We start from the raw sequence: 288358 nt of genomic DNA, 5'->3' as shown, positions 1-288358 counted from the left end.
TTAAAGGCCCATGGCAAATTCAACATATTGTTACACTTGATGGAAGGAGATAAAAATTACATGCAAAATATACTGTATATTCATTGTCTGGAAATACTACAAAGTTACAGGTTCCCGGTAACCAATATGGACTTACATATTCTGATTTCAATATTTAGAAACACAAAAGATGCACAAGGAGTGAGTACTGTAGCAAAAATAAGAATGAAAAGTCAAATCACCCAAGGTTAGATTAGGGTCCTAGGAAGTGTGAATAATTTTATTCATAGTTTTCTTAAATTATTTTAGATATATGAAGCATATTTAAAAGACACCAAAAGATACGAAGGGGAAAAAAAAAAGATTTTCTCAAACTTGTATATATCATGGGGTTCTTTACCCTAAGTTATTTTTATATCTCTAAGAAATATATGGGGATGACTGCTTTTTTATTTTCACATATAAAATTATCTCAAAAAAACATTAAGAGCTAGAACTGAAGATATTGGAATGTAGAGCTTGGTATTCTCAAAAGCAAGTTTATCAATCATTACTCATTAATAAGGCTTAATTATAATAGGTGAACTTGATTTTAAAATTTTAAGTTCACAAGTTAAACATCATTATCTTTACATCTAAATTTTAGGTGTTTTACTGTAGCTGTTTTTAAATGGCCCCACTTGGCCAGCCTCATTCATTTGCATTTACTCATTTTCTTTCAAACATTTAGTTGATACCTACTATATGCCAGGCACTGTGCTAGGTGTTAGGAGTGAAAAACCAGAAAGATGTGGTCCCTGTCTCCAGAGGGATTACAATATAGTAAAAGGGGATGAACACAGTAAAAGGTAAGTGTGACAAACCCTCTGAGGTCCTATGGCAGAAGTAGGGATATCACGGTAGCACAAAGAGTAGTTGATTGGTTTCTCCTGTAGGAAGAGAAAAAGTTGTATGCAGGAGTCAGTCCTTGACCAGAGGCTTAGAAACCACCTAGGCACTGATGAAATAAACCAAGGCAGTAGTAGTAGAGTTGGGGAAAAGGGGACAGATTTTGGAAAAATCATGAGTACAAAATCTGCAGGACTTGGCTATTGATTAGAAGTAGAAAGCCAGAGCATGAAAGAAGCGTAGGATGAATGCCAGATTTCTAATACTGGTATCATTCACCAATTCATTCATCATTTCAACAGTTATTTACTACCTAATAGGTGCCAGACATTGTTCTAAATATTGGAGACATACACAGTGACCATTTAAGAATCCAAACCCCTAAACTTAGAGATGACAAATGGAGAACTACAACAAATAAGTACTATAAGAATACATAAGCACTGTGAAGAAAATAGAGCAGTTTCAAGGAACATAGAGAAGGTCAAGACAGCTTTGTCATGGTGAGCAAGATGAAATTGCAGATGCAGGCAAGCAGGGTCAGATTACATAAAACTTACTGGCTGGGTAAGAATTTTGTTTTAGTGTAGCAGAAGAAATTTTGCAGGTTTTAAGCAGAAGTGACAACAGATCATTGGGGAAATAGATCAGGGAGTAAAAAAGGAATTAGAGAGGCTAGCTCGAAGGCTCTTGCAGTGATCTAGACTGGAAATAATGGTGACTTGGAGCAGGTGAGGAAAGTTGAGCATTCCCAGGGTCCCTTTTAGGGGTGGAGTTGGAAGGTTTTGTGAATGGGTTAGCTGTGCAGGATAAGGAAAATAGATCAAGTTTATTCCTGGGCTTTGCTTGAGGGACTGAGTAAATAAAGCAACTGGGATGGGCAAGACTTGGGGCAGAAGCAAGGCAAGGGAGGGGAATCAAAAATAGTTTGGAGCATGTTAGGTTTGAGACACCTCTTAGACATCAAAGTAGAGTTATCAAGTAGGCAGCTGGTTATATGAAATCAACTGAGAAAAGAGGTCAGGGCTGGATATGAATTTGGGAATCTCTCAGTATATAGATGCAAAGTCCTGGGGCTGAGTGAGATGACAGGGCTTGGGGCAGGGGTGGTAGTGGGAGGGACTGTCACTGACCGATATCCCTGAGGATCTCCCACACTAGAGGTCAGGCAGAAAAGGTTACCAAGGTCAGCAAAAGAGACCATGAAGCTGCAGCCACCAAGATAGGAAGGAAACCAGGACAGTGTGACGTCACAAAAGCCAAAGGGACAGTGTTTCAAGAAGGAGGGAGTGGTTCACTATGGGAAAAAAAATATTTGAAAGGTCAAGAAATATGAGGACATAGAAGTAACCATTGGATTGAAAATCAATAAGATTTTTGGTGACCTTAAAAAGAGAGTTTCTGTGCAGTTGAGAGGACAGAACACCTATGACTGTTTTGAGAAGATAATGAGATGTAAGGAAGCACAATCAGCTAGTGTCAGCAACTTTTATGATTTAAATTTTGTTGTAAAAGGCAACATAGAGATGAGGTCTTAGCCAAGTTGGGGAGTGAGGAGATAAGAAGTTATGGGAAAGGAGATGGCAGAGCATGTGTTCATTTGCTGATAGTAACAATTCTGTAGAGAGGCAGAAATTGATGATGCAAAGAAGTGAAGCTTTAATAAGGCAAAAGGAGATTTGATCCAGAATATAAGAAGTGGCGTTTCTTTGATTTTGATTTTTTTTCATCTATAAAGGATATTTCCAAATTTAAGAAATTTGAATATAGACTATATTAAATGATTTTATTGAATCAATGTTAATTTTCTTAGATGTGAGAATGATAATGCAGTCATGCAATAAAGTGTTCTTTTCCTAGGCAATAAATGCTGAAGTATTTAGGGATGAAATAAATGACATTTGCAACTACTTTCAAACGATTTTAGAAAAAAAGATATATGAAAAGGACAGATTGATTGATAAAACAAATGCGGTAAAATATTAATAACTGGTAGATCTAGGAGTAGTTGGGTGCTTTCTGTGCTATTTTTTCAACTTCTCTATTGATTTGAAATTTTTCCAAATTAAAGTTGCATGGAGGAATTACAGAGGTTTGGGATAACCCTCTCCCCACTGGACCTTCTAAATCAGAATCTCTGGAGATGGGACCTAGGAATCTGCTTTTTATAAAGGCTCCCATGATGATTTAGATTCGCAGCTCAATTGTAATTAATCATTATTGCTGCATACTAACCACTCCAAAGTTTACTGGCTTAAAAGAACAACCAATTTATTTGCTCACAAATGTGTGGGTCAAGAATTTGGGTAGGACTCGGCAGAGCAGTGACTTGGCTGGGACTAAATCTAAAAAAAAAAATGGTACTGATGAACCTAGTTGCAGGGCAGGAATAAAGAGGTAGACATACAGAATGGACTTGAGGACATGGGGTGGGGGGGGGGAAGCTGGGGTGAAGTGAGAGTAGCATCGACATATATACGCTACCGAATGTAAAATAGTTGGCTGGTGGGGAGCAGCAGCATAGCACAGGGAGATTGGCTCAGTGCCTTGCGATAACCTAGAAGGGTGGGATAGGGAGGATGGGAGGGAGGCTTAAGAGGGAGGGGATATGGGGACATGCGTATGCATATGGCTAATTGGCTTTGTTGTACAACAAAAAATAACACAGTATTGTGAAGCCATTGTAGTCCAATAAAAATCTGTTAAAAAAAAAAAAGGGCTTCCCTGGTGGCACAGTGGTTGAGAATCTGCCTGCCAATGCAGGGGACACAGGTTCGAGCCCTGGTCTGGGAAGATCCCACATGCCGCGGAGCGACTAGGCCCGTGAGCCACAATTGCTGAGGCTGCGCGTCTGGAGCCTGTGCTCCGCAACGAGAGAGGCCGCGATAGCGAGAGGCCCCCAGTTGCCGCAACTAGAGAAAGCCATCGCACAGAAACGAAGACCCAACACAGCCATAAATAAATAAATAAATAAATAAATAAATAAATAAATAAATAAATAAAATTAAAAAAAAAAAAAAAAAGACTGCCTGACTCACTGACCGTGGCCTTGGTGCTCGGCTGGAGCTGCTCCATGGGGACTCTATCTCCAGCAGGATAGTCTGGAATTCTTTACCTAACAGCTATGTTCCCCCTCTATGGAAACAAAAGTCATGAGACTCGGGCTTAGAAGTCTAAAATATCAGTTCCATCACATCCTATCTGTCAAAGCAGGTCACAAAGCCAGCCCAGATTCAAGGGAGTAGAGAAAGAGACTCCATTTCTTGACGGCAAAAACAACAACATCACGCTAACATAGCAGGTGTGGAGCAGAAAGGTGCGATTCACTGGGGGACTGTTACAACAATCAACTACAGACACCCACTAAATTAGACTACTAACTTAATACAAGTCCTCACTTAAATAATACAAGATTGTGTCACACCCTGAGCATCTTGTCCATATGTAAATGATTCTTCTAAAACTGTCTGAAAACAATTCATTTTCTTAATTTGGAAGAGACGTGCAATTTTATGGTGCTAATAATTTGCTGAGTGGGCCATAAACATTCCAAAAGTAAAATCCAAATCCAATCTATCCCACTTATCCCCAGTCTCCAGGACCCAGATTCAGATCACAGCAGTTCTGTAAACTGAGGGACAATAAAAGAGGTTCTAGAAGAGTCTCAGCAAGTTCTCACCAACCTCCCAAATGGGGAGCAGAACTGGAATGGGATGCTCTTCTTGTGTAGAGGAGTAGCCTTTCCTCATTCTTGCCCTACGGGTGATGACACAGGCCATACCTATAACCTCTTCTCCTTCAGTAACCTTTTTAAGCTTCATTAGCTGATCACCATGTTAACAGAGGTAGCCAGGCCTCCAACCAGGATCTTGAATAGGAGGAGGAGTGTTAAGGCCGGGACCTCCCAAAGCAGAGTGACAGAGAGAGAAGATGGGAGACACCACTCTAGCTCTCATCACCATTACCAGAAACTCCACAATAGTGGAGTCTGAATTAATGTGATTTTTGTTATGTGTACTTATGAGACTTAATTAAAGCGTATGTGGGACAGGCACATACGTGTCCCTGAACAGAACAGCTCTTCACACATGGTCCTCACTACGGAAAAATTGTATTCAATCAGTTGTCAAAATCAAAAACTGCATCTGATACTACTCCTGAAGAATTAAGGTGTGTGCAAGACTGACCCTTTCTGTGCCCCGTGTTTATTTAGGCCCTGTGCATATAAACTACCTTGTAATGGTATCCACTGGACTTGCAGAGTGTGGCAGCAGTATATTTTAAACCCAAGGCTACCTGACTTAAAGCCTGAGCTACTCGCACTACACCAAGCATTGAAAAAACCAAAGAAGTATGAATCTCTGATTACAGAAATTAGAGAATCAATTAGCCGGATTAGGAGGTATCTGACTTTCTCAAGGGCTCCTGAAATCACCCACAGAGGAGAACTCAGTAGTGGAAATACGTTAGCGTTCCATGGGCTCTAGTCCTGACTCTTCTATCATGAATGAGCTGTGTGACCTTGGAGAAGCCACTTTTCTCTGGGCTCCCTATCTTCATCTGGGAAGTCTTAATTACAGCTGATTACTCTTAAGATCAAGATGCCTATATGTGCCCACGATGTTTATATCAAGAGCACTTCAATTGAATGCATGCACTCTTTAAGAACAGATAAATATTTGCAATGCATGAAAACCATCATGGAGATGATGGTTGACTATCAGTTACAATGTACTTTAAGAGCGTACACTTCATTGAGCTTTTACTTTGTCCTACTGTCCTCTAAACAATTTCCACTTGACAACATATTTAGTTTAGTTTAAAATATATTTTCATTTCAAATTTGTATCTTTAAATTCTTGGCATCCCAGAAATTTTTTCTTCATTTTCCAATGACACTTTAAAACTTCCCTCATGTTACCTACATTACGAGATGTTTCTGTCATTTTTGTTTACTACATTTTCACCCCAATTTTAGTTACAGGAAGTATTCCCAATGCCACTCAATGGTTTTATTACACAACAGTATAAATTATTACATCTCCATCAACATTTATAAGTACTACTATCTAAGCAGTGTGTGTGTTTTACTGAAATAATCTATAGATAAGGTGTGTGGGTACACATGAGTAGCATTTTCTTGAACTTTCAAAATTTGGTCTATGACTGATATCCAGAGATAATCAGTTAGGCAAAATCAAATGTTAAAATTGGTCATAATTAGTACTGATCATATACTAAAATAATATGATGTGAGAAATGTTTTGCAAAATGTAAAATATTATATATATATGTCCAAGTACTATTAGGAAATTCAGGTAGCCACCATATGGCTCCAAATTTCGGCTGCTAGATAAATCTTTATAATGCTAAAATTCCAGGTGAAAGACAATTGACTAAAAGACAAAATAACCTCTAAAAATAATATATATAATCTGAAAATCTAATGAATGGTCAACTGCAATAAGTAATAATACATGCTGGCTTTTATTGAACAACCATGAGGTCCCAGACAGAGCTAAAGGCTTTACTTTCATCATACACTTTTAATTCTCACAACTGGCTTTGCCACCTTAACTTTCCCACTACTCAGCATGTATAGAAACCCATGAAGCTTGTCCCCCTGCTGGAGGCCTGAGGTGACAGGGCCAAGAAGATCAACACTCAGACCTTCTGTGGGAGAGGCACACAAATGAGGAGCTTCTGCCTAGCAGACTGGTGATTTCCCCATTTTATAGATGAAGACACTGAGGCCTGAGGCATTAACCAACCTGTCCAAGATCTCACAGCTAGTTAGTGGCAAAACTGAAACCTGAAACCAAGTAGTTCCCCAACCTCGATTTTAATGGCTATATTCCAGTGGCTGGCAAGGGGAAGTTTATTAAAAATCTTCCCATTGATGAACTAAAAATTCAAGGAACAACAACTCTTAAAATTTCTGGACTTGCTTAAAATCATGCCCTTTAAGAAATCAAGACCATTTATGTTGTTTTCCATCACTGAACTTATTAAACAGTGCTACTGCCACTTCTCCAGCTCAGGAATCAGGCAAAGTTTGAAGCATTAGGATTTATGCTGAAATATTCCATGGGGTCCTTCTCTGCCTAATTCTCTCAAATCTTTGTTTCTATTAGTAAAATATTAAGATTAACAGCTTTGCCCCATACGAAACTAACAACAGAAAGATATTATGTAACTGATATATTCTGCAAAAATATGCACATGCAAATAGCTTACACAAAACTGTAATTAAATTAAGGGGCAAGTGAATAGGTGTTACTTATAAAAAAGTCTCCTTTAAGTTAATCAGATAAAGAACACACACCGAAAGAATCAAAGAAATAGAATATACCCTCAAGTTATATCACAAGGAAAAAAAAAACCTCTCTGGATAAGAAATTCAGGTTTATTTTATCTTAAATCAGACCAAGGGGATTTAGGTTGGTTTTTTAATCTACTTGTTCATAATGATCTCTCAGATTAATCATACTTTTTATAGAATATTATTATTAATTAGACATGTCATTGCTTCAGGCAGAAAATTATTGGAAAGTAAAAAGGTCTATATTCCAAAGGCGCATAAGAGAAAGATTTCCATTTCTATCATTGCACATCTCTTTCAGTTCCAATTCTCAGTGGAAATAACTCAACAATTTCAGTCCTTGTAACACTAACATTTAGAAGTGTCTCCCATTTACAAGATAGCTGAACTAGGGTTTGTCTTATAAGACTTTTTCTTACGTTACTGTATTTATAAGCCAATTATATTTTCTTAGGGTATGCAGGTTCAGAAGACAATCTTTCCGTGTTGCTCAGATTTTTATCATCTTCCATTAGGGGTCTTAGAACTGAGGCATGGGGAAGAACAACTGGGTCATCGGTTTTATCCATCAGGCTGGTGTCCTCTAAAATGCTCTTGATGCCATCTGGTTGTCTCTCACAAGTCACTTCAGCTTCCTCCTCATTCCCATAAGCCCCTTGTATTTTTATCTGTGCCACTCTAACCACATAGGAAAACTCTATTTTTCCCCCATAGGTCAGGACTCTGTGAGGCTCTCTCAGGTACCTACATTTCTTTTGCTCCCACACTATGCTACATCCAAAAGGCATCTAAAATCATGTTTTCCAGAGCTCCAGCATAAGAACAAGGGCACAGGTAACTCTGTCCCCAGGTTCCTCAGTTTATGAGTTGGTCCGACTGTCTACTCTCACCCTCCATCCTCCCTTTCTCCTCTAGCCTCCTCACTCTGAGCATCCAAGCAAATGACTTGGCCTCCCATTTCACAGTGAAAAATAGGAGACTAACAAAGCCAAACTCCTTCAACTTCTGGCCCACTTACCATTGAATTTTCCTAGCTGTACAAAGTTCATCTCTTCACTTGCATCCCATTTCTCATTCCACCCTCCTCTTCAGGAATCTCCCTCCATCAATTGCCTTCCTCTGTGTCTTCATCCTCTCTCCTTTGACTCTTTCCCTTCAGCTTCTAAGATAAATATGTGACTGTCATTAAAATATACACAGCATCAGAAACAAGAACCACACACAAAACTCTCCCTAGACCCTTTTATCTCTCATCTTCCCATCACAGCTAAGCTTCTTCAAAAAAAAAATACTGAGAAAAATGTTCCAGGCAAAAAGAAGAGTATTTGTATACACCCTGGGATGGAAAAGATCATGACCATCATGAGAAACTTGAAGGTCTGTGTGGGTGGAGAATCAATAGAGTGATGGGAAGTGAGACAAGGGCTAGAGAACACTGGCCTTATGATTCATGAAGGATTTTAACCTACATCATGGACTTGAAGATCAAATAGGAGTGTGAATATTAAGTGCCTAGTGCACATAATAAAATATAGCTATGGCTATTTTAAAACATATGACCCTGACTTTCTTCTTACTTCATTAGAACACCCTCCAAGGCTACAGAAGTGAGAGCAATCCCTTTGTCACTGGGCTGAAAGCCTACTTGATGCAGACTTTATGCAGGATAAAGTTGAAATCTCTCAGCTCCACACAGAGGTCTCATTTGGAAGCATTTGGAAACAATAATAGGTACACAGGCGATATATGCAGCACAATAAACATGCGTTACAGATAAATATGCTAAACTAAGAAATATAACACTTGCCCTGTAGCTCCTATTCTGGTAGATGGAGGTTGGGTGTGTAGAGTGAGAAACTGGACTAGAAATTCTCAGTTAAAGATAATTCCAGGGCTTTCCTGGTGGCGCAGTGGTTGAGAATCTGCCTGCTAATGCAGGGGACACGGGTTCGAGCCCTGGTCTGGGAAGATCCCACATGCCGCAGAGCAACTAGGCCCATGAGCCACAACTACTGAGCCTGCGCGTCTGGAGCCTGTGCTCCACAAGAGAGGCCACGATAGTGAGAGGCCCACGCACCGGGATGAAGAGTGGCCCCCGCTTGCGGCAACTAGAGAAAGCCCTAGCACAGAAACGAAGACCCAACATAGCAATCAATCAATCAATCAATCAATCTTCTTTTTAAAAAAAAAAGATAATTCCATCTCACAGGACACATAAATTCAAAAGGTAACCCTGGACTGAATGCTGGAGTAGAAAAACTGCTTTAAAAGGACATCATTAGGAGAAAGGATGAAATTGGAGTATGTACTGTAGACTATATAGAAGTGCTCTATCAATGTTAAACTTTCTGAATTTGATATGATTATGTAACAGAATATCCTTGTTCTTAGAAAATACACACAGAAAGACTGAGGGGTAAAAAGGCATGATTTATGCAAGCTACTCTCAAATGGTTCAAAAAATAATTTTTTAATATATTATAAATATTTTTTGATATTATAATAAATTCTCATATTATATATAATTATATAAGAGAGAAACTGCTAAAGCTTAAGTTGTAAATTGGTGGTTCTGAGTAAAGTATATACAGGAGCTCTTTGTACTATTTTTACAACATTTGGGGTTCAAGGGCTGGACCCTGAGCTGTCCTCTAGGTCCTCACTGTCCTGTAGCCTCCAGAGAGATGCCTCTTTCCCTCTTGGTCACCCTGCAGTGTCCCCTGCTGAAGTCCTCAGCTGACAGAACTTGTGATCTGTTCTGGCACTGTTGGGGCCCAGTAGGTTTCCCCATCTTTGCAGACTTGGTCTTATTTCAGCCCTTGCTTATCGTCTCTGGATAATGCAAAAGGAGCTTTGGAAAACAGAAGTCCCTCTTTCTCTCTTGACAAGCCTGACTCTCAAGACTACTGTCTTACTGCAACTTTCCCCAAAAACTTAAATTTGATGCTCAAAGTTGAGCACTGTGTTGGTAGTTCTAACCTTTTGCCTTTTCCCCCAACACTGTGAAACCTGTGCTTCAATGAAGGGTACAACCCATGGCATCTTTGTTTACAGGAAAAAAAAAAAACACATCTGCATAACATTTTCATAAAGATAGCTCTTACATATAGTTTCCATTTCAACAATTTAACTAGTCTCAATCTTTATTTTCTACTTCCCCAGGTGGCAGAACCACAGTTAACACTGAGTATAAAAATCCTCAAGGTCTTGATAGTCATCAACTACAATCATAAATGGCTATACAGATATAAAATGCAAGGTTTAGTAAAAAGAAATGGGTACAAACATTTTATACAAACAGATTTCCACAACTCTTTGACATACTAAATGATCAAGTGATTCTTTACATAGTTAAAATTTTAATTAAAAAATCTACCTTGCATGTCCTACTTATTTTCACTATAATTAAAATTTATAAGCCACAGCTACTACATCAAAGCAAGGCATAAAACTACAGGTTTTATAATGGGTCCTCCCTGCCTCATCCCCCACATCTCCCATCCCTAGTAATGGATTAGGATAAAAATATTCATTTTCTACTTAAACTAAGTAATCACAACAGTTGTAGGCATGTATGGAAATTCAATATAGGGTTCAACAATTACCAATAGGTAGAAAGAATTTAAAGTGGTAAAATTATAATGAAGTACCTAACAAAGCTTAGCTGCACTGAGAACGGCTCCAACTCTCCCATGGTGAAAGGAGATCTGTGAGGCTTTAATTTTGGGGGGCCCTGGTTGGCTACAAAGCCACAGAAGGGGACTGGACATTGAGGGAAGGGGAAGCAGGACGATGGCATCTCTTCAACATGCTTAGGTTGATCTCATTACTTCCCTAGCCCGTTTTGATCAGCATATAAAGACCAGGGTTTTGTGTGTGGTTTTTTGTGTGTGTCATTTAATGCTTACAAATCTCAGATGCAAAGAGGAAACTAAGAAAGATTTAAAACCTTGTTATTTCAGAGTAATAAATTTGGGGGTCTTTGATTTCCTTGAAAAGAAAAAAAAAGAGGACCTTGCTTTATTTGTGATAGGTGTGCCATTAACGTTGCGAGAAGGGCATTTATCCTTTTAAAGGCATATTTAATATGCCCTTAAAACATATTAAATATGTATCTTATAATAAGATGTTTTCCTCATGTTTCCTTTGGGTAAAGTCTGTTTAGTACATTCCTCTTTACATTGTGCTACGGAATTCTTAGTCAACTTTGTCCTTTTAAGGATAAATAGATGCTTTTAGAAAAATGGAGTTAAGATATAAACTTTTACTTTTAGGTTCACTTGAAATATTCCATGGCCTCTCTTTGTATCCTACTTGTATATGCAATTTTATGTAAATCTATTTAACATTTTTCTTATGAACTAACATAAGGCCTGAATAATCTAACAGAGCAAATAAAAATTCTCTTCCTCTAAAATTAACGCCCAAAAATGCAGTAGAGTATTCCTCCGAATTATTTTTTTTTAAATGAAGAGCAAACTGGGGAAGTTTTTTATTGAAAAAAATTTTTCTTTATATTTTTGAATGAGTAGAAATAAAGAGTTATAAGGAAATTTTTCTGGAGCTTTAACATTATAATTTATCATATGATTCTACAAATGTACATATATATTAAACCTATATTACACAAGATTATTGTATATATTTTAAATCATATACAAAATAGACACATTCATATACCTTAAGATTATTAAACTTTACAAATCTACTCATACATATTTTCTTTGTCTTTTTCCCTCATAAAAATTCCTGTTTCTGTATTCATACTACCTGATCACAAGGTAACCTAAAACACACTTGCTTTAATAACTTACACATTCATAAATATTTTTAAACCCCATAAATGTTTAACATTAGTATAACATATCAAAGTACTGTTCTTTTCTCTGTAAATAAATCATTTCTAATCGAAAGACTTGGGGGTGGGGGAGAGGTACATAGAGTAACAAAAATCCTTCTGGCCAGGGAATCAAAAGACATTCCCAGACATTAACTTCTCTTTCCAAATATGAAAAACATATTAAATATGTATCTTATAATAAGATGTTTTCCTCATGTTTCCTTTGGGTAAAGTCTGTTTAGTACATTCCTCTTCACATTGTGCTACGGAATTCTTAGTCAACTTTGTCATTTTTCCCTCTGCAAAGGGCTGCCTGCTGGAAGGAAGCCAGAATTACTGTGATATCACTCACTCATCCAAGACTAACTACATTAAAGTCAGGCAAGAATGAGTTATAATGTAAAAGAAAAAGGATTAAATATATATATATATATATATATATATATATATATATATATATATAAAATACATAGATACACACACACCCCGCCCATTATACTACTTCTAAAGAAAAATAGTTAACTCCCACTGTCTGTGTTTTGAAAAGAAGACAAGCTATGAAAAAAGACATAAGGCATTCACAGGATTGAAATGAACTTTTAGGACTGCTACATGTTCTACAGTTTAATTTTTTTTTTTCCCCAAACCCATGTGGCCATCTGTATCTATAATGAGGAGTGAAACAATAAGGGATTTTTCAAGTAAACCTTTCGTAGGGCTGCAAACTGCCATGGTACTTAAAGGAAGGGGTGCCAAATGACTTGGAATTTCTGGGCAGTCATACTGCAAAAAAAAACAGCATATGGGTGGCCACGTTGCTTATACTTGTGGTATGCAAGTGAGTGATATTAGTTACACTTGCATCTCACAAGCAAAAAAAGTCCCCATGTTACTTCTGATATCTTTCTCACATCTTCTTGCCATGCCTATCACCAAGCTATGCCAACTGATTATGTCTGTAGCTGTCAATAATTTTTCTGTATAAACATCCTCTTTGAATCAATCTTTTGTCACCTGCATTGTTTCACTTCACTTCCTTTTAGCAGCACTAACTGCTTCGAGAGGACAACTGCCGCTAAAAACATGGTACTGCAGCAATCATTTGGTTCTGTGCACACATTTTAATTTCATGCCCTACAGGGGGGTATCACTATTGGCCTTAAACAAAAATTGAGTCTTTAATGCCTTATTGGTTTACACAATTTATCTTTCAAATAGTCTATGAGCTCTTTAAAAAAAAAAAAAAGAAAGAAAGAAAAACAGAAAGAAGGAAAAAATGTTCAATTGGCAGTGGATATTCAAGGAGCATTCAACCCCCAAATGTGAATCCTACAAATATTTCCCGAAGTATATGTTTATGAAAATAAACTGAATTTGTCAAATGCCTCCTCCCTCACAGCATATCCTGTTGTTATCCCAGTGCAGTGGGACCTAACATGTTAGGCCAACCCTGTTGTGATCGCCAGAAGAGAGAAGCATTTAGTTGTTGTTATCAGATTTAGATGGTTTTTGTAGCACGGCCTGTAATTTAAATCTTTCAGAACAAGAAGGACGAAAGTGGTTGTGGGGTGGCAGCCAGTGGGAATCAGTGAAGAATAAAACTTAACATGAGCAGGAGAATGCGTGAATGCGTATGGATGTTCAGGACTGGCCTCAAACCTCTTATGTGGTTTTTGTTTTCCTTTGACATGGGTGTTATTTTCTCGTTGGCAGAAACAGCTAGTGAAACGTTGGTCTTTTCCTTTCCAACATGCGTTATTAAGGGTCTAAAATCACAGGTCAATGAAAAGGAGCTGCTTTGGTTACTGATAACAGTAGCCTGACAACACTTAGTAGAGCAATTAGAACCTAAGATGAGAATCTAGAGGAGGGAAAGCTCAAGGGTAACTGTCCAGAAGATAAGGGAAACATTAAAAAATGGTCCATGAGTAGATGATTTTTAAAGTGAAAACATTTTTATATTTTAACAAGTATGTATGGACGATAAAGTAAAACACTTCTTCCCATAAAGACTTTTTTTTGAAAAATCATATTTACAGCCCAGACTTTCCTGCCCTCTTGTGGAGAAAATACAGAGCTCTTTATATGACAGTGGCTTTTCAAAATTTTCAGATGGCTTCTTCCATGGTATGTGTCATTTACTGTCATGGTCAGATCCCCTGATGTTCACAGAGCTTTACTAGCTGTTAACTGTTGTACTGAAACAAAATGTAAAACCTGAATAACAAAGCAGAGCTAGATCAGATGTTAGACAGCAAGGAACCATTTTAATTTGAAACGAGAAAACTGCAATATTAGTTTTTAATAATACTTAGACGAATAAATGTTTTAAACAAGAAGGACAGAGAGCAGAGTTTTCAAAGTAGCCATCAGAAAGCTCTAGTCCTTTCATCTTTCTACTCAGAGAATGGGCTATCATCGCTCTCTGTGGGAGCACAGGTACTGCCACTGCACATTGTCATCTGGGCAGGACCAGCCTGGGACAGAGAACGCACAAATCCCATTGGCAACTCCTGTAAAATCAGACAGTTTCCAAGTTGTTTAGGTTGCTTTTAAGGAAATTTTGTAGAAGTTGGCTTAAATTTATACAAGGAGACAGGGGCTGGTGGTCCTGACCACCACATTCAATGCCTAACTCCAGCCAACGACCAACTTATGCTGTGATTTAGGCATAAATCTGCTCTGGTCATGCACAAGAAGATGTCAAATTTCATTGTATTTATCATGTGTTCTAAAATCATATGAGAAGTGTTTCAGTAAAATCCAAAGTTCTTTTTAAGGGTTTTATAAGTTGGGGGGAAAGAAAAAATTATAGTAGATAAAATTATCATGAAAATATCGTAAGATTTCTGAAAGGCAGCATACCCTATTGTAGATAGAACTTTTTCCCAAGTTATAGACTCTCAGATGTTCACTGAACGTTCCCTAGCACAGTACTAAGCACCACAGCAACACAAAAGAAACACAAATCATGATTTCCACTTTATATCACTAGATATTTACCCCAGCACCAACTGTGTGCCAGTGCTCAGGATAGTAGGAGAAACCAGGTTTATGCAGCAGCTGGGCAACAAGGCCCAACTGGGCAAAGCAGACAATCAATGGGCCAGAGAGGGGAGGCTGTAGCATCAGGGAATTCCTGTGGAGGAAAGAAGACCTGGCCAGAGAGACAGAGTCTGAAGAAAAAGGAGGAAGAGAGAAACTTGCTCCATGTAGCACCAACCAGTCATGGCTTATAAAAATATTAAGCATGGTGGATTTGAAAGACCTCCAAGTTATGATCCCCTAAGTTAAAAAAAAATGCCATTTGCAAAAGGCAAGATAGCTTGCACAGGTAGAATGGAGCCAGATTAGCCAGAGCATGGACTGCAAAGCTCCAGTTTGAATTTCATCAACAGGAAGCCACGAGTGATGTCGGAGTAGGGGTTTATTGATGACATTTCCGCAGATGATTCTAAGGAGACGGTGTTTCCAGTGCCCTGAGTGTGGAGATGTGTGAGAAAGAAAGGTGGTCAGGCAGTTGTTAAAGTGATACAGGCTAAGCTAGAGGAGAGGCAATGAATCTATAAGCTGTTCTCTAAGAAGATTAATTAAACAGAGTGACTGGTTGACTATAAGAAAGAGAACCCAAAAAATGCCTTAGGTTTAAATCCTTTCAGGATGATAGGACGAGGCACTGACAGAATCAAGAAATTGAGTGAATAGAAAATTCACACATTTTACATTCACTCCCATCTCTCAGGTCAGCCTTAATTACTGTTTTCTAAGAGTGGTAATTTTGCCTCCATATTGTTTTTTTTTTCTAATTAAACTTCAAGTTACATCATAGTTTTAAAAAAAATTAAAAATTTCAATCTGCTCTCAAAAAGATTCAGTACAGTTACAGTCTGTTTCTATGCACAAAAATTGGAAGTTTTGGATGCCACCAAAATTTACTATCTATCATAATTAAATACCCTTGAAATCACATGAATAATAATGCCAACAATTTCTCAATGTATCTTTATTTAGACATTTATTGATAAGTATATCAATAATGTATGCCCAGCACTGTACTAGGTACTACAAGGCGTTCAAAAATAAGGAAATAAAATGCAGTCCTTGATCCCAAGCAATTTTTAATCTATTAGAGGAATAAGACAAGTACAGAAACAACTATAAAATAAGGCTGAATGTGATCAATGCTGTCTTAAAGGGAGTATGAATAAAGTACATAGAAAATCAGAGGAAATCAATCATTTCAACTAGAAATCAGGGCCAGGAATACATGTCCTGAGTCTTGAAAACTGGAGTATGAATGTTGCAGGTCTCTCTCAAACCTTATATTCCAAGATTCTCTGTGCAAATGAAAAAGCACATTCCAGGTTGAGAGAGATACTTTTTTAAGAGGCAAGAAGGTAAGAGAGCAAGAGTTTTCTATTCAGGGTACAAACACTGTAGATGAATCATTAAACATGAAACTGGTAGGCAATGACCTTTACTACAATGGGCTTTGATTGACAGATAAATGATTCCTACTAATTTCTACAGGGAAGGACAGCCACTCAAGATTTCAAATAGAATTTTGGCATGATGGGATATGACCTGTCTATAATTCAGCAAATTCATGTCCTTTAGTACATTTAATCTGGCAATAATGTGCTTGGGATGGGGGAACCACAAAAGAGCATTGCAACAGGTGAGTAAGGGGTAAGAGAAACGATGATCATCTTAAGCAGTCTTAGAACAACAATGATAAATAAACTGGATAATCTAATATCATGTTTTTGCCAAATACCTCCCATAATCTAGTAAATATGAGTGATAAAACGCAGACTACCAGTAGCATTTAAATAAACAGACACAAGTAGGATGCCTCCAGGCTACAGTTTTTCATTGGAATTCTCAATACTCAAGCTAATCTTCCAAAAAATGTGCCAAAATAAATGGATATACCCTTTGAGTTCAAAACTGAGCTAGTGAGGTCAATCCATGTACATGTTAGTGAACTTTTATTAGTGAGTATCTCAGCCCAAACATTTTTATTATTATAGTAACAATTCTTCTAGAAGAAGATAAATACTGTCTATTGGTTGGAATACTATCCTTTCATGCTATCTGGCATTCTTCTCCCCACCTAGGACTAAACCCAAAATATGAAAGTAATCTACTTAATCCTGGTTAGCCTATGTCCAAGGCCACCTATGTGCTCCTTAATTATAACCCCGAAGCAGATTCTTGCAGTCATTAGATTCATGGGATTGTATCAATCTACAAACCCACAGTTTTTTAAATGTAAATTTGTTGAATTATATACAGGTAAAATCTCATCACAATGAACTTAATTGCAATGAAAGAGTATGGAAAAAGATGTGTCTCAAGAGAGATGCCCTACCATGGCAATGATTTCCACAACTATGGAATTATTACTAATCCTTGAAATGAAAATCATTTCTTTTGAAGATAGTCTATCTCCTTCCAGTACAAAAGAAAGGAAAATTTTCTTTTGCTCTTTTATTCTTCAACTTATCCTTTAAAAATATACTTCATGTGATAAAGGTGGAATTTTAACTCAGTTTAAATTCGAAACAGCTACTAAATTTTCGCTATAAAATTAGCAAATATGTATATTTTAATGAAAATGCCTGGCTTTAGGGAAGGTGCAGGAGCATGAACTGATATATTCTTTCTGGAGGGCCATTTGACAATATACACCTAAGGCACTAAAAGTGTATACTATTTCTAAGGTAAGGTCTCAGGATGTTCACTGAAATGCCATTTATAATAACATAAAATTGCAAACTACCTAAATATAAAAAATATTGATTTAAATGAATACATCCATATAATAGAATACTATGCAGCTATTTAAAATGATGTCAAGAGAACTGTCATAATTATTGAAATACAGATTATGAAACAGTATGGTATGACTCTGCTTTTGTAAAATATACTTATTTGAATTTTTAATATAGAATAAAAGACTGAATAAACTAAAAGAAACTGAAATTACAGTGGTGGGTTTTCCTATTGGTAGGGTCAGAAGTATTTTTAGTTTTATTTTTATTTATCCATTATTTCTAAATTTTCCTCAATGAATACTTTTTCCAAGAAAAAATGGAAAAAATACAACAAACTACCCCTCAGCTGCCTTCTTCCCTCCACTCCTCATCCATCCCATCCCTTCAGAAAAACCCACCTGAAACTATCCAACTAACCACCAAAAACAAAATACAAATACAAACATGTACCACAACCGAAATATAATCCAATACTATTTCTTAATTTTTCCTACTCAATTTAGAGTACTTATTTTCATTACTTATTCATCATAGTGAGTCTCTTTATAGTTTCTATTGATAAGTGCTGTAATCTCTAGGCATGCACTCTTCATGACAAATCCTAATACAATAAAATAACTTGTATTGCTCACGCTTACTACAATAGAAATTGATCTTTAGTATTATTTGCTTGTCAAATCTGGAGAGATCGGTCACTGTTGAACAAAAACAAGGCTAATAGTTTTATAAATTTTGCCTGTCGCATGACGGGAATCAGCAAAATATTATTTGAGACTGAGTTCTTTTAGAGCTTTAACCTAAAGAGCCCGTCCTAATGATGCCCCTGGTGGCAGGTAACATTTAATTTTCTTCTGTGTCACTGAAAAATTAGATGTAAAACTCAGGTAAGACATTACTATTTCACACCCTGAGGCTAAATAGTTCAAAATGAATATTCATAAAGTCCTAGTCTAAGTGAAATCTCATGTGAGTATATATTTTAAATGCTTGAATATTTTACATAGTTCAGTTCAGAGACTGAGCATCTCATAGAGGAAAGCAAGAATTCTGTCAACTATCAGGCTATTAATTGCAGGCCTGAACACGCAACTATGGCAAAGTGCATTTCACACACACACACACACACACACACACACACACCCCATAGTGCTACAGCCTCCTTCCAAAAGTCTAAACCTGGCTCTCTTTCTCCTTGTTCACCTCTTATTGGTGATGAAAGTAAGTGTTAATGATCACTAGGAACAACAACAACAAAAACAACAACAACAAAATATATATATATATATATATCAGTTCCTCCCTGAGGCTGAAGATGCCTGACTATGTCCGTGTCCTCTGCTAGGCTCCAGAGGGACTTGGGAAGAGGGTGGGAAGGAAAGGTGGAAAGGAAATGTAGGCAGGACCATTCTGGTGTGGTTGGATTCACTTTACTGTACCCCTCACCCCCCACGACTGTACAGGGCTCCCGGTCACTGCCCTAACTTATCCTCCCCTGCGATAGCATTGCTCTTGGTCTCTGGTGGTACGTTTTCTTAAGGAAAAGGTAAATAAAAGGTATTGCTCAAAGAACTCTGAGTTCTTTTAAAAGAGCTTGTGGAACAAAGACTGAAATTATGTAGACATAAGGCAGTTGTGGATATGAAGGGGGGATGTAGAAGTAACAAGGGCAGAACTAAAGAGATAAAGAGTATAAAAGTAAAAATTAATAATGAACAGTCTGGCTAAACAACCACTGAGCTAGCTAGGGACCCATGATAATAGCCAATAAATGCCTTAATGGTGTAAACACAAGAGGAAAATTTTTAGTCTGACATCGAGCCATTAAGTAATAGAATGAAACTTAATCAATGTAAAATGTAGGCCTAGGGTAAACTTCCCAACACTTCTAGGATTTTGTAGAATAGTCTTTATGGGATGATCCTGCCTTGAGTCTCATATTCAGGCTGTATGACTAGGTAAATAGATACACATGCGGCGATTCCTCCAACATCTAATACCTGAGATGCGTGTTTCCTCCGTTCTCACATCTGGGAAATAAATAGTCTGTGCATAGCTGCTCCTCCATTAAAGTTCCTACCCCTCAGTTAACTCAACCATATAAAATACGCTGTGTCACCATACATACAAATTTCTAGGGAAATAAATTTCAGCAATTGACTGAGTGTCAAAGCAGAGCAAAAACAGGTCAAAGCAGAGGGGCAGAGCAAACATGCCTCCTCTCAGGAGATCTCCTTGAGTCCTGACTTCTGTCTGTTCCTGACAAGTCTGATATTCCTGTGGTACACCACACAAGGAGCAGACAGCCTTGTTCTGTTACCATATAAAGACCTAGACCAAGAAGAATGAGGTAACCTAAAAACAGAGGAAAGCAGATCAAAGCACAGGGCTAAGATATAAGAGCAGACCTTACAATCATTCAATGAACATTTCCTATGTATCTACTATAGGCCAAACTCCAGAGATGCAAAAGTGAGTCTTTACCCATATCAAGTGAACATATAATGTGATTACACTAAAGATCCAGAACACAAAAGACTAGGAGGAGGGTATGGCAGACAAAAAAGTGCTAAGCAAATAAATAAAACTGGTATTTCAGTTTAAATAATTGATTTTAAAATAACAATTTAGGGCTTCCCTGGTGGCGCAGTGGTTGACAGTCTGCCTGCAAATGCAGGGGACACGGGTTCAAGCCCTGGTCTGGGAAGATCCCACATGCCGCGGAGCAACTAGGCCCGTGAGCCACAACTACTGAGCCTGTGCGTCTGGAGCCTGTGCTCCGCAACAAGAGAGGCCGTGATAGTGAGAGGCCCGCGCACCGCGATGAAGAGTGGCCCCCGCTTGCCACAAATGGAGAAAGCCCTCGCACAGAAACGAAGACCCAACACAGCCAAAAATAAATAAATTAATTAATTAATTTAAAAAAAAAAAAAAAAACTTAAAAAAAAAAAAAAAATAACAATTTAGAACTAAAATCCAAGATAATCTTAACATAGAAAGCGATGGGTTGGGGAAAAGTGAGCAATCTGTTGATTCTCATTTTATTCATGAGTAATAAATATGCGATAATTTGAGGCAAAGAAAAATATAAATTTAAATGTGATCATTTAAAAACCACTGTAGTACAGCAGAAACTAACAACATTGTAAACCAACTGTGCTCTAATAAAAATTTAATAAAATAAAATTAAAACCACTATGTAAAGTATACATAATTCCCAAAACATAAAAAATGGAATAGGAAGAGTAGAGGGAAAAAGTAATAAATTCCACAAAGGAAAAGGGAAAAATGAAGTAAGCATAGTAAACTGGAAAAAAATATAAGATCGCAGGCATAGGACTAAAAGTGTCTATAATTTGATACATATAAGTAAGTTAAATGCCAGTTTTAAAGGACAGAAACTCTCAAACCAGGTTAAAAAATCCAGCTACATACTATGTAAATGAGACATACCTAAAATAAATTTTCATGGGTAGGATAGGACAAAAGAATGAAAAAAAGATATTCCAAGTAACAGTGGCTTAGACATAGAAATGTATTTCTTCCTCACATTATTCTGCCTGCCACGGGGCCTTTTCACCAGTCTTTAGCTCTGCATGGTTTTCCCCCAGATCCTGGTCCAACAGCCCCTTCTTGTCATTCACGGCTTAGATAAAATGTGACACTATGTGCACTCAGATAGGTCTTTTTGACCACTAATCCGAAAGTATACTATCATCTCCGTTTTATTTTCTTCATAATTTTTTAAAATTTCTTGATTATATTAAATCTTATTCCACTGTAACATAAGCTCCATGTGAGCAGGGATCTTTACTGTCTTCCATCCTCTTTGTGGGGAGGAAGGGAGGTTCTCAATAAGCCAGTTCTTGGTTTCATTGTTTTTCTGTTATTCTCTTTTCTATTCAATGACTTCTGCTAGTTCCTTTCGTGTGCTTGCTTTTGGTTTTTCTCTTTTCCTAGCTTCTAAGGTGGAAAGTAGAAGTTTCTTAAGGTAAGGTCATTGGATTGTGTCTTTTCCTCTTTCCTAATATAGGCACTTAGTGCCATAAACTTCCTCTAGCACTGCTTCAGCTGTAGTCACAAATTGTGTGATTTTGTGCTTTTATTTTCATTCAGTTAAAAATACTTTCCAAATTCCCTTTGGTTTTTTCTTTGACGCATGGCTTACTTAGAACTATCTTGTTTTATGTCCAAACATTTGGGGGTTTTCCATATTTTTTTCGGTTATTGATTTCTAAATTCATTCAACTGAAGTCAAAGAGCACAGTTCGTATAATTTAAATCCTTTTAATTTTTTTTTCAAGTCTTTGAGTTTGTTACAATATTGCTTCTGTTTTATGTTTTGGTTATTTGGCCCCGAGGCATGTGGGATCTTAGCTCCCTACCAGGGATCGAACCCATACCTCCTGCATTGGAAGGCAAAGTCTTAACCACTGGACCACCAGGGAAGTCCCCAATCCTTTAAAATTTATTGCGACTTGTTTTATAGATAATATGGTCTATCTTGGCAAATACTTCATATATACCTGACAATAAAGTTTATTTTGCTGTTGTTGGGTGGAATGTTCTACAAATGTAACTTAGGTAAATTTGGTTGATAATGTTACTCAAGTCTTCTATGTCCTTCCTGACTTTTGTCTCCGTGTTCTATCAATGATTAAGAGACAAGTGATGAAATCTCCAACTGTGACTGTCAATTTGTCTATTTCTTCTGCATTTCTATCAGTTTTTGCTTAATGTACCCTGAAGATCTGTTATTAGGTCCATAAACATCTAGGATTGTTATATCCTCTTGATAAATTGACCCCTTTATCACTATTTATAAAATAACTTTTTATCCCTCTTAATCTTTTCTCAAAAGTCTACTTACCATGCTGACCAGGAGAAAGATAACACACATTATCAATATCAGGAATGAGAGGTGACATCACTACAGATCCCAAGATAGGAAAAGGATAATAAAAAATATCAACAGCTTCACACACAAAAAATACAAAAATAAAAAATAAAACAACTTTATGCCAATAAATTCAACAACCTAAATGAATGGAAAGATTCCTTGAAAGACACAAACTACCAAAGCTCACTTAGGAAGATGTCTATTAAAGATGTTGAAAATTTTTTGATTTTGTAGTTAAACTCTTTCCCACAAAGAACACTCCAGGCCCAGATAGTTTCACTGGTGAATTGTACCAAACACTTATGAAAGAATTACTATGAAGGCTACGCAAATTCTAGAAATTTGAAGAGGGTTCCTTCCCAACACATTTTATGAAGCCAGCATTACCCTGATACCAAAAAGATCAAGGACATTATAAGAAAACTGCAAACAAACATCCTTCATGAACATAGTTGCAAAAATTCTAAGGTTTTAACATACATAAAATGTGGAACACAGCATGACCAAGGGAGTTTTACCTCAAGAATGCAAGGTTGGGTTAATATTCAAATATCAAGCAATGTATTCACCATGTTAACAAACTAAAAAAGACAGACCTGTGATCATCTCAGTATTTGGAGAGAAAGCATCTGACAAAATTTAACCTCCATTCCTGACAAAATCTCTCAACGAACTAGGAATAGAAGAGAATTTTCCCAACCTGACAAAGGATATCTATGTAAACTTATATGGGCAGCACAGTTAACGGTAAAAGACTAATCAATATTTTCTCCTTACGATCAGGAACAAGGCAAAGATATCCACCCTCACCCCTTCTATTCAACAGTACACTGTTGGGTTTTAGTCAGTGAATAAGGAAAAGAAACAAAAGGCATCCAGATTGTAAAATATAAATGAAACTGTATTTAGAGACATTGTCATCTAAGTAGGAAATCCTACAGATTCTATTTTTCTAAAAAGCAACTAGAATAAATGTGTTAACATGGTTACAGAATACAAGATTAATATATAAAATCAGTAGTATTTCTACATACTAGGAAGGGGGGAAAGTGGAAAATAAATTTAAAGAACCATTATCAATTACATCAAAGAGTAAGAAACACACAGGTATAAATTTTAACAAAAATGTCTATACAGCAGTCTGTATACAACAGAACATTTTGAGAAAAATTTAAGAAGGCATAATAAGTGAAATGATATAACAAATGAAATACTCAGTATTGTTAAGGTGTCAGTTCTCCCCAAATTGATCTATAGATTCAGCACAATCCCAATCAAAGTTCCAGCAGATATTTTGTAGAAATAATACAATGAAATATAGTAATGAACCTCCCTAGTGCCCAGATCATGGTGATGGAATACCATTTCCTACCAAAAGAAAATAGGGCTTCTTGGTGAAATAACTGACTCTAGGTCTTTGGCAGGAAATGAATAAAATGAACCTGAATGTTTTGTTATCCCACATAGCAGGAAAGCTAACAAAGTCTACCAGGGTCATGCCAAAAAGATTCAGTTGCCAATTTAAAGAGCCTCCCACTGATGAAACCTGGGGTAACTTAAGCTTCAATAAGGTTGGAGCTTATCAAGTATGTTTCAATCCACGAGTCCAAGACAAAATAATTTTTTAAAGAAATTAATTGGGCACCTTTAGAGAATAGTTAGAAACTAATTCATAATCTTAAAAATAGGTAAGTAACAAAAATGAGTCAAGCATTTATCCTACCTTTCTTATTTGAACCAAACAAATGAAGGGTAGTGTCTCTTTAAACAGAGGAGGGGCCACTTCCCTGGTGGCGTAGTGGTTAAGAATCCACCTGTCAATGCAGGAGACACAGATTCAAGCCCTGGTCCGGGAGGATCCCACATGCTGCAGAGCAACTAAGCCCGTGTGCCACAACTACTGAGCCTGCGCTCTAGAGCTTGTGAGCCACAATTACTGTGCCCATGTGCCACAACTACTGAAGCCCGCACACCTAGAGCCTGTGCTCTGCAACAAGAGAAGCCACTGCAATGAGAAGCCCGCACGGTGCAACGAAGAGAAGCCCCCACTCACTGCAACTAGAGAAAAGCCCGCAGGCAGCAACAAAGACCCAACGCAGCCAAAAATAAATTTTTTAAAAATAAAATAAAAAATAAATAGAGGAGGGGCAGTATCTCTTTCAAATGTATACCCAATTAATTAATTAACAATCTACTTTGAGAAAACAGAATTGGAAGAGAAATATTAAATGCAAAACCAAGGGCAAAATAAGTTAAAATATGACTAAAACAATGGAAGATTTCAAGGAAGCAGTGCATTTCACTAACAGTGGGGTGGGTTTCCAAAATATAAGAATCAGCTTTAGAGAAAAGCATCTGAGACTGCTAGAAAAATATTAAAGTCATAAGGGCTATGAAATAATATGTCAAATATAGGATATGTAGTCCTATTGGGTAGTCTAATCTCTCTTAGAGGTCAAGTCACCCTCTCATAGAAACCTTAAATTATTTGCAGTGAGTATAGAAAAAAAGCAGAGGGAAGAGGCCAGGGCTTGTTGTATACTACTGTTGACTGCATGCTATGGAATTAGGAGACAAAGTGTTGGTGTCTGTGTGTTTGCAGAAGGGGGTGGAGAATAGACAGAAGAAAGCCTGAAAAACTGCAAATGGTCAAGTACCTGTAATAGACCAAAGGTACTGGAAAGGGCACTCTTGCAATGGATAATCATAGAATTCTACCAAATAGCCTGGATGAAACCAAGACACTAGGATGGTTGGAGATGCCAGTAAGGGGCAGAGAAGAGCAAGATTGGTAGGTAAGATTGGCTGTGAGAGAAATGGTAAGAAAACGGATACCATGTTTTCTTTCAACATTTACCAAGAGCCCACAAACTGCTTAATCTGGTAGAGAAGTTCCTTAGAACAAGGAGGGCCAGGTGTCATTGTGATGGTCTGGGACTACAGTGGGGTTAAACTGAAGACCTTGAAAAGGGACCAGGAAGTGACATGACATTAGCAAGGGATTTTGATGTTAAAGGGATGCACAGGGCTATAGGAAAATAATAATTGATATTGGCTTGTTTTTGTATTCTTCATTCCTCAAAGCTCAAAGAGAGATGTGGCCATATTGTCAACTGTATTAAATTCGTATCTGTATTACCGACGATGCAGTAGCTTGCTATTTTGATCCAAAGCTGGGGAAGATAAGGGTTATTAGGGTATAGTTTTACTACTGTTATATTTCAATATTACATTAAAAAAACACACTTAAATAGACATTCCATCTTATGATTCAGATCTTTCATAAAAGAAAAGCCCACTACACCCACAAATGTGCCTACTAGAATACATCATGTCATGAGAAAAACACATTAGACAGTATGTGAGCGTTTTATTAATCATCCGATAAGGGGATTTTTTTGAAAATGCAATGACAGAGGTTGTAGTCACTTTCCTTTGAACATGTGCTGACTTCTGCTGTCTGTTGTTCTCATTTGTCAAGTTTCTTAATGTTCCTCTTAATACAGTGTCTTTATTTAGTTCTCCCAAAGGAATATCAGCAATTTCTGGGAGCAAGAGGAAAACTTTCTGTCAATTCTACATAATGACCGAAACAGGGTGACTGAATCACTTAATTGAAGCTCTAAGGCTCGTAATTTGATGCATATTAGGCCCTGTTCACTGTGAAAAGAAAACAGTGGATGGGCATTCACGTAGGCAGTAAGAACAGAGAACCAAGTCTTCTTTGTCTTTGTTTGCTTTATTTCTCTGAAGGTCACACAATCCACAGGGAATCCCCCCCTCAACTCTTTAATAGCCAAAGGGTAACAGGTGAAAAAAAAGGGGAAAAAAAAAAGACAAGATGTAAATGAAACAGAAGCACATAAAAGCCTTGCATATAGATTTTTATAATCCCATAATTTTCATTAGCTCACAAAGCTTCCACTAATCCTGTCCTCACCTGTTGGCATCAGAGCAAAGCTGCAGCTGTGGAATGTGCAACTGTAGTTATGGGATGTAACTGCAGTTATGCTGATGCATTAGTCAGATTTTCAAATGTAGCTAACTTTAAGTCTATCCTGAAAGCTTTCAGTTCCCAAATCTACTGGTATGTACTTATTTGATTAGCTGGTATAAAAAACATCCCAATGATATCTAACGGTAGTGGGTGATCACAGCTTCAAGTCACCTATACACCTAAATAGTCACTTTGCTCTTGGTCTTATGAAGGCATTACTGTGTCACTTGGAAGATGCTGAAGCTAAGTTTGCTGACTCTGGATGCCTCAACTCTCAATTGATAAAGCTTCAACTCATTTTTTTAAATTTATTTATTTATTTATATTTTGGCTGCGTTGGGTCTTCGCTGCTGTGCACGGGCTTTCTCTAGTTGCAGTGAGCGGGGGCTACTCTTCGTTGCGGTGCGTGGGCTTCTCATTGCAGTGGCTTCTCTTGTTGCGGAGCACGGGCTCCAGTAGTTGTGGTGCATGGGCTCAGTTGCTCCGCGGCATGTGGGATCTTCCAGGACCAGGGCTCGAACCCATGTCCCCTGCATTGGCAGGTGGATCCTTAACTACTGTGCCACCAGGGAAGTCCCCTCAACTCATTATTCAATCCAATCTGAGAAGAATCAAGCTAAGAGCGGCAACAGAAACTCAGAGGGCATATTTAAGAACACAGTAGGGCTTCCCTGGTGGCGCAGTGGTTGAGAATCTGCCTGCCAATGCAGGGGACACGGGTTCGAGCCCTGGTCTGGGAAGATCCCACATGCCGCGGAGCAACTAGGCCCGTGAGCCACAACTACTGAGCCTGCGCGTCTGGAGCCTGTGCTCCGCAACAAGAGAGGCCGCGACAGTGAGAGGCCCGCGCACCGCGATGAAGAGTGGCCCCCGCTCACCGCAACTAGAGAAAGCCCTCGCACAGAAACGAAGACCCAACACACCCAAAAATAAATAAATAAATAAATAAATTTATAAAAAAAAAAAAAAAAGAATACAGTAGAAATCCTATTATCTGATTCAGAGTTGACGGTTGACATGCTAACTTTTAAAATTTTAATGGTTAAAGGAAGAAAAATAGTTTTTAAATGAATTCATATATTAAACATTTTACCTCAAAATGTAAATACATATTCATTCAATAAATCTGGTATTAATTTGTTAGAGTATGGCATACTATTTTCATATCTAGTTCCTCCATGTTTATGTACCATATTGCTGACTGTTGTCAATTCAAGCTGTGGTCCAGTATACTGTAAAGGGGCATTTTTTTGGTTACAACATGAGTAATGTTAGCCTCTTGATTTGTTTTTATCTTTTTCTTCATATTCAGCTCCATCTTTTCTTCTTTTGGCATGTGTAATTTCTACATCATTCAGTTTCATTTTCCTATAAATTGTCACCCTCAACCCTGTTATACACCATCCTAAAAGTCACTAGAACCCTTGATTTGAGATCAGCAAACTAATAAACCATATCCTTTACTTTCTTCTTGTACATTTAGATTTTCTGCAGTGGTTGTCAAGTTCAGGCCAGTTTTCTCCAAGATGCAGTATATGCTGAACTGGAAACTATTCTACTCCAATAATATAAATAGTATCTATCATGTTGATGACTCTCAATAATTCTGCACTACCTACATTTTTATCTTCAACTGTTTCCAAAATAAAAGTCAAAAACTTTCACTTATTCTATAAACATTTCAGAATTCCTTAACCCATCACTGACTAGATCAAAGAGGTTATATCTGCTGGGGAAAACATGCATTTACATCCCCTACACAGTCCTTAAAATTGGGATGTAAAGGAGTGATAGCTAAAAGAATATAGCTCTTTTAGTATTTTTTTCAGTTTTCTTTAGAAAATGTACTATTTCATAAAAAAACAAGTTCTTTGTAGAGTTCATCCATGCCATGTTTTGTGAGCTACAGTAAACCAGTAAAGGCAAACAATTCATACATTTAAGTGCTCTAGGATTTTTGGCTTGGTCAATAACCTCAAGTGGCAATTTTTAGGCTCCAGATGGAAGGCTGCAGGCCAGTGCTGTGATGTTTCTTGGAATCTTCATGATATGCACTCTACTTTTTGTGTAATTGTTTTTATAAGCAGTATCTTACACTTTGAGTCTGTTTATATTATAAAAATATTCACCAATAAAATATTTTGATAAATGATTCACTAATTTGTAGACTATAATCAACAGGTTGTTCAATGGATAATTTCTCCCTTCTATTGCCCAATATGCAGCATCTTTATTTTCTTCCACCATCCAAGCCACCTATTTGCTATAAAATATTTGCTACCAAACATTTGATATAAAACCAAGACTTTTCTTTCAGTATAAATCCACCAACTGGACTATCACACAATTTTTCTTGCATGAGCTGCAACTAAGATACTGTCTATGATTTCCAGTTCATTTAAAGTACAGCAAGGATGTAAAGCAATCTAAGAACAGAACACTTCTGGATTTGTGATATTTTCCAACACTAAACATCTAATTTGACAGCATTTTTAACAGCATGCCTTTGAGTTTTTCTAAAGTATTTAATGTTATTTTCACAGAAACAATTCTTTACTTAACACTCATAATTCATCAGTTTACATAACATTTAACCATAGTGCATAGGTATGATATCAAGTAAAACTGGCATAAACAGGCTTGAGAACAGACTTGACTCATTCTAAGTATATAACTCAAATTAATGGCACAAAAGTGCCTAAGAAAGAAGCTTATTGGCTGCAAACACTCACTATGTAGTGAGCACTACTCAACATGCCTTATGGAGGGAATAATTACATTGGGACCAATTTTTAGTACCTTACTCACTCTTGGTAAAACTGTGTTTCCAAAAATACGATGCTATCCTAGACCAGTCATGTGTTGGCACCCTGATATGACTTTTTGGGGCCTAAGTTCCAATTTGGGAGTCACTAAGAATTTGGGGCCTGAGGTACAGTATCCAGGAGAACCCTGAAATTAAAAAAACTCCTGGAGCTTAGCCAAGAGTAAATTTTCAAGAGGAATGGGGTAGGTCAAACATGTGATGTTACAGTACTTGGAATACAAGCCCACAAACCAAACCATTTTGGAAATGATGCCAGAGTTGAAATTACAACTTGAGGGAGATCCATGCTTTAGGATGAGATGTTTCAAGAGGAGAAATAAACTATGCAACACTGATAGCTAAATGAGGCAATCTAAAAAGCTCCCATGTAAAGTTATAAACCACATTTCTTCAGAAATTAGGTACCAGTGAGTACCTAATGGGAAAAAGAAATGGGAGACAGTCATCCTGCTCAGATTACTTCAAGGTTTCTGCATTACAAGAAGTTCGCATTACACAGCTGCAGTATATGCTAGGCACTCTTTAGTACTTCACATGGACTACCCTGTTTAACCCTTATAACTACCTTACTAAGTGGGTTTTCCAGATGAGAAACTAGCACTTGCCCAGGTGCACAAAGTTAGCAACAGGCTAGGATGGGTACTTGAGCGCAAAGGTCATGATCTTCCACTCTGCTATGCTGCCCCTCAGTGACACTCCAACTTGCTCAAAACTTCCTTCCAGCATCACCAAGGAAATCTCAAATCACCACTGACTATCTAACAACAACAAAAAAAAATCAAACCTATTTGCACACGTAATCATTTTCAATTATTTCCAGCTTTGGAGACTTCTGAAACCTCCTTAATGAGAGGTAACTTTGGGTGGGCAATAGTGAGCACCGAAAGAAAAAGCCACAAAAACATGCGAATTAAAACAATTTTGTGTTCCCAAAAACTTATAAACGAAATTAAACAAAAGAAACACATAACAGATGGAATCCTTACCAACATTAATCATAGCCTCTCTACTATTTTACAGAGGTTTGAATTCATACTTATTCTTACTAATTTTCTCACCTTTTTAGGCAGCAGTAATCACTGTTATCACCTTATGCTACCACTTCTGCATCTGTGAAATTTCTAGAAAGATTTATCACTTCTCTTTCTGGGTCAATTAATAGAATAGTTTGTAATACTTATAAAACATTTTAAAAGACAAAAATTGAATTTAAATATCAGAGAAAAGACAAAGGAAAGGGTAGCTTTACCAACACTTTTCCTACAGCATTTTTTAAAATGAGAATAAGCCACGAAAACACCGCACTTCACATATCAAACCAAAATTGTTACCAAGCAGTTAACCTTTATTTTCTTTAAGGCTAAATTCAGATAAGTCATTTCCATGTTATCAAGAAAAATTGACATGGAGAATTCTTAAGCTTAAAAATCCACGGAGGCTAATTCCATTGTATACAGAGTCAAAAAAAAAAAAAGTTCATAGCTATGTGATGGCGTTTTAGGGCTCCCCCAAAATCAGATCCTAAGATAAAGTTATAGGTAGTCGATTTGAGAAGTGGTCCCAGAAAGCACCAGTAAGGAAGTGGGGAAAAGAAAAAAAAAAAAAAGCCATATAAGGGTGCATCGCTTAGCAGCTTACCTGACAAACACCAGGAGCGCAGTGCTGCTGGGACGCTCTGAGACCCTCTGGAACACACACCTCAGAACCTACACACCTGAGGTCTGGGAGGTGGGGTATTTATCTACCAACTCCCAGCCCTCATTGGCTGAGGGTTGAGCACAGAACCACCTCCATCCTTATAGGCTGCACCTGTGCCCAGCCCAGACACTGCAGAGCCAGAGAAAGCCCTCAGGCAGGAGATATTAAGATGAAAAGCTTGGCATACCGAGGACTGACCTCAGCTGCAGGTAAACATAGGTAGGCTGATAGAATATGTGTGGGAGCATCAACAACGCCTGACACAGCTGGTAATGAGTAGTTTTTCTTGAGCTTCCTCATCTTGAGGATGGAATTTGTTTTTACACTGTTCATCACAGACCCAACTGTTCACAAATACTGGCTTACCTAAATCAGAATCTTTGCCAACAGAACAGACTAGAGACTCTGAGTAACTCTCCCACTGCAAACGACTAAAAATGCTGGGTATAGTAATTTCAAATAAGACTCAAATGCAGAGCTGGGCTAATAATAAAGATACCCCTGACGACAAAAGAAAAGTGGAAGCCGAAATCCAGAAATATAAGCAAATGCCAAAGTCAGCTGTGGTCCTACCAAACCCTGGTGACACTGACCACCTGCTCTAACTGCAATACAGTGGTGTGTGAGGGACAGAAGACTAGGACTTGGGCCTTCCCAAGAAGACGAGACTAATAGAAGACACCCACCTCCGTCCCATAAAATTAGAACACCAAAGAGCCACTCTCCAAGAAAAGGTACCTAGCACCATGTAGAAGAAAAATGGAACTGTCTTGATCTTGGTGCTGGGAGTATCTATTCAATTTTTTTAAATAAACAGAACCAATTACTTAACTAATTAATTAAACCCTAGGAGGCCACATAACATTTGTTGAGAATATTTAAATAATATGTTCTACTTTAATTTTAGAAATCCTAATGAGGTCCATTTAGAGTTGTTCACTGTCTAAAATTTATAGGGACAACCAAGAAGTTAAAATATTTTAGAGTGCAATTTTCGGAATGTATGCTTCAGGATATGAAAGTCTCCATTTTCCATCTTAGAAAATGATCACTCAATCTACCACTAAATGACATAGACCCATGCATAGCCACTCCCTCAGACTTGATCTTGAGTTCCTCACTGTTGCACCTACATGTCCCTCACCGTGTAGACCTCTCTATAGGACTGCTTGAGCATCCTTGCACACGGTAGCTGATTTTATCCGAAACGAGTGGTCTAAGAGAGCCCCGATAACTTTTACAGTCTAGTCTGAGAAGTTACAAACTATCACTCTGCTTTATTCTATTCATTAAATGAGAGTCACTAAGTCCAGCCCATACTAGAGGAACAGGGACACTAGCTCACCTCCTGAAGAGAGGAATATTAAAGAATTGGTGGGCAATTCTTCAGAGACCAACAATTTGGATTCTCTTAGTTCCTTCTTCTAATATCTACATCTGTATTTTAATTAATATGCTTATCATCCATTTACTTTCTATTATGGAAAATGAGGATTTTTACCACTATCCACCCAGCCACTTACCCCACCACACACACACACACACACACACACACACACACACACAAAATTCCTCCTACCTCTTCTTCCCAACACAGCTGTATCATAGTTTTTGGTCAAATCAATAATCAGTGTTTAAATTAACATGATCATGTAAATATTGTTTACAACTGAGCCGCATGGTATAATTGATTTCATTTCTTTTCTAATACAACTTACTGTTTTATCTACAGGTAATTATTTTTTTTAGTTGCTTAATATTCCATGGACCCATCACAAACTTACACCCAGCTTTTTGAAAACACTCTTAATCTCCTCTCAATGTGTTGAAACAAATCAGGTAATATATCAATTGAATTTGTTTTAATTGGAGCTGGATTTTAGTCCTTTCTCTACCATTAGTTGTACAATCTTTCACAAAAGATGAAGAAAGCTTTCGTCCCTCTGTTTCTTCATCCATCAAATAAAGGCACAGGTCAAAAAAGCAACCCTTCTTGATGCAAAGACTTCATGTAAGAATCAACTGAGAGGCCAATATCATTTAGAAAAGAAAATATATTTGAATTCTAAAATTCTGAACTTTCTTATCCTGAGATATGTCTAAAACAATTGGCTTTTTTTCCCCAGTAGAATTCAATAAAGACAAGTAGAGCTGACAGAAGCATGAACGATATAATGCCAATCAGATGGTTTTGCCCAAGGTAATTCAGGATGAGCTCAAGGGACTTTCTTGACTAGTGAAGCTTATTAACATTAATAGCAGCTGCAAGTTCACATCCAAATGGGAATGTGCCTCACAGGGCAAAAATACACTAATCTACTGTATGGGCTACTCTGTCATACTCTCAATATTCTAGAGGTGAGACAAACTGAAAAAGCATTAAATGTATAAACATCACTTGCTTGTTAATTGAACTTCATTTCCGTGTTGCCAACCTCTTTTATATGGGAGGGGCGATTTTTAATGTAAAATCTCCATTACGTCTTACTCTTTACAGGAGTTTACATGGTACAAGAGGTATTTTAGGTATTTTTATAATAAAATATTTCCTCTGGAAAATAAATCCTAAAAAGTAATTTTGTTTTACCCCAAGAAAAAAACAGTCATTCTACATTTCTGTAAAATATAATTCATCATTATTAAATTACCAGATTACATGCACAATTAAACTTATTTATTAAACAGGACGTATGCCAACAACTTTACAATAATCCTCTAAACCATAATAGCAGATTTTCAACTTTAATAACAACATCATGCAGCTAATACCCAAAGGACTAATTTTAAAAGTAAGGGCATTTACTAATTGAAACTGAAATCATACAATTAAGCACTTGAGTAATTTAAACATGAACATAAGTGTCCTGGCTGTGCTGCTCTTGGCTTTAAGTCAAATTTACTAGTGGGGTTAGACTTTATCACTCTAATTATTTCTGCTCGTATCAGATCTTGCTAAATAGAAATTGAGAATTATTTAAAGTATTTTTTCATTCCTGTCTTTTCTGCTTCAAAAATACATTACTATACTCTTCTTCTAATTAAAGCTTCACACAGATAATCAAGAATAAGCCCCACGATACTTATCAAGACTCCACAGAAATTCAAAAAGAGATCTTTTATTTGTATACCTATTCCCAGAAAGAGGCTTGAAAGAAGTTTTAATATGAAAAGAAAGTTATCTAGTGAATATATTTGCCTTGCAAGTGTTTTTAAATCATCACCTCTCCATTTCTACCCATTCTTTGCATTTTCTCCACCAAACATGAAACCCCATGTTAGTCTCATTGTCTTACCCTTAGAAAACTCTAAAATAAAATAGGCTTTTCCTTGACAATGAACATGACAGAACAGCTTCTAACCTGGTAGAAATCATCTCTTTAATTTTTACTGTATAATTAATACTTCTGACATTATATGATTACAGTAGGATTAAGAAACATTACTTCTTAAGTGAACCATAAAAATCATCAAATTTTTAAAAATAGAACAGAAAACAAGAAACAATGTGAATATCCCAAAACAAGGCATACGCTTTAAAACAGGAAGAGGCAGGCAGACTGCCTCTGATCAATAGAGGGCACAGAGATGATGTAAGTCAGGCACCAAGGAAAGATGGCTCCACCATCAAGACCTCACTAACCATCACCAAGTACAGAGGCATGGAATGGGGGGAAAGGACATTTCAAGTTCAAGGAATTGCACAAGTAAAGGTACAGGGATAAAACAGCTGATAACTTCTAGGATATATGGCTGAGGTCTAGGGTCCGATAGGAGTAGCTATAATAGGTGAATCTAAACAAGCAGGCATAGTTTAGATTACAAAGAACCTTGGATTCCAGGCTAAGGCATTGGGATTTTATCCTGAAAGCAATGGGGAGTCACTGTGGGGTTTTTTTAAACAGAAAATACACATGATCAGACTTGCATTTTAGAAAGATCCCTCTGGCAGCAGGGTGAACATTCAATTGAGGCAGACTAGAATAAAAGAAAGGACACTTGTTAGAATAGTGCAGACAGCACCTGACCATATTACAACAGTCCAGAACAGCATTTTTGCTGTATTACAGAAGTCCAGTACAGCACTCTGTTACAGTAGTCTAGGCTGCAAAAAGTGAGAACCTGAACCAATACAGCAGCAGTTGAAAAAGAAAAGGGACTAGACCTCAAGATACTTAGGAACTAGATACTTTGTTCATGGTGTTCAATTGGATGTGGCAGATGAGGGCAGGAAAGAATCTAGTTTCTGATTTATGAGATTCCAGAAAAACTGTCCCTCCTCTGGCCTTGTGATGCTGACCCCATCACCATATGCCTGCCCAGGGCCTTGCCCATCAATTACCCCATTTCATTCCTATGGCTCTTTTGCCACAACCTGTAAGATACTCAAGCCTCTCCCATCCCAAGAAACAAAGATGTATTAGATATCTACTCTATGTCAGTCGATCCCCAAGTTAGCTGGAGGAGTTAAGGAAAGATGGTTTTTTTCCTTAACTTTCCCTAATCTTCAAGGAAATAGGTTATCCCAACCCCCTCAATCCATCTTCAGTGCTGATCAAATAAATCAGTCTCTTTCAGGAAAAAAAAAAAAGCCTTTTTGTTTAGAAGTAGCAATACCAGACACCTGTATAAATATCCTATCTGGCAAAAGATACAGCTAATGGAAGATGACGTGTTAGTGATCTTCTGGGGTCATGACATGATGCTGCAGGTCATTGTCAAAGGTGCTTATTCCAGGAAAGCCAAGGAGTCAAGTCATACGAACAGGCTGGATATATCATGCAATAGTCCCATTGTGTGCTCAGGGCTCAGTTCTTCATTTCATTCATTCAGCACATATTCCTTATGGGCTTATCACATGACAGATGCTATCCTAGGCTCTGGGTAAATAATAGTGAACAAAATATACACAATTCCTGCCACCATGTTTAGTTTCCACACCAACACTTACAATTCTGGCATCATAAGCAAAGCCTGCTTCCCACAGGGGCCTCTATTTTCCACTGCATCTTCCATCAGAAGCAGGAATTTCTCAATATCTCATTTTCTCCTACGATCCACTCATTTAAAAAGGGACTTTAGGGGGCTTCCCTGGTGGCACAGTGGTTGGGAGTCTGCCTGCCGATGCAGGGGACGCGGGTTCGAGCCCTGGTCCAGGAGGATCCCACATGCCGCAGAGCAACTAGGCCCGTGAGCCACAACTACTGAGCCTGCGCGTCTGGAGCCTGGGCTCCGCAACAAGAGAGGCTGCGACAGTGAGAGGCCCGCGCACCGCGATGAAGAGTGGCCCCCACTCGCCGCAACTGCGGAAAGCCCTCGCACAGAGGCAAGGACCCAACACAGCCAAAAATAAATATAAATAAAAATAAATTTAAAAAAAGGGACTTTAATAGTAACATGCATGTTTTTTAAATGGGTTGATGCTGTACATGCTGTTGTATAATCTATTTACTAGCCATAAAGATAAATTTATATTAAGCTTAACATATCAAAGCTCATAAAGAAGAAGAGACTGATTCTCAGTGGTTCAAAGCTTAGTAACACTGGGAACTGAGTCTTCCAGTACAGTCAACTTTGACCATCACCAGGCAGAACAGATGGGAAGATGGACAAGTAGAGCTCAGATTCTGAAATAACACATATTGGCATTAGGAAATCAGGCACAGCGAGCAGAGAACAGAGGAAAATGATATGAGACAGTATGAACTACAAAAGACTGAATTTACACAAAGGATCTGAGAAACAAGCATGAGGACTAAACAGCCAAGAAGAGAATGTGATACCAATGAAAACATGAAACAGCTGCCACTGCTCAAGATCAGAATCATTCTAAGGGTGGAGACAAGTCAGGGCCTTCAGGTAAATAGGAGTCCTTATTGGCAATAAGAAGGGAAAAAAAGAAAGAAAAAATCCTTTACCAAATTATGTCCTTGGACAGTCATGAGCAATCTTTTTTAGGCTAGGATAACTTAAGAGACATCAAAAGGGTGGAGGTTTGCTTTTTTTTTAATACAAAATTTAAATATTTATTGTATTTAGTCCTGTGGAGGAGTAAATCACAAATTCTTAAAATACAGATTGCTTACTTTATTGAATAGAAGAACGTCAAGAAAAATGACTGTGCTTTTTAGCCACTAAATTCTAGCATTTGTGCATATTTGAGAGGTAGAGACACACAGGCAGTTTTCTAATCCTGCATTTTGCAGTGAGATCAAGGGCCATATGGTAGAGCCGAGGAGGCCTCCAGCAGCCCTGAGGCTGTGGGTTGCCTCATCATTGCCCCAACTACTATACTAGGCAGTTTACACACGGTACCTCATTTAATCCTAGGATGATGCTAAATATTGGACCAACGTGCCACTGGGTAAGTATGTGACAAAAGATAGAATATCTAGCAGTTCTATTTGCAGTCTGTAAACATGTAATTCCTCTTCCACATAGATGAATCATGAGCTCATTTTAAATATCCCTGGTCTACCCTGACCAGCAAATGAGCAACACCTGGTAAAATTAATGCAAAAACACAGAGTAACAGGATGTTACATCAAAAAAAGAAAAAAAATTTCCTTTGCCCATATAAGCACCTTCAAAGATTTCAGTCTAAATAAAAGAGAATTGTCCAACCAAGAGGGACTACAAGCCACTCAAATTTATTACCAAGGAAAATTGGAGAATCACTTTCAGAGGCACATTAAGAAACTAAAGTCTTCTATGATTAAATATCCTTTCAAAAAAATCCCTTCTAGGATTAACATACTGCAACATTTTCTATGTTGCAACACTAAAGAAATTAATATCTAAAGGCTTGATCCTAGCTGTATTTAGAGGGGAGCCCAGAGAGTTTATTTTAAGAACCCAGAACAAGATCCACGCAATTCAACATTCACTTCTTCATTCAAAGGTCACTAAAATGCATACGTCAGATATCTGCCGATTTCTTTTAACAATGCTGAATCTTAAACCCAATAATTCTAAATGTAGCTCTAATATAATCTATAAATGACCTTACTAAGTCTTTCTACATTCCATAAAGGTATATTAATTGTATCATTTTATTTAAGTTTCCAACTTGCTGTGATGTATTAGCATATTAAAATTAACTCAGCGAGCTGTAATCATTTCACTTTCTGAACCAACTTACCAGGACAAATTTGATAAAATTATAGTACCCCCTTGTGGTGTTAGCTTCATACCCTACTAGAATGTTTTGGAATATTATATTTTTTAAAATCTTCAACTAAGATCACTGGATAACTAATTAACCTTTTCTAAATTCTAATAAAATCTTGGGAAAATGAAAGGGGCTATCACTAGACTGTGATAACAGATGAGACAGTGTGGCATTTCATCATAAAAGTAAGACTATTTGGAGCCATGCATATTATTTTTAACAGAAGGAAAACACTTATAAGAAATATTTTCGGGCTTCCCTGGTGGCGCAGTGGTTAAGAATCTGCCTGCCAATGCAGGGGACACAGGTTCGTGCCCTGGTCCAGGACGATCCCACATGCCATGGAGCAACTAAGCCCGTGCGCCACAACTACTGAGCCTGTGCTCTAGAGGCTGCGAGCCACAACTACTGAGCCCACGTGCTACAACTACTGAAGTCCGTGTGCCTAGAGCCCGTGCTCCGCAACAACAGACGCCACTGCAATGAGAAGCCCGTGCACCGCAACGAAGAGTAGCCCCTGCTCGCCACAACTAGAGAAAGCCCGTGCGCAGCAACAAAGACCCAATGCAGCCAAAAACAGTAAAATAAATAAAATAAATAAATTTTAAAAGATATATATTTTCTATGGACTGATTCATACAGCCAAATTAAAGCACACAATTCTGAAATTACTCACAGGATTTTAGTTTGCCTTGCAAATGAATTTAAATAACTGAAGGAGGGGAAACGATGTTTTTGAATGGTAAGCCAATATAAATTCTTCACAAACCAGGAAGGAAAAAGAAAGTTGGTAAAATTTAAATACAAAGATTTTTTTTTCTCTCCTCTATCAGATCCAAATTAACTGTATATTATTGTCATTACTTTTACTGACGTTTATAATATTATTTAGCAAAATGAGTAAGACTTTTTTGGCACATACTTTGATACAAAGATTTTCCTAGTGTTATTTTATTTTTCCTATCTTTATTTGCTTTCCTACCCCCCACTTCAAAAAATCCTCTACTCCCATCTCCTGATTTCCTCACTAATTGATTTTCATCTTACTCTAAAACGGGCTTTTGGCAATAAGGCAAGGAATCATGGACTGAATGAATGAATGAGAGAGACAGAGAGAAGACTATCCACAATATTTTGGCAAGCCCTAGAACAGTTCCACTTAGGTTAAAGGATCTTATAAGAGATTCTGTGATCTCATTGGAAGAAACAGAAAAAGATCTTACTGACAAGTTAATATATTTAGATCCACTGTCAATGAAATGGCAATTTCATATTCATAGAATGTCCAAGTACCTTACCAAGGAACTAGAGAATAAACCAGTAAGTTTTTCAAAGTAGTCCCCCTTTTGCATTCAGAAGTGAAGCAGTTTATCTCTGGTTCAAGTCAGTAAGCAATTCTAACTGATTTACAATGAAAATATCAAGAAGCTTTGTTTCAATTTAGTTCAAGTTCAATAAAATAACAGTTCTAGTTCAATTCTGGGAATGTGGAAATATATTTACTAGTTTCTAATTCACATTCCATTGGCTTTCTGATTATGATTTAAAATAAAGAATATTGAATTGTACTCATTTAGGTTTTCAGGCAACATTTTTTAAGCCCTTACTATGTTTCAGGGACTGTCGTGGATGCTGGAATACAAAAATGAATAGAGCAAAATTCCTGCCTTAAAGAATATCATAGTCTAGCTAGGAAACAGTTAAGTGAACATGTGTAGTGATATGGAGAAAACTGTACTATCACAAGAGCTACAATAAGAATTTCTTTTTTTTGTTTTTTTTTGTTTTTTTTTTGTTTATTTTTTTTTTATAGCTACTTTATTTATTTATTTTTGGCTGTGTTGGGTCTTCGGTTCGTGCGAGGGCTTTCTCTAGTTGCGGCAAGCGGGGGCCACTCTTCATCGCGGTGCGCGGGCCTTTCACTATCGCGGCCCCTCCCGTTGCGGGGCACAGGCTCCAGACGCGCAGGCTCAGTAGTTGTGGCTCACGGGCCCAGCTGCTCCGTGGCATGTGGGATCTTCCCAGACCAGGGCTCGAACCCGTGTCCCCTGCATTAGCAGGCAGATTCTCAACCACTGCGCCACCAGGGAAGCCCAATAAGAATTTCTTATAAGGGGACATCACCTTGGTTTAGAAAATGTCTTGATGAGCCGCTAAGGGTATGCGTCCACTAAAGGGCATCCTAAAATAATAAAAAATGGTCACTAAACTTCCTTCTATGGTCAGTGGGTCCTGTTTTCCCTCTTCCGGGTTGAGCACCACTGCACTTGGTGGACTAAATGGAGCAAGCTAAATTGTTCTGCATAACACAGAACAGCAACTGAGAGTCCCAAGGGTATAGACAGATGTGCAAGGGAGAAGACACAACTGGCCCAGGGCCATGACACACAACTCCAGGGAGCACCACATACATCATTTTCTATCCGAATGGCATTGTACTAGCCAGCAGCCCTGCAAAAGCCAGAGGGACTGGGCAGTGCTGGGCAGTTAAAGAATCCCTAATGACCAAGAAGAAATTTGAGGCAAGAGTAGAAACGTCTAGAAGGGATTTTTGTAGTTATTTGCCTTGGAGTAAGACATAAACCCTTCTTCTACCTCCCCTCCAAAAGCATCTTTTCCCTTAAGACTTTTATACAAGTGAATTTGAATTTTTACTATTGGTTTTTGTTTCTCTGTAGTAGCTCACATTTTGTTGTGGCGATGGCCACTTTAGTTTGTGAGCCCAAAGCAGCACTGAACTTCTCATCCTCATGGACCCAGGGCATACACTGATCATGATGATGCTGGACCCAGAGGACAGGAGAAAAGTTGATATCTGAGCTACATAGTTATAATTTAAAAAGTAATAAAAGCTAAAACAAAGGTGCTGTAAGAGAATAGAAAAAGAAGTACCTGCTTTGCCTCAGGGAAACAGAAGCATCACAGAGAAAGTGACTTTTGAACTGAGTCTTGAAGGATGAACAGCAGTTATCCAGGAAAAGAAAAATGGGGAAAGGCATTCAGCAGACAACAATGTGAACAGAGAGGGGGCATTTAGAGATAGCCAAGAAACCAAGGCTGGAGGAGAAGGCATTCCTGTTCCATTCCATGCCATTGGTAGGCTTGTTCTGAAAGAGTGTCAGTGAAACCTGTTAGTTACACACCATTTACATGTTTGTGAGAACAGATGTCCCCATCTACCTACTACCTCTTCTTTGTACTTCCTTTAACAAAACTTCTTGAAAAAAACTTGCTATTGCTCTATAGTGGATTATATATTTTTGTCCTCAGTGTTTCCTTCCCTCCCCATTCATCCCACAGTTCCCTTGAGATTGGAGTATAGTCCCCCATCCCACTGACTTTGGGCTTGGTCATGAAACCTGTTTTAAACAATGGAATGTGGACAGAAGGGTCGGTGTGCCAGTTCCAAGCTAAGGCCTTAAGAGGTATCTTGTGCTTTTGCCCCACTTAGCCACAGGTCCCAGAATAAGGAGACACACTGATGTGGGCTGAATTGGGTCCCCCACCCACCAAATTCATATATTGAAGTCCTAACCCCCAGTATCTCAAAATGTGACTATATTTGGAGATAGGGTTTTTAAAGAGGTGATTAAATTAAAATGAGATGGTTAGAGTGGGCCCTAATCCAATCTGACTGATGTCGTCATAAGAAGAGGAAATTTGACACACAAAAAGATACACAGAGGAAAGAAAGGACACAGTGAGGACATAGTGAGACGCTGAAAACTGCAAGCCAAGGAAAAAGGCCTCAAAAGAAATCAAATTTGCTGACACCTTGATCTTGGATTCCTAGCTTCCAGAACTCTAAGAAAATTAATTTCGGTTGTTTAGGCCACCCTGTATGTGGTATTTTGTTATGGTAGCCGTAACAAATTAATACACACGTGGAACTGACCTAACCCGTTCCCGTAGCCTGAAGCAGAGCCAAACCACAAATCCATGAGCAAGAAATAGCGCTTATGGTTGTAAACCACTGACATCTTTGGATTGCTTGTTACGCATTACTATTGCGGCAAAAGCTGACCAACACACTTTCATTTCTCAATTCACAGCTGTTTACCTTCTAAATATACCATGAAGTTGCTATTGCTAAAGAACATCATGTGTGTTGGTTTGAAACAATTAATAATAAAAGAAATAAACCAAAGTAGAAGACATCAACAAACTAAATGCTAACAGAGACAACTTCTTAGTCTTTATTTATTCTGATTTTTCTTCTACTTGTCCTTGGAGGCCATTTGGTATAGTCAATAAGACTGTAAGATCTAATCACTTATATGTGGAATCTAAATAATGATACAAATGAACTTATTTACAAACAGAAACAGACTCACAGACATAGAAAACAAATTTATTGTTACCAAAGGGGAAAGGGGTGGGGAGGGATAAATTAGGAGTTTGGGATTAGCAGATACCAACTACTATATGTAAAATAGATAAACAGCAAGGTCCTACTGTATAGCACAGGGAATGATATTCAATATCTTAAACTAAAATGGAAAAGAATCTGAAAAAAGAATATATAACTGAATCACTTTGCTACACAGCAGAACTAACACAACATTGTAAATCAACTATACTTCCATTTTAAAAAATCCAAACAAAAGGGGAAAATATTAAAAGGAAAAATAAAAGTGTAAGATCTAGAATCAGATTACCTAGATTCAAATTCCTCTGGCTTTATCAATTACTAGCTTTGCAGCCTTGGGCAAATGACTTAATTTCTCTGTATCTCTGTAAAGTGAGAATACAATAATATCTACTTAAGAGTTGTTGAGAGATTAGATGAATGAATAAAAGAACTTGGAGCAATGTCTAACACATAGTATGTTTTCAATCATGTTCACTATTAGTATCACTTGACTGACCACACTGAGTATTATCTCCTGGCTCATGTTTCTCTGTCACCTTCTACCCCACTCCAAAATCTCCATCATCCCCAAAACCTCTTTCAGAGATCTGTCCCAAGCCTCTTCTCTTTTCAGTCTGAACATTCTCCCAAGATGATCTTGTCCATTCCCATGGCTTCTGCTATACTTACTCAAATCTATACCTTTATTCTAGACCTCTTTCTGAACTCCAAATCCACACTTTCTACTGCCTACTAGACATCTCCAGGCTCTACCTCAGAGACTGCTGGTGAAGCCCTACATCAGTTGGAGATGGCCATCAGAGAGACTATGGTCCCCCTAGAGAAAAATGAGACAGAATGGCATCCAAGTAAATATACTTAGGTTTCCTATAGCCTCATAAAAATAATGTCTTAATGTAAACCCAAAGGCATGCTAAAGTCACAAGAGGTAATAATAATATTTATTGAGATCCTTTCTACACACGTTCTTTTCTAAATATTTTATACATATTAATTCATGTACTCTTCATAGTAACTCTAGGTGGTAGGTAGGATTATTAGCCCTATTAGATAAATAAGGAAACCAAGGCACAAGAAGCTTATAAAACTTGTGTCATATAGCTGGAAATGGTGTTATTTTAAACCAAGCAAGCAGTCAGACTCTAGATTCTACCATCTTAACCACTATATTTTACTCTCAGAAATAAGGTCTGAACAACTTTTCAGACACTAAAACAAGCACAACTATTATTATTTTTAATAACAATAATGGCTAACATTTTGGAGGCCAGGCACCCTTTCAAGTAAAATGCTTTACACACGTTAATTTGTCTGATTCCTCAACAATGGTATGATGTAGGCTGTAGTACTGTGTCCATCCTACATATGAAGAAACTAAGGCCCAGAGAAAGAGTAAGTAACTAACCCAAAGTCACACACTAGTAAGTAGCAGAGATAGGACCCAAACCCCGGCAGTCTCATACGAGCATCCATGATCTTAACCACTGTTGCCTCAAGAGATGAGCACTAAACTGCCTCTTGAGTAACTGCTGGCATTCCCTCTCCTGTGCCACACACCAGTATTATAGATGCCACTGGATAAAGGCCTCCCAGTTCCAGTTCCCATGAGGGCCCACCTTTGGGGACGGACACACCCTCTCTCTCCATCTCTCTCTGGAATTGCATGAGTCTTGTCAATAATTCTCTTCGGGCAGCTCTGCTCCACCCTCTCTACACTCAGCTTCCTCTAACTTGTGGTTTCGGCTCTAGCACAACTTTAGTTTTCATCTGACTTTGGTTTGCCATGGTGCTGACTCAGGCCTCTGCCCCATATGCCCCTTTAGCTCAGCTCCCTACAGTTAACTACAGTTCCTGTCTCCGAGCAGATTCCAGAGACAGAAAATTGGATTAGGCACTGGCCAGCCAGTGCAACAGCTGACTTTGATGAGGTGTCCATTTCAATTAGCTATGCTGGATGGGAAGCTGGATTCATGTGGTGGGGAGTAATAGAAATACTCAGCCTAGAAAAGAGAAAACTTAAGAGGAAAAGTGACTTAAACTATGAACAAGCTATCACAGGAAGATACTTTTTACCCTCTCCCAGCTTCCCTTTAATGGTCAGAGTGGCAATTTCCACATCACTGATGTGTTGAAGCAGACACAATGAGGAAGGTCTAGGAAGAGATTTCTGCCTAGGCAAGGTGGTGGCTTTAGGTAACCTCTAAGATTCCTATGAATTTGTGGAAAATTAAGCATTAGTTGAAAAATGTACCAAAAGCACCTTAGATAAGCATTTTAAATATCCTCCAAAATACCAGCGTTCAGATTGTCTGCTGAAGTTTCTCCACCCAGTCAGGAAGTTACACTGAGATGGCGTGTGCAAACAAGAAGCAAAGGGAGGCACTGCACTGCAGAAGAACTTCACCAACCCCACCCTTCAGTGGTACCCATCACCCTAACGGCCATGAGTCCGCCCTAATAAAATAAAATTCAACTCCATCCACTAGAATTACAATTAAATGACTAATTAATAGTTTCCAGACTCCTTGAATGTCTCGTTATAAGGGATCTGCAATCACCTATGACTGAATTCCAATTGCTAAAGATTTATCTACTGCCTACCCTGTACAACCATGTGAGTGCTATACCTGACCACATCCAAGGTACAAAGATAAGAGTCACACTGCCCCTAACTTCCAGGGCCCACCATCCATGGAAGAAGAAGAGATGCATTCACAAATAATAAAGAATACACTGTAACAAATGAGTGCAGTAGGAGAAGAGGAAGAGGAGAAGTTTATTCCATGGAAGTATATGCAGGGATTTGGGAACCATGCTCTGAAGTGATATACTATGACCTGGACCTTCTAGAACACACAGGGATTGGTGTATGAGTATTCCACCTGCACAGCGTGAGCAAAGGCATACAGATATTAGGCACTAAAAAGGCAAGATATTCGAGGGCATATTTGGAGAACAGCAGGTAGTCTGGCATGGCTAGAAGATGGGAGTGTGGGGAGAAGAGAGACAGAGGAGGAAAGACTACAAGGAATAGCAGAATACATGTTTGGAAATGTAGGCTGGAGAACCTTGACTTAAAGATAATTCCAAATGGAAAAGGCATCTGTAATCATAATAATGAACTTCAAATCAAGTCTACTAAACATCCAAGTTAAAAAGTACTAATGAGCAGTGATGTGTCCAATATTTGATTTTAATAATAGACTCCTAAAGGCAACGAGGGAGACCCTTAAAAGATCATACCCTTGGGACTTCCCTGGTGGCGCAGTGGTTAAGAATCCGCCTGCCAATGCAGGCGACACTGGTTTGATCCCTACCCTGGGAAGATCCCACATGCTGCGGAGCAATTAAGCCCGTGCACCACAACTACTGAGACTGCACTCTAGAGTCCGCGAGCCACAACTACTGAAGCCCACGTGCCACAACTACTGAAGCCTGCACGCCTAGAGCCCGTGCTCCGCAACAAGAGAAGCCACCACAATGAGAAGCCCACACACCACAATAAAGAGTAGCCCCCACTCGCCACAACTAGAGAAAGCCCGCGCGCAGCAACAAAGACCCAACGCAGCCAAAAATAAATAAAATAAATTTTTAAATTTTTAAAAAATTAAAAATTAAAATTAAAAAAAAAGATCATATCCTTGCCTTCAAGAAACACCACACATAACCCTCAAGAGAAGGCTGTAAATGGGACATTCAAGGTAAAGGCAATAGGCTGAACAAATCTTTTCCTGAACAGGAGCAATGCCCTTGCTTGCCAAAATTGCCTCTCAGGCAACTTCACCAGTCCCACATGTGACCTGACCCCGAATAAAGATCTCTTTCTACACTCCCTTGCACAAGTAACGATAAAAATGTTGTGCCCGTCAACCAGCACATTTAATTCAGCAGCAGCATTTAAATCTGCCTCTCATTTTCCTACCACTTTCCTAAAATTCCAGAGGACGGGGTTATTGTTAAACAGCAGCAAGCATTATTCTCACAGCAGTGCACATTAATAACAATTCAGTGCGGTGTCATGGAAGCCTGTGGGCTCTTAGCTGAATTTATTTGAAAAATAAAGTTTGTCTTTTTTTTCCCCAAAGATCTTTACTTAAGTCAGCATGGAACTCTTGTAAAGATAACTACCAGTAAGTCACAACTACCCAAGGAGCAGTCTTGTTATTTTTTTAATTCACTGCTCACCATGACAACATAATAAACACACCTTTAGAGGCCCATACATGCCCAACTACTGAAAATGCCACAGTTCCTCCTTCATGGTCCTCCCAGGCATAAACTTCAACTGATTTTTTGATTCTCTGAAATTCTAGTAAAACACCAATTTTCAACTGCAAGCTACTACAAATAATTCTGTGATAAATTAGCAACACAAGCCTTATTTCACAATCCACTAATAATTACTAAGCTCTTTTTCTATTTAAAAAAAATAGCAAACCATCAAGTCAATATGGTTTTGACATCTGTTTCTTCAATTTTTGTTTAGAGTTCTCTTAGATGTTCCTGTATCCTTTCATAAATGACTAATAGGAAAGATACAAGACTAATAGGAAACACAACTTTATGTAACTTCGTTGACGGTTGGTTTCAGTTAACAGCTGGTCTTTAAGCCACCCAACATAAAAGCATACATTTTAGGGAAAAAAAATCGACCCCAAAACTGCTTCATAAAATAAAGTATTTCATTTTTCAAAGCTTTAGGATTATTTGAGAGGCTATAGTACTAAAAAGTCCCTTGAGTTGGGGTTTTTTTTTTAAGAAAGTTAAAAGTTTCCACCTTTAAATATCAGAGACTAGAGATTTTACAATACAGTTAAGTGTCAGACGTAAAATACAATTCCCTTCAAAGCCATATATAAAAAAAGTAAGGCTCTGTAAAAAGTTTTTCCTTCCAACATTGAAGTGTGGACCTAAAATCACAGCAAACAATTATGACAGTCTTTCTGCAATGGTGCCCAGACATCCAAATTAGCCAAAGCTTCAAGCTTCCATATGATCAGGTTGGTAACAATGCTGTCTCTGCTACCCAACAGCTGCTCCTTTTTGGTTAAGGAAATACTATAAGAAGCACACCGTGAAGCACAGTGTTCAATTTCCCACCATCCTCTGGACAGATGCGGTCCCTTCCCAAGTACATAGAGTATAACATAAAGCACATAAAAGATATGACTTCTTTATTCAAATGATTGCTTTTTTCTCCTTCTCTCTCCCATCTTCTATAGCAGTCAATTTGTTTTGGGGGTGGGGAGTAAGGGGCAGATAAATTTGCTCCGAGAAATATTAGGTGGTTTCAAGAGGAATGTCTAATGATCAGTATCTCCCAGAAAATAAAAAACCATCTCTCACTGGAAGCTTCTCATTGGGCTCATCTCTATGAAGCCTGCCAGACCCCCATATACCAGGGGTGGTTTGCTTTCTCTCCAACAGGGATAATGGGCTTTTCAGCACTTCTGCCAAATTACTGACAGAAGGACCTATTTCCCCTTCCTATGAAAAGAAACTGACAGCGACAGAAGCAAGAGAATAACTTTAACCACTAAATTATACATTGCAAAGAACGGATGGATGAATGAAATTCCCACATAATTCTGTTCCAAATTCCTTCCCAGCTAAAAGTTTTCAAGAATGACCAATAAGTCACAAAAGCACCTGGCTTGAAATTTTTTTCCTGAATTTTTCATGTCTTCTGCCTTATTACTGTCTTTTGAACACACTATTTTTCATTAATACACCAATAAGAGCATAGTTAGTGATTGTATAATTGGGAAATGCCAGGAGATTTTACTTGAGTGTTCTTGTCTTTTTCTGAGACTACATTAACTACATAACTTGCTCCATTAGGAATAGCATTCACGATTTAACATTTGTGTTCATTTTCCCAAAGGTATAAACACTACCACTGTCTCTGGTTCCAAATCACTGAACTTTTTCTCAGTAATCTTTGTGCCCAGTACATCGTCATGCACAGGCGAGCGCTTAATAAATACTATTGGATGATGGATGTACTCAATTATAGAATATTCCAAAATGCTCCATTTTGTAAGCTTCCCAAAGAGCAAAACTGTTGTAGCCTTTATGTGCACCTTACCTCAAAGTCTGAAGAATTCATTTCAAGACCCACAAATGTATAATCAATGCTCAGAGACAGCTTAAAAGTGTCTCTATATCACACCTACCCGCCTAAAACACAAAACACAAAATCTAAATCAAATACAAAGGGAACTGAAAAAATGTGTACTGGAACTGATCTCGCTTTTCAGTATCAAAATTCACATGAGGCATTCTTTAATACAACGAGAAATTTGCAATTCAAAATCCAAATTTTTATGCTCTTTACTAAACAAACAAACAAAACCCACATTATTTAACATTCCCATCAACTCCCTTCTGAAACCAAAGAAAGCGCACGCGCACACACACACACAAAGCATTGTTCAAAGAAAACTGGGAATTAATACTACAAATATGTTGGAAGCTAACTATTGTGTGTTGAAGGCAAACACGTAGCACTTTTCACAGCCAGGTGTTCCAGGTGCATCGTCAATGTTTTCATGTTAACAGTTTATCATAAAGTGTGGCTGAGGTGGTGCCAAGTTGCCACCAGAGAAGCCTGGCGTGCCCAAGTTTAGAGAAAAGGGAACAGAGAATGTGTCTTGGTTATAGAACAAAAGAATTCGTTTTATCACTTGCCTTTACCGCTGGAGAAAATGGCTCCTGGTGTGCTGAATTCCGTGATAAATGTGCCCCCTCTAGTTCTTTATTGCCTCTGTAAATCACAGGACTGACAGCAGTTAATAAGAAAAGCTTTTGAGTGGTTTTGAAGTTTTGCTTTGTACAAATAAAGTCTCATATTAAAGACTTTGCTAGTCCTCAAGGTGCAGAAAAAGCAGCATGCGTGGAACTTCCATACTTTTAACTGTTTGTCTTTTTCTTTAATTTTCAAAACAAAAAAAAATGAAAACGTTTCAGACATGCACGTTGGAAAAATAAAAGCAGATCATAGTTTAAATGGCTTTGTATACTCACTGAGTTGCTGTTGCTATTGAAATTACAACCTCTTCTAGTTTTCATAAGCTGGATATTCAGATAAATACCAGAAAAGATATGTGGTGGAAAGAAGGTTGTTACAGTAGATTTATTATTACATTTTTTTACCATAATTGCATGTTTTACCTCTTTTAGCCAAAGCAAATTTTGGTTCAGTGTCGAGAAACAGAATGCTAAATTCCACTGAACTGATCACCTGCCAGTTCAATCATAGGTCCTGGGATCCTGAAATTCTGAAATCATGTTTCAGAATATAACTGACGTTAAAAGGAATAACAAAGCTACTTCACTGAGTAGGCTTTTCCTCAAGGAGTTTAAAATACTTTGCCACAACAGCCTTACAAAGTCCTAAAGGGCAGACTTTATTATTTGTACTTTCTTGCTAAGGAAGCTGAGACACAAAAAACGAGAAATGCCTTTTCCTGATTATTGTTAAGTTCTCCATAGAGCCAAAAAAAAGGACTAACTAGAGTTGGTACTCTTCTCATAAGACCTCACTTATTTTACGGCACACAAAATAAGAATTTTGAATGCATTTTCCTCTGACAATATCTCCACAGCAGAGTAAAGAAGGTTTAGTAATCCATTTAAATTGGCTGAATATCTATCTGAACCAGAAACCGGCCAGTTTACAATGTGGGGTTCAACTTCTCTTTGCCGCAAGCCACAAGGACAAATAAAACTGTCTTTCAAATTATCTACTTGTGGCAGCCTGCAGTTTGGTGGGCATAAAGTTAAAGCGGCTAAACAATAGCTAATGTCAATGTAGGTTTTTAGAACATTCTGATTAACTATACATTTCACAGCAAGTGTATATCCAGGACCTGGCTTTACCATTAGGATTTCATTAAGTGACATTTTACTGAAACAAATTAGAACAAATGTTCCGGAAATTTTGTTTCTTTTCTATGGTTTGCTCTACCTAGTCTAACTCTGGCCAATTCTTTCCAAAGTAAATTTTCTTAATCCATTGTCCCAAGTGAATAAGAATGAACAAGATTCCAAACTCCTCCAGGGCTCTCTGTTGAGATTTCCAAACTGCACAGGTCACCCTGGGAGTCATCTGGGGCAGTCAGCACAGCAGAACTTAGATAGCTCATACTTGATCATCAGAATACTGGAGGCAAAAGAAAGATGTGTGGTTACCTTACAGAGATTATTCCATGAGACTCAGAACTCCACGTGTGCTATGAACTCCTGTGAAACACTGAAGCACTTCTCTGGAAGGATAAACCCAGGTTCTGTCTGGATTATCAGGATAAATTTCCTTAAATCTCCAATTAAGTTGACCAGAAACCTGGCCCAGATCTCTGGAAATAAAAGAGTCATGTCAAGGAACTCAGGTTGCCCAAATATCATATAGGTGTAGTCGAGTTAAAGTATCCTAGAGAGCATTCCTGTAGATTTATAGCACGCCTGACATTTAAGAAACTGGTAAGATAGAATGGGTACTAGGACCCATGGGTATTAACCAGATTTCCCAGGGTTTAGAACAATAAGGGCCACGCCAGGCTGTTTCAGAAGGCAATAGACCATAGTCCAAAGGACCAGAGACGCCGGTGTTGGGCAGAACTGGGTACAAATTTAAGCTTATCCACTTTCCAGTTTTGTGACTTTGCAAATAACCTAACGTGTCTGAGTCCCTTTAAATCTATGTCATAGCTATGACTGGTGTATGGTTAGGTTTATAAAGCACTTGCAGAGTGCCCCACAGAGAAGGTACCCAGTAAAACACTAATTAATTTATTCAACAAATATATGCCAGGAAGAGCTCTTTACATGTGTTATTTCACTTAATCCCCACAACAATTGTATTATTAGCCCTTAAGTAAAAGAGGCAGTCAGGGAGTCATTTAAAAAGAGATCCCAATCCAGAAGGGTCAACCTCAGTAGAAAGAGGCTGGAGATGGACCCTGGAATGCAGACAAGAGGCATGTGAGCTGCCCTCTGCCGTTCCCATAGGGGGCACCCAAGAGAGTGTCTCCAGGGTCAGAGCATCTGCCAAGCCCAGAGAACACCACCAGCAGATCAGGACAGGATTGCCAAGGAAGCTCTTCCTGTACTTACCCCACCTCTTCACCCTTCTCAGCCCTTCCCTGGGGTTGGGATAGGTGGGGAGGAGAAGCTCCAAAAGAGAAACAGAGAAGTCAACCCATCCACACCTCCTACTGTGGGCTTCTCAACCTAATCCATCACCAAGCTGGGCAAGAAGAGTGGCTTGAACTGTAATAAAGTTCAGAATGTTACATTGGACTGGCCATTTTTATTACTAAAAGTAGACTGTTATTATTACTAGAGAAAATCAATATATTTTCTTAAATCTAAGAGTGGCTGGAAAAGCTAAGGGATGAGTCTGAGATTTCATCCAGGTGTAGGCGAAGAACTGGCCCACAGAGTGGGTCAGAGAGGGAGGGGAAGAAGACTGTATCCTAGAGTTCTACTTTCCAACATACCATTGCTTTAATATAAAATATATTCACCTAAAAGTCCTGTAAAACTAGAAAATGAAAACGGAGGAATAAGAGCATGGCCATCAGCCAAATTAAAAACTAATTCTGAAAATACTTGATGCTAAATTTAAAGATGAGTATTCCATGCTGACATGGAAGTTTATATGCATGAAAATTCTGAGTGAGTCTCCATAGCCAAGTATGTGGCTCTACCGTATTGCACTGAGATTAGTTTAGTCATTCAATCTGAATATACTGAGCAAGAAAAGAACGGTTTATAAAGCTCAAACTGAAGCAGACACTATAATTTGAATAAATCAGACTATGCCCTATTTCAAATTATACTGACAGTCATTTAGGTTATCCAGGACTCCCTCTTCCTTTCCACACACACACACAAAAAAATTGCTTTCCAAAGAATCTGAATTCAGTAGACAAACATAAACCCATTCCTTCATTTTATCTTGCATGGACCTAACCAAAGATAAAAATAAGGGGGTTGTGGGTCTTAAGGTTCTTCGTGTACTTTGCAACTATGTATAAGAATATTAAATAATTTGAAGTATTGGTAGAGCAGAAGGGAGCAGTTGGGGAGGAATATACCAGGCCTTCAGAAATATTGGTAATATTCTAACACCTCAGTTGAAAAGTGAACACATTTTATTGATTTCATTGTTCTTCATACATCACACACATATGATGGTATATCAAGCATTTCAAATTTTTCAAAAGCTTTTGTATTATGGAGACAGTAAAATGATCAGTGGTTGCCGGGGGTTAGAAGGGAGAGAGGGATGTTTAGGCGGAGCACAGAGGATTTTTAGGACAGTGAAAGTATTCTGTATGATACTATAATGGTGGGTACATGTAATTATACACTTGTCAAAACCCACAAAATGTACAACACCAAGAGTGAACACTAACGTAAACTACAGACTCTGAGTGATAACGACACGTCAATGCAGGTTCATCAACTGTAACAAATGTACCACTCTGACGCAGGACGTTGGCTGTGGGGGACGCTGTGTACCTGTAGGGTCAGGGGGCATATGGGAACTCTCTATACTTCCTGCTTAATTTTGCTGTGAAACTAAAACTGATCTAAAAAATAAAACTTATTTTTTTAAAAACATTTGTATTGCTAGTCCCTCTACTTCTGAATGCTCATCTCTAACTGTTCAAAATCTATTTTAAGTGACACTTCCATAATGCCCTCCCTGATACTTCCTCTTGCCACAGAGGAACCTATTACTCTTCTCTATGCTGCCACAGCTCCTGAACCTTTATTCCATCCCTTCCATGGGACATGCATTGCACGTGTTCATCTACCACCCTTCCTTCACTGAGGAAAAGGAAGGCATCATCTTGGTGTTCTTTATATTTAACACACCTACAAGAGTGTTTTGCATATAATACATACTCAATATACCTTAAAGTATTTCATATTATAATGTATTTATATGATACATAAATTAATATAGAATAATCAATAATGTTACAACTGAATCTGATTTTTAGCCTCAAAGAGATTAATTCTACAAAGATGCTCCCAACATCCATCCCTGATATATTTGAAATGACACCTATCAGCATTTTAACTAGTTTTCTTTCCTTGCTGGTGAATAATTGCCACAACTATAGATATGAGCTCATTTGAAGGAATGCAAAGAGCTCTCCCTAAGATCATTTAATAGACCTATGCATAATTATCAATTTCCTCTTGAAGCTAACATTTGCTAAAAGAAAAGGGAAGATGCTATTAATGATCAAAACACTTGACTTTCTGGACCTATTCCATTTAATGGGGAAAACTCAGTTCTCTGTTCTTGGGTTACTGCCAGGTGGTCTTTTACAGAGAATCATTCTAAACTTCTAATCACAGTTCAACAACCATCTGCCAAATCATATACAGGTATTGATATTTGCCACTCTACAGTTAAACTACATCACATGTCAATGCAATCAACTCATTAGCAGACTTGTATCAAGCTTCAGTGCTCACTACCCACTTCTGCACCTCTTTGATTAAGCAGTGTATGGACCATAGTCCCTGCCTGTCTGCCAGCAGATCAGCTCAGTAATACTGCTAATATAAAATTAAATCAGCAGAAGAAGAAAGTGGTAAAAACCCCTGTGAGCACTCTGGTTCCCTCTTATGCAGAATATCAATATACTATAATCTAGCAAGCAAAGCAAGTGAAATTTAAAAATTGCTTAGAGAATCATTTTCACCAAAAGTCACAAGAGGTCATTAAAAAGCACTGTAATTGCCCCTGTATTATACTTTGCTATCATTCTTCCATCTTCCTTGTTACCTGAGATTTTAAATCTCTCTTGCTGACGTAAAAACCATAAGCAAACCTGAAGTGTGACTGTCACATGCAGAATCTGAGTGTTAGAGGTCAACGTGACTTACTGGTATGCTGGCCCACTGCTCCAAATTTTATATCTCTTCTGTTTCTCAGTTATTGCCTGACATGATTTAACAACTGTAATTCCTTATTTAACGATGTCAAAGGTTTTAGGAAATTGACTGTATTTCACCAACGATATATTTCTTCTTGATTACAGAGTGGTTAAAATGATTTTAAACCAAGACAGCAAAATAAAGCAGTAATAAAATCAATAAAAGGTGCTTAAAACATTCCTTCTATTAGGTAATGGCATTTAAAATATCCGTAGCTTGTAATGGCACTTAGGATATGCCCAAAAATCAATGAGCTAAATTACTTATTGAACTAGTTAATTTGAACATTGAGTTTTTTATGTATATTGATAAAATGGGCTACAGAATACTCCTGGCAAGTAGCAGTACCACGTTCATGGTCAGATGTCTCCCTCTGCTGGAAAAACAAATTAAGCAATTTCCTCCAGTTACAGAACAAAAAGATAAAAAATTAAAAGATGTAACCTCAAAAAGTCCACAACAGACCTCTGAATCTTAAAAGGCTCCAGAAACTCATGAGAACAATACAAAATCATTAAGGGTTAAAAAGCACATGCACCTTTTTAAAACTCTGTCATTAACCTGGAACATGGTACTTTATAGTCAATATCAAACAGCAGATGAGAATCAAAATTTCATTATTTCAAAACTCCCTTCCTAATTTTCTAACCATTATCCTAGGGTTTTTTGGTATCTTAGAATAAGATTCTAAAAGCCTTGAATCCTTTCTCTTTAATGTCAGAAGGAAAAGGGTTTGAATTTTAAAAGAGAAAGTATAAATCTGTGCTCAAGGAAAAGTCCACATTCTTAGCAGTTTAATTTGATCAAAATCAAGTTTGAACTATCTTTGCAAATGAAGGGTTTTGAGAACTCAAAGTATAAATCCACTAAACAGCTTCACATTCCTCTCGCTGCGTGGGGTGGTAGGAGAGTTTCCAAAACTATTATTACCATTATTTTTTTTTTCAAACATCTACTATTTAAAATGCTAAGTACTTTACTGAAAAGACTCTTCACTGCTTTTCAATTTCTCCCCCTGCCAGTTCAGCCCTAAGCAGGTGTTAGACTTCTGAAGAGCCTGCCTCAGGACTTTTAACTCGAACTACAAAGAGGAGCTTCAGAAATTACGATAAAAGGTGTTAAGAGAGAAATGAAGGTGAAGAGGTTATCTGACACTAACCTAAAATTGTACATAGTACCTTTTGAAAAATTAGAGCTACCCAGAATATACCATTTGGTTTTGAATGGTTTTATCAATAACAGTCCATATTTTTTTCTCACTCACATTTCAACACATTTCATTTATATTCGAAACAATGGGTATATTTAAAATTACATGCATTATCGGAAATTTTTAATCAGAGAGTTTTGCTCAGTCTATATGAGTTTGGTTTGGTTTTGTGTTGTTTTGGTTTTGTATATAGGGAGACTAAAATAGAAAACTACAGAGAATACTGTGATTTTTTGCATGCTGAAAGATCACTAACTAAACAGGAAACTACAGAGAATATTGTTATTTTTTTGCATGCTGAAAGATCACTGACCAACATATTATGGATATACTGTGTAACATATTACCCAAGTTACACAATACAGTTAACAAGTGTATGAGTCTTGCTAGGTGCAGATGCTAATAAGGTGACTAAGCCATGGTCCTGGCCTCCACATATACCCTAGTACTAAAGAGACACATGTCAAATGAATCATTACTATTCAGCACGATGAGCAGTACAATAGAAATAAGCACTAGGTGCTGTGGGGACCCAGAGGTCAGAGGAACTAACACTGCCTGGGGAAGGTAAGGAAAACTCCAACAGAAGAGATGACCTACTGAGTGTGATCCTTGAGAAAGACTCAGCAATTCTGGTGTTTAAGCGGTCAAGGGCAATTCAGAAAGCAGAAATGGGATGGGCACAGAGAAAAGCAAATTCCTTTGGAAACAGATTAAATGGTTTCAGGCTGGTCTGACAGAGGATGAGAGCAATAGGGGATGAGGCTCTGAGTGGTTGGCTGAGGCCACGCTAGGAAGAGTCTTGGATACCTTCCTGAAGTTCAGATTTTATCTTGTAGGCACTGGAAAGGTTCTGAAGGATTTTAAGGAAGTTACATCAGCACTTCGCATTGGGGGAAAAAAACACCAACGCCAGCATTTTGAAAGATGGCTTGAAGGTTCTGGCTGGAGGAGGGAAGAGGCACCTGCAGGAACAAACTGCAGAAATTTGGAAAACTTGAGAGAATGCCAGTGATAATGAAGCATTACCACAAACCCAGGTTAACACCTACTTCTTTTCTGACTTCCAGGTCTAAAAAAAGAAACTTCCATGTTATATGAACAACGTACTGATTTTTTTTAAAGACTTTTGCCCTTTCCTGTTCTTGCAGAAAGCAAAAAATTGACAAACATTGCTCTATTCTTAAAACACAAAGTATAGCAACTTCAAATTGATTCAACTTGCCTTAAATTTCTCCTCAATAGTCTTTCTAGTTGCATTAAAACTTCAACTGAAGTATGTGTGCAGGTGCCCAAAACTGAAAGGTAAATACAAAACTAAAACTAGTTGCTCCATTTGAGATTAGGATAATGGTTGCTTTTTTTTCTTCCAACAGTAGATATTTAACAAAAACGTTATTGTCCCAATTTTTCAAATTTAAAAAAATGCTTCTTTGATTTACCATCTTGAAGAAAATAAGGAAAGGAAAAATATCTCTGTCCTTAAACAGATGAAAAGCTTCATCTGTCTTCAAACCTTATACTTGTTTTGATACTACATTCATAAATCTGCATCTAAAAGTCCAGTTAAAAAAAAAATGTTTAATTTTACACCATCATCAGGGATGGCTCTGTATAGCACAGGGAACGCTGCTCAATATTCTGTAATAACCTAAATGGGTAAAGAATTTGAAAAAGAATAGATACATGTATATGTATAACTGAATCACTTTGTTGTACACCTGAAACTAATACAACATTGTTAATCAACTGTGCTCCGAGATAAAATAAAAATGTTTAAAAAGAGCATAAAAAAAGAATCAGAATAGAAACAAAAGACAAAAATGGCCTTCAAGCGCTTCCCTGGTGGCGCGGTGCTTGAGAACCCACCTACCAATGCAGGAGACACGGGTTTGAGCCCTGATCCGGGAAGATCCCACATGCCACAGAGCAACTAAGCCCGTGCGCCACAACTACTGAGCCTGCACTCTAGAGCCCGCAAGCCGCAACTACTGAGCCCATATGCCACAACTACTGAAGCCTGCACACCTAGAGCCCATGCTCCGCAACAAGAGAAGCCACCGCAATGAGAAGCCTGCGCACCGCAATGAAGAGTAGCCCCCGCTCGCCACAACTAGAGAAAAGCCCGCACGCAGCAACAAAGACCCAATGCAGCCAAAAATAAATAAATAGATAAATTTTTTTTAAATGGCCTTCAAGACATTTTAAAATGTTAAATAGATGAAACTAGTTGTTTGCTTATTTATATTTAATGAGTTCTTTTTAATAAAGCTGAAAGTGTGTGTAATTGAAAGAAGAGATAAATTCAAAATAAAGGTCTTTTTAAAATAAATAAATAAATAAAGGTCTTTGAGGCTCAAGCCAAAGTAGCTCCCAAGGCTGAATCTGGCCTCCTGGGTTTTCTTTTATAGTCAACTGTTATAAGTGTTCCTATACCAACCTTAAAGTGTCCTGTTTTAATCGCAGCAGCCGCTAACACTGTTCCTGAAAGAAAATTAACTCTTCAGATGGGAGATTTCCTACGGTCTGCACACCGCAGTCTCTCTGGGCTTCATCCAAGACAGGTGAACTGTGCTCCATTGTGGCCTCCTTGCAGGCTTTCAAAGCACAATGGAGAATGGTTTTCTAACATATTTGTACCACATAAGGGTTCCTGTGGAGAGTTCTATTTCCTGGATATAAACTAGAAATTGCTGTAATTTTTTTAGTTCTTTTTAATTTGCAGTTAAATGAAATATGACAACGACAAGAGGAATAGCAATCATGCAGGTATCCAGGGCCAACACATAAAGCCCATCACTTGTGTAAAGCATAAAACAAGGAAAATCTCTTTAAACGAATCCAATCTTTCTGCAAAAATTAGCCTTTTGAAAAATCAAACTGATCACCAATACATTTTAAAAGAGGAATTTTAAAAAACATATTTCCATAAACTAAATATACCTGAGGCAAAAGAAGGATAAAGAAACACTCGGCAAATGCAAAAGATGAATTTCAACTCTTGTTCTGCTGGATTACTTAAAATATAAACACCAGTTAATAAAAAGAAAAAAAAAAATTTTTTTTTTTTTTTTTTGGCCACGCCATGCAGCTTATGAGATCCTAGTTCCCCGACCAGGGATTGAACCCAGGCCCTTGGCAGTGAAAGCGCAGAGTCCTAACCACTGGACCACCAGGAAATTCCCAAGAAAAAATTCTTATAGTCTGTTATAATATATAATAATGATAATGGGGCTTCCCTGGTGGCGCAGTGGTTGAGAATCTGCCTGCCAATGCAGGGGACACGGGTTCGAGCCCTGGTCTGGGAAGATCCCACATGCCGCGGAGCAACTAGGCCCGTGAGCCACAATTACTAAGCCTGCGCGTCCGGAGCCTGTGCTCCACAACAAGAGAGGCCGCGATAATGAGAGGCCCGCGCACCGTGATGAAGAGTGGCCCCCACTTGCCACAACTAGAGAAAGCCCTTGCACAGAAACGAAGACCCAACACAGCCATAAATAAATAAATAAATAAATAATTAAAAGAAGCCTCTAAAAATAATAATAATAATAATGATAATGATAATGACCCTACACTCTAATGATAACCATGTCTAACATATGCTGAGTTCTTCCTATGTTCCAAGAACTATGCTAAGCTCTCTATATCACAAGATAGACTTATTTTTGCCTGCTAAGCATTCATTCCCCCCTTCCAATTACAGCATCCCCTTTTTCCTTCCCCACTCATGTGGTCATGGTGAGCTGATCCATCACAGTTGCACCATCTCCAAACTGATCCTTAACTGGACATTTAGAAAACTCTATTCCCTTGGGCACAGCAGTCAGTTCAGAGAGGCTCCCAGTCCCAGAAAGGCCAATCAAATTTCGTAAATAAAGGTTTGGAGTTCAAAACCCCCCTTCCTTTAAATATTTAAAGCTGTGACTATCTGTAGCCATCAAAATATTTCCCCGCCACTAGTAGGAAATCTGTCTGGAAATGGAACCAAAACACTGAAGGATGCTGAAAGGTGGAGAGAGAAACATCAGTGAGCCCTCTGGAACAAGCAGGGCCCTTGAACTTGCTGTTACATGAGATAACGAACTTCCCTTCACTTCAGCTGGTCAGAGTAGGGTTCCACTACCAGCAATTAAGAATCGTCTGGCTAGTGCACACACCTACAGCTAGCCTATGCAGTCACATGGGTCTACACCAACAGTCAGGGTCCCCTCAGCTGCTCACATGTCTGCAGTTAGCCCCAGCTCCTGCTGCTGGCCCTGTCCCTCACCACTGCATGTGTGTCTGCGGCAGGCCCCGCCCCCACACAGGCACCTGCAGCTGGTCCCTACAGCCGAGCATGAATACACTGCCAGATCTGGCCACAACTGCTACCTCCACTGGTAGCAGCTGGACCTGGAGGCCCCACTGAAGACCTCAACAGCCCTTGCAGCTACTGCAGACCCCTCACAGCTCTCACCAAGGATCATGCAATTGTTGGTGTGGTGGACCCCAGCCGCCTGAGCCAACAAGTCACACACCCTTGGACCCAGAGGCTCTACTCACCCTCATACTTAGCACCCCACACCACTAGACCCAGGGCCTAGCACACTCCAGACTGCCTTCACTCACAGGTGAAGGTTTTTCCTTTCTGAAGTCAGTCCAGAAAGTCTGGAAGAGGTGACTGCTTCTTCAAAGGTAGAGACATCTATGCAAGGCTATAGGGAACACGAGGAATCAAGGCAACATGACACCACCAAAGTAAATGGTAAACTTCCAGCACCCGCAAGGATGTCTGAACCCCAGCAATGAATACAGCTTTGACTAAAGGTGGTATAAAACAACTAATACTAAACTTTCATTGGGTTATTTGTATGGAAATATGTTAATATAAATGTTTCAGACATTACATGAAATTTCTAAAAATCTTATATTTGTATTTGTATGGAAATATGTATGGAAATATGTTAATATAAATGTTTCAGACATTACATGAAATTTCTAAAAATCTTATATTTGTATTTGTATGGAAATATGTATGGAAATATGTTAATATAAATGTTTCAGACATTACATGAAATTTCTAAAAATCTTAAAAAAAAAAAAAAAAAGACATACAAATGACTAACAGGTACATGAAAAGATGCTCAACACCACTAATCATCAGGGAAATGCAAGTCAAAACCATAATGAAATATCACCTTATACCTGTTAGAATGGCTATTATCAAAAAGACAGGAGATAAGAAGTGTTGGTGAGAATGTGGAGAAAAGGGAACACTTGGTGCACTCTTGGTGGGAATGTAAATTGATATAGCCACTATGGAAAAGAGTACGAAAGTTCCTAAAAAAACTAAAAATAGAACGACCATATGATCCAGCAACCCCACTTCTGGGTATGTATCCAAAGGAAATGAAATCACTAACTCAAAGAGATGTCTGAATCCCCGTGTTCACTGTAGCATTATTCACAATGGCCAAGACATGGACACAACCTATGTGTCTGTTGATGCATGAATCAACAAAGAAAATGTGGCATATATCTATATTACTCAGCCATAAAAAGGAAGGAAATCCTGCCATTTTGTGACAAAATGGATGGATCTTGAGGGTATTATGGTAAGTGAAATGACAGATAGAAAGACAAATACTATAAGATCTCACTTATATGTGGAAATGAAAAAAGCAGAATCCACAGAAATAGAGAGTAGAATAGTTGTTGCCAGAGGCTGGGAGTCGGGGAAATGGGAGTTGTTGGTCAAAGAGTACAAACTTCCAATAATAAGACGGAAATCTAAGGTACAGTATGGTGACTATAGTTAACAATACTGTATTATATATTTGAAAGTTGCTCTTAAATGTTCTCACCACAAAAAGAAAATGGTAATTACGTGAGGTGATGGAAGCGTTAACTAACCTTATTGTGGTAATCATTTTGCAATACATACGTGTGTCAGATCATCACATTGTACACCTTAAACTTACACGTTATATGTCATTTACATCTCAACAAATTTGGGAAAAGGAGAATTTAACATTAAAAAAGAAAGACAGGGGTTTCCCTGGTGGTGCAGTGGTTAAGAATCCACCTGCCAATGTAGGGGACATGGGTTCGAGCCCTGGTCCGGGAAGATCCCACATGCCGCGGAGCAACTAAGCCCGTGTGCCACAACTACTGAACCTGGACTCTAGAGCCCGCGAGCCACAACTACTGAGCCCACGCACCACAACTACTGAAGCCCGCACACCTAGAGCCCATGCTCCGCCACAAGAGAAGCCACCGCAATGAGAAGCCCGCGCACTGCAACAAAGAGTAGCCCCCGCTCGCCGCAACTAAAGAAAGCCCGCGCGCAGCAACAAAGACCCAACACAGCCAAAAATTAATTAATTAATTAAAAAGAAAAAAAGACATGGCATAAGGGATTAAGAGGCACAAACTATTATTATAAAATAAGCTACAAGGATATATTGTACAACACGGGGAATATAGCCAATATTTTATATTAACTATAAATGGAGTATAACCTTTAAAAACTGTGAATCACTATATTGTACACCTGTAACTTATATAATATTGTACATCAACTATACCTCAATAAAAAATAAATAAAAATTTAAAATTACATTTCTTTCTTTAAAAAAAGACAAAAACAGTCAAAGGAAATAAAATGTATTATCCTTATGCTCTCATCAGATCCTCTTAAAGTCCAGAATTAAATGAACAAAAGAAAGTAGATTTCTTATATCTTCCTTCTGCATTCCTCTGAATGAATATAGCCCCTAATAGTGGCTACAAAAATCAGTTATGATTTCAAGTCAGTTCCATAAAAAAGAAGAAGAAAAAATAGGACAACATGAAAAATACCGTCCTTATGATTCAAGTTGTCTTCTTTATACTCTAAATAGTTTAGTCCAAAACATGCTTCCTTTAGACTCCAATTCTTATGCCTTACCTGACACATAAGAAAAAATCAAAATCAATCTTTGATCTTAAAAATTAGGGGGGGAAACCCTTCCAAAGGTCTTTCATAACAGTTACATGTCTACACTGTGTTGAATAGCATCACGTAAGAAATGAAACAAGAACATCTACTTTGATCCAGGCACCTAAACACCAGCAAGCATGCTTTAACACATCACACAACGGGGCTGACTTAACATTTCCTTAATTTTAAAGTGCTATCGTCTTAAGTAGCAGCAATCATCTCATAGTCAATCAAAAATAATTAAAAGAAATGAGGAAGATGCAAAACAGTGTTCCCCAAAGTAGGAAGAGTTATGAAATGAACGTGAAGGGTAGCGCCCCAGAAAGAGTATCAAAAGCTCCCTAATTATACTGGAAGGAGGCTAAGGTTCAGAGCAGAAGTCTCCTTGTCATTCTTCAGAGAGGTCAGATCCTCTGTTGATACAGGGAAGGTAGAAGGTGTTAAAACAGGATAAACAATAAATAATTCACGTTGCTGAAGTATTGTTTTTGTTTACAGAAATGGCAACTTAAAGCCAGACAGAAAAACTAAACTTGCATGGATTTAAGTCATTTGCCTTCTTCCGCAAATTAAGCTCAAGTCCTCTTTTCCTACATTTCCCCTTTTAGTCTTGTTTTTTCTCTTTCCCAGCTAACTATGAAAACATATTTCCTTATTGCTTTCCATCTTTTCGTCAATCTTTTTGTAAGTTTTTACTTTAAAATCAATCTGAATGATCTAACTCTAGGCACAAACTGCATTCTTCTAACCCTTGTTAAATGGTAAGTAATATAAAGACAGGTGGGAAAATATAGACAGGTTGATTATTTGCTAAGTGTCCATGGTAAAGATTAAGGAGAAATTCCCCGACAATAAAATGAGATAAATTACCAAACCTACTTTAAGGGAATGCCCTAATGCTAGAGATTTAAAGTTAGTTCCTCTAAGAAATTCTGGAAGATTTTGACTAGAAGCGAAAGTGAACATTTTCTGAATGGTGGAAATATTACTTATTACTATTTACATTTTTCTTAGCATCTTCTCCAGTCTTCAGATGGGGGGGAGGGGGAGGTGAGCTAGTAAGGCACTGAGGCGAAAAGCCGCAGCGGGTGACAGTACAGGCCAAACACCAGGAGGTCAACCTTTATCAGTCTCCAGTGTCCTGTTAGCTTTCATGACCTGGGAAACTCGCAGCCAGTCACCCGAGGCGGGTCCCGCCTTCCCCGGCACTTCCCCTCCTCAAGGTGGCGGCGGGGAGCGACAATCCGAGCCCGACGCGCGCGGCACTCCGGGAGCGGAAGAAGGAGCCGCGCGGCGGCGGGCCCAACCGGAAGGGGAGGAGCCGGGCCTGGAGGATCCCGGAGAATCGTTGCTGTTCCGGCCGTCGGTGTCTGCGGGTCGCGGGGAGCAGGGCCTGGCGGGCGGGGTGTGTCGCGATGCCGGAGCTGGCGGTGCAGAAGGTGGTGGTCCACCCCCTGGTGCTGCTCAGTGTGGTGGATCATTTCAATCGGTGAGCGGGCGGCACGGGGCGTCCTACCGGGCCGGTGGCGCCGCTGCTGCTGAGTCACGGCCGCTGGGGATGGCGCGGCGGCCGCGGGGGCGCAGATGCACCGGGGGCGGCCCTGTGTCACCGAGGGGCCCAAACCAACTCTGTTCACGAAGCCCCAAGTCACCCGGCATCGTCTCCCCCGCCGTCCCAGCCGGCACTCCGGGAACTGGGCTTCTCGTTCCTTTTACCCAGTCCGTACGATGCCAGAGTATGGGGGCAGGCTTCACTTGCCCCTGATCCCCAGGGCCTCGTGCCCATCTGTCACCTCGTCCGCCCCTTTTCGCCTGAAAGACTCGGTGTCTGGTAGAAAAGCCCTTCAGACTCGCACTTTTTGCCTCTGAAGGCCGTCACCGAAATTCTGTTCTCAGCGCTCCGAAGGACTCCCTGGAAGAACTGTGGTTTTAATTTAACTCGTGAAAGTTTCCAAGTGGGACTCTGGTTTGACGATAGCTTAAAACGTAGATGTTTTAAGTTTTAAAGTCAAGTTTTTCTTTTAAAAATGAGACCCGTTGGAGATGTTGGCATTAATGAATAAGAAAACATCCCACAGATGTTTCTTCCGCCTTTCGCTTGCTTGTTTTGAGCTGTTTCGTCCCGCTGGACCTGTTACACGTGTTCATAAATTTACAAGATAATTAATTGACTTGGAAAGTTGTAAGACCCCAGTTGGGAGCATCTGCTGTAAAGTCATAGTTGCTAAGTGCCCATCCTCTTGCAACTTGCTTTGTACAACTCCCAATTCAACCAGAGCCAAAACCAAACTCAAGACTTCCTGTGAGGTCAGGGTCCCCAGTCCAGTTCCATTGCTTTGTAGCACCCTTAGCCTAACAGGATATGCGAGCTTTCCCACTGTACAAATGATTAGTATTTTTCTCCTGTAGGATACTAGAGGTGCTAAGAGGGCAAGCATCTTTCAGTTCTGTTCAGTAAATTCAGCAACACTTGTTAAGGGCATAGTGAAGGCAGACACTGCAAGCTGCTCTGTCAGACAATTGCAGGGTTTTTTAAAACGCGAATGGATTTTTGTAGATCAAAAGAAAAGCCCATGAGTGTGGAAGTTTCCTTTGAACTTAGATTTCCCAAAAAATTAGAACCACCAGAATACAGAATCCTTAACTTTGGTCCAAACCCTAAATATAGTAAGCATTTATAAATTTGCCAGACCGTATGTTTAGATAAATACAGTTAAATCAGTATGAAACCAGCAACTGTTAAGGAATTGTAGTTCATTTCACCGTGACTTTTGTCTTTGCTTTGAACATAAAATTGTATTGTTTCTGTATGTTACAATTGTTAGTGGTTAAAGGAGAATTCTACATGATGACCAATGAAATGAGATATAAGTGAAACACTTGCAGTTCCTTAGGACAGAAATCATTGAGGAGGTTTGATATGGAAATAAATATTCTGAAGTAGTCTTTCTGGTTCATTGAGCCCTCCTCCCAGTATGATTAGTCACCAGCTCACTTCCAACTTCTGCCTAATTAAGCCATTCAGAGACCACAAATGGCACACACATGCTTCTGGGTCAGAATCATTTTCTGAGCCCTAAATGGTACAAAGAATTATAACATCTATTGGGGCTTGTTGACATAGATGTTCCAGAGAAGAGTTGGCAAGCTGGACCATAAAACTGGTTCAACTTTAGCATCTTTATCCCTGAAAAGATTTTTGAGGACAGAGAAGATGGGGAAAATTTAAAAGAGAAAGGTAAGCTGCAGAGGAAAAAATAAAAGTAAATGTGATTTCAAACAACCAAATACATTTAAAACCTTAAGATCTGGGGGAGTTTTCATTTTCTCCATTTTAAATTTCTATAAAGTTTGAGATTTTTTTCCAAGCATGTCTTTCTTTGCAGTCAGCAGTGAAACTGCCAGTGTCCAAAGTTCACGAATTACCCATTATATTTATTAGAATTATTAAGGACTAACCCATTATATTTGTTTAGTGGGATTAATTCCCAGATAAGCTAAATTGTATCTGTACCATTGATATTTCCTGTTGGGTATCTTATTGTTGGTCCACTTCTGTCTGTGCCCCTCCAGACTGACCTTCTGTTTTCTCATTCAGAATAGGCAAGGTTGGAAACCAGAAGCGTGTTGTTGGTGTGCTTTTGGGGTCATGGCAAAAGAAAGTTCTCGATGTATCCAACAGTTTTGCAGGTAAAAGAAAAATTTGTCAATTATACCTCAGTTTTTTAAAAAATAAAAAGGCAAATTTTATATTTTCTGAGTATGGTTAAAATGTCAGTTAACTTTTAAAAAGAAAGAAACTTTCGTGGTCTCCATTTTTTATTATAACCAAGCAATTCTATTTCAGAATTGCTTAAGTATAGAAAAGGGAGGCTAAAGGCTACACACTGAACTGGATAGTAAATATTTAAAACTTGCAGGCCATACGGTCTCCATTGCAACTGCTCAGCTCTGCTAATGTAGCAGGAAAGCAACTATAGACAGTATGTAGACAAACTAATAGGTATATTGCAGTAAAACTATTAAAATAGGCAGCGGGTGTAGTTTGTCAACCACTGTACTAAACTATTAACCATGGTTATGGGTAGGCAAGGGGGAGATAAAGACCTTATCTTTTACACTGTTTCATAAATCTTTATAAGAATGTATCCATATATTTTATGATTGAAGCAACAATAATAAAGAACAACAAAATAATTCCTGGCATGGCTGCTAGACTAGAGGTCACTAACTCCAGTGTCTAAAAGGATCAGGCAGTGATGTAATTTGCCAGACGGGAATATTAGGAAGTGATGGAGCTTTTAGCAAACTGAAGAATGTGTCCTTTATAAAGGGGGTGGCTTCTGTCTGGCTCTAGCCAGTTGCTGGGTCTTCCAGTTTTTCAAGAGAACCTGGAGGTCTCGATTTGTATGTGAAATCTTCCAGTTTTTACTAAAAGCAACTCAAAAATAATTTTAATACCGTGTTGGACAAACCAAAGACATGGATCAGATCTGGCCTAGGGGTCTACAGTTGTGATATGTGCCCTTAGAGTTCTATCTAGCACCCTAAACTGTTTTTTGTTTTTTTTATCTCTAGTCCCTTTTGATGAAGATGACAAAGATGATTCTGTCTGGTTTTTAGACCACGATTATTTGGAAAACATGTATGGAATGTTTAAGAAGGTCAATGGTAGGTGGCATTGTGGCACGTGTGTGTGTGTGTAGGTATATGTGTGCCCATAATGCCTTTTCTAAATATTCACTTTTCTTTGTTTAATGTCGAAGGCCCTTTCACTTAGCTAGACTGAAGTAAGACTAGTGGTAGTAGAGGAATGAGGTAGAATAAATGAGAAACTAGAGTAGCAATTTAAGGCCAGCTAGACCACCTAGGCTTCAGGGGAGAGAGCTAGCCCTCTACAGCAGAAAAGCAAAGAATGGTCAAATAAAATCCACCTGCCCCTAGAGCTTTAGTACCACCAGGGTAAATATCTCTGTTACATGTGTCGCTTTCATTTTATTTCATTTCAGCAACCACATTGCTTTGGAAATGTTTATTCCCACAGCACTCACAGTTGTAATCTATGTGACATGAACTTGAATTCATTTATATATTGCCTTGGAATTGTTTTCTAGTTGTTTCATGTGTGACTGGTCTCCTAAACTAGTCTGAGATATGTATATCTCTAGATTTCCCCTGCTGTTTGTTTTCTGAGAATCCTGTTTTTGAGTTTTAGATTTCATAGGTATGTCAAGGTTTAGATGTCTGGAATTTCTGTAAAAGCTAGAGAACATAACTACTGGAGTTCTTACCCTTTTTGAGGGAAATATATAGATCTTTATGTAACAATTCAAAGCCACTAATTTTTCCTTCCCAGCCAGAGAAAGAATAGTTGGGTGGTACCACACAGGCCCTAAACTACACAAGAATGACATCGCCATCAATGAACTCATGAAAAGATACTGCCCTAACTCAGTAAGTGTACTCCGTCTTTAAAACTCTTGACTCATATTCGTTGCCAGCTAACTCAAGAAAAAGCATCCTAGGAAGGATTTGGATAATGAATCATTTCACCACTTTTTCTCTATAAGCTTGTGTTAATTTGCAGTGTTTTGTGTAGTATACGGTAACCCAGTGTATTTAGTAAGTTAAACATCTGTTCAGTGCTAGGTATATAAGTTATCTTCCTTAATCCTCTCAGTAACTGTATGAGATTGTTATCCTCTTTACAATGAGAAAACAGGTTCAGAATGGTTAGTAAGGTCTTCTAAGTGTGGGGCTGGGATTAAAATGCTGGCTTTCTTGACTCTAATCTCCTTCTGCTTGATAACCTCACTATACTACCTCTCAGCTTGTTAATGGATGGGGTTGAAGAGCAGAGCAAATAAGATAATTTGAAATGTAAAGTTATTTTTTTTTTCTGAAAATTCTGGCTTATATCTGGTTGAATGAATAAAAAAGCTTCAGCAATCATCAGAATGGCTGCAGTTATTCCTTACGTGCTCAGTATGAGGTGATTTGCTAAGATTTGTTTTTCTGCCAGGTATTGGTCATCATTGACGTGAAACCAAAGGACTTGGGACTGCCCACAGAAGCATATATTTCGGTGGAAGAAGTTCATGATGTAAGTCATCTTGCTGTGAGCCTAGGAGATTAGATTTGCTACTTTTAGGGCCATTGGGGTTTTTTTTTTTTCCCATTTTCAAGTCAACAGATACTTTATAACAAAGAAAAGGTTATTGGTTTCTGTCAGTAGTTTGATATTATGTTTTTTTCCCCCAAATTTGAGTCACCAAATTTTAGAAATAGGACCATAGAAATCTAAAGTCCCCTTTTACAAATGAAATTGAGACAAAAGTAGTCAAATGATTGCCCAGAGATGTTCTCAGCAAAGTAAATGCAGAGCCTGGTGAGCTTGGTCTTAATCTAATGCAGTTTCCACTGTTGGCCCACCTATATAGTGACTATATTAACTATCTAGTCTATAGCCAATCCCTATAGACTAGATCCTAGGTTTTCAAATAGAGTAAGAGCTGCCAGGAGCTAGATGGCAAAACCCATCTGTATGATTTGACACCTGTATAGTCAGCTCCATGACATTCAGTACCAGCTGTGTGGTCTGTTAGCTTGTTTCTTGGGTATGGACATGAAGAGCTGCCAGAATAGCTTTTCTCTATTTCCAAGAAAATTGAACTCAAATTCTAGGATAGGATTTGATGTGAAATTGTGTATGAGTTGTGTTTTGAGCGTAAAATATTTGCACTTAGGGTGTGCAAAGAGCTCAGTCTTGAATTTCCAAAGTTGAATGGACAGACTAAAGGCTGTCTTTCTTCCTTATGGTTATCCATATATTCAGTTTTAAAATCTGGAAAAGGCTTTGTTAAGTTAGTTCCCTTCAGGTGTTCCTTGCACTGAGCTCTGTGCTCCTATTGCTCTTTGCCTTGCTTCCAGAGAGCTTACATCCAAATTTATTGCCTAGTTGCAGTAAGACTTTCATCCCTGGTCTTGGTATAGTTGTTATAAGTTAAATTTTACCCTGCCTCTTTCAAAAAGGAATTAGAGGCTGCTTATACATACACATGCACATGCATGCACGCACTCGCACACACACACACCAATGAAACAAGATCTTTCAATAGAGAGGATGGAGGGGATGTAAGGGTCATATAATAAGATGAAGCCAGGGAAAATCAGTACATGAAAAGACATGCCACGAAGTCCTGCACGAGTGGTGAAGGCTCTGACCATCCTAGCATACAAAGCCAAGAGGAAGATGCCATTTGCAGGATTCACACTGTCCTGGGTAAAATAACAACAGCTAATGTTTATACCACTTAGTGTAAGTGAAGTGACTTTCCCAAGATCTCACTGCTCCCTTATCACACATGGCAGAGCCAGGCTTTGAATCTAAGCAGCCTGGCTAGAGTCTGTGCACTCACTGCTGTGCTGTCGTGCCTCACACACATTTTACAGCCTTTACAGGAGATGTACAGCCTCTTCTGGCACTAGATCTGAGAAAAGTTTCTCCTAAGTCCCATCAAGAAGTCACTAAGTGATACAGCAAACCACATCCACTAATGGGTTCCTTGACTAATTCAGGTCACCAGAAAATCAGTTATTCTAACCACATTGCTTTGGTGCTCTGACCATTTGACCCAAGGGACAACAGATGGTTAAAAGTTGTATCTTCTGACATGAGCTTGCCTGAAGTACAGGTGTTCTGAATATTGCCTATTTTAGAATGAACGCTTATAAGTCCTTAAAATTTAGCCGAATCAAGACTTTCCTGATGTTTGAATCAAGACTTCCCTGATGTTCAACTCTACTGCAGGCTTGAGAGAATATCAAGATTTTCCTTAGAAATAAACTAACGATGATTCCCCACTACACCTCCTCCCTGAGCAGGACCACTGTGACTTCAGCTTATAAGTCACAGTGCTTTGAAAGCTTTCAAACTTTACCCACCCTTGCCATGAAAAAGCCAGTAATGACACCCATGAAGTGATTTGGCTTAAAGCAGAAGAATCAAGGCATGAAAAGGAACATGTGCCAGTTTGTTCATTTGTTTGTAAGTAAATAACTGTAGTTAAGTCTCCTCTCCCAGGATGGAACTCCAACCTCAAAAACATTTGAGCACGTGACCAGTGAAATTGGAGCAGAGGAAGCTGAGGAAGTCGGAGTTGAACACTTGTTACGGTGAGACTTTAGGACGGCATCAGAATCAGCAGCAGCCCAAGACGCTGCTCAGCGTAAAGAAGAGATCTGTATCAGGAATAGGGAGACCTGGGTTCTAGTCCTGGGCCATCTCTAAAGTGTCCTGAGTTATGATTTATGAGTCTGTGGACAGCACACCTTGTCTGGAAGCTGTAATGCTGGCTGTGACGGGAACAGATGTGTGAATTATTTAAAAGCAAACGTGTGCTCTTTCAGTGTACCTCCTTTTCAATGATTGTAGCTAGCCAGTTTTCTGCAGAGAATCTGCATCTTGGACTGGGATGGATGGATGGATGAATTGATTGATTTAAATTTATATTTTATTTATTTATTTTTGGCTGCATTGGGTCTTCATTGTTGCACGTGGGCTTTCTCTCGTTGTGGCGAGCAGGGACTACTCTTCGTTGCCGTGCGTGGGCTTCTCACTGCCGTGGCTTCTCTTGTTGCGGAGCACAGGCTCTAGGCACGTGGGATTCAGTAGTTGTGGCACACGGACTCAGTAGTTGTGGCTCGCAGGCTCAGTAGTGGCACACGGGCTTAGTTGCTCCGCGGCATGTGGGATCTTCCTGGGCCAGGGCTCGAACCCACATCCCCTGCATTGGCAGGCGGATTCTTAACCACTGTGCCACCAGGGAAGCCCTGGGGTTTTACTTTTAAATCCTCTGCTTACATAACCCTGACTGACTTACTTGAAATGGTCATAGATTTTCTCAAACAATAAGATGCCTTCCACTTCAAAAAGTTACTGCTGACTGATTTAAAAGCTTCTCCCAACATCATATAGATGCAGGTGGAGAAAATGCCACCCTTTTTAGGAACAGGGAACTTGAAGTAGAGAGGGTTTGTTTTTTGTTTTTTTAGTGAAAATGATTTCAGTTTAGCTCTCTCTTTTCTTTTGAAAAATACCCTGTGATGAGAAAGATAAAACATATTCCTCCAAATGAAAACAAGATTAAGGCAATTTTACTCAAATCTTTATCAAATGGGGAAGTAACATTTTCCTTTGGAAAACTTGCCCCTCCTCACAAACTTAGTATTTCCTCAGAATGTGAAAATCTGCGTGATAGTACAGGACACTGATGTATTTTCCTGCCCTTTCTTGTGGGTTCCTACAGAGACATCAAAGACACTACAGTGGGCACTCTTTCCCAGCGGATCACAAACCAGGTCCATGGTTTGAAGGGACTCAATTCCAAGCTTCTGGATATCAGGAGCTACCTAGAGAAAGTGGCCACAGGCAAGCTGCCCATCAACCATCAGATCATCTACCAGCTGCAGGACGTCTTCAACCTGCTGCCAGATGTCAGCCTGCAGGAGTTTGTCAAGGCCTTTTACCTGAAGACCAATGACCAGATGGTGGTGGTGTATTTGGCCTCGCTGATCCGTTCCGTGGTCGCCTTGCACAACCTCATCAACAACAAGATCGCCAACCGGGACGCAGAGAAGAAAGAAGGGCAGGAAAAAGAAGACAGCAAAAAGGATAGAAAAGATGACAAAGAGAAAGATAAGGAAAAGAGTGATGTAAAGAAAGAAGAGAAAAAGGAGAAAAAATAAAACATGTAGCTTTTTAATTTGTAAATTAAAATCTTATAAACTAACTCATTGTGCCGCCAGAGGGTTCTTTTCACTTTAAGTGCAAAAGCTGTATTGATGAGAGCTCTCTGGATAGAGGGACTAATCTTGTACCTGAACTGCAGCTTAGGCTGCTCTGAGTTGGGAATGTGATAGCTCAGGCTTCAGACTGTGTGAGAAAAGTGAAGAGACATAAACGTAACATTTTTAGTACTCTTCCTGCTTTTATCTATAAGACCAGGAGTTGAATTTTCCCCATCTCAAGAGACTCTTGGGGTCTGTTTCTGGCAGTCTGCAAAATTGCAAAATGGAATGCACGAATTCCATAAGTACTCTGCCTCAGAACACCTTGAGGTCTGACCCTCTGGACTCTGTTGAGAGTACCACCCCCACGGGACTTCTTGGACCCATAGCTCTGGCATTCTCGGGGCTTGGGATCCATCTCAAGATATTGTTTACCTTCGAAGACACAATTAAATGGCTTGGTTTTTAAGTCTGTGTTCTGGTCGTTTTTGACTCTGGGTGTGGTGATCCGTTGTTTTCAGAAGCAACCAAGACAGTCTTTAATTGAAGCTGCCTTAAAGAATTATTTTAGACTGAATCTTTTATGAAAGCACCTCATTCCTTTAAAAACAGACAGCTGTAGGGAGGAGAGCTCTCAACTGAGCCCAGAAGACCTGTGTCCTAGTTAATGCTTCAGATTCCTCATCTGTGAAGTCCCTAGAACAGTTTTTTATAAGAGACACATTCACTCACTATTGCAGTAGGTCTAAGTACGTCAGGCCACAAGGTTAGTGGGGATGGAACAAAGTCTCCCCAAAGTAAGTTTGAAGATACTTAATCATTTGACTTACAGCTGTCACTTGGATATTAATTTCCTTTCTTGAGCGATTAGAACCTCCCTAAGAGTTCTCCAGTGCACCATATGGACTGTCAATGTTCAGATATTTAAGAATATAATGGCACTAAAACTAAGTCAGTGGAATCTCAAAAACCACTTCGTAATGTTATAATGCCTCAAAGTTACTGGAAGCATCCATTTTTAATCCACAGACCTGCCTGCCAAAGAACTAGTTGAAATTTGGGGGCTGATGTAGAGCTGAGCTTTTATCCTACACAAATAGGAGCACCCATATCAGTGGTCTCTTCAAGGTTCATTAAGATTCTGAGAAAAAAAAGAAATAGTAAAGGGAAAAAAACTAGAGAACCAAGTTTTGTCTACTGCAGCATTCAAAAGTCAGATGGTTGGTACATCTAACCGAATAAAAGAAATACAAAATACATAGTTCAAAGCTTGAGATGCATGAGATGCATTTAAAATGACAGGAGTGTGTTGAAGTTTTTGAGATTTGGTTGCCATGTTTAGAACAGACTGAGAAAGGGAAACTCTCCACGGTGGGCAGGAAAGAGCCAGGATGCAATGATTCTGAGGCTAGGCAGCGGGAAGGAGGAGAATGTCATCCCAAAGAGTGGGTCCTTTATGTAGGATCGGGGGCAACTTGAGACCACACAGGATCATATCCACCTTTAGTAGTATGATCTGCACTAAAAAGCTTTCCCAGGGTCTAACAGGACAATGCCACAGGCTTTTAAGTTTGTCACCATTTGATAAATTGGAATGTTTATTGAGCATATAAGAACGTGGGAATACCCAGGCCTTGTTACATTTAATAGTTTGAGCCACATGTGGCAACATTGACTTCTACCTTCCTAACAGGCTCTTCAGTTCCTACTTCTAACAAAATTCATTTGTAGCCTCTAGAGTCATGTAGGCTCATTTTCTAAGGCAAAATTGCTGCCATCCTATATAAGGGGGGTGAGCCTTGTAAGAATATTGATGAAGTCTTGCTTATACAAATAGCAGCTCACTTGACTGCAAAACCCATGGCCCTCACCTAAAATAAAGCCATGTGTTTGGATAGCTCAGCAGTCTCGAGATTTCTAAACTACTTCTGTTGTTTTTGAACACATTGAAAAAGTATCCTAGAAAAAGTCTGATCCCAATTCTGGACCTCATATCCAGAGCTATGACATTCCCTTCCTTCCATTTTCAAAACATTCCACAATGACTTAGGGAGTTCAGGCTGCTCCTGCTACACACGTTACAGAGAGGAGGGCATTTATTCCTTACTAGTTTTCTGTCTGATAACTAACATCTGAAATATCCCTAAACTTAGAGGTCAGTTATCCTTAGTGAAAAGATGGATACTATCAGGGTGGAACAACAGCTTTGGGCCCACTAATTAGTTAAATGTTCTTTCATTTTACTCAGATCATCAATCACTAAAGGGACAAAGGGAAGTAATCGTCATTGAAGGACTACCATATTACTTCTCCAATGTGCCAGATGCAAAGTAAACCTTTCCAGCGGGAATTAGCAACCCCAGAATCTCACTCTCGTTTCTGGAGGACCCTCCAGCTATGAGAACTTAGCCGTGCACAATTACCTTCACTTCAAATAAAAGAACTTATTAACACAGGTCCTCATAAAAGAATGAAAGATCCTATTCACTTGGAAGTTATGAACAGGCCTTTTCTTCTACCATTTTCCCACGAAAAGATCTATGAAGCAGAAATAAGGCCTGAGAATGAATCTGCGGTTGCTAACCAAACTACTCCATCTGCCCCTGACACAGGAAACAGGAAGGATATGGGATGTGTTGGGAAAGTAGAGAAGCATCTGATTTATGTGACCCACAAGAGAATATCTCTACAGCCTCCCTAAACAAATTCATTCCAAATTATTATACATAATATAGGCAAGTGCTGACTTCCGTATCTATGCCTTTCAACTCTCAGCATTTATCTATTTTGCCTGGAAGAAGCACTGAGTTCATATCTTTCAAAAAAAACAAACAAAAAAAAACTAATGGCTATTCCCATCGGGGGAGTAGGTAGAAAAATGACTCCGGAAACAGGGAAATGGAAGTAGGGAAAGAAAATAGAGGAAAAGAAAGGAAAAGGAAACTACGTTAGTTAGTGTGTTTCCAAGTCCTAAATCAAGAGAAATCTTTCTCTGAGCATTCCTCTTTGGAGCCAATCTGTTCTTCAACACTAGATGGCACCATTGACTAATCTCATCTTGGCAAGAGAATCATTTGATTGCCAGTTCAACATGGAATTGGGAACCATCCCCAGAGTTGCTTCCCACCACTTCTGCTTTTGGCTGCAACCATCCCGGCTAGACTTTGAAGGAATCTGGAGAGCATATGGGTGCAAAAAAATTGGGTCAAGTTGCCACACCTTCACCCCTGCTGTACTCTACTATATACTACTGCTTGGGCAATAAATATACAAGGTTTTCTCTGCCCTTCGGATAGTTCATGCTTTGATTTTCCTCACTACTGATACCACTCCTGATTTCTTTAAGGACCATATCCAGTGGAGTGCTGGTAAATGTGTAACAACCAGGTCTCTAAAAGAGAGGAGGAAGGATGTTGATTTCTGGCCTTTTCCAATTTCCCTGGTGTAAATACTCCCACCATGGCTGATTTCAAAACCAACATGAATGGGGAAAAGATGCATATTAGCACAACATTACATACTATTACCTAAATATGGATACAAGAGCTAAAAATAACCTCAAGAACACAGATGATAGTAAACCATAGTAAAATGATTAAGCTATGATGCATAGTGAGTATTTATTACCCTTTTCAGATATCATTTATTTCATTGTAAATTTATACAATTTGCCTACTGCATGAGAATCTCTGGTAATCTGTGTTTTTAAGAAATAGGTGGTCTCTGCACATATGGAAGTTAGAGAACCTTTATTTTGATGTAGATAAACCTACCAACTTTTTGCCTTATCGTTAGCACTTTGTGGATCATATTTAAGAAGTCTTTTCCCAGCTCAAGATCTCTTCTCGTACATATATGTCTATTACAGTCCACAAAGTGTCTTCCTTCTCTGCAACTTAGCACCAGTGTCTACCTCTCTATATGCTACAGCTAGTATCTGATCAATGATAACATAATTTGGCTAAACTTTTAACCAAAATAACCAACTAACATCCTCAGTTCATCTATTATCCCCTCCTTCCTCATTTTCAACCCTGGCTTTATCCCTACCTCTTACCCCACAGCAGATAAAGACTCCAGTACTGTATCACACACTTGAAAGTTGCTAAGAGAGTAGCTCTTAAATGTTCTCACCACATCCCAGACTTAAATGGTCTCAACAACAACAACAAAGTGCTAACTATGTGAGGTGATGGATGCATCAACTAACCTTATTGTGGTAATCATTTTGCAATATATTCATGAATCAAGTCACCACATTATACACCTTAAACTAACACGTTATATCAATTGTATCTCAATAAAGCTGGAAAAAAAAAATACTTATCCAGGGGTTTCCTGTAGCCCATGGCAGACAGCCGATGCCTCAAGGATCTGTGCCCCTGTTCAAGAGTAGGGACGGGGGACTTCCCTGGCGGTCCAGTGGTTAAGACTCTGCACTTCAAATGCAGGGGGTGCAGGTTTGATCCCTGGTCGGGTAACTAAGATCCCACATGCTGCACGGTACGGCCAAAAGGTAAAAAATGAAAAATAAATTTAAAAACATAAAATTAAAAAATATTTTTAAAAAAAGAGTAGGGACAGGATAAAAGTTTAATGCATATACTACTTCTCCCCCACCCCATAATACCCCGTATTTTAACCAATGTGAACCAATCACAAGAGTTGGCAAACAACCACGACTGTGAAAACCGAAAGTTCAAGGATGAAATTAATTCCCAACCAGAAGAAAAGCCCACAACTCACCAGGGCCCAGATGCTCACGAGGGAGGCACCACTGAGATGGGAGATGTGCCCCTTGAACCAACCCCCATGGGGGTCCTGGGGTTGCAAAGGCCGTCCTTCAGGTGTGTTCACTGCTGCAGTGGCACCATCTATCCTACTGCTCACCCTGTGATTGTACAGAAAACGGACCCAAAATTGTCCTTGAGAGACTGGACATGACTCTTGCCAACTGGGTTTGGCTGGGAGCCCAGATAAGAATGAATAACAACCCAAGGCAGAGCGCCACAGTCGCAGGCTGGGCCAGACCCAAGGCCTCTGAGGCCATCGGTGCTACCTGGGAAGTGATGTCAGGCCATGGGCTGGGGGCGGGGATTGAAATGACTCCCACTTCCCAGTATTTTCTTTCCCCAAGAAAAGGAAGAAGAGTGATACCGGTACCTTTTTGCCTATATTCCTGGTTAGTGTGATTTTTTTGAACTACAGATAATCTCCATGCCATGGCTCTTTCATTATTAAAAATCATGGCCACATTCAGGACCTGGGACTCGGAAGAAATGCTAATCCAAGGACATTTAATCTGACCTAGGATAGGGTATTAGTTATCTGTTGCTGCATAACAAATTACCATAAACTTTAGCAGCTTAAAACAATACATATTAGTATCTCACAGTTTCTCTGGGTCAGGAGCCCAGGCAGGGCCTAGCTGGGTCCTCTGCTCAGCGATGCTCACACATGGCCATCAAGGTGTTGGCCGGGCTGCTGCCGTCGCAGGGTTCTAAGAGCGCGTAGTTGCTGGCGGGATTCAGTTTCTCACGGGCTGTTGGGCTGCGGGCCTCAGTTCCTCGCTGGCCGTTGACACAAAGGGGCCCTCAGTCCCTTGCCATGTGGGCCTCCCCACCATGGCGGCTTGCTTCATCGAAGTACACAAGCCAAGAAGGCAGTGGAGAGTCAGCTAGCAAGAAGTAGATCCAAATCCTTTGTAAATTAATCACAGAAGAGAGAGCCCATCACCTTTACCATATTCTGTTGGTTAGAAGCAAGTCTCTAGACCACTCCCACTCAAGGGGAGGGGATTATACCACAAGGGTGTGCATACCAGGAGGGGGTCATGGGGGGGCCACCTAAGAAGCCTGCCTCCTACAGATAAAAACAAGAATTCACCAGGGTAATCCACAATCGACTACAGTGGGTTTTTCATTTTTAATTTCAGTGCCTAATGAAAGCCTTAGAATAAAGATAATGTTAATAGAAAATATAGAAGTAAAACATTCCTCATTTATATGCAGGACTACCTATTGCTCCCAGTGGCTTTGGAGATAACAAACCAAACCAAACCAAAACAAAATCTCTGGAGTTAGGAAGCAAGTCAGTGCTCTTAAGAAGTGAGGTGCAAAATCATGGCTGATTAGCAAAAATCAGTTCTCACATGTATTTATCCTTTCTCCCTCCCAAGACCCCACTAAAATGAGAGTGAATGAATGTCAAAGATTTCCCATTTGGCCCTTGCCATTTGGCCCAAGTTCAGAGGTAGCATCTGTGAGGTGGACAAGGGAATTCGACACATTTCTGGAAGGAGGAAAGCAGGAGCACCGGCCGGGCAGCAGGAGCCCCAGCTTCAAATTCATGTGGAAGGAGCCTAGCCAAAAGGGTTCTGAGCGGGGAAAGGCTCAGGCCTAAGATCGGAGTTAGTGCCATGGGGGTAAACACGACAGCTTAGTCGAAAGTCAATATAATGAAACAGCCAAGCCCGCTTTGGGACCTCTCTGCACAGCTGCAAGCTGCCCACAGGCAGACCTACAGAAAGGAAAGGAAGCTAACTGAGAGAGCAGATGAAGCATCTCCTCTCCCTCTCCGGCCTCGCTAAAACACCAGTGAAGAAAGCTTTATGAAAGTCTTAATCCACAAAGGCAAAGAGAACATAAGAGGATTCAGCAGTGGACAAGGTTGTTTAACAAAGTGTTCAAAGGTGGAGTGTAAGCAACCAAGGAGAAGTCTTAACCTAAGACACTGCAGAGGGAGACGCAGACAGAAGATGAGCGAGTCCTCCCAGAGACTCAGTACTTAAGGGCAACAGGAAGGCAGGAGGGGAGCAGAAACTGGGGTAGGTAAAATTTCTACACAGGAGGGTGGGATACGAAGGTCCCCATGAAGCCCCATACAGCTTGGCTACCTCCCCTCTGCCAGCTGCAGGAGACCAGGGGGCAAGTGGAGCCCCAGGCTCAGGGACCCGAATCAGAGCAGAGGGCCAAGGGGCGAGAAAAGGTCAGGTCAGTGGCCAGGACTCTGAGAGCCCCGGCTCCTCCCTGCTCCTTGTTCCCAGGAAGCCTACAGGCAGGTTACCTGGCTCAGGCATAGTCTCCCACTCAGGTGGGGACTCATCTCTGGAAAAACTGATGACCCCAGAGAAAAGACCCCTGAACAGTGATATTTAGGGCCCCATGAAAAAGCCCACTTGCCACCTAATACCCTTACAGCAGAGACCAGCAGGCAAGAGACCACTCATGAATGTCTCTCCCTGAAATATGGAGCCAAAACTTTTGAGTAAGGAGTTATTCTTTTCCTCCTTCTCCATCTGCGCTCGCTTTTTCCTGTCTAATGGTTTTGCAGCTGCCACATCCTGTCCTGCTGGCCATCCATTCCAGAGTCTGGTCTTTGAATGGCAGTTTGGGGCCCTGGCCTGGGGGGACATAGGAATGTCACAGATCCAGGCCAGAACCAGTGGGATGGTTTGGCTTAATGAGTTTGCCTCCTTGGGCCTCCATCTTTCTCAAAGCCACAGCCAGGTACGCAACTGGTGCCCATCTCCCCTCCCTTCTGGAGCATATTTAGACCCCTTACCCCACGGCAGCTGAACTCTCAGCCACCACTGCCAGGCTCTAGGTGCAGCCGACCCACAGTTCGATCTTGCCCAATGTTCTGCATTTTTGTTTTATTTATAACCCATGGACTTATTTGTTTTTGAACCAGCTTTTTTTTCTGTCTTTTTATATTTTGTGTTCCCTTTTTATATTATACGTTTGGAGCCGAGAAGCTGATCAAGTCATGAGTTCATGGTACCATCTTGATGGAACCCCACATTTTGGTTTCTAGTACTATTTTACACCAAAAAGAACCAGGGCTCCTAGTGAGGTAGTTGATTCTGTGTTTGGGCAAGAGAACTAGTGTTGGGACTAGATGTCATGGAGACCATCAAGTATATCTGGAGAGGTGACAAGAGAGTCGAGTTGAAGAGGCCAAAACTGTGACAAGCATCAAAAAGAAAACAATGATCATTGTCACTGGGACCAACTGAGTTGGAGTGAGGCCCTGAGTCCATGATGACGTTCAGAAGGTACAAAAAACAGAAAGTGTGCCAAAGACAAGTCACGTGCTCCGATCTGAGTCAGCTGATTGGTGCCTGACTCGTGCAGCATGGACCACAGAAAAGTGACCTTGTGACTGTGAAACTTAAACCAACCTCAGAATCAGAGGGACGTGGAGAAAAGGGTATTGAAAACTACACTCATGGGGGAGAGTGTAGGGAAATGAGCAGAGGTAATAACTTTGGGCACTGACTCAATTTTCTTCCCCAAGATGAGGCTGGGGCCTTGTTGTTGCCAAGTTTAGCTGAAGATCAAGAGCCTGCTATTTGTAAGCATTCCTCTGAAAGGAAGCACGTAGATCTTTAGTGTAACTTTTTCTAGAAGGATGATGTGAGCCCCAATATAGAAGGGCAATGGGGTAGCAACAGCTGAGCTTTCCAGATCCAGTGAGGTCCCACCTTATATAAAGTCTTGAGCCCCACTGGGGACCTTGGGTGACAAAGGGAGTCATATTTGCTCTTCAGTTCCAAAATAATTTGTAGCTTTGGCTAATTTTATCAGGAACTTACTACAGCGTGTAGAGGTAGGGAGGCTTCCTGCTTGTCTAATTTAACTTGAAACACTTAAGAGTAAGAAAAAAAAATGAGGATACAGTAAAAACAAGGATCAGTAATTAGAATCCCTAGGGTGAAAGAGCTGTATGAGGGAGAAATAGTTGTACTACATTATACCATTTAGTTCTGGAGTAAACAGCATTTATATCATCATAGTGATATAAACATTTTTCTTGCTTTTCAGTTTTTTGAATAAACCTTTAGAAGAGTACAGACTTCATTATGGTTACAGAATAGAACATAAATGGGTTTTTTTAAAAAAAACACTACGATCATGTAAAAGCAAAAGGGCAGATGCCCAGAGTTAGGAGATGGAAAAGTGAAAAAAGAGCTGGAAGAACAGACAGGGGAGCTCATAGATCCAGTTCGCAGAGTGGGGAGGCAAGGGGTCCTCTCCATTGCTAAGGCTGGTAAAACAAGAACCTTTTTGAAGGGCAATTGAGTAGAATCTGTTGGGATTTTGAAGTCTATCTGGAGGGATCCAAAAGAAACCAGCAACAACAGTCGCCTCTAGAAGGTGATCAGAATGCCTGAGGAACAAAAGAGTGGGGCTTTTACTGTGGACCCTTCCTATCTTGGACTTCTAAACCTTTTTTACAACTTTGAAATAAAAATAAAGGTGCACAGTCAACCGTCCAACTCCAGGACTGCCCCCTCCCAGAAGAGCAGCATCGGTGCACAAGACCTGACCAAGAGCCTCCACCAGCAAACTGTTGGACACAAATGCAATGCCTGTTAGGACAAAGATGGTTGTGTTACAGGACAACAATGACATGGGATATCACACACTAAAGAATTCACTGGACCTATGCTGACGAACATGGAAAGGTGTCCCTAATAATATCTCATTTAATGAGATGAGTTGCTCAATATGTGTAAGATCTCATCTTTAGTACATTTTAAAATTACATGTACATATGATTTATACACACAAAAATACTCTGGAAGGACAGCAAACTGAAAAGCAGTTACTTCTGGGGATAAGAGCAGGGAGAACAATTTCGACTAGAGATGTCCTATCGGAATTTATTATGAGACGTCTGCATAATGTGTGGACTTTTGTCGATAGTTTCCTCAAAGTATAGCTTTGGTGCTGGGGATAGTGAGTTCAGCTGATGAACTCCAGGGAGGAGATGCTCTGCCACCTCTGCCTCCCTCGGGAAGAAGCCCGGTGAGAGCAAGGCCTGATCCAGGACAAAGTCATTTCCATGTCAAAAGCATCAAGACCGCACTGATGGGTCCTATCTGGACCTTCAAGTGTTCAAAAAAGTGGGCGGCAAGCCCTTGTCTGACCATGATGAGCTCAAGATCAGGGAGTCCCTCTATGATCACGGAACTCAAGAAACCCCAGGAAATGTTTCTCGAATGAATGATTGCCCAGAACACTGTCCCCAGGAGCCGGTTCCTGAAGCCGGTCCGACCTGCAGGCTCAGCTGTTGGTGCTCTGGCTCCACGGCAACTGCTCAGAGAAACCCAGGCCAAAAGGGTGCTGTGAGGCAACTGACCGAGGGCTGAAGCCTGTGGTCCCCGGACGAGGACTCAGCCACCCACCAGAAGTGTGGCTGTCTTGGTTAATGACGCACACAATTCTCAAAACCAGCAAGGTCATGGAATGTCCGCCCCTGTCTGGACCTGGAGGGTCTGTGGGGCCTAGAAGCCTTTTGTCTGGAGGACAATAATTTTGGACACATCCACGCCAACACCACCCACAGCTGCTGATTGTTTATTGCACAAGAAACTGGCAATACCGAGGCAAGGGGGTGGGCATTACAAAACAATCTGGTGACCAACTCAAGAGCTACCAAAGGGCATTCCGTACAGACACCTCAGTTATATACACGTATGTACACACCCACACCCACATGACAACACTGCACACGCAAGAGCCTGAGGCTCCCAAAACCCGCAAGGCAGCTTGCACCCCAACCCCCAACATGGTGAGACACCGCAGGGAAGCACTACCAACGATTCGAGGGAAGAAGAAAGGTTGGGCTGCAGTGAGCTGAGCCACTCGAATCAGCACACGCAACAGAGCCAACATGGGCCAGGGGGAAGGAAGACGACCTGGGAGCACGAGACTGTCCTCAGAAGACCCCGTAGCCGGTCTGAGGGCCTGCACGGGGGCCCAGCGACAATCACCACTCCAGCATCCCAGAGGAGAGTATTCGCCTGGAAGATCTCAACACACAGCGGGATGCCCACGGCAGAGGCTGGCAGGAGCTCCAGCAATCAAGTCAGACTGTGGGCAGCAGCTCAGGGCCCTTCTGCTGGCTTCCAAGAGCATCGTTTCCTCTGTGCAGGTAAAGCTGCACTTCTAGGCAGAGTGAACACACTCTACAGCAGCTGGGGTGCACTTCATTCTCAACCCGGACGCATGTGCCGCCTGGAGGTCCGGGGGCTTGGCAGGTCAGCCCCACATGCCCCGTCACCCCATCTAGCAAAGGGAGTTGTCTACTGGAGGCGGAGAGGTCGGCGTGCCACTCAGGACAACAACCCCCTTCCCTCTCTGTCAACGGTCGGGGACAAGGCTGCTGGGAAGCTGAGCTGCCGGGTCAGGCCTGCCTGAGCTCATAGAACTGCTAAGCAGGTTCCTAAGGGGAGCAGCTGTTTGGGAAATACTTGGAACAACAGTGCTGGGTCCCTCAGGGTCCCAGCCATGCCTGGCGCACCAGCTCCTTGACAGGAAGTGGTGACAGCAGCATACCAACAACAGAATGCAAAGCAGCCCTACACACAAAATGTTTCAAGTGTATGTAAAAGGGAAAAGAAAGTCTGAGGGGGTTTGCCGTTTCCATCCGCAACACCCAAGCAGCTGGTACAACCCTTTATCTGCTGGAAAGAACCAACTGGCCAGCAATGAGTGGAGCGGGGGGCCGTGCTGCTCAGCCTCTGTAGCTGGAGACGGCTAGCGAGGGACGAGAGGTGACCTTGATCTGGAGCTCCGCTCCCTCAGACCGTCATTTATACAGATCACTGGAAAAGTTCTATACAAAACAGAACCTCTTTTACTGGCAAAGACCGTGGGCTTTGTCAGCCCAGAACACCTACCCCGAGTGGTCGGTCTCCTTCTCACCTAACCAGCCCATGAGGCCTAGGGCTTCGGCATGGCACGCCCCACCTTGCACCCTCACACACACCTAGGATTGGTCTCGGGGGAGAAGGAGGGTGAGCTCTACAGAGAGGGTCAGCCCTCCAGAATTTGCAGTGGTTGATGGGGCCAAGAGTGACATGGGGGCTTTATTCCAGACTGCCACCAGTGGTTAGGAGGGTGGGGTGGGCAGGGCCTCTTGAGGTCAGGCTCTGCTGCCACCAGCCTGATGACAGTGTGGTCCTACGCAGGGCCACCATCTGCAGGGGCCTCCCGGGCTGTGCGGCCAGCAGCTTCTCGGGCAGGCAAGACTCAAGACTACATATGTGCTGGGGGTGTGGGAAGGGGCAGCCTGAGTTACTCCTGTCCAAAGCCCTCGGTCTCCTCAACGGCATACAGCAGCTTCTCCTTCAGCTGTTCGTAGCTCTTGTATGGTGGCAGATCCAGCCGGTTGAAACTGTTGAGAAAGGAGAGCAGGGCAGTCAGCACAGGGAGGTCAGAGCTCTAACAGCCACAGGGTGGGGTCAAAAGAGTTCCCAGACTGTGGCTCGACCACAATGCCAGCCAGCCAGACACCAGAACAGGGTCCCTGAAGGCTGTGCTGTGTCCCTGGACCATGAAGCGGTCAGAGGAGGCAGGGCTGCAAGGGAAATGGGGAACTGCGGGCAGGGGGTACTCAGGACAGCAGCTCTTTGCCGACTGGCATAGGAGCGTTTCAGTATTTCATACCTGGTATGGCCGTCAGGGCACATAACTGCTGTCACAACTCCCAAAAGATCAGAGGCCCAGGCCCAGGAGCCCCTCCTCCCCAAACCCCAGAACTACACACAAGTTGCCCGGGTCAAGGCCTTGAAGCCACCTTGCCCACAGAGCTGCCCTCAGTGGCTCACCGGGTCTCAGGTGCTGGCCACCTCCCGCCAGACCCAGCGCACTCACCAGGTGTGGCTTCTGGGCAGCCAGGTTTCCTTGCCAACCTTGTCAATGCAAAACTTCTGTGGTCCGTTGCTACCTGGTACCCAAAGAAGAACACACTGTATATAACAGGACGGTCCCTTCCTAAGGCAGGACCCTCCGACTCCACCACAGATGGCTCAGCCCCCTTCCCCTGACTTGCTTCCCGGAAGACACTAGGTCCTGCTCCCGCTTTGAGCTGTCCTCACCGCCACCCAAGGGTGCCAGCAGGGCAAGGGAAAACATACCAATGAGCTCGGTGAATCCCCCAACAGGCAGGCGGCAGGTCCCAGTGACAAACTGCAGCAGCCGGATTCTCTTCTCGTTGTCCATCTCCTTCACCACCTGGAACCCCGCAAGCCAAGGCAGAGTCAGGGCCCCCATGGCCCAGCACTTCGCCCGGACCTGTAACTCTCCAGTCAGCCAGGGCCCCTCTTTAGGGCTGAGAACATGGAGCCCAGGCTGGGTGGGGAGGTGACAGCCAGTACCTGGGAAACCCCAAAGCTGCTCGAAGAGGCTGTGCTTATAGACCGTTCCCACCAATCTATGTGACATCTCTTGGTCTCAGGGACACCTCAGGCCAGGCAGTCTCCTTCCCATGCAAGTTCCACTTTTAAAAACACACTAAGGGTCTTCCCTGGTGGCTCAGTGGTTAAGAATCTGCCTGCCAATGCAGGGGACACGGGTTCGAGCCCTGGTCCGGGAGGATGCCACATGCCATGGAGCAGCTAAGCCCGTGCGCCACCACTACTGAGTCCACGCACCGTAACTCTGAAGCCCGCGCGTCTAGAGCCCGTGCTCCACAACAAAGAGTAGCCCCCGCTCACTGAAACTAGAGAAAGCCCGTGCACAGCAAAAAAGACCCAACGCAGCCAAAAAATAATTAATTAATTAATTTTAAAAAAATTACTAAGGATGAGAGTGACTGCTTAATAGGTATGAGGTTTGTTTTTGTTTTTGTTTTTGTTTTTGGCTGCACTGCATGGCTTGTGGGATCTTAGTTCCCCGACCAGGGATTGAACCAGAGCCCTAATCTGGGCCCTCGGCAGTGAGAGCTTGGAGTCCTAACCACTGGACTGCCAGGGAATTCCCTGTATGAGGTTTCTTTTAAAGGGAGATGAAATGTGCTGGAATTCGATAGTGGTGATGGTTCCACAACATTGTCAAAAGCCACTGTAAAAGCCACTGAACTGTATACCTTAAAATGCTTAACATGGTGAACTTTTATGGTATGTGAATTTTACCTCCACAGAAAACCTATATACGCTCATTCTTTCTTATGTATGCTATACTTCAAAAGGACAACAACGGCAAGACCCACTCATATAAAGGAATCGATTCACTGTATCCAGGACATCAAGCTCTTTCAGCTTCTCTGGAGCAAGCCCAGGCTTTCCCACCCCACCTGGCGGGAAGGAGACCACGCGACCCACGAGAGCTCTCCCTCCTGCCTAAACCACCCCCCGTCCACACACACACACACCAGCATTGGGAGCTGGCCCACCGCTGACACCTCCTGCCAAATGCAGTGGCCACGACCCAGCTGCAACAGCTCCTTTCCTCCCAAGGGTGGGTTTTTCATCTCCTTTTGCAAGTTGGGGGAGGTGAGGAGAGTGTCACAGACGAGGGAGGTGATAAGACAAGCGTCCTCAAGCTTGCGGTCGAATCGGGTCTCGCTTTCTGTGGGGACTGCTCAAACATCCCTGGCCAGACCCTCACCCTGACTGCAGGGACCAGACCCAGTACCCACCTGCCAGAACCACTGGATCTGCTTGCTGTTCTTGGTATAGTGCCGGTAGATAGTGTTCTTCTGCCAGTCGCTCATGTCTATCTCCTGCATGCCGCACAGCATCAGCTGCGGTGGAGAGAGAGGGTGTCAGGCACCCGGCGCCAGCCCTTTCCCCATGCTGCGCCGTGCCTCATCCACTCCCTGGCAGATGAGAGCATCCCACACATCTTCAACTATTTCTGCCGGCAGTTTTAATAATATGGGTAACGTGTGGACCCCCTGCAGACAAGGGCCCAGGTGAGGGCAGGTGCGAGACGCAAATCAATGTTATTCGCCCGCTGCCACCGTCCTGGGAGAGTGCAGGGCTTTACTGGTGAGTCGCTGTGGGTGCGCGGCGAGGCTATCAAAGGGCAGGACAGCCCCAGGGGCAGGGGTTCAGGGTCCCGACAACCTCAGCCCTCACCTCCAGCTCTTTCTCGTCAAAGTAGCGCAACCACTCCAGGGGGGCCACCTCGTTGAAGCCATCAAGGAAGGCCTTGGTCTGCTCTTCCACGCCCCGGGTGAAACGCCAGTCAGTCAGCAGCCTGAAACCAAGACCGGCTGTCGGAGGAGCCCGAGACCCACTGCCTAGGAGGCCACCGCCAGGGCCTGCCTGGGGGCTGTTATCGGCAGCAAGGAGGCAGCTGAGAGTTGACCTCGGGCAGGCGGGACTCCCAGGCTGCGGCCGGCCCCAAGGGCACGGCCTTTAAAACCTCAGAGTAACCCGGAGACGCTTGAATCTTTGAAATCCCCCCCTCCTGCTCCTCTCACCACTGCTGCCTGAACCTCAGACGAGTGGAGGTTAAAAGACGAGACAAAGGGTCCTGAAGTAATGGGCACATTCATGCACAATCTCACGTGCGATAGTGGGTTTAAGCGGGCAGGACACAGACACCCTTTGAGTTAGGAGAAAGACGAGGGATGCGTCGAAGCTTTATGCCTCTTCGAAGAAACTCAGCCTTGCGGTCTTGACGTCTACCACTTGGGAACAAAGGGCACCCAGGAGCTGGCACAGAGGGCCTCGGGCTCTGGCTGCCCCGGCTCTGGTCAGCACGTGACTGGCCATGGCAGCCATCTAAGGTCAGTGCAAAGTGAGAGGTCCTTTCCATCCCTGGTGACCCCGGGGCCACGCGTGGGGGCCTGGCTGAAGAGGGGGCCCCGGGATGAGAGCGGGAGACCCTTTCTCTGCAGCCAGCTGTGTCTCTGCTCCCCTTTCTCCAGGCCCCTGGCTCCCCAGCGCCTGAAACTCACATGATGTACTCTTCCTTGTTCTCCTCTGTCACTCGGATGCTCTCACCACCTTCCTTCAGCTCATGGGTTGTCACCTTGCCCAGGATCTCCATGTCCTGGATGAAGTACAGCTCTAGGCCGCACTCTTCCAGATTGTTCTCTCTGGGGGCACGAGAGACCAAGAGGGAAGATGTCTGTCTTAGAAGGGTCTTCCCTCCCTCCTGCTCCATCACTCACTTTTAGTGCCCGTGGGACACGAGGACTCACAGGTGGCCTAGAACCCAGAAAGGTGTCACGGGACATCTCCCTGATGCAAGGAGAGAATTCCAGAGCTGCCCTGCAGGGGGACCTAGAAGCTGTGCCTCCACCCGCACTACTACCCACCCTGAGACTCCCTCTTCTCCCAGCACAGGGCGATGGAGGGGACTCACTTGATCCAGATGATAGATTTGTAGAATTCGGGGTCGATGGATTCCAGGTCTTTCAGGGTTGGTCTCTTGTTTAGCATCCGCTTGTAGAAAGGGAGGGTGAAGCCTGTATCGATGAACTTTCCATGGTACAGAGCCTGAGGAAGGAAGAGACATGGCAGAGAGATCTGGTTTTCCTAGGACGCCCCATATCAGCTACCGCCCAGCTACTGCTCCCTGCCCTCCTCAGCATCCGGCTACCCCAGGGGCCTGAAGGGAAAGCCTGCAGCACTCTTGGTCCCGCCTGCAGACCTCGGAGATGAGCAGAGCTGGCTGCTCAGGAACCCACCTCCGGCCCACTGCCTGCCTGCCGGCTCCCTGCTCTAGCAGAGATCTGCCCCCAGGCGTACAGAGACGACTCACTCAGCACAGCTCCAGGTGGCGGCCCTGACTCACTGCTGCTCTGAGCTGGGCAGCAGAGGCAGCCAAAAATAATGCAGACGCGGCTGCTGGCGGGCCAGTGGTGAGTAATAGTCTAGGGTTTTACTGGTCTGTCCTGTCCGCTGCAGGGCCAGGCGGGTCTCTAGACCGGGGAAGAATGTGCCCACTTCCTGAGCCCAGCACCTTGGCCAAGAACTTCCAGACAAAGGGAAGGGACATATTTAGTCATGGGCTCTTGGGTCCTCCTGAGAGGGGAGCGGGGCAGACACTCACTCGGGAAGTCAGGGGAAGAAGTGAAGGAAAGCTAGCAGTGAAACCTCTCAAACTACCAAACGTGGCAGCGGGACCGTGGCCCTCACGGGCTCCCGTCCCCATCCTGGTTCGTGATGCTCATGAGACACTCAACAGGATATTCACACTGTGCTCCTGTTTCTACGTAAATACAAATACCTAACTCCCCCTTCCCTACTTTGCCATCCTCCTGACAGATGCCTCCTGCATCTTGCACCAACCAGTCTACTAGGGCTCTATTCTCAGCTAGTGTAGATTCCAAATCCCCTTCCAGAAGGCCCGAGTCTCAGTCGGACATTCCCAAACGCTGCCACCCAGCTTGTGGCAACACCCAGAGACAGGCAGCAGGTGGGCCGTGCCCGTCATGCCCCACCCTCAACAGAGCATGTGCTGAACGTTAAGTGAAGACTTTGATCCAGGGACCCTGGGCTTTCGCTTGACAAATCCTACACAAATCAACACGAAAACCTTCTCAGTGCCCTGGGGTGGCCACTGAGAGAGCTCTGAACTATTTCCAGAACTCTCGCTAGCTTTTTGCATCTTTAGTGAGTAGTTCTGTAAAAGGATGAGGGTGGGGCTCAGAGAGGGGGGCGCCAGGCTGCAGCGGCTGCTGGTGGTGTAGAGGGTCGCCGCCCTCCCTGGAGGGCTCGTGGCAGCGAATCTTACCATGGCAATGAATCTGCCAATAAAGCGGAAGTAGGTGAGGTGGTCGGGGTTGATGGAGGAGGCGGGGTTGATCTGCAGGCAGTAATTGTTCTTCCCGGCGTATTCAAATAAACAGTACATGGGGTTGAGCACCTCGTGGGACAGGAGGAAAAACCACTCTCTGTGAGAGAAGAGAGAGAAAAACGGAACTAATGGATCCCTCCCTGCACACCTGTTCTGGAGGTGCGACTCTCCTGTGCTGTCCTGTTTCACCTAGTCTGGAGACATGCGTCCTGGGGAGGCAGCCCCACTGGGATCAGCACCTGGGCTAACCTCTGCGAACAGCTGGTCAGTGAACGGGGCAGGGTCAGACCTAGGGTGAACCACAACAACTGCACTTGACGGTGATGCTCAGGAAAACCTGCGTGCCTGCATGTTGGCTCCAGGTGCTGCATTCCAGGACTTTCCATCTGTTATCCAGAGCGCCTAATGGCAAAGGAGCTCCTTGCACCCAGAGCTACCATGCACAGTTGTGTAGGCTGTGCACTGCACAACGACACGATGTTACAGTATCACAGATTTGTACATTTATCACAACAATTTTCCTGCAAGTAGCAGTCAAGCTGCCTTTTTTCTGATAAAACCAGTATATCTCGGCCATATTCCAACACAGAAGTGTCTTGACAAAGGGCATCTTTTTCTAAATCTTGCAAAGGTGCTGTATGAACAGCAGGCACCCTGCTTCCACCCTACCTGAGTAGGCAGCATAATGTGAATACGAGGTAATACGTTCCTAACTCCTTCTGCATGAAAACTCTGTAACCCGTGCGGTGTCTACACTTCACTCCCACCAGCTACCACGCAGGTATCTCACTGCCCTTGCACTTTTCCATCCCCTCACCCCAGACCCCATCAACCACACCCTTCCCCATATGTCCACGCATTCATCTGAACCAATGCCCACGCCTTAGCATCTCTTTGCTCCCTAGGTACAAGCCTCAAGCCAGAATTCAGAGTCCTTTGGGGCTTGGGCTAAACCAGCAGGGGGACGTCCCAAGGGGGCCAGTCCCTGGCTGCTGGGCTGTTTGTGGCCAGGCAGACGAGGAGTCCTTCGATGCAGAGGGTGCCCCGGTATCCTGTCCGTGGTTCTACCCTGTGGTAGAACAGCATGACGTAACCTACCATAGGGTAAAACCACTGGCAGGACACAGAGAGACAGACACACACGGGGCGGGAGCCACACCACCAAGCAGAGCCTAGAGAGGAGGTCACCACAGTCACCACGGAAAAAAGAGCAATCGATCCGTGGGTGCCAACACAGAGGGCAACGCCACCAGCACACAGAGGACCAGAAGCAAGTTAACCCAACACCAAGTGAGAAGACGTCCCCACACCATGAGAGGTCAGCAAGCTGAGCAGTCACCGCAGGCCAGGATGCTCCTTCTCTCTGCCGGGGCCCTTGTGCCCCATCGTCCAAGGCAACATTTTGCCAGAGAGTCTGTTAACTTTTGTAGGTGGGCTGGGGTAAGGGCAAGACAATGCTTTGAGCTCTTTTTAGGGTTATATCAGCTATTTTAATTTACTGACCCTGTGCACATGACACGCAGCTGAGTACTAATCAATGCCCTTTGGATTGTGACACAGCTTATACATGCCAGGTATACACCAAGACAGCCGACTTAACACGCCCCGGCTGCCTCAAGACGAAGTGAAGCCCAGGGTCGATTCTACCGGACAACCACTTAACACTGATATTTAGCCACTGACACTGGTGTAGCCGGAAATAATGACAGGTTGGTTGGTAAAGAGCCATTGTCCTGAGCCCCTCCCCCAGAAGCCCCCTAGCCTCCCCATGACCCAAAAACTAAAGGATTAATACCTAGCCCAGCAGGGGACCCCCGGACCCAGCTCCAGCGCCCCTTCGGACTGGCCACACCCCTGCCCACTCCTGAAGATGCAGGAGAGATCTGGCAACGCTCTGAGCAAGAAGGAGGCAGCTTTCTGGGCGTGGGCCCTGTAGCCAGGGGAAGCGGGGTGCAGCGCAGCCTTCCAGGGCTCCCAGCTCACCTGGCAATGCCTCCATAGTCCAGGCCCTCCTCGCCACGCATGATGATGTAGAGCCGGCGGCGCAGGTCATAGGGCTTCATGTTCATGATCTGGGGAGACAGAAGATCGTGGCCAGCCTGCCACTCTCCCTTCCATGGCAGGCTGGGGGGTGGGGGACAGGGGACTGCCAGGCCTGCTCTTCGGCAGATACCGGTCACCAAGGCCCACGCCTTGAGAACTCTACCATGTGGGCTTAACAGGCTACATGATAGAAGACAGGGTAGCAGGAGGGGACCTCCTGCCTGCCCCTGGTCTTAGACACAGTGATTATTCTCTAACCTGTTGGAAAGAATCCTCAAAAAGTGTCTGCCTGGAAACGCTGATCTTCACATGGCTGGGGAGAGCATTTGACTGATAAGAAAAGGAAAAAACAAACCTCAAATTGGGGTCTTGGTGGTAACTATTCAGTCTGGTCACCTGTCTGTCTGAACAGGCTTCCCCATCCCCCTGGGCTTGGGGAGAGAACTTGGCTGGCTTCCTAGAGATAACGTCACAAAACTGCTCGAGGTGAGACAAGTGACCTGCTCCCACCTAAGACACAGGCATTCCAACGCCTGCTGCTGGGCTAGAAAATTGTGCTGAAGTAACTCTACAACCCCAATCTCCGGGGGAGGTCCCAGTACCAGAACTCACATGGCAGAGGAAACGGAACTGGTGATACTTCCACCGAAAACTTCGGTCATAGGCACCAGGGGAACCTTGCTTCGTCCTGGAAAGAGCAAAGATTTCTGGAATCCATGTGATTTCTCAAAAATTAGCAACGCATCTTGTTAGTCCTAAGGAAAGCTGATGCTATGTTAATTTAAAGACGAGTAAAGTAAGGCATAAAAGAAAGAAAGTGACTGCCATTAAGATCTTCCGAAGATTTGAAGACTAAAAAGAACGAGAAATAAAGCCAGGGGGACTTCCCTGGTGGCACAGTGGTTAACAATCCACCTGCCAAGGCAGGGGACACGGGTTCGAGCTCTGGTCCGGGAAGATCCCACATGCCACAGAGCAACTAAGCCCGTGCGCCACAACTACTGAGCCTGCGCTCCAGAGCCTGCAAGCCACAACTACTGAGCCCACGTGCCACAACTACTGAAGCCTGTGCACCTAGAGCCCGTGCTCTGCAACAAAGAGTAGCCCCCGCTCGCCGCAACTAGAGAAAGCCCACGTGCAGCAATGAAGACCCAACGCAGCCAAAAATAAATAAATAAATAAATTTATTTTAAAAAAAGAAAGCCAGACCTCTTGCTTTTAGAGAAAGACCACCAGTGTTATTCTGAGTAAATAGAGTAGCCCCTTCCCTCCACATCCCCACTAGTGTGACATCAAAACTGGCCACTAGAGGGCAGTAAGAGCAGCTATACCAGGCCTGTGCTAAGAGTGATGTCACCTGTGCAAAGTCCTTACCCAGACTCAAACCCTGGGCGAGGATCCTTAAAGGTGGTGGTGCGGGTATTGTGGTCCACGAAGTAACGCACCCCCTCGCTGGTGTACTTCATCTCCCACCCTGGGGGCAGAGCTGGTTCCTGGATCATCCTGGAAACATGGGAAGAGAGGGGCTAAGGGCTGGCCTCACCTTCTGGGCCTCCATGCTAAGGAGGCTGGGGTCCCTGAAGTGCTGCTTTCTCTCTGTTTTCACCCAGGCCCTGCAGAGCCCTTGAGGGTGGGCCTTGAGGAAATGTGCTTGGCAATACCCAAGTCCTGAGGATGGTTCTGCAGCAGAGAGAGGTCATCTACTGTCCCAGGGCCAAAGAACCAGCCCTGGGTGGATGGCCGTGGCCTGAGCGGGCACCAGCAATCCCAAGGCACCCAGTGCTCCATCCCAGACTAGCTTCTGGGGGGTGGGGAGTTGACAGTGCTGGGGCAGGGTTCTCAACCCTTCTGAAATCACACGATCGGCCGCCTGCACAATTGGCACAGAGACCAGCAGCACCTGCCAGCCAGGCCACGCTGTATCCACGAGGAAGGCCAACTTAAGGTGCCACTTTCAAGCTCTCAATGGGCCAACACCATGTCATGAGGGTCTCAGGGCACCTGTGTGTGGCCGAAGGTCCCAGAACATCGGCCGTGGAGGACAAATGCAGTCCAAGGCCACCGGGCCAGTACCGGAGGTGCACAGGGCCCAGCCCAGACCCCTCCCGGCCTGAGTCCTTACCCCTGGGTCCGAGGGTCCTCCCACTGGGTAGTGCGTGTGTTATGGTTCACGTAATACACCCGTCCGTTGTCCTGTCTCTTCTCTGCCAGGGGAGAAGAAGGAAAAGCAGACTCTCAGATTGAGACGTCTTGAGCCCACATCCTCTCCCCTCTGGCTCCCACCTGCCGGGTGCTGGGTCTGAATTTCTACCCCTGTTCCTAACCTGTTAGAGAAGTTTAACCAGCGCAAGCCTGGCTCACTCACATCTGTCACTGGCAAAAAGGACAAAGAGAATCTTGCCCTACTGGGGAGCAGGGGAGGGATATACACATTTTCAACTCCAGATCAAACAGCATCTTTGGTTGGTTGATTTGCTGGAGGCCAGGGGGCGGTGTGGCAACACGAAGGAGGAGCAGCCCAGCTGAAACCAGAGGCATAATTGCATCCAGCTGTGTGCGAAGTGGAGGCACGGCCCAGCCTCCCCTGGATCCTGGTCCCCACCCCAGTCCATCATGGATGCTCTCTGGTTCTGCAACCCCTCCATCCACTGGATGTAGCCGACCCAGATGCCCCTGTCCCACAGGCAGGGTCACTGTGGGGTGGCGGCATTTTCCTTCATCCCTCTCTGATCAGCGCTCTGCACCACAGGGCCTACGTACCCCCCCCTGCTTAAAGGCAAAGTTTTGTTCTCACACTCCTACATCCCAGCAAAACCTCTATGTTGCATACATGCCAAGAGACATCTGGGGTTGTGGGCACTTACAGTGCCATCTTGGTCTTATACCTAAGTGTGTGCTTCGAGATGGGGCAGTGTTTGGGAAGCTCAGACATACTTTCTATTCTCTGGACAACATTTACCCTCTTGCCCTTTTACTGGTGTACTAACAATGGCGCCGAGTTGTTTGAGGGAGAAACTCTGGGCTCCAGGGGCAAACTCAACTCCAGCTGGTGATTCTGGTCTTTAAGAGGGATTGAAAGGGGCGCCCATCAGCTCCAGGTGGATGGCAGGCAAGACGGGAGCAAGACTCCAAACCCAAGAGCGGTCACCTTTCCCAGCTCAAAGTTCCTGGGCTTTCAAACCTGTTTCTGTCCTGAAAACAAACAATGCTCATGGCCCTCCCTCTTTTACGATGACAGGGAGAAATTAAAGAAATAAAAATAATCAGTTCCAGAAGCTACAGGGAAACCAAAAGCTGAAAAAGACACAGAACTAGGGAGCCCAGCCCCCTCTCCTTGAGTAGCAGGCTGCAATGTTCACAGTATCAACCCCCGGTCCTGGTCTCTGTCTGACTTACCTGGTATCCACTACTTGATGGAAATTTCAAAAACAAGAGACTCGAAAGAAAGAAAAGAAGGTGACTGGGATTGCTACAGAGCTACCATCACCTCAGAACAGCCTGTGGGACCGTCCCACAGAAGACCGGCTTCCCAACAGGGTTCTGAGGGGAAGAAGGAGCCGCTCCCAGCCCGGAAGCTTCTGCTTTGAACTAGATCCTCCCGCGTGTTCTCTGCCAAGGGCCAAAGCCGAGGAGGGTGGATCTGTCCAGCCGGGAAGTGCCCTTGTTGCTGCGTGGAGGCCTTTCATGGCCCACTGGAACCACCTTGCTGCATGCAAGGTCGTAGTCTGGGAGCTGGGAAAGTCCTTAGGTGACATCTAGCTTGACCCCATTTAGGAAGAAATGGACTCGGGAGCATTCAGTCACATGCCCAGGGTCAGAGCAGCTGAGACGATGTGGATCTTAAACCTCAGGTGCTCTGACCCCTGGGTTGGTGCTCAGGGAGAATGTGGGCTCTCTTCTAGAGGAGTAGAAAGGGACCCAGGACTGAGCACAGGAGACTTGACAGCAGGCTTGCACTAAATGCAACTCTCCTTTGGTTTTGCTATACTTTCTGTTCAATCTTAACTCCCCCTGGGGAGATGACCCTGCCACAGCCCTGGGGAAGCTAACACAAAGCCCAAAGGATTTGATCAGGAAGGTTCCCTGGCCCTCGGCCAGATGTTCTTTTCCTCTCAGTTTCGTATCATTACGGTCTTGTGTGTTCTCCTGATCATTTGTAAACAGCACTGACTCCGACCATGGCTCCTATTCCCATCTCAAATATTTCACACCTGGCTTCTAGGAGCTGTTTTCGAGACCCTATAAGCTGCTCTTACTTGGTGACCATCGTTTAGCAGAACTGGTACAGAAATAAATCACTTGACTCTACAGATCCAGGAACAATTCTTGGTCCCCTGCTCTAGTTCACAGGGTCTGCCAGATGGCCTTACAGATTCTTATTTCATCTGATGAGTCTTCCCCTGCCCAGCCAGGGATCCTATGTTTGACCCTCTCACATTTGACTTGCTGCCGATCTCTGAGACAACAGTGAACAATGACCTTTCATCGGTTCAGGGAGCCGGGTGGATCAGCTGTGTGCCTAAGGGATTCCCCAGCTGAAAAGTCAAGAACTGTGTGGAGGCCTCGCTATCTGAGATTTTCCACTAGGAGGACCAGGAGGCCTTTCCAAGTGCCCTGGCACGCAGTGGTAACTGACTAACTGATACCCTGCAGGGCCATAGGGGTTGATGCAACCCTGTAAATTACTACCAGGGAGTAGTTGTGTCTGTATGGAGAGATGGAGAGGATCCAGTTCAAAAGCTGCACTTTTCCAGGTGATGCTCTTCCTGTCACTGTCAGCTTCTTCGTCTCTGTTGGGGAGCACACCCCGGCCTATTTTAATACTATCTGTGAACACCATCAAACCAGCATTCGCTGTCTTCTGCTGGCCTAACAAACAAACTAAACCTGACCCACAACAGTTCCTGCAAAAACGGCCCTCTTCAGCTCCCAGGGACTCCTGTCGTACATGCTGAACAAAACCCTGACCCAGCTCGGAGCTGCAGAATGTGCTGGGTCCTGCCATCTCTCATGACCCCTTTGGGCATGGCCACTCCTTCCCAAGAATAGCCATAAGGCACACCACCTCACCCAAGTCATGGCTGTGCATCCCTCTAACTCATTATTGGCAAATCACACCAAGGACTTGGAGTTCTCCAGTGACAAGGAGAATCCAGTACAACATTATTAACTAAGCAACAGTGCACTTTCATAACATCACCAGCCCGCACTCAACTCTCTTATCTGCTTCCCTCTGGCCCCTTTCACAGCCGTTATCATAAATAAAAAGGCGGCTGAAGTCAAAATCAGGCTGAAGTCCTCCAACATCTCAGCTGCAGAGAAAGGTTTGGTAAGGTGTCTAAGCAGACAGCCACGGACCTGAAACAAATGCATCTGGGAATCAGCCAGTGTCCAAATGCCTTCATCAAATAGGATGGATTCTTGAGGAGACACCTTGAAAGTCAGCACCACAACCCAACAGTCCCAAGGCTGCTGGGGGATTTCTCTCATAGGGTCACCCCCCTGCAGCTGTGGCAGGTGAGTGCTATAGGGGTGCAGGGGAACTCAGTTACTTTCCCAACCTTCCAGCTCCATCACCTGCAACTGCTCCAGCTGGGTATCCCCAGAGGGTGTGCTGGAGAGAACAGAAACGGGGAACCGAGGCAGGGAAGTGAGAAGATGTGCAGGGAAAGAGGACAGAGCACAACAGAGCATCAGCTGATGCGGCTGAGGGCACAGAAGGAGAATTCAGTACTTACCCCAGCCAGGAGGGAGGGGGCCCAGTGGGTCATGGTCAGTGGAAGCACTCGAAGACTAAACACAAGAAACACAGCAGAACACAGAAGTTAAAAAAAAAAAAAAAAAAAAAAAAAAGCCACTGGTTAAAAATAAATCAATCGATAAAAATAAAAATGCCAAGGACTGGTTTCCACATTTTAGCACTTTGCAGAGTATACGGTGGGGCCTTAGGTGGCATCTGCTCCTCTCGAAAGTCTTCAAAGAAGAAGAAAAACCAAAAAAGAACCCTGCACACTGAGGGCCCAGACGGGTTGTGGATAGGGTGGAGCGAGGGGGAGGGAGAGGTGTGCAGAGGAAGGTGGGCCAGGACGCCCCCAGGCCAGGCCGGAGCCGGCCCCAGGCGCGGCAGGAGGAGGGCCCGAGCGGGGCTGCCCGGCAAAGCGCGGCCGGCCGGTGCGTCAGCCGCTCAGCTCCTGCTCAAGGCGGCCAAGGCGACTGCAATCACCACCACCTCCAACTTTCTCCAAGAACCACACACGGGAGGGGAAAAAATATCGCAGGCCTTTCCAATGAAATCATTCCCACAAGCCCTGCCCACGCCCAGAGCTTCCTGGCCGGGGGCTGGGCCCTCCTCCCTCCTGGGTGCGCAGGGAGAGGCAGCAGCGGTGTGCGACAGACTGAGGGCACATTCAGGCCCCGGGCCCCTCACCTCCCCCAGGAATGTTTTGCTTCCCTTCACAAAGCACCTTTCTTCTCCTCCGGCCTGAACCTGAAGTTGTTCAGTGTTCTGTGTGCGTCTGTCTGGGGAGGTGGGGCTGGGGCGAGATGACGAGAGAGAGACAGAGAGACAGAGAGAGACAGAGAGAGACAGAGAGACAGAGAGAGACAGAGAGACAGAGAGGGAGAGAGAGAGAGAAGGGGAGACAGGAGAAAGAAGGGGAGCTGACTCCGGGCCTTCAGGGCGGCTGTTTACATTCGAACCTCCACCCCCAGCCTCATTCCGCTGCGGGGTCCCTGGGGCAGGGCTGCGGTGGCCCAAGAGTTCTCATAGCCTGCGGGGAACGGGGGTGCTGTCAAAGACTCTTCACACTGAAATAAAACAAGTATTGTTCCCCGCTGGCTTGCTTTCTCTCTCTCTCTCCTTTTTTTTCCTTTCTTTCTTTCTTTTTTTTTTTTTTTGTGCCAAAGCATTTTTATTTCACTTACTAAAATTTAATTGTTACATGAGGGGGATCAAGTTCTCACTGCAGACTTCGGGCTGCCTGGCGGGCCCCGTCTGGGGGCAGCGGAGCCACACACGGGCAGGAGGATGAATGGAGCTCAGTCTCGGCTTGAGAAAACATTGGTAGAACTCAACTGCCAACGAACCCCCTTCCACGGCCCTCCCTCCACTCCCCGCTGAAAGGACAGAGAAACTTTCTTTCCGAGGTGGCAGCCACAAGCGACTCTTCCAAAGCAAGTTCCAACAAAGACGTTTCAGTCTTGAAACCATAGGTTCCTTGATGGGACGGAGCCCCCTTCCAGCAGAGGGCCTCCTAACCAGGCAGAGCGAAACTGCTCGAAGGTGCGGGAAGCTGGGCTGTCCTGGATTTAGGGCATGTTGCCCTCAGCCTCGAGGGTGTGCTTACGACCCCCCACCACCGTTCCGATTTGTCTGATGGCTGCTGAAAGAAAACTTCCCCAATTCACGGAGGTTATTATGGTGTGTGTGTGGAGGGGAGGCGAGGTGAGGGGAGTTGGCATGTCATAAAACCCAAGCTCCTCCACCTTTTTCGTAGTTAATACATAACAAGAACAGTGGGTACAAAAAACACGCGGCAACAGAAGGGAAGGAACTACCTTGTGAAACATGCACGCGCTTCAGACAATGAAGCCAAATAGAAGGCGGCGGGTGAGCGTTGAGCTGGACCAGTGTCCTCGCAAAAGGGAAGGGCTACAGAAAAGGTCATTCTAAGAAATTAAAAGAAGCAGCATTTGGTGCGATTTTTTTGGCTGATTCAGGCCTTTTTTCTCCCCCACCAGAGTAAGTGGATGATCTGCAAAGCATTCAGGAGCTCTGCTGGGAAATTAGCTCCCAACTGGTACCAACTGGGCTTCAGCGGGCTTACAGTCATCTCTTGCCTAACTCTACAAATCAACACACCAAAAGGTCTTTTTTCTGACAGCCTTCGTGACCTGCACTGAACTAGAAACAAAAAATGTTTAACGGCCCCTTTCTTAACCTTTGCCTTTTTTTTTTTTAATGTCAGAAATTAAATGTTCACACAGTGTTGGCTCTCTTTCATGAAGGTGGTTTTTTGAAAAATGCCTTTAGTATCCTCTCATTCTCATCCCTAGAGGCGGAGAGCAGAGGAGGCGGACAGGAAGGGAGAGAGACCAGAGACTCATAAACACGAGCGACACGTGAAATGGGTCAGTGGAAGTTGACGCTCATAATGATTTTACCTCTTACAGTTAAAGCAAAGCACTTGATTATTTTGGATATTTCTTCCCTAACGTATATACTACAACTTGAAAAATGTTTAAAGGAAGTGAACAGAAGCCAAGAAGACACAAAAAATTAAAAGCTATATATCCTGGCCAGAAAACCAAAACCCAAAAACCCCACATCTCCAGTGAGCCAACCAACTGCCCCTTCTCTCCTGCCACACCTTCCCCTGAAATGAGAGATCCCAAGTGTTACCTGGAGCATGGCTGGAAAAGCACAGAGAAAGGGGTATGGCGGGGGAGGGGACTGCAGTCAGAAAAGAGATCCAGGGATGTGCAGGTGACTCTAAGAGACAAGACAGTTTCCTTTATTATTAAGAAGAGAAAGGAATGCTGTTGAATAGTTTTCCTGGTAACCGTCCCTGGGTTGGAAGAACTGGGGTGCAGGCCATGAGCCAGAGGGCTCACATGAGTTCAAGTCCCTTAGGGACTAAAAGCATTTAGTTCCAGTAATATTTTAAGATACAAACTCAGAAATAAAGAATGTCTAGCAAATACAGCCGAGGGCAAGACAAGCTCTGGGAAGGGCACAGAGGTTACAGTGTGGAAGGCAGGCTCCTTTTTTTTTTTTTTTTAAGGATGCACCCAGTGGGCACAGAACAAAACCCAGGTGCTTGAGAATTTGATCCAAGGGGCTCTTTGCAGAGCAAGAAACAAGTTGTCTGTTTCTGGATAAAGCACTTTGGCGTCCATACGTTAGGAGCCGCAGGAGGATTTGCTTCAGTCTTGCCAGCACTGGCTACACCTTTGATTATCAGGGGAGCATCAGGCAGGAGTGGAGGAGGAGTTGCCACAGAAATAGTAGTAGGCTGCAAGCAGAGTCCCGTCGCAATTACAAGATGCACACGACTGGGCTGGGCGTGCTCGGCGGACCGCAGCAGGACCACAGAACAGAGGGCAAATGGAAACTGCAGCGGCCAAGCTCAAGTACGTGCACGATGATCGCAAGTAACAACGGCACACTGGGGCGTCAGGAGAGGGAAACGTGTCAGAGATAAGGGGATGATAACAGCGAGACCGCCAAAGGTATGCATTGAGGCAGGAAGGGATTGCAGGAGACTGCCATCTGGGATTCCCTTGATTTCCCATATTGAACTGTATCTCATGTTCTCTGCAGGCAGCAAAGAAGAACAAGGTCTGGTTTCAGCCCAGCAGCAGCAGGAGGAGGAGGAGGAGGAGGAGGAGGGGAAGCCAATGGTATAGTATCAGCTCTTAAGTCTTCCGAGTCAAACCCTGGGCCAAGGCCAAACCCCAAAATAACTCTATGAAAGCGACTCTTCTTACTTGTAACCAGGACATGGCACCATAGCAAACAAGAGGGGCAAACGAAACCCAGAGGGGAGGGAAATCAACAGACACACATTGAAAGCTGACCCAAAAAAGATTCCTACCACGTTTTTCAATATGAGTCTTGTTTCAGGAACAAAAGGGAACCATCACCTCCATCCAGAACCCTCCTGGATCCCCAGCCAAGCTGAGAAAACCATGTTAGAGGACTCAGAGAGAACATTTTCTTTCAAGCGCTGAATTTTTACTTTTAGGAGGCACTCCAAGTCAAAGTTCTACCTCTGCAGGCCTGGAATGATGTTGCTAAAATGAGAGAGACAGGAGAGAGGAATGAAGGCTCCAAAAGACCGAGCAGACGTGAGCTCCAGAATCTTCCCTTTCACACACCAAACATCTGGGTCAACTGACAGAACCTACACAGTGCATGGGAGGGTAGGAAAAAAAAAAAGAGTCCTTCAATGGAGTTTTCTTTTTTAATTTAAGAAGTCGGGTAAACAGGGAGACAAAACCATGGGAGACTCCTAAAACGCGTCCTCGTCTCTAAGTCAAAGGACAAAGATGCCCCAGACCTTTCCAGTTTTGCAGCCATGACCACCCAAGAAAATGGCAGGGAAAGTCTTTGGGGCCCAGCTCAAAAGGAATAATTTCTGAAATGCAGAGAAGGACCAGATTCCACCCAATTTTGAAACATGCCAGAACCGGATGCCCAGCATGTATGAAGGGGGCTGTGGAGTGGGAGGCCAGATGCCCAGCAGTGCTGCACCAGGTAGACCACTGGGCACGGGTTGTAGACAGGCATCATAGCTACCTTGGAGGCAACTCAACGTGACAAACACCAGACTTTCTGCTCATCCATACTAAGGAAACACTGTATGATGAGCAATCAGCCCCCACAGACAGAAGAAGGAACAAGCCAGCCAAGGCCAATGCCACCATGCCTTCTGGTTGATGGGGTAGCTCCTGCTTTGGGTGAGCAGAGAAAGAGCTGGAAATGACGGCAAAGCTGATGATGAATGCTATTAACTGAAATTACAGGTTTTCTGAGCATTTAGAAGTGGGTTGTGGGGTTAAAGTTCATTTCAAATAGAAACAATGTGAGTTAAACGTGGTGATGTCCTAGACCAGCTCAAAAAGTTTCCAACTTCCGACATACCACACCCTGTGCAGGTTCCACTGCAGGGGGAACAAAGCTTCATGTTCAAGGGGCTCTGAGAAAATGTAATCAGAGTTCCAACTTGGGAATCCCACTTCTCTCTGCCAAAGAAGCTGTGTGGCTGGGCTCCCCACCAAGCACCAGGCTGCTGGTAGGGCCTCTAATGAGAGAGAGACCCAGGAAGGAAGGTTCCTAAAGGGACCCAGTATGGGAGACCATTAGACAGTTAATTTGGGACCACAACACTCTGACTTCTGGACGAGAAGGTTAAATGTTATTCTGTAGGTAATGACCACAGAAGGTTTTGAGCCAGTGATTAATAATGTAGAGCAAAGCCCCATTCCTTAAATCTTCCACAGTGATTTTTTTTAAAAGTGACAAAATGGGGAATTCCCTGGTGGTCCAGTGGTTAGGACTCCAAGCTTCCACTGCAGGGGACCCAGGTTCGATCCCTGGTTGGGAAACTAAGATCCCGCAGCTGCGTGGCACGGCCAAAAAATTAAAAAGAAAAAAAAAAAGTGACAAAATGACAGTGATATTTGAAGACTGCTCTGCTAGAAACAGGCAGTACAGATTGGAGGAGAGAGAATGACAGCAAAGAGACAATTCCAAGGCTGCCTTAACCATTCAGGTGGGAGGGACAGAGGAAAATCAGGAATCAGATAGAAGAAGGCTGATCTAGACCAGTGGTCAATACACTTTTTCTGTAAAGGGCCACAGAAATATTTTAGGCTTTATGGGCCACCTGGTCTTTGTTGTGGCTACTCAACTCTGCCATTGTAGCATGAAAGCAGCCACAGTCAATACCCTCACTATGGGGTGTGCTTGTGTTCCGATAAAACTTTATTTACAAAACTAGCTGGGGGCCCATTTGGCCCAAAGGCCATAGTTTGCCCACCCCAAATCCAGATGAACTTTAAGGTCCCTCCATCCTTCAGAACCTGTCAGATAATAAACATCTAAAGAAAACCAGTAGCAGCAATAGAAAGGGAAGGATTTGGGTGACTGCTTTGACTTGAAAAGGCAAGGTATGGGAGAGGTCACAGCAAACTTCAGGTCTCAAGTCTGGGTAAATGGACCTGGATGGAGGGACCAGAAAAGAAATCCAGTCCTGGAAGGAAGATGGGGGAATTCAGTTTCAGATACACGTCCTGAGTCCATAAACACAGAAGGTGGACATGGAGTCACTAAGTTAGAAACACTGGAGTTTGAGGAATTTCACTGTGATGAGTAAAATCTCCAGTGTCAGAGCACTGACATTTCTAGCCACCATTTTCCCTGCTCGCCAAACAGGTGGACGGAGAATGTGCGTGGCCGTGTGTGGCCGCTGGAAGGCTCCCCTCCCTCGTGGCTGGCCCCCGGCTCTCACCTGGTAGAGGAATCTCTGGCTGAAGTGCTGCATGGCGCCCTGGAGCTGGTTGCGCTGGGACTGCCACTGCTCATAGTTCCGCACGTACTCGGCCGTGGGGCGCTGCCAGGTGGTGGTCCGAGTGTTGTGGTCCACGTAGTAGAACCTGCCTCGGGGGTCTGTGCGTTTCTCCCAGCTGCAAACATCAAGCTCAGAATGAATACAGTGACCACCTCACCCCTCCGCTCAAATGCGAGAGAAATCTCAGGATGGCTGGCAAGGAGGAGGGTGAGAAAGGGTCTGGTGTGGGGTCTGGCACAGGAGTTTGGCTGCTCTGGGGAGGCACAGCCAGGTGGGCTCCAGTTACGGAGGCTTCCAGGGCTTAGATGATTCTAGCAGACATCTGTGGTTGCCCCCCCAGCCACCAATCCTTCTTTACCAACAGCTCCTGATTTCCATGTCAGAGATCCAAGTGGTTCTGGGGCACCCGACTGTACTCCCAACCCTGGAGTTGAACTGTTGACTGGACCAGGAGTGGGCAAGTGACCTATGCTGAGCCAATCAGGATGAATCTCATGGCTTTTGCTAGTTATGGTGGGAAGAATATAGTCTCTCTTCTTTGCCGGATATGACTGAGAAAGTATGCAGTCCTGGGACTGGCTACCATCTGGGACCCAAACACAATATGAAGTTGACCCAGTAGATGGCAGAGCAGAAAAATGGGAAAAAAGCCAGTCTCTTGGGGATACTGTTGAGCCACTGGATCATGGTTCACTTGAAACCAGGATCTACATCTAGAATTTTTAGTTACATGAGGCAGTGAATTCTCTTCATTATTCAAGCCAATTTGGATCCCAATTTTTGCTCCTTGAAACTGAAATTATCCTGATATAAGGTGCCAGTGAAAATACGTTGCATGATCACGAGAAGAAGAGTTGGTGCAAATGACAGCAGGACTCTCCACATTATCTTTTGTTGAGGAAGCAATCTTTCCAAAGTTGGCCCTAAAATATCCACGGGCAAGGCAGGGCTAGAACAGAGAGTAAAAATCCTCAGCTGTGCTTGGTAGATGTAACTTGATTTCCACATACACAGGGAAGAAGTGATCAAAAGAAAGTAAGAAAGGGAACTCCGCAGGGTGATAGAAATATTTTACATTTTGATGGAGTGTGAGTTACATAAGTGTACGCATTTGTCAAAGCTCAGTGAACTGTATAACTAAGATCTGTTTATCTCACTGTGTGTAAATTATATTTCAATTTTAAAAAATGAATTTGAATCTACTTAAGCCTCCATATCTAATGACCAGTTTACCAGGAAAGATAAGGAATAAAGGAACATATAACACAACACCAGGAGTCACAATCAGCCACATCCAGAATGTGAGAAATTCTACAAGACAGATGCCCAGGATCTTCAACAAATAAATAGCCAGAAAAAAACAAGGAAGGGTGGGGGAACTTATAGATTAAGAGAGACTTATGAGATCAGCCAAAAGCAATGTGTTGATCTTGAGTTTGGATCTGATTCAAACAAATCAAGTGTGAAAACATTTTTAAGACAATTGGGGAAAACGCAACACAGACTGTGTATGACATAAGTAAGGAAATATTGTTAATTGTGTTGGGTGGGATAATGGTATTTTGGTTATGTTTAAAACAAAACACTCATCTGTTAGAGGTGTATGTGATGTATTTATGGATCCAAGGATATGATGACTGGGATTTGCTTTACAATTCATTGGTCCTCTCCCCTAAAAAGTGGGAAGATCAGATAAAACAAAATGTTATTAACTGTTAGAACCAGGCAATGGTTACAAGGGATTCATTGTACTATTCCCTCAAATTTGCTGTATGCCTGAATTTTCCATTATAAATTTGAAAGGGTAAGGGGGAGAAAAGGAGTTTTAAAAAAATAAGGGAGAGATACCACTGAAGAAAACGGGGTTAACCCAACGCAAAAGGAACCCAAAATGGGTTACACTGTACGATTCCAAAGTGTTGGAGGGTCTTTGTTCCCTAACGACCTTCTCGTATCATCTCTGAATTCTGATCTTATTCACATGACTATGGCGCTTTGGTCTGATACTTTCCTCAGCTTTCAGGGTTAGCCTCCTAGCTGACTTTTGTTGCCACCCTTTCAACAATTCTTTCAAACTCAAAGCCTCCCTAAAAATGGCTTCTCCTCAAGTAGTCCCCAGTCCCTGTTCACAGACTGCGTCTGGATTCCTCTTGCTGGACTGCCTTGCCGTCCTGACCTGCTGTCACTTTGGATTCAACTAAATGCCATCCCTCTCGCCCCAAACCTGAGCCTTTCCCTGTCCTCCCTGCATCAGTCCTCCTCCCAGGCATGAAACAACACCATCATTCCCGACTCTTCCTTTCCTACTGATGTCAGTAAGCCACTCAGCCCGAGGGCTTCATTTTATTTGTCTCCCTGCCCTTGACTTTCCATTTCTACGTCCAACTATCTCTGAACTAATCTCTTTATCCAATCCAGCCAACAAACTGCCATCAGGGTAACCCCAACAGACTGACTCCTTATGTCAGGCTCGAGTCAAAACCTTGAATCAGTATTCAAGGCTCACAATAATCTGGAACTTTCCCACCTGTCTCATAAATTCTCCCAACCAGTGATTTTTATTTATTTTTATTTGTTAGCAAAGGAATCATGTATCTATAGTTTGAAACACAAACAGTACTACAGGAGATACAATGAAAACCAGTGTCTCCTGCCTCCTTCTCCCTACTGCTGATTTCTGCTCCCCAGAGGCAACAACTACTTTCAGCTCTTGACTGCTTCTTCTATTGACAGTCGTACTTCTAAATAAATGCTTACTCCATAATTTCTTGATTTCTACCAAATTAGATATTACTTATGGACTTTCCACTAGCAAAGCTGAGGATTTAGTTCTTGTACTCCACCCCACAACACACACAATGCTCTCTCCTCCCCCATCCTCCCAATTTAGAAAACCATCACTAACTCAATATTCAGAGTTTGGATTATGACTTTGTAGAATACTATACATACATTTCCTTACTTGTACACCTTTTTCTTTTTCTCTAGAGTTAAGAACTGCGTGTTTCATTCTGCTTGGTTTTCAAGGACCTATCACAAATTCACCCCCAGATTCTGACAGGGCTGGTGGCCTCCCAGGATCACTCAACTCTGGGCCTCATTTCTCCAGGCACCCTTTGTCCAGCGTGGACAGCTGTCCTCCAGGCCTGCCTGCTCTACATTCCTGCCCTGAGTCATCTTCCCTCACCCTCCTCTTGGCCCCTGAACTGAGTCCCCTGTGTCCTGCATCTCAGGACTTCTTTCTCTGTTTCCTCTTGTCTGGTAGAAGAAATCATCTAGGAGTTTCTGAGAAAGGATGCACCAAAGTTAAGTTTTTGAAACCCTGCATGTCCGAAGATGCCTTTATTTCAACCCTCACACCTGAGTGTTAAAATGTCTAAAAGTTGATTTCTGGATTCACTCAGCTGTTTCACTAGAAGATCCCCAAATATCACAATCTGTAGTTTTCTTCCCTTAGACTGGTCACTTTCCCCAGCAAAAAAAACCTTCCAGTCTTTACCCTGGAGACAGCATCCTCACTTAATCCCTTTTTCCTGAGTTCATCTCTGCCTTCGGCTATGGCTGTGCTCTCCACGCTGGTTCTACTCTCCCAGGAACTTCTTACACTAGCAGCACTCACGTGGCCGCACGTGCGTGTATGTGAACATGTGTGTGTGTGCATGTCTGTGTGTGCACACATACATATGGCAGAGGGTTGGGAGCGATGGCTGACAACCTAGAAATCTAGCTGCTCCCTGCACAAATTTTAAACTTCCAAGTTTTTTGTCTCATTACACATACACATACACATACACATTCACACACACACCCCATATGTCTCTGATCACTGAGGCTTTCCAGGGCTCCATGGTGCAAATTGGCTGCCTTCCGGGTGGAAACCCCACACCGGAAGCTTGGGTTTCAGCTTTCGCAACTCTGCCATTTATCCATCAGCAACTAAACTCTGATTACAATCTCCCATATGCTTTTTCTCCTCTTCCATTCCTTTATCATTATACTTTTTTATAACCTTTATTGCTATTTTAGTGGGTTCTCAGGAAGGAATGGAAATAAACACATGTTGGGTCCATATGTTTCACTAGAAGTCCTCTGCACTGGTGAATTTCAAACCTCTACGCAGCATAATCACACTCTTGGTTGCAGGTAGAATCTTACGCAGAGTTGCAGGTAGAATCTTACGCAGAGTTGCAGGTAGAATCTTACGCAGAATCACAATCTACAAAAACAGAGCAGTGGCTGGAGGCCAGGTCAGCCCTTTCATGTTGTTTGGTTCCAGGGGGCATCTGCACCAAACCCAGGGGCCTTGCTGTACACACTTTGAGCATCTTTGTTTCACACAAACCCTCCACTCCAGCAAAACTGCTCCATGCATCATTCCCGAAACACAGCTTTTACATTCACACTGTTCTCCCAACCTGGATCACCTTCCTCTTCTCACTGAAGTCCACCGCTCAGCCTTTCCTAAAGACCAAGTCTAAGCCCCCTATGAGGCCTCCCCAATACCATGCTCTATGGTGATCACTCTCCCTGCTCACCTCAAGTTTGAGAACCACCTAAGAATGACTAAACAGCAAATTATTGCATTCATCCTTAACTACCAGGTCCAATACTTTTTTCTCCTGGATAAAACGACTGGTCTTCATACAAGTGTCCCATGGGTGGGACAGAAGGGGATGGCCATGATAAACTGAATCCTTTGGTTCAATCTCGCTCCTGGATGTCTAGGTCTGCTGATATAATGGCTCCATCTGTAGTTTCAAGGTTGCTCTCACCATGGTAATACTTCCCCAGGGCGGAACTTCTCCCATTAATTAACAATGAAAGCTTGAGCATTCTGTTCTCTCTGGGTTCCCTATTACATAGCAGAACTAAGTGCCAGGGGCTTAAAGGTCTGGGTCTAAAACTCAGGAAGAATTCATAGGCTATAGGGGGTGCAGAGGCTGAGCCATCTCACAATAAAACATTAAAACTATCCTGAAAATAAGAAAGCTGGGTCTAGTATTCCACCTCAATACTTAAAGAAGAGTAAATCCTCAGCCATTCTTAGACGATACCATTAAATATCTTCATTTAGATCCCATTCAAATGTTCACCAGGTCAAGGTCTAAATAACTTATAGACCAGAGAGGTTAAGAGGCAAGCAACCAGCACACTTACAGAGTTACCACCACTTTTAAATATGTGTGTCATAGGGAGATTGGTTCAAGATGGCGGAGTAGAAGGACGTGCGCTCACTCCCTCTTGCGAGAGCACAGGAATCACAACCAACTGCTGAACAATCATCGACAGGAAGACACTGGAACTCACCAAAAAAGACACCCCACATCCAAAGACAAAGAAGAAGACGCAATGAGATAGTAGGAGGGGGCGCAATCACAATAAAATCAAGTCCCATAACTGCTGGGTGGGTGACTCACAAACTGGAGAACACTTATACCACAGAAGTCCACCCACTGGAGTGAAGGTTCTGAGCCCCACGTCAGGCTTCCCAACCTGGGGGTCTGGAAACAGGAGGAATTACTAGAGAATCAGACTTTGAAGGCTAGCAGGATTTGACTGCAGGACTTTGACAGGACTGGGGGAAACAGAGACTCCACTTTTGGAGGGCACACACAAAGTAGTGTGCGCATCGGGACCCAGGGGAAGGAGCAGCGACCCCATAGGAGACTGAACCAGACCTACCTGCTGCTGTTGGAGGGTCACCTGCAGAGGCGGGGCATGGCTGTGGCTCACCATGGGGACAAGGACACTGGCAGCAGAAGTTATGGGAAGTACTCCTTGGAGTGAGCCCTCCTGGAGTCTGCCATTGGCCCCACCAAAGAGCTGGGTAGACTCCAGGGCTGGGTCGCCTCAGGCCAAACAACCAACAGGGAGGGAACCCAGCCCCACCCATCAGCAGACAAGCAGATTAAAGTTTTACTGAGCTCTGCCCACCAGAGCAACAGCCAGCTCTACCCACCACGAGTCCCTCCCATCAAGAAACTTGCACAAGCCTCTTAGATAGCCTCATCCACCAGAGGGCAGACAGCAGAAGCAAGAAGAACTACAATTCTGCAGGCTGTGGAAGGAAAACCACATTCACAGAAAGAGAGACAAAATGAAAAGGCAGAGGACTATATACCAGATGAAGGAACAAGATAAAACCTCAGAAAAATAACTAAATGAAGTGGAAATAGGCAACCTTCCAGAAAAAGAATTCAGAATAATGATAGTGAAGATGATCCAGGACCTCGGAAAAAGAATGGAGGCAAAGATTGAGAAGATGCAAGAAATGTTTAACAAAGAGCTAGAAGAATTAAAGAACAAACACCTAGAAGAATTAAAGAACAAACAAACAGAGATGAACAATACAATAACTGAAATCAAAACTACACTAGAAGGAATCAATAGCAGAATGACTGAGGCAGAAGAACAGACAAGTCACCTGGAAGGCAAAATGGTGGAATTCACTGCCACGGAACAGAATAAAGTTAAAAGAATGAAAAGAAATGAAGACAGCCTAAGATAACCTCTGGGACAACATTAAACACACCAACATTCACATTATAGGGGTCCCAGAAGGAGAAGAGAGAGAGAAAGGACCCAAGAAAATATTTGAAGAGATTATAGTCGAAAACTTCCCTAACATGGGAAAAGAAATAGCCACCCAAGTCCAGGAAGCGCAAAGAGTCCCAGGTAGGATAAACCCAAGGAGAAACACATCAAGACACATAGTAATCAAACTGACAAAAATTAAAGAGAAAGAAAAATTACTGAAAGCAACAAGGGAAAAACGACAAATAACATACAAGGGAACTCCCATAAGGTTAACAGCTGATTTCTCAGCAGAAACTCTACAAGCCAGAAGGGAGTTGCACGATATATTTAAAGTGATGAAAGGAAAGAACCTGCAGCCAAGATCACTCTACCCCGCAAGGATCTCATTCAGATTCAATGGAGAAATCAAAAGCTTTACAGACAAGCAAAAGCTAAGAGAATTCAGCACCACCAAACCAGCTCCACAACAAATGCTAAAGGAACTTCTCTAAGTGGGAAACACAACAGAAGAAAAGGACCTACGAAAACAAACCCATAACAACTAAGAAAATGGTAATAGGAACATACATATCAATAATTACCTTAAATATGAATGGATTAAATACTCCAAACAAAAGACACAGGCTCACTGAATGGATACAAATAGAAGACCCATATATATGCTGTCTACAAGAGACCCACTTCAGACCTAGGGACACATACAGACTGAAAGTGAGAGGATGGAAAAAGATATTCCATGCAAATGGAAATCAAAAGAAAGCTGGAGTAGCAATACTCATATCAAATAGATTTTAAAATAAAGAATGTTACAAGAGACAAGGAAGGACACTACATAATGATCAAGGGATCAATCCAAGAAGAAGATATAACAATTATAAATATATATGCACCCAACATAGGAGCACCTCAATACATAAGGCAACTGCTAACAGCTATAAAAGGAAATCGACAGCAACACATTAACAGTGGGGGACTTTAACACCTCACTTACACCAATGGACAGATCATCCAGACAGAAAATTAATAAGGAAACACAAGCTTTAAATGACACAATAGACCAGATAGATTTAATTGATATTTATAGGACATTCCATCCAAAAACAGCAGATTACACTTTCTTCTCAAGTGCACAGAGAACATTCTCCAGGATAGATCACATCTTGGGTCACAAATCAAGCCTCAGTAAATTTAAGAAAATTGAAATCATATAAAGCATCTTTTCCGACCACGACGCTCGCTATGAGATTAGAAATCAATTACAGGGAAAAGAACGTAAAAAACACAAACACATGGAGGCTAAACAATACGTTACTAAATAACCAAGAGGTCACTGAAGAAATCAAAGAGGAAATCAAAAATACCTGGAGACAAATTACAACAAAAACACGACAATCCAAAACCTATGGGATGCCACAAAAGCAGTTCTAAGAGGGAAGTTTATAGCTATACAAGCCTACCTCAAGAAACAAGAAAAATCTCAAATAAACAATCTAACCTTACACCTAAAGGAACTAGAGAAAGAAGAACAAACAAAACCCAAGTTAGTAGAAGGAAAGAAATCATAAACAACAGAGCAGAAATAAATGAAAAAGAAACAAAGAAAACAATAGCAAAGATCAATAAAACTAAAAGCTGGTTCTTTGAGAAGATAAACAAAATTGATAAACCTTTAGCCAGACTCATCAAGAAAAAGAGGGAGAGGACTCAAATCAATAAAATTAGAAATGAAAAAGGAGGGCTTCCCTGGTGGTGCAGTGGTTAAGAATCCGCCTGCCAATGCAGGGGACACGGGTTCGAGCCCTGGACCGGGAAGATCCCACATGCTGCGGAGCAACTAAGCCCGTGCACCACAACTACTGAGCCTGCACTCTAGAGCTCGTGAGCCACAACTACTGAGCCCGTGTGCCACAACTACTGAGCCCGCGTGCCATAACTACTGAAGCCCGTGCGCCTAAAGCCCGTGCGCCTAGAGCCCGTGCTCCGCAACAAGAGAAGCCACCTCAATGAGAAGCCCACACACAGCAACATAAGAGTAGCCCCCGCTCAACACAACTAGAGAAAGCCAGCGCGCAGCAACGAAGGCCCAATGCAGCCAAAAATAAAAATAAATAAATTTATTAAAAAAAAAAAAAGAAATGAAAAAGGAGAAGTTACAATGGACACCACAGAAATACAAAGCATCCTAAGAGACTACTACAAGCAAGTCTATGCCAATAAAATGGACAACCTGGAAGAAATGGACAAATTCTTAGAAAAGTATAAGCTTCCAAGACTGAACCAGGAAGAAATAGAAAATATAAACAGACCAATCGCAAGCACTGAAATTGAAACTGTGATTTAAAATCTTCCAACAAACAAAAGTCCAGGACCAGATGGCTTCACAGGCAAATTCTATCAAACATTTAGAGAAGAGCTAACACCCATCCTTCTCAAACTCTTCCAAAAAATTGCAGAGGAAGGAACACTCCCAAAGTCATTCTATGAGGCCACCATCACCCTGATACCAAAACCAGACAAAGATATTACAAAAAAAGAAAATTACAGGCCAATATCACTGATGAATATAGATGCAAAAGTCCTCAACAAAATACTACCAAACAGAATCCAACAGCACCTTAAAAGGATCATACACCATGATCAAGTGGGATTTATCCCACGGATGCAAGGATTCTTCAATATACGCAAATCAATCAATGTGATACACCATATTAACAAATTGAAGCAGAAAAACCATATGATCATCTCAATAGATGCAGAAAAACCTTTTGACAAAATTCAACACCCATTTATGATAAAAACTCTCCAGAAAGTGGGCAAAGAGGGAACCTACCTGAACATAATAAAGGCCATATACGACAAACCCACAGCAAACATCATTTCTAATGGTGAAAAACTGAAAGTGTTTCCTCTAAGATCAGGAACAAGACAAGGATGTCCACTCTCGCCACTATTATTCAACATAGTTTTGGAAGTCCTAGCCACAGCAATCAGAGAAGAAAAAGAAATAAAAGGAATACAAATTGGAAAAGAAGAAGTAAAACTGTCACTGTTTGCAGATGGATTTGGATTGGAAGAATCAATATTGTGAAAATGACTATAGTACCCAAAGCAATCTACAGATTCAATGCAATCCCTGTCAAACTACCAGTGGCTATTTTTACAGAACTAGAACAAAAAATCTTAAAATTTGTATGGAGACACAAAAGACCCCGAATAGCCAAAGCAGTCTTGAGGGAAAAAAACGGAGCTGGAGGAATCAGATGCCCTGACTTCAGGCTATACTACAAAGCTACAGTAATCAAGACAATATGGTACTGGCACAAAAACAGAAATACAGATCAATGGAATAGGATAGAAAACCCAGAGATAAACCCACGCACCTATGGTCAACTAATCTATGACAAAGGAGGCAAGGATATACAATGGAGAAAAGACAGTCTCTTCAATAAGTGGTGCTGGGAAAACTGGAGAGCTACATGTAAAAGAATGAAATTAGAACACTCCCTAACACCATACACAAAAATAAACTCAAAATGGATTAGAGACCTAAATGTAAGACTGGACACTATAAAACTCTTAGAGGAAAACATAGGAAGGACACCCTTTGACATAAATCACAGCAAGATCTTTTTTGATCCACCTCCTAGAATAATGGAAATAAAAATAAAAAATAAACAAATGGGACCTAGTGAAACTTAAAAGCTTTTGCAAAGCAAAGGAAACTACAAACAAGACGAAAAGACAACCCTCAGAATGGGAGAAAATATTTGCAAACGAATCAATGGACAAAGGATTAATCTCCAAAATATATAAACAGCTCATGCAGCTCAATATAAAAAAAACCAACAACCTAATCAAAAATTGCACAGAAGACCTAAACAGATATTTCTCCAAAGAAGACATACAGATGGCCATAAGCACAGGAAAAGATGCTCAACATCACTAATTATTAGAGAAATGCAAATTAAAACTACAATGAGGTATCACCTTACACCAGTTAGAATGGGCATCATCAGAAAATCTACAAAAAACAAATGCTGGAGAGGGTGTGGAGAAAAGGGAACCCTCTTGCACTGTTGGTGGGAATGTAAATTGATACAGCCAGTATGGAGAACAGTATGGAGGTTCCTTAAAAAACTAAAAATAGAATTACCATATGAGCCTGCAATCCCACTCCTGGGCATATACCCAGAGAAAACCATAATTCAAAAAGACACATGCACCCCAGTGTTCATTGCAGCACTATTTACAATAGCCAGGTCATGGAAGCAACCTAAATGCCCATCGACAGACGAATGGATAAAGAAGATGTGGTACATATATACAATGGAATATTACTCAGCCATAAAAAGGAACGAAATTGGGTCATTTGTAGCGATGTGGACGGACCTAGAGACTGTCATACAGAGTGAAGTAAGTCAGAAAGAGAAAAACAAATATCGCATATTAATGCATATATGTGGAACCTAGAAAAATGGTACAGATGAACCAGTTTGCAGGGCAGAAATAGAGACACAGATATAGAGAACAAACATATGGACACCAAGGGGGGAAAGTGGCAGAGGGGTGGTGGTGGTGGTGTGATGAATTGGGAGATTGGGATTGACATATATACACTAATATGTATAAAATGGGTGACTAATAAGAACATGCTGTATAAAAAATATATAAAATAAAATTCAAAAGTTCAAAAAAAAAAAGACAAAAAATATATATACATGTTATAAATTCACAAAGTACAAGTGTGCAATGTGTCCCGTTAAAAGTTGATGATTAATTTGTGAGACAGCTGGAGAAATCTGACTACTCACTGGGTTTGATGGTGGTAGGTAAATACTGTTAATAATACAGTGGTTTTACTTTTAATAAGAGAACACTTTTTAGAAATATATACTGAAATTTGGATAAAATGATACGATGTCTGGGATGTGCTTCAAAATAATCTAGAACAGGGGTGGGAGAGGGGTGAGTGAGGATTACACAGCAGGAGGTGGCAAATGTTTTCTACCAAGGGCCGAAAAGTAAATATTTCAGTCTTTGCAGGCTTTACAGTCTGTATCACAATTACTCAACTCGGCCAATGAGCACAAAAGCAGCCATGGACAATAAGTAAACAAATGAGAGGGGCTGTGTTCCAATAAAACTTTATTTACAAAACAGGTGGCAGGCTGGATTTTGTCCACAGGCCCACAGTTTGCCAACCACTGGTATAGATGAAACAAGAGTGTCCATGAGTCGATAATTATTGAAGCTAAGTGTTGAGTGTGTGGGCATTCTTTGTCCCACATATTTGAAAAATTCAATATGAAAATTTCTATAATTTCCATAATAAAATGTTTTAATTTTTTTCTAAGAAGTCAATGTTTATCTTTGGTAAGTTCCCCGGACTTAAAGTAAAAGGAGAAACAGAGTAAGAACTAAGGATGGCGGATTATGAGTGTGATTTCCAGAATGGTAAGGAAGAAAAGGAAAACACAAGCATTCCACTGGAAAACTGAAACTAAAAGCAGCCCATCCATGGAAACTTGTAGGACTGGAAAGTGAGGTGATATTTGCCCGGCACACGCCTGACAGGTGAACAAAACAGAGCACGGGGGTTCTCCCGATGTGTCCACCTCTGACATCCGCTCCCTCTGCAAGCTTCGGAGGGGGAAGTCAGCGTTCATGTTCCATGTAGGAGCCCTTGATGGCTGCTTTACTGGGAGGTGGTTCTTTCCTGAGAGCAGAAGGCATTCCCTTTCGAAAGCTCTCAGGACCGGGAGACACATGTGGAAAGAACTTTCTGTCCCTGGCAGACAGGGAACCAAACCCCTTCTCCTTGAACTTGGACAGTCTTCCCTCACTTGGAAGCCTCACTCATCCTCTGGTTTTGGAGAACTTAGCTGCGTTCTCGCAAAGCCCGCTGAACGAGAAGCACACTGTCTCCAGGGGCTGGTTGGACACAGGGCGCTATGAAATGCATCAACACCCTCTCTATCTTGGCTTCCTTGTGCTCTTTTTTCCCCCAGAGATGCTCTAAATGTTCCTAGTCTGTCCTAGGAAATGAGAGCAGAATTAAAGTAAGTGAGTAGGAAAGGCAATCAAGGGACCCAGGATAAATGTCCCTGGACTTTGCTACCTCTGCAGAAAGAAACTGAAAATCGGGCCCTATAGGATATTTCTGTAGGTGAAATGACTGAGGCCAGTGAGACACCAAGGGCCCCGGAGGCCTCCCCAACCCTCCTTCCTCCAGAACCCAATATCCATGGGGGCTCTGAATACCACTTAAGAAAGCCCATGGCCAATACAACACATGTAGGAAGAAGGGAAAGTAGAAAGAGAGAGCAGAGAATGTAGAAGGGGATGACTGTAGGGGGAGGGGAAAAGAAAGAGAGAAAGGAGGAGAGTGGGGGAAAATAAAGAGATGGCCATGGCAGCGAGTGGTGAAGAAGCTGATGGGGGACTCTTGGTGCCAGTTCTAGAGCCTCGGGTCTCACTGGTCCAAGCCTTACCCTGGAGGAAGAGGCCGCTCCCAGGTGGTGGTCTTGGTATTGTGGTCAACATAATAGACACGCCCGTTGGGGAGCTCTCGCTGCTCCCATCTGCAAAATAAAGTCAAGGGAGGCATGAGACACACCGGTGAAAGGCATATGCCCTTGCTCAAAGGAGTCCTTCACTACTATTAGGCTAATGTGAGAGGTAACATCAAAGTTGACATGCAAGACCAACCCGCTGGTCAGACAAGCTCCACGTTGTCATTGATGGTGGCACCCACATCTGTTTCTTGAAAAAACTATAACAGTTCCCCTTTATGGATTCAAGGTACTAGATAACCCATAGATCACGCTAAATTCCCCTAAACAACCCATATGAATCTACATTGCCATGGATTTTTGTGAATCACTGTTTCTTGGCCATTTCAGGATCAAAGATCCCTTTAGGAATGTGATGAAAGCTTCCAAAATGCACTTACCAACAAAAATGTGTGTGCAATTTCTGGGACTCCTGGACCTCTCCTAAAGCTCATCCATGGGCCCTCCAGCCCTTGTAGCCTACTACCTCTTAAAGTCACAAATTATATGACTATCCCTGTTCTCCTAGAATCATACATATTCATGATCACATTTCTTTTTAAAATACAGGATTCATTTACAGAGGATCTTTAAAAGAGATCTGGATGAATCAAGAAACATAGCATACTGCTATTTATTGGCTGCTCTACCCCTAAGTCTGTGTGTGGGTTACTATGAGATCAGGGTGCGGAGGGTGGCTCATCTGTGCTAATGGCAGAATGACAAGGTAGCAGATGATCCAAAGAGTTAATACAAAGGCAAGATCACTACAAAATACAGCCAAGGACCACCCATCCCCACACTCCTGTTATTCCCACATTCAATGCAATCTGACAATAACTCCACTTACCTAGAATACAGTAACCTACATATAAGGGATGCAAAGATTTATGTTTATAAAATGCTTACCATTTTATGAAGGATGTTAATGGTCCCGTTAGCCTTTATGTTTTACATTGATTTTATTTACTTCTACTTTTGGGTACTGCCTAGGGGAAGGTGACCTTTGCCAGGAAGCTAGTAGAGTCAGTTCTACTGAAATGCTTGTTTTAAAAACACAAGTCTATGCCAATGCGATTGATACATAAGGGAACATACTATGAATTTTGGATTTGCTTTGCATGAATTTGCCTTCAAAACACACTAGATGAACACAGAAGACTTCCCCCAGCTAAACCCAGTCGTGTAGGAATACAAAAAACCCACACTCATCTGCCGGCTACCTCACTTTACTGCGTGTTACACACCATACTCACCCACATCTGGTGTTACATCTCCCATCTGATTTCAGAAAACCCTCTTTGTACCACTTCATGACAACACTCACAAGCTCCAACCCTTCCAACACCTGCTTCCACAAGCAAACTTCAGGTCTTCTCATGGAAATGTGCCATATGTACTGTAGTGTTATGATCTCAACCATTTAACATGTGTAGAACTGTGCTACCATCGTTATTAGGTTCCTATTTGTGTCACTGACAAATTTTTGACTGTTACACCCCTAACCCATTTTTCCCCATAAGCCCTGTGGTTTTTACTGCATGATTTGGCATAGCGTGGTGGTTTCTAGGAACACATATGTTATAGCAGAGTTGACTGTATACTGAAATAAATGTCCTAACTTCTGTTACTAAGCCTGGTGTGTCTACTCAAATAGACATCAGCTTTATTCGATACCATTTCTCACGTCTGATCAGCGGACTGCATTGATAAGCCCCTCTGAGGTTAATTCAGATACAGGTATATGCAAGGTTTTTAAGGCAAAGATGGGAAGGGGGTAACCATCACCCACTGAACATCCACAATGAGCTGCAGGCTCATTTTTACTTCATTCAACCCTGCCTTCATCCTTCACAGTGGCACATGCCGTCACCATCGAGGGAACTGAGGCTCAGAGAGGCTAAGTAACTCTTACGTGGCATTTAAACTCAGCTCTCTGGGACTTCCCTTGTGGTCCAGTGGTTAAGACTCCACCTTCCAATGCAAGGGGTGCAGGTTCGATCCCTGCTCGGGGAACTAAGATCCCACGTGCCTCGTGGCCAAAAAACCAAAACATAAAAGAGAAGCAATATTGTAATAAAGACTTTAAAAATGGTCCACGTCTGGACTTCCCCGGTGGTCCACTGGCTGAGACTCCGTGCTCCCAATGCAGGGGGCCGGGTTCGATCCCTGGTCAGGGAACTAGGTCCCACATGCCACGACTAAGAGTTTGCATGCCTCAACTAAAGAGCCCACACGCCGCAACTAAGACCCAGCGCAGCCAAATAAATAAATAAATAAATATTTTTTAAGTTTTTTTTTTTAAATGGTCCACATCAGAAAAATCTAAACAAACAAACAAACTCAGCTCTGACTCTCTAGCCCATGAGTTTTACCATGTCACTCTGAAAGGAAAAAAGGAGGAAAAGGAAGGGCAACTGGAACTTATAAGGAACCCACAACCCAGCAGACAAGGTGCCAGGTGCCTTTCCAAAGCCCACCTCAACGTGAACAGCTTTCCCTAGCACAGGAGTCTGGGTAGGGGGACCTATAGGATCAAGACGACTGGGGAGAAATTATAGTAAGTCCACCTTGTTAATTTCTAGGCTCCATTTTAATCACAACCCTCTGCTCAGATACAATCTATGGGAAGAGGCTGCACATTTTGCACCACTGGTAGGCTTACGCCTGGGAGCAGTGAGGTCTGGTAGTTCCATACTCTCTCCTTTCAAAAGGGATCAACTACTGCGTTGAGGACCGGAGTGCTATAAACACCATTAAAATGAGCTCGAGAACATTTTCTCTCCTGGGTATTCCCACTCAAGGTTCTGGTTGAAGCAGATACTGGTGACTTGGCCCAGGTGCCCTGGGTTCCTCCCACTGCAAAAGGAAGATTCATGCACTTCAGTCAGTATTTTATTGAAAGGGCAGAATCTTCTGACAAAACTGACCAGGTGAAAATAAACACAGGGTAAAGTTAAAGCTCTTCTCCCTCTCGATGCCCTTCTGAATTAAAGACAAAAGAGTAACAGATATTGCCAGCTCAAAAGACTGGTAGGGATCTGGTGGGGACCCTTCAGCAAAAAAGGCTAACATACTGTGATTTCACACCAGCTCTCTAAATTCCTCCTGTCTGCTGGGTGATCAAGCAGCAAATCCAATACCCTCTTTATTCATCTGAATTTGGAAATAAGGAAAGTCTTGAGAAAGATACTTGGCTTAAGAGTAAGTACTGAAATATGGAAGTTCCTCAGGGCAAGGGTAGCAAACCACTCTTTCACAACATTTGCTCCTAATAAAGACTTAAGGAGCTGAGAATTCCTCAGCATTTCCTAAGAAACTAGCTCTATCCTTCCTGTCCTTGGCAATTTTGTGGCACAAAAGCACCAATAAAACAACTTTGCTCATTTTGCAGTCACTAATTGGAAAACTGACCATAATTGGTGGGTGGGGCTGCCCCTTGAATGAAGACAAAATATGTGTTGTTGCAGTTGGAGAGAAAAGGTGCTAAAACACATTTTTTCTTTATTCCAACAATTCTTTTGTTACAAATTTTATCTTATAACTGGTCTCGACTTCTGGCTTCTTTTCTATTTCATTTGAGGCAAGGAGAAAACTTTGGTTTTATTATACTTTGGCTAATATTTTCATTTGAAGATGGAATAATTCTTAAAATTCCATGAATTAAAGGCCTTGAATTGACACAGTGGTCTTCCTGCACTGCCAGAAAGGAAATCGGTGTGAAGTCCTCTTTGCTTATATTCAAGAGTTATGATGGCTCCTCCCAAGCCTTGACAAGACCTGTCTATCCTGTCTTTGATCCCAGCTGATCCTAGAAATGAAAGGCTCTCTTTTGGGCACCGTTATTGTCCAGCGAATCTCAGTGTCCTTCTATGAACCCTCTCAACTGGCTTAGCTAGAAAAATAGTTACCAAGAGGAACGAGACCTTTCTTCCATTACCTTTTTTTTGATATCTACATTCTTCCTTTTAAAATTGGACTCCTGCTCGGATTAAATGTCCATGTGGGTCCTCCCTGATCCGTGACCTGGCCTAACTGCTTTTCTTAGAGAACTCTCAACTCCTCCCTACCTGCACGGCTCCTCAGAATTCATACAAATCCCTCCCCTCCATTTGTGTAGCAGAGTCGGTCGATTCTATCGTCAATCAAACGAGCCCCCGGATTCTCATTTCTCCTCTGTAACTGCTGACCCATATAGATTGAGCCTTCCGACTGTCTTGGTTTGGTCTCCCCATGCCAAGAAAGTGATACTGGCAGTGACCTTTCATCAGCACATCCCTGGCAGGGGTTAGGTTTCTGAACCTTATAAGCATCTTCTTCATGCTGAGATTAAAAGGCTTTTCAATCAAACTACCCATGGGTCTCGATACTGCATCCTGGTCACGTGGGTCATATCCTCTCCCACTGAATAGCTTTCTTTGATGCTCTCAGAAACAGTGTTCAAAGCACCAAGCTTGATTCAGGTCCCTTCCCAACACATTGCTCCTTGGCTTTCGATGTATAGCCTTTAGTTGGACCATGGACTACACAGGGTCTTTCTATTTTGAAAGTACTTAAAAAATCGTCTCCAATTTCAATTAATCTCTGTACTTTTTTTTTTAACCTAAATTCCCTTTGCTCCTATGGATTTTAACTGTCCTTTATTCAGCTTGTAATAGGGAAGAGCAAATCTGACTCCATATTAGATCAGTTTCTTTTACTTTAACCTTTGTGCTCTGTTGCCTGTGCTTAGTCATGCTGGCTCTGCACCTTTTGCAAAAGAATGTTGCCTATAGCCTAAAATATACAGGATAGCCCATTCTCAAGACTCTGACCTTTAAGAGTCCATTCATTTAGAGATTAAAAAAAGTTGCAGAACAGAGAATAACATTTGTCTTGTTGGAGGTTTACAGGAACATTGTGACTTGACCTACAGGAACAGTGTGACTTGACCTAGCTGCAAGAACAAAGGATTCCAACACCAAGAAGCCTGAGACAACTAACCATGCCCCTCCCTCACCTTACCTTTAAAAGTGCTTTGCTGAAACCCTTCGAGGAGTTCAGGGTTTGCTGGGCACAAGCCACCCATCTCCTTGCATGGCCCTGCAATAAACCTTTCTCTGCTCCAAACTCTGATGTTTCGGTATTGTTTGGCCTCACTGTCCATTGGGCACACGAACTTGCGTTTGTTAACAAGTTGTGTATCTTCCATGCCCATGCCCCCATCCCCCCCACCATCGTCGTTAAAAAGGTAAAGGATGGGCTTCCCTGGTGGCGCAGTGGTTGAGAATCTGCCTGCTAATGCAGGGGACACGGGTTCGAGCCCTGGTCTGGGAAGATCCCACATGCCACGGAGCAACTAGGTCTGTGAGCCACAACTACTGAGCCTGCGCGTCTGGAGCCCGTGCTCCGCAACAAGAGAGGCCGCGATAGTGAAGAGGCCCGCGCACCGCCATGAAGAGTGGCCCCCGCTTGCTGCAACTAGAGAAAGCCCTCGCACAGAAATGAAGACCCAACACAGCCAAAAATAAATAAATAAATAGATAAATAAAAGATTACCATTAAAAAAAAAAGGTAAAGGATGAAAATCTCAATTCCATTATTAGGATGGCATCCAATCATTTCTCCCCTATGTTATCTGAAAGGAAATTGTCTGGTCACTTAACAGTGACCACACTTTTTTTTTTTTTTGGATGCACCACGCAGCTTACGGGACCCCGACCAGGGCCCTCGGCAGTGAAAGGATGGAGTTCTAACCACTGGACCGCCAGGGAATTCCCTGAACCACATTTTCTTGTGGAAGGTTTCCTAAAAGGTCTTCAGGAAATCAATTCTCAGTTACTTGCCGTTACAGTGTATATTCAACCATCCTGATCAACACACTTCTTGGTCAGATTCCCCTAAGTTTGGACAGAATCACAGTTTCACCAAGAGTCGGATTAAATTGGGAAGGAATTTAAAGCTGGACAATCCGAGGATTTCAGGCTAGTATCAGAGATGATATCACCACACTCACAAATTCTTAGTAAGAATATTATTAATTTGTATTATTTATAATTTGTTAATAAATTTTATTAACAAAAGCACTGGGCATTAGTAAAGCTGACTCTCATTCAAAATACACTCTCTCCATCAGAAAACAAAGTCATGCCAGAACACTTATGCACCAATAAAGAAAAGATGCCTTGCTGGTTACTTGGACAAAAACTAAACTTCAGAAAAATACACTGAAAGTATTTAGGTATTCTTAAAGCTGCCTATGTAGAAGTTCAACTCCCCTCAGGCAAATATTACAGGGAATTCATATTTTCTTACTTCATGCTCTTATAATAAATTCTAACTCTGAACCAAATCCTATTCCCCAACCTCTGGCCACTTCCTGGGTGAACGGTAAGATTTATTTCCCCTGTAGGGACATTGTCAGACTGTTTTATGAGTCAAAAATCTGTGTGCAGCGGAACACATCTCCTACTCACTGTTTTCATTGCTTCAGTAGGTCCTCTGTAAACTGGGTAGGAAGTGTGTTAAACTCAGACCTTCCCCCAAGAACCCTTCTTGAAATACTGAGCTTTCCTTTAAATCCAAGCACACTAACCCCCTTTTTAAAACTATCAACAACCAGCACTTTATGCCCCTTAATCACAGGGGGGCACAGTAGTAGCTACAGAGGACTCTGAATTAAGGTCTGTTTTTCTTCTCTTTCTTCTTCACCCATCCCATTTTCTTTGCCTTGGAAAAGTCCCCAAAGCTCTTCAATGGAAGATGGCAACTGCTTTCGGGACTTCCCTGGTGGCCCAGTGGTAAAGAATCCGCCTTCCAATTCAGGGGACGTGGGTACGATCCCTGGTCAGGGAACTAAGATCCCACATGCCGTAGGGCAACTAAGCCTGTACGCCACAACTATTGAGCTCGCACGCCTCAATGAGAGAGCCCGCATGCCACAAACTACAGAGCCCATGCACCCTGGAGCCTGCGTGCTACAACTAGAGAGAGAAAACACACATGCCACAACTATAGAGAAGCCCGAGTGCTGCAACAAAGAGACCGTACCCTGCAATGAAAGATCCTGAGTGCCGCAACTAAGACCCAACACAGGCAAAAAAAAAAAGATATGCTCTCACAGACAGGCAAGACAATTCCTAGAGACGGTGTCTATTAAAAAAATTTTTTTTAACATTATTGCAGATTTTAAAAACTGTGCAGATAAGTTTGGCAATGCAGGGAAATAGGCACTCTTAAAAATAGTGAGGGACTTCCCTGGTGGTCCAGTGGCTAAGACTCCGAGCTCCCAATGCAGGGGGGGCCCAGGTTCGATCCCTGGTCAAGGAACTAGATCCCACATGCTGCAACTAAAGATCCTGCACGCCGCAACTAAAGATCCCACATGCTGCAACTAAGACCCGACGCAGCCAAATAAATAAATAAATAAATATTTTTAAAAAATAGTTAGTGGGAGCAAAAATGGGTATACTCTTTCCTAAGGGTAATTTGGCAACTCAGTCAAAAACCTTTCCTACATGAATACCCTTTAATTCAGCAACTCTGTTTCCAGGAAATATCCTAAGGAAATAATTATGTGTCAAAGATTTAGCTTTAAGTGCATCCATCACAGTACATTGCAGCATGTTACAGAAAAACTGGAAACAACCTAAATGCTCCAAAGTGGAGGATTAGTAAAATAAATTATGTTCATTCTATAATGGGTATTCCATCATTTAAAATATCATTGTGGATAATATAGATTTGTACAGATGTTTACAATATATTGGGTAACAAAAATAAGTGAAAAAATAACATGCATAAGACAATCAAAATTTTGTTTAAAAATTATAAAAATATACTATTTTTCATTAAATCTAAAATGCCACCAATTGTTAAGATTTTTAACATACCACCAAGAAAGAAAAAAATGCTGCCAATTAAACTATGACACTCCAATGTTTGTAAATCACATCTTGATTTTAAAGAAGTTAAATGTGAAATAACATGCATATCAGAATCTACAAAACATGGGGGCAGGGGGATCATGTATGCGTGTAAAAGTTTTACAACATCAGAGAAAGGAAGTATTTCAGACAGACACAAAAGGCACGTGAAAAAGATGAACAGATTTGGCTATCTAAAAATTTGAACTCCTGTACAATAAAAAGCAACATAAAAAAGTGAAAAGACAAGCCACAGACTGGGAGAAAATATTTGCAATGCACATAATTGAGAGGGGATTAGTATCCAGCATATATTAAGAAATCCTGCAGATTAAAAAAGACAGATAGCAAACAGAAAAATGGATAAAAATATATGAATAGACAATTCACAAGAAAGGAAACTCAAGAACCAAATTAAAAAAACATGTAAGAAGAGGTTTTCAAATTAAAACCAGCAAGAGATACCCTTTCACACCAATCAGACTGGCCAACATGAAAAAAAATCTGACAATTCTAAGTTTTAGCAGGAATGCTATGCGTGCTCATGGGAGCATGAACTGGTGAGCTGACTCAAAAAGCAATCTGGGGCTTCCCTGGTGGCGCAGTGGTTGAGAGTCTGCCTGCTAATGCAGGGGACATGGGTTCGCGCCCTGGTCTGGGAAGATCCCACATGCCGCGGAGCAACTGGGCCCGTGAGCCACAACTACTGAGCCTGCGCGTCTGGAGCCTGTGCTCCGCAACAGGAGAGGCCACGATAGTGAGAGGCCCACGCACCGCGATGAAGAGTGGCCCCCGCTTGCCGCAACTACAGAAAGCCCTAGCACAGAAACGAAGACCCAACACAGCAATCAATCAATCAATCAATCTTTAAAAAAATAAAAAACATTAAAAAAAAAAAAAGCAATCTGATAGTGTCTACTAAAACTGAAGACCTTCATCTTCCTACAAAGAAGAAATCCTAGTTCCAGTACTTGCACTGAAGAAACGAACATGCACACAAAAAGGCATACACAGAAAAAACTTCATTGTAGCATTGTTTATAAAGGCAAAGATGTAATTATAATATAAATAAACACAAATATAAAATGTTATTTTTATATTTTACATTTATATGATATAGAATATACACAGTAAATATAAATAAATTTTAATTATAACATAAATAAAATTTTACCTATTCATACAACAGAAGACCATATGGCAGTTTAAATGAATGTACCAAGTTCCATGTATCTCTGTATATAGGGAATGGGACCGGGGAGGGGTTCACAGGGACTTTCAACTTTATTGACAGTCTTCATCAAGAGGTTAAAAAACAGGGGGAAGGTTTATAGCAAATGCAGCATAATGCTAAAGTTTGATACGGCTGGGTAGGGGAGCCCACAGGTATTTCTTATATTACTTTCTATTCTTATCTGCATGCTTAAAATATTTTACAATTAGAAAATAAATTTTAAAAGCACATACCCTAAGACTGTCAAAAAATTTTGGTAGATGTGTGTTGACGTGTACATGTCTGTATACGTGGTCTTGGGCAAACTGCTTAAGGTTTCCTCATTTGCAAAATAAGGGTGAAAGTAGCTACTACACAGAGTGCTGTGAAGACCGAAATAACCCACGTATGAAACCTAACACTCCCCAGCACTCTGGAAACATTTAACACATGTTAATTCTCACCAATGATCAGGCAAAAAAATACACAAGGTGCATGAAAAGCACCAGTGGTCAAATCTAGGTGGGTGTGTGTTTGTTATTGCTGTTGTTCTACTTCTTTCTTCTACTTTTTTTTCTAAGTTTTCCAAAAAAAAAAAAAAACCTGTAAAAAATTGTAAGAGCTATTGAGAATGAAAATACTTATCCAGTCATTCAACAAACACTTCTCACTCCAGCTCCCTAGGAGCCAAATACTATGCTAAGTGCTGGGAATACAAAACCCCAATAATCCCAACTCCTGACGAGCTCTCAAGAAAGTGTAGTAAAAAATGAAAATTCCTAATTATACATGAATACATACATATAGCAGGGCGAGAACTTCTCACGGGCCAGCCCCAACAACAGTAGAATCTTTGGAAACAAGGCTTTTGTCCTGAGATGAGGAGGAGGAAGCCAGGAACATGTATTATCTGGCATTACCTAAGCATGTAATACTCCCTGCAGAGTCAAGAACTAAACCATACTACTTAGCAAAAAGGCACAGATTCTCCAGTATAATCCTTTAATCCTTTGCTACTAAAGTATGGTCCATGGCTCAAACTGTTACTATTCAGCAACCAGAAAACTACAGAAGCTTCTAGATGTTTAGAAACTTTTGGACCAATTTGACATTGCCACAACATCCAAATATGTGATCTGTAGATCTGCCTCACTGAACAGAACAGAGGACAAAAGTAAAGGTTCATAAGAGATTGAAAAAAAAATTAAAACAGAACAAACAAAACCAGAAGGAAAAAAAAAAAAAAAACAAGGACTAGTTCTTCACAGACAGTTTCAGAAGCACTGCTTTAAAACTCCTTGGGTAAGGATCTTTGGCTAGCGCCAAAATTGAGTTTGGAATGAAATTCAATGGCAGCAGCTGGTTTATAACTTAGCAGAAAAGCTGCAAATTCCAATGTCTCTTAAAGTGTCTCTACAAAGAAAACATCAAAGAACTCTTACCAGGTTGTCATCCTTGATAGTGTGTCAAGGACCACCTGGAGAAAGGACCTCTGGGTCTCCATTACTGGGCCTGGGGGTAGGGGAAGATGGCAAATCAAACAGATCCAGAAATCACCCTCCTCAATTATTTCTACTCTGAGGCAGGAAACGGCCAGGGCAGCCAATGACTGCAAGAGGAGAGGGATGGTGTGAAGTGGCAGTGCTGAGGTAAGTCGGCAGAGTCCAAACACAACGGCCTCCCTTATGTAAGAAACCACAGCACAGCGCGGGCTGCCAGGGTGAAATAATGTGCCTCTGTGTGAGAGGGCCTGGGCGAGCTGCAGAGCCTGGGACGCACTTGGAGTTTATCTAAGCCATGTACACACGGTCTGTTAATGAGCATTTGGTCCCCAAAGTGGGCTCCCTGCTGATAAAAACCAGATGCAGGCCCAGCTGATCAAAGTGGCCTCCCTCCCCACTGCCCACTGCCTGGACCACTATCTCACCATGTCTCCCGAGCCTTCCTGGCACCCCCTCCTTTAACGGACATTTGCCAGCTGAAAACACCATGCCCTTCCAACTAGCTTCTTTCGTGCTAATTAAATTAAAAGGTAGGGAAAGCAGGAGGGTTTGGAGACAGGGAGAGAGAGGAAAGGGATAAAGGGTGTTCTATTTGGATTTATGTGGCCCAGTTTTTGGTGGCCTTCGGTCACTAAAACACACAGACGGACGTGACATCTTTATGTCCAGTCTCATCTGCTGCAAGTTTCAGAAAGGCAATGCAGCAACTGGAAAAATAAGCCCTTGGGATCCCCAAATGAACTGTGCCCGATCCCTCTGTAAAGGCGATTGAGAAGGTAAGGTTAGAAAGAGACAAAGTCAGCTGGATGCCATGAAAAAGCAGTCTAGCATGGCTCAGAATGCCTTAGCAAAGGGGAGACATGGTCCACAGTGTCTCCCAGGGCGTGAGGACCCCTAGTGAGCAAGGAGGAGCATCCTGACCCTGTGAGAGATTCATACTTGAACCCAAAGCCAGACAACCTAGCCTAGTTAGTAACCCCTTAGGGTCTTGTTCTTGGGAAGAAAATGCAGTATTCCTGTCATAGTTCCTCTTTATTTGAGGCATCAAAGAAGCAGAAAACATTCATCCAGGTGGAGAAAAAAAAAAAAAGATGGCATTTAAATCGATTCATTAATTCACTACAAGTATGTCTTGGGGGCCGACTTTGTGCCAGGCTTCTTGCCATCTTGGCGTTTACAGCCCAGCAGGGCAGAGAGACGCAAAACACGCAATTACACGTGTGAGAAGTTACAGTACACAGGGTGGTCTGACCTTGTCTACCGGGGATCGAGGAAGGATTCCCAGAGGAAGTGCTGATTAATCTGAGACTTGAAAATGGATAGAAAGTAATGGACAAAATGGTGAGGAAGGTTTCAGAAAGGGTAACCAGCATGGCAGAGGGTCCCAAATCCAGAGAAAGTGTGGTACATCTGTCAAACTAAAATAAGTTATGGCTACAGCTTAGAGAGCAAAGCAAAGAATGTCTTCCATGGAAGGCTTGAGGGGTAGATGAGGTCCTACACTGCAGGGCTTTTTAGGTCTTACTAAGATTTGAGAATTTATCCCTGAAGACAATAGGAAGCCATTGCAGCATTCTAAGTGGTGAAATGTCATGCTCAGAGTTTTATTTAAAAAGGTTAAAAGTGGTCCCCTGACTCCTGAATGCAAGATACCAGAAATAACAAATATCATATATTAACGCATATACGTAGAATCTAGAAAAATGGTACAGATGCACCTATTTGCAAAGAAGAAATAGAGACACAGATGTAGAGAACAAACATATGGATACCAAGGGGGGAAAGGCGGGGGTAGGGTGAACTGGGAGATTGGGATTGACATATACACACTACTAGGTATAAAATAGATAACTAATGAGAAGCTGCTGTAGAGCACAGGGACCTCTACTCAATGCTCTGTGGTGACCTAAATGGGAAGGAAAGCCAAAAAAGAGGAGATATATGTATGCATATAGCTGATTCATTTTGCTATACTGCAGAAACTAGCACAACATTGTAAAGCATGTATACCCCAATTTTTAAAAAAATTTAAAAAATAAAAATAAAATAAAATAATTTCAGAAAAGTAAAAAAAAAAAAAGATACCAGGAAAAGAGGAATAACTCTCATCTTGTCTGAATCTCCTAAACTTGTAAATAAGCTAGGGCGGGGACGGTAGGTCTGTGAATTGGAAGGCTCACAGTGGAAAGTGCGCCCTTTCTGGCTTGCTGTCACAGAGCCGAGAACTGAAAGCCTGCCATCCTCACCGCCACACACTCAGCAGTGCCGGTGGCAATCTCCAGGCCCTGAGACAGCCCGCAAAGTACCGGAGCTTCCAGTGGGCACCTGGAAGTCCATCTGGGCTGGAAAACTGGGTCTCGGTACCCTTCTCTGGACCACGATACGTGTTCAAGTGGGGAGGGGCGGGGTGGGGGGGGGTAGGAGAACAGGCTTCTCTGAGCTGCTCAATCGCCAGACTCAGAATAAAGGGTGTTTTCAAGGCCTGGAGTTTTCCAGCTGCCTGGAAACAGGAAGAGCCCAATCCAGGAGAACAGTAACCCTCACACACCGCCCTACATAAAGACACGTTGAGCCATTAGCCCTAATTGCCTGTGACTGACACCAGGAGTGAAGCCCGCCCTCCAGGCATTTGCTCAGTGGAAAGCAAACAAACAGCTCCTGGAGCACCCGGAGAAGCCATTTTCTCTCCTTTCTGCCAAAATGATTCTGCCCTGTTCCCCCCAAATTATATACAGATTTCAAATTATAAACCAAACAAAGGTCTTTCAAGTATTCCTTACCACGTAGGAAAGAGAAAAAAAAAAAGAACGCCTCTGTAGGGAGGAGTTACACACAAGCAATTGCTTATGAATCTTTTCACAAAATCAAAAACTTCACAAAAGACTTTTTGGAGCCACCTCTCAATACCCCCAATTCTCTCCGGGTTTGAGGTATTAAAAACTATTTGCAATATTTTTCACGTGTTCATTGTGTTTTATTAAGAAATATAAGTTAAGTTGTGTGCCAAATGCTGGGGATCGCAAATGCCTTCGGATTTAGGATTTTTTGCTTAAACAACGGGGTTTTCTAAAGTGGTTTAAGAACAATACAGAATGTTATACATCAAGCAAGAAACCATCCATCCTTCCCTTTTCCTCTGTGAATCACCCACGCACCACCACCACTGGCCAGACCATGGTGACTGTGGTGATATGGACATTGGTTTCCTCAGTACCAACTGATAACCAGGATGGGCATTGGGACCACAACGGGACTGGCCCTGAAAGTGAACAATAGTCCTGAGATAAGACTCTGTTTCCCAGTTCAGAACCGTCTGTTCCTTTGTGGTTCCTTCATACCCACTTAAAAAATATCATTCACCAGGTATAACACCCACCATTGGGTGAGGGCTTCATATACACTGGCTTATTTGAGTCCCTTAACTTCCTGGGGAGATAGATATGCATGATTATTACCTCCACCTTACCGAGATGGTAAGTCACGCAGGCAAAGTCATAAAGGGTTGAGTGGGCAGTTAAACCCAGATCTACTTGATTCCCAGGTCCATGCTTTTAATCTCCACTCGCTTTTGGCCTGCTGGGGCCGTCTTCTTGTCATCCAAGGCCTTCAGCATCAGATTTAATTCTGAACTAAAAGGTGGCTCCAAGAAAACCAGGAGCCCGCGCTAACGTCAGCCCCGGCCATGGGAATAACATACAGTAATATTCAGAGCCTGAAGTCCCCCATGGGCCGTTGAGATAAAATGCAAGGGAGAAAAGCTGTTTTCTAGGCAGGATCTAGGCAAATCCAGTGATACTGGAGGGCAAAATGAGCTCCTTGTTCCATAAAAGCCACATTCTTTGAGTCAAGCTGTGCATTTCAAGTCACGGTATAAGGTACCATTGATTCTGCCCTAGATGATTTAGATCCTTTTCAAGATTTATGCAGAACGAGCAGTTCTCCCACACCTCCCTTGTTCCTATGCATGGCAGCCTCCCCAGAGACTACTAGCCACCAGGTAATAAATAACCATGTTGTTTCTGCCCTGGTGAAGGAGCCTCAGTTTTTTTTTATTTCAGGGGGTGGGGAGGGAGGTGCTGCTGTGGGACAGAGGGCTACTCACCCAGCAGGCAGAGCATCAGGGGCCTGGGCAGCCGCTGGGAGCTGCTGGGTGCCCGAAGTGCTGGCCTCCTCTCCTTCCTCCGGCGTGGCCGTGGCAGGGAGAGTCGCGGTGGCGGGGTTGGGGACCGCACTCGATGCCGCAGCAGGCGGGGACGCCACAGCAACAGCGGAGGGTCCTTCGGGGTCAGTGGCTGCAGTGGGTTCGTCATTCACTGAAAATACAGGAACCGTAGTTTAGAGATCAACTCAGCGTTGTGTTCACATTCACCAGGTTTCTCGCTTAACGTGGTAACACAGTACCTACAAGGTGACTGTACATGTTACCTGGTGACGGCAAAAAGTTTTACAGAACATAACTTTGGAAAGGACAGCAAGTCAGTGAGGGCCTGCCGGAAGAAAAGTGGGAGATGGAGCTGAAATAAATAGATTATTAAATATTACCTCTTTTATATAACTTCACTAAATTTTTCTAACATGCCATGGTTACGTTTACAGCGATAAAAGAGGAGCAGGAAAAATAATGTACCAGGCAAGTGTGTTAGTGCTACGTGGAGCAAAGCCAAGGCCAAAGCCAAGTTTATAGGGTTGTATACTTTTCTTTGTCACTTGTCTGCTAGGCACAAATAGCACCTTCCTTCAAAAAGCTCCATACACACTAAGAGGTAGAAAACTTCCAATAATGTGCTTGTTCTTTTAAAGACTCATGCTCAAAGTGGGGGGCAAGGATTAACACCCTAGATGGAAAAGATGGGGCTGTGAGAGAAGGGACTTGTCTCCAAGGTAACAACAGACAAAGAGACAGAAGTGAAATAAGCTGATTCCTGAGTCTCCTCATTTTTCCATTCCTTTGATGATCACTCATGTTCACAAGGATCCCAAGGCACTGCAATATCCTCTCACTCAGAAAGGGATCAAACATGGTTTCAAAGAATTAAAATTCTTTGAAAATGGATAAGCCATAAACAGAGAATTTTCTACATATGTGATTGCATATGTGTACATGTACACTAGAATTTCATAGGAAAACCCCTTGGTTTAGCCTCATCTTCCTAATTCAGAAACTCTTTTTGCGGTTCCCCTAACAAATGGCTATCCAGATTGAACATTTCTTCTGACAAGCACCTTGTTACAGAGGTTTCCACTGTTGAACAGATGTAGCTGCCAGAAAGATTTTTCTTATGTTAAGCTGAATTCTACTAGATGGTTTTAGTCCCCACACCCCAAGCAATACAAAGTAAGTATCCGGCCACGCTGTTTCTCATTCACCCTCTCTATTCCAGTAAAAGGCCTACTATTTCTTTAATGTCTCTAGGTTCCTCTCTTCTTATGACCTGGCTGCCCTCTTGTAGATATTTTCTTCTATTGCCTCCCATTTCTAAATAATGGTATCATGAACTGAACGTAATAAACGAGATACCATCAGACCAGCAGGGTCAGATTTCCAATATAAATGATATTAGTTATATTTATAGAACACCAGTATGTGCCAGCCAAAGTACACATCATTGCTTTTTGGATTATCTCATTTAAGCCTCATACACAAGCCCATTTTACAGTTGAGGAAGCTGAAGCTCGAAGAGGTTAAATAACCTGCCAAGGTCACAGGGCACCTAATTCACACCCCTGCTGTCTGCCTCCAGAGCCTGAACCCTCACTCACTACACTCTACTTCTCCCTCTCTGCGCATCCTCTAATGCAGCCCAGGATTATAATAACTCAGAAGCAACCACATGAGCCTGTTGGCTAACGTGAGACTGGTGGTCAGCTGAAACTAAAATTTCTTCACATGAGATGATGCCAAGCTTGATCTTAACAAACAGCAAAGAGCCTAGGAACTACCTACGATTAATTTAAATAATCTGCTTTCTCTTCAGTATATGAAATATTGTCTGGCACAAAGACTAAATTAGTTGTTTAATAAATGACTATATTTTATGCAACTGATGTTTCCCCAACATAAATGCAAGAATTTTTATTTATATTCCTAGTCTATCTCGGCTGAGTTAGTAAAACACAACAGATGGCAATTCTTTTTATGCAAATCTATAAATTTTACTCAATTCCAATGAAAAAACCATCATGACCTTTTTGAGAACTAAATAAATTCATTCTAAAATTTATAAGTAAAACTAAACACAGAAGAATAGCCATAAAAATTCTAGAGATGAAGAGTCTTGTGTGCATGGGGTGGGGGAGAGGGGAGGAGATAGTTTTCTAAGGTATTAATTAACCCATATTATAAAGCTACAACAACTAAAACAATGTGGCACTGATACATGAATAGGCAGATGTCGATTAAATAAACAAGATAGTTCAGAAACAGAATTAAATACACATTGGAATTAAGGAATTTAGTATATGACAAAGGTGACATTTTAAATTCCTGCAGAAAAGACAGACTATTCAGTAAACAGTACTGTGACAAGTGGGTAGTGTACTGGACAAAAACTGAGATATATTCCTACCTCACTCCTTACATCAAAATAAATTCCAGATAGATCAGAGATTTTGACATAAAAAATGAAATCACAGAGGAACCAAAGAAAATGGAGGAGAACAGTTTTATAATCTCGAAGTGGAAAAGACAGAATCTAAAAGTCATAAAGTATTGATGAATTCAACTACATTAAATTTTTTTTTAAATCTAAATGGCAAAAAACCACCATAAGCAAAATTAAAATCAAAAGAAAAACAACAAACTGGGAAAGATTATTATCAATTCATATTACAGACCAGTTGCTAATTTCTTTGATATGAAAAAAGCCTCTACAAAACAGTAAGAAAGGGACTTCCCTGGTGGCGCAGTGCTTAAGAACCCACCTACCAATGCAGGAGAAACGGGTTCGAGCTCTGGTCCAGGAAGATCCTACATGCCGTGGAGCAACTGAGCCCGTGTGCCACAACTACTGAGCCTGCGCTCTACAGCCCACCAGCCACAACTACTGAGCCCACGTGTCACAACTACTGAAGCCCACGCGCCTAGAGCCCGTGCTCCGCAACAAGAGAAGCCACTGCAATGAGAAGCCCACGCACCGCGACAAAGAGTAGCCCCCCCTCGCTGCAGCTAGAGAAAGCCCATACAGCAATGAAAACCCAACGCAGCCAAAAATAAATAAATTAATTAAAAAAAAAAAAAAACACAGTAAGAAAAAGACCAAAAATATGCAGAGACACTTCACAGTTAAGGAAATACAAATTACCCCTAAACATACGAAAAGATGCTCAACCTCAATTATGAGACAAAAAATGCAATTTAAGACTATAATGAAATGTCATTTTTTAACCTATCACACTAGCAAGAGTGAAAAATATTCAACCACACTGATAAGAATGTAAGAAAAACTGGATTTTCACATACTGCTGGTAGGAGGAGAAACTGCTAGAACCTCTGTGGAGTGCAGCTGGGCAATACCAAAAATTTAAATACAATAATTGGGAGGTGGGGGGAAGCTTGGGTGGGTACAGAGAAGAGAGGTTGGGGGGCCTACAGGTGAAATTAAAATGGCCATGAGTCAGTAACAGTCAAAGCTGGGTGATGGGTTCATTGTAATATTCCTTTATACTTTTGTACATATTCAATGTCTGTGGCACAGATGGAGTGTGTACTCCCATCAGGAGAGGCACATAATGTCTGGTCATTTCTCTTTTACAATGTTAGCAGCCACTGATGATTATTGCCTAAATCCACTAACTGGTAAAGAACCGAAAAATAGTAATATTCTAATTCTATCACACCTCTAAAGAGAAATTTCCCCTATCAACTATCTGGTTACCTTGAGGTTCAGTTTGTAAAGAAAAGGCAAGAGAATTGCTTGAGTCTTTCCTTTCATTTACCAGTTTTCAGAAGAATGAGTTGATACTCTCATGTCCTCCAAAAACAAACAGTGAAATTTTGCTCTGCTTAAAAATCATTATGAGTTCTTGGATTTAAATATATTTAAAGCATTTCAATCTTTTGTGATTATTGTTCTTATTGAAACTAAAATTGTCCCCATCTTTGGCTGGGGTTAGCACAAGAGGAAAGGGCCAAAGATCTTCAAGTTGGCTTCAAGTTCTTTGGAAAAAATTCTAAGATAATTAATAAGTGGGAAAGTGCAGAACACCATATATATTGTGCTACCATTTGTGTGTGTATGTTCAAAGAATATGCTTGTATATTCAAAGAATATCTTGGAAAGAATCATATGAAACACAACAGTGACTGCCTCTGGGGAGGGAAGGGGAAGCTGGAAGACCAGAATAGGAAGGAGACTTTCTTTACACTGTTTAAGCTTTTATACCTTTAAAGTGTTGACAACATATATGTGCTGCCTATTAAAAAATTTTTTATGAAATTGTCAACCAGGAAAAGAACAAAACCAGAGCCCTGCAGCGTGCCAGTGGAAAAGGCCGCCTAGTCAATACTATTTGGATCTGACCGTTCATGCCGCTGCAAATCTAGTTAGAAGGGTTCCCACCAGGACTGCATCTGTCCACAGAGCTATCCGAGAGCCTTTGATTCACCAGAGTAGTTCATCTGTTTAAGAGCTTTGTGGTATCTCGAGTTTAGATTTGGAAACAGAATGTGAAAGCCAGATATCCTAGCACTGAAACTTTATGTGTCCATGCTTATACTCTCTGCTCTCAAAGACTCTGTATGTGTGTGTGTACGGGCAGACCTCAGAGATATTGCAGGTTTGGTTCCAGACCACCACAATAAAGCAAATATCGCAATAAAGCAAGTTTTTTGGTTTTCTAGTGCGTGTAAGTTTTGTTTACACTATATTGCAGTCTATTAAGTGTACAATAATAGCATGATATCTTAAAATACAATGTATACTTTATATTTTATTGCTAAAATGCTAACCATCATCTGAGTGAGTCGTAATCTTTTTGCTGGTGGAGGGTTTGAGATATTGCAAGAACTGGGGAATTCTATGGTGGTCCAGTGGTAAGGACTCTGCACTTTCACTGCCGAGGGCCCAGGTTCAATCCCTGGTCAGGGAACTAAGGTCCCACAAGGCACACGGCATGGCAAAAAAAAAAGAACAGAAACATTGCAAGAGTTACCAAAATATGACACAGAGACACGAAGTGAGCAAATGCTACTGGAATAATGGTGCCGGCAGATTTGCTTGATGCAGGGTTGCCACAAACCTTCAATTTGTAAAAAAAAAAAAAAAGAAGAAGAAAAAATGTAATATCTGTGAAGCACACTAAAGCAAAGAGAGATAAAACAAAGGTGTGTCTGTATATACACACATGTTCTGAGAACATAAGGGCTTGAAACCTCAGAAGTTAAATCCAAACCATCGCAGCTTACAGTCAGAAGAAACCAAAGTTCAGATAATTCAGTTACTGCGCCATGGTCACCCTGGTAAAACAGTGACAGAGCGCCGCACTTGAGCCATGACTTCAAGTAGAGAGAAAAACTGGATTGACATAGGCGAGGAGTTACAATTTCATCGTGCCTTAGAAAATTGCTGTATTTTACATTTAAGCTCTATTCAGTATAGCCAGTGTTCTCTATTAATCCTAATTATTTGATGTACACAACTTATCTCCCCCAAAAGACAGCATCCTTTCTGAGAATGAGGGCAAATTTGTTTTCCTTCATTTTTTGCTACTTCCATTCTCTACCTACTACATTCTTGTCTCCACCCCTTTGCACACTTCAGCCCTCCTTCCCTAGAGGCTCTCCCCACCACTTCAGCCCAGACGGATCCCTTTGCAGAGCCCGCAGCACCTGTGGTCTTGGCTACTCAACCACATAGCCCCTGTGACATCTGCTGTGTTGGTATTTGGCTGACTGGGGCTTTTCAGCTTCTTCCCCTGAAACAGACTATAGGGCAGTGGCCTTATTTCATACTTTTTCACACTGTCATAGCGCTTAGCAAAATGGCATTTGATAAATATTCATTGAATAAATACTTGTTTAATAGGCCTAATAATCTAGCAAAAGATATCTGAAATAAAACCGCCTCACATTTGGGTAACACTATCACTTGCAAAGCAGGTTCTTTTTAAATTTTTTAAATTTTGGAATAGTTTAAAATTTACAGAAAAGTTACAAAGATAGTACAAAGATAGCATGCCTTTCATCCATGCCCTTCATCCATGCTATTACTACCTTGCTGAACTATGGCACATTTGTCAAAACTAAAAAGATAACATTAGTATATTACTATTAATTAAATTCTAGACTTTATTTGGATTTCACCAGGTTTTCCACTAATGTCCTTTTACTATTCCAAGATCCAATCCAGGATCCCGTGCTGCTTTTCACAAGTTCATTCTCATTAGCTCATTTATCTTCCTAATAACCCCATGAGGAAGGTAGTATTATTCCCATTTTACTGAAGGTAAAACTGAGGTTCCCAGAGGTACCACTCAGAGAGGTGCCAAGCAAGTAGCAGAACCAGCACTCAAATCCAGAAGACTATTAAACAGAAACAATGGAAGGAGGCGGGAGGAGGAGAAATGAAGATGGCTTAGATGGCTTTCCTGTGTGGGAAAGAAAAGCTGGGTACCAAGATGAGAGGGTAAATGGGGTAAGGAGGTAAAATGGCTGATTTCTGCAACTGTGGGTATTTCACAAGGTTCCCTCTGTGATGTTGGTTAAACATTCTAACTTTCTGAATCAGATATTCATTCAGGACTAAGACATACTCTAGTCACAGTTGGCCAAAAAAAGATCAGGAATTGGAAATTCTTTTTCTTAATCCTAGACAGGCTGCCAGCTCACTGTGTGTTCCAAGATCTTTAGGTGTGTGTGTGGTGTAGCACAGACTCTCACTGGACACACAGGTCTTTTCAGCCCCCTCACTCGGGCATGGAGAAGGCGACTGCCAACAATGGAAGCTTTTTAAACTGAAGATCAGCTCGTAACATATGATACATGGTAAAGCAGTCAGTATCTCTCATCCGTGAAACCCAAGCAATGCCTTCCAATGCAATCGATCAACTCAGCTCTTCAAGGGAGCGGACCAAAACTAGAAAAATATTTCATAATTAGCATGACACAGGGTGGGTGAGGATTATATTTTAAAAAGCAATTAACTTAGATGGAAAAAAGAAGAAAAACTTAAAAATGGATAAAGCCATACCATGTCACCTGATGGGAAAGTTCAATCTTTCCTTGGTCAATATGTAGATTCATACAGTTTCCACTTACATTCCACCACGCTTCTAAGCATTCAAAGTCTGAAATTTGTTTTGAAAATGTATAAACTCTCAAAAAATATCATGGAGAAAAAGCAATAAGGTGGGACTAGCCCTTCCAGACATTAGAAAAACATCCTATAACATGTCGATAATCAAAATCACACAAGACTGGCTCAAAACCAGAAATAAATGGGATAAGTAAAGAGTCCAGAAATGAATACTCACTGCGTATAAGAATACAGTAAGTGATAAACACTGAGTAAAACCACAGAAAGAAAAAAAGTAATGAATGTTTACAGGATAATAGGACCCTGCTATAGAGAAAAATTGAAACCCAGCTTTCATTATATTTATGTATGTATAGATACAGATAAACCAGTATAATTTCCAGTGGGATATTTTTAACATGAAAAAAAAGTAAAGCAGAAAATATTTATTCCATCTAGAGACAAGAGAGAATCTTTTCACTACTGAAGCAAAAGTTAAAATTACAAATATTTAAAAAATGCTCAGGGACAATTTTTTTTAAGTTTTTAACTCCTTTGCTACAAAAACCACAGAAAATGAGATAAAAGGCAAAACAATGATATAGGGGGAAAACTTATAATCATACAAATAATAGATAAAACTTGTACCTAGATACTTCACACCCATTAGGACGGCTAGTATGGGAAAAAAACCCAAAACAAAACAAAACAAAAAAAACAGAAAAAAACAAGTGTTGGCAAGGATGTTAAAAAACTGGAATGCTCATTCACTGCTGGTGGGAAAAGACAGTACAGCTGTTCTGGAAAACAGTTCAAGGGTTCCTCAAACGCTAAACATAGAATTACCCTATGACCCATCAACTCTACTCCAAGGTATACAGCCAAAAGAATTGAAAGAACAGACTCAAACAGATACTTGGACACCCATGTTCACAGCAGCATTCACAATAGCCAAGGAGTGGACACAACCCAAACGTCTATCAACAGATGAATGGATAAATTAAACATGGTAAAAACATACAACAGAATATTATTCAGCCTGAAAAAGGATTGAAACCCTGACACATGCTACAACGTGGATGAATCTTGAAAACATTATGCTAAGTGAAATAAGCCAGAGACAAAAGGTACCTAGAATAAGCAAATTCATACAGACATAAAGTAGAACGAAGGTTACCAGAGGCTGGGGCTGGGGGGTAGGAGGAAGGGAGAATGTTTTTGTGTAAAAGGTACAGAGTTTCAGTTTGGGATGATGAAAAGGTTCTGGAAATGGATAGCGGTAAAGTTGCACAACACTGTGAATGTACTCAATGCTACTGAATTATACACTTAAAAATGGTTTATATGGTAAATTTTATGTTATGAGCATTTTACCACAATTTTATTAAAAACCTGTACTTAGACTATATAAATCTCTAAAATAAACGTCTATAACTCCATGAGACAAATAACTGAACACCATGAAAAAAGTCGCTTAAGAGAAAAGCAACTGATAATTGTAGAAATGCAATGAGGTAAAACGATAAGGTGGCACCCAATACCTGTTAGCAAAATGACAAACCAGTATTTACAAGGTCAAGGGAAAAATAAACCTCATATGCCATGAGGAAAATTTTACAGTGCCCTGGGATGTATGATTATTTCAAACCTTTTGGAAGGCAATCTGGTAACACACTTTAGATTTTAAAAATTCGCATCCTTTGACTCAAGAGCTCCATTCTGGAAGAAACAAAGTTGTGTGCAAAGATGTTTACATCAGGATTTTGTTTTACAAAAGGGAAATACACAAGGACTGCAAAATGGTTATATGAGTTATGGCATATTAACTGTGAAACAGTATGAGGCCACTAAAAAAAGGTAAACAAGAAGACCGCTGATACATGGACACGTGTGACAAAAATAATGAAATGGAAAAAAGAATATCTATCCACGCTGCATAATTATAACCATATGAAATTATTCGTAGAGACAAAAGCTAACTTTGAGAGCTTACTATGTCCCAGGCACTGTGCTAGACATGCTACATGTTTTATATAATTTATTCCTTATAACAACGCTATGAGATATATAATCTTGTCCTGATTTTATTAATGAGAAAACTAAGGCCCAACTAGTCCCTGGGTCTTACACACATGCTATACACCGGGGGCAGAATCTGACTGCAGTCAGTGTGACTCCCCACCTTACATGCATGGAAATCACATTTAAGGGAGGAGTGAGTGAGAGATGTAATTTTTTTTGGGGGGGGGGGTATAAAGTTTTCAAGAAAAAATTAGAAAGTAAATCATTGCACACAAGTCTCAATAAAGTGCTATACCATTAGCCTAGCCCTTGATTCCACCACTTCTAAAACTCAGAAATATTATATTTATACAGACAGACCGCCATTCACTTTCTTTTTATAAAAACAGATACTTTACAGTTGTGACGTGAAAAAAACACCTGGAAGTCAGCTCCGTCTTTGCCCCAAATGTCTTTTTCATGCATAGCTGCAGAGCACAGCCAAAAAGGCTTGCTAAATAAATTCTGTATGTCTCTGGAAACGTTTCCTGGAAGCACGGCTCTCTACCACCACCATTCTGGAACTGGTCCTCGCAGTTCGAACAGCGGTACATGGAGGTGTCCATATACCTGTACGTCCACACAGGGATGGAGATGTCCTCAATCAGAGCCTCAACCCCCTTCTAGTTTTACGCTACCAAAGAGGGGGGCTTCTGTCTGCTCCCCAAAGGAAAGGTGAGATCTTTCTGTATCCCTTGGATAGACATTAAAAAGCCTACGAAGTCCAGGCTGGCTGTGAGCCAAATGTGAACCGTCATCAGAGCAGAAAGGAGAGAAACAAGATAGGGGCCAAGGCCTCAGTATTTTAACAGGCAGAAATCCCTAACACGTAACGACTGTCCTTCACAGACAGGTTTGGGAACAGTTTGGGCATTCAGACACAGCACCATAAAACGTCTCCAAGGCAGTTTGGGGTTACAGATATTTGGCTTTCGGAAGACGCGGCTGGCATGTGTCTCGTCTGCTGAAATACATAATGTTCCTGGAGATAAGGACAATACACAAAGGTACCTAAAAATAAGAGTAGGGGAAACACAGACCTGTTTAAATGTCCAAGGAGAGTTACTCAAAGACCATCACCACAGAAAGGCAATTTACCCATAGGTGGTTTTTTTGGGGGGGAGGGGCGTGGTTTTTCGTTTTTTTGGGGTTTTTTTAGCTGTGCCGCGCGGCATGTGGGATCCTAGTTCCCCGACCCGGGATCGAAGCCGCGCCCCCTGCACTGGAGGCGTGCAGTCTCAACCACAGGACAACCCGGGAAGTCCTACCCATAGTTTTTGTAAGACAAGCAGAGATGGCTGGGGGAGACCAGCATCACAATAATGGAGGCCCCTGGAAGAACAAAGTGGCTGGTATCACGCCTGTGGCATTCAGGAAACAACGGGTTCCAAAGCCAGTTCCCCTTGCCCGTTTGTGAACACCGGCCCTCATCTATGAGTGACTTTTTTTTCTCATCACGCCACATGGCTTGTGGGATCTTAGTTCCCGGACCAGGGGTTTAACCTGGGCCCTGGCAGTGAAAGAGTCGAGTCCTAACCACTGGACCACCAGGGAATTCCCACAAGTGACTTATTTGCTTAAGAGAAACATGTTTACTGGTGCTCGCGGAGCTGCATACAGTATTCTGTAACTCAGTCCACGGCCACCACCTTGCCGTCCCCGCCACACAAACGGGAAGCCAGGCCACCCCTGGCTTCTGTAACTGGCAGTTCCAGCACTTGGACACGGTGGTTGGCAAAGGAGCACCAGGCAGGCTGAGACGGCTACCGCTATGCTCCTCACCTCCAGCTCATCCTCGTCCTCAAGGCTCGGGGCGAGCTAGCTAACTCAATTCCTGCGGGCAGGTCCCAAACTCCAGGGAGAAAGTCAGACCACTGAACACACAGTGAGCCTTGCAGGACACAGGCCACTCCGCCCTGCAGTCTGCCGCAGACAACAGTATAGCTGAGCGCCCTTAGCTATCAAAGGGGCTCTGCAGCCCTCATGCGCTGCTGCGAGAGAACTAAAAGTCATTAGAAAGTAATCCCAATCGACTTCTCCTGCTCAATAAGTTTGTCACACAAAGGGCAGGAACAGTACCATGGTAACGCTTATGTGAAGAAGCTTTGCTGCTCTGAACTTCCCGTCCTTCCTGCCACACCTCTGCTATCACAAGCATCTACAAAATTATGTCAGTGTCTCTTACTGATTTAAACACCTGCATTTCCCCCACCTACAGCTTATCAAAGCAAACGCCCGAGTCCCTTCCCAACTGCCCCAAATTCAGACAAATTACCAAATGACCAGCAGTCACCAAAGATATGACAATCTTCAAGATGTTTAGGGAAAAAACCTGTTTTTTTGTCCTTTCCCCTTTTTAATTCAACACTGTCCGGATGAGACAGAAGGAAAGCATGACAAAAATGGATTTGTTCTGAAATAGGTCCTTCTCTTCCCACTTATGGGGAAGCAGGATCAAGTGCAGAGAAGTTCCATGTGGATGTGGAAGCGCTATCTACTCTCAAATGGAACAAATACTCTCTATGGAACAGCCACAGGAGGCCCCCCAGTGGCAGCTGGGCTTTGCTCCTGGTCCGGCATCCCAACCCGCTCAACAGTGCCGCCATCTTCTCTAAGCCAGCTCTTCACAACAATACTTAGCCTTCTTTCTCCCTAGTCTGATTATTCCCGTAAATTAAGGAAATGAAAAAACGTGTCATGTGTAAGTAAGATATCGCCCCACTCGCAAAGAAATCCAATGTTGATAAGAAATGAGTTTAACACTCTTGCACTATTGGTGGGAATGTAAATTGATACAGCCACTATGGAGAACAGTATGGAGGTTCCTTAAAAAACTAAAAATAGAACTACCATACGACCCAGCAATCCCACTACTGGGCATATGCCCTGAGAAAACCATAATTCAAAAAGAGTCATGTACCAAAATGTTCATTGCAGCTCTATTTACAATAGCCAGGACATGGAAGCAACCTAAGTGTCCATCGACAGATGAATGGATAAAGAAGATGTGGCACATATATACAATGGAATATTACTCAGCCATAAAAAGAAACAAAATTGTATTTCGTTATTTGTAGTGAGGTGGATGGATCTAGAGACTGTCATACAGAGTGAAGTAAGTCAGAAAGAGAAAAACAAATACCGTATGCTAACACATATATATGGAATCTAAGGAAAAAAAAAAAGGTCATGAAGAACCTAGTGGCAAGACGGGAATAAAGACACAGACCTACTAGAGAATGGACTTGAGGATATGGGGAGGGGGAAGGGTAAGATGTGACAAAGAGAGAGAGTGGCATGGACATATATACACTACCAATCGTAAAATAGATAGCTAGTGGGAAGCAGCCGCATAGCACAGGGAGATCAGCTCGGTGCTTTGTGACCACCTAGAGGGGTGGGATAGGGAGGGCGGGAGGGAGGGAGACGCAAGAGGGAGGAGATATGGGAACATATGTATATGTATAACTGATCCACTTTGTTATAAAGCAGAAACTAACACACCATTGTAAAGAAATTATACTCCAATAAAGATGTTAAAAAAAAAAAAAGAAATGAATTTAAATATCAATACTTTTTATTTCTGTACAAAGGAAGATTTCAGACGAGCACAGTCACGTGGAGAATGACCTTGGCTGTACACACTATGCCTGAGAGAAAAGAAGACGGGTCATGGAAAGACTGATGGATTCAAATTCCATCTTAGTGTGGGAGTCTTCTCTCGCCCACCCTGCATCCTGACACAGCAGGCAGGGTCCCGACTCCATGTGAGAACAAGTCAGAGGCCATGCTTTGGTCTGGGCTGGTGCTCTGCGCTGTCACTCACCTGTGCCATTGGCCAAGCCACTGTGGCTTGGGTTCTTGAGGGGCTGGTGCTGCCGGCTGCTAGTACCAGGGCTCTGCTCACCAGTTGCTGTGGCTGTTCTGGCTGAACCACCTGAATGTCTGTGTGTCCTGGGGGTTCAAAATATAAAGCAGACAGACGTAAGTCACTGTGAAAAAGACAGAGGTGTGCCCCACCTAAGTCACCGTATTCCCTCTCTTGCTATTTATGGGAAATAAGCCCTGTAATAGTCCTTCTGGTCTTTGACTCGACAGAAGCTGGCCCTGAACAGAGAGACCCATGTAAGCTTCCTTCTTGGTAAAAGCACAGAAGGCAACTTTGGGTAAACTTTTCCATTTGAAGTAAACAAACCCAGAGTGAATTTCCCCCACATCTGAAATAATTGGCAAAATATCCTGTGACCATCACGTTATTTTTATCGGGCTTGAATGTAAGAAATAAACAAGAATCACTGAACAGGCTACAGATGACATGTTTCTCCCATTAGCCAAAAAAGAGTCCAAAACTTATCCAAATCCATTTTCTCTATGGCTAGAAACATGCTTGCCTTGGGAATAAAAGTCAAGGGGCATTAGACAACTTCAACCAATGTGTATGTTGACATGTCTTATCTAGAAAAGGTGATTCAACATCCATGCAAGTAAATGAGGAACAAATGCAGAGAGGGATCTGTACCACAAGGAAAATGGTGGAATCCAGCAGCAGAGGCTATCTAATATCTTCAGAGGACACAAGGCAACAGGCAGTACATGTTCTCACGGTCCTGTCGTAGCTTGATTTCATTCACTCAATGGAAATGTCTAAGCTTCCCTGCCTTTCTCAGTTTTGTCACAGGAGATTATTGTACTTCCTACTCATTATATACTACTTTTCAACAGTGAGATGATTTAAGTACTACCCAGTGAAGAAAAGACCACCCCTCTCCAGGCAGAGAAACAGAGATCCAGAGAACAATTTACAACCACGGGACTCGGGGCAGTGACAATACCACCAACAATAAACGTGAAAACAATGACTATGGAAGAATTTAATATTCATTGAGCTGGAATATTATGTTCCAGGTACCTGTGGTGTGCTGTGCACTTTGCATATATTATCTCATTTAACATGGCAACCCTAGAGGTAGCTTACTATTATTATGCTCATTTTACAGGTGAAAACAGACACCGAGAAAGTGAGCAATGGAGCAAAGACTCGAAACCAGGTGCTCGAAGGTCAAGAGCCCATGCTTTCTGGTTGGAGGCTGGGGGTGGGAAGCCTGGACTTAAGCTGAATCTCTTCCAGGCTATTCATTGGTCACTTGGTCAATGGCGAGACGAAGACCTCTAATAGAAAGCTCCCAGAAATAGTCACAAATGTAAAAAATAAACTTATGGTTACCAGGGGATAAGCAGGGGAAGGGATAAATTGGAAGACTGGGATTGACACATACACACTACTATATATAAAATAGATAACTAATAAGGACCTACTGTATAATAGCACAGGGAACTCAACTCAATACTCTGTTATGGCCTATATGGGAAAAGAATCTAAAAAAGAGTGGATAGGGACTTCCCTCGTGGTCCAGTGGTTAAGACTTCACCTTCCAATGCAGGGGGTGCAGGTTCGATCCCTGCTCGGGGAGCTAAGATCCCACATGCCTCGGGACCAAAAAACCAAAACATAAAACAGAAACAATATTGTAAGAAATTCAATAAAGACTTTAAAAATGGTCCACATCAAAAATATGAAAAAAAAAAAAGATTGCATATATGTATAACAGATTCACTTTGCTGTACACCTGAAACTAATACAACTTTGTAAATCAACTATACCCCAATAAAAATTTTTTAAAACATAAACAGCAACAATAAAAAAAAAAGAAAGAAAGCAAGCTCCCCCCACTGGAAGGCTCCATACCCACCAGAGCATCTCTGCTGGTGAGACATTCTGGTCCAGTATGTTGGTCCAGTGTGTTGTCTCACAACAAACTGAGAGATTCCTAGAGGAATAAGAAGTGCCTCCACTGACTACCTTCTCCAACAAGATGAGTATAAACCAAAATGTTAACAGTGATTATCTTTGGACATGGGGAATATGGATGCCTTTAGTGTTTCCTTTTGTGCTTTTCTAGGTTTTTCTGATTTTCTTCATTAAGCATGTCTACTTTTGAGCAAGGAAGAAACACGATTATTTAAAAAGAAAAAAAAAAAGTTTTTTCTTGGGGCCAAAACTACAAAAAAGAAAAAAAAAGAAGAAGAAGAAAAAGAAACCTAGCAAACCCTGGAGTCCTTTGTACCTAAGGCTGCGGGGCAGTTAAAAACGGTTAGAGAGAGTACGACTGAGCTGTGGAAATAAAGATTTAATTTGGACTCTCTTTTTCCGTCTTATTTTTCCCTGAGCTAATTTCATAAATCAAAGCTGTCAGTCACACCTCAGTCAAGAAAAATATCTCAGAGTCCCCACTCCATGGGAAGGAATATTAATATTGAGCACTTCACCATAAGTCTTCTTCGAAAGCAGAATGAGTGCAGACTGGTTCGTTCCAAAGGGAAAGATGGTCGTTCGCCACTGGTGAATGTGCGTATATGTGTTGAGGGCAGAGAGCTTGAGAGAGACCAAATTGGTGAATAGAAGGTTTATTTCAGACAAGAATCCCCTTAAAAGGACAAAAGAAGGGCTTCCCTGGTGGCGCAGTGGTTAAGAATCTGCCTGCCAAGGCAGGGAACACAGGTTCGAGCCTTGGTCCGGGAAGATCCCACATGCCGCGGAGCAACTAAGCCCGTGCACCACAGCTACTGAGCCTGTGCTCTAGAGCCCGCGAGCCACAACTACTGAGCCCGCACAACACAACTACTGAAGCCCGCGTGCCTAGAGCCCGTGCTCCACAACAAGAGAAGCCACCGCAATGAGAAGTCTGTGCACCGCAGCGAAGAGTAGCCCCCGCTCGCTGCAACTAGAGAAAGCCCACGCGCAGCAACAAAGACCCAGTGCAGCCAAAAATAAATAAATAAATTTAAAAAAAAAAAAAAGGACAAAAGAAGAAAAGCCTCTGTGATTTTGTACTCACAGCCCACAGCAGAGGGCTCACCCCCTCTGGGCGCAGCAGGCCACAGGGGGCAGCATAGAAAATGCTACACTCGTGTCACACACACGGGCTCTGACAGGCCCGTGATTCCTTCTAGGTCCTGGGCTCCTTGTCCCTCTGCAGAGCAGCTGGGCATGACAACAGGGTGGGTCCCATTACTCTCCTAGCCCCTCCCTCCCTTCCCCAAAGGGGCGTGCGGTCAGAGTTGACAGAGAATACTTTCAGAAATGTTCAACCACTAATGACAGCAGCACACCCTGAATGACAGGCTGGTGCAGAGCCGGGATTAGCCTGTAAACCAGGGGCAGCTGGGACCACTTTGTGTGAATTGCCACCTCCCTGCCCGTGGCCCACGGCCACCCAGCTACCCACCCACCCCATCCACACACACACACACACACACACACACACACACACACACACACCCACACACCCTTCCCCCAGATTCTTCTCTTGCCCTAAATCTGGAGCTTCCACTTTTCCCCTCTTGAATTACCTTTAAAGTAAGACTCTTAGAAGGAAGAGAAGGCCTCAATGTTTGAGGACAATCTTCTCTTCAGCAGTTTCCTCTCTGGGAGGTCACTCAACCCTTAAAAGATGGGACTGTGTTGTGATTAAAAGCTGGCCCAAAAGCTGAAACCACACACCATAAGCCAAAATAGTACCAGGACACAAGGGGGGCGATGGGGTGGAGATGAGCTGGTCCCCACCACAGGCAGCCTGGCTTCGGCTCTGCCAGTGACTTCAGCCTTGGCCTGATCCCTCCACCATCTTGGGGGCGGGAGGGAGGAGCTATGCAGCCCCTGGGGCAGTCAGAAGAAGGCGGAATGGCAAAATTCCACAAATGGTTTTAAGTCACCTAGTTACAGAGATTCAGCTCTCACTACACCACGTGCCTCTCAAAATGCTGGTGTGAAGTTACCGAAGTTCCTCCCTAAGATCAGAAACTAAGACCCCCCTAAGGAATGCCAGTCAAGGTCAGGGCCCTGGGATTCTCTCTCCACTCTGCAGAAAGAGAACTGATGCAGGTGAGGTCCCCAGGAGAGGGCTCTTGGCTGTCCCTTGCCATTCAAGCTTTGACATTCATAGCATTGGCCTCAGTCCTCAGCTGACCCTGAGAGCCACAGCCTCCAATGTTGTGGGACACCCTGCATTGCCCTGCATGAAGGCCAGAGAATTGCATTCAATCATTATTTTCTGAGCACTAGGCCGTGTTCTAGGGCTAGCAACAAAACAGAAAGAGTCGCTGACCTCAAGGAGCTTACATCTTATTGGAAACGCAGTGATTTGTACTTCTGCTCAGAAACAAATTTGCATCACACCCTACAATGCCAGTGTGTGGGAGAGCCACTTGTCTAGTGAGTGAGCCTGCCTGATAACTTGGCATTGTCACCCAGTGCAGCTTTGTTGATCATCACATATGTAATAGTTTATGGGGAGTAATTAAACAAAACAAAACTTTGTTTTAAAAAAAAAGCCAGCCCTAGCATCAGTAATGCAAATGAAAACAAAATGAAGAGTCAAAAAAAGTGATGGCTCACAAGACATGAAAACAAAAACTTTTGCTAAATTAAAAAATGAAATTCTAAATTTGGTGGTTGCTCAGAATTTGGGATTGATAAATCTATCATATTCTTTATGAGGAAATGGATTTAAAAAGTAGTTGGTGGCTTCATCAAAATTTAAAACTCCTGCTCTTCCAAAGACACTATCAAGAAAATGAAAAGACAGTCCCTAGATTGGGAAAAATCATTTGCAAAATACCTATCTGATAAAGGATTTATTTCTAGAAAAAAAAACTCTCAAAACTCAATAATAAAAAGAATAAACCAATAAAAATAATCAAAAGATTTTAAAAGAGAAGATCTACAAACAGCAAATAAGCACATGAAAGATGCTCAACATCATTAGTCATTAGGGAAACACAAACTAAAAACGACAATGAGGTACCATCACAGAACTGTTAGAATGGACAAAGTAAAAACAAAACAAAATAAACCCAAAAAATCACACACACACAAACAAAAACAAAACAAAAAAAAAACCGGACAGTAACAGTACTGGTGAGAACACAAAGCACCTGGGACTCCCAAACACGGCTGGAGGGAACACAACGTGGCACCATCACTTTGGAAAAGAGTTTGGCAGTTTCTTATAAAGTTAAACATGCACTTAGCATACGAACTAACAATCCTATGCCTAGGTATTTATGCAAGAGAATGAAAACGTTTACATGAAACCTGTAGGCAAATTATAGTGACTTTATTCATAATTTCCAAAACCATAAACAACCCAAACTGGTGAATGAACAGACAGACTGTGGTACATCCACACAGTGAAATACTACTCAGTAAATAAAGGGATTGAACTACTGATGATGCAACAACATAGATGAATCACAAATGCATTATGCTAAGTGGAAGAAGACAGACACAAAAGGCTACAGAGTATATCCATCCATTTTTATGACATTTAGGAAGAGGTAAAACTGTAGGGAAAGGAAGCAATTAGTATCTGCCAGTAGCTGGAGAAAGAAGTAGGGGCTGACTATAAAGGGGCATGAGGGAACTTTTGGGAGAGATGAAACTTTCAATATCTTGATTATGGTAGTGGTTACCAGACGCTATACTTTTATCAAACTGTACATTGCATAGGGGGCATTTTATTGTACACCTCCATAAACCTACCTTCATAATTTTAAAAAGCAATTTGTGTGTTTCAGTCACTGCAAAAACAACTCACCACGTGAGAAAAAATTAAAGTTTTAAAAGGCAGGTAACTTGGGACTTCCCTGGTGGTCCAGTGGTTAAGAATCTGCCTTCCAATGCAGGGGACAAGGGTTAGATCCCTGGTCGGGGAACTAAAATCCCACATGCCATGGGGGAACTAAGATCCCACATGCCGTGGGGCAGCTAAGCCTGTGCGCCACAACTAGAGAGCCCATGCGCCGCAACTACTGAGCCCGCACGCTCTGGAGCCCACGCACCACAACTAGAGAGAAACCCATATGAGGCAATGAAGAGCCCGTGCGCCGCAATGAAAGATCCCGCGTGCCGCAGCTAAGACCCGACGTAGCCATAAATAAATAAATAAATATATATTTTAAAAGGCATGTAACTTATGGTATGAGGATAGCCCCCTCCCAAAAATAAAACACCCAGAAAACAAGAACCTTGATGGGAATGTGATTCAGGCGATACTCAGGACTCTACAAACACTCTGTATTAATAAATATAGGGATTCTTCAAAGCCTGGGGACGCATCTCTCCCAAATGTCAAGAATTCGTGGCTGACCGGATACCGGGTGCCAAGCATATTTTTCTATCTTGGTAAAAGAGGCCCAGGATACTAAAGGGAGGTTCTTTGACCTCAGAATTCAGGCCCATTAGCTCAGCAAAAGAGAAGTTTCAGGGTAGAACTACTGATAGTGGGGTTTTCCTCCATTTAAATTCAAAAAAAAAAACAAACCAAAAAACAGATACAGAAGTTAAAAATTGCCTAATAATCTTAAAACTCTTCTCACACTCCAATCCAGGGAATCGATTTTTGCCTGGATGACTAGAACCAAAAGGGCGGCCCCTCCTCCAAGTCCTCTTAACTGGGCATTGTCTTTTAATAGCAGCATGGAAACAAAACTGAGTGAGGCTGGGCTGGTTTCCAGTAAAAGAACCAGAAAAAGAAAAAAGAAAAAAACAAACAAAAAAAACCACCAGCCACTTAAAATAGAAGCATGGAGGGAAAAAAATGGGAAGCGGTGATGGGAAAAGAAACGGTTTCCACCACCATTCAGAGAGGCGTCACTAAGCAAACTTGCTCCCACCTACAGCCGCCTCAATTCTTCCTTCTCATTCAAATGTGGACGGGAGCGGGGGGGGGGGGGGGGGGGGGGGGGGGGGGGGGGCGGGGGGGCGGGGCTGGGGGAGGAAGGGGGAGGGGATAAAAAGGAGAGGTGAAAAGGGAAAGGCGCAATTAGAGTTAAAAATGGGGCCATTCGAGTCATTCCAAGGGTAATTTATGGCTCCATTCCACATCCTACCTCTAGCTGCCAGCCTCAGAAATGACAGGAAAGGTAAAAATAAAACTGCTGCAAGTCCATTCTACGTGACAGAAAGACAAGTGATTTACTTTTGCCCAACCTGGAATATAGAGCAAACTTCTCAATGGTGGCAGCTTTCTGAGACTAAAAAAATTCATTTTAAGAGAGAAAGTACAATAAATTTTGACTCACCTCATCTCATTCCAGGTTGCATGTTGGGCTTCACTAAAAAGAACGCTCAAACGCCCTCCCAAACTTGAAGGAGAGATGAAGTCCAGGGGAAGTGGTCACTGTCTCGTTCCACCCCACCCCTGCTCGGGGCAGGAGGGGATGAGCTGAGGTTCCTTGAACACAGAGGGCAGCCCCTGACTTGTTTGTCCCGTGTCCTGAGATGGTACAAGCGCATGGGATGCTCTAGCGGCTCAGGAGACGAGCGTGGTTGACCATCAGCCTCCACTGACGCGCAGGAGGAAGCTGCGCAGGGCTGACCCTGAATACGGAGCTCCAGCTTCTGCTACAGGTGGGCCAGAAAAGTATCTCCACCTTCTTCCTCCCGGCATCACATCTTGTTTGAACCTGGCCCAGCCCAGAGTGTCCCTGTGCTACAGCCCCAGACCTGAAAGGACCACAGGGGACCCTGTGGTACCAGGGATGACAGTACACGGGGCGTTATTTCTAAGTGTTCTGACAACAAGTCGCAAAGGCAGGGATTCAGCAGGAGGGAGGTAAGCTCTTAAAAGAATATGTTCAACGGACATTCCTCCAAACCTCCCTCTAAACTCCTCCCAAGGAAAATTCAGAGCCTTTGCTGATCTACTCGCCTGGCATCCTCTTCTCTGGACTCTTCACCCGGTTGGCTTCTCATCCAAATCTTAGTCTAAATGTCCCTCACCTCCCAAGCTGCACTAAATTCCCTTGAATTCTTTTCACACAGCATTCTAAACTTTTCCTTTATGGCACTTCCATTTGTGATTATATGTTTATCTGTTTAATGTCTGACTTCAACAAGGCCCATGAGGGTGGGACCTTGTCTGTTTTGTGTACCTTTGTATAACCAGCACCTAGAATGTGCTTGGCCCCAGAGTAGGCATATAAAAACATTTGCTGAATGAATAAAAGAAGCAAGCTCTCAAGCACAAAAGCACTCTTGGGCCTGTAATCTCTAATACTTCCCATGTTCGTAGCAACCAGTCCTCACCTCCCCATCTCCCTCCACCTTTTTAAAGAATGGAATCCGTGCTGAGAGATGGAATCCACAATCTACCAGGTATTGAGAAGTGTCAGAGCTAGTGTCTTCCGGAAAGATTAGCCCTCAACATCATGTAAAAACATTCTCTAGCATCAGGGTCTACAAATAAAAATCATTTCATTAGACTCATTTCGTGCCAACACGTATACTAAAATTGCAAGACAATCTTCAAATCCAACCAAATTTTATTTATCATGGGTTTTTTTGTTCTAGCTATAATTTTCAAGTGCTCTCCAACAGGTGAAGACTAGGCAAGTGATTAAATATGGGATTTAAGAAAGATACCTTCTGTGGTCGGCAGAATTTCTAAAGTGCCCCTCCTCCCAAAGACACCCCACCCTAATGCCTAAAACTAGGGAATATGATGATATATCACACCCTTGATTATATTATTATATGGCACATGATATTACCATAATAATATATGATAATATTATGATATTATATGGCACAGCTGACCTTAAGAAAGGGACATGAGGGAATTCCCTGGTAGTCCAGTGGTTAGGACTCGGCACTTTCACTGCTGGGGCCCAGGTTCAATCTCTGGTCGGGATTGCCATGCGGTGTGGCCAAATAAAAAAAATAAATTAAATGTATTTAAAAAAAAGAAAGAAAGAGACATCATCCAGATGGGTCTAATCTAATGACATAATCTCCTAAAAGCAGAACACTTTCTCCAGCAGTTGTCAAAAGTGGAGGGCAGAAGAGAAAATCAGAGAGATTCAAAGCACGAGGGAAATCTGACACACCCTTGCCAGCTTGATGATGAGTGGGGGTGGGGGGTACATATGAGAAGAAATGTGGATGGCCTTAATAAGGAGCTGTGTAAGGACCCAACTGAGAGCCAGCAAGGAAATGGGAACTCAGTCCTACAATGACTCAGTCAATGACTCGAATCAGCTTTGAAGCAAATTCTTCCTTGTCAGCCCTGCTGACACCTTGATTTTGGCCTTGTGAGACCCTAAGGAGACCAGTCAGCCAGCTATGGTGTCCTGGTCTTCTGACCTACAGAACTGTGAGCTCACAAATGATGCTGTTTTAAGCCCTAAATTTGTGGTGATTTGTTACACGGCAGTTGAAAACTAACAGATCCTCTCAGTACAAATAAATGTCACTTTCCACAGAAGAAGATACTAATTTTCAAATATACGACTAGGTAATTCTTGCTGAGCACCCCACCTCACTCTGTTAGAAGGCCTTATACAGAGATGGAGATGCCCTATGGCATCAGTGCTCATCTCCTAGGGACGCATTTCCATGATCCAAATGTCCTTTATGAGACACGCATTCCTCACATTCAACCATCACTTGGGGATTTGAACAGCTATATATATGTGGGACATTACTGTTCTCAGAGGGTGAGTAAGTAACTCTCTTTCCTGGTAGAGTTCAGGCACATGGACTCCACACATTCTTTTTCCAAGCAAGACGTATTTATGTGTCAACTTATCCCTGATTCCAATGTTAACCTTAAAAGTTGCGAGGATTTGAGAAGAACAGTCCATGAAAAGGGTTCAAAGTGCAAGTATCAATCATGAAGAAAAAAACAGGAGGAACAGGAAAGACGGAGCAGGCAGTGGGAACCCACCACATTCTTGGTGGTCCGGCTAAGCCTTGGAAAGCACAAGGCCATCCTGATAAAAAGTCTCCCCTGTAACCTGTGCCCCTGAAACCGTCACTTCTCAGGGAGTCAGGGTGCCAAGGAATGTAAACCAGTAGGAAGACCCACCCCGAAGTCCTGGCAAGTGAGAAGCAGGAACACAAGACTCTTTCAACTCAACAAGGATTTACTGAGCTGCTGCTACGTGCAGCAAAGCACTATTCTAGGCCCTGGTAGGGACACAAAGATGCATAAGGTCCAGATGAGTTTGGCTGAGAACTCAGCACCACTCCCCCTGTACCCCTCCCCACCTCCAAAAAAAGGAGTGCTGTAGATGGAAGAGGAAAAACTAACTCCTCAGGAGTCCCCAGTTCACCATTCTTTTCTAAGTGTAAAGCAAAATTGTATGATGTGCTTTAAAGTAAAGCTTTTTGCTTACCTTTTTTAAGGTAAATTTTTTAAGGTAAAATTTTAAAGAAAAAGAACCATGTCCTCATCTCCCCTTCTCCTTCACAAAATAACAATTATTCATACCATCTCCTATTCTAGACTTTCGCTAATCTCATGTTTAAAAGTGTTGTTGTTTTCTCATTTTAAAGTTGTACCTTCAAAGGCCATTTATAAGCACACAAAGTAGACCCAACACATAGATGTGCCATAAAAGTCCAAGTAAAGTCCAAGTCAAAACAGAAAATCTTCAGACAGGGAGCCTGGGTAGAAATTCTTGTTCTCTTTACACCGTTAGGTGCAGAATTTCACACTCCATTATCAAATAATCAGTGAGCCAAAGATACCTTCAACTCATCAAGACAAAGAAAAGGCAGGCCAAACACAGGCTTAAAGTGCAAAGTTAGCTTAGCAAAGGGAAACAACGAAGGCAGGACAGATAGCAATTAAAAGGCAAGAAGATAAAAAGACAGCATCTTTGGAGAAAACTCCAAAGATATCGAGAATCACAAGAAACATAAATGGACTAACCGTGAGAGCTTAAAGATAAAAGGTATCATATTGGTTTGGGTTTTTTTTCAACCTTGTTTTTTTAATTGAAATATAGTTGTCATACAAATTACATTAGTTTCAGGTATACGACATAGTGGTTCAACATTTACATACATTCCGAATTGATCACCAAAATGTCTAGTTACCACCTGTTACCATACAAAGTGATTACAATATTATTGACTATATTCCCTACATCGTACATACGTCACCATGATTTATTTATTTTATAACTGGAAGTCTGCACCTCTTAATCCTCTTCACCTATTTTTCCCAACCTCCCACCCACCTCATACTATTTGTTAAAAATCCCATTAAATGCTGTTGCAAGCAACACCATCTAATATATAAGCATCCAAAAGGCTGAAACTAAATGTGTGGGGAAAAATATGCTGAGAAAATACAAAACAAAAGTAAGCTGGGGAAGCTATGTTAATGTCAAACCAAACAGATTTTTTAAATGATTTTTAAAATTCAGGCGTATTTATTAATACATATAGTCAAATTCACCCTTTTTAAGGGTGCAGTTCAGTGAGTTTTAACAAACGCATACAATTGTGTTACCACCACCACAGTCAAGACATAAAACATTTCCATCGCCCCCCAAAACTTCTTGGTGCCCTTGGCAGTCAATCCCTCCCCTCAATTCCCAACACCTGCTGACTGATTTCTGTCCTAATAATTGTGCTTTTTCCAGTATGTTATGTAAATGGAGTCACATAGAACGTAGCTTTTTGTGTCTGGCTTCTTGCACTTAGCATAATGCTTTTGAGAATCATCCATGTTGTTGTAGCCTGTTCCTTTTTATTGCTCAGAACAAATAAATTTTAAGAGAAAAAGCTCTAGAAAAAGAGAAGATCGTGAGATAAGGATAAAAGGTTCAATTCGCCCACAAGACGTACTTCAAATTTGTATTGTGGACAAAATAACCTTGAAATACGTAACGCAGAAATTCATGGGAATTCCCTGGCGGCACAGTGGTTAAGAACCAGCCTGCCAATGCAGAGGACACAGGTTTGAGCCCTGTTCTGGGAAGACCCCACATGCCGCGGAGCAACTAAACTCGTGCGCCACAACTACTGAAGCCCGTGTGCCTAGAGCCCAACAAAAGAGAAGCCACCGCAATGAGAAGCCCGCTCACCGCAACGAAGAGTGGCCCCTGCTCACCGCAACTAGAGAAAGCCCATGCGCAGCAACGAAGACCCAACGTAGCCAAAAATAAATAAATAAATTTATTTTTAAAAAAAGGAAAGAAATTCATGGATATAATCTGGCCCTACCTGTTACTGCTGTCACCTCCTATTTTCCCTTCACTCCCTCCACTCCAGCCAGACTGGCCTCCTTCAACTCCAAAGGCACGCTCCCAGCTCGGTTCCTTTGCAAGAGCCATTGCTCTGCCCAACATTCTTCCCTGAGATAGCCTCATGGATAAATCTCTCACCTTCTTCAAATCTTTGCTTATAGGTCACCTTCTTAATGATACCTCTCTTGACTGCATTATATAATTGCGCATCCTGCTATTGTGTAATACATTTATATTTTTTTTTCACGTGGATCAAATTTGTTTTTTAAATAATGAACATCAATAAAACCAGAAAAAAGAGGAACACTCTGGGATTCCTTCCACACTACTATAGATGCCAAGGCAGGTAACTTTTCCAGAAAGGACGAGTCCACAGGTGAAACCTGCAGACAAGTCAGCTGGGCTTTTGTGGCTGTAATTTTGGCAGAATGATAGAGGCGGATGCCAGAATGAAGCAAACTAATACACAAATAGAGATAAGGATGGGCGACCCAAAGAATATTAAGACTAATATCTTCATTATATTTTCAGTAAGTTATGGGTACATAACAACTTCAGGAACCCCTGTGGCATGTAGAGCGTAAAGCAATATAAATTATGTGCTTCAGTTCTGTGACTATTTTTACCTAACGCAAAATGAAAAACCTAAATATAGAATTGTTCCAGTGTTTGAAAGGAGTCGTTCTATTTAGGTTATGGAGCATGCCATCATAAAGACAGTCACTAAACCAAACCCCAAATCTCCACTTCCACAGACCTTGGCACTTTCAAAAGGAGCCATCCAGTGCCAACAGAATCCTAAAGGAAAAGTCTAACCACCTCACCAAACCACAACCACAAACACCACGGCTTCAGCAACCCTTTCCCCCACCATCCACATCTGTCCAAAGCATTTGCAGTCAGTTCTATTCCAATCTTTGATCATCCCATACCCAAACTGCCCAAGCTCCCATGACTAAAAAATCCTTTCTCTGAGACCCATACTCTTTTTATTGGTTTCTCTCTAAACTCTTTCCCTTTCAATCACAATTTTCTGGGACTGAGAAGTGCTAAAATCCAGACACAGATCTAGTTAAAGTACAATAGAAATTTCACCCCGTCCCCTAAATCGTGGAGACACTTAAATTGGCCCCGTTGTTCACCGTCAGGAATACACTTTGATTTGCTCTGTATCTCCTAAGTTTGTTTTGCTCTGCATCCCTCCTCCTATGGATACACTTTTAGAGGAATGACTCCGTCCCAGTTCCACAGAGCCTGCTAAGCACCAATCACAACCATCACGGGGGATGCCACCTTAAAGTGACAGCTTCATAAGCTGCTCCCCTCCTGCATTTCTTATTTCCATGAATGGCATCTCAATCCAAGAGGCTGGGAGTCCCCTATATGCCTCCTCATCCTCCACCCTGTCTCACTAGTGAGTCACCCAGTCCTGCTCAATGATTACACCTCCTAGGTCTTTCTCTTATTTCCTCCCTAATCTGCCACCACCCACAGCTAGTCATCCACTCCTATCTCACCAGTTCCCACAGCAGTCCTCTTATTGGTCCCTGAGTCTAGCCTCAACCACCACTGTGTCAGACATTCCTACCTTCTTCTATTCCACATGTGTCCCTTGTCCTGTCCCCTCACTGCATGAGCTAGAAAACTCTCAGACTACCATGTCCCTAGGTTCTGGAAGTGATTTAGGTTGCACCAATGAGAAGCTCTTGCAGGAGATTTGGAAAGCAGAAGAAAGGAAGAGACCACTCTTCTGGTGGTGGTGATGGCTGTCAGTAGTTCCAGCAGTCTCCCTGCTTCACTGCCTGGACACCACTTCATGCACATGCAATGGTTGGAGGGGCAGAAGTTTCCTGACATCTGTCTGGATTGCCACCACAGGACTATGACCCTGAAACCAAGGATGGGGAGGGGCTCATTTCTCCTCCAGCCCACCCAGTGACTTTTATAAAGACCTAATTCCCCATATTAAATCCCTTTCTGCTCAAAATACCTAGAGTGGTTTCTGTTTCCTGCAATGAACCCTAACTGATACAACTTCAAATTCATCCAGCAGATACTTACCTGAATAATTTACCACAGAAATAACACAACATGCCCTTGCTCAGAACTCAGTGGTTCCCTATCTCCAAAGAATAAAATCTGAAGTCCTCAGCAAAGCATAACCCTTTGTGAACTGGTCTCACCTTCTTACCATCTCCCACAGCCGGGATCAGCATTCTGTAAAGGGCCAGACAGTGAATATTTTAGGCTTTGCAGACCATATGGTCTCTGTCACACCTATTTAACTCTGCCATTGTAGCGTGAAAGTAGCCATAGATAGTATGTAAATGAATGAGTATAGCTGTATTCAAATAAAATTTTATTTACAAAAAGAGGTGGTCAAGAGAATAAGAAGACAAGACACAGACTGGAAGAAAATATTTGCAAAAGACATATCTGATAAAGTACTGTTATCAGAACTCTTAAAACTCAACAATAAAGAAAGGAAAAACCTGATTTAAAAAATGGGCAAAAGACCTGAACAGACACCTCACCAAAGAAGATATACAGATGGCAAATAAGTATATGAAAACCTGCTCTACCGCGTACATCATCAGGTAAATGCAAATGAGATATCACTACGTGCCTATTAGAATGGCCAAAATCTGGAACACTGACAACACCAAATGCTGGTGAGGAATTCTCATTCATTGCTGGTAGGGATGTAAAATGGTACAGCCATTTTGGAAGACAGCTTGACAATTTCTTACAAAACTAAATATACTCTCACACTCTTACCATACAACCTAGCAATTGCTCTCCTTGGTATTACCCAAAGGAGTTGAAAACACATCCACAGACAAACCTGCACAGGGATGTTTATAGCAGCTTTATTCATAATTGTCAAAACTCAGAAGCAACCCAGATTTCCTGTAGGTGAATGAATAAACCATGGTACATCCAGATAAATGGAATTTTATTCAGTGCTAAAAAACAAATGAGCTATCAAGCCATGAAAAGACATGGAGGAACCTCAAATGCATATTACTAAGTGAAAGGAGACAAGTTTGAGCTACAAACTTTATGATTCCAATTATATGACATTCTAGAAAAAGGTAAAACTATGTAGACAGTAAAAGGATCAGTAGTTGCCAGGAATTAATAGGGAGGGAGGTATGAATAGGCAAAACACAGGAGATTTTTAGAGCCCCGAAAGTATTCTGCATAATACTATAATGGTGCATGCATGTCACTATACATTTGTCAAAACTCACAAAGTGTACAACACCAAGAATGAACCCTAATATAAACTATGAACGTTGGGGGATAAAGTCCCTCATCATCATTTGGGATAATGATGTGTCAACGTAGGTTCAACGATTGTAACAAAACGCACCACTCTAGTGTGGGATGCTGATAGCAGGGGAGGCTGTGTGTAAGTGGGGCAGGGGGTATATGGGAAATCTCTGTACCTCATACTCAGTTTTGCTATGAACCTAACACTGCTCTAAACAAACAAACAAACAGGTGGCAGCCTGGATGTGACCTGCAAACCACGGTTTGCTTCAGCTATCGTCCTGAATATCTATGTGTCAACGTTACCAAATGACTAATATGTCCTCGAATATGCCAAGTTCTCTTTTTCTCCATTGCGTTTTCCCACGCTGCTCCCTCAGCCTGAGTGACTTCCCTTACCCTCACTTCACTGGTCTGCGAACTCCTTACAAGTACAGCTCAAATGTGTGAGGTTTTCCCCTAAACCCCGCCAGGTAGATTTAGGTAAACTTTCCACTGTCTTCACTCACCATCACTATGGGGTCCATTGCACTAAACTGGAATTCTCACCTGTGTCTCTGTCTCCTACTGGATGCCAGTCTTCGATGTCAGGGGCCATGGCTTTTCATCTTTTTATCACCACAACCTAGCTCACAGCCTGGCACTCATGTCTGTGGAACGAATATTGCCTCCAATTGCAGATACTTCAGATACTTGCCTTACTTTCTGGCACATACCACACCTCTCTGGGCTCATACAGAAGAAATGCCCAGTAAAGACCAATGAAATAAATGGATCTGAATAAATAAACGTACAATAGGGAATTCCCTGGCGGTCCAGTGGTTAGGACTCTGTGCTTCCACTGCCGGGGGCCTGGTCGGGGAACTAAGATCCCACAAGCCTCGCAGCATGGCCAAAAGCAAACAAAAAAAATGTACAATAATGTATAATGCATAATTTTAATTAGCGCAGAATTAATAAGTTAATGTATAAATGAATGTGTAATTAATCTCCAGGATGACTTTTCGATGTCTGCCTTTGAGAACGCAGTGGGGCTCCCGTCCACAGTCTCAATCCTATTCCTTATACACCACCTGCTCAGAAGACAGCCCTGAAAGCTCCTTGTGTGCAGGGACCGGATCTTCGTTATCAATGCACGAGTAAATGAAGTACACGTATTCCTTTTCTTACTCCTTTCTCGTCCCCAGCAATCGTAGTGAGGCTACAGCTAGATTTTAAGTAAAAGCTATTGTGTGGGAGGCCTGAACTGTAAAGATGCTGGGTTCAGTGTCATGCTGACAGGGTGACATCGCCACATGACTACAGTTCCGAATCAAGTAGCCTTTAGTCATCTCAGTGGAAGGTCAGGTGACAGTGGCCAACAATGACAGAGAGTGCCTGAAGGCTCAGTTCCTATCCACCCCTCGTTACCCCATTAGCTTTGCTTCCCAGTCCCTGCTGGCACTCCCAGGACTCCCAGCAGTGTTCCCAGCAGTCTCAGGCCCCGTTAAGTTTATTTTTCTTTCCTTTCTGGGTTAGGCTGTCTGCAGACACAGCTGATGAGCTATTTAGAGCTCACCAGAGACCTTGCGCCTTTCTATGCCGCCGAGATTACAGCTCTTTTACATCTCCAGAGGTCACTGATGCCAAGGCAAGGGAGTCAATAAATCTGATATGTTTTCATCAAAGCAGGATAAAAAGGGAGAGAGGAAAGGAGGCTGGATGAAAACTTATTACAGGAGGGTCTGAACTTTCACATGTAAAAGAATCGTGTGGGAGCTTGTTAAAATCTAGATTCCAACCAACACTGCCCAGTAGTGACAGTTGATGGAGGACGGAGGCCTGCAGCCCTTCACACCAAACACATGCACACACTCACGCATTCACATATACTCTTACAGTAAATATGTACATAATACATAATAAAGGAAAATTAATTATTTAAGCCCCTATGTCTAGATTCTTAACCAAGATCCCTTTCACAGTTTTCAGACCTATTAATGAAAAACTTTAGGAACCTAAAAGCAAATTCAATGCATTCTTCCATTTGTTGGTACCATTTCCCTGTATGACGATGGAAAATCTACAGGGATTCTAGGTGGAGGAGCTAGTTACTCAAGTCAGAAGAAATCTTAAGGCTATGCTTGGAGCAGCAGCGGCGCTCGCGGGCAGTCCTATGGTTTCACCCATTGGGTGACATCACCTTAACTCCCTGGTTTCATGCAATAGCTGGGGAGGGGGGAAAAAGTCACAGGTGATGAAGAATCGGCAAACCACAGGGGGACTCCAATGTCCTGGCTTTTCTAACCTAACGGTAGCTCTGAAGAGAGCTGCCGGTACCAGGGTGGATCCCCTTGCTGGGTTCTTTCCCCCTCCACGTCCACCACAGCACTAGCCTCTCTAGTTCACTAGTTAGCACCCTCACGTGTCAGCCCCTACGACACTGCACTGAACCTTCGGACAGTGGACAAGGGTCTCTCTGCAAACCCACACCCACCCTCGCCTCAGTCTCTCCCTCTCCACACGCTCATCTCTCCTCTCTCTGAGCTTCCCGTGACGCGCGCCATTTCATATACATCGTGTGTGCCACAAAGGCTGCGCGCTCACTGTGGAGAGCAGACGCCATGCTTCTGGCAGGCCTCGTGCAAGGCGATGTGTGCACGGCACCGGGCACACATGAGAACGGCAAAGCCTGCATTGACTTAGGCACGGTTCCCAAGCTGGCCCTCATTCCAGCAAAATAAAATAAACACTGGGGGATTATTAAAGGGTGTGGTAGGCCCTCCCCGTGCCAACTAGCACACACTCTCCCAGGGGGCTCCACAACACGCTGGAATAAGGAACGCTGGCTGAGGACACAGGGCAGGACGGCACACTCACAGACGGAGCCCTGGGTACACCACGTAACGGTCCCTGCTCCAAACACCAAAGGGTATCAGGCTGGCCCTCCTGGGCCCCCAAGATTAGTGCTATTCTGACACATGATCTCGCAGTGACCAGCTTTCATCTGGAACCCTTTCCCAAGGCCCAAACTAAATTCTCCCACCTGAGATTTCTAAGTAACAGGAGCACAGCCGGCAAGGCCAACGTGAAGCATCGCCTTAGAATCACTGGCTCCACTGCTGTAAAGATAAACTGGGCAGAAGAGAAATGAGTGGTCATTATCGAGCCTGGAAAAACCCTAAGTTCTGAAATCTGTCTACCTCGATGGCACACAACAATTTCTCCAACCTAACACCGTCACTATGCAGTTTACCTAGGTTGGTGGATGACAGTTTTTGTATTACGAAATATACAGTGTAAACCAAAGAATATATTAAATATATAGTCAGTTGAAAAAAGAATAATAAAATGAACACCCAAGACCAAGAAATAGCATCCCCCATACCCAGAAGCTTTCACTGTGCTTTTTCCTCATTAAACCCACCAGTGACAACCATCCTCCTGAATTCAGGGTTAATTAGCATTCCCTTCCAATTTTTATAGTTTTACCACCTATGAAGGTATCCATAAAAAATACATGGTTTCAATTTACATTTTTGAACTTCACATAAATGACATCATACTATATATTTTTTCTGTGATCTGCTGCTCTTGTTCAACACTATGTTTCTGAGATTCTACCACAATGATGCAACTATCTTTCCTCCATTTTTGTTATGGGACAGCATTTCAGTGTAGGACTAAACAACGATGTACGATATTAACTCTTTCTTTACTCAGCCAGACCCACCGACTGTATACTAACGTGGTCTGTCTGCTAATAAATTTATGCCATGGGTGGCGATCCCATGCTGGCTTCCATGTGGCAGCTCAGATGGCAAAACAACTAGAGATGTTTCACCTGATGATCCCTAAATAGTGAGAAAGATCCCAGTAAGAGACGGAGCTTTGAGGCCTTGTTTAGCAAGCACATGGTAGCTTTGCTGGATGAGCTTGGGTAGATGAACCTTTAAGATAAAACTCTTACACGGTTCCAGTTCTATGGCTTTATAAAGCAGGGGAAGGAGAGGAAAAGGCTGCTTTCACATTGTAATCTTCACCTTCACGGGCACATCAGAGCACCTTTGATCATGGAGAATAGCACCGAAGTCCAAGAAAAACCTACCATTCAGACGGCGAAAGCTAAATATTTAGTCTGGGAGGCGGCAAGCAGAAGCCCGTCATTCTCTCTGCCACAGGAAACCAAGGACAGTGGAGGACTGTCCTTGAATCCTGAAGGTTAGATTCACCACCCTCCTAACTACAGTCTCCTGGACGGGAATGCTTCAGTAATGCCGTGTTTCCCAGGTTTGGGTGTGGGGATGTGGGGCGCAAAAGACAGTCTCCAGATGCAACTCCCGGCCACCTTCACTGAGCACTCCCAGTGTGCAAGGCCCTCAGACTGACAGAACTCATCTCAGTTAATTCCTACAATGACCCTGTGAGGCAGGCGATGTCCCCATTTCCCGCTTGAAAAAAATTAGAGGCTGAGCATTTCAGTGACTTGTCCAATATTGTATAGCAAGTAAATGACAGGCCAGGATTCAATCTACATCTGATTCCAGAGCCTCACACTCATCCAGCAGACTACTCTGCTACCCACTGTGTGCACAGTGACCTTCGTAAATGCGGCAGCAATGGGGAAAGGGGGTTCTTAAGGATGCAGGAGAGACTGCCTTTGGGCCATACATCCAAAAGTGTTTGCTGCTGAATGGCAGCAGGTTCCATGCGAACACACAATAAATACTTAGATGGCAGAGGCCTGTGAAAATTCAGAGGCCATGCATGGAAAATGCTGCAGTAGCTGGGCAGGCGGAGGAGGACTCCCACACGGCTTCAGCTACCTAGAAGGCAATCTGCCCGCTAACAATTAACTAGCATTGAACGTCCGCCACGTGTTATGGGCAAAAATGCGCCCGATTTTCTGTTGAAGTCTGCCTGCTGCTGTAACACTCAAGAATCCTCAACACAAACATCAGCAAAGAAGGGCTATCCAGACATGTAAAGTTCAAGGTCTATCAACTAGAGAACTTCAGAGAGCAACAAATAGGTCAAGAACTTAAGTCCAAACGTTAAGAGCTGAACACTGCCCTCCAGCCCCAAATTAAGTGACATCAGTTGTGTTTGACACCAATTTTCCAAGTCAGCTAAAAGACCAAGATGGTAGTTACTAACACCAGAGCTAAGAAGGCATCATTCTCAGAGTGAATGTCTGAGGTGTTCCTCTCCACCAGCTACTCACCATTGAAGAGATTTTCTTTTCTCTAGCTCTGGGTGCCAATCATGCCTTTGCTGATATAAGATTTGCCAGTTATATCGTTGGTCCTTACCCTGTGAGAGTCAACTACTTATCTCAACCTTCAAATCACTCTTCTCTGTGACTCACTAGATGACTAGTCTTCATGGTATGAGGTAATTAAGACCTTTGCAGAGGCTTGGAGAAAAGACGACAGGCAAATAGCACCTCTGCTTCTAATGATGCTATAGACAAAAGATCCAAACATCCAACCCTCTCTTGTTCCTGACGCCTGCCAAGCATCAAGACCTCACAAACCCTCAAAACAACCAAATCCAGAGAGGCTGAAGGCTGTCCTCAGAGGGATCTTTCCAGATGCTGTGGGTATTGGCTAAAATATGCTTTGTTTCTTAAAGCATTATTCCCCCACTGCCCGGGGTCTGTTTGGGAGGATTTTTACCAGTTATTCGCCTACTCTCTGCAGATACAAACTACATTCCGTATGATTCTTTTCCTTAAAATTTCCTTAAAATGTCTGGGGATTTTGTACATTGTAATAAACAATAAAACAGGTTCCCGGGACTTCCCTGGTGGTGCAGTGGTTAAGAATCTGCCTGTCAATGCAGGGGACACAGGTTCGAGCCCTGGTCCGGGAAGATCCCACATGCCACAGAGCAACTAAGCCCGTGCACCACAACTACTGAGCCTGCGCTCTAGAGCCCGCGAGCCACAACACTACTGAGTCCGTGTGCCACAACTGCTGAAGCCCGCGCACCTAGAGCCCGTGCTCTGCAACAAGAGAAGCCACCGCAATGAGAAGCCTGCGCACCGCAACGAAGAGTAGCCCCCGCTTGCCACAACTAGAGAAAGCCCATGCACACAGCAACGAAGACCCAACGCAGCCAAAAATAAATAAATAAATAAATAAATAAATAAATAAATAAATAAATAAATAAATAAATAAATAAATAAATAAATTTATTTTTTTAAAAAAAAGCAGGTTCCCAACCTCCTCCCCATCTCTCAAATACACTTAAAACTATTCCTCTGCCTGGGAATTCAGTGACCGTGGAGAGGAGTTTGCACCATTAACGCAGGTATAAGATGGGAATGTCGGTAAATAAAATTAAGTCATTTGGGATGTATATAACAAGTATAATACAGGTCAGACTCTGTGTGCAGGAGGTCTTAACTAACACTCCAAAGGGAATCATGGATCACCCCCGCAAATAGAAATGTACAGACAGAAAATTTCACATACAAGGAACCACTGCTCTAAGTGTTCCTATGTGCATCCTGGAAGGATAACTGTGGCTACCGTACCTGATGCATAAAAAGCCGTCAAGCTCTGTTCAACAGTTCCTCTCAGCCAAATAACCAACTGAGTCAGTCCCAACCTTTCTCAAGGCACCCTTGACCCTTCCGAGAATCCTGAGTTTTGTATTCCTCCCCGGGCCATCTTAACATACTTGTAAGTCTTATAAGTCAGTTATAAGCTTTCTGGAAATTTCCAACCGTTTCTAACATAAATTGTTCCTCGCCGTTTCCCAACATGTTTTCAAGAGCTCTAAGCAACTTCCAGGTTCCTCCTCATTCACAAGGAGGGAGGTGTCTTACCGGGATCTCCCACCAAAGCAGTTTGTGCTGGGGGGCTGGTGCCGGCTCTCTGGAGTGACAGCCGTCCCGCTGGATTCTCTCGAAGGTGGCTGTGAACCTGGAAAAGGGATCCATCACAAAAAAGACAGACACGTTGAGAAGCTCGCACCTCTGTCTGAGATGTGGGTACAGGAACGGCGCTAACTGCATGTTTTACAGTTACCCACCCCAGGGGGACACCAACGGTCCAGCAAGCTGCAGCATGACAAGGACAGGGACGGCTGGGCGAGGTCTGATCGGGGCTGCGGAACAGAGGGGCTCAAACCTGGGAAGCAGCTCTTCTTCCCCAAGACCTTCAAGAATGTCTAAGGCACTTACAAGCGTGTTGCCTTATATGTTAAACGAACCACACCCCGCGAGACAGAGGATAGATGCTGGCCCTGCAAAGTGGAGGCAAGGAATTGGGGCATCTCTCCACATCGCAGCAACCAGAGGGCTTTTAAAAAGCCAAATCAGATTCGATCCAAATCAAATCATGACACTCTCCTGATTAAAAACCCCTCGACAGCTTTCTACTTCTTAGGTTGAGGTTCACAATCCTTACCAAGGTCTTCGAGGCTGTGTGATCTGACTGGCCTCACCTCCCAGCCCTCTCCTTCTCGCTCCCCACGATCCAGCTGCCCTGGCTGCCTCTGTACCCACTGCAGGCCACGCTCGCTCCCACCTCAGAGCCTTTGCATGTGAGACCCCTCCACCTCTTACTCAGCCACCCCTATACCCCACACCCCCCCGCCTTGGCCTGTCCAACCTCCTCATACTCCAGCAGGACTCAGTTTCCTCAGGGAAGCCTTCCCTGGCCCCCCAATTTAGATGAGATTCCCCCTCAAGTAAAGGAATCTCACACCACCCAGTACTCTTCCTTCATAGGTTTGTTCACAGTTACAGTTATATAATTATTTCTGTGTTTACTCATTTGATATCTAACATCCCCTGCCCCTGCCAAGTAGATCACAAGCTCTAGGGAGTAGAGACCGTGTGAATTTTGCCCCTGCCGTCTGGCTAGCACCCAGTCCAAGAGCTAGTACATACCAGGTGCTCAACTGTGGATGTATGTGCTGAATGAGTGAATGATGCAGGTTTTTCTAGATGCACCAAAAGTACCCCAAGCACCATGCAGGCCAGTTGAGGGAGGATTCTCAGACGTCAAGGCCCATCCAATCACTGAGATTCCACTCAAATGCCCTTCAGATAGAATTCAAACCCCACCCACTGAAGCTACAGAAAGCCTGCTTGGGGCCTGGAAGGTGCCATAGTTACATCACGCTTAACAAGAAAAATTATGGAGAAAGCCAACCCGTTTTGGACCTCAGACTTCATGAAGTAATTTCCTGCTAGATCCAAAAGTGACTAATTTCAAACTAGATGAAAAGAAACAAACCGCCCACATTCAGGACAGAGCAGGAGACACTCTCCAATTTCCCCGCTTCTTGCCTGTATTCAGCTAGTGTGAATCTCTGAGACACACAGTTCCCCTTTTCCAACCAAGACCGTCTCATAAAAGACATTCTCAAGCTCTCCAGGAAGTTTAACTGGATTGGGAAGAAGATAAACGGGCCCAAGTAACATTTAATAAAGATGTTTCATTTTACAAAGTCCGTGTGGGATGAAAACATGTGTTTCTCTGCTCTAGAACCAAAACAACAACACGCTTACAAAGGCTTGGTATTTATTTTGGTCCTTTAACAGAAAACAGTCCTTGAAAAATCATGTCCTGATTGTGATCCATGATGCTAAGAAGAGTCAGGGCTGACTGTGCAGTACCCGAACCCAGGTACCTGGTAGAGAACAAGATCTGGGCACCTCCTCTGCCCCGCCCTGCCCCGCCCTGCCCCATCCAGGCACAGCCCTGGGGAGCAGGGCGGCACTCACCATCCGTCACGGCGCTGCCATTAGGCACGCTTCCCAGATCAACAGTCGGCCCGTCCAGGAAAATTGTCAGCTCACCACCCGAGACAACACCGCCTTTGTTCTCTGTCTGCAGGTTCAGGGTCAGCTGTGTGTTCTCCACTGTTGGACACAAAAAGCAACATGGATGGACAAAAGCAAATGCACAACGAGTTCAGATTCTGTAAGTTATAAGCTCCCACTTCACCGACTCTGGCTTCCCTGGCAACTTTTTTCTACATCTTCAAACTTGTCTTGTGGCATGGAAAAAGGAACGGGAAGGAATATGCCTAATTGTCACCGCTGTATCAGGCTGGTGGGGAAGGCTGTGCTCATTTTTTTCTAAACATTTTATATCGTTAGGTTCACCAGGTAATTTCTACTTTATTTATTTGTTTGCTTATACCTGCAGGACTGTAAGAAAAGAATAAGAGATATTGACGGCATACAGAGGAAGAAAGCATTTACAAATAGCATCCCCCCACCCATAGGAAGAGGGGTGGCAAAAAGAATCGAAACAGGGGCTTCCCTGGTGGCGCAGTGGTTGAGAGTCTGCCTGCCAATGCAGGGGACACGGGTTCGAGCCCTGGTCTGGGAAAATCCCACATGCCGCGGAGCAACTAAGCCCATGAGCCACAATTGCTGAGCCTGCGCGTCTGGAGCCTGTGCTCCGCAACGGGAGAGGCCACGATAGTGAGAGGCCTGCGCACCGCGATGAAGAGTGGCCCCCACTTGCCGCAACTAGAGAAAGCTCTCACACAGAAACGAAGACCCAACACAGCCATAAATAAATAAATAAATAAATAAAATTAAAAAAAAAAAAAAAAAAGAAACGAAACAGGTCAGGAGACCCTAAGGAAACGTTATCAGGAGTCATCTCTAGATAAAGGATTTCAGGGACTTATTATTTGGGCTAAAAATTGTTTTTTAATTTTCAATCCGGAATGTTTCACTTTGAAATAAGGTGGAAAAAAGTTTAAAACAACAAAAGTTCAGTACAAGCAAGTCAGCCCCATAGTTACACGGTCCTGGGTAAGTCCCACAAGGAGAGACTAGTCAACACCTGGCTCCACCAGTGAGGTGAGAAGGCAGCTCAGAGTCACCCAGCCCCTGGAACACTAGGCAAATTCAGCCCTGTGGGCGAACAAGAAACAGAACTAACTGGCGCGAGGCAGAAGCACCAAACCCTAGGCGGGCTGGAAACTGCTGCACACACACCCCTGACCCCACCCACCAAGCCTGCCACACCGAATGGCCTCCGTCCAGTTACTGCTGAGGACCCATAGCCTCCAGTTCAGAGCCGTTCAATAATTACCAAGAAAGAGCAGCGTTTATGAGGATTTCCAAAGAGTATGCAGCCCTTCCATGCCACCCCACATCTTACAAAGCCAGACCAGGAAAGTGCCACATATTCCAACCTCCTTCCCCACCCACACTATCCATCAAACCGCCACTTCATTTTCTCTCTTAGTTGCTACTGTATTATTATAAGCTGGTTTTCTAGAACAAGGCAGGGTATGTATAAATAACTACCTCCATGAGACAACCTCCCCTCACCAAAAAAAGTCTGCCCTGCATCTCTCCAAGAAACAGACACAGCCCTTTAAGAACCTAGCAAAAAAAAAAAAAGTCTCGATCAATTCAAGGATCTACTATAATAAGGTAGAAACCAGTTTTCCCTCAGGTTTTCAAGCTCTTGAAGCATCTCTCCCTCCCCTTAACCTTTCTTCCGTGTGATGGATCTCTCCAAATCCTTTTGAGTCTGCTTTCAGTCAGTTTTACTAAGGGGCTTGGTGAGTTTCAAATATTTCTATAAAAGAACACTTGTAATCTGAAAACTAGCTCCTTCAAAAGTCCAAGAGAGGGAAAGAACTGAGGCCTTTCAACCAGCACCACATGCCCGCCATGCAGATGAGCCACCTTGGAAATGGATCCTCCAGCCCTGGTCTAGCTCTCAGATGACTGCGGCCCAGCCAATGTATCGAGTGCAACCTCGTGGAAGATCCCAGGCCAGACTGCCCAGCTAAGCCGCTCCCAAAACCTGACTCACCAAAACTATGAGGTAATAAATGCTTATTTATTTATTTTTCTAAAGTCAAGGAGCACCTCCCTACTCTATCATACCGAGATCCAGGGTATAAGTCCCTAGCAGGCAGGAAAGCACAGAGGTCGAGGGCGGGTACCAGTCAGACAGACTGCATTCAAATCTCAGTTCTATCTAGTAGTATGCAGTACTACACAAATAACTTAACTTGAGCACTGGTCTCTCCACCTTGCAAAACAGGAGCAGTAAGAACACACTGTTCAGGGAACACATGTAATGAATTAAACAGCACCTGATAAGTTCCCAATAAACTGTCATTTTTTTTTTTTTTTTTTTTTTTATTTATGACTGTGTTGAGTCTTCGTTTCTGTGTGAGGGCTTTCTCTAGTTGCGGCAAGTGGGGACCACTCTTCATCGCGGTGCGCGGGCCTCTCACCATCGCGGCCTCTCTTGTTGCGGAGCACAGGCTCCAGACGCGCAGGCTCAGTAATTGTGGCTCACGGGCCCAGTTGCTCCGTGGCATGTGGGATCTTCCCAGACCAGGGCTCGAACCCGTGTCCCCTGCATTGGCAGGCAGATTCTCAACCACTGCGCCACCAGGGAAGCCCTAAACTGTCATTTTTATTATCTCCCTGTTGACTCTCCTGTTTTTAGGCTGAAAAATCCTGATTTCTCTCAATCTAATTTGTTCATTGTATACTTGCTCTTCTCCTGACCTTTCCAAGCCTTTTTCAGCTTTCGACAACAAACTCCAAGGTCAGCAAAAATCTTCCAAGATCACCCACATACCTATCACAAGGACGTATGGTCCTCTCGTCTTGTACCTAGGACACTTCCTAAAGGTGTCCGGTACACCACTCTCAGGAACATGCCGGCATGAGAATTCTAGAAGGGCTCCTTAATTCCCTTCTTGATATCTCAAAGCCCATCACTTTACAAAGGGAGTGTGGGTACCTTTCCCCTCCTTTCTGGAAGAATGATAATGTTCAACAGGAAGCTGGAAGAGCCCAAGGCCTCTCGCTGCTAATTTCAACCTCCTAACAGCCACGCCGCCATGGTCCTCCAACAAAGCCAGGGGCAGAGCCCACATTTTCCCCTCCATGGTCTCAACTCAAAGCTCCAGCTCAGCTCTTCTGTCTGGTTTACCTGCTCATCATTACCAGCAGAGTCATTATATACATATAGGCTTGGAAGTTACCTGGCAACTCTTGGAGACACATCTGACCTTCGAAAAGAGCCAGTGACGGGGGAGGTTTTTTTTTTTTTTTTCTTTAAACTAAGCTTTTGAGAACATAACCCTCTACTGTTCTATTTACTTAAAAGAGAAACAGTTCAGAGAGACCTCTATGCATCACTTCGATCGTAACCAAGTGATCGAAGTCAGCATCACTAAGAACAAGACAACCCAACACCCACATGCTTCCTGACATGACACAGGATGAAGTACACAACATCACTTTTAAAGTCTTCTTGCAAAAGCATTTAACCTGAATCCAATCAAGCCTCTAAACCTCCTTCCCAGTTTACATGAAATAAGGGGATAGAGGAATAAATTCAGTGATACCACAAGGAAGCAATCAGACCAACCCAGAATATGGGACATCCATACGGTAACCATCACAAACTCCTGGAAAAGTCAATGTCATTAAATAAATTTAAAAGGGGAGCGGGGCCAGGCAGGAAGAAGACTCTTTTAGATTTAAAGGAACATAAGTACCAAATGCCTTGTGTGAATTTTGACGAAACCTTGGTTTGAAAAATACATTCTTGGGACGATTGGAGAAATTTGCATCCAGACTGGATAGTGAATGATGTCTGAAATTACTGTTGATTTTCTTAGGTTCAGTAATGGTACTGTGGCTGTATTTAGGTATGGTCTCATTCTCGGGAGATCCAAGAGTATATTATAATGATACCTGCACTTATTCTCAAACTGTTTTGTAGGAGAATAGGCTGAAGTTTTCAGGAGTGACGTGTCATGATGTCTGCAGTTTACCTTCAAATGGTTCAGGAAGAAACACACACACACACCCACAGGCTCACACATACAGGTAAAACAAATGTAGCAAAATCTTAAGAAGTGTTGGCTCTCGGTGAAGGGCATTTGGGCATTCATTGTGTTATTCTTTCGACTCTTTTGTATGTTGGAAAATTGCATGATAAAACATTGGGAAAGGGTTGTTTTTTTTTTTTAATTGGCAAGGCTATTAAAGAATTAAACCTCTGAGAATAGAACACTCTATTATTCTCTTAAAAAACAAAAACAAAAAGAACACACCTGAGCCAGGGGAGCACTACAGTGCATAACGGGACTAAAGAAACCATCAGCTAATTGAGTGACAGACTTGAGCATACAGGGGAGGCTGAAAGGAGCAAGTGTGGCTGGAAAACATATACTGGAATCTGAGCTATAAATAGCAGCATTAGCCACCTCTCCTCTGGGGCCCTTGGGTTTCACTGCAGCAACGCCATCAACTCTACAAAGGGCCTTTCTCTTGCACCAGGTCTTCCCCCGCCTTTTCAGGCACTGCTCAAAAATCAAGAAGCTGATGAAAACATGGGTGTAGTAAGTCAAGTTCCAGAACTAGAACCAGGTTGAGCGTAGGAGGCTCACCAACCTCCCTCCACCTCATCCGGCCCTGCCCCATCTGTAATCATGCAGTCCACACGTGCGTAGCGAGCACAGACTCTTCTGGTCAGTGAGATTCAACAGGCACAGAACAGACAAAAAGCTGTGCCCCTGGGTGTTTATATTCTAGTTGGGGCAAACAGACACTAGGCAGTGTTTTTTGTTTTTCAAGTAAATTGCATAATCTGTTAGTGGCAAATGCAGTAGAAAAAAAAATGAAAGGAGGGGAAGGGATGAAGAACGCTAGAGGTGGGAGGAGGGTCTGGGGTGGTGAGAAAGTCTCACCAGGAAAGTGACAACAGAGCAAAGACTTAGAGAAGGATGAGGCAGGGGAGCCACGTAAGTATCTGGAGGAAGGATACTCTAGGCAGAGAGAGAATAAGACACAGAGGCCCCAGATGGGGGCACGCCTGGCAGATCTGAGGAATGGCAGGGAGGTCAGTGTGGCTGGAGTGGATGAGGAAAGAGAGGAGCAGGAGATGAGGGTGGTAGGAAACTGGAAGCTCACAAGGAAGGCCTTGGAGCACTGGCATGGTCGCTGGCGTTTACTCGGCGGGAGACTGGGAGCCACTGGAGGCTCGTGAGCAAGGAAGGGACGTGACTTCTGTTGCAGCGCAGTCACTCCAGCTGCAGGAGGAGCAAGAGATGAAGCAGACAAGACCAGGGAGGAAGTCACTGCAGTATTCCAGGCGGGAGCAGCTGGTGGCTTGGGCCAGGCGATGGCAGTGTCATCCAGGAGCAGGGTAGCAGAAGGGAGACTCACCCTTTTCCCCCTTTCCAGCACGTGTTAGGAAAGCCCCATGGCTCCCCACCGAGCACACTGGTCAGTCCCCACAGGCCCACCGGGCTCTTGGAATCAAAGCTTTGGGCAAATCATAGGCAGGGGCTGCAAAAAGCACAAACGTAGAGCATGGCTGGGGGAAGTCAGATTCAATTACGACCAAGTGGAACATATATAATGAAAATATTCCGATGGCAAGAGACTTTAGTTCCTCCGAAAAAGCGAAAGTCCTGAGCTCATGCTAACTTCAGCAAATGTCCTTCTTCTCTTCTAAGTACCCACTGGTTACCAATACCTTGTTACGCTACTTTATGGAGGTCAACATACAGCGGTAGGGTTGGAGATTAGAAGCTAGGGGAAAAGAATTAGGAAAATCCTCAAGGACTGTGCCAGGAGATCCCTTTAAAAGCCGGCACACCAGAAGAGACAAGAAGACATAGCGTGCTTCCTCGTGGAAATACACACCACCTCATTAAAAAGAAAAAGATAAGAACCTGGATCAGATCAAGTCTCTAGATCTAGATCTCAACAGGTATGAGATTACAAGAAACACAGAGGGACAGAGGAACATGTTAAAACACATTTCAGGGACAGAAACAGCAAAACCCAATATGTGGGAAACTACAGGACAAACTGTCCAGTTTCTTCAACAATGAATTGTAAGGGATAAAAAGAGGAAGGAGAACATATTGGTTAAAAGAGACTTAAGAAGAAATTCCCTGGCAGTCCAGTGGTTAGGATTCCGAGCTTTCACCGCCAAGGGCCCGGGTTCCATCCCTGGTTGCAGGGGGAGGGGGAGGGACTTAAGAGACTTATCAATCCTGTTTGGATCCTGATTCAAACAAACCAATGGTGGGGGGAAAATAATTTTGAAGACAGCTGGGGAAACGTTAAAAACTCTCTGAATATTTGATGAGATTAAATAATTACCATTAAGCTTCTCAGGTATGAAGCTGGTATCATGCTTATGGTTTTTAAGAGCCCTTATCTTTAAGAGATCCATACTGAAATATTTGTAAATGAAACGTGTCTGAGATTTATGTGAAAATAACCCCATGGAGGATGGGGTGGGAATGGCCACCTGTAGCCCGCTGTGGATCTGAGTGATGGGCACATAGGGGTTCATGGACTATTCTTTCTACTTTTGTGTATTTTGACATTTTCCATAATAGCTTTTCTTTTTCAAGCCAGCATACCTAAAGAACAAGCAGTGACTGTAAACTAAAAAACTTACACAAATTCAATGTTACATACACATTTTGAAATATGAAAAGGTAGAAAATATACAATCCAGCTGCTTAGGGAGTAGCTCCGACAGTTATTTTCCCTTACTTCAAAGCCTCAGATTTGCAAGTGGCTTCAGTTAATAATTTCCTATTGGGAAGAGTTGTTACGTGCAACAGGGATGAGTAATATTTTTCTAAGACTTACTTTTTCCCTTTCCTGACATGGACTTTTTAATATGTTGTTTGCATATGGTACCAATAAGTATAGATAAATAGGGCATGGAAGCTGCCTTCCTCATTCCGACAGAAGAAAAAAACTACATAAACCAGAACTGCCAAACTGTGCCCCTATAATGCAATTCAGTTAAGTCCAGAAGCCCTGCCTGGACAGTTTCAATGCAGTGTATGAAGGAACTTTCTGCTTTAGAATCTTCTGTCATCACTGTCCTTCCCTGCTCTCACACCACCAAAATGTATGTGCATGTATACGCTTATATCTTTTAAGAGAAAAAAAAATTTTCTTCCTAACTCAGAATACAAATGTAAGGATTTACCTGGAAATTTGAGAAAAACAAAACAGGACACAAAGTAGGATACTTTTAAGGGAGACCAAGTGCTCTCGGGCCAAAAGTCTCAGAAGCCCGAGGAAGATGTGATTGATTTGGCCTTAACAGAGCTGTTCAGTGGAACAAACAAACCTCCTTCTTCCGGCCTCCTTCTGCCCTCAATCCCATAGGCCCATCAAAAGAAAGTGAAAATAAACAGGGCATTCATTAACAGGTCAGTGTTCATTCTACACGTAGCTGTGAAACACTGGTGCACAGAGGAACGGAACCGGAGGAAATTCCAGAAGGGCAGAGAGTAAACAGTCTCCTTTCCCTTCCCTGGCTCCCCGTTAACGCAGACACACACAGGCTGGAGGCTACCCCAGCTTTAAAGAGAACACTCTTTCACGTTCCCTTCGCAGTAAAGAAAGCCACAGGCTTCCAGGATTTACTGTTACGATGTCTCTTTGGCTTCCAACCTTAGCCAGAGCCTAACAAGAGAAAGCCTCTTCTACCAAGCTAGAAGCAGGTTGTAGACACTGGAATTCTTGTTGGGGTACCAAGGTTGACTCTGCTTCACCCACCTTCCCTCGGCCCCCATCACTCAAGCCTTGGCAGAGTCTTCCCAGAACACATGGTGTAAGGAAGCGTCTACCTTGGCCTTGAAGCTTCTTCTGTAGGCTGCTGCTGGGAATCAACTCCAAATTAAAGTCTTGGCTGGGGCTTCCCTGGTGGTGCAGTGGTTAAGAATCCGCCTGCCAAAGCAGGGGACACGGGTTCAAGCCCTGGTCCGGGAAGATCCCACATGCCGCGGAGCAACTAAGCCCATGCGCCACAACTACTGAGTCTATGCTCTAGAGCCCGCGTGCCACTACTACTGAGCCCGGGCACTGCAACTACTGAAGCCCGCGCGCCTAGAGCCTGTGCTCCGCAACAAGAGAAGCCACCGCAATGAGAAGCCGCACACCACAACGAAGAGTAGCCCCCGCTCGCCACAACTAGAGAAAGCTCGCGTGCAGCAACAAAGACCCAACACAGCCAAAAATAAATAAATAAATAAAAGTTTAAAGTCTTGTTTGACTGAGAGTTGCATTAACTCCTCTAAAAATGAAAAGAGCTTCATTTTACAAAGCCAGTTTGTAAACTTTTATTTTTCTCCTTTTTTTCTTGTGCATTCATTCAAGAAGCATTTTCTGGGCATCCCTTATGTGCCTGACACTGTGCTAGAAGATGGGTTATAATGAAGAAGGAAAATAGACATAGTCTCTGCTTTTAGGAACCCCACAAGTCAGTGGGAGAAACAGAAGTAACTAAATAATGTCACAAAGAAATGTAAAGTTGCAACTGTGAAACAGATTTCATGCAAGAGACCTTACGGTCCCATCAGTGCTGGACATTTGGCCTGGTCAGGGCATCAGGAAAAGTTTCCTGAGGAACTGAAAGCTCAACTGTGATCTGAAGTTTGAGGCAAAGAGCTAGCACGTTGCGGGGTGAAGCAGGTTGGGGAAGAAGACCAGTCAGAGAGGCAGGAGGAAAGTCAGAAAGGAGTCCTGAGAAGGCAGGAAAGGGTGGGCTCCAAAGCATGGATGGGGAGTCTGCCCTTCACATGGGAGGAAGAGGGACGGCTTGCCTCCAACCACAAGAATGATGGAGGAGAGATTAGGCACATGCATCCTCGTGTCAGTACATGACAGATTCGTCAGTCATGATCGTCCTTATTTCTCTTGATTCAGGGTCCCAGTGTTCTACAGTCCAAACCCCTGCAGCTACACATGCTTTTCTTCATTTACAAAAAAAAAAAAAAAAATGCACTGACATAGACACTTCAGAACTGGCTATTCACCTGAGTCATCTATCTAATGAGGTACATTATAGACAAAGAGTCCCTCTTGAATCAAGTGAGGGTCCCCTTCACATAGGAAACGAAAAAAAGCCTCATCTGTCTTGGTGAAACTCACTGTCTGTAAAGCTATAGCCTATTTTTAAAGTGATTTAGAGGAAATAAATACAGATCTGGGAAAGTTGCATCTTTAGGATAAACTGTCAGTTCACATTAATTACTGCGGCCTTGTCATTAGCGTTCCTCTATCCCAAGGCGGGGGTGGTCCTCATCACCCATTAATTCAGAGGATTCGTAGACTAGGCCCATCTGAGCAGCTTATCCATTCTCTGCGCCCTCAGGGAACCTCGGTGACTATACCACCTCTCCCCCTTGCACAGAATTGAGGACGTGTTTGTAAACACAGCAGAGAAAGGCTTTCAATGAACAAACCTCCTTTTCAATGGTCTCGGAATAGCGAAATCCAGGAGCCCAGCTACAAGAGTGCTTTCATGGTTAAGGTTCTGCTTTTAAACAAATCAGCAGAGTGGAGGAATTGGATGAAGGTAGTCAAAAAGCACAAACTTCCAGTTGTAAGATAAAGAAGGACCAAGGATGTGATGGACAGCGTGGTGACTACAGTTAACACTGCTGTATGATCTACTGGAAAGATGCAAAGACAGGAAATCCTAAAAGTTCTCATCACAAGAAAAAAGCACATTTTTTTTCCTTTATTCTTTTTGTATCTATCTGAGATGATGAAGGTTAACTAAACTTACTGTGGTAATCACTTCACAATAAAAAAAATTCCCCCTTTTAAAAAATGGCTTTTGAAAAATTACAAATTTCAAATGAGTGAAATATTATGTCACAATTAAGATTTGGATTAATGATTATGAAGAGTGAACAACGTGGAATATCATTTACACTACAATGTTAATTCTAAAAAAAACAAGAACATGAAGTTATAAAAAGCACCCTATTATTAAAACCCTGTAAAAATAAGTATGTAAAGGGGCAAAGAAATAAATGAGGCAGAGAAAATAAGTTGTGTTTGAAGAGTCAGATTATGAAATAAAGGTTTCACTTTTTAAATTTCCATTATCTGCACAGTGAATATGTATTTTTTCTCAATTTCCAATATCAGTTACACATGTATACAGAAGTGTTTACAAATGAAATGACATGATACCTAAGATTTGCTTTCAAATACATCCCCAAAAAGTGGGGGCTAGAGATGAAAGACAACTGGACACGTGGTCCTCATTGTTCAAAGTGGGTAATGGATACAGGATGATTCAGTCATTATATGATTCTCTCTACTTTTATTTATCTTTGAAACTTTCTATAATAAAAAGTTTAAATATTTCCCCATTTATGCTATATAATATTTGCTCCACAATAAATAACATTAACTTACAATTTTTTAAACAAAATGCTTATTATAAAAAATTCAAGCAGAAATTCAAAATATGAAAAAAAGAAATTCAAAATATGATGTAAGCACATACATTCCAAACCGTTTCCCCATGACATAGGTCACTGTCGTCAACTTTGTATGAAGTCATCAGACTTGCAAACACCAGCACAAAAACACACGTATAAACTACACATGCAAAAGTGAATTCACCCTGGGCCCACAAGTTGTGCCCTTTGACTTGTAAAGTATCCTAAGAATCTTTAAAAATATATCCAGAAGCAATCTATCTGTTGAGGAGGGTTTTAGGATTGAGGGAGCAGCACGTTCTAAGGGAATTCAGCCTTTACCACAATGTCCCCGGCTCCAAAAGAATGAATTCATGTAATACACGTGGAAATAAACATGAATCAGTTAGTTAAGAGCGGGAGGGAGGGAAGACACAGACATCATATTCTGAGAACTGTGTGCCTTGCTGTCCTGTACATAATAAACAGCATCCCCCAGGCCGGGCCTGACGCCAAGGTGAAAATCTCCGCTCTGTACCTGACCGTGGCACTGACCGCACCACGCGTGTAACTGTGGCACTCTTACTCTGATCCAGGATCGCTTTCCCTCCCAACTCACCACTCTCCTACAAGAGTAGGTCTCCTGCTCTAAGAAAAATGCTCCTAGAAACCCAGAAGACCGAAGGAAAAGAGGAAATCATGTACTCCGATGAGCTAAAACGAGGTCTGATCTTCGTATGACCCCAGCAGCCGCGGTGTCTCCCCTGAAGAACCTGGGAGACTGGACGGGCAGGCAGGCGGGAGCCAGTCTCAGGGAACTGGCACAAGGAAGAGGCCCCGTCATCACATGCAATGCTTCAGGGTTGGTTTTTTTTCTGGCAAGCGGAAGGAAACTGCTCATATCCAGGCAACAGTCTCATTTTCCTATCTCCAGACTGAGATGTGCTGGGAGTGTAAATGACACACCAGATCTCATATGTTAAAATGATAACATTTGGTATATATTGGACTAAAGAAAATAGATCACTAAAACGAATTTCCCGTTTATTTCTGTTTTTACTTTCTCTAATGTGGCTACTAGAAAACTTTAAATTGTGTCTGTGGCTCACATCACATTTCTACCGGACAGCGCTGCTTGGGCGCCTCCTCCCTGCCGTTTTTGGTCATAATCTTGAGCAGCTGTCTGCCCAGGCCCGGCCGGTCCCGGGGGCCTTCTCTGTGTAACTTGACTGAACTAAGCTTTTTCCTGCCTCCAAGCTTCCTTCAGCCTGGAACGCTTTTCTCCTTGTTGGCCTGGACAATCGCTTGTCATCCTTCTGCAGTCCTGGTGTCACTTCCTCGGGGAAGCCTTCCTTGACACCCCCTGACCCCAGTCTAGGTTAAGTCCTGAATGATATACTCCCAGAGCACCCTGCACTTTCCTCCATCGTATCTGTCACAACTGGAACAGTCTGCACCAGTTATCTGTCCAACGTCTGTCCGCTTTCCTCTCTAGATCCTAAATTCCGAGACTGTCTGCCTTAGTTCACGGCTGCATCTCCGGCATCTAGCCCAGTGCTCAAAGGGATTTACTGTGCAAATGCTGGTAAATAAACTTCACACCCACCCTGCCCCCACCCCCGACCCCGCCGCAGGCCCCTCTCACAACCCTAAGAAAATGCCCGATAGAAAAGAAGGACATTTCCTGTCACACAAAACCCTGATCCAACACTGACAAATTCATAAGTCTAAAAAGAAAAAAAAAAGAAAGAAAGAAAGAAAAGAGGGGAAAACTGTCGGATCAAATACTATGGATTAAAATGCAAAAGTTTTCAATATACCATTAGAAAAAGAAAAAGGGGGACAGCCTCAGCCGGCGTTCGTGTTTTGAGGGGTGGAATCACTCTTTGTTCAAATAGGCATTCCCACGAGGCTGACGGCCCTCCAAAGCCAGTAAGTTTACAGAACACTCTGGAGGCGGCCTTAAACCCCAGGCCACACTGAGGCAGCCACGTACAGGGGATGGCTTTCCTGACAGAAAGCTTTTCTTCTTTTTTCAAGTGAGGTTTCACAAGGCAGCCTCTCAGCCGGTGACACAGAGAGCAGGTCTGTTTTACCCTGCGTTGCAGGGGCCTGTGTGTTTACTTTCGAGACTGCTGGCTAAAAGGACCTTTTCTTTCGACCAGCTCTCCACTGACACCAAAGCCGCGAGCTGGGACCAGCTGTAACTTTGAGAAGCTGGGGGTCTGGGGTCAGGGGAGGGGGTGGCTGTTGGCTTCTTCAGAAATTCCTTGAGGTTCTGGCTTGGCCGTATCTGCCTGAGGTGCACAATGATGGAAAGCAACACACAGGGAGCTTTTCAGAGACTATTAAAGATGGTTTTAAATCCCAATGCCTGGCATGTGGTGCCAATCAAGGAAACAGTAGTCACTGATACAACTGCAACTGGATGGAGGTAAAATGAAACAAAGGCTTGCATTTGGAGGCTGGGGACAGATTCTGCCTGATGCCTCCCCAGAGAGGGCACCCAGCACTACCCTGGTCCTACCTCTGCCTCAGCGGTCAGCCACGACACTGGCCACAAAAACCACAGTCACATAAAAAGATGTTCATCCTCACTAATCGAATTAAATATGTATATTATATATATACTAATATCATATTATTACATTACATTGTATAATATCATATTATGTCATGCTATATATTATATTATATTATATTATATTATATTATATTATATTATATTATATTATATTATATTATTAGTATCTTCTTTGTGTTCTGGGCACAGGAGTGAGGAGATGTACAAGAGTTAACAAAAACCAAACAGTGCCTGCCCCCATGGAGCTCACATTCTAGTTGTAGAGGCAAATAAGTCAGATAAATAAACAAAATATATATATACTATATGGGGATACTGCTAAAAAGAAAATAAAGCAGGGAAAGGAATAGGGAATGTTGTGCAGGGAGGAACTGAAATTAAGGTGGTTTGGTCAGGGCCACATGTATGACTCCATTTGTATAAAGTGTCCAGAAAAGGCAAATCTACAGAGACAGGAAGCAGCTTAGTGGTTGCCAGGGGCTGGGGGCGGGAACAGGAGCTAAGTGAGCAGGAGGGATCTTACTGAGGTGGTGGGAAAGTTCACGGTGATGTTGCACACCTTGGTAAAATTTAAAAAAAAACAATCACTGAATTGATCAAGGAAGCCCTCACTGAGGTGACATCTGAGTGGGCTGGAAGGGAGTGAGGGAGAAAGGCAGGAGGACACACAAGGAGGAAATATTTTGGGAAGAAGGTCAGGGCGGTGCAAAGGCCCTGAGGCAAGAGCAGCCGTGGGCTGGAGGAAGAGCGCACAGGCCTGTGGGCAGAAGGCGGTTTGGTGAGGGTGGAATGATTGAGATGGGGTAACAGAGAGGTGACAGAAAGATCAGGGAAGGCTTTTTAGGCCGTTTGGGAAGGACTTCAGTTTTTACTTTTAGTGAGAAAGGCAGCCACTGGAGGAGTGATGTGATTTGACTTATGGGTTGGATCATTCTGGCTGCTGGGCTCAAAAATGAAGTGTAGGGAGACAAAGGCAGATGATGCGGGGAGACCAGTTAGGAGGCCTTTGCCTCCTGAGTCGAGAAGTGGTGGTGAGGTGGACACGGGTGACGGCAGCGGTCAGGGTGAGAGACAGTCAGTTCCTCGAAGGCATCTTGAAGGTAATGAGGGCAGGACATGTTGATGGACCGAGCGTGTGTCGTAACAGAGAGAGTGGCGTCAAGGAGGACACCCAGGTTTTCAGCCTGAGCAACACCAAATCTCCATCTCCGCTGCCTGAGATGGAAAGCTGATAGCTCAGCTTTTAACATGTTAATTCCAGGATGCTGATTGGACATCTAGAAACAGGGTCTCAGGTTGCCCGGAGAAAGGTCCAGGGTGCAAGTCATAGGTGAACGGACCAAATTTAAAGCCGTGAGGCTGGATGAGATCGTGAAAGGAAGAGGTATAAATTAACAAGTGGATGCAGGACTAAGCCAACTTGGGGTATCCCAATGCTTCTGGACCAGCGAGGAGAAAACCAGCAAAGGAGACTGGAAAAAAGTGACTGGAAAGATAGAACACCAGCCGGGCGTGGTGTCCTGAAAACCAAGTGAAAAGAGTAGGTCAAGGAGGAGGGATGGATTCCTTGTATCCAGTCTGCAAGGCAAGTGAGTTGGAAATGAGAACTGACCCTGGATGGAGTCACACGGAGGTGACCGGAGACCTGGTACAGCATTTGCAGCAAGGCAGCAAGGACAAAAGGTTACCCAGGAGTTCCTCAAGAAGGAAAGGGAGAGGAGAAAAGAAAAGAGATGCAAATTAAAATAACAAAGAGAAATCACTGTCGCGGCCGAACAGACTGGCAGAGGTTAAAAGAGTAGCAATGCCCAGCGCCACTGGGGGTAAGGGAAACAAGTACACGTGCACACACACAGTGGGTTGTGTGAACGGGTCCAGTCTTTGCAGCAGACCCAGGCCACGGATATCACAAAACTTGCAGCGTGCCTGCCTTTTGACCCAGCAATGCATGCCTAGGAATTTACTACCCTAAGGGAAAAAAAGGACAGGAGAACAAAGATATCATTACAAGAATTTACTGAAAAGTCTTCCTTGTAGTAGTAAAGACGCAGAAACGGCCAACAATAAAAGATCTGTTAAACTATGGTGCATTCATACCAAAAAAATGCTGTTGTAGCCATTAAAAGGATCTAGTTTCATTGAGGTAGAAAAACTGGGTGGAAAAAAAGCAAGTTATAAAGCAATATGTAGAGTGAGTTCCCAGTTTGGGGAAAAAGTTAGACACTCACACATACATATATATATATTATATATATATATAAAATATATATATATGATTGACATACCCCCAAAAAGCTGAGTTGATATATAACAAAATATTAACTGGGTTAGCTCTGAATAAAAAAATTTCCATGTACCTTCTCAATTTTGCTGTGAACCCTAAAATTGCTCTAAAAAACTGTCTTTAAAAAATGCATACATTCATTGGAGTTCATAATAACAGAACAAGATCTGCTAGCTTTGTGGGGGGAAAAAGAAGAATTTCCAGTGATTTTTAAACTTCTCCTTCTTTGGAAGGCAGTATATGCAGAGGGTGCAGGCAAAGGCCCTGAGACCAAAAAGGCCTGGGTTAAATCCCAACTCTGCCACCACCTACTATGTGATCTTGGGAAAGTTACATAACATCTGCCTATTTCCTCATCAAAGGGGATGGCAGTACAACCTACATTATAGGTATGCAGGAGGATTAAATGGAAAGAATAGATATAGACATAGATAGATAGGTAGATAGAGATCAAGAATTCAGAATAATGCCTGGTACATACTTAGCACTCCCAATGTTCTTTGTCTTTTTTTTCAATAAGCATAAAACAACAATAATAATCAGAAAAATAACAGTAACATTTTCGGTTTTAGGAGCATACGTTGCTTTTATTATCAGAAAAAATATTAATAGTCAGCCTCCCCCGCCACATATCCACATGCTCCATATTCTCAGATACAACCAAGTGTGGATCAAAAATATTCAGGAAAAAAAAAATTCCAGAAAATTCCCAAAAGCAAACTTTGAACTTGCTGTGCTCCAGCAACTATTTACAAAGCACTTACATTGTATTGGGTATTATAGGTAATCTAGAGATAATTTAAAGTATACGGGGGTATGTACATAGGTAATATGCAAATATTATGCTATTTTATATAAGGGACTTGAGCATCTGCGGATTGTGGTATGGGGGGTGGGGGGGTCGCATCCCAGAGATACAATTATACTATTTTCAATTTGGGGAGCAAGAGAGAATTTCTCAGAAATCTTCTGTGAGTATTCCATGAGACTGAAATAACTAGGTCTTAGTGGTTTACCAGGTTCATAAAAGTAACTACTTGGCTATGCAGAACTGGTTTGGCCATTCTCCCATCAGGCCTAATCAAGGCACTGGAGTTTGTAGCTATGCCCTAAATAATAGCTCCCTACCAGCTTACAGGACTGTCACATCCTTCCTTTCACTTTTGTCTCTTGCCCGCTTCCTCCTCATCTGAAGAAACAGTGAATAATTTCTCAAACTTAAATTTAAAATTGTTTTTAACTTAGGAGCAATTTTTAAAAATTTTCTCTCTTCTCCCTCTGACTCAGGTTCCAAGGATCAGTGGTTTATTTCTCTTTCAGTTGAAAAACTGGAAAAACAGTGTGGTGTTTACTTTAAAATAAATGCATGCACTGTCTGTCAGGCCTGCCTCCTTGAGATGCATGGCCCACCCACCAGAACACTCCATCCTCATGGAAGAGGGAGGGAGGTGGTGCAGCCCTCGTGACTGGCCTATCTGTTCTTGGAACATAAAGTGCAGTAACAACCCTCTGCTTATAAGATTTTTAAATAAATAGGGAGCTGTTTGCTTTTTCTCCCTCTCTCATTTTTTTTTTTTTTTTTATATCTGGGAGACACACATGGGGAAAGAAAACAGACACGCATAGAAAACGAAGAGCATAAGCAAAAAGCTTTTCGAAGGTACTTCATTTTTCACAGTGGTCTGAGTACAGCAATTCTCTAACCGCCTCCTGTGCGTATAGAAATGAGTAAATATGTGGATGACGGTGAGAGCCAGGGTTCTCGTGTGGAAAGGAGGAAAGTTAGGAAGAACTCTGTGGGGTTGAATTAGAATTGGAGATTTCAGCATAAACTCATCACCTTGAATATACAGACACAGAATAGATATTTATGTGTGTGTGTGTATACATAAAGTCTTTCAGGAAAAATGAAGGCTCAAGAGCCAAGAAAGTTTTGAAGAAAAAGAGCAGTGAGGGGACTTCCCTGGTGGTCCAGTGGTAAAGAATCCGCCTTCCAATGCAGGGGACACAGGTTCAATCCCTGGTTGGGGAACTAAGATCCCACATTCCGCGGGGCAACTAAGCCTGCACGCCAGAGCTCGCGCACCTCAACAAGAAAGCCCGCGTGCCACAAACTGCAGAGCCCACACGTTCTGGACCCCCGCGTGCCACAACTAGAGGGAAGCCCGAGTGCGGCAATGAAGAGACAGTGCGCCACAACGAAAGATCTTGCATGCCTCAACGAAGATCCCGCATGCGGCAACTAAGACCCAACGCAGCCAAAAAAATAAAAATTAAAAAAAAAAAAGCAGTGAGAAGCGGTATGTCCAACCTGATACCGGCACTCCCTCTAGTGAAAACAGTGACACCGTAAAACCCATAAGGAAAAAATACAACTAGATCCTTGGCCTACACCATACACCAAAAAAAACTCCAGATTGATTAAAGGGTTAAACATTTAAAAACTAAATAAAGAAAACCAGCACAAGTGTTAGTGTAAGGAAGGTATCTAACTGTATTTTTTCCCAAGTGGTAACTCAGTGGTTCTAAGACTTGAACCGGCATCAGAATGCCCTGGAGCATTTGTCAAAACACACATTGCTGGGCCCCATCCGCAGGTTTTCTGATTCTGTAGGACTGGGAGAGGGCCTGAGAATTTATGTTTCTAATATGTTTCCAGGTGACGCCTATGCTGCTGATCTGGACACCACACTTTGAAAACCACTGGGTTAACCAATGGTCCCAATTTGTTCACCTTTCTTTACTGATTTTAAATGCCACCTTTATCACATAGTAAATTCTATCTATGTTGGATGATGTTTGGAAAAAAATATATGATGGGGACATGTCAAAAGGATACAGGAGCAAGCTTGAAGAGGCATCCACTGGCCAAACCAGGGATAATTTGAGCATCAAAATAATGGCAGTAATAAATTATAACCCATGCATAAAATAAGAATCCATGAGTTGAGACTGATAATACATACCTACATAAAGAAAAAAGAAAAGCTCTTCCTTGCAGCAGTATGCCAACTAATAAATGTAGAAGGAATGACTAAATTGGAAAAACAATTTTGCGACCATCAGAATATTAACTGATTCAGACAAAAATCATTAATGAATCCAGAACTAGTAGGTGAAGGTGTGATGAGGAACAGATATTTACATAGTCTCAAAGTATGGTATCTCCCCATAAAAAACTTCTTAGTTATAAAGAGAAAATAGTCATTTTACAGTGGAGAACCTGGCAGACACAACCCTAATCCAAGGGTCAAAGTTCACATCATCAATAATGAAACAAGCTGAGTTGTGTGCCCCCTGATCTGACACACTGAGAAGGACGCAACATCGCTTCTGGAATGCTCCTGCCAAAAATGTGTAGTACTCTGAATCCAAACTGAGGATATTCTACAAAAAGACAGCCTGAACTCTTTAACAATGACAGTGTCATCAAAGACAAAAATAGGCTGAGGAACTGACCCCAGATTTAAGGACAACCAAATGTAATGCACAAATCTTGCATGGGATCCTGGAAATCACCTGAAGTGCATTTTTGCAACAATTAGAAAATACGAATTATATAACAATACTGTAAAAATGTTAGATTTCTTGATTAGGTTCTTTATAGTGGTTAGGCAAGATAATATGCTTCTTAGGAAATACACATTTAAATATTCAGGGATAAAGACGTATAAGATTTATAAATTAAAATGATTCGGCAAATCACCATACATGCATATACAGACATACAGACGATGTTAAGGCAAATGTATCAAAATATCACCACATGGATGAAGAGTATAGGGGAGTTCTTTGTCCTAGCCTTGTAACTTGTCTCTGAATTTGAAATTGTTTTAAAATAAAGAAGTTTGGATTTTTTTTTTTAATCTACTTCAAGCCATATTTCCCTCCTTGAAAGCAGAACAATCTGGCAGTGCCAAGATCTGCAGTGTTGATGAGTCCAACTACTAGAGAGGAGAGCTACAAGAGAAAAGTGGGTCTCGGCTCCTATCTGCTACCAAGCTAGAAAGAAATGAAGATCATCCAGTGGGCGGGTACGGATGAAACATGCTGGTGACTACTGGGGGATGGGGATTATGTTTGAAAATTCCCCTAATAAAAAGGTTTTTAGGGCTTCCCTGGTGGCGCAGTGGTTGAGAATTTGCCCGCCAATGCAGGGGACACGGGTTCGAGCCCTGGTCTGGGAAGATCCCACATGCCGCCAAGCAACTAGACCCGTGAGCCACAACTACTGAGCCTGCACGTCTGGAGCCTGTGCTCTGCAACAAGAGAGGCTGCGACAGTGAGAGGCCCGCGCACCGCGATGAAGAGTGGCCCCCACTCGCCGCAACTAGAGAAAGCCCTCGCACAGAAACGAAGACCCAACACAGCCAAAAATAATAAATAAATAAATAAATAAAAATTTAAAAAAAAAAAAAAGGTTTTTAAAGATCGGTATTCAGGGGACTTCCCTGGTGGCCCAGTGGCTAAGACTCTGTGCTCCCAGGGGCTGGGGTTCGATCCCTGGTCAGGGAACTAGATCCCACCTGCCGCAACTAAGAGTTCGCATGCCGCAACTAAAGATTTTCCAGGCAGCAACAAAGATCCCACGTGCTGCAACTAAGACCCAGCACAGATAAATTAATTAATTAATTAATTTTAAATTGGCATTCATTCAATTTTTTTAAAAATAAATTTTATTTTTTTAAATTTTTTTACTTTTTAAAGCATTGGTTCTTTCTTCGGGGACTTAACATTTTTTTTAAGATTTATTTATTTTTATTTTTATTTATTATTTTTTTTTATTTTATTTATTTTTTCTTTAGTTTTTGGCTGCGTCGAGTCCTAGGTGTGGTACACAGGATCTTCATTGCGGCATGAGGGATTTTTTGTTGCAGCTCGCGTGCTTGTCTCTAGTTGTGGCATGTGGGTTTTCTCTCTCTAGTTGTGGTGCATGGCCTCTGTAGTTTGCAGCATGCAGGCCCTCTAGTCGTGGTGTGCAGGCTCAGTAGTTGTGGCGCGCGGGCTTAGTTGCCCCGCAGCATGTGGGATCTTAGTGCCCCGACCAGAGATCGAATCCCTGTTCCCTGCACTGGAAGGCAGATTCTTTACCACTGGACCACCAGGGAAGTCCCAAAAAAATAAATTTTAAGAAAAGCAATAGTCAAACTCAAAAGCTGGCTTCCACACAGAGATGACTAGAACCATCCTTAAGAGCCAAACCAGGACTTTTGGTCAAGTCCTCTGTGCAGCCACAGCCAGGTCAATGTCCCTGCGGAGTCAGCCAAGGCTGACCATTATGTAACTGCCGGACTTGAGTAAAACCCTCCACTGCAGCATCCCTCGGCCAGGGGGAGGCAGGAAACATCAGCTGGGTCTCCCAGTCAACCTCCAAGTCCACCCAGGGGAAAACAAGGGAGCAAATGAAAGAATGATGTCCCATGGAGCAGAAAAACACCAGGTGGGGCAACCGCTACCCGTCACTGCCTTTCCCAGGAAAAGTGGTTTCAGGAAGACCCGGCCACAATGAGAGGAGTCACCTCACCTACTGTGACCCACTACCCTACGAAACCGTATTCATACTTAGACAGCACTCTGGAAACATTTCCCGCCCAGCAGCTCCCCAAGGAGAGCAGGCTCCAAGACCGTGGTGCTGAAAAATGTCCCATGTTAATAACGGCCTCCCCACTCCACACCCGCAAAGCTTTTGCATTTGTCCAGTCTTAGAATTCTCTCTTGGAACACCCTCAGGGCTGCCTCCCATTTAGGCAAGGAGGTCCCATATCAGGAAACTGGGTCTCTGCTGTCCATCTCTGGGATTTGTACCTCCCAATCTTTGGGAAGGAAAGTATCAGAGGAGACAGAATAATAACTACCATTACTACTACTACTACTACTATAGTACGAACATGTGTCACATACTGTTGTTAGCTCACTTAATCTCAAAACAGTATTTTACAGACAAGGAAACAGAAGCACTGAGAAGTTAAGTGTCTGATGTACAAAGTTGGTAGAATCAGGATTCAAACCCCGGGAGTCCGACTCCAGAGTCTACATGTTCTTAACCACTTTTCTACATGACAAATTTGCAATCATCAGAAACAGCCTTGCTCTATACAGAAGGCTTTAGGAAACACAGCCAGAATATTATCTATATTGTCATCCTAGATTTGTTTTTCTAAGAAAAAGCAGCCCACTGCCCAAATTTTCCATCAGATTCGGATCTGATGTGCCTCACTACTCAACCCAGCCACACACTCAAAGTGCTAAGGCTGGTGTCAGCAAGAGCACTAGAAGCTGCAGCCACTGCCAGAAGCAACACAGCCCCTGGGAGCCATAGGAAACATCCTCCTGAATCACTCTGGGCTCAAAGAGAACATCACAAGAGCAATTACAAAAAAGGAGCAGAACACAGCAAAATGTAGGGGATGGCAAATTGGTTCTCTACCAGACAGTCTCTACTAAAGCTAAACATACATCCACCCTATGAAACAAGTCCCCAAGATAGATATAGATAGATAGACACATAGATAGATAGATTTAACAGAAGTGCATGTCTGTGTCTTCCAAAATACATGTATAAGAATGTTCACAGCAGTTTTCTCATGATGGCTAAAAACTGGAACTAACCCAAATGTCTACCAACAGGAGATGAGACAAATAAATTGTGGTATATTCATACAATAGGATACCATACCCCAGTAAAAAAAACAAACTCTCATTACATGCAAAAGCCCAGATGAATTTCACAGATAAAATGAAGAGCCAGGCACGAGAAAACATATTGATTTCACTGATATAAAATTCAAGAATAGGCAAAACTAATCAATAGTGATCAATAGTGATAAAATTCAGAATAGTTGTTATCTCAGGGCAGGGCAAGCAAGGGACATGGGGAAATTTCTGGGCTTCTGGGAATGTTCTACCTCTTGATCTGAGTGGTGATTATACAGATGTGAACACATGTAAATATTCATTGAGCTGTCTCACTTAAGATTTGTGCACTTTTCTTTAACAGAAAAAAATTTGAATACCAAGTGGGGTAAAAATCAAAGACAAATTTAAAGCAAGAATGTTTTTATTATTAAATAAGACAGGACAAAAATAAATGCACTAAGCTTTCAACTCAAAAAGCTATAAATGACTGACTATTGAATAAATAAATAAAGCAAAAAGATGAAAAAGGTTAACAAAGTTAAAAATAGAAATTAACATTAGAAAACATGGTATAATTGATAAATAAGTCCAAGTAGTTGTCCTGTGAAAAATAAATCAAAAGCCAAAAGTTAAAACAAAAATGTTTATGCCAGTCAAGAAAAAAAAATGGGGAAAAGACACACAAATACCAACATTTTTAAGTGAGAAAAATTAAAAACATTTTTAAAAATGAGAATGTTATCTCAAATCTTTATATTAATAATTTGAATATCTCATGAAACAGTTTTCTCAGAAAATATGAATTAACAAAATTGACACAAGATAAATCAGAGAAGCTGAACAAACCAATCATTATGGGGAAAAAACTGAAAAAGTCATCAAAGAATTATTTCAGAGAAAGCTGCCAGACCTAGTTGGTTTTATGCGTGAGCTCTTTCCTGCACTCATGGAACAGATAATTCCCATGTTATAGAGTCTATTCCTGAAGTTGGAAAGCACTTCAATTTACTTTATAAAATTAGCCTAGCCTTGATTCCAAAGCTGACAAAAATAGTACAAAACTACAAACAAATGTCACTTATGAATTAGATGGAAAACCCCCAAATAAAATATGAACAAGTAATTCTAAAAAAATTTTCCAGGAATAATCTACCATGAGCAATTAGGTATATTCTAGAAATTCTAAGGTTGTTACTACAAGGAAATTAATATAATACATTGAAAGGAGAAACATCATATAATTATCCCAATGGTTGCTTAAAAGCTATTTGCTGCATGCTGTAACTAAAAGATCTCGCGTGCCACAACTAAGACCCAACGCAGCCAAATAAATAAATAAATAAATATTTTTTTAAAGATAAAATAAAAGCTATTTGCTCAAAATTCAACCCTTATCCGGATTTTTTTAAAAAGACAACAATGATTAGTAAATCAAGAAGACAGGTTACCCACTAATACCCAGCCTGACACCTAAAGAAGTCACTATAAGCTTGGTTATTAGGGGAGAATGCCCACTCCATCACCACTAAAACAGGAAGTTGTATACAAAGCAACTAACAAAGAAAAAGAAGTAAAATTATCTCCTAAGATGATCAAAATTATCGATCTTAGAAACCACATAAACGTCTACCAAGAAAATCCAAAAGAAACTGCTGAAAACCTATACTAAGAATTCAGCAAGTGACTGATTATATAAAAGAAAATACAGAAACTAATAGTCATATACCAACAACACTAAGTTAGAAGACATAACAGAAAAAGATCCCACTGAAAATAATATCAAAGCTTCTTTAAAAACTAAAAGAATCTATCTGAAGATAACTTCAAAATGATTTGAGTGAATTTAGAGACATTCCATGTTCCTGGTATGAAAATTCTCCATAAAGAAACTTTACATATGATAGATTCCAACAAAAATCTCAAGGGATTAGGGGTAGGAGAATAGGAAGAGGGGAGAACCTGACAAAATAATTTAAAATTCATGTGATGGTGTCATCCACGCAAAGAAAAGAGGCAGGAAGATTTTGAAAAGAAGAGAAACTTGAACTGTCAGATATTAAAAACATAACAAAATGTTATACTAGCTAAGACAGAGTGATTTGAAAAGGCTGATAAAAAACAACAATGAATGGAAAGTCCCCAAACAGGCACAAATATACATATGTTTTTAATATATGCTTAAGGTAGCAACTCAGATCACTGGGGATATAGATAGGTTATTTAATAAGTAGTGCTAAAGTAATCGGTTAACTATTTACGAAAAATTAAATTAGATCCCTACTCACACTGTACACAAAAATAAATTCATTTGGATGAAGAATTAAATTAAAAAAATAAAATCACAGTGAACTAGGGGAAAATAGAGGTGATCATTTACCTGATCTCAGAATAAAGGAAAGCCTTCCAAAACGTAAAAGAAAAGGCTGAAACTATAAAAGGTAACAGACTTGACTACAGAAAGTTTAAAACATCTGTATGGAAAAAGGAAAAAAAAAAAAAGCCTGATAAATTAAAATGCAAATGAAAAACTGGGAAAACACAAATTACAAGACAAAGAATAACAGCCTTAACATATAAAGAGCTCTCTCAAAACCAAAAGAGAAAAATGCACATTTCAGTATAAAAATGAGCAAAGGACATTAATAAGGCAATAAACACACTTTAAAAACATTCAGGGGCTTCCTTGGTGGCGCAGTGGTTGAGAATCTGCCTGCCGATGCAGGGGACACGGGTTCGAGCCCTGGTCTGGGAAGATCCCACATGCCGCGGAGCAACTGGGCCCGTGAGCCACAATTACTGAGCCTGCGCGTCTGGAGCCTGTGCTCCGCAACAAGAGAGGCCGCGATAGTGAGAGGCCCGCGCACCGCGGTGAAGAGTGGCCCCCGCTTGCCACAACTAGAGAAAGCCCTCGCACAGAAACGAAGACCCAACACAGCCATAAATAAATAAAAATTAAAAAAAACAAACAAACAAAAAAAAAAAAACATTCAGTCTCCTTGAGTAAATTACAGCTTTAAAAAAGGTAGAGTGGAGGTGGGGGGACTTCAAAGACATAACCACCAAATGCCATGAGGGGACCTTGCCCAAATCCAGGTTGGGGCAAACCAACTGTAAAACAACACTTTGAGATAGATGGTGAAATAGAATACGAACTGGGTATTAGGTGATAATGAGGAATTCATGTAAATATTGCCAGGTGTGATAATGGTACAGTAATTATGTAAAAAAAGTCCTTTTTTAATGAGATGCATGCTGAAGAATCTAGGATAAAAGGTTGAAACACCTGTAATTTACTTTAAATACTGCAACCAAAAAGAAATAGATGAAGCAAATCTGGCAAAATGTTAATTATAAAATAGGCTAAAAATATATATATATATCTTATATATATATATATATATATATATATTTTTTTTTTTTTTTTTTTTACAAATAAATCCAATAACTGCCAAAGTGCAATAGAAACCAGCCATCTCGGCTACAGCTGATGGAAGGATAAATGGGTAGAACTTTTCTAGAGGGTAATCTGGCAATATGTGTCCAAAACCTTGAAAAATGTTTAAATCCAGCAAGTCTATGTTCAATAATTTAACACAAATTTTTAACAATTGGTACAAAGATTTGTAAACTTATAAGTTTATCAAAATAGCATTATTTGTGACTGTGAAATACTGAAAACTACCCAAATGTTCAACCTTAAATTTTCACACAGCCATCTGATAAGACTACTACCAGACAGTCATCAAAAACTGACTTTTGGGCTTCCCTGGTGGCGCAGTGGTTGAGAATCTGCCTGCCAATGCAGGGGACACGGGTTCGAGCCCTGGTCTGGGAGGATCCCACATGCCGCGGAGCGACTGGGCCCGTGAGCCACAATTACTGAGCCTGCGCGTCTGGAGCCTGTGCTCCGCAACAAGAGAGGCCGCGATAGTGAGAGGCCCGCGCACCGCGATGAAGAGTGGCCCCCGCTTGCCACAACTGGAGAAAGCCCTCGCACAGAAACGAAGACCCAACACAGCCAAAAATAAATAAATAAATAAACTTTAAAAAAACAAAACAAAAAAAAAAAAAAAACTGACTTTTGAGGAACAATTAAATATTTTATGGTACAACAGCTATGGAAAACAGTATGGCGGTTCCTCAAAAAATTAAAATAGAATTACCATGTGATGCAGCTATTCTACTTCTGAATATATTATCCAAAAGAATTGAAAGCAGGGACTTGAAGAGATATTTGGACACCCATGTTCACCAATGTCCTTGGATGGATGAAAGGATCAACAAAATGCGGCATACAATGGAATATTATTCGGCATTAAAAAGGTAATTCCGGGGACTTCCCTGGTGGCGCAGTGGTTAAGAATCTGCCTGCCAATGCAGGGGACACGGGTTCGAGCCCTGGTCCGGGAAGATCCCACATGCTGCGGAGCAACTCGGCCCGTGCGCCACAACTACTAAGCCTGCACTCTAGAGCCCACGTGCCACAATTACTGAAGCCCGCGCGCCTAGAGCCCGTGCTCTGCAACAAGAGAAGCCACCGCAAAGAGAAGCCCGCGCACTGCAACAAACAGCAGCCCCCGCGCACAGCAACAAAGACCCAACGCAGCCATAAATAAATAAATATTTTTTAAAAGGGGATTCTGGGAATTCCCTGGTGGTCCTGCAGTTAGGACTCCGCGCTCCCTGCCGAGGGCCCGGGTTCAATCCCTGGTCAGGTAACTAAGATCCCACAAGCCGTGCAGTGTGGCCAAAATAAAATAAAATAAAATTTAAAAAGAAATTTAAAAAAGGTGATTCTGATACGTACCACGTGAAAGAGGCTTAAGGACATTATGCTGAGTGAAAGAAGCCAGACACAAAAGGGTAAATACTGTATGACGCCACTGGTATGGAGTACCTAGAGCAAGCAGATTCACAGGGACGGAGAGTTGAACAGTGTGGGTTGACAGAAGGGAGGGAGTTACTGTTTAATGGGTACAGAGTTTGCGTTTAGCAAGATGAAAAAGTCCTGGAGACGGATGGAGGTGATGGCTGCAGAATCCTGTCAATGTACTTAATGCCACTGCACTGTACATTTAAAAATGGCTAAGATGGTAAGTTTTACATTATGTGTTTTTTTTATCACAATTAAAAATAAAGATATAGTAATACATTTTAAAGAGAAAAATGCATGTTGCAAAATAAGTTCATGTATGATCTCAATTTTGTTTCACTGATGTCTTAAATATTAATACACTGCACACAGGGGAAAAAAGCTCAGAAAGGCATATATCAAAATGTTAACAATAATTATCACTAGGTACTGTACTTCCAGGAGAATTTTATTTTCTTTGTGTGTCTGTGTGCTTTTGTGTGATTCCCAATTTTTCAACAATCACTTTTGTAATTGAAAGCAAAAGTATGCCAACTGGACAAATGAAAAAGGAGAGAAAAGGACACTCAATGTCGGTTGCTGGTCCTAATGTGAGAATGCCCACAAGTCTATTTCCAAATGACATAGTAAATATAATCCCCCTTGAGAATCAAACTATAAAAGGCAGGCTAGCATTTGGGAAAATAAAGACCGACTCAGAAGACAGAGCAGCGGGGTGTTCCCTGCAGAATTAGAATAGAGGCAGATCCTCATTTCAGACGATTCCAGAGTCCAGAGTGGGTTCACCACATCAGTGCGTGCCCAGCAGAAAGGAAAAGACCGGGGGAGCCTCACACACCACTCAAGAGGCCCATCAGAAAGGACAGGCTCAGAAAGGAAAGACCCTTGAATCAAGCAGCACTCTCCCTGGGACTCAGGGCTCCCCACCCACACATCTCTCTTAAACTAAATCCACGTTCAGAAAATATTTGCTAGACAGCACACGTCAAGAAAAGAAGGAGCCTTTCTTTCTGTGGCATTCCCTCGCCACATCTGGTACTGCTCTGAATAGAGGCTTTATGAGGGAGGATCCAGATACCTCAGCCACGAGTTACTCCACTGACCACAGACAGCAATAAACAGGCGTGAGGATTTAGATTTCGTGCAGCCGAGGCATGCTGAATAATCATGATAGAGCTTCCACTGCATTCCAACATCCAGGAAATGTGTATCGAGTGCCTTCTAAGCACAGGGCACCATTTGTAACACCATTCCACGCAGACAGGCAGGCACACATGTACACACCCACCCACAGACGAAGCTCCTTTGTTGTGTTTGAGGGATCAGACTAGGAAAGTAATGATTTAGGCTGGAGGCATTTGACAGTTTGATTCTACACGTCACACATCAGGATCAGGAAAAGAGGGGCAGAGGGAAAGTATGCATCCCTGAGGAAGGATCAAGGGGGAGATATCAGTGCATCCCACCACTAGGGGCCCTGGACCAAGGGGCTGAGTTCTGCAACAGAGGCAGAGAGTAGCTCTCAGCCTTCCTAGAACTCCACGGACCACATCCACGGGGAGTACAGTAACTGCAGCCTCTGGTCCTGGAGGAAACTGTATCAGCAGGTTTAGCCACCATGTGAGAGAAATCCATGCCTTCACATTCTTTTCCCCACCCCCACAAATGAATGACGTCAGGTACCCCTTCCTTGTACATACTTTTGCCCCCATTGTTCTTCAGGACATTGGAGAGGTTGACAGAGGCGGTGCCTAGCAGTTCATTTCTCAAGGTGTGGCAGCTCCAGACCTTCAAATCTAAATGACTCTGGGCCGTGACATTCCTGGAAAACAAATACTTGATTCATCATACCCAAGCAGATCAGTCATTCCTGTAACTTAGAAGAAAACAGAGAAACTACACTGCTGACATCTTGAAGGTGGGGGGAACCCCAAAGAGGAAGACACTCACATATACCCTTTCCCCCCCAGAGCTGACCCTGTAACCATCCAGCTAACAATGAACACTCTGTGAGCTCGATGATGTAGAAACACCGGAAGAGAAAGTGCCTCGGGTACCAAAGGCAGAAGGACTAGAGGCGGCTACAGGGAACCTGGATCTCCCACAACCCCTTCCTCTATTCCCCCGGGGGGCTGCATTCGGAGAGAAGGGGTTTTCTCTTACAAAATGATGATCTCGTTCCAGAGAAGCTCCGAGCTCCCAATTCGCTTCCCAGTCTTCTTCGTCTCACTGGGGAGTCCATCCACTGCCACTTCCACAAACGAGTTAATTCGAGGTTGACGACTATGCACCTTGGGCTTTGCTGACACCACTGGACAGGAAAGACAGAAGTCAACGATGAGTCAGAGGGCTCCCAGCTGCCCCCCTGTGGCAGATGTTCTCCCTCTTTTTTGTTGTTTCTTTTAAAAAAGAAATTTTGTCTTTTCCTCATTCTAAAAAGACTTCTTTTTTAATGTGAGGATATAAAAATAGCATAAGAAAAGAAGCATAAGAAAAAAAATCACTCCTAACCCAAAAACACTGGGATAATTATCATTAAGATGTTGGTAAATACAGACTTCCTAGACTTTCATCTTTTATGTCTCCAATTCTTTAAAAATTCCTCTCCCCCCAAAATCCATTTTAAAAAGCTGCAACATAAGCCCATTACAAGCATACACCATAATTTAGTCAACTATTCTTTCATTGTTGAATAAATTGCTTCCAACTTTTGGCTCGGGGAAAATGACCACAAACGTATATAGTATTTGCATGCATTTCTGAGTATTCTTCCAAAGGATATGAACATTTTTTAAAGTTCTTAAAACTGCTCAGTTCCTTTCTAAACCCATGTAGACACCTATCAGCACTATAGGAATATATCCATTTCACCAAACACTGCATAGCACTGAGTACTATGTTTTTTTCACCCTTTGCAAATCATGTAGGTAAAAAAAAAAAAATAGTATAAAGATAATAGCTAAGAGTTAATGAGCACTTATTACAGATACTATACTATGCACACATTATCTAACTGAATCCTTACAATGAGGCAAGAAATACATCGTCACTCCATTTCACCCACGAGGAAACATGCTTGGGGAAGCTAGGTCGTTGCCCCAGGCTACACATCCAGGGAGCTTCGAACCGCAATGTGCACCCGGCAGCCTGACTCCACACCATGCTATATGCCATTTCCAGACTTTGCTTATTTGTTCTAATGCTTTTCTTCAATTACTAGCCAGATTGAATAGTTTTTCCATGTACTTGTTAACCATCTGCATTTCCTCTTCTGTTCATTTCCTTCATGCGGCAGCATTTCTGATGCTTACACGGCACCAGCAAGCCAGGGGCTCAGCACCAACTAAGCAAGCATACGCCCAGGGCTGGATGCTAGACAAGCTCCTTTTGTAGCATTTATCAGCCATGGTGGAAACTCCAGATCACTAGGACAAAACCCATCTGGATGGTTTCTATCCTATGCCCTAAATCAGAGCATATAACTGATGTTCCTTACCCATGATGACAAGACTGCCTGAACCTGAGTTCCCATCAAGAGTTAGCAAACCTCTCTCTCCTAGACCCTTCTGAGGGATGACAGTCCTATAAGGGTCCACAACTTGGCAAAGGGCAAAGCCACCTCTGATTGTGTTTTAGCAATACGTGTCTTCTCCAGGACCAAAAGAACACTAGACAGAAAGTCAAGGAACAACAGCAACAAAAGCTGTCGTGAAGATTAAGAAGCAACAAGTGTTGGTATTAGGACAAAAGGTCGTAGAGCTGGGAAATGTGGCCCAGAGTGGGAAAATGAAAATACTACACACATAGACCAAGGTTAACTGAGGCCACCTGGTGGTGCGAGAGCAGCTCTGCAGGGAGACCCTTAAATGTAAAAATATAGATAAAAAATAGGGACTGGTTATAGAGTCCTACCATTTTGAGCTAGACAGTTTCTTTGAAATCAACAAGTTCAAACCCTTTATTTAATAGTTGGGCCAACTAAGATCCAGGGAGGTGAGACATATCCAAAATCACGGAGCTAGTCAAAGGCAGTGCTAAGCCTGGAACCAAGTCTCCCAGCTCCCAGGCCAATTCTTTGAACTCTTCCATCATGTTTCCTTTTTGGTCCTTGTTTTTTTAGTATCTACTTTTTAAAAAGAATTTTTTGATATAATTTCAGACATTTAGAAAAGTTGCAAGAGTAATACAAAGAATTCTTATAAACCCTTCACCGGGGACTTCCCTGGTGGTCCAGTGGTAAAGAATCCCCCTTCCAATTCAGGGGACACGGGTTCAATCCCTGGTCGGGGAACTAGGATCCCACATGCCATAGGGCAACTAAGCCCATGCGCCACAACTACTGAGCCCACGTGCCTCAATTAGAGACAGAAAACCCACACAACACAACTAGAGAGAAGCCCACGTGCCACAACGAAAGATCCCACATGCCACAACGAAGACCCAACGCAGCCAAATAAATAAATAAATAAATAAATAAATAAAATAATTTCATTTAAAAAAACCCTTCACCCGAAGTCACCAAATATTAACTTTCTATGCTACTTGCTTTACTACTCTCTTTTTCTCTCCCTAAATACTTCAGTGTGTCTTTTCTAAGAACTAAGACATTTTCTAACATTACCATAGTATAATTATCAACACTGGGAAATTCAACATTCTTTAATACTATTATCTAAGGTACAGACCTTATTCCAATTTTGCCAATTACCCTATCAATGTCCATTATAGCAAAAGAGAAAAGATTTTTTTCTAGTCCTGGACTCAATCTAAGATCACATGGTGCAGTTAGTAGTTTTTTGTGAAGTTCCCAATTTACATAAAAATTGAAAGAATAGAATAAATAATTGCACATTATTTACTAACTGCTATCATTTTGCCACATATGCTTTTCTGTCTCTCTCTCAGCGTCTATCATCAATATTACCCAGAGAACTTCCGCAATAATAAAAATGTTCTACACCAGCGCTGTCCAATACATTGCCATGAGATACATGTGGCTATAAAGCACTTGAAATATGGCTAGTGAGACTGAGGACTGGAGCTTTAAATTTTATTTAATTTTAATGTAAATAGTTCTATGTGGCTATACTTGCTACCCTATTGGATAGCACAGGACCCAGATATATATACGACATCTGTGTTTAAAAAAAAAAGTAAGTTGGAGACATCATGACAGATCAGCCCTGATTACTTTCAGAATGCAATTCCTAACAATAAGGGCATCCTTCCACCCACCACACCACCATTATTATACCTAAAAAAAAAATGTAGAGTCACTCCTTCCATCATTTGATATCCATTCCATATTCAAATTTTCCCAGTTGTTCCCAACTTTTTTTTTTTAATATTTATTTATTTATTTGGTTGTGCCAGGATTTAGTTGCGGCTCTCCAGCTCTGTAGTTGTGGCACGCAGGCTTCTTAGTTGTGGCATGCCAACTCTTAACTGTGACATGCATGTGGGATCTAGTTCCCTGACCAGGGATCGAATCTGTGCCCTCTGCATTGGGAGCGCAGAGTCTTAACCACTGCACCACCAGGGAAGTCCCCCAAACATATTTTTATAGCTGTTTTTCTCCCAACCCAGGATCCAATCAAGATGAACAAACTGTACTCAACTGCTGTCTCCTTAATCTTTTAACACCTAGAATGCACTCCCTTCTTTTTCCATGACAATGATTTTTAAAGACTTCCACCAGCTGTTTTACAGAATGCTAAATCCTGCATTTTTCTGATTGTTTCCTCATGGTTAGATTTACAGTGAACATTTTTGTCAAGAACACTAACTACACAAGTTAGGTTGCATACTTCTTACTGTACACACCAGGCCATCCTCCTATTGGGGATACTAATTTTGATACCATGGTTAATGTGGGGTTTGCCAGGTCACTCCACTGTAAAGATACATTTTCCCCTCAGTAATTTATAATTAATAAGTGGGGTGATATTTTCAATGTTTCTTGTTCTTAAAAGACAAGCCAAAATAAAGGTCTCAAGTTTACCTAGAAAGTTTATTTACTATTTGATAAAATATAAATGCCAGTTTCTTATACATGGAGTCACATCTTCACATAGGATTTAGCTTTTAAAGTCAACAAATAAGGCAAAAAATCACATATTTCCAAAATTATACCCCTGAAAAGCTCTTAGGAAGGCAACAGAATAGGGTGTGGCATATTATCTTTCTATAGGTTCCAAACGGCCAGTTTTTTGCTTTGCTGTGCTGTGTTTTCAGTGTTCCTTCAGTTAAATATCAGATAAAATAGTTGGCTTACGTTTGAGGACCTCAGTGTATTTAAAAAGTGTATTGTAAAACTCTAGGACTGGGGGAGAGGGATAAATTGGGAGATTGGGATTGACATATACACACTATTACTATATATAAAATAGATAACCAGGGCTCCCCTGGTGGCGCAGTGGTTAAGAATCCGCCTGCCAATGCAGGGGACATGGGTTCGAGCCCTGGTCCGAGAAGATCCCACATGCCGCGGAGCAACTAAGCCCATGCGCCACAACTACTGAGCCTGCGCTCTAGAGCCGGCGAGCCACAACTACTGAAGCCCTCGCGCCTAGAGCCCATGCTCCCCAACCAGAGAAGGCACTGCAATGAGAAGCCCCTGCAATGAGAAGCCCGCGCACCACAACGAAGAGTAGCCCCCGCTCGCCGCAACGAAGAGTAGCCCCCGCTCGCCGCAACTAGAGAAAGCCCACGCGCAGCAACAAAGACCCGACGCAGCCAAAATAAATAAATTAATTAAATTAATTAATTTAAAAAATAATAAAATAGATAACTAATAAGGACCTACTGTGTACAGCACAGGGAATTCTACTCAATACTCCTTAATGACCTATGTGGGAAAAGAATCTTAAGAAGAGTGGATATATGTATATGTATAACTGATTCACTTTACCATACACCTGAAACTAACACAACACTGTAAATCAACTATACTCCAATAAAAATTTTTAAAGATAAAAAATAAAAAAATAAATCTCTAGGACTGCACTATAAGAGGCAAAGGGAACTGAGGCAGAGAGAGGGGACAGCATAGCAACAGCTCCCAAATTACACCAGAGGCTCTATCCACGAAATGCACAGGAGGAAGAACCACCCACACTGTTTAAATGGTTGTTTCTCTCCTTCTCTTTCTCCCCCACCATTTTCCTGGATGGTATTATCAACTCCCTATAGCTTAAGTGCATATATAATGAGGTGCACCTGTATTATCAAGTTAGCTCTCTCCACACTAGTGAGAAAATACACATTGGGGAAAGGCAAGAGAGAAACCTTTAGAAGTCAGAGCGTGTTCCTGAATAACATGGTCCCAAAACAGGGACCTCAGGATATCACCAGTTTCCATGGGCAGGCTTCTGTTCTGACCTAGCCCTGCTAATTATTAGATAAGGCAGTAAAGGCTGTAGTCTCAAGTTCAAAACCCTATCAGTTCACTCTAATCCTTCTCCCTTCTCAAAAGGGCTGGAGCAGCCATGAGACACCAAGAAAAGTAATTAAAATGTATGAAGACTATAAAAAAAATCAATAACTCAATAAGAAACAGGCAAAGAATAGACACAGGCAACCCACAGAAAAGGAAATACAAATTTACTTAAACATATGATAAGACACTAAACATCACTTATCATTTAATGAGAAGTAAAACTATGCTGAGAACACAATTTTTTTTTTTAACCAACCAGACTGGCAAAGATAAAAAAAAAAAATCTGACAACATATCATGTTGGTAAAGGTATGGGGACTACAGCCGTACCACCCTGAATGCCCCTGAACTCGGAAGCTAAGCAGGGTTGGGCCTGGGTACTACTTGGATGGGAGACCGCTTGGCAATACTGGGTGCTGTAGGCTTAAAAAAAAAAAAAAAAGATGATGTGGGGAAAGGAGCACTCATTGATAACAATAGGTTCCCTCCAGGCGAGGGAACTGGGGAGCTGGAGGAATGGAAAGAATTGTAAACTATGTAAGTGCATTAAATAAATGAATAACATTTCCATTTTTAAAACAATAATTTTAAAATTTGGACCAAAGATACAATTTTGCCTCCCAATGATCACGTTGAGAGGCCTGAGCCCAGATACTGAATGCCACTCCTCTCTCCCCGAGCATCTTGTGGTCCCGTGACTCCTCCTCCTAAAGCTACTGGAGCAGCAGGCTTTCATCCGTGTGATATTTACTGAGGCCTCACTGTGTGTCAGGCACTGTTCTAGGCTTTGGGGCATCAACAGTAACCAAAACAGACAAAAACCCCTGTTCTCGTGGGGCTTACATTCTACAGAAAGAGACAGTGAATAAATGAAATAGATTCCAATAGGTCAAACATTAAATAGTGACAGGGGCTGAGAAGAAAAAGATAAAGTGGTGAAGGGGAGAGACATGAGGGAATCAGGGTAGGGAGTCTTTAGATGGGGGAATCAGGGAAGGCCTCGTTGAAGAGAGTGACTTTGGGGTAAAAACCTGCAGAAAGTCAGGAAGCAGACCAGGTAGATAACTCAGCCAAAAGAGCATTTCACTCAGCGGGAACAGCAAGTGCAAAGGCCCAGGGGTGGGAGTGTACCTGGTAGAGGCAATGAATAGCAAGGGAGGTCCATGTGGACCTGTGCATCTAGCCAGAGAGGAGTAAATGTGGAACAGGAAATGAGAAATGGAAGGGGTCGTATCAGATGGGATCTTCAGCTTGTACGCAGAGTGAGATAGACAGTCCTGATGTGTTTGAGCAGAGGAGTGACAAGAGCTGGCTTACACTGTAACAAGACCACTGGCTGCTGTGTGATCAACAGAATGAAGCGGGGCAAAGGGCAGAAGTAGGAAGCCAGGTTAGGAGGCTACCGCCTTAATCTAGGGCGGAGATGATGCCAGCTGGTGGGTCAGTAGGGGTGGTGAGAAGTGGCTGAACGCTGCCCACATTTTGAATGTAGACAAAACCAGATTTGCTGAATACAGGATATTGAGGAAAAAAAAAAAAAACAAAATCAGGTCAGTTCCAGGCATGTCACATTTTAGACATTTACTAAGCCTTCAAGTGGAGACGCCAAGTGGGCTATTGGATATACAAACCTGGAGTTCAGAGACAAGGCCAGGCTGGAGATACTAATGTGGCAGTGATCTTACTATTGGTGGTATTTAAAGTGATAAGGTTCGGATGAGCTCACCAAGGGAATGAGCGTAGATAGAAAAGAGCCCTGGGGAAGGAAGGATTTGCCATTTTATATAATTCTTTCCAAAAGTTCCTTTTTTTCCCCCTCCTCTTCAAGAACTCCAGCTATAATATGACAACCCTATAAGAATGAATAGTTACGCTCGTAAGCCAAGGTGTGGTATAATTCCACCTCTTTCCCAAAGATGGGGCTGGACCTGAAATGACAAACTTCATACAGTGCCACTCACCTTTCAGAATAAGCTGAGACTTCTCAAAAGGCAGGGCCACTCCTGCCCGGCTGGAGCTGGCAGATGCCATGTCATCACCAGGAAACTGAAAGACAAACAAAGCAGCAGGTTTAGAGGATATCTGATAAGAGACGGAGGAACTGAACCCAATTTTAATATCTGAGTTTAAAGAGATAGAAGCAAGAAAATATAAACATCCAGGACTTCCCTGGTGGTGCAGTGGTTAAGAATCCATCTGCCAATGCAGGGGACACGGGTTCGAGCCCTGGTCCGGGAAGATCCCACATGCCACAGAGCAACTAATAAGCCCATGCGCCACAACTACTGAGCCTGCGTGCCACAACTACCGAAGCCCGCGCACCTAGAGCCCGTGCTCCTCAACAAAAGAAGCCACCGCAATGAGAAGCACACGCACAGCAACAAAGAGTAGCCCCCTTCACCGCAACTAGAGAAAGCCCACGCGCAGCAACAAAGACCCAACACAGCCAAAAATAAATAAATAAATAAATAAAATAAATTTATCTTTAAAAAAAAGAAAATATAAACATCCAAGCAACTGCAGCCATGCTGCTTCAGGCAGAGTGGTGTCTGTCTCGTAATGACTACTGAATCTGGGTAGGACTTGGATGGACTAAGAAGGACACAGCACTGCTACGTCAACCTTTTAAGGAGGGAGAGCCTAAAATAATATCTCCAAAAAGAAAGTCACAGTTCAACAATTTTTTAAAAAGTAGGGACCTTCCTGGCAGTCCAATGGTTAAGACTCCGAACTTCCACTGCAGGGGGCACGGGTTCAATCCCTGGTCGGGGAACTAAGATCCCAAATGCCTCACGGTGTGGCCAAAAAATAAATAAATAAAAATTTTAAACATTAAAAAAAATTTTTAAAGTAATATTAAACCAATTTTTTAAATGGACAGATTTTAATAAAAGTTTCTCCAAGAAGGTATACCAGTAAATGTGCTTATTGGCCAAGGAAATGACAGACCAGGATTCAATCTACATCTCCTGATTCCAAAGCCCAACATTCATCCAGTCGACTACCCTGCTATCACCTGCATGTGCACACGGACCTGGCCAACAAAGCACATGAAATAATTTTTGATGGACCTCATTAGCCATAAGGCATCTCCGTCACTCCATCTTGGCTAGAAGCAGAAGTCTATCTTGCATTTTGAGTGGCTCTTTTACTCATACGTAATTGTGTAACATCGTCATTTGTCATTTAGAAAATATTTGGTTCACTGAGTTCTATAGATATTCCAAATGTTGACACATTTCATTATACCCTATCCAAAATATCACATTCGTGAATGTCACCACTGATCTCATCAGACAAGTTTTTGAGTATTGGGAAGCTGTCAAGCTGTTTGTGGTAGATGGAAGTGTTCCAAAATTCTAATTTTCACTTAAAAAAACTCATATTTTATCATTGGCAACAAGCACTGTCAGTTGTTTTCCTTGAAGTGACAGGCTTACTTCATTCAACTTCAGGGAAATGTCTGCCAAACGCCCAAATCTATTAACGCTAGTTTATCTGTTGATTTTTTTTTAAAGTAAAAATGGTATTTCATGAAAAAAGCAACTATATAATACAGCTTTTAATTCAAACAGTCATACAAGTGCTTTTTCTCAACACAACAATTATACTTCAGTATGCAGGAGAAGTGCTTTAGGCATATTTCCCATTTTCATCACATAGAATATTAAAAACACATGCATGCACATGAGTAAAGACAATACAACCGGTAATTTTTACTGCTTCGTCAAGCACATTCTTAAGTGAAACTGGCTTTCTTTCCTTTTTACTGAGCAGGCCATGGTGAGGAACACAATGACAGCAGCCCAGGCCAGTGGTAGTGCCCTGATTCGTGCTATGGCACCAACAGTTTCACTGACCTTTGCTTTTGCACCATGAGTGCATGTGTCACAGTGAAAAAGGCAAAGTTATCATGAAAATAGTTTTGATCCTGCAAAACCCTAAAACTCTCGAGGGGCCACCAGGGGCCTGAGGACCACACCTGAGAACAGCTGCTGTAAAAACACTATGAAATTCCTGTTCTATTCAACATCATTTATACCTTCTTTCATTCTATTTGTATCTGATGTCTCTCCTAACTCCCTATTCTGAAGAGCAGTTCAGACTTAAAATGTGGTTATGAATGTACCATATTACTCTAAGAATGGAAGCCATTTGTATGAGAATTAAATGTAGCTACTGCTAAGTCACACTGATTTTGACATTTTCCACAGCTGAAGTCAAAGAATTCTATGCTTCGAGATTTTAGCCAAAACAAAACAAAACCATTTGCCTTATTTATGAGATTTCCAGTCCAAAAAAAATTTAAGGGACCAGTTTTTTTCTGGACTAGTCCATAACAGGCATTTTACTTACATATAAAGTAGCAGTGGAAACTTCTGAAATGTTATGGGTAACATATAAGAATACAATACTACAACTATTCTTATCAAGACTTCTAGAGACCAGACCTCCATGGTATTAAATCCAAGAGTGAATTCTCAATCCTTGTCTTAGATGACCTATTGGCAGCACCTGACACAATGGGTAGATGACTCTTTCTTCCTCGAAATGCTTTCTCCTCTTGGCTTCCAGGACACCACACCTGCCTGATTCTCTTCCTGCCTCTCAGGCTGCTTTTCCTCAGCCTCCTTTGTTTGCTCCTTCTCTGCTCCCGAACCTCTAACCACCCGAGTGTCCCATAGCTCAGGCCTTGCACGTCTCCCCTTGGTTATCTCAACCCGTCTCATGGCTTTAAATACTATCTATTTGTGGACAATCCCAAATGGGTGTGTCCAGTACGAACCTCACCCTTGAACCTCAGGTCGTCTTTGCGCATTGACAATTCTGAGCTTCTGATACTCGCCCTCAATCCTGTTCCGCATCTCAGTTAATGACAACTCCTTCCATCCAGTGGCTCAGGCCAAAATTCTGGGGCTTATTCGTGCTTCCCCTTTCCCTCTCACACCCCACATTCAACCCATCATTAAATCCTATTGATTCTACCTTTAAAATATTTCCAAGCTCATCTGCCTGCCAATGCAGGGGACACGGGTTCGAGCCCTGGTCTGGGAAGATCCCGCGTGCCGCGGAGCGACTGGGCCCGTGAGCCACAGTTGCTGGGCCTGCGCGTCTGGAGCCTGTGCTCCACAGCGGGAGAGGCCGCGATAGTGAGAGGCCCGCGCACCGCGATGAGGAGTGGCCCCCACTTGCCGCAACTGGAGAGAGCCCTCGCGCAGAAACGAAGACCCAACACAGCCATAAATTAATTAATTAATTAATTAATTTTTAAAAAATTAAAAAAAAAATATTTCCAAGCTCAAACATTTCTCTCCATCTCCACTGTCACTGCCTTGCTCCAAACACCATCATCTCTTAGCTGGGTTATTGTTTTTCCTGCTTCTGCCCTCTGCCCCCTTCAATCGAATTTCTACGTTCAGCAAGAGTCCTGTCTTTTAATATGTAATCAGATCATATCACTGTGCTATTCAAAAGCTGGAAGCTATCCAGTGGCTCCCCATCTACCTCAAAGTCCTTGTAATGACCTTGGAGGGTCGGCGTGATACACTACCACACACCTCTCTGACCTTGCCTCCCATTTCTTTCCCCTCTCCCTACCTTCCCCATGGGCTTCCTCTCCATTGCTTGAACATGCCAGCCATGTTCCCCCATCAGACTTCTACCCCTCTGTCTAGAATGCTCTTTTCCCAATTGTCCACATATACAGCTTATTCCTTCACTGCCTTCAGGCATTATCTCAAATGTTGCTTTCTTAAGGGGCCTTCCCTGACCGCCCTGTCAACCCCACCTCTCCACACACACTGTACTCATCCTTCCCTAGCTTACCTTTCCGCCTTAGCATTTATCACTGACACGGTTCATAGTGTATTGATTTCTTGTATTTATTGTCTCCCTCCTCTAGAATGTAAGCTCCATGAGGGCTGAGATGTGTGTCCCCCTCTTAGCCCTGTAGCCTACTATCTGGAATAGTGCCTGGCTCCTAGTAAGAACTCCATATTTATTGAATGAATGAAGAGGAGTATCAACTTTCTGAAATTCAAAAGGATAGTGTTTTGACTCCCTTAAAGTTTTTTTGGTAAAGCAATAAACATATCAACTCTTTTACCCATCAGATTAGCAAGAGATCAGAAGTCTGACAACAGTGTTGCTGAGAAGCCTCACAGGCTTCTGGAAGCAGTGCAAGTTAGATGGTACCTGGCAACCGCCGAGAAGTTAAAGACGCATATATTGTACTTCCCAGGATTCCACTCCTAGCTATTTGCCAATAAAGATGCATATATTGTACTTCCCAGGATTCCACTCCTACCTATTTGCCAATAAAGATGCATATATTGTACTTCCCAGGATTCCACTCCTAGCTATTTGCCAATAAAGATGCATATATTGTACTTCCCAGGATTCCACTCCTAGGTATTTGCCAGGGGAAAATCTTCCAACAAATGCAAAAGAAACCATGTTCAAAATGTTCATCATGGCAATGTTTATAACAGCAAAAATTTATAAATAACCTAAATGTCCATCAATGAGGGAATGAATAAATTGTGAAATAGTTATAAAATGGGATGCTATATAGTTCTTGAAATGTATGAATTCAACCCATATGTACAAACCCCAAACTATAATACTAGACCTAAAAAAAAAAAAAAAAGCAAGTGATAGCCTAAGTGTAGGGCAATGCCATTGGTATACACTTGAACTTTCACAAAACAATTGTATCTACTGTTGTGGACACACATGAATGGTATAAAAGTATAGAAGCATGGATGGGAAGGAACCACACCAAGTTCAGGACAGAAGTTACCTCTAGGGTAGCAGAAGAGGGAGCAGGGGAACTGGAGTGAACAGAGAGACCAAGGGAACTTCGAGTGTATCTGCAACATTTCACGTTTTAAAGGAAGAAGTTCTGAAGCAAATATGGCAAAATGCTACTATTCATTAAATCCAGATGGTGGTTTTTATGACTGTTTGTTATCTTATTCTCTGAACCACTTCATATGTTTGATCTTTTTCATAATTTAACAATAATTTTAAAGGGGATAAAAAGATGATATCTTGAGTAATGAAGGAAAGATTAATGATTGTAAATTAAGCCTCGGGGCTTTTAGTAACAGAGGTTAAAGCACTAAAAGCTGGAAATCCATTATTTATAGACTTTAAAAAGAAAACAATTTAAAAATCTTTACATCTACTGGGACTCGTTCTAAGGGTAGTAGCAACTCGACTAAGGGTAGTTTTTAAACTAGCTTGTTCTCCCTGAGCTTTAGCTGTTTTTAGCCTTTGCTCTGAACTAGAGAGAATTCTGGAGAATGAAATGCAAAGCCCTCACATGGCCTGTTACATGGCAGAAAGACCAAACCTTTCGATCTATACTTCATGGCTCCAAATCAAAATCAATCAGATAAATTCCAAAGGCGGCTCAGAACAAAACCAACAGGGAAAGCAGTAGAAATAGAGTAGATAAGACTACCATGTTTTCTTCCTCCCATGTCTTTCATAATTACAGGCCACTGTTTACTAACAATAGCCCACATTATTTATGCAGGGCTTTGTCTCCAGATCCATTAGCAAGATACCACCCTGACACTACAAGATAGGTATCTTTTCTTTTCTTTTTTCTAAATAAATTTTTTTTTTTTTTTTTTTTGGCTGCGTTGGGTCTTCGTTGTTGCGCACGGGCTTTCTCTAGTTGTGGCGAGTGGGGGCTACTCTTTTGTTGTGGTGCGCAGGCTTCTCATTGTGGTGTCTTCTCTTGTTGCAGAGCACGGGCTCTAGGAGCGTGGGTTTCAGTAGTTGTGGCCCGTGGGCTCAGTAGTTGTGGCCCACAGGCTCAGTAGTTGTGGCACACGGGCTTAGCTGTTCCACGGCATGTGGAATCTTCCTGGACCAGGGCTCGAACCCGTGTCCCCTGCATTGGCAGGCAGATTCTTAACCGCTGCACCACCAGGGAAGTCCAGCTGGCGGATTCTTAACCACTGCGCCACCAGGGAAGCCCCAAGGTAGGTATCTTGAATTGAACCTTTGCAATCCATGTATAAAGACAAATAACCATTACTGTTGAAGGGAAAGTACCCCAAAGTACCTACAATTTCTGTCTCAGGGCCCCATATTGGACAGGGCATGAGGTCCAAACTCCTACTAGTCACTTTAGGAAGCTTATGAAACCTGAGACCCAGATTTTACTCTACACCTGTCTCAGCAGCACAAGTAGATGACTCTGTACATGCACACAAGTAATTTTTTCCCCTGCTAATAGTGATGAGAAGTATTTGCATTCAAATCATTTCCAAAAAAGTGAGTTAGCAGAAGCCTGGGGCAGGCAGGGGGAGGAGAGAGAACATGTTTAAAACATCACCAAAGGTTATAGATGCACAATGAATTTCATTATTCAAGGAAGTCATGGATTTATCAGGAGAAAAAGGGGGAAGCCAGAACTAAGTGTGGTAGATCCACCCAAATTTCTTGAAAAAAAAAAAAAAACATTATCCTCTGAACTTAACCTCTATGTAAATCTCGACAAGCACTTTTTAAAATAAAATATAAAATAACAGAGTAGAAAATATTAAAGTACACCATACATAAAGGAAAGTATTATTTCATAAAAAGTTTGTTCAGATGTACATTTACATCTTCATGTATACTGGGTCATGATATAAAATATGTATATGTCTTACTAAAGATTGTAGTCAAAACCTCTTGAGAACAACTGCTCTACAACAATCCTATCTTAGGGTTTTAGATTAGAGAGACACAAACACTAAGCAAATAGACAAACACTAGATTGGGGACTAACTAGTCACTCAGAGAAATGCCATCAGTTTATTATTATCATTTTAGGTCTGAGAAATTTTCCCACATCTATGTAAAACAGTATTTATTCAATCATTCAATACGTATTGAGCATTTATTCTGTACCATTTACTGTTTTTGGTGCTAGTGATACATCAATGAATAAAACATTAAAAAAAATTCCTACCCTACAAGATTCTCCGGGTAAAGAGCCAAGAATGATCCTGGCTCTGGCAGGGGAATGGGAAAAGTAACCATTGTGATATATGCCCAGAGTGTTCTCGTAACAGCAGCCTTCACTCCAGGAAAAAGGCTCTACCAGGCCTTATGCCAACTGGGGGGGAGGAAATTTCCCTGAGGCCCCCTCTAGACTTCTTATCACACTGAGAAAGGAAAACAGTTAATAAACACTTGTAAAGGTCACAGCCCAGGGACAGAGACCCACTAAAAGACTGAGATTTAATCATAAAATTATAAAATGCTTTCCCTCCCCCACACTCTGCCACCATATCGAGGGTCCAATAAAATAACAGTGGATTACAGCTGAAAGAGCTAAAAGGTGTATACTCTATTTAAGAAAGAGTTCTTAGGGAAGACCAGAGATTACAGGGGAGACAAAAACAAGGATACTAGCATAATTTGAGGCCTCTGGTACCTACAATTACATCAATCATTAAACACAAGCCAACTCCTAGCCAGATTACACAAAACTCCCAACTAGATAAAGGCCTATTCACCTCAGTTCCTATTACCTAATACATCCTGCCTGGTTTTCAATTAGAAATTATAAGTTATGCTAAAAGGTAAGAAAAAATAGTGTGAAGAGACAAAGCAAGCATCAGAATTAGACTCAGATAGGACAGATTTTGGAATTATCAGACAGGGAAATTTAAATAACTATGATTAATATGTTAAGGGCTCTAATGGAAAAAGTAGACAACATATAAAAACAGATGGGTAATGTAAGCAGAGACATGGAAACTCTAAGAAAGAATCAAAAGAAAATGCAGAACATGGTAACAAAAATGAAGTATGCCTTGATGGGCCCATGAGTAGACTGGATGCGGCTGAGGAAAGAATCAGTAAGCTTGAAAATATATTAACAGAAACGTCCCAAACTAAAATGCAAAGAGAAAAAAAGAATTAAAAAAAAAAAGAAAAAGAAAATACAGAACTGCCAAGAACTGTGGGACAATTTCAAAAGGTACAAAATACACATGACTGGAATATCAGAAGAGAGAACAGAGCAAAAGAAATACCTGAAGTAATATGGTCAACAATTTCCCAAAATTAACGACATAACACCAAATAATAGATCCAGGAAGCTCACAGAACATCAAGCAGGATGAATACAAAAATCAAAAAATAAACTTAAAGAAGAAGCAAGGAGAGAGTGCAGTGAAATATTTAAAGTGTTAAAAGAAAACACCCGGGACTTCCCTGGTGGTCCAGTGGTAAGGACTCCATTCTCCCAGTGCAGGAGGCCTGGGTTTGATCCCTGGTCAGGAAACTAGATCCCACATGCATGCTGCAACTAAAGATCCTACATGCCACAACCAAAGATCCCGCATGCCACAACGAAGATCCCGAGTGCCGCAACTAAGACCTGGTGCAGCCAAATAAATAAATAAATATTTTTTAAAAGAAAAAAGAAAAAACCCACCAACCTAGAATTTTGTATCCAATGAAGTTACCCTTTAAAGTGAAGGAGAAAAAAAAGACTTTCTCAAACAAAAACCTGCCCTGCAAGAAATGTTGAAAAGAAGTTCCTTAGAAAGAAGGAAAATGATAAAGGTCAGAAACTTCTATCTACACAAAGAAAAGAGCATGGCAGAAGGAATAAATGAAGCTCCAACCACTGGCTTCTTTATACAGTAAAATATTGATACTTAGGGGAAGGGCATATGTGGGAAGCGGATGCCAAATAGGGAACAAACAAGAGAACTAGAGAGGTGACGAGAGGTATGGGGAAAAACCATGCAGTGAAAGAACACAGGAATTTGGGAGGGGGTTGGAAGTAGAAATGTTAAACGTTGTGGACAAGGCAAGTCTCACTGAGAAGGTGACTTCTGAGCAAAGATCTGACACAGGAGAAGGAGGGAACTGAGGATATCTGCGTTAGAACATTCCAGGCAGATAAAAGGGCAAGAGCAAAAGCTCTTGAGATGGTTGCATGTCTTGAAAGTGTAAGGAACGAAAGGGGGCCAGCGCGGCTGGAGGGCAGTGAAAGAGGAGGAGGAGGATAGTTGTAAGAGATGCACCTGGAGAATTCCCTGGCAGTCCAGAGGTTAGGACTCCGTGCTTTCACTGCAGGAGGCATGGCTTGGATCCCATAAGCCACAGGGTGCAGCCAAAAATAAAAAAAAATTTTTAATTAAGAAAAAAAAATGCAACTGAATTTATCCTGTTAGGTAAAATCATCCTTAATCAACTATGAAATGCCTTGGAGCAGTGGTCCTCAATTCTTTCTACACATTTGAATACCTGGAGAGCAATAAAAACTAAACGAAACAAAAAAAACCCCACTGACAACCAAACCCTAACCTCAGAGATTCTCATTCGATTGGTCTGGAGTGGGCCGGGGACAGCTGTGTTATTTAAAAGCTACCCAAATGATTCCAAAGTGAAGTTGGGGCGAGAACCACTGGATCAGTGTTACTGAATCAGTTGAGGCTTCAACTAATTTGACTGCACTGAAAGTAGGACTTTACCTCTATCAGAATGCTCAAGGTTAAACTAAAATTATGTCCCAAAATTGCAAATGAAAAAGTGGGGGGGACTTCCTGGTGGTCCAGTGGTTAAGAATCCGCCTTCCAATGCAATGGATGCAGCTTCAACCCCTGGTCGGAGAACTGAGATCCCACATGCCGCAGGGCAAATGAGCCCACGTGCCACAACTACTGAGCCCTTGCACCGCAACTACAGAGCCCACACACTCTGGAACCCGCACGCCACAACTACAGAGCCCGAATGCCACAACTACTGAGCCCATGTGCCACAACTAGAGAGCCTGCATGCCACAATTACTGAGCCCACGCACTCTGGAGCCCACATGCCACAACTAGAGAGAGGCCCGCGTGCCGCAAAGGAAGAGCTGGTGCACTGCAACAAAAGATCCCTCTTGCCGCCACTAAGACCCGAAGCAGCCAAAAAAAAGAAAAAGAAAAAGTGGGGTGACATGTAACTCTAGGAACAGAATACAGTGGAGGAGCTGTTCCAGGAGTGGTTCCAAGGAGACTAAGTATTGCACCACCTTCCTTGATGCCAACTTTTCCCACAGAGAGTCTTTCAGGGGCTCTCAATGAACATGACAGATTAAACACCTATATTTATCTCTGCTCCCTTCTCAAACCCCATCAAAATGTCAGGAAAGAAACACAAAGAACGTAAACCCACTAAAAAAGAATGGAAAAGGAAACAACAGAGATGGCAGCAACATTTTGGAAAGTGGCAAGTGAGTTGAAACTGAAATCTAACTGCCTGCGATGGGGGAAATGGGGTTAAAAACAGGAGGGCTGGTAAAAACCTGCATGGAAAAGAGTCCCAGACTCCAGTCCCCACCCACTTCAGCTAGGCACTCATCCCTCCTTAATCCCAAACAGAGAGTTAAATTTTAATCTCTGGATAGGTTAAATCAGACCTGAGAACTTAAGGCATGGTTGAGAGTAGGGATAAGGCACCATACTGATCCAGGGAGATAAGAGAAAGTCTATATCATGAACTATGAGAGGTTTCCCCATCCCCACTTACCTTCCCTCATTTGGGTCCTAGCACACTTAAACATACACAACTGAGAAGAGACTCAGACATAAAAGCCAAATATCAAAACAAAGAGAAAAAAAAAGAACTCAATGGATAAGCTGATCCTCAAATTCATAAGGAAATGCAAAGGACCCAGAATAGCCAAAATATCTTGAAGAAGAAAGTCGGAGGCTTCACACTTGCTAATCTCAAAATTTACTACAAAGCCACAGTAATCAAAACTGTGTGGTACTGGTATAAGGAAAGACATATAGAGCAATGGTATAGAACTAAGAGTCCAGATACAAACCTGTTGCAGGAAGGGGGACCCCTTCCAGGGCCCGAGGGAGGACTCTTGTCTCACACTCAGAAATGAATTGTCCAAGGAGACAGACGTGCTGACAAAGCAAGAGACTATTGGGAAGGGGCACCCAGGTGCACAGCAGCAGGGTAAGGGAACCCAGTAGAACTGCTCTGCCACATGGTTCACAGTCTCAGGTTTTATGGTGATGGGGTTAGTTTCCAGGTTATCTCTGGCCAATCACTCTGACTCGGGGTCCTTCCTAGTGGCACACACATCGCTCAGCCAAGATGGATTTCTGTGAAAAGGAAGAATCCTTCTCACTGGAATCCAGAAGGGAGGTTGACAGGACATATGGACTGGAGTCTCCTCTCTCCTTTTGACCAGTTGCTGGTAGCTTGTTAGTTCCGTGTTTCTTACCAGGACCTCCTATTGTAAGATAACTCAGGCAAGTGGTTACTACTGTGCCTGGCCAGGGTGGGCAGTTTCAGTCAGTGGTTCCCTTAACAATCCCACACTGATGTTCAAGTGATTTTAGACACGAGTGCAAGATACAGTAAGTCCCCTACATACAAACGAATTCTGTTCCAAGAGCACGTTCGTAAGTCCAATTTGTTCATAAGTCCAACAAAGTTAGCCTAGGTACCCAACTAACATAATCAGCTACATAGTACTGTACTATAATAGGTTTATAATACTTTTCACACAAATAATACATAAAAAACAAACAGACACAAAAAATAAAGAAAACATTTTTAATCTTACAGTACAGTAATCTTACAGACACGTGAACTAACTTACATGATTGGACATGCAAACGCACATTTGCATCTTTGAAAGTTCGCAACTTGAAGGTTCATATGTAGGGGACTTACTGTAATTCAATGGGAAAAGAACAATAGTCTTTTCAACATATGGTGCTGGGGCAACTGGATATGCATGTGTAAAGGAAGGAAGTTGGACCCCTCCCTCAAACCTTAGACAAAAATGAACTCAAAATGGATCAAAGACCAAAATATAGGAGCAACTATAGAAGAAACTATTGGTGTAAATCTTCATGACTTTATCTTTTTTTATTTTATTGAAATATAATTAATTCCATGACTTTATATTAAGAGATGGTTTCTTAGATATGATAGGAGAAACACAAACAATGGAAGAAAAACTAGATAAATTCAACTTCATCAAAAATTTAAAATGTCTGTGCTTCAAAGGATACCATCAAGAAAATGAAAAGAGAACCCAAAGAATGAGAGAAAATATTTGCAAATCATGTACTGATAAAAGACTTACATCCAGAATATACAAAGAACTTTTACAACTCAACAATAAAAGACAAATAATCCAACTAAAACAAAAATGGGCAAAAGATCTAAACAGACATTTCTCCAAAGAAGATATACAAATAAACAATAAGCACATGAAAAGATGCTCAAACACCATTAGTCACTAGAGAAATGGAAATTAAAACCACAATGAGATACCACTTCACACAAACCAAAATGGCCAAAATCAAAAAGCATACAATAATAAGCACAAGCAAGAACTTGGACAAATTGGAATCCTCATACACTGCAGGCAAGAAATGAAAAATGGTGAGCAGCTTTGGAACAGTTTGTTCAAAAAGTTAAACACAGAATTACCATTAAGACCTAGCAATTCAATTTTTAGGTATATACCCAAACGAACTGAAATGTGTCCACACAAAAATTTGTACACAAATGTTCACAGCAGGATTATTTGTAATAGTTAAAAAGTGGAAACAACCCAAACGTTTATCAACTGATAAATGGATAAACAAAATGCAGTATATCCATAAAGTGGTATATTATTTGGCCATAAAAAGGAATGAAGTACTGTTTCATGCTGCAATATGGATGAACCTTGAAAACATTATGCTAAGTGAAAGAAGCCAGAACAAAAGACCCAAATATCATATTTCATTTATATGAACTATCTAGAATAGGTAAATCCACATAAACAGTAAGTAGATTAGTGGTTGTCCAGGGCAGAGGGTTGGGGGTCGGAGTGACCGTTAAGGAGTACACGTTTTCTTTTGGGTGATGAAAATATTTTGGAATTGGAGAGTGGTGATGGTTGCACAACTTTGTAAAAAATACTAAAATCCACTGAATTGAACATTTCAAAATGGTGAATTTTAAGGTATGTGAAATATATTTCAATTTTTTAACTCATAGTTAAATGTAACCACAGTCAGAGAAAACCTCAAAACAATTCAGATAGATAAGAGAAAATGTTGCATCCATGAAACAAAAACAGAATGTAATTTTAAAGGAAGAAAGGAAGGGAGAAAGGGAAGTTGGTTGGTTGGTTGATTCAGAGAATAAGAAAATGCTCTTGGAAAGGACAGTTCTCATAGCAGAAACGAAGTTGATAAAGTGAGGACATATTCTAAGAAATAGAACCAAAAGAAAAAGAAGATGGTAGATAGGAGAGAAAAGACTTTTTTTTTTAATTCTTCCTTTTTGTTTTTGTTTTTTTTTTTTTTTTGGCCATGCAGCTTGCAGGATCTTAGTTCCCCGACCAGGGATCAAACCTGGGCCCACAGCATTGGAAGCTCGGAGTCCTAACCACTGGACCACCAGGGAATTCCCAAGACTTTTTTAAAATAGTAGATTCGTTTAAAATGTCCAATGTCTGACTTAGTCCAGAAATAGAAAAGAGAAAAAAAAAAGACAGCAAAGAAATGTTACAGATTTTTCTTAAGCTGAAGGATATACATTTCTAGACAGAAAGAACCTGAGTGCCCAGAACAATGAACGAAAAACAAAAACAAAAAAACACACTAAGACAAAACATCGTGAAAGTTCAGAACACGAGAACAAAGAGTATACACGCTTCCAGCCACATTTACAAAGAACAGGAATCAGAATGGCATCAGACTTCACAGTAATACTGGCTGCTACAAGACAATGCAATGCTTCACATTTCAGATAAAATTATTTCCAATTATTAAATAAAATGATTAATCCCAATTTATAATTAAAATTATTTCCAATCCAGAATTCCACAACCATCAGTCAAGCATGACAGGAAAACAATGATATTTTCAGCTTTGTAAAGTCTCAAAAAAATTGCTTCCAAAGCTCATTTTCTTAGGAAGCTACTGAAAGATACGCTCTAGGGGAGTAAATGAGAAAGTTGGAGGACAGTGTGTATTCACATGGGAGAGGCAAAAGGAATTCCCAGATTAACAATGAAGAGAAATCCCAAGGCATTACTGCCCATTAGCCTAGAGAGCAACCAGTCCAGATGAGAGAGTTCATCAGTATTTCTTTCATCTAAAGACGACATAAGACGTGTCATCTTTAGATGAAAGAAAAAAACTGACAAAATAAGTTAGATGAGGCATCTGATTGCACTGAAAGAAGTATTATTTTAGCTCTATCAGAATGTTTAGGGCTGAGGTAGCGGTAGGTACACAGAAAATTATGCAAATGAAAAAATCAGGAAATACACAACTCTAGTAAAAACAAAAGCTATTATGAGAAAGGAAATGTAGTCCGAATACACAGTGTGGCTCAGCTGTGAAAAATATTTACAATCAAAATAGCATGAACAATTTAATCAAAACTTGTGATACGGCTGTAATCAGAATGTGGCGGTAGAAGAGTACATTTGTGGAAACTGGCCAGAAAGAGAGCTCAGTGTCCATCCTCAGTGGTTAAAAGGCAACAGATAAAACTGACAAGCTAAGAAATGATGGTGTACGGATGCCATTTAGAGAAACAGAAGTCTATACCAGAAAAGAGCTCAAAGAGTTAAAAAGCAATAGATAAAACTGACAAGCTACACTATTTACAATAGCCAAGACATGGAAGCAACCTAAATGTCCATCGACAGATGAATGGATAAAGAAGATGTGGTACATATACACAATGGAATATTACTCAGCCATAAAAAAACCCGAAATAATGCCATTTGCAGCAACATGGATGGACCTAGAGATTATCATACTAAATGAAGTAAGTCAAACAGAGAAAGACAAATATCATATGATACCACTTACATATGGAATCTTTTAAAATGATATAAATGAACTTATTTACAAAACAGAAACAGACTCACAGAGATGGAAAACAAACATGGTTACCAAAGGGGAAAGGGCGAGGGCGGAAAGTGATTAAATTAGGAGTTTGGGATTAGCAGATATAAACTACTATATACAAAATAGATAAGCAACAAGGTCCTACTGTATAGCACAGAGAACTATATTCAATATCTTGTAATAAACTATAATGGAATATATGTATGTGTGTGTATATATATATAACTGAATCACTTTGCTGTGCACCAGAAACTAATAGAACATTGTAAATCAACTATACTTCAATTAAAAAAAAAAACTGACAAACTAAGAAATGACGGTATAAGGATGCCATTTAGAGATGCAGAAGTCTATACCAGAAAAGAGTTCAATGAGTTAAAAGTCATTGACTCTACAGAACAAGAATCAAGAACAAAAGGGAGTGAAACAAGGAAGTGCTGTTGCGTTATGTGCCGTGTAATGCTATTGGACTTTCTAAACTAAGTGCATGTGTTATTTGGGGCATAAATAAAATTTAAATTCAAGAAAGGAAAAAGGGTCTCTTCAAATCAGGTCATAGGATGATGTCCTTATTTAATTTTTACAAGAGCATCCAGTCTACATTTAATTAGTGTAGTGGGTTGAACTGTGGTCCCCAAAAGATATGCCTAGGTGCTTACCCTCTTGGAACCTGTAAATGTGACCTTATTTGGAAATAGATGTAATTATGTTAAAGCTCTCAAGATGAGACCATCCTTTAGGGTGGGCCCAGTGTCCTTATAGGAGACAGAAGAGAGAAGACACAGACGCAGGGAAGAAGACCATGAAGACTTGGACTGAAGAAATTCCCTGGTTGTCCAGTGGTTAGGACTCGGCGCTTTCACTGCCATGGCCCGGATTCAATCACTGGTCAGGGAACTAAGATCCCGCAAGCTGTGCGGCCAAAAAAAAAAAAAAGACTGGGGCTGAGATTTGAGTCTCACAACCTCAAACCCACAAATGCCTAGAGCCACTACGAGAGGCAAAGCAGGATTTCTCCCCGAGTGCACAGAGGGATCTCAGCTCTGCTGACACAGTTGACACTTTGATTTCAGACCTGTGGCCTCCAGAACTATACAGGAACAAATTTCGGTTGTTTTAAACCACCAAGTTTGTGATAATTTGTTACACACAGGAGGAATTGGAAATTAACAAGATTAAGGACAAAGGCTTTTAGAAGATGTGGATTTCATGACAGCAAGCTGAAACTGGAAAGCCTCTTCCAACAACACATCCTTGGGGCACTTGACTTCCATATCCACCTGGACCCAGGCCCCACTGCAACCTCCCTTAAGAAATAACCCCTGCAGGGATTTCCCTGGTGGTCCGGGGGGTAAGACTCCATGCTCCCAATGCAGGGGGCCTGGGTTCAATCCCTGGTCAGGCAACTAGATCCCACACGCATGCCGCAACTAAGAGCCCATATGCAACTAAGTCCACATGCTGCAACTAAAAGATCCCTATTAAAAAAAAAAAAAAAAAAAAAAAAAAGCAACGGGACTTCCCTGGCGGTCCAGTGGTTGGGACTCCGCGCTTCCAATGCAAGGGGTGCTGGTTCAATCCCTGGTCGGGGAACTAGGATCCCACGTGCCATGTGGCACAGTCAAAATATTAAAAAAAAAAAAAAAAAAAAAAAAAAAAGATCCCTCATGCCGCAATGAAGATCCTGCATGCCGCAACTAAGACCCGGCACAGCCAATCAGTCAATAAAATAAATCTTTAAAAAAAAAGAAAGAAAGAACCCCTGCAGTCACAGGGGGCTGTGGTCTTGCTGAAATTGTCATCTGTTTCTTAACTGTGACTCCAGATACAAACCAGAATCCTAAATGTATCATTACGTTTTATTTCATTACTTTTTAAAAAACGAGTATTTTTCACACTCCACTCAGAACAATTTGTTGATGCCATTACTAACACCACCACAACTAATCAGCCTTTGAGAATTTGAGAAGAGTCTGTTTTAATGACAAGTGACAGAATGAAGCAAGAAGGGTCACAAGAGAAGAGTAAAAGGCAGCTTCTCTCTGGTCTTCACATGAAAGCTTTACCATCTTCCTCCTCCTCTTCACCTCTCTTTCCTTTTCTACTTTGCTAGGCCCTTCATTCTCTCCGATTTCTTCCTTTTTCCTATGACACAGGCATGCCCCAGGCCCTGCATGGGTACCAGAAGGGTAGCTGCCCTCAGCTCAGAGTTAGACTATGGTACAACCTCAACTACCAGCTGCCGGGGGCTTATCAGCTTTGCCCCAAAAGGAAGAAACAGTGCCCTTACACCTTTACTTTTAAACAAGAAAAAAAAAAAAAAAAAACTTTCTTTGCCTGTAATCCACTGGCTGTTAGAAGAAACTATTCTCTAGGGTAGTAATTCTTGAGTCCTTCTCATTAGCGAAATCAAGCATCTCAAGGCTCCACCTACTGGTTCGGGGTTCCCAGAGGCATCCAGAAAGACAACAAAGATCTATCATAGTCCTCTTTGGTTAAAATACTTGAAATGCCTGAGATCAAAAAGGCAGGGAGATTACTTTTCAACATATTCAACTGGGAATAATAGAGGAAGCAGAATAACATGTGGCACCCAGAAAATAAGGAGCTGCTGTCACCTGCATCAAAATATTGACTTGACCTGGACAGAACAAACAGGAGAGGATGCATGGTTGATTCTTTTTTATTTTTTATTTTTGTTGAAATATAATTAACACACTGTAAGGTCACCCTTTTAAAGCATACAATTTGGTGGGCTTCAGTATATTCACAGAGTTGTACAACCATCACCACTATCAGATTCCGGAACATTTTCATCACCCCAGAAGAAACCTCATACCCATTAAAAGTCACTCCTCATTCCTCTTGGCTCCCCAGCCCCTAACCACTAATCTACTCTCTGTCGCTATGGATCTGCCTATTCTGGACATGTCAAATAATTGGAATCATACAATATGTAGTCTTTTGCATCTGGCTTCTTTCATTAGCATAATGTTTTCAACGTTCACCCACACTGTAGCATGTATCAGTATTTCATTCCTTTTTCTAGCTGAATAATATTCCAGGGACCTCCCTTGTGGTCCAGTGGGTAAGTCTCCGCTCCCAATGTAGGGGGCCCGGGTTTGATCCCTGGTCAGGGAACTAGATCCCACATGCATGCTGCAACTAAAAGATCCTGTGTGCCGCAACTAAGACCCGGTGCAGTCAAAATAAATAAATAAATAAATATTTTTTTAAAAAATAATAATAATATTCCATTTGTAAGGATAGACCACATTTTGTTCATCCATTCATCAGTCAATGGACAACTCAACATTTGTCTTATTAGGACGGGTTGATTCTTTTTTGTTGTTGTTGGCTGAGCCACGTGGCTCTCAGGATCTTAGTTCCCCGACCAGGGACTGAACCCAGGCCACCACAGTGAAAGTGCAAAGTCCTAACCACTGGACCGCCAGGGAATTTCCAGTATGGGTTGATTCTTGAAGCCAGGGGACTATAACGGTCAAGGGCACCTTCAGCAAGAGGGCAGCCAGCCTTCTGACTGCACCTCTTCCAGACCCCTTTGATTCACCCCATCCAGTCCTGAGCCACGGTCAGTCTTTCAACAGATGCTCACAGACCCCACTCTCTGCCAGGCCCTGGAAATACAAAGCAGAATGCCACGGGGCCCCTGCCCTCTGGGAGCTCAGATATCTTACTCTAAGAGTCCCCCATTAAATAAATCCTCGAAGAGCTTCTGGCAGGAGAAAGCAAACACACGTCAGATTTAGCAAGTGACAGTTCTTACAATATCTGAAGTACCTGATTATTCTTATCACCCAACTTCGGCAAGAACCTTTCAGACCAGTAAATCTTTTGGAAACAAATAGGCTTCACCAGTCACTAGCCATTGAGTGGCACTACCTTATAAGATTATCGTAGGGAATAAATGAGTTCAGGTAAAGCAACCAGCAAATACTAAGTGCTCTTCAAACTACAAGCTAAACTTGTTCTTTATGTTGAAATTCTAGGCTCTGAGATTCCTGAAATTCTTGACCCAGCTTTGAGTCAAGAAGTCACTGAACACTGATCTTGAGACGAAAGAACCTGTGTAGCAGATGAGGCAGGGAAGAGCAAAAACGACTCACCAGCACCAAGATTTTATTTCTAATTAGGCCACTGTGGAAACAGGCAGTGCTTCTTATTTGTAAGTACAGATCCGCCCTGTATCCACTTCTTGAAAGATGTGGATGAGAAGGGTCTGTTCAAAAGATTCTTCCTTCCCTCCACCCTCTCATGCTTTTCCAACACTAATGCTTCTTTCTCCGCCTCTTTCCTCTGTTCAGCATTGAGTTACCTTCCATTCCCCGGAGGCCCATATTGAAAAACAATCAAACAGAACTGAACTTGGCCAAATGCCATCTGTACAAAGACCAAGCACATAAGAAGAGAGGGAGGGAGGGACATGGGAAGTCACAGCATTGGAAGCGCAGTGGAATTATAAGCTAGTAATAAAAGAGACTGGGGAGTTCTCTGGTGGCCTAGAGGTTAGGATTCTAGGCTTTCACTGCCATGGCCCGGGTTCAATCCCTGGCTGGGGAAGTGAGGTCCCACAAACCACACGGCACAGCCAGAAAAAAAAGAAAAGAGAGAGAGAGACTGGAAAAAAGAAAAGAGAGAGAGAGACTGGAAAGCAGTTCTAAGGACAAAACAGAAAGCAAAAGGCATGAGTGACACAGAGAGAAAGAGGACCTGCCCTAGGTCAGGGCTGCCAAGTCTTGATATTCGGCATATTCCTAGAAATGGTTATTAACACTTGACTGAAAGCACTGAATGTTTGTTTTCAAGCTGCTGGGGGTGAGGCAGGAACAGGGGACTACAACCTTCTCAAAAAGATTCAGTTGGTTCTTTTTAAGAGAAACAAGATCTTCCCTTTTGTCCCTACCTCTCAGAAATTCCAGAGTCTATATAATAGTCTGAAGCAACCCAAAGTCACTCACTGACTTGATTCCAGTGGAAGGTGATGTTCATGCATCCACTACTGCATATCTTAGTGACAGAAGCATCAGATCTGGGCTCAGAAGACTAAGATTCAAATGCCAGCTCCTCCATCTCTTGGCTACATGACCTCATGTGCAGGTCACTTCACCACAGTGAGGTTGTTTGTTTTAAATCTATAAAACAGCAGGATGCCTGGCAACAACATACATTCAATACATGTTAGGTAGAACCAATGTTTTAAACATTAAAAAGCCATTACCCATCCTTCCAAGCTGTCTCTTTCCCATCCTTCTTGGAGGTCTCTAAATTGGTTGCCAACCCAGAAAGCCTGACTAATTCCAGAAACTGGGACTTAAATTGATTTCAGCGGCACTACAAAGATGCACGCTTGGAAAAGTAGCCTCCTTAGGAAGAAAAGAGACCCATTAGCTTGTGGTTTTCAAAACGGTCTTTAAATGAAAAGTGAAAAGGAGAGAAAACTAAGTTCACCAAGATATAATGCAATGCTTTGCTATACTTAAAATACCTACTAGTATAGTAGTATAAACTGAGATTTTTGTCTCAAAATTGAACTTCTAGCACTCCTCTTGGCTATGTATCCACATTACGCCCTAAGTGACCTCCCTCAGTCTCTTAGCTCTAAATACCATCTTCGTGCTAACTGCTTCCACATGTACATCCCCAGCCCAGCCCGGCTCCAGACTTCCCTATCTAACTGCCCATGACACCTTCACTTGTTTTTCTACTGGGCATTTTACAATCAGTGTGAAAGAAATTCAGCCCCAGCCCTGTTCCTCCTAGTCTTCCCATTTCAGTTAATGGCAATTCCATTCTTCCAGGTGTTCACGCCAAAGACTGCAGGGTTGCCATGACTCCTTTCTTCCTCTCACATCCCACCTCCACACACCCTGTTGGCTGTACTTCAAAATATACCCAGGGCCCGACCGCTGCTGGCCACCTCCATCACTACCACCCAGGCCATCCTTCACCTGGATCACGGCAGGAGCCTCTAAACTTGTCTCCCTGCTTCTACTCCTCACTCCTCTTTGCTTTCTCCACAAGGCAACCAGAGTAAGCCTGTTAAAAGGCAGGATGAAACGTGTCCACTCCACTGCTCAAAACCCTCCAATGGCCCAACTCACTCTGAGGGAAAATCAACATCCCCACGAGAGCCTTCAAGGCCCCCACGACCTGCCCATCTCTCCCTTACCCCCAATGCCTCTCTGACCTCATCCTCTCCATCCCCCCTTAACCACCCCCTCCAACCACCCCCTCCGGCCACACCGGCCTCCAGGCAGGTCCACCAACCTGCCAGGGGTGGCCCTTCCTTCGGGCTTTTGAGCTTGCTCTTTCCTCTGCCTGGACCACTGTGTCCCCATTTAGCCACATGGCTCATTTTCTCACCTCCTTCAAATCTTTGCTCAACTGTCACCTTCTCAGGAAGACTTTCTAAGGACCCTCTTCAAAACCGCAATGCCAGCCAACAACCCACATCCTGCCTCCCTCCTTTATTACAATGTAATGTGCATTTTACTTGGTTATTTTGTTTATTGTGCCTTTCCCCACTAAAATTTAAGATCCACAAGGGCAGGGGTTTTTGCCTTCCTTGTGTACTATAGTCCTGGCGTTCATAATAGCACTGTCCAATATAATTTTTAATTTCCTAGGAAACATTTTAAAAACTAAATAGGGGACCTCCCTGGTGGCACAGTGGTTAAGAATCCGCCTGCCAATGCAGGGGACACTGGTTCAAGCCCTGGTCCGGGAAGATCTCACATGCCGCGGAGCAACTAAGCCCGTGCGCCACAACTACTGAGCCTGCGCTCTACAGCCTGTGAGCCACAACTACCGAGCCCGCGTGCCGCAGCTACTGAAGCCCACGTGCCTAGAGCCCGTGCTCCGCGACAAGAGAAGCCACCACAATGAGAAGCCCGCGCACCGCAATGAAAAGTAGCCCCCGCTCGCTGCAACTAGAGAAAGCCCATGCGCAGCAACAAAGACCCAACGCAACCTAAAATAAATAAATAAATAAATTTAAAATAGGTACAGCTTTAAAAAACATTTTTTTATTAAAAAAATAAAAACTACAAAGAAACAGAGGAAATTTCAATTCTATTGTATTTAACCCAATAAACTTTAAATGTTATGATTTATAGCATATATTTATATTTATCATTTATTATATTTTAAAAAATCAATGAGATAGTTTACCTTTTTCTTTTCATATTAAGTCTTCAAAAATCTGGTGTGTATTTTATACTCATAGCCTACCCCCAGTGTTCAACGCTGGAAAGTGACCACCATACTGGACAATGAAACTCCAGAACAATGCCTGGCACAGAGTAGGTATTTATAAATATTCATTGAATGAAAAAATGTTTTCCCAGGAAGAGGCAGCTATGATATAGCACAGGATTTTCTAAACTTCAGTTACACTCCATATTCACAATTTTTGCTGTAACCTGTACTATTTTTCCCTTAAAATGTCATACTTTGTCCACTTGAAAAAATATTTTAAAATAAAACTTTATGTTGCCTCTATAAATGGAAAAGAATGGGTCTAAGGATAAAATGCCTGGGCGTGAGTCCCTACTCAGTCACTCACTACTTCCAGACTCTAAAGCAAGGACTTCACTAAGCCTCAGTTTCTTCATCTGCAGAATAGGGACAATTCCAACCTTCACAGGATCATGGTGAAGATTAAATGAGATGCTGTCATAAGCTCTTTACAATTGGGAAAGTAGTCATTAAATAAAGGAGACTGAGAAGCCAACCCAAGCCTTTTCCTCATGCCTGTCATTTTCACACGGACCAATAACAGAAAATGGCAAGCTTGTCTGACAAGAGAAGAGCTAGGACTCAGGTTCAAATCTCTTGTCCTCCACTTACAGGTCTGTGACCTTTAGAAATTCATTTATTCACCAAACACCAAGTGCCCACAACATGACAGGCACTAGGCTAGGAGCCAAATAAGTCAAATAAGATATGAACCCTGCCCTTGAGGAATTTGCAGTCTAGCAGGGAGAAAGAGACCAGCAGACAAGAAAAAGCAAACAACTGTCAAAAAATCAAGTCATCTCTCTTAGGTCTGTTTGTTCACTGTGAAATGGGAATAACACCTTCCCAATCTAACTCACAGAGCTGCCACAAAAATCAATTTTTAAATGTTTGTCAAGTACTCCAAAAACCTGAACTCATTATACATTAGCAAAGTACTTTTCTTTTTCCTACTTGTAACCCAAAACAACTCCGGCTCCTGTAAATGTCCAGTTTGAACTTTCACTCCAATTGTACCACATCTGTGAAATTCATTCCACTTTTGCAAATGTTAGTAAACACAAGGAAAAAGAGGATAAACAGCTTTAGCACAGGTATTTAATCTCAAAATTATGATCCAGGTCACAGTTCTAAGGAACAAAACACAGACCTCTCAGTCAGCTACCTAGTTACAGTTTGTCAAGATAAGCAGTCACATGGTAAAGGAAACTGAATAATTTAAACTGAAGAAAGAGGAAAACTCATGAAGCAGGGTAGGTAGACAGTGTCCAAGGTTACAGCAGGTCTCTGCATTGGTGAGGTAATGCTGGGATTAGGTCGTGCTCAACATGGTAGGCTAAAAGCCATTTTATGGCCAGAGCAAAGTGCCCACACTCTTTTTTTTAAGCCTAGAAGTTGATCTGATCTGAGAAAATCTCAAAGAAAAGATGATCCCAAGGGCTAGGTTCCCAAGAAGTGGAAACCCTACCCAAGCAGGAGTAAGTGGGTGTGACGAAAGCAAGATGATCAAGATTCTGTGATCCTTCCTGAAGTTTAAAAACTGAATGGGACCAAAATCAAAGTCTCGGGTACCAATCATTTACAAAGAGGAAGGAAGGAAAAGACTCTCAGGTGCGGTTCCGCCTGCATCTTCATACTGATTTCTCCTTCTTTCCCTCCATGTCACTCGCCCAATCTCAGGCGACCCATTCCAACTCAGCCCCAAGTCGCCCCTTCCCCCTGTTCCGATCCCTGCACAAAGGTCACTCCTCTTCATCCCTGGCACCTAAGATGCTTTCCCCTTCCGGGAGGACTTGCTAGCCGCCGCACCCATGACTGCCTTCGCGCCCACCTCGGAGCAGCCCCCGCGCACGACCCGCGGCGAGCCCACCCCTCTCGGGCGGGAACCGGGACACCCCTCCTCGGAGGCCGGAACCGCCGCGCCAGGCCCCTCCCACAGGAAGCCGCCGCCCCCCAGCGCCCTGGCCGCGCCTCCCCCGGCCCACCCCGCGCCGCCCGCCACTCCCGGACTTCCCCGCGCCCCCGCCCGCCCGCCGCGCCCCCAGAGCCGGTGCTCGCTACCTGCTGCGGCCACAGAAGCGGCGCCCAACTCCTCTCCCACTTCCGCCTTCCACCGCCCGCACTCGGGCCAGGTCACGTGACCACGGGCGGTCACCTGACCCGGAAGAGGCTGGCCGGACCGCAGGTGTATGCAACCTAGGCCAGGCCTGAGAACCTCTGGCCAGAAGGCTTTCTTACCCTCTGTATGTTTAAAAGTGGGAGGGTTTTCCTCTCGCTAGATGGTCCCGTAGCAATCAAATAAATTGAGGGCTCGCTGAGTACCAGGCGCTTCATATACTCCTCCCATCAACGCCGAGGGCGGGCCTGTCTTAGCCCCATTTTACAAGTGAGAGGAGGCGTTCAATCAAGTCAGCAGATATTTATTGAACTCAGGGTTACCATATAAAATACAGGACGCCCAGTTAAATTTGAATTTTAGATAAACAACCATTAATACGTAGGTGTGCCCCAAATACTGTCTGGTACAGTACATGTTTATACAAAAAAACTACTTGTTGTTGATACTCATATTTAATTAGTCATCTTGTGTTTTAATTTGCTATATCTGACGACCCAAAGCCTACTATGTGCCAGGCACGGTTCTAGGCTCTAGAAACACAAAAGTGGCTTTTGTGGAGCATCCGTTCTTGTGACATAAAACAAAGGCAGAAAGGCTCCAAAACTCCTGCTGGGGGTCCACAAAGTGCCCCACCACACCAAACTAACCCCCATTTCCTTAGTATACAGAGTAGACAGACCTTCATGAACTAGAAAAAAACATTTTAAATCAATATTCTTTACTGATGGTTGAGAACTTCAGCTTTGACAAGTTGAATGAAGGCTCAATTTTTCACTTTTAATCACCATTAACTAAAATTAATACTAATCACCTAATTAGCTCTAAGCACTGTGCACTAATTATTCTGTTATTTTTGGGTCTTCCAGTTTGGATGGATCCTGTTATGCGTACAAATGAAACTGGTCGAGCATTTAGTCTCTATTTTGCCATTCCAAATCCATCCAGGAGATGGCATTTCAAGGAGCTACAGCTCTCTCTTAACACCTTAATTCCTATCTAAAAAACTATTAAAATTTCTCTAGTAACATTGATGGGAGTTGTACAAATTCTCTTCTAGGGGAATTAGGGAAGGCCTCTTTGATTTGGTGGCGTTTGAGTAGGTGTTGACCAAAAGGAAAAAAGGGACTAGGCAAGGCAGGCTCTCACTGTGCATTAAAGAAGTAAAAGCTAAATATATACCTGGACTTATAAAGGCCCTAGGTGATACCTCCCACCCCTCCCCTTTGTTTCATATCTCCAACTACTCTTTCACTCAGTACCCTGCTTCAGCCACTCTGGCCTGAGGGCCTTTGGACTGGCTTTTCCCTCTTCCTAGAAAGCTCTTTCCCCAGGTAGTCAGTTGGCTCACCCCCTCATCTCTTTCAGATGTTTGCTTAACTGTCCCTTTCAGTGAAGCCTTTCCTGATCACCCTATTTAAAATTGCAACTCATCTCTTCCTTCCTCTCCTACCAGCCCCTTCCTGCTTTATTTTTTCTCTCCATATTTCCTCAACTTAGCACTATCTGACTTTCATATGAATATGTGTGTGTGTGTGTGTGTGTGTGTATATATATATATATATATATATATATATATATATATATATATAAAAAGTCTGTTTCCCACTACAAAAATTATGAAGACAGGAGCTATAACCCAGCTCTCAAAGCAGTGCCTGGCCCATAGGAGGCCTCTTTAAACAATCTGTTGAATGAATAGACTTCATCAACATTTATTGAGCACTGAACTCATTGCTGTAGGTCCTACAATATAGGAGATTTTTTTTTAAGACACATAAAAAATCTGAAATATGTCATCATAAAAGTGCCCTGCAGGGGCTTCCCTGGTGGCGCAGTGGTTGAGAATCTGCCTGCCAATGCAGGGGACACGGGTTCGAGCCCTGGTCTGGGAAGATCCCACATGCCGTGGAGCTGAGCCTGCGCGTCTGGAGCCTGTGCTCCGCAAAAAGAGAGGCCGTGATAGTGAGAGGCCCGCGCACCGCGATGAAGAGTGGCCCCCGCTTGCCACAACTAGAGAAAGCCCTCGCACAGAAACGAAGACCCAACACAGCCATAAATAAATAAATAAATAAAATTTTAAAAATTTATTAAAAAAAAAAAAAGTGCCCTGCAAAAGTTAAAAAGTAAATTGAAATGTTCATTTAAGGAGAAAGACCCCTAAAACACAGTCCCTGATTTCCAACCTACTTAAAGAAGACACACAATTAACTACAATGCAAAGCAGAAGTAGTAACTGCTTATTGAGTGATAGAATCAAAATGTCTTAAGTATGGTGAGAAAGAAGGGTTCAAATCCGTCCTTGGAGAAAAATCTGATTTGGGTAACGAGGACCAGTTTACAAAGGAAACAATGGAGCTGCTTCTTGGCGACTAAGTAAGCAGGGATTGGCCAGCAGAATTTTCAGGCAGAAGAGAAAACAAGGGCAAAGGCAGAGACAAGGAAGTCCAGGACACTCCCAGGAAAGTCCAGAGGAATTCTAGGGATACTTACTGATTGCATGTAGTTTTTCTCTCCCCTACCCCAAGTTTTTCTCTCCCCTACCCCGCTGTTTCAAGTTTTTATCTCCCCTACCCCACTGTTAAGCATATAGTTTCATAGCTTGTACATTTTCCAGTCCTGGAAGTGAAGTCAGCTCTTCACTGGCACACAAGCAAGACGTTTCTCTTTCATAAAGGGCCTCACATGTAAAAGTTGTCATTACCTCCAGATAAGTTATACATGGAGTTCTTCTACATATGTTTGAAAGTGTTAATTTGTTAAGGTAAACTGTTTCAAGTGACCATAATTTCATAACAATGTTTTAGATTTCTTCACTTTTTAAAAAACAAGGAGCTTCAAAAAATTGAAGTGTTTCAGGGTTCACTTCACTTCTGAGAGAACCTGTCCCCAGACACCCTGTGCTACCACAGGCACTACCCTCAACTCCCTGAACACTCCCTTTGGACTTTCATACCTCAATGCCTTTGCCCTACTCATCCTTCAAGATTTGGCTCCAAGGTCATAAACTCGAAGGTGCCCCTAGACGCTATACAAAATATCACTTTGTTCATAACTGTTATATCACCCAAATTGTGGTGGTATAAATTAGCTCTCAGTACTTATTTGTTCACTAAATAAGAGTCCTTCTAAGGCTTCAGTGGACTTGAAGACTAGCAAGCCTTACAGGGAAACAGAAAAGGGATTGAAGTATTACAAAAAATGACAAAAACTACAAAATGTCAAGAAACCTTTTATAGTAACAAGTATTTTTAATATTTACTAGAAAGTGAATGGCTCAGAGCCTGATCTTTCTTTCCCTGGCTGTTCCCCTAAATCAGTGGTTCTCAAGTGTGGCCCCAGGTGAGCAGCATCAGCATCATCTGGAACTTATTAAAAATGCAGATTCTCCCGCCCTGCCCAGACCTACTGAATCAGAAACTGAGGATGAACCCCAGCTATCTAGTTTTCCAAGCTCTCCAGGTGATCCTATTTCACAGTCCAGTTTGAGAACACTGATCTAGATCATTCTTCTTCACCCTAGTGTCTACAGAATTATTGCCAACTTCAATAAACCTCTTTTATTGTGGAGTCTAGTTTCTATATACTCCCTCCCTTTTTAGGCAACAGGAGCAATTGAGGAAGAACTTAAGAGATAGGAATATTAGTGTTGAGTGGATTATATTTTCTAGGCTTGAAATAAAAACTTGATTAGAGTAATGAGAATGAATGGAGAGGAGACCCAGGCACCTCAAAACAATTCAGAAGTGACATCAGTAAAGTTTAGCAAGAGGAGTATGGGTTGAGACTGGGAATAAGGATGACTCAGAGATTCTTACCTTGAGTGCCTTTTTTGGTAATGCCATTCGTAAAAATAGGAACTCAGCCAGTGAAGAAAGTTTAAGCGGGGGCAGGAGAGAAAACTACCTTAGTTTTAACCTTACTCCTGAGTGAAGATGCCAAAAATTTTCAGAAAGATGTGGCCAACGGCTAGTCTAGGGAATAAACAGGGATTGGACCTGTAGATTCCAAAGGCATTCCTATAATGCGATAATTGTGATAAGCCTTGGGGATAGATAGTATTGGTGAAAGAGAAAACTTAGACACAGCAGCCAAGACAGTTCTGTGGTGGGTGCCCCGTGAGCAAGGCAGAAGAGATGGCAGTGAAGGAGGGTGAGAAATCATCAGAGACACAGGGGGACCAGGATAGTGATGTATCACCAAAGTGAGGCAAGGAGACAGTCCAGAAAGAGGAAATGGTCAGCACTGTAAAATTCTGCAGAGAAACTGAAAATATCGAGAAATAAGAACAAAAAAATTGATATGATAGGGAATTCCCTGGCGGTCTAGGCACTTAGGATTCAGCACTTTCACTGCTGGGGCCGGGGTTCGATCCCTGGTTGGGGAACTAAGATCCCGCAAAAAAGAAAAAAGAAAAAAATTGAGACATCTGGGGAAGGAAAAGGGATTTGGGCACCTGTTAAAAGACCCCCCAGGGCAGTGAACAATTTTTGGAGGTACGATGGATAAAGTATAACCAAGGGGTAAAAACTGGAGTGAAGACTTGACAAAGAAAGTTTAGAATAACTCAACACCTCTGAAGATGGATGACTGAAAACTCAAGTCATCATTCAGCCAAAATTCGCCAGCATGAATTTCTAACAGACTAGATCTCATAATTATGGAATCTCAGCAAGGAATTATGAGCCTTGTTTATGTAAGTGGCATAAGAGATCCTGGACCCAAGTTGCTCAAAATGAAGCGGGGGTAAGTAAACAAGCAGCGGTCGGTATGGCACAGTAGTGAGAAAGCAACTCTGAGTCGGTTTGTTTCAGTGTTAATCACGATACCCCACTAACTACCCATGTTAGTTGGGCCTAGTTTTCTTGAGCAGCTACCCCTTACCTGTAAAATAGTACCTATTTCATAGGGTTGTTGTGATCTTTAAATTAGGGCATCTGTATTGATTGACTCTTAACAATGAAACTAATACAGACTATTTGCATTTAAGCGTAAAGAAGGCGCCAAAGCAAATTTCCTCGGGTGGCCCCTCCGCCCCTCCCAAGGTTTGACCCCGCCCACACCTCCCAGGCAGAGCTGGCGGCCTCACCGCGCATGCGCTCGGGGAGGCCTTAGCCGGAAGATGTTGGCGCGGCCGCCAGGAGACGCCGCTTAGCCGCGGCTGCTCTTCCCGGCTCCCAGAGGCCCGGATTGGGACAGAGGGGCGGGCGCAATCTGCATGCGCACGCACGCTCCGGTCTCGATGGACCAACATGGCGCCGGTGGAGCACGTTGTAGCCGATGCAGGGGCTTTCCTGCAGGACGCGGCTCTGCAGGTACAGGGAGCTCCGGCGGAGAGGAGCGGGGTCTGGGCTGGTGGCCCCTAAAGGAGCTTGGGAAATCGGGCAGCGCGTTGCGTGGTGCGGGCGGGTGTGAGTTGGGCCGGTCTCCCCTCAGGACATCGGGAAGAACATCTACACCATTCGGGATGTGGTCAGCGAGATTCGGGATAAGGCCACGCGCAGGCGGCTCGCAGTCCTGCCCTACGAGCTGCGTTTCAAGGAGCCCTTCCCGGAATACGTGCGGCTGGGTGAGTGTCTCTGCCCGGTGTTAATGGCGAAGCTGGTTCCTGGGTTGCTGACTGAACCTGCTCTGGTTCTAGTCGGAGTCTGGATACTTTATCAGAGTTGATTTAGAAACTGCACGGTCGGGCAGAAATAGAGACACAGATGGAGAGAACAAATGTATGGACACCAAGGGGGGAAAGTGGCAGGGGGTGGTGGTGGTGGTGGTGGTGGGGTGAATTGGGAGATTAGGATTGACATGTATACACTAATATGTATAAAATGGATAACTAGTAAGAACCTGCTGTATAAAAAATAAATAAAATTCAAAAATTCAAAAAATAAATAAGTAAATAAAAGAAACTGCACGGTCTAGGAGACCGTGGTGGGAGAGAGGAGTTCTGGGTCATGAGTCAGCCAGGCCTTGCCAGTTACTAGTTATGTGCCCTTGGGAATATCATTCAGACGCTCTAGGCCTTGGTTGCCTCCATCTGTAAAATGGGATTAACAATAGTACCTACCCCAGGGGTTGCTGGGAGCATTAAATGAGGAATAATGTCACTCAGCACAGTGTCCAGCGCTTTGTAAGTATTCGATAAATTTGTTTGGATTAAAAATAGAAGATGGGAGGGAGCTGCAAGAGGGAGGAGATATGGGGATATATGTATATGTATAGCTGATTCACTTTGTTATACAGCAGAAACTAACACACCATTGTAAAGCAATTATACTCCAATAAAGATGTTAAAAAGATTTAAGATTTAGAAGAACCCAGATCTCTTACTCTCGCCCATTTCTTTTCAGTAGACAAGAGTGATGACTGTTTTGGATATGGAGGCCAGCCTCAAGTCAGAAAAAGGGATGGCTTTTAGGCCTTACATTAGTCCTGAAAGAAAACTAAACAACTCTCACTTGGCTTAGGAGTCAGCGTTGTTCTCTTGTTAGGGATCAAGGCAATGATCCTGCCCAGGAAAGGACCTAGGTGGTTGGAAGTGTTTTAGGGTTTAAAGGCTGATAATGGAGATGTTGTTACCTACACTATTTGTGACTTCTTTAGCTTTCTCCAGCATCCTAGCTGTGTGATCTTTGACAAGTTACTTAATCTTTTTGAGGAAATACTAACAGTACTTACTTCATAAGATTTGGCTGAAGCATTCCCACTCCTGGGCATATATCCAGACAAAACTATAGTAATTCAAAAAGATACATGCACTCCTATATTCATAGCAGCACTATTTACAATAGCCAAGACATGGAAACAACCTAAATGTCCATTGATGATGAATAGATAAAGATGATATGGTACATGTATACAATGGAATACTATTCAGCCATAAAAAAGAACGAAATAATGCCATTTGCAGCAACATGGATGTAACTAGAGATTATCATACTAAGTGAAGTCAGAAAGAGAAAGACAAATAACCATATGATATGACTTATATGTGGAATCTAAAATATGACACAAAGGAACCTTTCTGAAATAGAAACAGAATCACAGACATAGAGAACAGACTTGTGGTTGCCAAGGGGAAGGGGGTTGGGAGAGGTTGGGGTGAGCAGATGTAAGCTTCTATATATAAAACGGATAAACAACAAGGTGCTACTGTATAGCACAGACAGCTATATTCAATATCCAATGATAAACCATAATGGAAAAGAATATTTTAAAAAGGAATGTATGTATATGTATAATTGAATTACTTTGCTGTGCAGCAGTAATTAACAACATTGTAAATCAACTATACTCCAGTTTAAAAAAAAAAGATTTGGCTGAAGGATAAAATGAAAAGTTTTAAACACAGTGCCTGATACATAGTAAGTGCCCACTAAATTTTAGCTGCTTTTAATTAATAGCTGCATTTTTAGAAAATGTGAGCCGTATACTTATTGTTCCTTGTGCTAGTGTAGCAGAAGACACCTTTCTGTTAATGTGTCAAGATGTCATTGTACGTGTTTGTTATTGATGTCTCAGGAGAATAACAACAGCAACAGCTGGAGTTTACTTTGTGTTAAATAGGGATGTGGGTTTTCTTGTTGGGTGGGTTTACATAAAAAACTGTCTGATATTTGTTACAGAATAACCCAATATTTTTGTTTCATGATTGACAATTATTGGCTGAATCAGCTTTCCGTCCCATTTTGGAATCTGATCATTCTATTAATATGGATTGTTAGAATCAAAGAATTTTATTGCTGGGAGAGAAGAGACCTTCTATTCAAACATAATACCAAAGCCTAGATAAGGAACTCTCATTTGCAAATATTATGCTAACTTTTGTTGACTTTCTATTAACTTTGTTCTTCATCTGCACTCAGTGAGGACATCACTGTAAACCTAACTGGCCGAGATCTTGGTGATAGAGAATACAAATGTATCAATTGTGAATAGAAAAAGATCAGGAAATGGATGAAAGTGTTAAGAGGTTTTTCTTGGGATACTGATCCTAAGTTCTTTTCATACTTCCATTATGGTTATCCAAGGTCATATAGCTCTTTGCTTTTAACTGAAGTTGGGAATCTCTTGTTTACAGTGACTGAGTTTTCAAAGAAAACTGGAGACTATCCCAGCCTCTCTGCCACAGATATCCAAGTACTGGCACTTACCTACCAGCTGGAAGCAGAGTTTGTTGGGGTGTCTCACCTAAAACAAGAACCAGAAAAGGTAAATAAGAAAGATTGTTGGTTTTATCTGTTTTAACTTTTTTATTATGAGAACTATCAGATGTACAGAAGTAGAGGGAATAGTATAATGGACCCAGTGTCCCCATCATTCTGCCTCCACAGTTATCAACTCATGATCTGTTTTCATCTTTACCCAACCCCAGCCCTGAATATTTTGAACTCAGACATCCTTACATTTCACTGATAGATATTTCTTGGTGTGTCTCTAAAGATAAGGTATGTCTCTTTAAAAAATAACCACAAAACCAATATTACACCTACACAAAATTAATAGTAATTCCCTGATATCATCAAATATCCAATCTGTGTTCACATTTCTCAATTATTTTATAAAATTTTTTTAATAGTTTACTTGTTTGGATCAGGATCCAGATAAGGCTCATACATTGCAATTAGCAAACATGTCTCAGTCTTGACCTGTAGGTTCTTGGTAAGGTTGGTTAAATTTAAAAATGCAGGGACTTCCCTGGTGGCACAGTGGTTAAGACTTCACGCTCACAATGCAGGGGGTCCAGGTTCAGTCCCTGCTCAGGGAACTAGATCCCCATGCCGCAACTAAGAATTCGCATGCCACAACTAAGGAGCCCGCCTGTCGCAACTAAGACCTGGTGCAACCAAATAGATAAAATAAAATAATAATAAAATGCAGAAAGAGTAAAAACCAACTATATTCTCACTTTTTTTTTTTTTTTTTTTTTTTGTGGCTGCATTGGGTCTTCATTGCCGTGGGCAGGCTTTCTCTAGTTGCGGCGAGCGGGCACTGCTCTTCATTGCAGTGCACGGGCTCTAGGTGCGCAGGCCTCAGTAGTTGTTGCTCACAGGCTCTAGAGCGCAGGCTCAGTAGTTGTGGTGCACGGGCTTAGTTGCTCCATGGCATGTGGGATCTTCCTGGACCAGGGCTTGAACCTGTGTTTCCTGCATTGGCAGGCAGATTCTTAACCACTGCGCCATCAGGGAAGCCCCTCTCACTAGTTTTTTAAAAATAGAATTCTTTTCCAGAAGCAAGCAAGAAAGAACACTTTAAATGATTACCATCTTTTTCAACTCTTGCTACCTTCAAAATTCTGGGTTCCTGTTGTGCTTTTAGGGACTTGTCCAGCTTGGCTAAGTTGAAGAGACTAATGGTTTTGTGCCAGGACCCCATTGCCTGTTTCCAGGCCAGAGGATTTTGAAAGATAGATTATTAACCTTATACTGTAATAAGTAATTTCAAGTAGTGTTTGCAAAGAATTACTTGATCTCCGCTGTCTAAGGTCATCAAAACTGTAGTGGGCTCATGATTCTATTCTAGTCAGAACTGCCTTCACTTGTTTTCAACCAAGTGTAGAGTCCTCCAATCCCAAGAAGTCTAAAAGTGATGCCTAAAATATAGACATCTGTGTGTCACCAGAATGTTTTGGGGCGATGGGAGTGAAGGGAATAGTTTTATATAAACTCTGACTTTGTGGCTCAGCTGGGTTTCTGCTTTGGCGGCTGTCAATTTGAGATTCCTAAAAATTGCCCTTTCCTGCAGTCTTTTGGGCAGGAGTTAGCTGTTTTGTATCGGAAGCTTTAAAACAGCCTGTCTGTTGACCCAGCAATTCCACTCTTAGGCATTTATCCTAAGGATATAACCAAAGATACTTCCAAGTTTTACACATAATGATGTTCATTAAACCTTTATGTCTAGGGACAAAAAAGAAATGTCCTAAAGTGGTTATTTGGTAGTAGTGGAATCCCTGAATAATTCTTTACGGGCTTCCCTGGTGGCGCAGTGGTTAAGAATCCACCTGCCAATGCAGGGGACAAGGGTTTGAGCCCTGGTCCGGGAAGATCCCACATGCCGCAGAGCTACTAAGCCCGTGCGCCACAACTACTGAGCCTGCGCTCTAGAGCCCGCGAGCCACAACTACTGAAGCCCGTGCGCCTAGAGGCCATGCTCCGCAACAAGAGAAGCCACTGCAGTGAGAAGCCCGCACACCGCAATGAAGAGTAGCCCCCCGCTCACCGCAACTAGAGAAAAGGCCGCGCACAGCAACAAAGACCCAACGCAGCCAAAAATAAAAATAAATAAATTTATTTAAAAAAAATTCTTTACATATATTTTTATGTTTTCCACTTTTTAAAAAAACATTGAATATCTTTTATTTCAATAACCAGGGGGAAGTATTTTGTTTTCTGTTTTTTTTTTTTTTTATTTATTAATTAATTAATTTATTTTTGGCTGTGTTGGGTCTTCGTTTCTGTGCGAGGGCTTTCTCTAGTTGTGGCAAGCAGGGGCCACTCTTCATCGCGGTGCGCGAGCCTCTCACTATCACGGCCTCTCGTTGCAGAGCACAAGCTCCAGACGCGCAGGCTCAGTAGTTGTGGCTCACGGACCTAGTTGCTCCGTGGCATGTGGGATCTTCCCAAACCAGGGCTCGAACCCGTGTCCCCTGCATTGGCAGGCAGATTCTCAACCACTGCGCCATCAGGGAAGCCCATTGTTTTCTGTTTTTTAAATTACTCTTCCATGTTGAATTTTCAACCTGTATTTCTTTGCTTAGAGCTGTCACTTTCTTCTTTTCTTTTTAAAGGTTAAAGTGAGTTCATCGATTCAGCACCCAGAAACTCCTCTACACATTTCTGGTTTCCATCTGCCCTCAAAGGTAATTTCTTAGGCCAGGCTCTTCACGCTCTTTTCTGTTACATGTCAGATCTCCACAAATTGTCTGTTTAGAGGGAACCAAATTTACCTAGACAGATACCATAGTTTGTCCATCCTTGTCTGATCTGGCTTGTATATCGTATATCATTTCATCTATAACCCTCTCAATTTTCAGGTTTTAAAATTATTTTTCTTTTAACTTCAGCCTAAACCCGCACGAGGAACAGTAGAACATGGACACCCAGTCGGTGAGCCTGAGGACCCAGAATTCAGTTCCTTTGTGTTCTGGAGAAATCCTTTGCCTAATATTGATCATGAACTGCAGGAGCTGCTGGTAAGGCCCTGCTTTATGATCTCCTGATGACAACAGACTAGCGTCTCGCGGCTGCTCCTGTGGGCGAGAAGTTTGAATTCTGTTAACGTTTCAGATTGACAAAGGTGAGGCTATTCCAAGTGAGGAAGAGAACGAAGAGAATGGATTTGAAGAAGGGAAGGACCGAGACAGTGATGAGGACGGGGGTGGGTGGATAACCCCCAGCAACATCAAGCAGGTCCAGCAGGAGATGAAGCAGTGTGCCATCCCGAAGGATGTGCGGGTCGGCTGTGTGACTACAGACTTCGCCATGCAGGTGGGTGGAATGGGCATCGGCTGGCCCTGGGCTTGGTGTCATACCTGTTACAGGCAGTGGTCCTTTGGAGGTTTGGGGGTGTGTACAGAGCTGTTGTGCAATGCTTCTTTTCCTGGCTCTGGAAACTTTGCCTGTGCTCTTTGGTAATTTTTAGTTTTGCTTGGAGGTTAGGGAATCATAGTATACCTACAGAATGTATATGGTATATTAAATTTCTAATGTTTAATATTCATGATCTGTTGCTGCTTTTCTTTCAGTGTGCGTAACGTTCTGTGCTCAGTTAAGTATTTGGAGACTGTAGAGGTTTTCAGTCCAGAAATGAGTATACTTGCTCTGACACCGTAAATGTCTCTGTTAAGAGAGATTGCTAAAGGAGGCCTTGGCGAAATGATGGTCACGGTCCATGGCACTTGAGATAAGAAAAATCTGGGTCCTTGTCCTAGTTTACATGTCTTGAGAGGTATCCTAAGCTTGCTTTTCTTTAGCAGAAGCCCTTTATGAGCCAAACCAGGGTTTGAGAAGTTCTTTTAACTGTGATTATGCAGATATTAAACAATTCTTGGTTTTGCTATGAGTTCAGTTTCCCTTTATATTGTTGGTTGCAGAATGTCCTGCTCCAGATGGGGCTGCACGTGCTGGCTGTGAGCGGCATGCTGATCCGCGAGGCCCGGAGCTACATCCTGCGCTGCCATGGCTGTTTCAAGTATGTAGCCGATAACCTGGGCTCAGTGCCCCTCTGTTGAACACTCCTCTCTTCCTAAACCTTCTACAGACTACTTGAAGGAGAGCCTTGCCTTGTGTACAGGCATTCCCTCCATCTTGTCTTTGCTACTTGGGCCAGGTTCTGCCCCCACCAGGGCACTGAAAGCCCTGGGACAGAGGTGGCCAGTGACCTCCCACCTGACAAAAGCCAGGGCGGGTGTTTTTTGTCCTTATCTTTGTGTATAGGATTAAGGGTGTGGGTTCTGGAGCAAAGAGCCCTAGTCGTTTAGCAGTAAGTGCCGAAATGTTTATGGATGGGATAATGTCTGGGACTTGCTTTGAAATAAAACAGAAGTGGGAGGAATGGGTGAGGGTAGAGATGAAGCTGGGTGATGGGTCCATGAGGGTTCATTGTGCTCTTTGGTTTACTTTATGTTTGAAATATTCTATTTAAAAAAAAAGTGGACTCTGGATCCAGACTATGTGGGTTCCAATCCAGATTCTGTCTCCTAGTAGCTGTGTGACTTTGCAGAAGTTGGTCAGCTTCTCTGTACCTCAGGTTCTTCTTATGTAAAATTAGAAAGGTAGTTGTGAGGAACTAGGGAGATCGTCACATAAAAGAGTGCTTGTCTGGCGCATAGGAAGTGCTCCGTTGAGGTGAACTGTTTAGTTCATTGACCATGCCCTCCTCCGCATTTCTTTTCTGCCTCATGAATTGGTTTTTCTCTGGTGAGGGCTGGTGTTGTGTGGAGAGGCCCCCGGATCTGAGATCTGGTTGGAGTGGAAGAGACTATATTGCAGCCCTGCTGTTGAGTGAAGCGTGGCCCTGGGAACTTGGTGGCTTCCAGCCTTTCCACAGATTCAGTCTAGACGTGGTGGCCATCGTGTCGGGTATCTGGTGGAGCCCCTTACTGTGGAGGCCTGTGTGCACTGCTTTCCGAAGCAGTAAGGTGTCTCTCCCTGTGTCCCCAGTGCTGCTCCACTGACGGTGGAGTAGCCTGGGTGAAGCCCTGCGCCCCCACGTGGCTCGGGGCCCGTCTCTGTTACCGTCCTCTGCAGGTCTGCTGGGGAGCCACTCCTCCAAACTGCCTCTGCATTCTTTGAATCTTTAGTGTGTAAACGTGCCAGGCTCATGATGGTAAAGCTTTTTGCTTCATGAAATCTCATTTCCCCCATTGTCCTTTGTTACAAAAGCTCTAAGTTCCTCAAATTAACATTCGTTCTTAGAAACACTTGGAAATGTTCTCCATTCTTGTTAGATTAACCCCAGTGACTGAATGGTTTCTTGCACAAAATAATTATTTCCTAGCCCCTGTTGCTTAGTTCACTCGCAGAGACTTCAGGAAGGGGCTTGGCTTCTCTGGCAGTTTCACGCAGCTCTTGTGTCCTTACCACTGGGAACTGAGGGAGGATTCCTCAAGGACAGACACCAGGGCTCCTGCTTGGTCCCTGACAACAGCAGCTTTGCCTGTTCAGGGTCCATCATTGGGCCTTGAGGGGATGGGAGAGAGGCAAGGCCTGTGGGTCTGCCTCAGCACCCACACCCATTCAATCATAGCAGCTTTGATAGTGTTTCCTGTATGATTTGTTAGTAAATTCTCAGCACCTCCAGAGCCACCTCCTGGCTTAATGCCTAGGCTGATACTTGGGCACATGGTATTCAGAAATAGTTGAGTAATGTAATAACATGACCCTTGAGAAAGTATGGTGGTGGTAAGAGCACTGACTCTGGGGCCAGATTCCCTGGGCTTATACCTGCCACTTACTAGCTCTATGACCTTGAGCAAGCTACCTTACCTTGCCTCCGTTTCCCCATCCGTAAAATGGAGCTATACCAACTTCATAGGGTTATTTTGACATTAAACCTGTGGAATAATGCCTAACAAAATTCAGTAACAGCTCATTATTACAGTAACAACATTGTGCTCAGTTTTCTTACTAACTTGCTTCTTGTGTCATTTACCTTTGCCGTGGGAGCCGTGCAGCAGCAGTGTGCTTATATCAGCAGCGTGAGGGCAGGCGGCCTTGGTCTGGGATGTGTGCAGTGCAGTTCAGCCTGTCCTCATTTCTTGTGTCTCCTCCTCTGAGGCCCGAGACTCGCCTTGCGCTCTGGGGATGGGGTTTCCTGCCTCTGGCTCCAGTGTGATGCACCTCCTTTGTTTCTGTAGGACAACATCTGACATGAGCAGAGTGTTCTGTGCACAGTGTGGAAACAAGACACTGAAGAAGGTGTCTGTGACCGTCAGTGACGATGGAACCCTGCGCATGCACTTTTCCCGCAACCCTAAGGTGCTGAATCCTCGGGGCCTCCGGGTGAGTGGTGCATCTCCTGCTCCCCTAACAGCAGGGCCCAGGTCGGGGAAGCGAGACCTTTTAGCACCAGGATCAAAATGATCAGAGAGGACAAACAAACCCTCCTGGTTTCTAAAGATAGTTATTGAAAGCCTGTGATCCAGGGACCAAGGCAGGAGGGAAGAGCTCACAACTCAACCTCCCTGTGAGGTTTTTGAGGAGTTTGCAATCTAAGGAGAAATAACCAGTAATTCCACACGGTAAAAAGCAAGGGCCAAATATATGTGGGGTCACCAAGAGGGAGATGGTTTGCAGGATGGTGGAGGATGGATTTGTGTGGGAATTTGAGGATGGGTAGAATGTCTAGAAGCTTCAAGAACCACAAGGGAAGGTTGTGTAAATACTCAGCACAAGAGAGTCTTGGGCTAGATACACAGCGGGGTTGATTTGTTTTGAGGAATCAGGAGAGAAGGGTTAAGAGACAGGCAAGTATGAGTGTGGTTGACCTGGCTCTGAGTTCTCCAGGTATGGTGCATGCCACTAACATGTGAGAAAGGTTGTTTTTTTTTTTAACTTTCTATTTTGAAATAATTTTTTTTTAATGGTATCTTGTAGTTTTTTTTTTTTTTAATAAATTTATTTATGTATGTATGTATGTATGGCTGTGTTGGGTCTTCATTGCGGTGCGCGGGCTTCTCATTGTGGCTTCTCTTGTTGCTGAGCACGGGCTCTTGGCACGCAGGCTTCAGTAGTTGCAGCGCATGGGCTCAGTAGTTGTGGCTCGCGGGCTCTAGAGCACAGGCTCAGTAGTTGTGGTGCACGGGCTTAGTTACTCCGCGGCATGTGGGATCTTCCCGGGCCAGGGCTCGAACCCATGTTTCTTGCATTGGCAGGCAGATTCTCAACCACTGCACCACCAGGGAAGCCCCGAAATAATTTTAGATTTATAGAAAAGTTGCCAAAAATAGTACAAATAATTCCCATTTAGCTTTCACTTAGATTTCCCAATTTAACCATTCACTATATTTGCTTTATCATTTATATGTATATTTTTTCTTTTCCCCTAAACTATCTGAGAGTAAACTGTGCATGATGCCCTTTTGCACCTAGATACTTCAGTGTGTGTTTCCTGAAACAAGAACTTTGTCTTAGATACCCACAATACAATTACCAAAACCAAGAAGTTAACATTACTTCAATACTATCTAATCTATGGACCATATTCAGACTTTTTGTTTTTGTTTTTTTTTTTCTGGCTGTGCCACGTGGCACGTGGGATTTTAGTTCCCCAACTAAGGATCGAACCCATGCCCCCTGCATTGGAAGTGCAGAGTCTTAACCACTGGACCGCCAGGGGAGTCCTTAGACCATATTCAAACTTTGCCACAGCAAGAGAAGGGGGTTTGTTTGGGGTCCAGGATCCAGTCTAGGATCACACGTTGCATTTCATTGTTGCATTTCATTGTCCTGTCTCCTTAATCTCTTTTAAACTGAAGTAGTTTCTCAGGTCTGCTGTCTTTCATGACCTTGACATTTTTGAACAGTTTTGAAGAGTACAAAGCAATTACTTTGTAGACTATCCTTTATCTTGGGTTTGTCTGGTGTTTCCTCCTGGTTAGATTCAGGCTGTGTCCAATTTACTGCTGATAACTTTGATCACTTAGTTGGAGGTTTCTTGTGTAACCACAATATAATTACCAAAACCAAGGTTACCAAATTTCCTGTAAGGTTATTATCTGTAATTAATAAGTAACTTAGAGAAAGATAGTCTGATACTGTGTGATTACTGTTTCTCATCAAACTTTTACTGGTTAAAGTCATCTGAATCAGTTTTTACAATGAAGGTTGCCAAATGGTGATTTTCTAATTCCATCATTTCTTCTCCATCATTCTGCTGTAAAGAGGAACTTTCCCATATATCATTTATATGAGTGTGGTCGCATGGATTTTTATTGTAGTCTGTAGGCTGTGATCCATTGCTATCCTTATTTATTTTGATACTCAAACTGTTCATGGAGCCCCTTCACGATGGCTTCTGTGTCTTTTTGATGTGCCCCAGTTATTCTTTGAACACTTTTACTTTCTGGCACAGCAAGCTGTTCCGACTCTTATACCTCCCTGCCTGTGCCCTGGAATCAGCCATTTCTCTAAGGAGCTCTTAAGTTTTTAGAAGCAAAGATCTGGGCACTGGACAGTGGGTGTGCTCATTGTCCTAGGGTGTCATTAATTCTAGGCCCACAGTGGACAAAGATGGGAAATATTGTATATAAATACACATATTAATATTTTTTCTCTTATCTGTATTAAAAATTGAATTTATAACTTCAGTTTCAGTTCAACACCACAGAGTTCATTCTAGCCCTCCCTCTAATATCCATAACACCCTTCATAACACCATTTCCCATAATTATTTGTTCAACTGGCGAGAGAGAGAGAGTGTGTGTGTGTGTGTGTGTGTGTGTGTGTGTGTAGTTATTTCAGAAGTCCTAACCTATACCATTACGAAAATGGTACCTGCCTACTAGGGTTCTGTGTTTTAGTGTAATTCTTTCTGTCTTTTGTTGAGGGAATGTAGTCAAAATACCATGTTGCTTTTCATCTGTGAGGTGAGAGTAGGCTCAAGTGGGAAGATGCATGTCATGTACTCAGTGCACAGTAGGCAGTGACGATAGACTCCATTGGTGTCTTCTGCCTGCGTGCAGAGTTGTCAGGTAAGCTTTAGGTTAACAGGATCTGATGTGTATAAATACGAATCCCCGTCCTCCTAATGGCCTTTCCTCGTCTTATTTGCAGTATTCACTCCCCACTCCCAAAGGGGGCAAGTACGCCATCAACCCCCACCTGACCGAGGACCAGCGCTTCCCTCAGCTGCGGCTCTCCCGAAAGGCCAGGCAGAAAACTGATGTGTTTGCCCCTGACTACATAGCTGGGGTGTCTCCCTTTGCAGAGAATGACATCTCCAGCCGGTCAGCTACCTTGCAGGTCCGAGACAGCACCTTGGGAGCCGGCAGGAGACGGTTAAATCCCAATGCTTCCAGAAAGAAGTTTGTGAAGAAAAGGTGAAGTGTGAGCTCCACAGGCAAGCTGGACTGATGCTGTGACTGCCCGGGAGACCCATGTCTCAGGTCCCCAGCTGTGCCAACTCCACAACCACTTGGACACAGAAGAGGCCTGGCTTCCATAGTGCTGCCTCAGGACTCACTGTGGTGCCTCGGGTTGGGTTTGTGGTGGAACCCGCCATCCCTTGGCCTGTGTGCATCCAGAGAGCCAGGATTACTGCCACGTTGAGGGGACTTTGATTAAAACAGAACAAACAGTGCCTGGAACAAATCTTCAACCTTTAAAAAAGGGAACTTCCAAGTGATAATGTATTTCTAGTAAATATAGTTGCAAGCTTCTGTGCATTTTCTTTTTTCCTCTTTGTTTTGTTTTTGTTTTTTTTTTTTGCTTCTTAGGTAATTTGAGGCAAACACTTACTTAAGGTGTACACCAAAGATCAAGCATTTAGGTCTATCTTTTTGCGGGAAAGTTTATCATAATAAAACTAAGAGCTACCATTTTTTAAAATAAAATTACTTATTTATTTATTTTTGGCTGCGTTGGGTCTTCGTTGCCACGTGCAGGCTTTCTCTAACTGTGGCTAGCGGGGGCTGCTCTTCATTGCAGTGCGCAGGCTTCTCATTGCGGTGGCTTCTCTTGTTGCAGAGCATGGGCTCTAGGTGCACGGGCTTCAGTAGTTGCTGTGCGTAGGCTCAGTAGTTGTGGCTTGCGGGCTCTAGGGCGCGCAGGCTTCAGTAGTGGCTCGCGGGCTTAGTTGCTCTGCGGCATGTGGGATCTTCCCGGACCAGGGATCAAACCCATGTCCCCTGCATTGACAGGCGGATTCTTAACCACTGCACCACCAGGGAAGTCCCTTTTTTTTTTAACTTATTTTGAACCATGTCAGTCATCCAGGTAAATTCAGTATTCAACTACCTAGAATCTCCCATTGTTAACATTCTCTCCCATTATTAACATTTCTCCTCATTTGCTTCTTCCCTTTCTATACACACAAGCACACGAAGGAAAACAATGTTCTTTTACATAATCACAACACAGTGATCAAATTCGGGAAATTTAACATTGATACTATTATCTAATATATAACAATTCAAATTTTACCAATTTGTCCCAATACTGTCCTTTCATAGCATTTTCCCCCAAATCTGAACAGTTTCTCAGCCTTTGTCTTTTGAGAAATGAACTTTTTAATAGTATAAGTTGGGTTTTCAACATGTCCCTCCATTTGGGTTTGACAGGATGTTTCTTCAGGATTAGATGGAGGTGGTGCACACTGGGCAAAAAGCTACATACGTGACCACTGGTCCTCAGTGCATCACCCTAAGTGATGGTAACTCATTACTTGTGAATAAACCTGCCAGGTACAAGATTTCTAAGTTCTTTACATCGACAGTGTATTCACAAAGTGGTAGCTTCAAAAGTTTCTTACATCGAGGTTTTTCCTGTATGGTTGTCCATTTGGTATATAGTTAACTTTTTTGCTTTAAATTCAGTTTAAGATTTTTCCTGTCCTATATATTTTTTTAATTTGAAACTAACTCAGTTCCAAAAGTCAAAACTATATAACTGTTTACAACAAAGGTATGCACAGAGCTAGATGCCCTTCCCTCTCATCCCGTTTCCCCTTGACCTCTAGATAATCCATTTCATTTGTTTCTGATTTATCCTTGTGTCTTCTTTTGCAAAAATAAGTGTGTGTGTGTGTGTGTGTGTGTGTGTTACACTTTGGAAGACACAAGCCTGGGCTGTATTTTGTTCACTGCTCTATATGCACGTAGATCAGTGCCTGGAACATGGCAGGTGCTCAATAAATATTTACTGTTGCATATATTTGGCATTTAATATTAACTTATTAAAAGGTGATATATATATATCCTAACTCCCAACCCGTTACCTCAAAGTGTTTTGACTAGCTGGCCATGAATCACAACTTTCTACCAACTGGTTTAAGAATTCTATTTTCAGGGCTTCCCTGGTGGCGCAGTGGTTGAGAATCTGCCTGCCAATGCAGGGGACAGGGGTTCGAGCCCTGGTCTGGGAAGATCCCACATGCCACAGAGCAGCTAGGCCCATGAGCCACAACTACTGAGCCTGCGTGTCTGGAGCCTGTGCTCCGCAACAAGAGAGGCCGCAATAGTGAAGAGGCCCGCGCACCGCGATGAAGAGTGGCCCCACTTGCAGCAACTGGAGAAAGCCCTCGCGCAGAAACAAAGACCCAACACAGCCAAAAAAATAAATAATTATTAAAAAAAAAAAAAGAATTCTATTTTCAGTTATTGAAGACACAGCCAGAATACTAGCTTGGTTGTGGAGACATTTTAGGGTTGTCTTTAAACTTAGGATGGATTTTATAAGTCATAGAGTTTCACTCCTGGCCAGGAGGAAGTAAAGGGGTTCACATTTACCCTCTCACCCAAAACAAAAGATAAGGTACGGGAAATGACAGTTTTCAGCTTCTGGAGGTCAGGCAGGGCAGTGTGCTGATCCGTGAGAGAGGAGACAAATGAGGTGAGTGCCACAATTGCACTAGTTTGATGTCTAGAGAGAACTTCCAGAAGGAAGAGGTGTAGCCAGAAGTCTTGAGTTGCAGCAACAGAGCTGGGAGTCCAGGAGGGCCCAGACATATCGGAAAGGAGAGAGCATCACAGCACACGAGAGAGAGAGAGAGAGAGAGAGAACGCACACGCACGAGCACCGCAGGTTTGCAAAAGGGCCCCCACGAGTCCTCAGGTAAGTACCGATCAGCGCATTATGTGAGGAGCTTCCTGAAGCTGGGGAAAGAAATACCCCCAAAAACAGGAAATAATCCTCAAAGTTCACCCAAGGCCAGGAACACTTCATCTTTCTGCTATGCAGAGTGGAAAACCTGCTAATTCTTGGGCATCAGGCAAGTACTCAGGAGCAGGAAACTATTATTTCCAGACTGAAGGCTCCTCTGGTCTAGCCCAAAACAAACCTCAAAAGGATCCTACTCCTACCTAGTTCAATGGCCAGAACTAGTCTTGTGGCCCCACCCAATCCCAGGGGAACAAGAAACACCATCCCAGTGTCTCGAAGGAGGGGTGCTAGAAATGCTGGGCGAACAGCACTAGTGACAACCACCATTGCAGAGATGCAGACATGTGGCCTTGAAACAAACTTGTGAGCAGGAACGTTATGATAAAGAGGGTTGTAAATGCATGCACAGCAAATTGTTAATTCCAGCTTTTCAATCCTAAGGACTAGAGGTTTTAAAAGCTTAGGAACTTCCAAAGGATTGCTTTCTTTCACCTGCCGATGGCTTTACTGTGCAGAAGGGGAGGGAGTTCTCTCCTAGTCCCCTTAGAGCTATATCTCAGAGTTGGGCCGCAGGGTTCATTTTTATCAGGAAGGAGCTAAGGCAGAGCACAGTTCTGATCTAATTCTGGAAAGAATAAGAGGCCCAAAGTAAAGAGAAGCAGAAGAAAACTTCATCAAGAAGACAAGAACAAAGTGGCCTCTAGAGTCTATTCCAGAAACACAGGAAATCCGAAACTCCCCGATTACGGCAGCATCAGCCAGGCGATGGTCACACGAGAGACCAACAAACCCACATATCCACGAACCCATTCACTTAAGTCTACTCCCCCACACAACCCATCTATTTTGCTTACATGCGAAGAAGCAAAACTCATACTAAAATGGTGTAAATAGTAAAAAGTGAACTATAGGGAGCTTTGTTTATATACGTGCCAAAACAGGGCTTGCCTTAACATCAAAGGACACAGGCAAATTTAAGTCCTCTGGCCTATGTGAGACACACATATGAGAAATATTAAAAGGCAATATTTGGGAGTCCCCTGGTGGCCTAGTGGTTAGGATTCTGGGCTTTCACTGCCGTGGCCCAGGTTCAATACCTGGTCAGGGAACTGAGATCCTGCAAGCTGCGGGGCACAGCCAAAAAAATAAATAAATAAAAATAAAATAAAATTTGCTTTATAAGGGTGTAATAGAAAGATGCAAATGCTTGCCCTCACCAAAACCCACTAAATCAATCATCTAGGCAGGAATGACTGCCCAGAAATAAATGGATTGTTTCATATTATGTAGCCATATTTGAAAACAAAGATCTTTTAACTAAAAAATCTAAATTTCTAGCACACTATTATTTTAATTAAATGTGAAAAATGAAAATGAATCTTTGATTTGGGGTTTAATAGTAAAACGATATAAACTGTGCTGATGTTCTATATTTAGCTTGCTTTCAAGAATACCAATGTAGGGGGCTTCCCTGGTGGCTCAGTGGTTGGGAATCCATCCGCCAATGCAGGGGACACGGGTTCGAGCCCGGGTCGTGGAAGATCCCACGTGCCACAGAGCAACTAAGCCCATGTGCCACAGCTACTGAGCCTGAGCTCTAGAGCCCGCGAGCCACAACTACTGAATCCGTGTGCCACAACTATCGAAGCCCACACGCCTAAAGCCTGTGCTCCGCAACAAGAGAAGCCAATGCAATGAGAAGCTCGTGCACCACAACGAAGAGTAGCCCCCGCTCGCCACAATGAGAAAGCCCGCATGCAGCGATGAAGAAAAAATGCAGCCAAAAATAAAAAATAAATAAATTAAAAAAAAGAAAAAGAATACCGATGTAGGAAACACTTGTTAATGTAAGTAAGTTGTCCTTGAAAGCTTTGATTACTAGGTCAGGATATTCAGAACTCATATTTAACCAGAATTCTACTGAGGAACATTCCTTGCTTGACACTTCTGTACCGCTATCTTCTTTAATACGTGATATGGTTAAAAGCTCTGTGTCATCGACATTTCTGAAACACTCTCCCAAGGAAGCAGTGGCACCCTAATTCACAGCCAAGCAGCAAAACTATGGGGCATCTAGAAGAATACCCCACAATTATTAGCAAATCATTAGCAATTTTTACCCCAGTACATACAGACAGGAAGAAATCTAGAGTGGAAATGCTGAACATGTCCAGATCACTGTTTTGTTTTTTTTTTTAATTTATTAACTTTATTTATTTTTGGCTGCATTGGGTCTTCGTTGCGGTGCGCGGGCTTCTCATTGCGGTGCCTTCTCCTGTTGCGGAGCACGGGCTCTAGAGCACAGGCTCAGTAGTTGTGGCACACGGGCTCAGTAATTGTGGTGCACGGGGATCTTCCTGGACCAGGGCTTGAATCTGTGTCCCCTGCATTGGCAGGTGGATTCTTAACCACTGTGCCGCCAGGGAAGCCCCCTAGATCACTGTGTTTTTGTGTTCACGCATTCGGAGGTAAATTCTCATAAATGAAACCTTTTGCGTAATTAAGACAACGATGAGACTGTAGTTCTGTGAAGCACAGTGACAAAGAATTGTGCTGCACATTTACCAATAGCTGCTTACACCTCTTCAAACGCTAGGTGTTTTCTTTCTACACTTTTCACAAAGCTCAGTGCCTGGATCTTGAATCATATTTAACAAATGCTTGTGGAACTGAATGTATGATTCAGACCAGTTTGGAGAAAATATTCAAGAGGCAAGAAATACTTTTTCCAAACTTTTCTTCTAGTTTGCTCTTGGAAATTATAAATGAGTTCCTTGTACTGGAGGTGTTCATGCAAAAGCTGAAGAATTACTAGTGACGTGAAAAGGATCAAGCATTGAAAATGGGTCCCTTCTGTACTTTAAGTTCTCTCATCTGGCACCAAAACTCAATTTGCTACATCAGATAAAATCTCTTCACAACACATGCATGCCATTTCAAGAGAAATTTGAGTTTAACTAAAGCGGTCTAAGCCCAACAGAGGGTGACCTACTTTACACAATATATAATATGACAAAATTCCAGCAGGACACACAGGAACACAGGGAGTCCAACATAACAGTGTGTGTTCTGGGCAGCAGTGATCGTGGCAGTGAGACAGGAGGGCAGGATGGGATGGAGCTTACAGTAGAAGAATTATCTCTCTCCTAATACCAAGGACCTATTCCCTCCAGGGATACTTGGATGGTAGCCACAGGAACCACTGAGGACAACAGATGCCCAGGTCCCCAGACAGGCCCAAGCACGGCTCTGAGCTGTTGTGCTAAGTCCATCACCTGCAGCTCAGAGAAAAGCATGGGGGCTTTGGGGACTTCCTGTGCAAAAAAGCAGCCACACGTGTGGATGCAGTGCCTTAGCAGGTGACTAAAATGAGGCTGTTTGTGTTCTTTCATCGAGAGGAGGAAGGGGACTCCTGAGGGTTCTCCTGCCCCTGCTTTTTATTTCTTGTTAATGAAGACAACAAAGCTTCCTACAGCTCCATGGTGCTGGCCTGCTCCCTGGGGATGTGGGGAAGGCCTTGAGGACACTGTTTTCAGTCGATACACAGTGCCCAGGACATACACACACCTGGGACAGAGGCCTGCTCAGAGAAGATCATGGAAATTGTACAATCTTAAACTGACAGCAAATTAAAGCTAGAGGGACCTTTAAGAAAATGCAGCCCCAACCTATATTTTTACAGATGAGGCAACCAGGCCTCAGAGAGATGAGCATTAGCAGTTAGCACTAGCACCTGGAGCTAGGTGCAAGAATTTTGACCCTAACTCTGATAACAAGGGGCTAGGAGCTGGCTCTGAAGTCCAAGGGCCTGAGTTTAAATTATGGACTACACCACTGACTAGCTGTATAGCTATGGACTAGCCAATAACCACTTGGTGCCTGTCTCCTTATCTGCAAAATGGGGGTATTAGTCCCTACCTCACAGTTTGGGAGTTTCTCAAATGTTAAAAATAGAGTTACCAGCAATTCTGCACCTAGGTATCTACCCAAGAGAGGGAAAAACATGTCCACACAGAAACTTGTATACAAATGTTCACAGTATCATTACTCATAATAGCCAAAATTGGAAACAACCCAAATGTCCTTCAGCTAGTGAATGGATAAACAAAATGTGGTTTATCCATACAGTGGAATATTATACAGTTGTAAAAAGGAAGGAAGTACTGACATGGATGTGTAACAGAGAAAACAAACCTGACTCCATCCTGGATCTATTCCTTTGTGCTTTGTTGCCTGTACTTAGTCATGCTGGATCTGCATCTTTTGTAAAAGCATGTTGCCTTTAGCCTGAAATATACAGGATAGCCCAATCTCAAGGCTCTGACCTTTAAAGGTATAACACTTTTCCATGCATATAGAGATAAAAAGCTGCAGAACAGAAAATAACAATTGTCTTGTTGGAGGTTTATAGGAACACTGTGATCTGACCTATGTGGACAGCTGCAAGAACAAAGGATTCCGTCACTAAAAGGTTTGCAACAACCAGCCACATCCCCTCTGCTTTTAGTGTAAAAGAAGCCTGAATTCTAAGTTGGGTAAGATGGTTCTTTGGGACACTAGTCCACCATCTTCTGGGCCTGCTGGCTTTCCAAATGAAGTCGCAGTTCCTTGCCATAACAACTTGTCTCTCCATTTATTGGCCTGTCGTGACAAGCAGTACCAGCTTGGAATTGATAACAGATGAATCTTGAAAACATTACGCTAAATGAAAGAAGCCGGTCTCAAAAGACCATGTAATGTATGATATCATTTATAAGATACCTGGAATGGGCAAATCCACAGAGGCAGAAAGTAGATTAGTGGTTACCTAGGACCAATGGTTGGGGACAGGCAGGGATGGGGAAAAGGCAGGGGAAATGGAGAGTGATTGCTAATGGGTACGAGGTTTCCTTTGCGGAATATACAGGATAGCCCATTCTCAAGGCTCTGACCTTTAAAAGTATAACACTTTTCCATGCATAGAGAGACAAAAAGTTGCAGAACAGAAAATAGCAATTGTCTTGTTGGAGGTTTATATGAACATTGTGACCTGACCTACTTGGACATGGACAGCTGCAAGAGCAAAGGATTCCAGCACCAAGAAGTTTGCAACAACCAGCCACACCCCTTCCCTCTTTAATATAAAAGAAGCCTGAATTCTAAGTTAGGTAAGATGGTTCTCTGGGACAGGAGTCCACCATCTTCTTGGTCTGCTGGCTTTCTGAATAAAGTTGCTGTTCCTTGCCCCAACAGCTTGTCTCTTGATTTATTGGCCTGTCATGCGGTGAGCAGTAATGAGCTTGGACTCAGTAACTCCTTCTGCCTATAAAAGTCTTTTATTTTGTACAGCTCCTCGGAGCTCCTTTCTTTGTGCTAGATGGGATGCTGCCTGATTCATGAATCATTAAATAAAGCCAATAAGAGCTTTAAAATTTACCCAGTTGAATTTTAAGTTTTGGTGGTAGTGGTGGGATCTGAAGAAGACTCCTGATGACTTCATAGACAACAAGAAACACACGTGTTGATATCCACAAATGCTTTGAGGTTTTTTTTTTTTTTTGGCCACGCTGCGCGGTACGTGGGATATTAGTTCCCTGACCAGGGATTGAACCTGTGCCCCCTGCAGTGGAAGTGCAGAGTCTTAACCACTGGACCACCAGGGAAGTCCCTGAGTTCTCTTTCTTTGTCACTGTTTCTGAGGGTCATGGGTAAGTTCCTCTTGATACGAGCTCCACTCTCTGCATTGAGCTCCCGGTCTAACTGGCTTTCCAGTCCAGGATTCATGGGTTGGTCTAGACTGACAGGAGTCTCTAACAGAGCACCAGTCCTTAGCCCTTGGTTAGTCTGTGGTCCCAGGACACAGCTTAATGGGTCAGTTTGAGCTGACACCTGGAACCCAAGTCCCCAGCCCTCAGTTAGTCTGAGGGCTCAGTTAGTCCCCCACCCCTTTTTTCTTTAAATTTATTTATTTATTTTGGCTGCATTGGATCTTCATTGCTTCGTGTGGTCTCTCTCTAGTTGTGGCAAGCAGGGGCTACTCTCTGAGGCGGTGAGCGGGCTTCTCATTGCGGCGGCTTCTCTTGTCGCAGAGCATGGGCTCCAGGTGCGCGGGCTTCAGTAGTTGTGGCACGTGGGCTCAGTAGTTGTGGCTCACGGGCTCTAGAGCACAGGCTCAGTAGTTGTGGCGCATGGGCTTAGTTGCTCCGCGGCGTGTGGGATCTTCCCAGACCAGGGCTCGAACCTGTGTCCCCTGCATTGGCAGGCGGATTCTTAACCATTGCGCCACCAGGGAAGCCCGTTAGTCCCCTTTTGTTGGGTTCTGCTGGTTCGGTCTGTAGTTCCACTTTGGGAACCATTTGTGATGAGCACCTAAGGCCTTCTCTTGGCCAGTCCACAGTGCCATCTCCTTGGTTACTGCAGTGTCCACAGTTCCGTTTCCTTGGTTACTGTTGGTTTCTGTTAATGTGCATATGGGGTAAAGGAATAATAGATCTATTGTTAATGGGCATCTTGAAGCCAAAACCACAAAATTGGTGGGCACAGGTTGAGCATTTAAAAGCTGTTAGAATGCTCGCCATCTAACTGTAAGAATCCTGTGTTAAGATAAATTTGTCATGGAATGGGATAGGTCAACACTAGGTCACCTGCCACCTCAAGAAAATTTCCATACAATGAGGTATATTGTAAAACACCACAAAATCCCCAGCCCCGTGGCACATCCCTCTTAGGTATTAATTTGGCTCCAAGAGACCCAAGGCTTAACTAAAGAAATGAGATCTTCACGTTTCAAAGAATTGAGCATGCACCACCTGGCACAACTGCTTGTTATATGTCTAAGAACTGTGGTCCCAGAAGCTGTAGATATCTACTAAAATGGGAAAATCTTACTAAGGCAATTTAGAGTTGCAATGGCCATTATGGGCAATGTTCTAATTACACAAGTTTGTTCACTTTACGAAGTGCACTTGAAAGAATGGAACACTTATTTTAAGTGGTATGCAGAAGGCTCGGAAAGGCTTTAAGATTCCAAAATAACTTCACTGAAAGAGTCATTGCAAAAGGCTAATGAAAAATTAAAGGTGCAGTAGGTACTTAAAACAAAAGACTTTAAGACTGAGGTAGTTTCTACTACTCCTCTCTATCCTCCTTTCCCTGAGTACTCACAGTCTATTAGTCCTCTATCTGAATTGCCTTTCCACTCTGAATAAACTATAAAACTGTAACAAAAGTCGACCAAGTTAGTGACCTCACAGCTGCAACCAGTTCCAAGACCAGAAACCTGAAACACCTGGGACTCCCTCACTGCACCCTCCTAGGGGTCCATCAACAAAACACTGGCCCAGAATTGGTGTGTCATTTGCAATCAACCAGGACACTGGAAAAAAGATTGTCCTCAAAGGTTTTTGTCAAATCATTCTACACCAAACTGAATGGCCCCCATATCCACCCTTGAAGGAGGCCCCCAAGAGGGTGCCTCCCATGTGGATGGGACTCCAAGGGATTCTCTGGTAAACTCTACCAGTTATTCCCTTAAATATCCAAGGGGAAACTAAAATTAAAATTGGCGAAAAACCTTGCCAAATTCTGGTAGATACCTGGGCTACATTCTCTAATTTAAGCCCCATCTGCCCTGGAGCCTGCAGATGGGATCCTGGGAAAACTGACAGAAGTTGGCAAAAGATGAGAATTCTTACAAGAGCCAACTCTCCTGGATCTCTGTAGTGCCCAGTCAAGAGAGGAAGGTAAAAGTCCACATTGTCCCTTCCTTTCCAAATTTAGACTCTCATGAATTTGGTTTTGAGGTACCCATTGGTTACTGATCTTTCTCTCTCAGGGACAGCTTTTGCCTTCTCATTTGTCTTGTTTTGTCCTGTGAACTTGGCTTGGCTTTCTGTCTGGTTGTCAGTCATTGCATAAGCAGGAAACTCAACCATCAGGTTGGGCGCCCCAAAATATGACTGGGCAGAAATGTGGGTTTCACCCTGTTTTCTGCTAGACATGGCAGACAGATGTGGGTTGCACTCCATTTGCAGTGAGGATCCTACCAACTATTGGCAACTCTCAAGAGAATTGTCTTTCTCTCTTTGGGCTGTCTTTGGGAAGGTTCTGGATATTGGGGGATGGAGGGGGGAGTACCCTTTGCACTCTCTTTGGAGACTCCTCTTGCATCCAAGTGGTTGTTTAATACTGACAGGAATATTTACTCTCTGTGCCGGCTGAAACCTGACAAAATATTTGAAAGGATTTTTTTTTTTTAAGCAGCGCTATGGTCAGAATTGGCCAAAACAGAAGCTGATATTCAGAGCCTGATAGGAATCTTGTGAGTGTTTTTTTTTTTAAGGCCTTTTCCCCTAAGCTAAATGAAACTATGTACCCAGGGGGAAAGAAAAACATCCCAAAGACAAACAGCTCTAAATCTAGAACATAGGAATCCAGGAACCTTTTGATTTCCATCTTAGTTGAAGAGCTTCTCCTTGCTATAAAGAAGCAAATTAAAGATAATGTAGTTGGACGGGTGGATCAGACCCTTGGTGTCAAACAAGTTGCAATCCAATTTTTCCAGGAATTAAAAACAACTGTCCTTGTATTGAAAATTGGGGCTTTACAAGAACTGAAATGCAGCTCTAGAAGCAATTCAAAGCCCACCTTTCCTTTCTACCAATTCCCAAACCTCCCCTATCCATCTTAAAAGACTTACAGATATTGTAAAGCATCTGGACTTAGGGAACAAAAGTCTTTCTGGGTGAAACTTACATTCTTTCTCTGTGCCTTTTGAGATGGAAATGTTCTACCTGGTCTCCTTTAGGAACCAAGGTAATTCTTATCAGAAGGGGGAAAAAGGTTATTTGAAAACTAGGCCCATGAAAAATCTTAAAAATCTTCACCACAAGTATTACTGAAAAGCTTTAGTTATCTGAGCAGGACACCTTAACTTATTCCATCTGCCAGAAATACAATTTGGATCCAATTGTTCTATTTTAAACTAGTAAATTTTGCATTATTGTACCTGTCCCATAGCTAAAATTATAAAATGAAATCTGTAAGATCCTATTCGCATCTGTCTGTATGTTTATGTATGTCTATATGTTATAAATGTGTAATTTTTTTCTACCTCCAGATGGTATTATTTGTAGAGTTCTATTCAAGTTCATGTGGTCTAGGATAATCTTTGGTAAATAAAAGCTAGTTTGTTTGTGGTTTAATTAAAACAGGCATGCCTTTAGAGTTGTCAGCATTAAATATAATACTTTTATTCTACCTAGGTTTATTAAAAGTCAAATAAGTTCATGTTATCTCTGTTACAGAATTTGTCAGCAAGAAAAAGAATTTAACATGATGGTTAGCTGTTTAATGTCTCATGAAATTTTCTTGAGTAATCTAAACATAATTTTTAAGAAAAAGTAAATTAAATAGATGTAAGATAAAATTTTAAAAATCCTCAAAAAACTAAAAATAGAGTTGCCATATGATCCAGCAATCCCACTCCTTGGCATATATCCAGACAAAACTATAATTTGAAAAGATACATGCACCCCTATGTTCATAGAAGCATTATTTACAATAGCCAAAACATGGAAGCAATGTAAATGTCCATCAACAGATGAATGGATAAACAAGATGTGGTATATACACACACACACACACACACACACACATATACACACACAGTGGAATATTACTCAGCCATAAAAAAGAATAATGCCATTTGCAGCAACATGGATGGACCTAGAGATTATCATACTAAGTGAAGTTAAGTCAGAAAGAGAAAGACAAATACCATATGATGTCACTTACATGCGGAATCTAAGATACAACACAAATGAAGATATCTACGAAACAGAAACAGACCCACAGATACAGAGACAGACTTGTGGTTGCCAAGGGGAAAGGGGCATGGGGGAGGGAAGGATTGGAAGTTTGAGATTAGTAGCTGCAAACTATTATATATAGGATGGATAAACAACAAGGTCCTACTGTATAGCACAGGGAACTATATTCAATATCCTGTGATAAACTATAACAAAAAAATATGAAAAATACATATATGTAAAACTGAATCACTTTGTTATACAGCAGAAATTGACACATTATAAATCAATATACTTCAATACAATTTTAAAAAATTTATAACTGACCATTTCAACAATAATTATGCTTCACAGTATGTGTACTTAAAAATAGTTTCCAGGAATTCCCTGGCGATCCAGTGGTTAGGACTCCGTGCTTTCACTGCCGAGGGCCCAGGTTGATTCCCTGGTTGGGGAACTAAGATCCCACAAGCTGCGCGGCGCAGACAAAAAAAAACAGTTTCCAAAATCTTTTTGGTACTTGAAACCTTGAAGTTATGCTGAGATAAGTTAAGTGATGGATATTCATTAAATATCTAGGTCATTTCCAAACAAGATCAAATACTGAAACATTAATTACTGGTGTATCCACTTTTGGTTTTCTTTTACAGAGAAACTAAAAATATTTGGGTCTATTAGTAAATACCTTGTGTGCCACATAGAAAAATTTACTATGAGAAAGAATATACTTCTAGAAATTATAAAATGTATTCATAAATTTGCCAATTCATGGAATACTAATGTAACAGACAGTCCACAGTTGCTTACTTCTTAGTTTCAGGAGGAATAAAAGATTCTAAGGGTTAAAAATTCTAATCAATATATGTAATTAAAATGACTTACTACAGCCATTATGAAAAACACTATGGTGGTTCTTCAAAAAGTTAAAAATTGAACTACCATATGAAACAGCAATCCCACTTCTAGGTACACATACAAAGGAATTCAAATTAGTATCTCAAGAGGATATCTGCACAACGATGTTCACTGCAGAATTAATCACAATAACCAAGATATGGAAACAACCTAAGTGTCTGTCAACAGATGAAAGGATAAAGAAGATATAGTAAATATATACAATGGAGTATTATTCAGCCATGAGAAAGAAAGAAATACTGCCATTTGCGACAACATGGATGGACCTTAAAGGTATTATGCTAAGTGAGATAAGCCAGACATAGAAGGACAAATACTGTATTATATCACTTACATGTGGAATATCAAAAAACTGAACTTGTAAAAACAGAGAGTAGAATAGTGGTAACCAGGGGCTAGGGGGTGAGGGAATTGGAGAGATGTTGTTGAAGAGTACAAACTTACAACCAGGAGATAAATAAGTTCTGGAGATGTAATGCATAGCATAATGATTATAGTCAACTCTACTGTATTATAAATTTCAAAGTTACTAAGAGACTAAATCTTCACTGTTCTCAATACAAAAAGGAAATGATAAACATGTGACATTATAAAGGTGTTAGCTAATGCTACTGAATAATATTGCAATACATAAATGTACCAAAGCAACACATTGTACACCTTAAACTTACACAATGTCAATTACATCTCAATTTTTTAGAATTTTATTTCTATTTTTATTTTTTCATTTTTTGGCTGTGCCACACGGCATGCGGGATCTTAGTTCTCCAACCAGGGCTCGAACCTGCTTCCCCTGCAGTGGAAGTGCCAGAGTCTTAACCACTGGACCACCAGGGAAGTCCCTCAATTTTTAAAAACTACTTAGAAAAAATAACAGTTAAAGGGAACAACTGTATGAAAAGTAGATAAGGAAAGTAAAATGGTTCATTGTTTCAGAATGAGAAAAAGGAAAAAAAAAACAGGACAAGATCTGAATGGACATAAAAAAGTTATGAGGTTTATAAAAAAAGGAATCCTGGGAAAGGAACTTTATGTGTAGTCAAGCTGGCTAAGATTGGAATGAATTTAAGTTTTTCTAAAAAATAAGTTTTAATATCAACAGTACACTGGTGCAAAATTAGAATTTAGTTTTCTCTCTGTTAAAAGAAAAGAATTTTTTGGACTTTTGGTCTGCTTTTGAAAGATTGTGGAAGTTTCCTTAAGTCTTAAGTAATCTGCCCAGACAGCAAAGATTTTGTGTCTTACCAAAATAATTTACTGTGCATGTTTTCTTAAGTAATCAAAGACCTGATAAAGACAACACTGTCTTCTCAAAAGAGCTAAGTTTTGTTTACACTTAGGTAAATTTCTGTATTTGCCTTTAACATCATCTATTGTCATTTTGGTTAAATAGATAATTCAGTATTATTTCATAATGATCTGTGATCCTATTTAATCACATGTTCAAACCTTTTGACATTTTCCCCAAATCAGATTCTAAACAGAACCACAGAAGACCCAGAATTGCCAAAGCAATCCTGAGGAAAAAGAACAAAGCTGGAGGCATAACCCTCCCAGACTTCAGACAATACTACAAAGCTACAGTAATCAAAAGAGCATGGTACTGGCACAAAAAACAGACATATGGATCAATGGAACAGAACAGAGAAACCCACACACCTAAGGTCAATTAATCTCTGACAAAGGAAGCAAGAATATTCAATAAAGAAAAGATAATCTCTTCAGCGAGTGGTGTTGGGAAAGCTGAACAGCTGCATTTAAATCATTGAAGTTAAAACACTCCCTCACACCATACACAAAAATAAACCCAAAATGGCTTAAAGATAAATATAAGACAGGACACCATAAAACGCCTAAAAGAGAACATAGGCAAAACATTCTCTGACATAAATCGTAGCACTGTTTTCTTAGGTCATCTCCCAAGGCAATAGAAATAAAAGCAAAAATAAACAAATGGGACCTAATCAAATTTATGAGCTTTTACACAGCAAAGGAAATCATAAACAAAATGAAAAGGCAACCTATGGACTGGGAGAAAATATTGGCAAAAGACGTGACTGACAAGGGATTAATTTCCAAAATATACAAACAGCTCATACAAGTCAATACAAAAAAAACCCAAACAGAGTCAGCTCTACCCACCACCAGAGCCTCCCATCAAGCCTCTTAGATAGCCTCAACCACCAGAGGGCAGACAACAGAAGCAAGAAAAACTACGATCCTGCAGCCTGTGGACCAAAAACCACAGTTACAGAAAGATAGAGAAGATGAAAAGGCAGAGGGCTATGTACCAGATGAAGGAACAAGAAAAAACCCCAGAAAAACAACTAAATGAAGTGGAGATAGGCAACCTTCCAGAAAAAGAATTCAGAATAATGATAGTGAAGATGATCCAGGACCTCGGAATAAGAATGGAGGCAAAGATTGAGAAGATGCAAGAAATGATTAACAAAGACCTAGAAGAATTAAAGAACAAACAAACAGAGATCACCAATACAATAACTGAAATGAAAACTACACTAGAAGGAATCAATAGCAGAATAACTGAGGCAGAAGAACGGATAAGTGACCTGGAAGACAGAATGGTGGAATTCACTGCTGCAGAACAGACTAAAGAAAAAAGAATGAAAAGAAATGAAGACAGCCTAAGAGACCTCTGGGACAACATTAAACGCAACAACATTCGCATTATAGGGGTCCCAGAAGGAGAAGAGAGAGAGAAAGGACCAGAGAAAATATTTGAAGAGATTATAGTCGAAAACTTCCCTAACATGGGAAAGGAAATAGCCACCCAAGTCCAGGAAGCGCAGAGAGTCCCATACAGAATAAACCCAAGGAGAAACACGCCGAGACACATAGTAATCAAAGTGGCAAAAATTAAAGACAAAGAAAAATTATTGAAAGCAGCAAGGGAAAAACGACAAATAACATACAAGGGAACTCCCATAAGGTTAACAGCTGATTTCTCAGCAGAAACTCTGCAAGCCAGAAGGGAGTGGCATGATATACTTAAAGTGATGAAAGGGAAGAACCTACAACCAAGATTACTCTACCCGGCAAGGATCTCATTTAGATTTGATGGAGAAATCAAAAGCTTTGCAGACAAGCAAAAGCTAAGAGAATTCAGCACCACCAAACCAGCTCTACAACAAATGCTAAAGGAACTTCTCTAAGTGGGAAACACAAGAGAAGAAAAGGACCTACAAAAACAAACCCAAAACAATTAAGAAAATGGTCATAGGAACATACATATCGATAATTACCTTAAATGTGAATGGATTAAATGCCCCAACCAAAAGACATAGACTGGCTGAATGGATACAAAAACAAGACCCATATATATGCTGTCTACAAGAGACCCACTTTAGACCTAGGGACACATACAGACTGAAAGTGAGGGGATGGAAAAAGATATTCCATGCAAATGGAAATCAAAAGAAAGCTGGAGTAGCTATACTCATATCAGATAAAATAGACTTTAAAATAAAGAATGTTACAAGAGACAAGGAAGGACACTACATAATGATCCAGGGATCAATCCAAGAAGAAGATATAACAATTATAAATATATATGCACCCAACATAGGAGCACCTCAATACATAAGGCAACTGCTAACAGCTATAAAAGAGGAAATCGACAGTAACACAATAATAGTGGGGGACTTTAACACCTCACTTGCACCAATGGACAGATCATCCAAAATGAAAATTAATAAGGAAACAGAAGCTTTAAATGACACAATAGACCAGATAGATTTAATTGATATATATAGGACATTCCATCCAAAAACAGCAGATTACACGTTCTTCTCAAGTGCGCACGGAACATTCTCCAGGATAGATCACATCTTGGGTCACAAATCAAGCCTCAGTAAATTTAAGAAAATTGAAATCATATCAAGCATCTTTTCTGACCACAACGCTATGAGATTAGAAATGAATTACAGGGAAAAAAACGTAAAAAGGACAAACACATGGAGGCTAAACAATACGTTACTAAATAACCAAGAGATCACTGAAGAAATCAAAGAGGAAATCAAAAAATACCTAGAGACAAATGACAATGAAAACACGACGACCCAAAACCTATGGGATGCAGCAAAAGCGGTTCTAAGAGGGAAGTTTATAGCTATACAAGCCTACCTAAAGAAAGAAGAAAAATCTCAAGTAAACAATCTAACCTTACACCTAAAGAAACTAGAGAAAGAAGAACAAACAAAACCCAAAGTTAGCAGAAGGAAAGAAATCATAAAGATCAGAGCAGAAATAAATGAAATAGAAACAAAGAAAACAATAGCAAAGATCAATAAAACTAAAAGTTGGTTCTTTGAGAAGATAAACAAAATTGATAAGCCATTAGCCAGACTCATCAAGAAAAAGAGGGAGAGGACTCAAATCAATAAAATCAGAAATGAAAAAGGAGAAGTTACAACAGACACCGCAGAAATACAAAGCATCCTAAGAGACTACTACAAGCAACTTTATGCCAATAAAATGGACAACCTGGAAGAAATGGACAAATTCTTAGAAAGGTATAACCTTCCCAGACTGAATCAGGAAGAAACAGAAAATATGAACAGACCAATCACAAGTAATGAAATTGAAACTGTGATTAAAAATCTTCCAGCAAACAAAAGTCCAGGACCAGATGGCTTCACAGGTGAATTCTATCAAACATTTAGAGAAGAGCTAACACCCATCCTTCTCAAACTCTTCCAAAAAATTGCAGAGGAAGGAACACTCCCAAACTCATTCTATGAGGCCACCATCACCCTGATACCAAAACCAGACAAAGACACTACAAAAAAAGAAAATTACAGACCAATATCACTGATGAATATAGATGCAAAAATCCTCAACAAAATACTAGCAAACAGAATCCAGCAACACATTAAAAGGATCATACACCACGATCAAGTGGGATTTATCCCAGGGATGCAAGGATTCTTCAATATACGCAAATCAATCAATGTGATACACCATATTAACAAATTGAAGAATAAAAACCATATGATCATCTCAATAGATGCAGAAAAAGCTTTTGACAAAATTCAACACCCATTTCTGATAAAAACTCTCCAGAAAGTGGGCATAGAGGGAACCTACCTCAACATAATAAAGGCCATATATGACAAACCCACAGCAAACATCATTCTCAATGGTGAAAAACTGAAAGCATTTCCTCTAAGATCAGGAACGAGACAAGGATGTCCACTCTCACCACTATTATTCAACATAGTTCTGGAAGTCCTAGCCACGGCAATCAGAGAAGAAAAAGAAATAAAAGGAATACAAATTGGAAAAGAAGAAGTAAAACTGTCACTGTTTGCGGATGACATGATACTATACATAGAGAATCCTAAAACTGCCACCAGAAAACTGCTAGAGCTGATTAATGAATATGGTAAAGTTGCAGGATACAAAATTAATGCACAGAAATCTCTTGCATTCCTATACACTAATGATGAAAAATCTGAAAGAGAAATTATGGAAACACTCCCATTTACCATTGCAACAAAAAGAATAAAATACCTAGGAATAAACCTACCTAGGGAGACGAAAGACCTGTATGCAGAAAACTATAAGACACTGATGAAAGAAATTAAAGATGATACCAACAGATGGAGAGATATACCATGTTCTTGGATTGGAAGAATCAACATTGTGAAAATGAGTATACTACCCAAAGCAATCTACAGATTCAATGCAATCCCTATCAAATTACCAATGGCATTTTTTACGGAGCTAGAACAAATCATCTTAAAATTTGTATGGAGACACAAAAGACCCCGAATAGCCAAAGCAGTCTTGAGGGAAAAAAATGGAGCTGGAGGAATCAGACTCCCTGACTTCAGACTATACTACAAAGCTACAGTAATCAAGACAGTATGGTACTGGCACAAAAACAGAACCATAGATCAATGGAACAAGATAGAAAGCCCAGAGATTAACCCACGCACCTATGGTCAACTAATCTATGACAAAGGAGGCAAAGATATACAATGGAGAAAAGACAGTCTCTTCAATAAGTGGTGCTGGGAAAACTGGACAGCTACATGTAAAAGAATGAAATTAGAATACTCCCTAACACCATACACAAAAATAAACTCAAAATGGATTAGAGACCTAAATATAAGACTGGACACTATAAAACTCTTAGAGGAAAACATAGGAAGAACACTCTTTGACATAAATCACAGCAAGATCTTTTTTGATCCACCTCCTAGAGTAATGGAAATAAAAACAAAAATAAACAAATGGGACCTAATGAAACTTCAAAGCTTTTGCACAGCAAAGGAAACCATAAACAAGACGAAAAGACAACCCTCAGAATGGGAGAAAATATTTGCAAATGAATCAACGGACAAAGGATTAATCTCCAAAATATATAAACAGCTCATTCAGCTCAATATCAAAGAAACAAACACCCCAATCCAAAAATGGGCAGAAGACCTAAATAGACATTTCTCCAAAGAAGACATACAGATGGCCACGAAGCACATGAAAAGATGCTCAACATCACTAATTATTAGAGAAATGCAAATCAAAACTACAATGAGGTATCACCTCACTCCTGTTAGAATGGGCATCATCAGAAAATCTACAAACAACAAATGCTGGAGAGGGTGTGGAGAAAAGGGAACCCTCTTGCACTGTTGGTGGGAATGTAAATTGATACAGCCACTATGGAGAACAGTATGGAGGTTCCTTAAAAAACTAAAAATAGAATTACCATATGACCCAGCAATCCCACTACTGGGCATATACCCAGAGAAAACCGTAATTCAAAAAGACACATGCACCCGAATGTTCATTGCAGCACTATTTACAATAGCCAGGTCATGGAAGCAACCTAAATGCCCATCAACAGACGAATGGATAAAGAAGTTGTGGTATATATATACAATGGAATATTACTCAGCCATAAAAAGGAACGAAATTGAGTCATTTGTTGAGACATGGATGGATCTAGAGACTGTCATACAGAGTGAAGTAAGTCAGAAAGAGAAAAACAAATATCGTATATTAATGCATGTATGCAGAACCTAGAAAAATGGTACAGATGAGCCAGTTTGCAGGGCAGAAGTTGAGACACAAATGTAGAGAATGGTCATATGGACACCAAGGGGGGAAAACTGCGGTGAGGTGGGGATGGTGGTGTGCTGGATTGGGCAATTGGGATTGACATGTATACACTGATGTGTATGAAACTGATGCCTAATAAGAACCTGCAGTATAAAAAAACAAACAAAACAACTAATACTAAACTTTCATTGGGTTATTTGTATGGAAATATGTTAATATAAATGTTTCAGACATTACATGAAATTTCTAAAAATCTTATATTTGTATTTGTATGGAAATATGTATGGAAATATGTTAATATAAATGTTTCAGACATTACATGAAATTTCTAAAAATCTTATATTTGTATTTGTATGGAAATATGTATGGAAATATGTTAATATAAATGTTTCAGACATTACATGAAATTTCTAAAAAAAAAAAAAAAAAAAAAAAAAACCCAAACAACCCAATCAAAAAACGGACAGAAGACCTAAGTAGACATTTCTCCAAAGAAGACATACGATGACCAAGAGGCACATGAAAAGATGCTCAACACAGCTATCAGGGAAATGCAAGTCAAAACTACAATGAGGTATTACCTCACACCAGTCAGAATGTCCATTATCAAAATATCTACCGGGGACCTCATTGGTGGTCCAGTGTGTAAAACTCCACGTTTCCACTGCAGGGGGTGTGGGTTCGATCCCTGGTTGGGGAACTAAGATCCCACCTGCCACGCAGCGCTGCCAAAAATATATATATATGTATATGTGTATATACATATACATATATATATATATATATATATATATATATATATATATATATACACACGTGCATGCACACACACACACACAAATAATAAATGCTGGAGAGGGTATGGAGAAAAGGGAAACCTCCTACATTGTTGATGGGGATGTAAATTGGTGTAGCCACTATGGAAAACAGTACTGAGGTTCCTTAAAAAACTAAAAATAGAGTTGCCATATGATCTAGTAATCCCACTCCTGGGCATATATCCAGAGAAAACTCTAATTTGAAAAGATACATGCACCCCAATGTTCATAGTAGCACTATTCACAACAGCCAAGACATGGAAGCAACATAAATGTCCATTGACAGATGAATGGATAAAGAAGATGCGGTATATGTATATACAATGGAATATTACTCAGCCATAAAAAAGAATGAAATAATGCCACTTGCAACAACATGGATGGACCTAGGGATTATTATATTAAGTGAAGTAACTCAGACAGATAAAGACAAATATCATATGATACCACTTCTGTGGAATCTAAAAAAAATGATACAAATGAACTTATTTACAAAACAGAGCCAGAATCACAGATATAGAAAACAAACTTATGGTTACCAAAGTAGAAAGGGAGATAAATTAGGAGTTTGGGATTAGCAGATACAGACTACTATATATAAAATAGATAAACAAGAAGGTCATACTGTAGAGCACAGAGAATTATATTCAATATCCTATAATAAACTATAATGGAAAAGAATCTGAAAAAGTATAGAATGTATACATAAATTACTGAACCACTCTTCTGTACACCAGAAACAAATACAACATTGTAAATCAACCATACTTCAATTGAAAAAAAAAAAAAAAAAAACCTAAATGTAGTCTTTTGAGCTCAAACTTACTTTAAGGCTTTCCAAAAGGGCCCAGGAAAATCTAAAGGATTTGTCACTCACTGGATAAGATGTTGAGCTAATTATATTTATTTGACTTGTTACATGGGAAGCAGTATCAAATAAGAAGTGATGTTAAACCTTCTTAGATTATATTTGTATGGATGCATGTTATTAACATAGGTGTTTTAGAAATTATATGAAATTCTTAGAAATCTGTTATGTCCTAGTACATTATCAGTCCTAATTCCAGTTATGATCTTAAAATTTTGTATAGCACATAAATAACCAGATTTCCTTGTCAAGTCCATTATAATAAACTCTCATCCAATCTTTAACCATGGGCATTTTAAAGTCTTTTGTCACAGACAGCTGTTTTACTCTGATGCTTTGCAAAAAAGTCTGATTCATGAAAAGGACCCTACCAAGTACTCTTGATCACTAATACCTCGGTCAAATTACAAGGTGTTGAAGCTTGGGTGTATATTTCACGACTGAAGAAGGTCCACGTGACATCTGGTCCTGTGCAAACAGTGGAGACGTCAAAATCAAATTGACTAGGAAGAGAAGTAGCCAACTTCAAGGTGGACTGCTTCCTCCCAAGCTGTCAGATCAAGAACATTTCCACAACTCAACAACAAAAAAACAAATAACCCAATCACAAAAAACGGGCAGGAGGGACTTCCTTGGTGGCACAGTGGTTAAGAATCCGCCTGCCAATGCAGGGGGCATGGGTTCAAGCCCTGGTCTGGGAAGATCCCCCATGCCATGGAGCAACTAAGCCCATGGGCCACAACTACTGAGCCTGCACTCTAGAGCCCGTGAGCCACAACTACTGAAGCCCACACACCTAGAGCCTGTGCTCCGCAACAAGAGAAGCCACCGCAATGAGAAGCCCACCCACCACAATGAAGAGTAGCCCCCACTCGCCGCAACTAGAGAAAGCCCGTGAGCAGCAATGAAGACCCAACACAGCCAAAAATTTAAAAAATAAATAAATAAATAAATAAAAATGGGCAGGAGTCCTAAATAGACATTTCTCCAAAGAAGACATAGAGATGGCCCAAGAGGCACATGAAGAGATGCTCAACATTGCTAATTACTAGAGAAATGCAAATCAAAACTACAATGAGGTACCTCCTCACACCAGTCAGAATGGCCATCATTAAAAAGTCTACAAATAACAAATGCTGGAGAGGGTGTGGAGAAAAGGGAACCCTCCTACACTGTTGGTGGGAATGTAAATTGGTACAGTCACTATGGAAAACAGTATGGAGTTTCCTCAGAAAACTAAAAATAGAATTACTATATCATCCAGCAATCCCACTCCTGGGAATATATATATCTGGACAAAACTATAATTCAAGCACCCCTATGTTCATAGCAACACTCCATAATAGCCAAGACATGGAAACAACCTAAATGTCCACTGACAGATGAATGGATAAAGAAGATATGGTGTGTATATATATATATATATATATATACACACACACACACACACACACACACATGAATAATGGACTACTCAGCCACAAAAAAGAATGAAATAATGCCACTTGCAGCAATATAGATGCAATTAGAGATTATCATACTAAGTGAAGTCAGAAAGAGAAAGACAAATACCATATGATACCACTTATATGTGGAATCTAAAATATGACACAAATGAACCTCTCTATGAAGCAGAAACAGAGTTACCACAGAAGAACAGACTTGTGGTTGCCAAGGGGGACAGGCGTGGGAGAGGGATGGATTAGGAGTTTGGGATTAGTAGATGCAAACTATTACACATAGAATGGATGGACGAGCTCCTACTGTATAGCACAGGGAACTATATTCAGTGTCCTGGGATAAACCATAATGGAAAAGAATATAAAAAAGAATGTATATATATGGGTAACTGAGTCACTTTGCTGTACAGCAGAAATTAGCACAACATTGTAAATCAACTATACTTCAGTTAAAAAAAAAAACAAAACAGAACATTTCTTTCCATTCTTCCTTCCCTCTCTGTCCTTTTCCCAAATCTTTTTTTTATTTTTGGCTGCACTGTGCAGAATGTGGGATCTTAGTTCCCTGGCCAGGGATTGAACCCATGCCCCCCTCAGTGGAAGCCCAGAGTCTTAACCACTGGACTGCCAGGGAAGTCCCTCCTTTTCTCAGTTCTTACACCATGAAGGTCTTTATGATTCTTTTGCCTTGCTCTGGCCTGGAAAGACAATACCACTATTCACATATCTCAGGCCATTGCAAAGGGGGATAATCAAACCTCCAAATGACTGTTAGACTTGCCATGCTGCTGGGGATCCTGTAGTTCTACCCTCACAAACGTCTCCCTAATTTCTTTTTTTTTTTTAATTAATGAATTTATTTATTTTTGGCTGCGTTGGGTCTTTATTGCTGTGTGCGCGCTTTCTCTAGATGAGGTGAGCGGGGGCTACTCTTCACTGAGGTGCACGGACTTCTCATTGCAGGGGCTTCTTTTTGTTGTTGTTGTTGTTGCAGAGCACGGGCCCTAGGCGCGCGGGCTTCAGTAGTTGCAGCACGTGGGCTCAGTAGTTGTGGCTCGCGGGCTCTAGAGCACAGGGTCAGTAGTTCTGGTGCATGGGCTTAGTTGCTCCATGGCATGTGGGATCTTCCCAGACCAGGGATCGAATCTGTGTCCCCGGAATTGGCAGGCGGATTCTTAACCACTGCGCCACCAGGGAAGTTCCCTCCCTGATTTCTAATGCCTCAGTTTCTCTGGAACAAACTTAGCTCCCTCTCTATTGTGTCACACTCCCTAGCCCTGGTCCATTTCCCTGACTCTGGTTAACAACCCCAAACCTGGGGAAACTTGCATCCAGGCTTCATACAAAGACACAAGGTAAGGGTAACCAGAATAAAACTGCCTGTGCAGTCTACAGACCCTTAAATTTTCCTGGTTGTCACCTTTCCAGTCTCAAGTCACAGACTCATACAGAGATTACCAGGAGGCATCATGATTCAAACTTTGCTTCCTTTGGCAGATCCCTACTGCCCAGGCTAAGAGTAAGTACAAATGAGGCTATGATCAAGGATCTCTCCTTAACTCTTGAAGATATCACAGAATCTGCTGCTAAAGCAATATCTACCCAACAAAAATCCCTAGACTCTCTGGTCAAAGTTGTTCTTCATAATAGGAGAGTCCCTGACTATCTTTTGCTGAGCAAGGAGGTAATTGTGCTGTAGCCCATACCACGTGCTACACTTGGACTGACACTTCTGGGAAAGTTGAGACTCAGTCACATAAGACCATTGGATAAGCCAGTTGACTTTAAAAAGTGACTCCTTCTGGACTTCCCTGGTGGTCCAGTGGTTAAGAACCCACCTTCCAATGCAGGGGATGTGGGTTCGAGCCCTGGTCAGGGAACTAAGATCCCACATGCCGCAGGGCAACTAAGCCTGCATGCCACAACTAGAAGAGCCTGCACGCCACAATTAAGACCTGACGCAGCCATAAATAAATAAATGGATAGATAGATAAATATTTTTTAAAAAGTGACTCCTTCAATAGGGTCTTTCTTTGACTTACATGATTCTGATTGGTTTGGGTCTTAGGGACCGTGGCTCTCAAATGCACTCCACTCCTGCTTATAAAAATCATAGTTGCCTCCTGGTGTACTGTATTTTCTCAGAAGTTTTTTTTTTTTTTTTAATTTATTTTTTATTTTTGGCTGCTTTTGGGTCTTCGTTGCTGCACGCGGGTTTTCTATGGTTGCTACTCTTCATTGTGGTGCGCAGGCTTCTCATTGCGGTGGCTTCTCTTGTTGGGAGCATGGGCTCTAGGTGCACGGGCATCAGTAGTTGTGGCGCACGGGCTTCAGTAGTTGAGGCTCACGGGCTTCAGTAGTTGAGGCTCACGGGCTCCAGTAGTTGAGGCTCACGGGCTCCAGTAGTTGAGGCTCACGGGCTCTAGAGCACAGGCTCAATAGTTGTGGCACATGGGCTTAGTTGCTCCACGGCATGTGGAATCTTCCCGGACCAGGGATAGAACCCGTGTCTCCTGCACTGGCAGGCGGATTCTTAACCACGGCGCCACCAGGAAGCCCTCAAAAGTTTTAAATGCATATTTGCAACTGCTAACCACCAAGCTAATGATTTCCCTAAGACTAGAATCTCAGAAGAGGATCAAAGTGAAAGACCGACTTTAAGAAAGTGAACATGATACAGCATTGTCAACTGTGAATAAATACCACACAGAGACTCAGCAAAAACTTCGAGCATTCCAGAGTTTAGTTGGGAGTAGCACTAAAGCCTGAACAATTTTTTTTTTTTTTAATCACATCTCTCAGGCTGAGAGTCTGATCAAAACGAGGCATTGTTTAAAACAAGACAACAGGGACTTCCCGTTTCTGAGGGCCTACAGTGGAAGCATCCGGGAGCGGCTGTTTCCCTCTAGGCTATTCCTTCTTCAGCTGTCTGGAGGGCCCCAGTACCTCTCCTGAAATACTAGGGCGAAAACTATTTCCTGATTTTCTAATTCTACAGAATGTTCTGTATTTATTTGTAACTTAGACAAAAAAAGGGGGGGAGCTAGTGAGGGAAAATGGGAAGATGTAGATCTTGTATAACTAGTATTAGCCTACCCAGTTAACCAAATCTCGAGGTGAACTGAATCATCCAGAGAATTTGTTTGCAAGTAACAGATGCATCCAACTGGCAGCACATTCCTTGAGGAATTCAGTGAGCCCAGAGGGTAGAAACAGAATGCATGAAACTATTTGAGAGTCTGCCCTTATTTTATTTCCAATAGGTTTGCCTTGATTGCTTATTCTTCCTGCCAAAACGATCATGTGGGTAAGATGTCTATTACTGCTAGAGATCTAGACATGCTTTACATTGACGTGATGAACCACAATCCCTTTCTTTCTGTGCCAGCTTTATCTTTTTTGTTATTAAGTTCTATGTTGGTCATCAATGAAACTGCAAGTTGACAGAGTACAGTTTGATCTGAGAGGTTAGTAAAAACTCTTGGTTTCAGATTGGCCTGAGTATGAAGCCAGAGAATTGTAGGAATGTCAGAGCAATAGATGGGGCAGAGGTCAGCCCCCGAGAGACAGGATGATCTGGCCACCAGAATGTACTCTCCACAAAGACAAAGATTTGTGTCTCTTTTGTACACTGATATATCCCAAATGCCTAGAGCAGTGCCTGGTGTGTAGTAGGTGCTCAATAAACCATGGTGGAGAGGCTGAGAGGATGGGTCAGTGAGAACATTAGCATTTCAAGGTGGGGAAAGAAGGTTGGCTTGTGTGGATGTGGGGTGGAAATAGAAAATGTAGGATGGTGGAGAAGGTACGAGGGCTTTCAGGACATAAATAAGTGACAATGGATTGGGGGCATATTACTTAGGGCCTGAGATCTGAAAGGGAACCGGTGCAGGGAGAGAGAAGCACTAACAAGATGTGCTTAGCTGTGTTAGATGGTCGCTTCTGTCGATGTGCAGGATAAGAAAAACTGAATGATAAACTAGAGGTACTGGTAATAATCCCATTTGTCTTTCAAGACAGCTCAAATGGCAACTCCTTCTGAAGGCCTTTGCTGAGGGGTCAGCCCTGAAGTGAACGGTTTTCCTCTATTAGTTATTAGTGTATGTGTCTTACGCCTTTCTTAGGGTAAATTTCAAGAAAGTAAAGCCTGTCATGTAGCTAGTTAAATGGCAGGAAGGGAAACTGAACCCTCCAAGTCCAAAAAAACTCAGATTTGGCCGTGAAAAATGACTTGGAAACAAGCGACTCAGGCTTGTGCTTTGGTAGTAAATCTCTTTCTTTACCCTTATCTCTGGCAAATACACATGACCATTCTGTTAATTGCGAATGAATGCTCTGTTAATTGCCTATTCATAGCCTTTGACCATTTTTCTACTGTGTTGTTTTTAAGAATCTATATATTCCAGATACTGAACTTCGTTGGTTATATTTCTTGCAAATATATTCTTCCTGTTTGTATCTCGTCTTACTTTTTTCTTATTTTTGAAGGTAACTGTCATGCCTATAATGTAGTTAGTAGATGGTAAGCTCTTTGAAAGCAAGGGATAGATGTCCTGATTTTCTCATTTTCTAGGAAGCGCCTTTATGTTTTACTGCTTACAAAATGCTTGTTAGGGCTTCCCTGGTGGCGCAGTGGTTAAGAATCCGCCTGCCAATGCAGGGGACACGGGTTCGAGCCCTGGTCCTGGAAGATCCCACATGCCGCGGAGCAACTGAGCCCGTGCACCACAGCTACTGAGCCTGCGCTCTAGAGCCCGCGAGCCACAACTACTGGAGCCTGTGTGCCTAGAGCCCATGCTCCGCAACAAGAGAAGCCACCGCAATGCACCATAACGAAGAGTAGCCTCCCACTCGCTGCAACTAGAGAAAGCTTGCACACAGCAACGAAGACCCAATGCAGCCAAAAATAAGTAAATTTATTTTAAAAAATGCTTGTTAATGTTGATAAGTGAAAAAATATATATATATAAATAAAAAATATATTTATATATATATACAGGTAAGGAGTAAGCCAAGAGAATAAAAATTGACAAAGCAGTATTTAGTAAACACTGATGTGACTAATGCAAAGATAAATCACAAAGAAAATGCATGTCAGAGCTTAATATACTCACATCGCTCTCAGTAGCGTTCAGTCCATGAGCTGATAAGAAAGGGGGGTGGGAATTTGTTGAGGCAGCCTCAGGAATTCCTTTCCATTTTCCCAGGCAGCGTCAGAAGCAGATATATCACTTCCGTAGCATTTAAATCCTCATCAAATTTATATTCCACCAAATCTGAGTTTATGGAGTCTGAAACGCCAGGACCAAGCTTGGAAATCCTCTTTTTTGGCAAGCGCCAAAAGCTTGCCTGAAGCTTACACGTGGCTGAAGCTTACACGTGGCTGAATTTAAGCCAGTAGGAGCTGCCCACACCAGGTGTGGTTAATACTGAAAGCAGGGCGAGAACTGAAGGCTTACACATCCCTTTCTAGTTAATTTTCTTCAAACAATACCAAAAAAAGTTGCAGGTGCTTTCTCTCCCAGCTCCACCCACAGTCGCTGCTGTTCAGAGTTCTTAAGGTATGAAATTGTGGCACCAATTTTTGGGAGAACGGTGGTGGTAAACTTCCTTGCTCTGGTACTCCTCCCCACGCCCTACACGTTGTTGCATAGATTTATCTATGTCTATATATTTTTAAATTATTCCAGCTTCACCACTTAGTATGTACATTTGGGTAACTGCTTAAGGTTTCTGTGCTTGTTTTCCCATCCATAATATGAGGATACTAATTCTGTTTACCTCATAGGGTTGCTGTGACAATTGAAAAAGAATACAAAGCACTTAGAACAGTGCCTAGCATGTAGTTAGCACCCTTTACATGCTGTTATTGCAAAAGTAAAGCAGGTTCCTTCTAACAACTTTATTAACACAAAGAAGGTCCAAGAAAAAGTTCATCTTTCCCCTCTGCCTCTACCCTCTTGCCATCTCTTACTTACCTAAGGAAACTAGTAATGGTTTCAGGTGATCATTCCACATCTTTTTTTCTCCTCATACCAATATACTGCAAATCTACCTACATATATGTAGTTTCTTTTTCTTTTTTTTAATAAAAGTGGATTCACATTCACTCATTTTATCATTTAACGATATATCCTGGATATCTTTCAGGGTGACTGTGTGTAGCTAACTCATTCTTGTTAAGAGCATAATATTCTGTAGTATGTGTGTATCGTAATTTATTCAAATGTGCTCCAGAAATAGATAATTGGGGTTATATCTAATTTTTGCCAATGACTAGAATGGTTCAGTACACATCCTTGCTCCTTCATCCTGATGCTTTCAGTCTGTAGGACAGATTCCCCAAAGTTGGACAACTAGATCAAAGATTTATGTGCCTTTAAAATGTTTAAAGATTCAGCCTGATTACTTTCCCCAAAGGCTGAGGCAACTCATATTCCCACCAGCAATGTGACAGTTTTCCTGAAATCTTAATTGACCTTGATGTTATTTGTCTTAAATTGTTTTGCCAATTGATCGGTAAATAATGATGTCTCATTTTATTTTATTTATTTATTTTTTTGCTGTACCACGTGGCGTGTGGGATCTTAGTTCCCTGACCAGAGATCGAACCCGTGCCCACTGCAGTGGAAGTGTGGAGTCTTAACCACTGGACCACCAGGGCAGTCCCATGATGCCTTATTTTAATTTGCTTTTCCTTGCAGGCCTGACAGGGCACCTTCTCATTTGTTTATTGTTGTTTGCAATTTCCTTCCCTGAATCATGTGTTCATATCCTTGACTTTTTCTTCTATTCCATTGTCTTTTCCTAATTATTTGTAGGCATTCTTTGGGATTTTAACTCTTTGTGATGAGTTCTGGATATCTTCTCCTGATTGTCTTTTGATTCTGCTTATGGGACCTTTTGTTAAATACAAATTTTTGATGTTTATGTGGCTTTATCTCTCAGGCTTTTCCTTCATGGTTGCTGAATCTCTAGTCTTTCTTAAAAAGTAGCCTCTGTCCAGAGGTTATACAAATTCTCCCTTTCATCCCATACTATTCTTTTTTTTTTTTAAGGTTTTTAAAATAACATTTATGTCTTAAAAGTTAACATGTGCATAATAGGAAACCAAAAAACATTAGAAGCAAAAAACAAAGTTATCCATAATCACAAATAGTTTACCGTTTGATGTGTCCTTCTAGGTCTCATTTATGTAGGTAGCTACACAACTAAGCATCCATTTTTATGTAAATAAGACCATACAGTTATGTTTCATGCTTTTTCACACATCACGAATATCTACCATTTCAAAGTCCCAAAGCTATGAGTATTTTGACAACCAAGAATACACTACACCAACTCAGTCTGGAAGGGAAAAATGTAATCCTGCCTTACTTGGCAACAAAAATTTCATAAAAGACAAAAATGGCAACAGGCCTCTAGATAAAGATATTGGCAAGAGTTATGATTAAAATACTGCAGTCCCTTAATGTTCAATTAAAAATGAGACATAAAAAAAAAAAAAGAGACATAAAGCAACAGAGTGCACAAAGCATCCTATACTATTCTGTTTTTTTTGGTGGGTTGTTGTTTTCTTTTTCTTTTTTTTTTGAATTTTTGAATTTTATTTTATTTACTTTTTTATATAGCAGGTTCTTATTAGTCATCAATTTTATCCACATCAGTGTATACATGTCAATCCCAATCGCCCAATTCATCACACCACCACCACCACCCACCGCCGCTTTCCCCCCTTGATGTCCATACGTTTGTCCTCTACATCTGTGTTTCAATTTCTGCCCTGCACACCGGTTCATCTGTACCATTTTTCTAGGTTCCACATATATGCGTTAATATACGATATTTGTTTTTCTCTTCCTGACTTACTTGACTCTGTATGACAGTTTCTAGATCCATCCACGTCTCAACAAATGACCCAATTTTGTTCCTTTTTATGGCTGAGTAATATTCCATTGTATATATGTACCACATCTTCTTTATCCATTCGTCTGTTGATGGGCATTTAGGTTGCTTCCATGACCTGGCTATTGTAACTAGTGCTGCAATGAACATTGGGGTACATGTGTCTTTCTGAATTATGGTTTTCTCTGGGTATATGCCCAGTAGTGGGATTGCTGGATCATATGGTAATTCTATTTTTAGTTTTTTAAGGAACCTCCATACTGTTCTCCATAGTGGCTGTTATCAATTTACATTCCCACCAACAGTGCAAGAGGGTTCCCTATCTCATACTATTCTAATAGTTTCATTTTTTGAAATGTAGATCTTTAATCTGCCAGCAAATTGTTGCTGTATGTGGTGTGTTAGTGGGATAGTTAAAACCCAAAACTTTAATACAATAGACACGCTGAAAAGCACACAAGTTCTAAGTGAATTTTCACAAATTGAACACACACTTGTGTAATCTGCACCCAGATCAAGAAACAGAATACGGCCAGCACCCCAAAAGCCCATTTGTCCCCTTCCAGTCACTATCCCCTGATGGAGGGTAACTGCTATACTGACTTCTAACACCTTACATTAGTTTTCTAAGGGGATAATTTTATTTTCATGCAGATGGCTGCTTAAGTAAGCCAACACCATTTATTAAATTAGCTACTGTTTTCCCAGTGAGTTAAAATGCCTCCTTTGATTGCTGGTACTTGTAAGGAGAAAATATAGTTTTTGATGCAGTGGATGGATTGCATAACCCAATGTCTAACAAAGTCACGTCTTCCATTATGGATCCCAGCTGGGCTCCCCTGTAGCCGGAGCTTTGCTGGTTGGTGACTGATTTTCTCCATGTGCCTTGTGTGTGTCTAAATAGTTAGAAAAGCACTGATCCTACTGGCCCACTCAGAGAGGACATCCTTCAACTACGCCATGAAGGAGGCCGCCGTAGAGGCTTTGAAGAGGAAAGGATGGGAGGTCACTGTGTCGGACCTATATGCCATGAACTTCAATCCCGTCATCTCCAGAAACAACATCACAGGTGGGAGCAGCTCTCCCCTTTAATTAGGTCTTTGTGGAACTTCTCGCCTGTGGGTTCTCTGGCCCCGCCTTGGCCCCTCTGGCGTCAGCCTCTCTTTTTCCTCTCTGCAGGTAAACTGGAGGACCCCGGGAACTCTCAGTATCCTGCCGAGTCTGTTCTAGCTTATAAAGAAGGCCGTCTGAGCCCAGATATTTTTTTTTCTCTTTTTTTTTTCTTCTTTTTTTATTTTTTAATTTTTTTGTTTTTTTTATTGTTTTTTGAGCCCAGATATTGTGGCCGAACAAAAGAAGCTGCAAGCCACAGACCTTGTGATTTTTCAGGTGTGGTTAAGACATCAAAAGGGGTGTTGGGACACTTGCGTTCTTTTTGTCCTAGACCTGGCACCTAATTAACTATGTAATCTTAGGAAAGTTAACATCCACTTGACCGCATTCTCTGTAGAGAAGGGTGATTACTTCAAAGGCCCAGTATTACACAGATTTACAGATGTCGTGAATCCGGCTGTATTATTACTCTTTGAAAATATGACTGTGATGGTAGAGATGACATGTGAGCCTTGAGCTTTTTTTCCCCAGTATGTTTAATCTTTTTCTTCAGTTAGTTATTTCTTGTGGAATCACTCAAGTTTGCAATTCTCCCCCGCCCCGTCTCCATAAGCATCCTGAAAATAGTTTGTGGAGCTGCTATCTGGAGGATTTGGACTCCATAGAAAGTTCAATTAATTAATTCCCCTGAAGGGTCACTGAAAACGAGATACCTGAATTGGGCAGAGAATGATATTCATGTCCCCGTGGATACCCTGCAGAGAGTACATGGAGCCACTGCCACCAGTGGAGATGGAAAGCACTGCCTTCTTATTCTGTAAAAGAAAAGTCATTACCTTCCACATCTCCTTGGTGACAGGAAGTTAATGAAACAGCCCCAGGGTAAAGAACACAAAGGTCCCCCTCCCATCTGCTGTTTATGTTACTTCATACATTGGCTCCTCTGAGCCTCACAGTATGACTCTGCAGAAGTACCAGCCTGGAAGATGGTACACAGAGGGGCAGGCCCAGGATTCCATACTCCTGGGTGTGGCAAATCAGGTGAAGGTTGTCATGGTAACACAAAATCAGTGCTGACTGCTGGTGTCTAGGTGGAGTTATTTGTTGTTTTTTTATCTATCTCCCCACACTGCTAGGCATGTATCTAGGCTTGTAATCCAGGAGGTCTCAAAATGTTTCTTGTATAGTTTTGGGTGTCTGGAAAATGAAGACAGACTGACTTTTTTATTATGGACAATTTCAAACATACATAAAGAAGAGAAAATAGTAAAATGATGCATCCACCATCTAGCTTTAACTCTCAGTCAGTATCCCCTCACCCCTGTTTTTTCCTGGAGTATTTTAAAGAAAATCCTGAACATCATGTCAAAATATCTATAAAAATATCTATTAAAAATTTTGGGAGAGACGTGCATCTCTCCCAAAGGGACCTGGAGCCTGATTTTGGTATCTAATTGTGCTCAAAACTCTGCCTCAGGACAGAATCTACCTAGAATCCAGGTGTTAGAAAAAGCAGAACCATCAACCTACCCGGAAAGGTCCCTTGTCATACACGGCAGCATACGAGTAAGCAAACTCCCCTATGAGCACTCGCTCAAACCAGCCTTTCAGGATGGCAGGGATTCCAAACCACTGCAGGGGGAACTGTGGGACAGAGGACAAAGAGGTCAGATGGGGAACACCCCCAAAATAGAAGACTTAGGGTGCTTAGCTGCTGCCCATGATGTCACCGAGGGGCAAACTTTCTTCAGGACCTGTCATCCCTTCTGGAGGAGTTAGCACATTCAAGAAAAGAAAATTTTAAAGAAAAGAAAATTATTGTCCTTCATCAGTCAACTTGACACTCCTGTTTCTGCCTAAAAATACAAATATTGGGTGGGTGTGAAGAAAGCCACATGCAATAAGATTTGCTTCTATGAAATCACGTTTGGCAGCAAAGTCTGAACAGCAAGGATTGCAGGCAAAGTTGGCTTCAGTGTGTGTTGCCTAAATCAATATTTTCCCAAGAGCTTGCTTTTGTGGGTGTGCCTTCAAAAATATGAAACCTGTACCTTGTGCTCACGGATTTAAAATCCTATCATTTAGAATAAACAGAACCACTCACATATGCAAACAAATGATCAGTGTGACTTAAGTTCATCAGGGAATTGCCATGAGAAAGACCTATTGGGCCTCTTGTCCTGGTAAAAGCTAAGCAAGGACATACCAGTATTTCTTCTTCTCCTTGACTCACTTAAAGGCAATGACAACAGGAACATGCCCAGAGGTTAAAAAACAAAACTAGGACAGAGAAAAAATTTTTAAGACTTGATAGTTCTCTCTTTGAAGGGTGGTTGACCTACAGGAAAGGGGATAAGGAAGTAGAGTTTTAGGACACGACTGAGAATGAAACCTGTATTCTCACCCTGAATCTGACAGTAATTTGCCTCATCAGTAAAAAGAGGGGCTTGAGTTATCTCTAGTAGCTTCTCACATTCTCACATTTATGACACTCCAATTGTGAGGGGCCAGATCTGCAGCTTTTAGGATAAATGTGCAGGTTGTTTAGGCAAGTAGATTTGGTCCCTTGTGAATGTTCTACAGTCAGGGCTGAAACAGAATTGGTTGGTTTGCCGGGTATTAAAAGTTTACTCTCTCAAGTTGTTCTTGGAGGGACTTCCCTGGTGGTGCAGTGGTTAAGACTCTGCGCTCCCAATGCAGGGGGCCTGGGTTCAATCTCTGGTCGGGGAACTAGATCCCACATGCATGCCGCAACTAAGGGTGTGTATGCTGCAACTAAGGAGCCCGCCTGCTGCAACTAAGACCCAGCGAAACCAAATAAATAAATAAATATTAAAAAAAGGGGCCACCTATAGGATTAGGGAATTAATATTAACATTGGAGAATAAATGGTAAGAATAATTTATTAAGACTTGTCTAGTAATGTGGGGAGGCAGAGAAATGCACATGTGCATGCCTTGGCAAGGGTCAGCTGCCAAGAAGCTGAAACTCACCCTTAGGTAATAGAACTTCGGGCACTTTTGGCAGAGAATGCCAGGCTGGCACAGTTTCAAGGTTTTCTTCATTCAAAGAAGAGCACAGCTGAATAGGTTAAAATAGGTAACAACTAGGTACAGAAAGCACAAGGTGAGAGGGTGGAGCTATGAACTAATTTTCCAGGGTGCCTCAGGCCTCCACATCAGGGTATTCTGTTGGGAAACCCAGATTAACTTTTGTTGTTTGTATATGGTACAAGGTCTGTGGGGTTTGACCTGTGACTCACCTCTGTGCTTTGTGTATCCCCAGAGTGGCACTCTGCATTTCTGTGGCTTCCAAGTCTTGGAACCTCAACTGACAAATAGCATTGGGCACACTCCCGAGGATGTCCGAATTCAGATCCTGGAAGGATGGAAGAAAAACGCCAGGAGAATATTTGGGTTGAGATGCCACTGTATTTTGCTCCAAGTAGCCTCTTTAACCTAAACTTCCAGGCAGGATTCTTAATGAAAAAGGAGGTACAGGATGAACAGAAAAATAAGAAATTTGGCCTTTCAGTGGGCCATCACTTGGGCAAGTCCATCCCGACGGACAACCAGATCAAAGCCAGAAAATAAGATTCACAAGACTTGATTTCCTTCTAAAATATAGCCAAATCTAGATTTCTTTCTTGGGGTTCCTTGACTTGCTTTAGTTTTTAAGATTTGTGTTTTTCTTTTTCCACAAGGAATGGATAGAACAGACTATATTCATACATTTTTGTATAGTTTTGTTAAACATAACCGATTCTGTTTTTTTTTTTTTAATTAATTTATTTATTTATGGCTGCGTTGGGTCTTCGTTGCTGCGTGTGGGCTTTCTCTAGTTGCAGCGAGTGGGGGCTACTCTTCGTTGCGGTGCACGGGCTTCTCATTGCAGTGGCTTCTCTTGTGCAGCACGGGCCCTAGGTGCGTGGGCTTCAGTAGTTGTGGCACGCGGGCTCAGTAGTTGTGGCACGTGGGCTCTAGAGCGCAGGCTTAGTAGTTGCGCATGGGCTTAGTTGCTCCGCAGCACGTGGGATCTTCCCGGACCAGGGCTCGAACCCATGTCCCCTGCATTGGCAGGCGGATTCTTAACCACTACGCCACCAGGGAAGTCCCAAATGTAACCAACTGCTATCGTGGCAAAATCTGATTAGGCTCAAAAGGCCTCTCAGGCTTAGGACGTAAAGCCAGAGAGAAAGGTGTAGAAAGATCCCAGACAGTATTCTTTAAGGTCCTCTACACAATTTAATTCCTCTCTTTAGAGATACATTTTTAGGAATAAATCTGGCTAGAGAGCATTCAACTCCTCAATGATCTATTTTTCTTTTAATTACCTCTCTGTGGTTTATGGCAGAAGGGAATTGCTCAGAGAAAGAAATGATGAAATCTGTCTGACCTAAGGGACTTGTTTAGTAATTACTACTCTCTGCTTGTTTGTGATATATATTGGCTTTAATTACTACACAATGACTATTATGCCTAATATGAGTGTCATTCTCCTTCAGCTTCTGTTGTTTCTATACAGTGCACACAGACACCTTGAAATGAAAAGCTAAAAAAAACCTCTTTACTTCAATCTTCTAATTTAATGTCTGCAAATAAACCAACACCTCTAAACACTACATCTGCTACAATGAATGAATTCATAAAAGGAAACAGTACTCCCAGTACCTAAAAACAGCTTGCCACAAACAGTACTTTATTTCAGATCCATATAACTAACCTTCTGGAAGTTTTTCCTGTATCATTGCTAAACTAATGACTTGCCTTTTAAGGATGTGTTTTGGTTTCGTGAATTTAGGGACAAAATTGTAAGCCTAGAGTTTCATTAACTTTGGTGAACAATTTTGGCGTAACATTCTAACTTCTATTTAAATGATTGAGGTGCATCTCTACTCACTGTTGGTATAGCTTAAGTAGAAAATGATGAAAGAACACCCTCTTGTGGTGCATAGAAAGAAAACATGAGAAAATGATGCAAAGCAAGGTTGCATGAAACTGGGAACAGCCTCTTACCTGCCAAGGAAATAATGGTGTCAGGCTGGAGAACCTCATGTGCCAGATGCCAGCAGGCACTGGGTATTCTTTCCACAATATCCACAATGGCAGATGGCTGGGTGCTTCAGTTTGAAAACATCTGAAAATATTTACTGTTGCCTTCATCTTCACTGCAGTTTTATGTAAGTTTCTAAAAGTTCCAAATGAAATAAATAAAATCCATTTCTACAAAACAGACCCACACTCACTGGTTTCAGAGCAGCTAGTGACAGAGGCATTCAGGCAAAAGTGGAATCTACTGGGGCAGAAGCGATCAGAGGATTCAGTGATAAATTGTGGCCAGAAGCCTATATGGTGACTTGGCTTGACAGCTTGCCCAATAGGGCTGCTTCATTCTGAATGGCAAGGGAACCTACCAAGATTCTCTCAGGGAATTTAAAGGACATTTAAGGAGATCCAGGAAAGAGAGCGGTATAGAAATCAAGAAAAACACGGAATGCAATAAATAAATGCCAAGGAGCAATATTTATTCTGATTTGCCTGATTTATTCTGATTTATCTAATCAATGGGCCAGGCATTCTTCTAGGCACTGGGAATACAGCAGACAAAAAACCTAGCCTCATGAAGTTTGCATTCTAGTAAAGAATGATAGAAGAACAAATGTCAGTCAGGTGGTGATAAACGCTAGGAAGGAAGAGCAGGGTAAGAGGGTTAGAGATGGGATACGAGTTTTATACAGGGTGGTCAAGAAAGATCTCTCCTATAAGGTTATATTTGGGCAAAGCCCTGATAAAGTGAGAGAGTGATACATGTAGGTCCCTGAAGGAAGAGCATGCCAGGAGTGATGTGAGTGCAAACCCATGAGGCAGCAGCATGATCAGTATGCTTTAGGGAGAGCAAGGAAGTTAGTGTGACTAAAGCACAGAAAGCAAGAGAGGGATAGGTCAGACACAAAGCTGGAATCAGACCACAAAGGGCATTACAAGCATTGTGAAATGTAGAGATAGGAAGTCACTAGAGGGTTTTGAGCAGAGGTGTAACATATGACTTATGTTTAAATCTGGCTGGTATGTGAAGAATCAAGTATAAGGGGCAATGATAGAAGCAGGGAGAATTGTTGGGAAGCTGTTATGACAATCTAGGCAACAAATGCTTTGGATCAAAGTGATAGCAATAGATGTATTGAGAAGTGGTTGGATTCTGGAAGTATTTCAAAGGTCAGAGTAACAGGATTTGATGATGGATTGGATCAAGGTCAAAAAACAAACCAACCAACCCGCAAAGGTATTTTGGCTTAAACAATTGGAAGAACGGAGATTCCATTTGCTCAGATGGGGAAGAATCTGGAAAGAGTACTGGCAGCAGAAGTTGGGAGTGGGAAGGGGAGAATCAAAATTTCACTTCAGACATGTTATTTCTGAGATGCCTGTTAAGACTGTCAAGTAGATAATTCGATAATAGGAACCTGGAGTTAAAGAACTTATGGCTGGAGATATACATTTGGAAATTTTCAACACATAATCTATTAAAGCAATCTGACTGGATGAGCGCACCTAAAAATTGAGTTATGATAGAGAAGAGATCTGATGATTGACTTCTAGGGTTCTCCAATGTTAGTAGGTCAAGAAGACGAGAATGGAAAAGGCCAGTGAAGCAGGAGAGATGAGTGCGGTGTCCTGAAAGCCAAGTGAAGACAGTGTTTCAAAGAGTGTCATATACTGTTGATAAACTGAGTGAAACAGCCCTCAGAATTGACTTTTGGGTGGCCATTGGTGATGCTGATGAGCTATTTCAGTAGAGCAGGGTGATAAAACCTGATTGGAATGGGTTCAAGAGGATGAATGAAAGGAGAGAAAGTGGAAATAGTATGTATGGGGGATGTGTGGTCAAAGAAAATTGTTTCATATTTTTAAGAGATGAGGGACATTACAGAAAATTTATATACCAGTGGGTATGACTCAGAGAGAAAGGTTTTGATGCTGGAGAAAGAGGACAATTATATATGTATACGTATAACTGAATCACTTTGCTGTACACCTGAAACTAACACAACATAAAATCAACTATAATCCAATATAAAATAAAAATTAAATTAAAAATTAAAAAAAGAAAGAGGACAATTAAAGGAACAGGAGCATGTATTTGAAAAAGCAAAAGGATATGGATCCAGTGCACCAGAGGCAGAAGAGCAAAGTAGCAACAGGACTGGTACACTTATTAGGCACATAGCTCCTGTGTGCCAGGAACTAAGCAGTTTTACACTGATTAATTTACTTAATTCTTGTAACAACCCTAAGAGGATCATTCATTTTTCTTTCCACTTTATAAATAAAGAAATTGAGGAATGGAGAGGTTAAACAGTAGGTATAGGAGCCAGAACTTCACCCAAGCAGGCAAACTCAAGAGCCTATGCTTTTGGACTTCCCTGGCGGCGCAGTGGTTAAGAATCCGCCTGCCAATGCAGGGGACACGGGTTCGAGCCCTGGTCCAGGAAGATCCCACATGCCTCGGAACAACTAAGGCCGTGTGCCACAACTACTGAGCCTGCGCTCTAGAGCCCCCAAGCCACAACTACTGAGCCCATGCGCCCTAGAGCCCGCGTGCCTAGAGCCCGTGATCCGCAACGAGAAGCCACCACAATGAGAAGCCCGCGCACCACAATGAAGAGTAGCGCCCGCTCGCCGCAACTAGAGAAAGCCCGCGCGCAGCAACTTAGACCCAACGCAGCCAAAAGTAAATAAATTTATTAAAAAAAAAAAAAGAGCCTATGCTTTAAATACTATACAGGCAGGGACAATGACAACATGAAATAGAGCACAAGAGTAGTAATCAATTGTCTTCCTGAGAGAAAGACCATTAAGTGTCGCTGTCGAGAAACTATAGCTTCTTTTATACTTCCAGAGTCCCTCTGTGTCCTGAGCAGGGATAAATGATGTTCGGTTCTTTTACAGGCCTAATTATATGGCTGCTGAGAATTGTCTGCTCCTCACAAGATAATACAGCAGGACTCTTACCAGCTTGGAGTAAAGCAGGACAGCTATCTCCCTTGTTCTGCACACTGTAACTTAA

General features: G+C 42.2%; 4 protein-coding genes, 2 non-coding genes and 1 pseudogene across 6 annotated transcripts; 4 read left to right on the top strand and 3 right to left on the bottom strand.

Annotated features, from left to right (window-relative positions):
* The first annotated feature begins 64196 nt into the window (after positions 1 to 64196).
* On the top strand, positions 64197 to 73163 carry PSMD7 (proteasome 26S subunit, non-ATPase 7). The gene is made up of 7 exons (XM_036834272.1): positions 64197 to 64392; positions 66502 to 66593; positions 67482 to 67574; positions 68260 to 68357; positions 68926 to 69006; positions 70987 to 71078; positions 72212 to 73163. Exons 1-7 carry the CDS (start codon positions 64319 to 64321, stop codon positions 72648 to 72650), a joined length of 969 nt encoding a protein of 322 aa, XP_036690167.1. The 5' UTR covers positions 64197 to 64318; the 3' UTR covers positions 72651 to 73163.
* Positions 73164 to 83042: 9879 nt separating this feature from the next.
* WWP2 (WW domain containing E3 ubiquitin protein ligase 2) lies at positions 83043 to 230081 on the bottom strand. Its single transcript, XM_036833378.1, has 24 exons — positions 229969 to 230081; positions 205714 to 205798; positions 198478 to 198625; positions 198015 to 198136; positions 169454 to 169591; positions 167546 to 167642; positions 145181 to 145308; positions 132165 to 132375; positions 117384 to 117473; positions 104296 to 104470; positions 98020 to 98074; positions 94404 to 94485; positions 93656 to 93784; positions 92894 to 92969; positions 92540 to 92611; positions 92222 to 92310; positions 90176 to 90335; positions 88802 to 88935; positions 88392 to 88532; positions 87565 to 87685; positions 87123 to 87227; positions 85621 to 85717; positions 85358 to 85430; positions 83043 to 84878 (listed from the first exon to the last, which is right to left on the bottom strand). The coding sequence occupies exons 2-24, from the start codon at positions 205781 to 205783 to the stop codon at positions 84779 to 84781; spliced, it is 2613 nt and encodes an 870-aa protein (XP_036689273.1). The 5' UTR covers positions 205784 to 205798; positions 229969 to 230081; the 3' UTR covers positions 83043 to 84778.
* Positions 204069 to 204177, top strand: LOC118885959 (annotated as a pseudogene).
* Positions 219118 to 219190, bottom strand: TRNAW-CCA. Its single transcript has one exon. It is a non-coding gene; the product is annotated as a tRNA-Trp (tRNA).
* Positions 230082 to 235136: 5055 nt separating the features above from the next.
* NOB1 (NIN1 (RPN12) binding protein 1 homolog) lies at positions 235137 to 247901 on the top strand. Its single transcript, XM_036833377.1, has 9 exons — positions 235137 to 235338; positions 235460 to 235592; positions 238101 to 238231; positions 240807 to 240878; positions 241083 to 241211; positions 241306 to 241506; positions 242112 to 242209; positions 244377 to 244521; positions 247294 to 247901. The coding sequence occupies exons 1-9, from the start codon at positions 235276 to 235278 to the stop codon at positions 247561 to 247563; spliced, it is 1242 nt and encodes a 413-aa protein (XP_036689272.1). The 5' UTR covers positions 235137 to 235275; the 3' UTR covers positions 247564 to 247901.
* Positions 247902 to 255907: 8006 nt separating this feature from the next.
* Positions 255908 to 255980, bottom strand: TRNAG-UCC. The gene has a single exon. It is a non-coding gene; the product is annotated as a tRNA-Gly (tRNA).
* Positions 255981 to 279895: 23915 nt separating this feature from the next.
* On the top strand, positions 279896 to 283884 carry NQO1 (NAD(P)H quinone dehydrogenase 1). Its single transcript, XM_036832335.1, is given in 6 exon segments — positions 279896 to 279920; positions 280083 to 280247; positions 280358 to 280424; positions 280504 to 280567; positions 283577 to 283684; positions 283687 to 283884. Coding segments are annotated over 6 exon segments (627 nt in total).
* The last annotated feature ends 4474 nt before the right edge of the window (positions 283885 to 288358 follow it).

The sequence above is a fragment of the Balaenoptera musculus genome, chromosome 19, assembly GCF_009873245.2.
Source record: "Balaenoptera musculus isolate JJ_BM4_2016_0621 chromosome 19, mBalMus1.pri.v3, whole genome shotgun sequence".
Lineage (NCBI taxonomy): Eukaryota > Metazoa > Chordata > Mammalia > Artiodactyla > Balaenopteridae > Balaenoptera > Balaenoptera musculus.
This window is presented reverse-complemented; position numbering and strand designations above follow the sequence as displayed.

Coding starts and splice junctions, on each gene's coding strand:
- WWP2 (XM_036833378.1), bottom strand. CDS start 205,783: ATGGCATCTGCCAGCTCCAGCCGGGCAGGAGTGGCCCTGCCTTTTGAG. Junction 169,592..198,014: donor GAAGAACAATGGGGGCAAAA/GTATGTACAAGG, acceptor TGTGTCCAACAG/TGGAGAACACACAGCTGACC. Junction 94,486..98,019: donor CCCCCTCCCTCCTGGCTGGG/GTAAGTACTGAA, acceptor CTCCCCTGGCAG/AGAAGAGACAGGACAACGGA.
- PSMD7 (XM_036834272.1), top strand. CDS start 64,319: ATGCCGGAGCTGGCGGTGCAGAAGGTGGTGGTCCACCCCCTGGTGCTG. Junction 68,358..68,925: donor AAAGATACTGCCCTAACTCA/GTAAGTGTACTC, acceptor TTTTTCTGCCAG/GTATTGGTCATCATTGACGT. Junction 69,007..70,986: donor CGGTGGAAGAAGTTCATGAT/GTAAGTCATCTT, acceptor CTCCTCTCCCAG/GATGGAACTCCAACCTCAAA.
- NOB1 (XM_036833377.1), top strand. CDS start 235,276: ATGGCGCCGGTGGAGCACGTTGTAGCCGATGCAGGGGCTTTCCTGCAG. Junction 240,879..241,082: donor GTTTCCATCTGCCCTCAAAG/GTAATTTCTTAG, acceptor TTTTAACTTCAG/CCTAAACCCGCACGAGGAAC. Junction 242,210..244,376: donor CGCTGCCATGGCTGTTTCAA/GTATGTAGCCGA, acceptor TTGTTTCTGTAG/GACAACATCTGACATGAGCA.